Source organism: Phyllobates terribilis, unplaced genomic scaffold, assembly GCF_046119375.1.
Source record: "Phyllobates terribilis strain yellow unplaced genomic scaffold, ASM4611937v1 Scaffold_8__6_contigs__length_399053987, whole genome shotgun sequence".
Taxonomy (NCBI): domain Eukaryota; kingdom Metazoa; phylum Chordata; class Amphibia; order Anura; family Dendrobatidae; genus Phyllobates; species Phyllobates terribilis.
The window spans coordinates 167,884,367-168,155,935 of record NW_027362768.1 but is presented as its reverse complement, the minus strand read 5'-3'; the positions used below and the strand labels follow the sequence as shown (position 1 = coordinate 168,155,935).

The following is a 271,569-nucleotide window of genomic DNA, read 5'->3' as shown; positions in this document are numbered from 1 at the left end:
CAAATAAATAAACTGAGCATTATGTGAATAGGGCGTCTCTATATGGTCTGAAACAGTACTGCTTGGACAGTGCTGCTGTGTAGGGAAACGCAACCTTAGGAAGGGGAATAGCAACAACTTATTCTTATACATTTCCAAGAGGAATAACAGAGGAACGTCATAATGCAGAGTCATAGAAAAGATGCTCCAGAATTGGCATTTCATGTGGAAGTAATCAGACAGACATGTCTGGAGAGCTAATAGGTGCCTTAATGGAGAATGAACAAGCACAAGAAGCTGGCACCGGACCCCCACATACTGTACCTAGGTCAGTGGGGGAATGTTTGGTACGCAGGGGATGTTTGGTGACAGGAGGGGGATGCTTGGTACATAGAGAGGATGTTTCGCGCACAGGGGGGATGTTTGGTACATGGGGGGGTGTTTGGTACACAGGGGGATGTTTAGTACATGGAGAGATGTTTGGTACACAGGGGAATGTTTCGCACACGGGGGGGATGTTTGGTACATGGGGGGTGTTTGGTACACGGGGGGATGTTTGGTACACGGAGGGATGTTTGGTACACGGGGGGATGTTTGGTACACGGAGGGATGTTTGGTGCACGGAGGGATGTTTGGTACACGGAAGGATGTTTGGTACACGGAAGGATGTTTGGTACACGGGGGGATGTTTGGTGCACGGAGGGATGTTTCGCACACGGGGGGATGTTTGGTACATGGGGGGATGTTTAGTATACGGGGGGATGTTAGGTATATGGGGGGATGTTTGTTTGGTACACGGAGGGATGTTTGGTACATGGGGGGATGTTTAGTATACGGGGGGATGTTAGGTATATGGAGGGATGTTTGTTTGGTACACGGAGGGATGTTTGGTACACAGGGGAATGTTTAGTACATGGAGAGATGTTTGGTACACAGGGGGATGTTTCGCACACGGGGGGGATGTTTGGTACATGGGGGGTGTTTGGTACACGGAGGGATGTTTGGTACACGGGGGGATGTTTGGTACACGGAGGGATGTTTGGTACACGGGGGGATGTTTGGTACACGGAGGGATGTTTGGTACACGGAAGGATGTTTGGTACACGGGGGGATGTTTGGTACATGGGGGATGTTTGGTACACGGGGGGATGTTTGGTGCACGGAGGGATGTTTCGCACACGGGGGGATGTTTGGTACATGGGGGGATGTTTAGTATACGGGGGGATGTTAGGTATATGGGGGGATGTTTGTTTGGTACACGGAGGGATGTTTGGTACATGGGGGGATGTTTGGTACACGGGGGATGTTTGGTACACGGAAGGATGTTTGGTACATGGGGGGATGTTTGGTACACGGAAGGATGTTTGGTACATGGGGGGGATGTTTGGTACACGGGGGGATGTTTGGTACATGGGGGGGATGTTTGGTACACGGGGGGATGTTTGGTACATGGGGGGGATGTTTGGTACACGGAAGGATGTTTGGTACATGGGGGGGATGTTTGGTACACGGAGGGATGTTTGGTATACGGGGGGATGTTTGGTATATGGGGGGATGTTTGGTACATGGGGGGATGTTTGGTACACGGAGGGATGTTTGGTATACGGGGGGATGTTTGGTATATGGGGGGGATGTTTGGTACACGGAGGGATGTTTGGTTCAAAGGGGGAATGTTTGGTACATGGGGGATGTTTGGTACACGGGGGGATGTTTGGTATACGGGGAGGATGTTTGGTATATGGGGGGATGTTTGTTTGGTACACGGAGGGATGTTTGGTACACGGAGGGATGTTTGGTACATGGGGAGGATGTTTGGTACAGGGGGGGATTTTTGGTACAGGGGGCGGTTTTGGTACATGGAGGGATGTTTGGTACATGGGGGGGATGTTTGGTATACGGGGGGATGTTTGTTTGGTATGGGGGGATGTTTGGTACACAGAGGGATGTTTGGTACATGGGGGGGATGTTTGGTATACGGGGGGATGTTTGTTTGGTATGGGGGGATGTTTGGTACATGGAGGGATGTTTGGTACATGGGGGGATGTTTGGTACATGGGGGGGATGTTTGGTATACGGGGGGATGTTTGTTTGGTATGGGGGATGTTTGGTACATGGAGGGATGTTTGGTACATGGGGGGGATGTTTGGTATACGGGGGGATGTTTGTTTGGTATGGGGGGAATGTTTGGTACATGGAGGGATGTTTGGTACACGGGGGGATGTTTGGTACACGGGGGATGTTTGGTACATGGGGGGGATGTTTGGTACATGGGGGGAATGTTTGGTACATGGAGAGATGTTTGGTATGGGGGGAATGTTTGGTACATGGAGGGATGTTTGGTACACGGGGGGATGTTTGGTACATGGAGAGATGTTTGGTACACGGGGATGTTTGGTACATGGGGGGATGTTTGGTACACAGGGGGATGTTTGGTACATGGGGGGGATGTTTGGTACACAGGGGGATGTTTGGTACATGGGGGGGATGTTTGGTACACGGGGGATGTTTGGTACATGGAGGGATATTTGGTACATGGAGGGATATTTGGTACACGGGGGGATGTTTGGTACACGGGGGGATGTTTGGTACATGGGAGGGATGTTTGGTACACGGGGAATGTTTGGTACATGGGAAAAATGTTTGTTACACGGAAGGATATTTGGTACATGGGATATTTGGTACATGTGGGGATGTTTGGTACACGGGGGGATGTTTGGTATGGGGGGGATGTTTGGTACATGGAAGTATGTTTGGTACACGGGGGGATGTTTGGTACATGGGAAGAATGTTTGGTACACGGAAGGATATTTGATACATGGAGGGATATTTGTTACATAGGGGGATGTTTGGTACACGGAGGGATATTTGGTACATGCTTATTTCACCTGCATTGACGTTGTACTCTGTGATCCTCTTGTGTAATGCACAGACGCCAGTTGTCCTAAAGAATGTGAGAGTCTTTATGCAGCAGCCGCCATCTCTGGCACCATCCCGATAACTTCCCTGTACCCTTGTAGGTCATCTGCAAATGTCTGGTCAAAGTGGTCAAATCCATTAAGGTTAATGGGGATTTTGCATCCTACATCCACCCTGTAAGGCATGCTGCTGTATGTAGGAATGATTGCATAGAACGCTATAGATTCAGTATATAAACTCTATGGACATGTGTAAATGCGGATTCATGAACATGGCCGTAACCTTTAGATAACTGTGATAAAATGCACATTATGTGCCACAATCAGAGACCCTGTTTAGGATCCCTATAGCTGAAAATATAGGCCCCTAAAGGTATCCAGATGTCCATAGCTGCAAAAGAGGGGGTTTCACTGTGCACCTGGGGGTACCTGCCTTTTAGTATCCCTATGGGTGACCTGGAATGGTCTGAGGAGCACCTGCAACCAATAGGTAATGGCGCTTATGCTGCTCTCAGGTTTGATGGCAAAAACTTGGTGACAGATTTTTTTAAATAATTGAATAATGGCACAACCTAATATCGTAATCTGGGTCCGGTGGTTTTCCAGGAGGTGTGAAACTCCCAGCATATGCTGGCAATTACTCACAGCTTTCAGACCAACTAAATTCCCCAAACTGCATTCCTCCAGCTGTTGCAGAACAACAACTTCCATCATTCCCCAAAGCTGACATGCTGGGAGCTGTAGTTTCACACCAATGGACCCTTAGAGCAGGTTCAGAAGGTCGTAGGTTCTCTCATCTGAGATAATGGAGCTGATTATGCAAATGTCTGATCAGAGTTTGATCACAGTGTGATACGATTGTCTCGGATGAGGAGAAGATGGAGAAAAAAAGTCTCTATTTCTCCATTGTCGGTGCCCGGAAATTGGAATGCACTCAGAGATCATCCGAGTGCAGTCCCATGATTTACACACACTTATTGATTTAAATTGCCAAGAGCGATGCAAATATCGGATCAAACTCAAGCATGCAGCGATTTTTTCCTTGGACAGACTCTGTTCAAGAAAAAAATTGGACATGTGCACAGCCCCATAGAATAACATTGGTGAAAGTATGATCCTATGTTTTTGCACTCGGACCAAAGATTCGGTCGTGTCCACCTAGCCTTACACAAAGTCATAATTAAGTGTGCCATTCTTGCAGTCTCTTATCTTCTGTTCTATTTCCTTGTCTGGTTCCTGCCGCTCGGGCTTTACCCTCCAGCACCAGCCACTAACAGGATGCACCGACTGCCGCCACCGTGTCACTGTCACAGGGTTTACCACACACTGATGGCTCATGGGGCTCCCTGTAAGGGGCTTCCGTAAGCTAGAAGCTATCACGTTAGATAAGAGAGCACTTATACCACCATCGCATTATGCTAAGTGTCAGCTTCTGGGACCTGAACACCTCTAAAGACATGAGAAGACATCTGCCCGTCACCTTGTGCACATTGCTCACCCTGCTCTGCTCTGTCGTGAAACCCAAAGTTACAGAAGAAGGTAATTTTCGAGCTCACCTTGTTCTGGTTCTTGTACTATTCATGATTCCTGCTTGCTGTCAGTGAATTGAAACATTTACATTCAAAGGCTGAACCACTAGTCATGAGCTAAAATCTTTCACAGCTGATGAGCTTGTGACAATGTACCAGCAATCCTCTGAGCTGAACACTGCGGCAGCACAAACCTCTCCGCCCCTTGTATCCAGGCTGATGATTCTGAACTTAGTAGTGTGAAATCAGGTTCAGTTATCAATAAAATGTACTGCCACGTTAATGGCGTCCTGGGCAGCCAACTATTCCCCCTCCTCCTTGGCCCAGCTCCAAGGAAAGGTCTTCAGCCTTTTAATTTAAAAAGTAAATGTCAAAATTCACTGTCAGCGAGTACAGATCTTGAAAACTGTAAGGAATTAGAATAAAAATATTTTTAGAATTCACATCACTGCATTGATCTCTGATTATTATTATTATTATTTTGACTGGACAAAACCTCTAGGTCTGTGAATGAGAAAACCTTATCAATTCATGAAAATGGCTGAGCCCCTTTACTGTCTTTAATTGACTAGAATATACAGCCCCAAAACTTCTGATCCCTAAATCGCAGGAATTTTACTGGTTTCACCCTATTTCACTATTCTGCTGGTGCAGTCACTGTGTACATACATTACATTACTGATCCTGAGTTACATCTTGTATTATACTCCAGAGCTGCACTCACTATTCTGCTGGTGCAGTCACTGTGTACATACATTACATTACTGATCCTGTACTGATCCTGAGTTATACCCTGTATTATACTCCAGAGCTGCACTCACTATTCTGCTGGTGCAGTCACTGTGTACATACATTACATTACTGATCCTGAGTTACATCCTGTATTATACTCCAGAGCTGCACTCACTATTCTGCTGGTGCAGTCACTGTGTACATACATTACATTACTGATCCTGTATTATTCTCCAGAGCTGCACTCACTATTCTGCTGGTGCAGTCACTGTGTACATACATTACATTACTGATCCTGAGTTACATCCTGTATTATACTCCAGAGCTGCACTCACTATTCTGCTGGTGCAGTCACTGTGTACATACATTACATTACTGATCCTGTATTATTCTCCAGAGCTGCACTCACTATTCTGCTGGTGCAGTCACTGTGTACATACATTACATTACTTATCCTGCTCTGATCCTGAGTTACATCCTGTATTATACTCCAGAGCTACACTCACTATTCTGCTGTGGGAGTCACTGTGTACATACATTACATTACTTATCCTGTGCTGATCCTGAGTTATATCCTGTATTATACTCCAGAGCTGCACTCACTATTCTGCTGGTATAGTCACTGTGTACATACATTACATTACTGATCCTGAGTTACATGCTGTATTATACTCCAGAGCTGCACTCACTATTCTGCTGGTGCAGTCACTGTATGCATACATTACTGATCCTGTACTGATCCTGAGTTACATCCTGTATTATACCCCAGAGCTGCACTCACTATTCTGCTGGTGCAGTCATTGTGTACATACATTACATTACTGATCCTGAGTTACATCCTGTATTATACTCCAGAGCTGCACTCACTATTCTGCCGGTAGAGTCACTGTGTACATACATTACATTACTTATCCTGTACTGATCCTGAGTTACATCCTGTATTATACTCCAGAGCTGCACTCACTATTCAGCTGGTGCAGTCACCGTGTACATACATTACATTACTTATCCTGTACTGATCCTGAGTTACATCCTATATTATACTCCAGAGCTGCACTTACTATTCAGCTGGTGCAGTCACTGTGTACATACATTACTGATCCTGTATTGATCCTGAGTTACATCCTGTATCATACTCCAGAGCTGCACTCACTATTCTGCTGGTGGAGTCACTGTGTATGTGACATGCAGAAGTAGTGCTGTTGCAGATTGTGACATGCAGAAGTAGTGATGTTGCTTTAAAAGCATTCAGCAACTATTAGCAGTAACACAAGCACACGAGACAGGAAGTGTTGTGCTCCAGAAGCATCCAGCAACTACAGGGGTTAACACAGTCACAGGAGAAGAGGAGTGTTTTAGCAGAGCCCCAGGGGGATTGTGGGGAAGTTGTTTACTGACTGGCTGGAGCTAAAGAGAATGGTGGTGTGTGTGTTCTGTATCTGACAGAAGCGCCCCTGCAAGTGAAAAGGATTCAAGTCAGGAGTGAAGCTAAGCACAGGTCAGGTAGAGTTCCTGAACTAGCAGTGCAGATTATTGTCAGGCAGAAAGATAAGGACTGGAAGAAATGGTGTCACATGGATCATCTCCCTCAGCAAACCCTCCCCCCTCCTCCATCTCACTGTGCTGTAAAGAATGCTGTGTTCATTAATGTGCCTTTGCATTAGAACTGTGCTGTCCTGTACTACTGGGAAGACTGTGAACTGCTGTGCTGCTAAGGAAACTGTACTGTTTGTCACTGGAGCCTGTTGCTCATAAGACTTAACTTGCACTGGCTGTGCGGCTTCTTATTAAATGCTACTGTTCTACCGTTTATGAGGACTCTTGTCAAGTGTGTCTGGTCAGCAAGTGAAACAACCTACGTGTCTGTGCCCGAGGGTCAATACCCCTGTGTGCCTGAGAGAAGCTGCAGCACATGGTCTATGGTCGCTCTGAGTAACAGTTCCCCCAGGATTCCAAAGAATTCATGTAACCTGTCTCGCCCCTATCAGAACCTAGCGGCGTGCGTGTAACATGTACATACATTACATTACTTATCCTCTGCTGATCCTGAGTTACATCCTGTATTATACTCCAGAGCTGCGCTCACTATTCTGCTGGTGGAGTCACTGTGTACATGCATTACTTACTATACAAAGTCTGGTGCAAAGATGACATTTTCTTGAATGTAAATCACCAGATGGCTATATTCATGACTGTATTTTCAGTCTAAGTGATATCCATGGAAGAATGTGATATTACACAGACAGCACTTGGATCAATGTTATTCAACTGGGCTGTTCAGGTGACCGTTTTTATGCGGACGGAATGTCTAAGTGAAAAATATCGCAGAGTTCACGAGTCTCTTCCATATTTTGGATGACACCCACCACTTCAAGTCTATCAGTGTGCGATGAAAAAATCAGATCTGCTGAGGACCAACTTTATAGTATCTGATTATTATGGATACATTGCCGTTGCCATTATTAACTTAGGAAAATATTTGCTGTAGAATATTTTATTCACTGTTGATGTATAAAAACGCACATCATATGTAGTACAATGCAGGTGAATAATCATTTGCTTTTTTTCTGGCTGAAAATCAAACATGTGAACTTAGCTGAACAAGCAGGGAATTTCAGCTCTGGATCTGTAGATTAACACAATAAGATTCTGGTGCACGTGATACAGTTGTGCTTAAAAGTTTACATACCCCGGAAGAATTTTTCCTTTCTTGGCCTTGTTTCAGAGAATATGAATGATAACAAAAATTTTTTTTCTCCATGACAGCTTGAAATCTTTTGTGGTTCTTTATTTTCTCAGATGGTAAAGCTGCCCGTTCTTCTTGGCGAAAAGCCTCCTTTTCCTGTAAATTCCTGGCCTGTGTGGCATGAACTGCACGCTTGAGATCTCCCCAGAGTGACTCAATGATATTGAGGTCAGGAGACTGAGATGGCCACTCCAGAACCTTCACTTTGTTCTGCTATAGCCAATGACAGGTCGACTTGGCCTTGTGTTCTGGATCAATGTCATGCTGGAACATCCAAGTACGTCCCATGCGCAGCTTCCGGGCTGATGAGTGCAAATTTGCCTCCAGTATTTGCTGATAACGTGCTGCATTCATCTTTACTTCAACTTTTACCAAGTTTCCTGTGCCTTTGTAGCTCACACATCCCCAAAACATTAGCGATCCACCTCTGTGCTTTACTGTAGGAATGGTGTTCCTTTCATCATAGGCCTTGTTGACCTCCCTCCAAATGTAATGTTTATGGTTGTGGCCAAAAAGTTCAATTTTGGTCTCATTACTCCAAATTAACTTGTTCCAGAAGTTTTGAGGCTTGCCTCTGTCCTGTTTGGCGTATTGTAGGTGAGATACTTTGTGGCATTTGCGCTGTAATGGCTTTCTTCTGACGACTCGACCATGCAGCCCATTTTTCTTCAAGTGCCTCCTTATTGTGTATCTTGAAACATCCACACCGCTAGTTTTCAGAGAGTCCTGAATTTCAGCTGATGTTATTTGTGGGTTTTTCTTTGCATCCCAAACAATTTTCCTGGCAGTTGTGGCCGAAATATTTGTTGGTCTATCTGACCGTGGTTTGGTTTTTATAGAGCCCCTTATTTTCCATTTGTTAATCACAGTTTGAACGCTGCTGACTGGCATTATCAATTCCTTGGATATCTTTTTGTATCCCTTTCCTGTGTTATATAGTTCAACTACCTTTTCCCGTAGAGCCGTTGACAATTCTTTTGCTTTCCCCATGACTCATAATCCAAAAATGTCAGTGGCTGGATGAAAGATGCAAGAGTCTGTCAAGGATCCCAGAAACTCACTCAGCTTTTATGCACAAACACTGATTAAAAGCAAACAGGTCATAGGTGAGGATGTTACCTTTAGTAGCCATTCAAACCCATTTGTGTCAAATTCTGTGCATGTTATCAGGCCAAAATCACCAGGGTATGTGAACTTTTGATCAGGGTCATTTGGATGTCTTTGGTTGTCATTAAGATTTAAAAAGAGAAAACACAGTAGTTTTACAATAAATGGCTTCACCCAACCAGTAACCATGAGTGGAGGAAAAGTTTTTTTTGTTATCATTCATATTCTCTGAAACAAGGCCAAGAAAGGAAAAATTCTGCTGGGGTATGTAAACTTTTGAACACAACTGTATTTGTCATTATGATTTAAAGAGAACTTGTCAGGTCGGATAACGCTATTAATCTGCAGGTTAATTGTGTTATGGAGGTGCATGCAGCCAGGGGTGTAACGATCGCAGTCGCAGAGGGTGCGAACTTGACTGTGCCCATGTGGGAGGGGGGGCCGCCAGTGCCAGAGCCCACTTGAGCTGGATGTTCGTCTCCCTGTGCTGCAATACATGCCGGCCAATCAGCTGACGTCGGCATGCCAGCCCTTGGTGTGGCATGACAGAGACGTCATGCGTCACCATAGCAGGCACACCAATGTCAGCTGTCGGCCTCCGTGCTGGCTACGGAAGAGGGTCCGCACATCAAGGGACTAGAGGAAGGTGAGTAGAATGATTTTTTTTTATGCAGAGGCAGAATGGGGAAAATATATACCAGAAAGGGGCCCAGGATGGGAGACATATATACCAAGATGGGGAACATATATATCAGGATGGGGGAATTAAGAGACCACTGCAAAATTTTCAACTTCTCTGATTTTTCTCTCTATAGGTATATTTTTGAGTAAAATGTACATTGTTGTTTTAGTCTATAAATTGCTGACAACATGTCTCTGAAATTCAAAGCTAAAAATTTTGTATTTATTTGCAGCAAATGATAAAGCATAAAAATGCAAAAAAGAAATAGTGATTTCAGACCTCAAATTACTCATGTTTTGAACTGTGAAATCAATATTTGGTGGACTGACCATGATTTTTAATCACAGCTTTCATTCGTCTTCCCATGCTTTCCACCAGTCTTTCCATGTTTTCCAATAGAAAACTCTTCAGTGGTCTCTTAATTTTTGCCAGAGCTGTATATGTGGTGGGCCACTGGGGAGACACCAGATGTTGCAGAAGGGCCAGCTTCACTGGCAGCAGATAATGATGTCACAGTAGCTAGCTAAAGTGGGTTGCTGGACCCCTCAACACTTCCCTGGTGTCCATAGGTGGATTATAATGAGGGCAATCTGGGCTACCGCCCGTGGCCTTGGGCCTCCAGGGGACCCGGGGCTCCGGGGTGACTATGGCCAGATTGCCCTCATTATATGTGTGGCGCCGCAGCACATACTGGCAGACAGTGGCGGGGGGGCCCCCGGACCGCTCCCCCAGCAGCGGCGCATGGACGCTGCTTCTTCTCCGGCCGGGCCAGGACTACAGCTGTTAACTTCCCTGTGCTGGCCCGGTCGCGTCACTGCTAGGAGACACGGCCCTGTGCACGGCCGTGTCTCCTAACTGTGACGTCACGCAGTGTGCGTCCGGCCTGCAGTGCTGCACCGGAAAGGAGCAGGAGGACTGGAACCGAGCAGGGAGATGGTGAGTCTGTGTGTGTCTGTGTCTGTGTGTGTGTGAGAGAGTCTATATGTGAGAGAGTGTGTATGTGAGAGAGTGTGTATGTGTGAGAGTGAGTGTGTGTATGTGTGATTGAGTGTGTGTGTGTGCAGGCAGATATCATTGTGTGATTCTGTTTATATGTATTTTTGTGTTTCAAATGTGTTTATGCGTGTATGTATATGTCTGTATATGTTTGTGTGTGCGTGACTGCGTGCGGCCTCCCGCTGTGTATAGATGGCTCCGTGCGGCCTCCCGCTGTGTATGGATGGCACCGTGTGGCCTCCCGCTGTGCATAGATGGCGCCGTGTGGCCTCCTGCTGTGTATAGATGGCGCCGTGCGGCCTCCGTCTGTGTATAGATGGCTACGTGTGGCCTCCTGCTGTGTATAGATGGCACCGTGCGACCTCCTGCTGTGTATAGATGGCACCGTGCGGCCTCCTGCTGTGTATAGATGGCTACGTGCGTCCTCTCTCTGTGTATAGATGGCTACATGTGGCCTCCTGCTGTGTGTAGATGGCGCTATGCGACCTCCCGCTGTGTATAGATGGCTACGTGCAGCCTCCCGCTGTATATAGATGGCTACGTGTGGCCTCCCGCTGTGTATAGATAGCACCGTGCGACCTCCTGCTGTGTATAGATGGCTAAGTGCGGCCTCCTGCTGTGTATAGATGGCACCGTGCGGCCTCCTGCTGTGTATAGCTGGCTATGTGCGGCCTCCTGCTGTGTATAGATGGCTATGTGCGGCCTCCCGCTGTGTATAGATGGCTACGTGCGGCCTCCCGCTGTGTATAGATGGCTACATGCGGCCTCCTGCTGTGTATAGATGGCTATGTGCGGCCTCCCGCTGTGTATAGATGGCTATGTGCGGCCTCCTGCTGTGTATAGATGGCTATCTGTGGCCTCCCGCTGTGTATAGATGGCTACGTGTGGCCTCCCGCTGTGTATAGATGGCTATGTGCGGCCTCCCGCTGTGTATAGATGGCTACATGCGGCCCCCTGCTGTGTATAGATGGCTACGTGCGGCCTCCTGCTGTGTATAGATGGCTACGTGCGGCCTCCTGCTGTGTATAGATGGCACCGTGCGGCCTCTCGCTGTGTATAGATGGTTATGTGCGGCCTCCCGCTGTGTATAGATGGCTATGTGCGGCCTCCTGCTGTATATAGATGGCTATGTGCGGCCTCCCGCTGTGTATAGATGGCTACGTGCGGCCTCCCCTTGTGTATAGATGGCTACGTGCGGCCTCCCACTGTGTATAGATGGTGCTGTGCGGCCTCCCGCTCTGTATAGATGGCTACGTGCGGCCTCCTGCTGTGTATAGATGGTACGTGTGCTCCATATTGAGTCATACAATTAATGTAAGGCTATGTGCCCACGATGCAGAAATGGTCTGGATTTTTTTTGAGCGTTTCTGCATCTCCCTGGCAGAAAAAACGCATGCGGATTGTACATGTGGATTGTACATGCGGATTGTACATGCGCTTTTCCTGCCAGGGACAAGCGGATGTGAAGCGTTCTTCACATGCATTTCTGCATGCGGGTTGACAAGCGCTTTCCAAGCGATTTTAGCATCACTTGGAAAGTGCTTGACAACTTGGTCACACTATATAACCGGCATGGATTTATATAGTGTGACCGTAAAAAAATGGTAAAAAATAAATATATAATTACCTTTTGATGGCCTGCCGACGTCAGCGGTCACGTGACCCGTCACATGACTAAATGACGTCACGGCAGGTCCTTTTCAGACCATCGTGAGCTGCCGGCAAGCCAGGACGCATCGGATAAAGACACCGGGGACCATCAGAAGGTAAGTATAATATTTATTTTTTATTTTATTCTTTTTTTACAGGTTCAATGGTACCCGGGTCCGGAGGAGAGTCTCCTCTTCTCCAAACCCGGGTACCATCCGCACATTGAAACGCATGGATTCTGCATGTACAGATGCAGTCATGCGGATTCCATGCGTTCCAATGCACGTCAATGGCGGCGAAAACGCAGCGCTTCCGCAAAATAATTGGTACTGCTACGGATTTTTCCGCAATGATAATCCGCAGCGGAAATTTCCGCAGCATGTACACAGCACATGTGGATTATCATTGGGGAACATGGCAGACCTTCTACCAAGCGTTTTTTAAGCGTTTCTACAGCGGAATTGCCGCTGCGGAAACGCTTAAAAAACGCATAGTGGGCACACAGCCTAAAAAAAAATATTATAATTAATATTGTGCCAAATTAATTTTGCGTGAACTATCACATGATCTATCACAGGGGATCATGTGACATGTGATACATCAGGGGTGTGTGTGTGTGTGGGGGGGTGCCTTCTAAACTGCCCGGGGCCCTTGCTACTCTTAATCCACCCCTGCTGGTGTCCACAACAATTTCAAAAGTGTGAGGTGGCACTTGTGGATGGTATAGGACCCTCCCCCGGGGGCACTCCTGTAGCAGTGGTGTCTGGGGGCAGGTTTTGGAGTGCCCATGATGTTTGTGCAATCTCAAGCAGCCAGACACGTAGGTGAACTTGTAAACATAACAATTTTACTGAATGAGGTAACGGGGTACAGTCTCTCTTACAGGCAAAGTTCACAGTATATTGTGCCTATGAAAGTAATGGTTTTCTCCTCATGAGACAAGCATTGTTATGGCCTCTCAGGGCGGCTGGAGCAGAGTTCTCGCTTCACAGATTGGCTCTCTGTGGAAACACACTAAAGTGTGGATGTACTCAGAGTTTTTATGCCACCGCTCCCCCTTGCAGGGGGTAGGTTGAAGCAAAGTCGGTGGCGTGGCAGCCAGGTGGATCTGGTCCTGGCTACAAGCGATCAGGATAACCAGAGAGCAGGAGAGTCCATGTACAGCGTTATCTCTCCTGACTAGAAGACACTTCACTCTTTTTGTGAAGGAGATTATGTGAGGAAAAATTTCCCCTCAGTGTAGACTGGCATTGAAAACACTTCTCTGAGAGAATAATGTCTCTCCTCAATCTTCCTGAGGCAGCAGGAACCGCCCACAACTGGTTTGTACCAGAGTTCAATCAGAGTGTGGCCTGAGCTGGGAGGCTCCTCCCAGCCGTTGCTATGGCCACTTGTTGAGTGGAGATAAATCACTTTCTTTCATATACACCCATTGGCCAGCAGATGGCAGGAAAGTACAATTTACAATGCAATGTATTATATCCCCTAACTCAGTACACATAATGGAACAAATCTACTACCACACTACAACTGTCTCATTTAGCAGTAGTAGAACGGGTACCGGGATGCCACATATGCCAGGATGGGGAACATATACAGTACAGACCAAAAGTTTGGACACACCTTCTCATTTAAAGATTTTTCTGTATTTTCATGACTATGAAAATTGTACATTCACACTGAAGGCATCAAAACTATGAATTAACACATGTGGAATTATATACTTAACAAAAAAGTGTGAAACAACTGAAAATATGTCTTATATTCTAGGTTCTTCACAGTAGCCACCTTTTGCTTTGATGACTGCTTTGCACACTCTTGGCATTCGCTTGATGAGATTCAAGAGGTAGTCACCGGAAATGGTCTTCCAACAATCTTGAAGGAGTTCCCAGAGATGCTTAGCACTTGTTGGCCCTTTTGCCTTCACGCTGCGGTCCAGCTCACCCCAAACCATCTCGATTGGGTTCAGGTCTGGTGACTGTGGAGGCCAAGTCATCTGGCGTAGCACCCCATCACTCTCCCTCTTGGTCAAATAGCCCTTACACAGCCTGGAGGTGTGTTTGGGGTCATTGTCCTGTTGAAAAATAAATGATGGTCCAACTAAACGCAAACCGGATGGAATAGCATGCCGCTGCAAGATGCTGTGGTAGCCATGCTGGTTCAGTATGCCTTCAATTTTGAATAAATCCCCAACAGTGTCACCAGCAAAGCACCCCCACACCATCACACCTCCTCCTCCATGATTCACAGTGGGAACCAGGCATGTAGAGTCCATCCGTTCACCTTTTCTGCGTCGTACAAAGACACGGTGTTTGGAACCAAAGATCTCAAATTTGTACTCATCAGACCAAAGCCCAGATTTCCACTGGTCTAATGTCCATTCCTTGTGTTCTTTAGCCCAAACAAGTCTCTTCTGCTTGTTGCCTGTCCTTAGCAGTGGTTTCCTAGCAGCTATTTTACCATGAAGGCCTGCTGCACAAAGTCTCCTCTTAACAGTTGTTGAAGAGATGTGTCTGCTGCTAGAACTCTGTGTGGCATTGACCTGGTCTCTAATCTGAGCTGCTGTTAACCTGCGATTTCTGAGGCTGGTGACTCGGATAAACTTATCCTCAGAAGCAGAGGTGACTCTTGGTCTTCCTTTCCTGGGGCGGTCCTCATGTGAGCCAGTTTCTTTGTAGCGCTTGATGGTTTTTGCAACTGCACTTGGGGACACTTTCAAAGTTTTCTCAATTTTTCGGACTGACTGACCTTCATTTCTTAAAGTAATGATGGCCACTCATTTTTCTTTACTTAGCTGCTTTTTTCTTGCCATAATACAAATTCTAACAGTCTATTCAGTAGGACTATCAGCTGTGTATCCACCAGACTTCTGCACAACACAACTGATTGTCCCAAACCCATTTCTAAGGCAAGAAATCCCACTTATTAAACCTGACAGGGCACACCTGTGAAGTGAAAACCATTTCCGGTGACTACCTCTTGAAGCTCATCAAGAGAATGCCAAGATTCTGCAAAGCAGTCATCAAAGCAAAAGGTGGCTACTTTGAAGAACCTAGAATATAAGACATATTTTTAGTTGTTTCACACTTTTTTGTTAAGTATATAATTCCACATGTGTTAATTCATAGTTTTGATGCCTTCAGTGTGAATGTACAATTTTCAAAGTCATGAAAATACAGAAAAATCTTTAAATGAGAAAGTGTGTCCAAACTTTTGGTCTGTACTGTATATCTGGATGAGTCCAGGATAGGGGACATATATACCAGGTTGGGGAACATATACACAACAAAGTGGCCCAGGATGGGGGACATATATACCAGGATGGGGGGATATATATACTAAGATGGGGGATATATATCCGGATGAGCACAAGATAGGGGACATATATACCAGGATGGGGGACATATATACCAGGATGGGGGACATATTTACCAGGAAGAGGCCCAGGATTAGAGACACATATACCAGTATGGGGGACATATATACCAGGATGGGGCCCAGGATTGGGAGAAATAAAATGAGCTTTATGCCTCCCGGGGGCAGACAGCTTTCAGTCATCCACTTGTTCCCAGAGCAATTTTATCCCGAGTGCCACACTTTCAGAACTGTGGCCGGGCACTTTCATGTCTGCAGGTTAGTAGCATCATCATGCATGGCAGTTTCACTTTAAGTCAAGGGCATCAGTACAATTAATAGGCCCCCATAACACGTCAGTATTAGGACCCTATAATGCTGATAGTAAACTGAACTGTAGTAACAAAATTAGGACCAAAACCTATATATGAACAATGTAATACAGCAAATCTACACAAAAGGAGAATTGTGAACACACTGCCCCCTATTGAAAAAGGGATCACATACTTTTCTTGCACAGGGGCTCCTGCTGTCCGTCCTAACACTGTACATATAAATGTATATAACATGTTTTGCAGACCTCCTCCTCTTATCCGGAGACCATGATGTCCCTCATTGCTTCTCTAGAAACTTGGAGACGGTTATCTGTTACTGGGAAGCTGAGGAGGTGCTGACCGAGGACTGGGCAGGAAGGGGGGACGTCTCTTATGGCTTCTATTACGCTTATGGCAAGTACGTGCCCACGAATGATAAGTCTTTTAATATGCAAATTGCCTCTTCAGAGAGGACAAGGACTTGAACTCTAGTGCCACCTATTGGACATAGCAATCCTAATACTCAATATTGACTTTAGGATTGCTACTTCCAATAGGTGGCACTAGAGTTCAAGCCCTCATCCTCTCTGAAGAGGCAATTTGCATATTTAATTTCCCAGAGGATCATTGCATGGCTTGTGAGCCTCCTCACATTGGCATGCCAGGCCAGGGATGTCGCTCTCCATAAGGAGAAATGTTACCCCTTAGAGTCTTAGTCACCCGATCACTAAATTGTGCACATACTCTCCTCTGATGCCCATTCCCATGTCCTCCTGCATCCTCCTCTTGACTTTAGGCCACAGCCCCACTATCAGTATTTGGTCAGTATTCGGTCAGTATTTTTTCTCAGGAGTGGGAGACAAGACCAGGTGAGGAGCAATCAGAGAAAAGGTATAATAGAAACAAGTCACCAATTCTGCATTTATCACCCACTCCTGGTTTTGGATCCCACGCCTGAGAAAAAATACTGACCGAATACTGACCAAATACTGATAGTGGGGCTGTGGCCTTAGTCATACTTCTGAGCCTTACTGATTTATATTCTACATTAATTCTTCACCATTTTCAAGATCTCTGTTGCCTGTCAGTCACCAGAAATCTTCTCCTTTGTAACCAAAGGCCAAAAAACTCCTGATCAAAATGTATCCATTTGAGGTTTGTTACAATTGTATCCAGCCTAGACAATCCTCTTTGAGCTCAAGAGACTGTAACCAACTTTTAGGACAGGAGAGATGAGAGCTGCAGATATGTTTGGCTCATAGAGGATTATCTAGACTGGATACAACTGTAACAAACCATCTGCTGTGAGAAGAATTAGGTCTGTGCAGGTCTTCAGCTTTTGTATGTGAGCAGTAACCAAATAAATATCAAAGGCAAGAACCTTCGATCGTTCTCTGATGGATGATATTTGTTTTCACTCCTCGCAGGGAATCGGAGGAGGAATGTGACATCTCGGTGCAGACCTCCAGCCGCACTCTCTACGTCTGCGAACACGATGAGGTCATCTTGTTCAATGACCTTAATGTGACTGTGAGAGACAAAATGACGAACCGGACCCTGCGCAGCCGCAAATTAGAATTAGAGCTTTATGGTAAGAGCTAAGGACTTTTCTTGGAGATACTTTGGCACAAATAAGTTATTACAGCAGTCAATACTGTGCCAAAGTGTGCAGGGTACAGACTGCCATAAAAGAGTGTATTAGAGAATCACACAAGATCTCATGTCATGTAACAGTCGCTCAGGGCAGGATTTCAAGGCTTATTCCCAACATGTAAACTTATCACCTATTCCTTAGTGATAACTTGCAGACCGTGGAGGGTCCGACAGCTGGAAGCCGCGCTGCTCTCAATTGCCATGTTGGGGCGGTGACCATGGATGAGGACTTTCCATCCATTTATTCTCTTTCGGACTGCTGGAAATATCCAAGTACAGAGCTTGTTCTTACCGACATCCCATGAAGAATGAATGAAGCGGTGGCGCTTGCATAGGCAGCGTTCACTTCCAATTGGGCAAATCAGAGCCCCATTTTTGGATCGGTGAGGGCCCAAGCAGTTGGACCCCCAGAGATCACCTACCATTTGAATAGCTGCTAACTTTAATGTTGAGAATAACGATTTACAGGTGTCGTCTCGGCGTCTTTTCTTCTGTAGTGCACCTCTCCTGACCCCTGAATTCATAGTTGCTGGTGGCGGTGCAGTCTTGAATATTGGCAGTTCAGACCATTGTCTCAGCGCTCTCCCATGCTGTTAGCAAAGGTATCTTTGTCTCTGTAGCATGGACGAAGCGCAGGGGACAGAAGCTGCTCAGATCCAGTGATCCAGCCTCCTTCAGAGAGAGACGAGCTAGCTCCTTACCTAGGTAACCGTCCACTCTGAATCTGCGGGGTAGCGGGTAATCTTGGCAACGTGCTGTACACTAAGGCTACGTTCCCACGATAAGTTTTTGACGGCGCGCATTTTTTAAAAAAGTGCAAATAACCTATCTTACTTAATAAATGCAGAAATGCTGCAGAAAATCTGCAACATCAAAAACTCACCAAAAAGCTCATCGTGGGAACGTGGCCTAGAATTAAAAATCCATCTGCTCTTCTCTACATAAAAACTTGAGATGGCCCTTCATGCATTGCTTGTGCTTATTTCTTATGTGCAGTCACGATGGGGCAGTCTCTCCCACTGTGCTGTCTCTTCCTCCAATGCAGTCGCTATGCGCAGTCTCTTCTTTATTTATAATTAATGTATTCATTATTTATGCTATGCAGTCACTGAGTGCAGTCTCTTCTTCCTGTTCAGACTATGTATGCAGTCTCTTCCTCCTGTGCAGTTTTTTTTCTCATGTGCAGCCTGTGTGCAGTCTCTTAATCATGTGCAGTCTCTTCCTCCCTTGAAGTCTCTTGTTGATGTGCAGTCCTTTCTTGTTCTGCAGTCTCTTCTTCCTGTGCATACTCTGTGCAGTCTCTTCTTCTTCTGCATACTCTGTGTGCAGTCTCTTCTTCTTCTGCATACTCTGTGTGCAGTCTCTTCTTCCTGTGCATACTCTGTGTGCAGTCTCTTCTTCCTGTGCATACTCTGTGTGCAGTCTCTTCTTCTTCTGCATACTCTGTGTGCAGTCTCTTCTTCTTCTGCATTCTCTGTGTGCAGTCTCTTCTTCTACATACTCTGTGTGCAGTCTCTTCTTCTGCATACTCTGTGTGCAGTCTCTTCTTCTTCTGCATACTGTGTGCAGTCTCTTCTTCTTCTGCATACTCTGTGTGCAGTCTCTTCTTCTTCTGCATACTTTCTTCCTGTGCATACTCTGTGTGCAGTCTCTTCTTCTTCTGCATTCTCTGTGTGCAGTCTCTTCTTCTTCTGCATACTCTGTGTGCAGTCTCTTCTTCTTCTTCTGCATACTCTGTGTGCAGTCTTCTTCCTGTGCATACTCTGTGTGCAGTCTCTTCTTCTTCTGCATTCTCTGTGTGTGACGCGCCCCTGGGCCTGCTGTGTCGTGCGGCATCGCGCGCACGGGGGCTTACCCGGAGCCGGATCAGATGGGGGTAGTAGTCTCGTGGCGGTAACCCGGTCCGTGCCCAGGGTGTCAAACTAAGTGTGTGGCAGTCTTGGTAGATGTTGGACGACTACGCCACCCGTTGAGTACAGCTAAGGAGCTGCTGCTGCAGGGCAGACCGCTGAGGCCGGTGGTAGGATTGTGCAGCGTGATAGTATAACCCCCAACGGGAGGGGTATGGCCTCAGGGCAGCCGACGTGGATGATGGGGGTAACAGGAAACACTCGGAGACGGTACGGTGTAGTTCAGGGTCTTTACTGGTGACAAAGATAGACCCTCCCGGAGTACTGGCTAGCGATCGGGGCCTGGTCAGTCCTTGAGCAGATGGGATCTCCCCTGGCCAGGCGGAGTTGTAGGCCTCCCAAACTGACTGTACTCTTCTGGCTACCTTGCTAAAGGCGGGTATAAGTAGCCCATGTCCCTGAGTGTACCGTGTGGTGCTCACCCGTATAGCCGGTGACTCGGGGCCTTCTAGTAGCTTCCGCTCCACGACGGCGGTGCTGGTCCCACGCGTGTGACCGTGCCTTTGGGTTTCTGGGCCAGAGGACCTGCAATCCCCTGCCGGTCGGTTTCTGCTGCTGGATAGGAGTTAGTCCCCACAGCCTCGGACTCCGGGTCCGGTGATAACTTCTCAGTCAGGGCGAGCTCTGCAGCTGCCAGCCCCTGACTCCTTGTAGCACTGCTCCCACAGAGCTCCTGATGTTCTTTTCCTATATCTGCTTCTCTTCTCTGTCTCTACTTCTTCTCTACTCCCTAACCCTGCCTCAGCCCTAAGTTTATATAGGGGAAGTTCTTCCCCTCCCAGGACTGGGCAGGAGGTGTGGCATGCATAGGATCCCTGACCAAGAGACCTCCCACCTGCTCTCAGACATAACATTGCTGTTACTGTGGAAACCAGACCCCTGGGGTGCCACATGTGCAGTCTCTTCTTCTTCTGCATACTCTGTGTGCAGTCTCTTCTTCCTGTGCATACTCTGTGTGCAGTCTCTTCTTCTTCTGCATACTCTGTGTGCAGTCTCTTCTTCTTCTGCATACTCTGCGTGCAGTCTCTTCTTCTTCTGCATACTCTGCGTACAGTCTCTTCTTCTTCTGCATGCTCTGTGTGCAGTCTCTTCTTCTTCTGCATACTCTGTGTGCAGTCTCTTCTTCCTGTGCATACTCTGTGTGCAGTCTCTTCTTCCTGTGCATACTCTGTGTGCAGTCTCTTCTTCTTCTGCATACTCTGTGTGCAGTCTCTTCTTCCTGTGCATACTCTGTGTGCAGTCTCTTCTTCCTGTGCATACTCTGTGTGCAGTCTCTTCTTCTGCATACTCTGTGTGCAGTCTCTTCTTCTTCTGCATACTCTGTGTGCAGTCTCTTCTTCTTCTGCATTCTCTGTGTGCAGTCTCTTCTTCTTCTGCATACTCTGTGTGCAGTCTCTTCTTCTTCTGCATACTCTGTGTGCAGTCTCTTCTTCTTCTTCTGCATACTCTGTGTGCAGTCTCTTCTTCCTGTGCATACTCTGTGTGCAGTCTCTTCTTCTTCTGCATACTCTGTGTGCAGTCTCTTCTTCCTGTGCATACTCTGTGTGCAGTCTCTTCTTCTTCTGCATACTCTGTGTGCAGTCTCTTCTTCCTGTGCATACTCTGTGTGCAGTCTCTTCTTCTTCTTCTGCATACTCTGTGTGCAGTCTCTTCTTCCTGTGCATACTCTGTGTGCAGTCTCTTCTTCTTCTGCATACTCTGTGTGCAGTCTCTTCTTCTTCTGCATACTCTGTGTGCAGTCTCTTCTTCTTCTGCATACTCTGTGTGCAGTCTCTTCTTCCTGTGCATACTCTGTGTGCAGTCTCTTCTTCTTCTGCATTCTCTGTGTGCAGTCTCTTCTTCTTCTGCATACTCTGTGTGCAGTCTCTTCTTCTTCTTCTGCATACTCTGTGTGCAGTCTCTTCTTCCTGTGCATACTCTGTGCAGTCTCTTCTTCTTCTGCATACTCTGTGTGCAGTCTCTTCTTCTTCTGCATACTCTGTGTGCAGTCTCTTCTTCTTCTGCATACTCTGTGTGCAGTCTCTTCTTCCTGTGCATACTCTGTGTGCAGTCTCTTCTTCTTCTGCATACTCTGTGTGCAGTCTCTTCTTCCTGTGCATACTCTGTGTGCAGTCTCTTCTTCTTCTGCATACTCTGTGTGCAGTCTCTTCTTCCTGTGCATACTCTGTGTGCAGTCTCTTCTTCTTCTGCATACTCTGTGTGCAGTCTCTTCTTCCTGTGCATACTCTGCGTGCAGTCTCTTCTTCTTCTGCATTCTCTGTGTGCAGTCTCTTCTTCTTCCACATACTCTGTGTGCAGTCTCTTCTTCCTGTGCATACTCTGTGTGCAGTCTCTTCTTCCTGTGCATACTCTGTGTGCAGTCTCATCTTCTTCTGCATACTCTGTGTGCAGTCTCTTCTTCTTCTTCAGCATACTCTGTGTGCAGTCTCTTCCTGCTCAATGGTCTCTTCAACCTAAGCAGTCACTATGTGCCATTTTTATCCTTTGCAGTCTCTTTCTCTTTTAAGCTTCCTCCTTCCAGTTTTCTGTCTTCAGTTTCTGGGACAAGAAGTAGCTGTCTGATTTCACAGTTTTCCATGTTAGCTCTCATGCTTTCTTTGTCACCTGGTCATCTACTCCCACCTCCATCCCTCGCTCTGCTCTCCTGACAGCCAGGGTGTAGCGGGGAGACCAGTTGTTCTCCATAATTTCCCTCGGTTTTCTCTTTCAGTTATATTACCGCCTCCACATGACATAAAGGTTGTGTGGGAACAAGGTCCTGAACGATTCCGGGTCACGTGGAAACCTCCGGAACTGGATATGAGTTTCATTTTCAAATATGAGGTCCAGTTTATGTCCACTGAGGACCTCCACCAGATGGGTGACCCTACTCCTGCACCTGCACCGACCCCTTTCCCTACATTGGTGAACTCACCGGCTCCTAAACATCTTACAATAATTAAAGAGGTCAAAGAAGTTCTGCTCCCCCCACTCAAGCCCGGTCTTCTGTACCAAGTCCGAGTCCGCACATCATGGAAGTGGGAGAAGCCATCCATATGGGGTCCTTGGTCTGAGGCAGTTACATTCACTAGTCTGAAGTCTGCAGGTAGATGGATACAAGATGTGTTTCCCTTTCTTCACAATAACAGAGGTCAAAGAAGCTGAGATATTTAATGCTGTTTGATGGGATCCGCACACTGCAGAGTTGCTGTTGATGGTCCCTATCTCCCTCACTAACAAAATAGCAATTTTTCAGACTGAGGGAGACAAAATCCCATTTTTTAGAAAGGAATCTGAGAGCAGCATGATGTAAGGAGAGAGACCCTGATTCCAACGATGTGTCACTCAGATTACTGGGTGCAGCAGTTGAGACAAAATCACAGTTTTCTCTGCTGCAGATCTAGCAGAGCTCGGAATGCTGAGCCCTGTATAACCCCGCCCTCACCACTGATTGACAGCTTTCTGTGTACACTGTATATTGAGAGATTGCTGCTAATCAGTGGTGGGGGCGTGGCTGTACCAGGAGACACCAGACTCCTAGTCCTGTAGTGATAATCTCCTGCTGATAAAACTCTGATTGTATTGAAACGGCAAAACACAGCCTAGTAAGTGACATATTGCTGGAATCAGGGGCTTTGCCTCTACATCATGCTGCTCTCATATTACAAAGCAAAACCCTGCTGACAGATTCCTTTTAACCCCACAAAGTAGTTAAAGAAGCTCAACACTGTGAAGAGCCCATCAAACAGCTCCCAATTTCAGAGCTCCCAATTTGAAATGCTCAGAAGAGCAACTGAGACTGTCCAAGATTCTAGCATTGGACACGTCAAAATAATACATGAGCTAATTCCAAGTCCCATCTGAATTGGATAGGATTTTGAGATCTGCTGAAGAAACCATTCTTTACACTGCAGCTCTGATTTTTGCAATAAATGACAATATATATTATTAGTAGCACATAACTTATTTCTAAGCTAATTCTAAGTTAGTGAAACTAATCCGAAGTTATTTTGCTCTTCCCAGAAACCATCAAGTTCCAGTGCTTCACCTCGGACCTGTCTCAGATCTGCTGTAAATGGGATGAAAAGATGGTAGATGCCCAATTCCTTCAAGTGCACTATAGATATGCACAAGAGAGGTAATTATAAGGGGGTCTGAAGATACCCCACAACGCTCTGATAATAGCACATGGTATGTATTGGCTCCTTCTGGAAGTGGGGATGTGAGTCTATGATGCCAATGGAGATGTTGGGGAATGTAGTTCACCTATGATCGGCAGCCACTAGTGGTATCATAGGGTAGACATTTGCTGTGTTGCTCTGCAGTGCATTGCGCTTTTTAATGATCTGCTACTTGGTGGGTCCATAATGAAATTGCCCCCTTATATTTAGGGGTCTTAGGTATGTGCCAAGTTTATTCTTCTGCTTGACCTTTAAGAATGACCCCTATATGTGGTGCCTCTGACTCGCCCCCTGGGCCGTGGGGCACTCGGATCCGGGCAGTAGGGGAACGATGGGAGTAGTAGTGGCAACCCGGTTCCGTGGCTCAGGGTGGTCAGGCCAGTGGTAGTCCGTTATGTGCTGTTGATTATGTCCGACTACGCCACCAGTGGATTTGCGGTCATTAGGAACCGCCGCTGCAAGGCAGACCGCTGGGGCTGATGATGTATGCAGCTGGGATGGTGTGACTCCCCACGGGAAGAGTGCGGCCCCAGGGCTGTGTAGTGGATGGTGGGAGTGATGGTGGTGAGAGTCCCAGTGCTGATAGTGCTGGAGGAGCAAGGAGCACACAGACGACAGGTTGCAGTCCAGGGTCTTTACTAGAACAGGTAAACTGACCCACAAACAGTCCCGGCTAGGAGGGGACCTGGATGTCTGAGAGCAATGGGGAAATTGGCCCTGGTCAGGGTGAGGGTGTAGGCCTACCGTGCTTTCTGTGCTCCTTCTGGCTATCTCCTCCTTATAGGGTAACAGCCCACGTTTCCGAGCTTTCCGTGTACTCTCGCCTGTATGGCCTGCGACGTGGGTTCCTTTCTGCTCCCAGCCTGGTACGGCTTTGCTGGTCCCTTCTGTTGTGGCAGTGCCTCCAGGCTTCTTAGGCCAAGGAATATACAGTCCCCTGCGGACTGGTTATCTGCCGTAGGATGTGGAATCCTCCCAACCTCAGACACCAAAGTCTGGTAAATTAAGTCCTTTATCTCCCAAGACAGGCTCACTTCGCCTCTTGTCTCTGGCTTGTGGCTCTCATCCTGCCACACTTCCTCTTAGGTGCAATATAACTTTTTGTCCCTGCTCTGCTCTGGGACAAGTCTCAGTGCTGAGACAGGTCGTCCAGTTCTCCCTAACCCTGCCCCCAGCACCAGCTTTTATAGGGGCAGCCTGCTCCTCCTACTGGCCTGAGACAGGAGGTACTGCATGCTAATGTTCCCCTGACTAGAGAACCTCCCCCTTGCTCTCAGACACAGCTTTATTACACATGTGGCATCCAGGCCAGGGTGACACACCTCTTACCATTGGTGATGGTCTTATTACTTGAAGTTGGGTGATATCTTTGAAGGTGCATCATATTATGTAGGACAACAATGACCCACGACCTACCACATGTGCTCTTCTTTGTCTTCCATGAGTGTCTTAAATGTCTTGTCCCTGGTTTAATCTCAGATATTCTCTTCTGTACTTAGCGCATCCTCATGGCAGCTCTGCAAGAACATGATACATCCAAAGGAATGTCCTTGTGTGTTCTCAGCAAGGAACGACAGCACCATGTTTGTAAAGCTGAATGCAAGATTACTGGATGGGAAGTGGGGCTTGTATTATAAAAAACCCTTTATGCTGAACCATGTAGGTAAGCACTTCTGAGGACATTGCTTCCAACCCTCAACATAATGGCAAATGTGTGAATGTGTGATTGATGTGTGTGGTGGCAAATATTTCTCATGATGATGAATTGTATCCAGAGACAACAAGAAACGAGCCCCCCCCCCAAAAAAAAATATAATGGATCCTACCAATAACACCCTGATTATGGGAATCCTATTGGACAGCATCTGCTAGAGCTATGAAAGAAACTCTGATGATGGAATGGAGGTAAGGCAAAGTAGTCAGCTGCCTAGGGAGCTGTTGAGGAAAAGCGTATAATTAAAGGGCAGAGAGGGGACACAACTTCACATACATGTTCCTCTACATGTGATTTCCAAGATATATGCTCAGCATTGCCAAATATGACTTAGGGACCGAAGAGGAGGGCACAATTCGGAATTCCAGATGTGAGCACCTGAAGAACTAGTCCCACCCCTGAGGAGCTATTGTTTTTTTCTTGTAATTTCTTTGTACTATCTACATACAGTACAGACCAAAAGTTTGGACACACCTTCTCATTTAAAGATTTTTCTGTATTTTCATGACTTTGAAAATTGTACATTCACACTGAAAGCATCAAAACTATGAATTAACACATGTGGAATTATATACTTAACAAAAAAGTGTGAAACACCTGAAAATATGTCTTATATTCTAGGTTCTTCAAAGTAGCCACCTTTTGCTTTGATGACTGCTTTGCACACTCTTGGCATTCTCTTGATGAGCTTCAAGAGGTAGTCACCGGAAATGGTCTTCACTTCACAGGTGTGCCCTGTCAGGTTTAATAAGTGTCCCCAAGTGCAGTTGCAAAAACCATCAAGCACTACAAAGAAACTGGCTCACATGAGGACCGCCCCAGGAAAGGAAGACCAAGAGTCACCTCTGCTTCTGAGGATAAGTTTATCCGAGTCACCAGCCTCAGAAATCGCAGGTTAACAGCAGCTCAGATTAGAGACCAGGTCAATGCCACACAGAGTTCTAGCAGCAGACACATCTCTACAACAACTGTTAAGAGGAGACTTTGTGCAGCAGGCCTTCATAGTAAAATAGCTGCTAGGAAACCACTGCTAAGGACAGGCAACAAGCAGAAGAGACATGTTTGGGCTAAAGAACACAAGGAATGGACATTAGACTAGTGGAAATCTGCCTTTGGTCTGATGAGTCCAAATTTGAGATCTTTGGTTCCAACCACCGTGTCTTTGTGCGACGCAGAAAAGGTGAACGGATGGACTCTACATGCCTGGTTCCCACCTTGAAGGATGGAGGAGGAGGTGTGATGGTGTGGGGGTGCTTTGCTGGTGACACTGTTGGGGATTTATTCAAAATTGAAGGCATACTGAACCAGCATGGCTACCACAGCATCTTGCAGCGGCATGCTATTCCATCCGGTTTGCGTTTAGTTGGACCATCATTTATTTTTCAACAGGACAATGACCCCAAGCACACCTCCAGGCTGTGTAAGGGCTATTTGACCAAGAAGGAGAGTGATGGGGTGCTACGCCAGATGACCTGGCCTCCACAGTCACTAGACCTGAACCCAATCGAGATGGTTTGGGGTGAGCTGGACCGCAGAGTGAAGGCAAAAGGGCCAACAAGTGTTAAGCATCTCTGGGAACTCCTTCAAGATTGTGGGAAGACCATTTCCGGTGACTACCTCATGAAGCTCATCAAGAGAATGCCAAGAGTGTGCAAAGCAGTCATCAAAGCAAAAGGTGGCTACTTTGAAGAACCTAGAATATAACACATATTTTCAGTTGTTTCACACTTTTTTGTTAAGTATATAATTCCACATGTGATAATTCATAGTTTTGATGCCTTCAGTGTGAATGTACAATTTTCAAAGTCATGAAAATACAGAAAAATCTTTAAATGAGAAGGTGTGTCCAAACTTTTTGTCTGTACTGTATATAAATATATTCTAATAATAATGTCACTAATTTTCCCTGAACACAGTTCTCCCGCCAGCCCCGGATCTACTCGTCCTTCATCTGCCTGGGAACAAGCTGGCTCTCAACTGGTCGAGTCCAATGCCAGAACTCAGAAAATATTTGATCTATCAAATCCGCTTTTCAACTGACAATGAGAAATCTTGGACGGTAAAAGTATATGAGGCGGGAACACAGCTGAGGGGTGAAAAGATAAGTTGGGGACAAGTAATGAGATGGGGCAAGACTAACGTCCAAGAGGACAATGGCTTTTGGTTGTGTGTTAAGTTTTTGCCTTTCCCCTCAATGAGAAACAAAATGATAATTTTACCGTATTGGTGATGAGACTGTAGGGAACAGTAGATGTTGCACATGATAGGTGGGGGTCTGTTGTAGATTTTCTACTTGGGTCCAGACGCTCCAGGCTAGACCCCTGGCTTTGGAGCTAGAGTGTAAACCTGTCCTCACAGTGTGCTTTATCTCAGACTTTGCAGGTCCCGGCCGATGTTCACAACAAGGAGATCTCCATGGTCTCTGATACAAGCTACACCCTACAAATCAGAGCTAGTCCTAGTCAGGAGGAAGTCCAGGGGTTCTGGAGCGAGTGGTCCACAAGAATCACCACCAAATCTTCTTCAGGCTCTGGTGAGGAATATTACAGGATGGTTGTGGGCTCTTCCCTTTTTAGGAGACCGAAGAAGGACACATATCTTGTGTAATTACCATTATAGGGCTTTAATTTAATTAAATTGAATTGAATTCCAACTGATGCCAAAAAAGGGAACGCATGCGTTCACTTTCCTGAATCGAATGGGAACAACCCCTAAAATAAAGCCCATTGCAAGCCATTATATTTCCTTCAGTTCTGTTATTCTTACATATCATATATTGTTGATTATTTTTATATACTTAGAAGACTTGAGTATTAATCTATATGGCCACAATTACAGGTTTTGAAAGAGTTAACCCTCATTCCTCATAGAGTCCTCGTGATATGTAAATCTGACAGCCATGGCAGCAATAATAGTTATCACTCACCTTTCCCACAAACAGAGATATATGATAAATCATATTATTTTTTTATAGTCAATACTCAGGAAGTAATAGAATATATATTATCGCATGTTCCTCTTTTGCAGTCTGGGTGACTCCGGTGATCATTGTGTCTCTTCTGATTCTCTTGGCTGCAGGATTTTGTCTGCCTTGTATCTTCCCCTTATTTTACAGGCAAGTAAAAGTGTCAAACAACTCAAATCCTACATGCTCGGCGTCAGTCATATTGATATTATATATCTGTATACATGGAGGGGCTCAGAGTGCTCCATATTGTTGGCTGATTTCTGTTACTTTAAGAGCTGCTCCAGTGACTTGTCTGCTTGTGTAGCTTCAGGTTCAGTTCTCAGTGGGTGTTCCCCGTCTACCTTTTTTTTACCTCCCTTGTTGTGTGAACAAGACTTTTTTGTTGATTCTTTTTGCTATATTGATTGTTATCAGTGGGAGAAACAAAATAATAATCTTGTAGTTATGATACCTTTTAATGGATGACAAAAATAAAATAAGTGATGTTACACAGCAGCTTTCGAGACTAGTTAGGTCTCTTCCTCAGGCATGGTATAACAAAGTATCTGAAGAAACACAAATATATGCACAAAAAGAGCAGAGACATGACATAATAAATGGACACTTAAAAAACAAACAGTGAGCTCAGAATGAATATATCAATAGCTTACATAATTGGTATGACATCACTTTTTTGTTAGCTATTAAAATATATCATAACTACAAGATTATTATTTTATTTCTCCCACTGAGAACAATCAATCTTTTTTCAACTGTTCAACACGGCACCTTTTTTTCTTTAACTATATTGTGACATCTGGGGGGCTGGCTGTGAGGGTCAAGCCAACTAGCCACCCTGTATTAATACATAGCTATGCCAGTTGACTAAATCTTTGCCCTGGATAAAGTAAAGTCTAGATATAGTTCTGGCTGAATAAAAATTATGGTATATAAAAGGATATCAATAGGATTTTGCCTGTATTATGTTTATGGGATGTTTTTTTCTTTAGGAAGCTAAAAGACAAGCTGTGGCCCCCTTTACCGAACCTGCACCGCGTGCTGGACACATTTCTTGCTGAGATCGAGAAGCAGTATCAGGTAACATCTAATAAGAGCCGATCGTGAGAAATACAAAGTCATAAGCATTGAACAGGGATCCATATTTTCCTACCTATCCCCCAAAATAAAAATATTAATAAAATCCCAGATTCTTCTGAATCGTTGCTTAAAACCATTCAGCTGTTCCTGGGAAATAATATGATTATCATTCCTGCTCCATCCGAATATGTGACATCTTTCAATTTCTGCACTTCCGTTTCAAGCTGCATAAATGTCCAAGCAGAAGGAGAAGTTAGCCACTTCCTCCCTCAGTACTATAATGACTGCCATGGAAAAGGATGGAGATTGAGGGGGGCGAGTGGGTGAGACAAATGCATATGTACCATAGGGGAAGCCCATGATGCTTTTATAGGGCACTGAACATAGGGGGCCCATTTCTGATTTCTCTTGGTTTCAATTTCATGGAGAAAGTTTGTGTGGATTGAGGCACCAGGATGTGTGTGCAGTGTTGTAAAGTCGCATCTGAAAAGGGATCGCAATTTTTTAATTTTTACATTAAGACCCCTCATTCTCCACTCAAGCCAATATCAGAGGACTTTGTGGGTGACTGAGAAACTGCCCCCAAAGCTGCTAGTATGTCTGATTATGGTAAACAGAAGCTGAAGGCAGGAGCAACAATTTCTGAGCCCACGTGGTAGGAGGTTGGAGATGCTCTTTAAGACATTTCTCCATCAAGTCTAATCAGTAACCATGTTGTCTCCTCTTCCAGCCGGATTCTATTCTGTACGAGAAGCGTCTGGAAGAAGCAGCACAATCCTCCTGTCTGGAAATCCTCTGTGAACTGACGCTAACCAGTGAAAGGCAACCAGCATCTCGGGATTATGTTCAGCTTGCCCCACCGAGCTACCAGAATAAGGAGCGATGGCCAAACTTGGAGCCTCTGGGACTAAACCAGGGACTTGGTGCCAATGACCAGCTGCCGTGTGACCTCACCAATCAGACTTACCTGCCCGCAGGCTGGAGCGTGGGGTGAAGATGACCTTGGCACAAAATGTTTTGTAAATATAAGGAACATTGTCTTGTTGATTGTGTGAAAAGATTGTGTCAATCCTGGATACATTGTATATGACTGTAACAATTGTCCATATATATATATATTTTTATAGGATATCTATCCTCAGACCTCACCAAAAAACACCTCTGGATGGACACATCTATAAAAACGATGGAGGAAAGCTGATGCAGAACTGAGTTATTATAGTTTTGCAGACTGTAACCATGTAACATACTGTAAATGTATCAATTATGTAAATGTTATTAAGTTTTTCCTCCTGGGAATCTTCAACACAGAGAAAGTAGCACAATAAATGTTTTCCACTCCTAAAAAGCAAGAGCTGATGGATCACGGCTGATAATATAATAATAAATTAACCCCTCCAACTCCTTCCTTTGGGGGTTAATATTTTAAAAGAAGCCAATAGTTGAATCTGATAAATTTAGTCCTTGCAGCCAGGGGTGTATAGAGGAAAGAGGGCTCCGTAGTAAAATAAAAATGGACCCTTCTAGATGATGGTGACCTCACGTGTTCGCTTAGCTGCATGACCACACGCCTGCTGTGAAGACGTTGGAGGCATTGTAGTAAACAGCTCACAGCGGAGGGGGCATGGATCTCAAATATTACTCATCTAAGTATCAGATCCAGAATCTCTTCTGGGGAGTGGATGATAAAACACTGGGGCAGAGAAGGTTAAAGGGAACCTGTCATGTAAAAGAACACTATAAGCCTACAGATATGGGGTTAATCTGCAGGTTAATAGTGGTCTGAAACCGTGCAGCCATCACACTGAGAGTCACAGCGGTGGCTCTGGCAGAGTTTCAGTCACCGCTCTGTGCAAAGAGAGCAGTGGCTATAACCACATTGAGACACTGACTGACAGCCGGCTCAGCATTAGGACTGGCTGTCAGTCGGTGTCAGGGGCGTGGTTGCAGCTGCCACTCACTATGCATAGAGCAGTAACTGAAACTGTGCAGGCGCCACCCCCCGTGTGACTGAAAGAGAGAGCCTGCCGGGGGAATAAACTTCATTCCCTCCTGGCAGTGGAGCTCTCAGTGTGTTGGCCACATGGTGTCAGAACACTATTAACCTGCAAGTTAACCTCATAACTGCAGGGTAATAGCGTTATTTCACATGACAGGTTCCATTTAAGCCTGACTTTTTATGGTGGGATTAATAAATGGCGATAGTTCCTTAAAGAGTACCGTAACTAAACAGCGTGGAAAGCTATGACATTTTGTAAATCTGTTTATTAGGTGATTTGTCTTTACCCCTATAAAAACATTGCATGAAAGTGACTTGTCACCAATCTATTTGCTGCCTTCAGCTGCGTTGAGTGCAGAACGTACTCATATGGAGTACAGATGATGGCAGTGATGGTAAATTACATAATAAAAATCAAGTATAGTACAGAATCAGTGTCAATGAGTATCCACATAACACATGTATACTCAAGTTGTGGCATAACAAGTTGCCCATTTTGGTAGAGAGGACCCCCTTAAATTACTTAAAGGTGAACATTATGTGGTGCTGAACTCTAGAAATGACCCCACATTACTCACTGTCGTCTTTTACAGTATCCCAAAATATGGTTGATATTTAACAAGAATATGGCTCCGCCAAAGGAAAGCAAAGTTTATGTGACTTGTGATGAATTAGACACACAACCAACAAGCCTGTTGCTGCTGGGCATTTTGAAGAGAAGTCATCATTATGACCATTGCTTTCAATTTATTGGCAAAAATTCTCTTGTGTTTGGTAAGAAACTGCATCTCTGTAATGAGGATGAAAAAAAACAACTATTAATCAGGGGAGGAGGTAAATACAGTTATGTGCATGAGCGAAGACAGACACACTGTAATTCCTACTCTCGTCCAGGAGATGGCAGTGGCCTTCTAGGCAACTGTGCCCTGAAGAACATACCAATATTACAGAGATCTGATTCCCTGTATACTTAAATACTGTCATCTGGTACAACCAGTGCTGATAATGTTTAAGTTTAGTGAATGTCAAATGACATTTATCCCTTTTCTTCTTGCTAAAAATGAACCCTGTCAATGTATCCATATATGAAGGAAATGAACTCGAGATCCCCTTAAAGTCCCGTTTTGTTACAATGTTGCAAGTAATGTTCCATATTGTTGTTCTTTCCATCCCATCATCCCGGCCTCACAGCCTGATTCACTGACAGGTGAATATGTATATAGATTGGTGAAAAGTTAACTTTTGGATCTTGTAACTTTAATGCAAATTAGAATAAACAATGACTATTATAACCTTTGCACATTCTCTGGTTGCAGGTTGGGGAGAAGTCCATGAGCATAGATAAAACCTAGGATCCTAACAAATAGCAAAAAAACGAGGGGACACTCAGCTAAACCGGAATCCCAAATATGAGGAGGTAGCGTGATAATTTATCCAGGACTAATAAGATCTCTGGGCAATAAGGAAAAAGGCATATAATCCTCTGGTCACACCTAACCCTCCCGATATTAAGATGTTATTAACACTCTACCAGAGAATTAATGCTTTACAGAAGAGAGGAAAACTGAAATAAAGTGACATCTCCCCATCATCGTCACTCATCATCCACATCAATTATTATAATATCCATGTGATCTGTTTGTAGGAGAAAAAGGTCTAAACATCTGAAACAATGTATTTGCATATGTACAGTACAGACCAAAAGTTTGGACACACCTTCTCATTTAAAGATTTTTCTGCATTTTCATGACTATGAAAATTGTACATTCACACTGAAGGCATCAAAACTATGAATTAACACATGTGGAATTATATACTTAACAAAAAAGTGTGAAACAACTGAAAATATGTCTTATATTCTAGGTTCTTCAAAGTAGCCACCTTTTGCTTTGATGACTGCTTTGCACACTCTTGGCATTCTCTTGATGAGCTTCAAGAGGTAGTCACCGGAAATGGTCTTCCCACAATCTTGAAGGAGTTCCCAGAGATGCTTAGCACTTGTTGGCCCTTTTGCCTTCACTCTGCGGTCCAGCTCACCCCAAACCATCTCGATTGGGTTCAGGTCTGGTGACTGTGGAGGCCAGGTCATCTGGCGTAGCACCCCATCACTCTCCTTCTTGGTCAAATAGCCCTTACACAGCCTGGAGGTGTGTTTAGGGTCATTGTCCTGTTGAAAAATAAACGATGGTCAAACTAAACACAAACGGGATGGAATAGCATGCTGCTGCAAGATGCTGTGGTAGCCATGCTGGTTCAGTATCCCTTCAATTTTGAATAAATCCCCAACAGTGTCACCATCAAAGCACCCCCACACCATCACACCTCCTCCTCCATGCTTCACGGTGGGAACCAGGCATGTAGAGTCCATCCGTTCACCTTTTCTGCGTCGCACAAAGACACGGTGGTTGGAACCAAAGATCTCAAATTTGGACTCATCAGACCAAAGCACAGATTTCCACTGGTCTAATGTCCATTCCTTGTGTTCTTTAGCCCAAACAAGTCTCTTCTGCTTGTTGCCTGTCCTTAGCAGTGGTTTCCTAGCTGCTATTTTACCATGAAGGCCTGCTGCACAAAGTCTCCTCTTAACAGTTGTTGAAGAGATGTGTCTGCTGCTAGAACTCTGTGTGACACTGACCTGGTCTCTAATCTGAGCTGCTGTTAACCTGCGATTTCTGAGGCTGGTGACTCGGATAAACTTATCCTCAGAAGCAGAGGTGACTCTTGGTCTTCCTTTCCTGGGGTGGTCCTCATGTGTACAGTTTCTTTGTAGCGCTTGATGGTTTTTGCAACTGCACTTGGGGACACTTTCAAAGTTTGCCCAATTTTTCGGACTGACTGACCTTCAAGTAATGATAGCCACTCGTTTTTCTTTACTTAGCTGCTTTTTTCTTGCCATAATACAAATTCTAACAGTCTATTCAGTAGGACTATCAGCTGTGTATCCACCTGACTTCTGCACAACACAACTGATGGTCCCAACCCCATTTATAAGGCAAGAAATCCCACTTATTAAACCTGACAGGACACACCTGTGAAGTGAAAACAATTTCCGGTTACTACCTCTTGAAGCTCATGAAGAGAATGCCAAGAGTGTGCAAAGCAGTCATCAAAGCAAAAGGTGGCTACTTTGAAGAACCTAGAATATAAGACATATTTTCAGCTGTTTCACACTTTTTTGTTCAGTATATAATTCCACATGTGTTAATTCATAATTTTGATGCCTTCAGTGTGAATGTACAATTTTCAAAGTCATGAAAATACAGAAAAATCTTTAAATGAGAAGGTGTGTCCAAACTTTTGGTCTGTACTGTATATGTACCGGTATATATGTGTGTGTATGGAGATGTAGCAGAGTTGGATTTGGCAAAGACCCTAAAAATTAGCACAAAATACAAAGTCCCACATCTCTAGAACCGAGCAAACTTATGGTTTATGGTTGGGGTAAGGTATTGTGGGATAGTTAAGGGTAACATCATGAATTGTGCTATCATAAGTGTTATGGCTAGACTGCTCGAAATGGGAAGGACAAGGCATGGGGATAGAGTTAGGTGCTGGAATGAGATATAAGAGTTAGGGGTAAAGTAATATGCAATATGAAGGTTTAGAATTAGGAATTGTGATATGGTTATACTAAAATAAAGCTTACACGAAGAAGTTTGGGTAAGGGTGAATTTTGGTTGGAGGAAGTGTTAAAGCGAATCTGTCAGCAGTTTTTTGCTTTGTAATCTGACAGCAGTATGATATAGGGACAGAGACCCTGATCCTAGTGATGCGTCACTTAGTTTACGGGGTGCAGCAGTTCTGACAGAATCACTGTTTTCTCTGCTGCAGATCTAGCAGAGCTCTGAATGCTGAGCTCTGCATAACCCTGCCCACACCACTGATTGGGTTCTTTCTGTGTATATTGTATATTAGCAGAAAGCTGCCAATCAGTGATAGGGGCATGGTTGGACCAGGAGGCACCGATTCCTGTAGTGATAATCTCCTGCTGATAAAACCCTGATTTTATTGAAACAGGAAAACACTGCCTAGTAAGTTACACATCGCTGGAATCAGGATCTATGCCCCTATATCATGCTGCTTTCATATTACATAGCAAAAATCTGCTAACAGATTCCCTTTAAGATCAATTTCTTCAACTTTATGATAATACTGTAAATGAATATTTATTATCAATCTCCTGAATGATCTTTCAACTTCAATTTATATCAATGCAGCTACAAAATTAATAACATTATTATTATATATTATTATATAAATTTAGCAACTGTTCTCATATAATATCCTCCCTTCTACTTTATTAATGTTGTTCCTTTCAATAATGTAATATATTAATGTTGTAAAGATGTTGCAGTTTTAAATACATGATGTTACAATGTAAAATTGTAAATAGGATTTGCATTCAAAAACTATCAATAAGTCTTCCTTGCCAGACTTTATTAATATGTAAAGCTGATTGTTGAACAACTCCTTTAGCAAAAGGTTATGAATGTGAAGTGCGAATTTTCTGCATAAGTAAATATCAGAAGATGAGGTGGACAGATGTGATTGAATTGATTCTGTAATCCTGGCATCTGTTTCCTGTTCACAGTTTTGTGTGTCATGGAGTCTATATGTCTTCATCATGGGGATGTGTAAGAGAATAATTAATAACATAACCTGCTCTATGTCTTGTAAAGTCAGAAACACTTGCTAAAAAGTTATTTTTGTAATTTAAGATTACATTGTGTCTATTTCACATACGAAGCAAATGTTGAGGCACAGTGTGTACCCATGGCGGTGCCCAAAAGGTTTGCTTCTATATAAAATATAGTTATTTGTCATACTGGAAGTCAATGATCCCAATACACATACAATTAAAAGATTAAACTTATAATATATATTGTTCAAAAATCAATCAGTTGTATCATTTTAAAGGATGAAAATGACGTTTTAGTAGATATCTTCGTGTATTCAATAAAAACATTTTTATTTATTGTCGGGCATTACTTTTCAATAGCATAAGAGCTCAGAATAGTCACTGCCACATAATCGCACCTACAATATCAAATATCTCCAGCCCTGCGATAACATCCAGTACTGCTGTATAAACATCCAGGACTGCTGTAGACTAGTTGTGTGTACGATTCATAACCGTACTTCACTGTCTAAGGTCAGAGCTCACAAGTCTCACATTTGTTAAAGAGAATCTGTCGCTACTTTTGACCTATTTAAACTATTATTATGTCTCATATGTCTCTGTATGTCTCATATCAGATGCCCTGTTGCTGATAAATCATCTTTTATCCATTTAGGTAAATTACCTCATCCAGGCTATGGGCAGCCCTTCATCTCCATATACCTCACCTGCCATCAGCATTACTCTGTCCTTGTGACATCATCTGCTTGAGAGGAAATCTCGCACTTGTGAATTACTATTCTATCCTTTCCTTCACAGTCTTCCACCCTTCTATGGGCACAAGCATCAAGTGACTTCTAAGCAGGTGCCATTCCCAGTATTCCCAGCATGATTAGACACACGCGCGAGAAAACACTACAAAACGGTACCTGCGTAGAAGGCACTTGATGCCTGTGCGCATAGAAGGGTGGAAGACTGTGAAGAAATAAAGAGAACAGTAACGTGCATGTGGATAAAAGATGATTTATCAGCAACAATGTTCACCATTATTGGCACCCCTTCATTTTTTTCATAGACTGTACAATATCTTCAGAAATAAATTGAAATGAAGCAAAGCTATATCCTCAGGATTTTTTAATTAGTGGTCCAAAGTAATACAACATTGTTTTTCAACTTCCATGTTGCAATTTCAAAGAAAAAACTGAATAAACAGCATGTGCAGCAATAAAGGCACCCCTAATTAATACATGGTTGCAAACACTTTGGCACCGATGACAGCCCCCAAACGCTTCTTGTAGCCATATATAAGCTTCTTGCACTTCTCAGCTGTAATTTTCTGCCACACATTCTTGTTCAAGCTCTTCAATGTTTGCAGCGTTCTTTTTTCCAATGGCAGATTTCAGCTCATCCCAAAGATTTTCAATAGGATTGAGGTCAGGATTCATTGCTGGCCATTTTAAAACAGTCCATTTTTTCTTTTTCAACCATTCCTGTGTACTTTTGGATGTGTGCTTTGGGTCATTGTCTTGCTGGAGGACCCATGATCTTCGACTTAAACTAAGTTTTCTTATACTGGGTAGCACATTTCGCTCTAAAATCTCTTGAAAATTCTCTGATTTCATGATTCCTCTGATATGGTCAAGGCTTCCAGTACCAGATGCAGCAAATCAACCCCATGGTATTATGGATCCTCTACCATGCTTAACTGTTGGTAAGGTGTTCTTTTCCTTATAAGCTTCAATGCACCGTCTGTAAACAAACTGTTGCTTTGCGTTGTCAAAAAGCTCTATATTTGTTTCAACTGTCCACAGAACATTTTCCTAGAAGGATTGTGGTTCGTCAAGATACTCTTTGGCAAAGATCAGTTGTTCCTTTTTATGTCTTTTCTTCAGCAATGGTTTCTTCCTTGGCGTTCGCCCATAAAGCTCTGCTTGGTTTAGTGTGTGGCATATGGTACTTGTTGAAACCAGGACCCCAGACTGTTCCAGGTTGGCCTTCAGGTCTTTGGGTGTTTGACATGGTGTCTTTTCCACCATTCGTATCAACCTTCGAAGACATCTCTTGTCAATTTTCCTCTTTCCTCCACGTCCAGGGAGGTTCTTGACAGTTCCATGCTTGCCAAACTTCTTAATAACATTGTGCACTGTTGAAACTGGGATACCGGAGTCTTTGGAGATGGCCTTATACCCTTGGAAGTCTTGTGTTTGCTAATAATAGCAGTTCTAATGTCCTCAGACAGCTCCTTTGTCTTCAGCATTGTGACAAAAGAACATGGCCTACCATGTGGCTTTTTAAAACACAGAAGTTCATTGGCTAATTCATGTCACATGGGCACCGACAATTAATCACAGGTGAATCTCTTTTGTCATTTACCACAAATGTGTTTCCATGCTAAATTAATGTAAATGGTGTCAACACAGCAAGCTTTAGGTTTTTCCATTTTCCCTCCCATTGTGTTTGGTTTTAAATTATTGTTTATCATTTGCTCTTTTGCATTTAACACGAGTGTGCTATACAGGAAAACTCTTTCACTTGATTCATCTTTTTCAGGAGATATTCCACATTATGTACTTACACTTCATGGGTGCCAATAATGATGAGCAGGACTGTATAAGGCATACAGGTAGGACTTTTTTTCAGCAGTCTATGACCTGTATGCCCATATTAATAGTTTAGATAGGTCAAATGTGGTGATAGATCAATCACATATCATCCGTTTCCATGACTCTCATGCAGAGATTGTGCATAGACAGAGCAGCCAAACTAAACAAGCAGAGCTGCAGTGTAAAGTATGGCGAAGAACTGAGCAGAACAACTAAATAGGAGTTGTATTTTTAAACTACCAATAGAAAATGTGGCTAAGCTGTGATCCTTGTGTAATAATGTAGCAGAGCTACAGAGCCTCCAGCGCTGCAGGCAATTAGTGTAATTATTCAAAATTATTGGTAAATTACATAAAGTTTTATGACCTCTATAAAGATAATTATATACATTGAAGCAAATGAATATGGAAGTAACATTCAATCAAAGTAAAATGAGCTCTGTGCTCATTATAATGCAACCTTAGAGTATAGTTATAGTAGCTGTAATGCAGCATTATAATGCGTCTGCCCTGTATACACAAAACTATAAGTTCTCTATGGTAATTATCAATCATTGCAGAATAGATCACACATTCTGGATACATGGAAGCCTCAACGTAACAATAGCAAAACATCCATGGAAGTGATCACCACCTGGTCACCAGTGTCTATGGGAGGAACATGGGCAAAAAAAGTTATCTGCACACATAGTTTTTTGAGGAGTCTTTTGGTAGGGGGATAGCTCTAAAGGATGCCTGAAAAGTCGCTCAAAAGAAACTTGCAATACTCTTCATATTCATTTCTGTTATGAAACCACTAATGTTGCAGTTCATGTGTTCAGTCTTTTAACCACTTTTACTCTGCTTCAGGTTTCTCCCTGGTGGGAGAGAAGAACACACTTGTTTGTTTCTTTTAAGTGTCTACGGATGGAAAATGCTCCGGAGTAAGAACTACTCACTGCAAAAAACTCTTCAGGAAAAACTTTTCAAAACTGCTTCAGGAAATAAAAAACTCCCCAGAGGTGGTAGAGCTTTTCTGTAAGCTGCTTCCACTAGAAGCGTTTTTCACCTTCTCAAAAAACCTGTGTGCACATACCCTAGAGAAGTCCCTTGACCGGTAAGAACTGGTGGTGCTCTTGTGTGACCTGTGGATAGTTCTCTGATACATCGGAAGGCTCTTTATGTGTTTTTTTTTATATGTCAAATGTGAACAAAGTTTCAGTAGGATTAGAATTTTAGAACGTTTTTTCAGTATCAGGATGTCATCAGTTATTCCCTACACTGCCCCTGCCTGTACACATGGAGCTGACTTCTCATGGCATGGACTTCCCAGGGAATGAGCCCAGTCCCTGGCAGAGCGCTGATGATGATCACTCGTGACAGAAAGGTGCGATGATGGTGGAGATTACAACTGATTGTTACTGCTGTCACAACACATTTATTTAAATATTAGACATAGTAATCTATTTTCTCTCCCTACATCATGTACAGAAATACCAACAAACTCACACCCCTTGCTCCAATGGCAAGCATGTGTGGCGCCCTTGCTGCGCATGAGTGCCACAGATCCTAGAGGGGTGCATGAACGGATTCCTCCACAAGAGGCCCCCACAGCACACACACACCTCCACCTTCCACCTCAGACCACCAGGGGGAGCCCGTTAGGGATATAAATAGGGAAGGTGGAGTTAGGCAGTAGAGTCTGTTGAGAGAGTTCCTGCAGTAGTTAAGCCTGAGAGAGGTCAGCCTGCAGTGGAGCACAGTCCAGACTCAGTTGTAGCTCAGAATCGTGAGCTTAAGGTGTGCCGACGCCATAAGAGCGGTGAAGCGCGGCAAGCTGCCGCTAGTGTGTATAGCCTAGTGAGGGCCTCGAGCGAGGCCGAAGGCTAGAGGAGTGAGTAGCATCGGGGGCAGAGGAGCTGTACAAGCTCACCCCAGAAAACATATACCGGACACCGGGTCCGCGTCTACAAGGTTGTATACCCCCCTGTAGAGACAACCGGAGACCCCTTGAAGACTTCAGGTCCCAGGATCACCCAAGAGCTGATACATACCAGAGCCAGGAGTCATGGAGGCCCCGCAAGCTGGGAGCGCGTACTCCAAGAGAAGGCCCTACCACAAAGTCAGCCGGTGCAGGACAGAGACAAAGTTAGGCTTAGCCCCAGGCAGGTCAGAAACTTACTACACAAAGGCAAGAAACAGGAGGCCCTATACCCGCTCACTGGGGAGGATCCTGATATGCACCCTTCACCCTACAGTGCTCCGGATTGTGCCTTGAATAACATCAGTAAAAGGTACTGAAGTGATTATCGTGTCTGTCCCTGTTCTTGCTCTGACCCAGCTGGGTCCCATCTGTCCTGCATCCTTTCTTCCCCACTGCCCTGAGGCCTAGCTCCACCTGTGGGGAGCTATACCACGCAAGCTGCCTTAACTCCAGCCTCAGTGGGCTGCCGCAGCGCTGGTGATTCTCACCAGACACCACAGGTGGCATCACGAACTTATAACCATAATTATCCACCCCTTTCTTTTAAAGAGAGGCCCAGGGTACAGGCCCGAGAGCCGACTACCGCGACATCCCCCAAAATCAGGCAACAAGGCCTGGGCGCCGAGTCATCCCCATCACCTGGGCTCGACACATGATGGAGGAGTAGGTTTTCTCCTGTCAGGCAACTGCTCCTTCACCCATATCCCACTGCCACCCTCCATTACTCTCCCCTCCTTTGAAGTGCACTGTGTGCGCATCTACTCCCCCTCTAACCTCCAACTGGCCGTCGTTTACTGCCTCCCAGGACTAGCCACCACCTTCTTTGACCACTTCACCACCTGGCTGCTTCATTTCCTTTCCGCTGACATCCCCACTATCATCATGGGTGACTTCAACATCCCCATTGACACTTCCCACTCATCTGTCTCTAAGCTATCCCTCACTTCTTCCTTCGGCCTTCCTCAATGGTCTTCTGCCCCCACTCACAAAGATGGCCACACACTGTACCTCATCTTCACCCGCCTCTGTTCCCTATCTAACCTCTCTAGCTCACCTCTCCCTCTTTCTGACCACAACCTACTCACATTCTCTTCCCTCTCCTCTCCAGGTGCTCAAGCCCCACTCCATAAACTTGCACAACCTCGCAGAAATCTCAAACACCTTGACCTACACTCACTCTCTGAATCCCTTCTCCCTCTCACAGGCATAAGTTCATTACATGATGCAAATGCTGCTGCCACTTTATATAATACCACAACAGCTGCAGCTCTCAATTCGGTCGCCCCCTCACACATACCACAGTTTGCCCACTCAACCGGAAACCCTGGCACACCAACTTGACTAAAGAACTGCAAAGGGCCTCCAGGGTTGCTGAGCAGAAATGGAAAAGGTCCCACTCCAACATCACATTCAAACAGTCCCTCACTACTTTCAAGTCTTACTGCAGCAAAACAAACCTACTTCTCATCTCTCATAATCTCCCTGTCTCACAACCCTAAACAGCTATTCAAAACTTTCAATTGTCTCCTCCGTCCCCCAGCGCCTCCTCCCTCTCCTCTCATCTCAGCTGAAGACTTTTCCACATTCTTCAAGCAGAAGATTGATAACATCAGACAAAGCTTTTGCCTAAAGTCTCCACAGCCCCTCCTCACACCTACTCTATCCTCCTCCTCCAAAACCAGCTTCTCCACCATTACGGAAGATCAACCCTCCTCTTTACTCTCAAAATCACACCTCACCACCTGCGAACTTGACCCAATCCCGTCCCACCTCATCCCTAATCTTACCACTATCCTCATCCCAACCCTAACCCACCTTTTCAACCTGTCACTAACAACTGAAGTCTTCCCCCTCATGCTTCAAACATGCCTCGATCACACCCATCCTCAAAAAGCCATCCCTTGACCCATCCTCTCTGTCTAGCTATTGCCCCATATCACGTCTCCCCTATGCCTCAAAACTACAGGAACAACATGTCCATTCTGAACTGTCCTCCCACCGCTCCTCCTGCTCACTCTTTGACCATCTCCAATCTGGAATCCGACCGCACCATTCCACTGAAACTGCCCTGATTAAAGTCACCAATGACCTACTTACTGCCAAATCCAAGCGACACTACTTTGTCCTCCTCCTCCTGGACCTGTCATCTGCCTTTGACAGAGTCAACCATTGTATCTTACTACAGACTCTCTCATCTTTTGGCATCACGGACTTGGCCCTATCTTGGATCTCTTCATACTTAACTGACAGGACATTCAGTGTCTCCCATTCACACTCCACCTTCTCATCTCGCCCCTATCTGTCGGTGTCCCTCAAGGTTCAGTCATAGGACCCCTGCTCTTCTCCATCTACACCTTTGGCCTGGGACAGCTCATAGAGTCCCATGGCTTTCATTATCACCTCTATGCTGATGACACACAGATCTACCTCTCTGGACCCGATATCTCCTCCCTACTAACCAAAATCCCAAAATGTCTGTCCACTATTTCATCCTTCTTCTCTGACAGATTTCTAAAACTTAACATGGACAAAACTGAATTCATCATCTTTCCACCATCTCACTCAACCCCCCCAACTGACCTATGCTTCAAAGTCAATGGCTGCCCACTCTCCCCAGTCCCGCAAGCCAGCAGCCTCGGGGTAACCCTGGACTCTAACCTCTCCTTTAAACCACATATCCAAGCCCTTTACACTTCCTGCCGACTCCAACTCAAAAATATCTCCCAGATCCGCACATTCCTCAACCACGAATCTGCAAAAACACTAGTGCATGCCCTCATCATCTCCCACCTCGACTACTGCAATCTCTTGCTCTGTGGCCTTCCTTCAACCACTCTCGCACCCCTCCAATCGATCCTAAACTCTGCTGCCCGACTAATCCACCTGTCCCCCCGCTATTCCCCGGCCTCTCCTCTCTGTCAATCCCTTCACTGGCTCCCCATTGCCCAGAGACTTCAGTTCAAAACCCTAACTACAGCATACAAAGCCATCCACAACCTGTCTCCCCCATATATCTGTGACCTAGTCTCCTGGTACTTACCTGCACACAACCTCCTATCCTCACAAGATCTCCTGCTCTACTTCCCTCTTATCTCCTCTTCCCACAATCGCATACAAGATTTCTCCTGTGCATCCCCCCTACTCTGGAACTCTCTACCCCAACATATGAGACTCTCGCCTACCGTGGAAACCTTCAAAAGGAACCTGAAGACCCACCTCTTCCGACAAGCCTACAACCTGCAGCAACCATCGCTCCACCACACCGCTGCATGACCGGCTCTACCCTCACCTCCTGTATCCTCACCCATCCCTTGTAGACTGTGAGCCCTCGCGGGCAGGGTCCTCGCTCCTCCTGTACCAGTCGCCGACTTGTATTGTTCAAAATGTATTGTAATTGTTTGTGCTATGTATATCCCTTTCACATGTAAAGCACCATGGAATGAATGGCGCTATAATAATAAATAATAATAATAGATAATATAATCTGGGAGTCTTTAGGAAAATGGCATCACATCTAACCTTTGAGGAGCAGGCTATAAAGTGTTTAGAAAAACATTGCTGCTCCCTTCCAAAACAGCGCCAATCCTGTGCACAGGTTGTAAGCGGCATAGCAGCTTAGCTTTGTTCAATGAAGCTGAGCTGTAATACCCCACACAACCCATGAACATGTGTGACGCGTTTCCTGAAAAAGAGTAGACATTTTTCTAATTCTGGAAACCCTTTTAATGGCTCCTCTTTCCGTTTTGAAAGTAGCATCACCCAGTTGGCAATGCCGCCTAACCTCAATAAGAAATAGAAAAATCTGTACTTATGGGGCAGGACAAAGAGGGGATTAACCCAGTCTAACCTTCTGCTCCTCTCTTATGGGCTGCAGCATTAACAAACAAGTGTCGGGAAGCAGCCAGAGGGTCACACCACCATGTGTCTTACATGGGATGAAGTTCGAGAGGGTATGGCAGGAGGGGAGTCTTCCCATCACAGTAAGATGATATTCATCAGATTAAACCACCACCAACACAAGGTCCCATTTCATATATTTTTAGGGCCCCTTCTACTCTTTGTTCACCCCTGTTCCCAGTCTGCACCCAAACTCTTCATATGGCAAATGGCTTCACCTAGGTCCCAACCACAGTCAGCCACACCAAGAGCGCCGATATAAAGTGGATGTGTGTCACCCTGGCCTGGATGCCACAAAATGTAATAAAGCTATGTCTGAGAGCAAGGGGGAGGTTCTCTAGTCAGGGGAACATTAGCATGCAGTACCTCCTGTCTCAGGCCAGTAGGGGGAGCAGGCTGCCCCTATAAAAGCTGGTGCTGGGGGCAGGGTTAGAGAGAGCTGGACGACCTGTCTCAGGATTCAGGTCCCAGAGCAGAGAGGGACAGTCGTATTGCACCCTAAGAGGAAGTGTGGCAGAAGGAGAGCTACAAGCCAGAGACAAGAGGCGAAGAGAGCCTGTCTTGGCAGATAACGGACTTAATTTACCAGACTTTGGTGTCTGAGGCTGGGAGGATTCCACATCCCCCAGCAGATAACCAGTCCGCAGGGGACTGTATATTCCTTGGCCTAAGAAGCCTGGAGGCCCTGCCACAACAGAAGGGACCAGTAAAGCCGTACCAGGCTGGGAGCAGAAAGGAACCCACGTTGCAGGCCATACAGGCGAGAGTACACGGAGAGCTCGGAAACGTGGGCTGTTACCCTATAAGGAGGAGATAGCCAGAAGGAGCACAGAAAGCACGGTAGGCCTACACCCTCACCCTGACCAGGGCCAATTTCCCCGTTGCTCTCAGACATCCAGGTCCCCTCCTAGCTGGGACTGTTTGTGGGTCAATTTACCTGTTCTAGTAAAGACCCTGGACTGCAACCTGTTGTCTGCGTGCTCCTTGCTCCTCCAGCACTATCAGCACTGGGACTCTCACTGTCATCACTCCCAACATCCACTACACTGCCCTGGGGCCGCACTCTTCCCGTGGGGAGTCACACCATCCCAGCTGCGTACATCATCAGCCCCAGCGGTCTGCCTTGCAGCGGCGGTTCCTAATGACCGCAAATCCACGGGTGGCGTAGTCGGACATAATCATCAGCACATAACGGACTACCACTGGCCTGATCACCTTGAGCCACGGAACCGGGTTGCCACTACTACTCCCATCGTTCCCCTACTGCCCGGATCCGAGTGCCCCACGGCCCAGGGGGCGAGTCAGCTTTGGCGTAGTCGGCAGGATTGCAACCAACCCGCCACAAACGGGTATTGCGTGCCTAGAAAAGACTTTGCACATACCTGAAAAGAGGTTTCCCGCCATCCGGAGCCGTTTCCCGCCATTTCCAGCTGTCTCCCACCATCTTCCATCGGTTCCCGCCATCTTCAGCCGCTTTCCCGCCATCGGACGCCATCTTCAGGAAGCCGCGCGGGAAGAAGAGGGACGTGGACGTCCAAACCGCGTGAGACCCGAAGCTCCGCCCCATGCACCGACGCTGCGCAAGGTCCTGGAAGGGAGAGAGAGCGACGCTGACGTCATCAGGACGCGACGCAAGGTCCTCGTCCAGCGCAGCAGCAGCGGAGCCGCGGCCTACAGAAGAGGATCGTCGGAAGGTAGGCCACGCTTAACTAGGGGGGAGGAAGATGTCGGATACAGAGGCGCCCACTACCACCAACACAGCTGCAGCAGCGGTGATGCCATTTTCCCTGCCCTACATCCCTGGAGCAGCCTGGCTGCCCAAGTACTCAGGGGAGCCCCATGCCCTAACTGACTTTAAGGAAAGGCTGTACAGTTTCTTCCAGGTTTACCCCCTGACAGAGGAACAGAAGGTCAGCATATTGACAGGGCAGTTAACTGGCGCAGCCCAAAGGGAGGTAAAATCATGGCCCACTGAGGAGAAATGGACCGTGAAGGGTATTCTGGCCCGGCTGCGGGGTACCTTTGACACACGTACCTCCGCTGAGATTAAAATGAGGTTCTATGGATGTAAGCAGCGGGCACAGGACAGCATCAGAGACTATGCCCTAAATCTGCAGGAAGCCTTGAGGGCTATTCAACAAACTGACCCTGGCAGTGTGCAGGAAACGGATAAGCTGCTAACAGAACAATTCATAGAAGGTCTGCTGTCTAGCGCCCACAGGGCCCAATTGCGCCTCATGTTCTTTCAGAACCCTGATCTGACCTTTGCCCAATTTAAGGACAGGGCCATAAGGGTGCTCCGTGAATCCGCAACCAGTGGCGCTATAAACCCCCGGCGCCCTGCTATCAACTACCACCAGGAGGCAGCGCCCTCCTCTATGGACTCTGTGGGGGCTGATGCACAGGCCCTGAATCAAGCCCCGTTGAAAGACCTGCACCACCAAGTCCAGGAGCTGACAAGGAGCGTTGCGGCGTTGACCAGGACCGTCCAGGTGTTGCAAGTGGACCCGTCAAGACCCATCGAGCTGGCTTCAAGTCCGGAGGATGTCCCGTGGCGTCGACAGAGGAGGATCCCGTCGTTCCGAGGGAGGCCCACAGACCGCTACGCAGAGGATGGACAGCCCATTTGCCGTCGATGCAACCAGCCCGGACACATTTCCAGGTACTGTAATTTAAACGGGTCCAACCTGGGGCAGAGGGCCAACCCCCAGGCATAAGATCACCAGGCCCTTATAATTGGCGTGATAAGTACGTTGGGGGGTGCCCGGTTTTACCCGTGGTGCTGGACGGTATCCCCATGAGCGCCTTGCTGGATACCGGGTCGCAAGTAACCACTATCCCTTATGTACTTTTTAAGCAGTATTGGACTGATGCTGATATAACGCGGTATCCAGACAGTAACTTGAGCATCATCGCCAGTAATGGCTTACCCGTGCCGCAGATGGGGTTCAAGGAGATGACCATTAAAATTGGTAAAGTTGACCTGCCGGCACAGGGAGTAATTATTGTGGACACTGACCGTCGTGAAAGTCACCCTAAAATAACTGTGGGTACTAACGTGATTGAAAATTGGCTTTCAGAGGTAATTGTAATTCTACAACAGGTGGCGGTGAATGCTAGTTCCAGCCAACAGAGAGTCCTCAACAAGGAGATAAAAGCCCTGATGAGACGGCAGCAGGTAGAACTGTCTGGTGGTGAGATCGGTAGCGTAAGACTGAGTGACCCATTCCCCATTTCCATGCCTCCCAAAAGTGAAATGATGATCTGGTGTCGGACTGCAATCGGGTTGAGAGGTAGAGACTACCAAGCCATGGTAGAACCCGTGTACTCAGACAGCAGGCCCACCATTTTGACAGCCAGGGGGGTGGTTGATGTCCGCCATGGGAGGGTGCCTGTTCGTATCCTCACCATTGGGGAGAGGGAAGTACACTTACCCAGGTACGCTACACTTGCCAAACTGTTTGTTGTCGAACACAAAGCTGTCAGGGCCGTGGGACCCTTGCCTCCATCTCCTCAGGCGGAGGGTAATGGCTCCCAGAAACAAAAGGAGGACTGGTGCCAGAAACTCCATGTGGGTGCTGACTCCACTCCCCTGCACCAAAAACAAGGAGTCTACCGGGTGGTACAGGAGTACGAGAGAGTCTTTAGTAAGCACCCGCTAGACTTCAGCAGAGTAAAAGGGATAGAACACCACATCCCCACAGGGAGCCACCCACCAATAAAAGAGAGGCACAGACATGTACCCCCTGCACATTATCAGAACGCAAAGGGCATGCTAAGAGAGATGAAAGAAGCTGGGGTCATTAGAGACAGCTGTAGCCCCTGGGCAGCCCCCTTGGTTCTCGTCAAAAAGAAAGACGGCATCATGAGAATGTGCGAGGACTATAGACAAATCAACCGTATCACCCACAAAGACGCATACCCGCTGCCTAGAATAGAGGAGTCTTTAGCCGCACTAAAATCAGCTAACTTCTTTTCTACTTTGGACCTTACTAGCGGGTACTGGCAGGTTCCTGTGGCAGAGGCTGACAAGGAGAAGAACGCCTTCACCACACCGATGGGACTGAGTGAGTTCAACTGTATGCCCTTCGGGCTCTGCAACGCACCAGGGACCTTCCAGAGGCTGATGGAATGCTGTCTAGGGCACCGAAACTTCGAGACGGTCCTCCTATACCTGGACGACGTCATCGTCTATTCGAAAACCTACGAGGACCATCTAAAGCACCTGGCCGAGGTGTTCGAAGCCCTGGCAGGCTATGGCCTGAAGGTGAAACCATCGAAGTGTCACCTGCTGAAACCAGAGGTCCAGTACCTAGGGCACGTGGTAAGCGCAGAAGGAGTGGCCCCCGACCCTGACAAGGTCACGGCAATCAAGAGCTGGCCAAGCCCCTCGAACATCAAAGAGGTGAGACAGTTTCTCGGGTTGGTAGGCTACTACCGAAGGTTCATCCCCGGGTTCACTAAGATGGCAGCTCCTTTGCAGTACCTCCTGATCAGACAGTCTAAGTCCAGGAGCCAAAAGCCGCCCTTCAATTGGGATAAACCGGAAGAGGAGTCCTTCCGCCAGTTGAAGATGGCCCTCACGGGGGATGAGATCCTGGCCTACCCTGACTATGGCCAGCCTTTTATCCTCCACATGGATGCCAGTAATGTGGGACTGGGAGCCGTATTGTCCCAAAACCATCAGGGCAGAGAAAGGGTGATCGCATACGCCAGCCGGAAGCTGAGGCCCACCGAGAGGAACCCGGAGAATTACAGCTCCTTCAAGCTGGAATTCTTGGCGGTGGTGTGGGCCGCGACGGAACGCTTCAAGCATTACCTGGCCTCCGCAAAGTTCACCGTGTACACGGACAACAACCCGTTGACACACCTGGACAATGCAAGATTGGGTGCCCTAGAACAGCGGTGGATGGCCCATCTCTCCAACTATGACTTCATGATCAAGTACCGGGCAGGCAAAACCAATGCCAACGCGGACGCCCTATCAAGAATGCCTCACTTACCTGAAGGTGACGAAGACCCAGAAGAGCTGGAGGAGGTAGAACTCCCCGCGTTTCACCGGTATGGAGCCGCTCAATACTCCCACCGCGTGAAGGAGGAGGATCTAACAACCGTGATGATCAATCCCCTACCTCACCACAGCTGGGCCGAGACCCAAGATAGTGACCCGGCCATCCGCCTGGTGAAAGACCTGCTGACCCAGGAAGACGCCCGCATGGATCCGGATGCTCCAGAGGAAGCTAGACAGCTATGGAAGGAGAAGAGCAAGCTGTTCCTCTACGAAGGCAAGTTGTGCAGAAGGATTGTCAACCACTGGACGCACGAGCTGACCTGGCAAGTCGTGGTCCCAAGGCGGGATGCAGCTATGGTCCTGGGGGCTTACCATGACAGAGCGGGACACTTCGGTTGGAAGAAACTGGAGTTCCTGCTAAGAGGAAGGTTCTTTTGGGTCGGCATGAGAGGAGCTGTAGAAAAATGATGCAGAGACTGTGGCCCTTGTCACCTAAGGAGGAAGGACCGTGCCAGCCAGAAGACACCCTTGAGGCCCATCGTCACCACGCAGCCTCTTGAGCTGGTAGCTCTAGACCACGTCAAGTTGGCTCCAAGCCGGTCAGGATACATCTATGCCCTGACAATCGTGGACCACTATTCCCGTTTTCTAGTGGTGGTCCCGGTAAAGGACTTGACAGCCCAAACAGCGGCCAGAGCCTTCCAGCAATACTTCTTCCGTCCACACGGGTATCCGGAACAGGTCCTGACAGACCAGGGCCCAGCATTCGAGGCTGAAATCTTCCAGGAGTTCTGCAACCTCTATGGCTGTAAGAAGATTCGTACAACGCCTTACCACCCACAAACCAACGGGATGTGTGAGAAAATGAACAACATAGTCATTGATCTCTTAAAGACGTTGCCCCTGGAGGAACGCAGCCTGTGGCCAGAAAAACTGCTGGACCTGATAGACCTATACAACAATATCCCGGTGAATGCTACAAACTGCACCCCGGCTTACCTGATGCGAGCCAGACCAGGTAAGCTTCCCGTAGACCTGGAGATGGGAGTCCTAATACCTGAGGACACCTCTCCGGATGCGGACTGGGATGCGGAAAGGCAACTGCAGTACAAAAAGGTACAGGAGAGTGTGGAGGGGAGCCTGGCCCAGGTGAGAGAGAGGCAAGAAAAACTCTTCAACCAACACGCCCCTGCTGGTCCCCTAGAACCTGGTGAGCAAGTCCTGAAGCGGAAGAGAAGGCTACATAAGTTGGATGACCAGTGGGAAAGGGAACCCTACACTGTACTGCAGTCTGATCACGACAACCCGAAGGTGTGCGTGATCACCAAGGACGGAGGAGAAACCACTAGCACCGTCTCCAGAGACCACCTCAAAGGATGCCCCGAGCAACTCCGTAGTGCAGAAGAGGATCAGAGTGACCTTGAACCCGCAGAGGACAAGGAAGAAATGATCAGCACCGTTCTAGGAGAGTTCCCTCAGTCCTGGACTCGCATAAATGATGCCATAGTGGTACCCGTCCTGCATTTCCTGCAACCGGCTCCGCAACAACCTGCACCAGAGCCGGAAGGTGAAGAGGAGCAAGCGGTTCCAGAGGCAGAAGAGCCTGTATCAGCAGCCCAGGAGAGTCAACCCTCTGCTGACAGTGAGCCTGCCATGCCTGCGGTAAGCCAAAGAACCCGCAGACAGCTGCCTGCCCTACCTGTAAGTCCAGCTGGTAGCTGTACCCCTAACACTAGTGGAGAAAGCCAGGCTGGTCCACCACCAGACAGTGGGTTAAGGAGATCAACCAGGAGCACAAAGGGACAGATACCCGCTCGCTGGAAAATATAGAATGCACTAAAATTGTAAATAATCCTGTTGCCAAATGTTGAAATGTTTGCCAAGTTACATGCATGTTTGGTAATTCTGTGTTTCAGTTTCTTGCAGCTACCGTAAGGACTCAAAGGTAATGGACTTTTTATAACCGGGACCTTGTATGGACTGCGTTCGGAGCCTAACCAAGGAATGAACTAAGACTGTAAAGGACTTGGGGTAGGACAGACCCCCACCTGGTTAAGGCTCCCCGTTGTATTGGTGATATGGACACCCGGTCACAGGCCACACTGTGACCTTAAGAACTCAATCTGTGCGTCGTCTGTCTGTTAATGTTTTATGGTTATGCAAATTGTCTTTGTTTCTTGTTTAGTCCCGGAGTACTAAATTTCACTAGGGGGGAATGTGTCACCCTGGCCTGGATGCCACAAAATGTAATAAAGCTGTGTCTGAGAGCAAGGGGGAGGTTCTCTAGTCAGGGGAACATTAGCATGCAGTACCTCCTGTCTCAGGCCAGTAGGGGGAGCAGGCTGCCCCTATAAAAGCTGGTGCTGGGGGCAGGGTTAGAGAGAACTGGACGACCTGTCTCAGGATTCAGGTCCCAGAGCAGAGAGGGACAGTTGTATTGCACCCTAAGAGGAAGTGTGGCAGTAGGAGAGCCACAAGCCAGAGACAAAAGGCGAAGAGAGCCTGTCTTGGCAGATAACGGACTTAATTTACCAGACTTTGGTGTCTGAGGCTGGGAGGATTCCACATCCCCCAGCAGATAACCAGTCCGCAGGGGAGAGCTCGGAAACGTGGGCTGTTACCCTATAACGAGGAGATAGCCAGAAGGAGCACAGAAAGCACGGTAGGCCTACACCCTCACCCTGACCAGGGCCAATTTCCCCGTTGCTCTCAGACATCCAGGTCCCCTCCTAGCTGGGACTGTTTGTGGGTCAATTTACCTGTTCTAGTAAAGACCCTGGACTGCAACCTGTTGTCTGCGTGCTCCTTGCTCCTCCAGCACTATCAGCACTTGGACTCTCACTACCATCACTCCCAACATCCACTACACTGCCCTGGGGCCGCACTCTTCCCGTGGGGAGTCACACCATCCCAGCTGCGTACATCATCAGCCCCAGCGGTCTGCCTTGCAGCGGCGGTTCCTTATGACCGCAAATCCACAGGTGGCGTAGTCGGACATAATCATCAGCACATAGCGGACTACCACTGGCCTGACCACCCTGAGCCACGGAACCGGGTTGCCACTACTACTCCCATCGTTCCCCTACTGCCCGGATCCGAGTGCCCCACGGCCCAGGGGGCGAGTCAGATGTCTACATACTGTAAACTGCGCACTGTCAGAGTCAGATTCCTCCGCGTTTTGCATTAAAAGACATTTTTATGGGTTAAAGTCACTGTAAGAGTATGTGCACACAAAGCGTTTTTCCACTGCAAAAACGCTTGCCAATCGGTCTGCCAGCTATTACAATTGTAACCATTGCGGAAAAACCTCAGCATGTCCACTCTTTGCGCGTTTCCGCCGCAAATTTGTGCCCATTGACTTGAATTGAACCGCAGCAAATCCATAGGTATAATTTCCATACCTGCGGATTTGCTGCATTTCAATTAAAGCCAATGGGCATGAACTCGCGGCGGAAATGCGCTGCGGGTGGTACCCAGGTCGGCAGAGGAGGACTACTACTCCTTTCATCTGACCATCGCTCCCGTTGATAACAGCTGAATAAAATAATACCTTGATATCTGTAATCCGATGTCTTATTCCAGAGAAATCTACATTCTTCTTATATTTAAATGAACTGTTTAGATCTATGGGTGGGGCATAGATCTCAATGAGACTCCGCCTCCAGAGATCATTTAAAATGAAATGGGACGTTACCAGTGTTAGACATGTAATGACTGACAGTCTGCTCTCCTGATCTGCATGTCACATACTGGTAACAGTCTTTTTCAGGCTGTGTGCCCACGATGCGTTTTTTAAGCGTTTTCGCAACGGCAAAAACGCTGCAGAAACGCTTAAAAAATGCATGGTAGAAGGTCTGCCATGTTCCCCAATGATAATCGGCATGTGTTGTGCACATGCTGCGGAAATTTCCGCTGCGGATTATCATTGCAGAAAAAAACGTAGCACTACCAATTATTTTGTGGAAGCGCTGCGTTTTTGCCGCCATTCACTTGCATTGGAACGCATGGATTCCGCATCACTGCATCTGTAGACGCGCATTCCATGCGTTCTAATGTGCGGATGGTACCCGGGTGTGGAGGACAGGAGACTCTCCTCTGGACCCGGGTACCATAGAACCTGTAAAAAAAAGAATAAAATAAAAAATAAATATTATACTTACCTTCTGATGGCCCCCGCTCCGCTCGTCCTCCCATGCTGGCAGATCGCTGTGGACTGAAGGACCTGCGCTGACGTCATAGTCATGTGACGGGTCACGCGATGGTGACGTCGGCAGGTCCTTCAGTGTACCGTGATCTGCCGGCAGCCAGGACGGAGCGAAGCAAGACTGTGGGGGCCATCGGAAGGTAAGTATAGATTTATTTTTTATTTTTTACCATTCTTTACGGTCACACTATATAAATCCATGCCATTTGCATGGATTTATATAGTGTGACCAAGTTGTCAAGCACTTTCCAAGTGATGCTAAAATCGCTTGGAAAGCGCTTGTCAACCCGCATGCAGAAATGCATGTGAAGAACGCTTCACTTCCGCATGTCCCTGGCAGGAAAAACGCATCTACAATCCGCATGTACAATCCGCATGTACAATCCGCATGCATTTTTTCTGCCAGGGAAGATGCAGAAATGCTCAGGAAAAATCCGGAGCATTTCTGCATCATGGGCACATAGCCTCATTTAAAATAATCTCTGGATCACTCCTCACATACTTATAGTACATTTTATAATGGTGATGACTGTGTTAATTGAGATATCCTGCTATTCCTGCATCCCAGTGTCAGGTGTGAGCAGGGAAAGGGGATGATATTCTGTGCAGGCACCTGCCTCATGTCATTAGCTGGCTCTACCTCCTTATATAGCCACTGTCACCTGCCGGTCCTCACATTCACCTTTATCAGCCCCGTGGATCATACAGGGATTGTACGCACTCAGGTGAGGATGACAAATTTCTCTTTTCATGGCTTCTTTTTGTGTTTTTGAACAAATATTTTGCACTTTTCTTGGGTGATGTAGGTGTCAATCATTTATTATCTGATGTGTGTGGTCTGTGCAGGGAATCAACAGGAGACTTGTGATATATAACTTATATGAGGCTAATGCAATATTTCTAAAGGAGAGTTATATTCTCCTCCTCCAAATGTTGAATGTCTGCATGTGGAAGAAATAATTTAATAAAAGGTTAAAGGGGTTGTCCACTACTTTCACATTGATTCCCTATCTGTAAGATAGGGCATCAATGTATGATCGGCCGGGGTCCCGCAGACGGCCCCCCAACCGATCAGCTGTTATCGGTGCCGGCAGCGGCGGCCGCTGGCCAGAAGTGCTCACCTGCGGAGCTTGGCCAACCATCTGTAGTGGCCGCCGCGGGGTACTGCACATCTGCCTCCCATTCAATGGGAATGAATGGGAGGTGGATGTGCTGTAACAAGCACTGGCCACTACAACTTGACGGCAAAGCACTGCAGGTAAGGACTTCTGGTCGGCGGCGATAACAGCTGATCGGTGGGTGTGCCGTGTGCGGGACCCCGGCCGATCATACATTGATGCCCTATCCTATGGATAGGGCATCAATCTGAAAGTAGTGGACAATCCCTTTAAATTCATTATTAGGAATAGGTATAGTAGATCCTAACAGTATTAATCTTTCCTCCTCTGTGCCCTCATTGTTTTTACATGTTGGACACTATTGATGCAAAGAGAGAAAGAAACAAAGAAAGAGGGAGAAAGAAAGAGAGAGAAAGAGAGGGAGAGATAGATAGATAGATATTTGATGGATAGATAGATATAATGATAGATAATAGATAGATAATAGATATAATGATAGATAAATAGATATCTAGATGATAGCTGGATAGATAAATGAAAGGAGAGTACACACCTATATATAACTATATCTATTTGAGCTAAATGTATATATACACTTCTACTTTTCAACATTTCTGGAAAATCTCAATGTATCAGTGATGTCTCTTAAATCCCAGTAGAAAATAAATCTAAAAATGTCCTAATATCATTATATATTATATATATATCAATATCAATATACACATTTAGAGATCTCTTGGCTGTACATCGATATTGATAGGTTTCAATATAATATAGAATGATATTAGGACATTTTTACATTTATTTTCTACTAGGATGTAGGAGGGACATCACTGATACATTGAGATTGACCAGAAAAGTTGCAAAGTAGAAGGGAAGTCACTGTAGCGATGTTGATGCATCTTTGTCATTCTCTTAAGGGTATGATGAAGGCTGATCATGAGGATGATGCAGATGCTATAGGAGGCTCCCCTATGTACCTGCTCACTGTGCTCCTTACATGTCCCTTGTGATGTATAACATCACCTGCACCGCACACGTCTCACTGTAGGAAAGTTTTCATTATTAGGGAACAATGGATGATTTCTATAGGATGACGGTAAGATGGAAACTGGTTCTGCAACCTGGTCTCAGCAGCCTATGTGTGCGACACGACTAGGAGCGAACCACATCAAATACAGGCATCATTATAGCCCAAGAGGCTAAAGCATCACAGTGTGGGTGCATGGGTGGGCTGGGGGAGAGAAAAGGGTCTTCAGGCTCTATGAAGCGGTGACTGTTTCCTAATAATTTTCTCTTTCTTACTGGAGTTTAGTTCTTTACGTGTGTAATCATCATTTAATGTAAACCCTTACTCCAGGCAATGTCTTTCTATTGAACTTGTGCTCATACACCGTAGCCAATCTGAACAAGCCGAGCTGTAAACATTAAAGGGGTTGCTCACTTTCACAAAAATGGACCCCAAATACAGTACAAAGACCTAAAATAACAAACACAGCAGATGCTCATCCTCCCCGTGTCCAGCAACAGCTTTCTGCCATTGTTTGGGTCTCAGTGTTTTGGCTGCAGCAGTGACGTGACATCAATAGCGCTCATAACCGCTGTAGACAATCACTGAGCTCAGCAAACAATCCCTTTAAGGACAAAGCAGGAACCTGAGAAAGGAGGTAGATTTTAGACTAGATCAGACTCTATGAGAAAATGCAGCAAAAATTCAGGAAATGATACATTAGTTGTCAAAGAGAAAATAGAAAAAACACTACAAACGGTGCAGTTTTTTTGTGACACTAACATTTGGATATGATAAAATTTCATAACTAAATGATAAATTTGTGTTTTGTAATAACATTTTATTTTGCGCTGGCGAATTTGTGAAACACATTAGGTGCCCATCCGCAGAGACAGAATCTGTTATTTTTTCCTTGGCACAGTCGGGGCACATTCTCATCCCTTAGCAATATAGGATTCCCTTGGCTCATCTATGCCATGGAAATCTCTAGTCTTACTGTCCTACAGTAACTCCAAGTCCATCCAATATTAACAATTATTATTTATTTTCACCTCAAATAAGTACAAATACAGACATGTAATCCAAGCAGCGACGGCATCATCACATAGCATATACGTGACGCATGAAGTGGAAACAAAATAAGTTTCAAGGGCTTGTACATATTTGTGCAAATAAAGTATAGTAATAATTGTAAATATACAGCAGTGACCAAAAGTTTGCATTTTTTTTTTTAAAAGTGTGATGACTTCTATTTGATTGCTGTGATGCCATTTCCCTGATGATGAATTGAAACTGCATGAAGTTGTTATGCAAAACCTTCATTTTAACACAAATGCTTTTATATATAGGTATCGTCATTTAATTCAAGAAAACTGACTGCCAAAAGTTTTGCATCTACTATTTATTGATCACAACATAGAGAGAAATTCATTGTTAACAATGCCATAACTTAGTATTTTGTAGCATAACCTCTTGCTTTAATTACTGCACCGCACTGATGGGGCATTGTAGCCACTCGGGTATTCAAGACATCTTGAGGGATCTTGCTCCATTCCATTTGCAAATCTGCAAACAATTCATCTTTCTTGCTCTGGGTATGGGCCCCCAACTAGTCATCCTAACTCATCCCAAAGGTGCTCTACAGGGTGTAAATCAGGTGATTGGCTCGGCCAATGCAACAGGTCAACATTTTTCTTTGCTAACCAATTTTTGACTAAATTGTATGTGTGCTTTGAATCGTTGTCTTGCTGGAATCTCCATCCCCTGCCTACTTTGGTTTTACCATGTAGCAGCAGTACATTCTCCACTATATCCTTACACATGGTAGCATTCATATTTCCATCAATTCTATGCAGAGGGCCAATGGCAGATGCAGAAAAGCAGCCCAAACCATGACATTGCCTCCACCATGTTTCACTGTAGGTGTTTGGTACCTTACATCATTACGTTTTCCAATTGGTGCGGTACATATAGTGCTGCCATCACTACCAAATTGAGATTGAACTTGGTTTCATCTGACCACAACACCTTAGACCAATCTGTCTCTTTCCACTGTTCTTTGGCAAACTCAAGTCGGACCTTCCTGTTCTTTGCAGAGATGAAAGGCTTCTTGACTGGAGCTCATGCATTCAACCCTACTGCTCTTAGCCGTCGCACCACAGTTTGGCCACTCACTTCGACCCCATATTCTTCATTCATTTTGTGTGAAATCTGTGCAGCACTGACTTTTTCTTAATAATGTGATCAACTCTGGAGGAAGTTTTCCATGGTCGTCCACTTCTAGGTTTGTCAGCTGCTCCATAACCTTCTTTTTCTTTCTTTAATATACGTGACACTTGACTCTGAGAACAGGTGAATTCCATAGCTGCTTATTTTTGGCTTTTGCCTGACTTCACTCTCAGAATAATAAGCTTCCTGACATCTGGTGATAAATTTGGCTTTGTCTTTGCCATGTTTTAACCTAAAAACACACATATAAAAAGAAAAATAATTTAGGCAAAATTCGACTACACATGACAAGATATGCAAAACATTTGGCCCAACAAATGTTGAAAACTAACATAAAGGGATAAAACAATGTCAAACACACCAGGAAAATGGCATCACAACAACCAGACAGAAGTAATCACACTTTTAAAAAAAATGCAAAACTTTTAGTCACTACTGTAATAAATAAGATAATTGTATAATGAAAAGTTTTGTAACTTTCTGCTACACTTTTGATTAAATTCCTCAAGATTTTCAAGATGCCTGCTTATTGTTGATGAACAGAAATATTAAAAGGATTATTCTGTGAAAACAAGTTATCACCTAAGTGCTGGATAGGTGATAACTCATATATTGGTAAGGGTCTGAGCATTGGAACCCTCACCTATCGCCAGTATGGGTTTTTTCATTTTCTATGGACTGCACAACTTTTTCTTTTTCCAGCAGCCATCATAGAGAATGGATAAATGACAGATTTGTTGCAGAATTTAATGTAAATGAAAATATATTTTTTAGATTTCTGTAGCACACGCATGGATTACAGCAACTATATTAATACTAGTGTTGAGCCACCCCCGTAGTGTTCGAGTTCGGTTTGGTTCATCGAACACCTTCGAACGCCGTTAAAACCAATGGCAGGCAAACAAAAACACATAGAAACACATAGAAAACACCTTCAAAGGTGTCCAAAAGCTGACAAACTGCTCAGAAGACACAACTAACACATGGAAAAGTGACAAGTACATATAGTCATGTGAAAAGAAAAGAGGTGGAGGAGTAAAAGGAGGGGGGAGACACAGATATAGGCATGTCATGCCCTTCTAAAACCAAAAAAGTGCGAAGCCGACATGGCCAGTCCGTTCCTGCCCGTGCGACCTCCGTGTCGCCGGCTTTGTGCCAGAGCTGCGGTGGACCCTGACGGCCAGCCCCCCTCTCCCAATACTGGTGCCTGTCCGCTGGTGGGTCGAGAGAGCCCCCCTGCGGTGAAGGCAGGTCTAATCTTTTTCATTTAAATTGTCTCTCTAATTTGAATGAATACACTTTAAATCCTTTTACAAGGATCTATTGGAGGGCAAGTCTCATGCCAGCAGCCGCGTAATTCCAGCTCCAGTAGCGTCCACTAAAGCTGCTGCAGTTAAAAAGCTTTTATAAGGATCGAGCTCGGCGGTCCACTGCAAGGCGTCCTACCGCCAGTCCCAGCCCCTATGCCTTGGGGTGCCTCCCCGATGCTCTTCACTGAGTATCCCGGGGGCCCGAACCATTTCCTTTGAAAAAATTAAGCGTCCAAACTACAGGTGGTGTAGCTTGCTTAACAGCTGGGATAATCCGCTGACTAGCCGACACTGCTACTAGGCACAAAGTATTTCCTGGGCTAGATGCAGTTAAAAATTTGTAATTAGATACTCTCGTTGGATGCTGAGAAAGCATTCCATGGAGTCTCCTGGCACGCCATATATTATTCCCTTAAAAAGCTTGGGGTAGGGGTCTTGGGGGCCCTTTTATAGGCAAAATCACGGCCCTGTATCGCAATACGTCACCTAGGCTGAAGATAAATGGAACATTTTCATCACCTTTCATAATCATCAATGGGACAAGGCAGAGATGTCCTCTGTCCCCTCTCTTATACATCCTAGTGACGGAGCACCTGCTCTCATCAATTCGCCATAACCCCAATATTAGGTGGATTGAGGTGGGAGGCACCGAGTACAAGTGCTCTGCATTTGCTGATGATGTCCTAGTATATATCACTCAATCACATATATCCATCCCTGCTGTTATGGCTGAAATAGATCACTTTGTTACATGGTCAAATTTTAAAATCAATGCAGCGAAGTCTGAGGCCCTCGATGTCTCCCTCCCCAAATCCATACAGGATTCCATCCAGTCCAACTTTCCCTTTGCCTGGCCCTCACAGGGTATCAAATACTTAGGAATTCCTATTCATAGAGACCTCTCCCGTCTATGTTATCTTAATTTTGGGCCCTTTATTGAACAGCTCCATACAGACCACGGTTGGCAAGTTAGAACTGTAAGATTCACTACGTGAACCACTGGTGTTTTGTGGAAAAGCACATGTACACTGTGTTCCAAATTATTATGCAAAAAGTGTTTAGGAGTGATAAGGGAAGAATTTTTTTGCTTGTCAGTTAAACTCATTGATGGTGATGTGTGTCAGGGCTCTTTATATCACTGTAAGCAATTGCAGACACCTGTGCTAATTAGTTTGGCAGGTGTGTCCAATGAAAGGCAAGACTACTTAAGAAGGCTGTCCCACATTATTAAGCAGCCTACATTTTCTGGCAAAATGGGAAAGAAAAAAGATGTGTCGGCTGCTGAGAAGCAACAAATTGTGGTGTGTTTAGGTCAAGGCATGACTACAATCAACATTGCCAAGACACTTCATCCTGATCATCGCACAATCAAGTAGTATGTAGCTGATTCACAGTACACACGTGTGTGTGCTGATAAGGGAAAATTGAGGACTCTTTCCTACAGGCAATTACGTCAGGTTAAAAGAGCAGCGGCAAAAAAGCCTTGTCATAGCAGCAGACAAGTTTTTGAAGCTGCTGGTGCCTCCAACGACCCCCGAACAACAAGATGCAGAGTCCTTCAGAGGTTTGCCGCTGTGCGTAAGCCATCCTGTCGACCTCCTCTATCCACTGCACACAAGCAGAAACGGCTCCAGTGGGCCAAACAATACATGAAGACTGACTTTAAAACTGTTTTGTTCACCGATGAGTGCTGTGCAACGCTCGATGGTCCAGATGGATGGAGTGGAGGATGGCTGGTTGATGGACACCCCACGCAAATGTAGCGCCCCGAGGGTTCGGTCGCTACAGGGGTATTGCACCTCATCCAGAGGTGTGATATCCCACTTCCGGGTAAGGATGGTGTGTGGACCGGGACTCAGTTAGCTGCATGCATCACACACACCCCATTTCCGGGGGACAGCTCAACGGTGCTCCCATTAGACAGTAATGCAGGCACGACAGATTCTGTCCCTGGCTGGAGTCGGGAGGGGGGAGGAAAACCCAGTGATGTAGGAGCAGATAGGGGTTGGGTTTCTGGGCATAGGTAGGAGCCCATTGGTTGCAAGTCACCTGGGCTCATACACAGAGAGGGAGGTATATAAGGTGGGCACCATCTTAGAACAGTGTTCAGTCTGAGAGAGGAAGTGACAGAGCAGGGCCTCTGTGGAGCTCTGGCCCAGCCAGCACTGAAAGAGAAGAAGGTCAGTTTAGTCAAGAGGAGTGAGGAGAAGGAGTTCAGCCAGAGAGGGCTGACGGGGAGCTGTGGCTCAGTCTGGGCCCAGCTCCACAAGGAGGCCTAGAGTGAAGGCCAGAGCCAGCAGAAAGGATAGGAACAGAAAGGAACAGAAACAGAAAGGAACAGAACACCAAGAGAGGCCCAGAGACACGAAGGCAGAAGGAACCCTAAGGACCCAGGAGATTGCGGGTGACGGGTTGGCAGAACAGGGTACCGGATCCCAAGTTGGTGGAGGCGACTAATCCTCAGCCAAGGACCGGCGGTCGTGATCATTTACTGGTGCGACCTCTCACTACACCTACTAGAAAGGCACACCACATAGGGTCAGGGAAGTGGACACCCAGCCTCCCAAGAGAAGACCCGAGGCAGCTGGACAGAAGTAGTGTCACTGGTGGGGCACGGCTGACGAAAGGACAGAAGGGAGTCCTGTGCCACACTCTGGAATTACCTGGGGGTTGACCGAGCCCCCTGCCTGGTGGATGCAGCACGGCTCGGGCGGTCCTACCTGCGTACAAGTGACCTGGATGAGAACTGTGAGTAAAGAACCTGAACTGTAACACCTTGTCTCTGTGCTTTCTCACCGCATACAGCACTACTAGTGCTGGGACGCCCATGCACCATCACCCCCACCATCTACTACACTGCCCTGGGGCTGCACTCTTCCCGTGGGGAGTTACACTACCTCAGCTGCATACACCATCAGCCCCAGCGGTCTGCTTTGCAGCGGCCGTTCACACTGACCGCAATCCACGGGTGGCGTAGTCAGACAATTAACCATAAAAACCCCATAAATAGACTGCCACTGGTTTGACCACCCTGAGCCACGGGACCGGGTCACCGCCACGGAGACTGCAACCCCCAGAGACCCGGCTCCGGGTAACCCACACACGTGCATACACCGGCCCAGGGGACATGTCAACTTTTGGCGTAGTCGGCAGGATCGTGACCAACCCGCCACAAACTGGTATTGTGTGCCTGAAAAAGACTTTGCACTTACCTGAGGGAAGTTTCCCGCCATCCGGAGCCGTCTCCCGCCATCTTCAGTCGTTTCCCGCCATCTTCAGCCGTTTTCCCGCCATCGGACGCCATCTTCAGGACGCCGCGCGGGAAGAAGAGGGGCGTGGACGTCAAAAACGCGCGAAGTCCGAAGCCCCGCCCCACGCGCTGATGCCGCACAAGGTCCTGGAAGGAGCCCAGAGAGCGCTGACGTCAGCAGCGCGTGACGCCAGGTCCTCAACGCAGACCATCGCGAGCGGAGCCACGGCCTACAGAAGAGGATCGCCAGAAGGTAGGCCACGGTTAACCGGGGGGGAGGAAGACATCAGGAACGGAGAGCAAGATGGTGGACCGGCAGCAGACTAAGCTGCCCAGCATCGGCAGTGCCCCAGCCGTCGCGGGTCCCGACCAGCACCAGGAGAAGACGCGTGACGCAGGAGCCGTCGCGGGAGCAGGTAAGAGGAGTCTCCCTGTCCCGGACGCTGCCAGCGTCAGCCTGCTCCCGGGCCCCCTGGTGGAGCCGCCGATCCCGGGCGCTGCAGACACCGACCTGCTCCAGACCCCGCAACAAGCCCTGCAGTTGAGTCTCCAGCCCTGGGCGCTGCCACCACCAGCCCGCGCCCTCTGACCCCGGGCGTCATCAACAGTGGCCCTTTCCAGGCCCCGCCGCAAGGCCCACTGCACCGCGGCGCAAGGGGCTGGTATGCCCTCAACATCCACCGGGTGGGCGCAGAGAGTCACACTTCAGAGGACCCAGACGAGTCTGAAGATCAATATGAGGAAGGAGCATCAGGAGGATACCGCTGCTAGTGAGTGGCAGAGTACCTGTGTACATAATTGCCCACCAGGGTAAAAGGAACTGTTTGTCTGATACAAAGTTAATCCCGATTGAACTGTTACCTGGCTGAGGACTGAGAGCAGCCATCCCTCTTCTCTACCTGGCTGAGGACTGAGAGCAGCTATTCCCCTAATAGAAAAAGGGACACCTGGTCGCAAGTTGCATGGTGGCCAGTGAAGAAGAGAATCTACTAAAAAAAAAAAAATGTTTTACCTGAAAAAGTTTGATATACTGAATAGTTTTATATGCTGCTAGAAAATGTTATTTGACAAAAGAGTTCCAGTAATATTAAAAGTGCAGTATAATGTCTAGTAAAGAGAAAGTGTTTCCCATAAAGGGAAGTTGAATAATGCCGGCCGGTTTCTAATGTGAAAAGTTTTGAAAAAGTATTGCATGTTTTTGAATTGTCTTTACTCTTTTCCAGCCCGAGGACGTGCTGTGGTTTACCGGGGGGGAATGTAGTGCCCCGAGGGTTCGGTCGCTACAGGGGTATTGCACCTCATCCAGAGGTGTGATATCCCACTCCCGGGTAAGGATGGTGTGTGGACCGGAACTCAGTTAGCTGCATGCATCACACATACCCTATTTCCGTGGGACAGCTCAACGGTGCTCCCATTAGACAGTAATGCAGGCACGACAGATTCTGTCCCTGGCTGGAGTGGGGAGGGGGGAGGAAAACCCAGTGATGTAGGAGCAGATAGGGGTTGGGTTTCTGGGCATAGGTAGGAGCCCATTGGTTGCAAGTCACCTGGGCTCATACACAGAGAGGGAGGTATATAAGGTGGGCACCATCTTAGAACAGTGTTCAGTCTGAGAGAGGAAGTGACAGAGCAGGGCCTCTGTGGAGCTCTGCTCCGGAGGCGGGCCTAGGGGCCTAGCCTGTGAGGCCCAGCCAGCACTGAAAGAGAAGAAGGTCAGTTCAGTCAAGAGGAGTGAGGAGAAGGAGTTCAGCCAGAGAGGGCTGACGGGGAGCTGTGGCTCAGTCTGGGCCCAGCTCCACAAGGAAGCCTAGAGTGAAGGCCAGAGCCAGCAGAGAGGACAGGAACAGAAAGGAACAGAAACAGAAAGGAACAGAACACCAAGAGAGGCCCAGAGACACGAAGGCAGAAGGAACCCTAAGGACCCAGGAGATTGCGGGTGATGGGTTGGCAGAACAGGGTACCGGATCCCAAGTTGGTGGAGGCGACTAATCCTCAGCCAAGGACCGGCAGTCGTGATCATTTACTGGTGCGACCCCTCACTACACCTACTAGAAAGGCACACCACATAGGGTCAGGGAAGTGGACACCCAGCCTCCCAAGAGAAGACCCGAGGCAGCTGGACAGAAGTAGTGTCACTGGTGGGGCACGGCTGACGAAAGGACAGAAGGGAGTCCTGTGCCACACTCTGGAATTACCTGGCCTTTGACCGAGCCCCCTGCCTGGTGGATGCAGCACGGCTCGGGCGGTCCTACCTGCACACAAGTGACCTGGATGAGAACTGTGAGTAAAGAACCTGAACTGCAACACCTTGTCTCTGTGTTTTCTCACCGCATACAGCACTACTAGTGCTGGGACGCCCGTGCACTATCACCCCCACCATCTACTACACTGCCCTGGGGCTGCACTTTTCCCGTAGGGAGTCACACTACCTCAGCTGCATACACCATCAGCCCCAGCGGTCGGCCTTGCAGCGGCGGTCCGCACTGACCGCAATCCACGGGTGGCGTAGTCGGACATAAAACCATAAAAACCCCCATAAATAGACTGCCACTGGTTTGACCACCCTGAGGCACGGTACCGGGTCTCCGCCACGGTCACTACAACCCCCAGCATCCCACAAAAAGGCCCGGTTCCGGGTTCCCCACGCAGCCCAGGGGGAGAGTCACAAACACGGCTACAGCGCCAATAAGGAGGAGGTGGAGTAATGTTTTGGGCTGGAATCATGGGGAGAGAGATTGTCGGCCCCTTTAGGATCCCTGAAGGGGTAAAGATGAACTCCATAATGTATGTGGAGTTTCTCAAACAGCACTTCCTGCCATGGTTCAAGAAGAAGAACCGTGTATTCCGCAGCAAGATCATTTTCATGCATGATAATGGACCGTCTCATGCTGCATATAACACATCTGCATCTCTGGCTGATATGGACATAAAAGGGGACAAACTTATGGTGTGACCCCCATGCTCCCCTGACCTCAACCCCATTCAGAACCTCTGGAGCATCATAAAAAGGAGTGTCTATGATGGCGGGAGGCAGTTCACATCTAAGCAACAGCTCTGGCAGGGTATTCTGTCCTCATGCAAAACAATTGAAGCAGAAACCATCCAAAACCTGACAAATTCAATGGACGAGAGAGTTGAGAAGCTCCTTTCGAACAAGGGGTCCTATGTGCAAATGTAACATCACCTAGAATAAAGTTTTGAGTTGAAAACTGTTTGATTTCAGTTTGTAATAACCTGCTAATGCTTATAATTTCAAAAAGGACCATTTTTTGTTCTTTATTAAAATGAAAAGGTTGATCAAAGAGTGTGGGGGATCTAAGAGTGTGGCAACCCAGTAGTCAGGATTACTTCGAATTCTGTCATGTTGCAGGTAGTGCAGCCAGAAGGCACCCATGTGTCTGGCGCATCTAGGAGCCCCAAAATTATTTTCCGGGCTAGATGCAGCTAAAAATTATTATTAATTTGAAAGCTGGTGGAGCTTAGTATAGATGGCCTAATAGAATCAGTACTGCAAACTGCTACAAAGCCCAAATTATTTTCCAGCCAAGATACAGATAAACATGATTAGTAATTTTAAATCTGGTGGAGCTTAGTATAGATGGCCTAATAGAATCAGTACTGCACACTGCTACAAGGCCCAAATTATTTTCCAGCCAAGATACAGATAAACATGATTAGTAATTTTAAAGCTTAAAACGGTTGGTGAGGTGATTTTAACAAATCATCAAGCTTTTACTCTCCCCAGGATGACACAGGGGTAGAAAAGTCATTTCGGATCCATGGTTTGTTCATCTTTATGAACGTGAGTCTGTCTACATTATCAGTGGAGAGCCGCGTGCACTTATCTGTCAGCACACCACCAGCAGCGCTGAACACACGTTCAGACAGAACGCTGGCTGCGGGGCATGACAAGATCTCCAAGGTGTAAGTGGCGAGCTCCGGCCATTTATCCAGATTGGAAGCCCAAAAAGAGCAAGGGTCCAGTGACACAGTCATGGCTTCAATGTTTACTTGGAGATACTCCTGTACCATCGTCTCTAGGCGTTGACTATGTGTCAGACTTCTTGTCTTCTGTGGCCTTGCAAAGGATGGGCTAAAAAAGTGGTGAAATGATTCCGCAAAATTGATGTTATCAGCAGATACTGTGTTTCTGTTACGGTTTGAGTGCTGAACACTCAACGGTCCCACGGTTGGCAAGTTGGAACTGTGAGATTCACTACGTGCACCACTGGTGTTTTGTGGAAAAGCACATGTAAGATTCTGCAACAGTCTCTGCTGATACTCCTGCATGCGTGCATCCCTTTCTATGGCAGGAATAATTTCTGCAAATTTACTTTTGTACCGGGGATCTAACAGTGTGGCAACCCAGTAGTCAGGATTATTTCTAATTCTCACAATTCGAGGGTCATGTTGCAGGTAGTGCAGCAAGAAGGCACTCATGTGTCTTGTGCATCCAGGAGCACCAAGTCCCTGTTGTGTTGGTGGCGAGGTAACAATCATGCTTCCTTCCTCTGTCCTCTCCCCCCAACCTCGCACAACAGAAATGTGATCAAGGTCTCCCTCATCTGATGAGTCTTCCATCAGTTCGTCCTCCACTTCTTCCTGGGCTCCTGCACCTTCCTCACTAGTTTGGCTGCTACCATGCGCCCTGGTAAAACCATCTCCCCCACCCTCACATGCCTGCTGCCTTGGTGCTGCCGACCGTCTGGACCTTGCAGATGTTAGCCCTTCCGCATACAACTCCTCCTCATCTACTTCCTCCACCTCCTCTTGTGCCACCACCTGACTCCGAATTCTGTTTAACATGTGCTCCAGAATGTAAATCACCGAAATAGTCATGCTGATAATGGCATCGTCAGCACTAAACATCTTCGTCGCCATTTCAAAACTGTGCAGAAGGGTGCATAGGTCCCTGATCTGAGACCACTCCTCCAGCGTGATTTGCCCCACCTCTGGATCTCGTTGGCCCAGGCTATACGTCAGAACGTATTGCACCAGGGCTTGTCGGTGCTGCCACAGTCGCTGCAACATGTGCAGAGTTGAATTCCACCGGGGAGGCACATCGCATTTTAGCCAGTGAAGTGGCAGGCCCAACGACTTCTGTAGAGATGTAAGTCGCTGAGCTGCGGGATGCGAACGGCGGAAGTGAGCACACAGCGACCGTGCCCTCTGCAGAAAGCCATCTAGTCCGGGATAGTGGGCTAAAAATTGCTGGACAACCAGGTTCAACACGTGAGCCATACATGGCACGTGTGTGACATTGCCCCGGCGAAGGGCCGCACCCAGGTTTGCAGCATTGTCGTACACGGCCTTCCCTGGTTTCAGGTCCAGTGGAGACAACCATTCATGAAACTGGTTCTCGAGAGCTGACCACAACTCCTCAGCTGTGTGACTCACATTTCCCAGACATTTCAAAGTAAAAACCGCCTGATGACGTTGAGCCCTGCTGCCAGCATAGTAAGGAGGTGTGCAGGATCCCTTCTGCGCAATTTGAAAGCTTGTGGCATGACCAGACAGGCTTTGGGTGCAGGTGGAGGACCGAGAGGAGGTTGAGGAGGCAGAAGCAGTGGAGGAACTTTGAGATAAAAAGGATTGACGCACAACTCGTGGGGACCGCAAGACTTGGACAGCAGCCCCTTGTCCTGCTGTCACCAGTTACCCAGTGCCCAGTCAGCGACATGTAACGCCCCTGTCCATGCCTACTCGTCCCAGTGTCTGTGGTGAAATGCACCCTGTCACACACAGAGTTTCTCAAAGAAGCGGTGATGTTGTGTGCGACATGCTGGTGGAGAGCAGGCACACCTTTCTTTGAGAAGTAGTGCCAACTGGGCATCTGGTACTGGGGCACTGCGACAAATATATGGTCTCGAAAATCCTCTGTGTCCACCAGGCGGAAAGGCAGCATTTCTGTAGCCAAGAGCTTGCAGATGGTGAAATTCAACCTCTTAGCTTTCTCATGGCTAGGAGGAAATGGTCTTTTAGTTGTCCACATCTGAGGGACTGAGGGCTGGCTGTTGTGCTTAGACGGGGTTGAGAAGGGTGTCCCCGGCAAACTGCCGGTCTGTGAGGAAGATGCAGGCGGACATGTTAGGTTGCCTTGATCCAAAGGTGGTGCTATCGATGTCGGACAGCGCTGAACACCAGCTGGTGTTTCCACCTCCAAAGAAAATGATGACCTGCCAATCACGCTGGCTTTTGCGGGTAAAGAGGTGGCAGGTCTGCGTCCCAAAACAGGTGTGACTGCTGTCCCCCCAGTCACAAAGGATGAAGAGGCCGCGGATGCACAAGATGTGGCAGACGGTGGTTGGCCTGGCCGGTTAGGCCGCATTGTAGCACAGTGAGCTTCCCACTGCAACTTATGCTTCATATCCATGTGCCGGTTCATGCATGAAGTACTCAAACTATGTATTTTTTGGCCTCTACTTAGCTTTTGCTGACAAATGTTACAGATAACACGAGTTGCGTCATCTTTATCGATCTGAAAAAATGGCCAGGCTATTCAAGGCTTAGCACCCATGCGACCTGAAGAGCCACCACGACTTGTGGTCAGAGGCAGAGTTGTGTTTGAGGATGCAGTTGTTGACGTGCTTCCATTACTAGGTCTCTGTCCAGGAAGGCTAAACCTGACCTCGTCGTCATTAGCATCCTCCTCCACCTCCTCTGCTGACCTCATCTCTTGGCTGACTGTGAGTTGACAGTAAGTGGGATCTCCAACCTCGTCATCATCACCCTGTGTGTTATCACACCCATAGTCCTCAGAGCCAACCTCTTCCTGCCCTGACAAAAAACTAAAGTTGTCGCTCCAATCAGGTATTTGAGTCTCATCATCGTCTTCCTCATTGTCTCCACCAACAGGAGTTACAGTTTGGGAATGAGGGTCTACATTATGGTCAGAACCTTCTGCGTCTGGTCCTGGATCCGACTCAAAGATTCTGGGCATCAGTGCAGATCATTTCCTCGTCTGGATTCACAGAAGCTCTGGAGCCGACCTCTGATTCCCAGGCTATAGTATGAGTAAACAGCTCTGCAGACTCAACCATCTGTTCTACCTTATACTCAGACGGGCAGCTGGAGACTTGGGAGCTGTGAGGAAGCAAGTGCGATTGGGGTGACATCTCAGAGGACTGGAGTATTTGTGATGTTGAAGTTGAGGGTGGAGGAGAGCCCACTTAAAGGAGCACTTGATATCCGTTGAAGCACCTGCTGTTTTTGTGCCTCATCTGGAATTTGTAGCGATTGGCGTGGCCGTAAGAAAGGGATCTTATCACATTGTCCGCTAAAAGAAGTAGACATTTTAGTTTGGCTGGATGATGGTCTTTCTTCTGCAGATGTAACTGTTGCTTTAACACCAACCCCACGGACACAACCATTTTTTCCCTTCCCAACACGCCTATTCCCCTTTCCACCAGCAGCAGGCCTTTTGCCACTCATTTTGGTGGTTAACTAATTCACAACTCTGGAGTTGTTTGCACAAAAAACAATGGATGGGTACCGAGCAGAGCTGAGTGGCCAAACTGTGGTATTAGCCCAAAAGTATTGGCTGGGTTAGATGCAGATAAAAATTATTTTGAATTTGCAACCTGATGGAGGTTAGTATAGATGGACTAATAGAACAAGTCCCACACACTGCTAGAAGCCTAAATATTTTTTCAGAGCTCGATGCAGAAAAAAATTATATTGAATTTGCAACCTAATGGAGGTTAGCATAGATGGACTAATAGAACAAGTCCCACACACTGCTAGAAGCCTAAATATTTTTTCAGAGCTCGATACAGAAAAAAATTATATTGAATTTGCAACCTTATGGAGGTTAGTATAGATGGACTAATAGAATGATGCTTTGCCAAAAAGGTTTTACTTGGCTAGGTGCAGTAAAAAAATTTGTATTCTATACACAGGTGGTGTAGCTTGCAACAAAGATAGGCTACTCCACTGACTAACACACACTGCAAGAGGACAAAAAGGATTTGCTTTGCTAGATTTAGCCAAATGCTGTGAAAAAAACTTGCACAGCACTGGCACAGACCTGCCTGGCAAAAAGTGATAGGAACTGATGTAACCTAGCCCTGAAAAGGACTTCAATTACAATTAGTCTTTACTCCCAACCTATCTATTTAAGAGCACAGACCTGCCTGATAAAAGTGATAGGAACTGATGTAACCTAGCCCTGAAAAGGACTGCAATTACAATTAGTCTTTACTCCCAACCTATCTATTTAAGTGCACAGACCTGCCTGATACAAGTCGTAGGAAATGATGTAACCTAGTGACGCGCCCCTGGGCCTGCTGTGTCGCGCAGCGTCTCGCGCACGGGGGCTTACCCGGAACCGGATCAGATGAGGGTTGTAGTCTCCGAGTGGCGGGGACCCGGTCCGTGCCCAGGGGGTCAGACTCAGTGTGTGGCAGTCTTGATAGATGTTATTTGAGTGTCGACTACGCCACCCGTTGATTTGCAGCTATGGAGCTGCCGCTGCAGGGCAGACCGCTGAGGCCGGTGTAGAATTGTGCAGCGTGATAGTATAACCCCCAACGGGAGGGGTATGGCCTCAGGGCAGCCGACGTGGAAGATGGGGGTAGCAGGAACCACTCAGAGACGGTGCGGTGTAATTCAGGGTCTTTACTGGTAACAACGATAGACCCTCCCGGAGTACTTGCTAGCGAACGGGGCCTGGTCAGTCCTTGAGCAGATGGGATCTCCCCTGGCCAGCGGAGTTGTAGGCCTCCCAAACTGACTGTACTCTTCTGGCTACCTTGCTAGAAGCGGATATAAGTAGCCCACGTCCCTGAGTGTACCGTGTGGTGCTCACCCGTATGGCCGGTGACTCGGGGCCTTCTATTGGCTTCCGCTCCACGATGGCGGTGCTGGTCCCACACGTGTGACCGTGCCTTCGGGTTTCTGGGCCTGAGGACCTGAAATCCCCTGCCGGTCGGCTTCTGCTGCTGGGTAAGAGTTAGTCCCCACAGCCTCGGATCCGGTAAGAAAGCTTCTCAGTCAGGGCGAGCTCTGCAGCTGCCAGCCCCTGACTCGTAGTAGTATTGCTCCCACTGAGCTCCAGCTGTTTCTTCCTATGACTGTCTCTTGTCTCTACTCTCCTTGACTCCTAACCCTGCTTCAGCCCCGGGTTTATATAGGGGAAGTTCTTCCCCTCCCAAGACTGGGCAGGAGGTGTGGCATGCACAGGATCCCTGACCAAAGGACCTCCCACCTGCTCTCAGACATAACATCTCTATCACTGTGGCAACCAGACCCCTGGGGTGTCACATTCCCCCCTAGTGAAATTTAGTACTCCGGGACTAAACATATTTTAGAAAAACATAACAAGATAAAAACAATAATAATACAATAAGAAAAACATATAAAGATGGTTACGGCATGTCCGTAACCGGGTGCAGTCTTTGAAGAAAAGCAAGGTGTCCATTTCACCAAAACAGGGAGACGTAACTAGGTAGGGGTTTGTCCTACCCCGAGTCCTTAACAGTCTTTAGTCCGTCCTGGGTTACGCTCCAACTATGTACAAGGATTCCCGGTAAATCCACCAAGGACTCCTACAAATAGCTAGAAACACAAAATTATACACAAGCAACAATACACAGGTAAACATAAATAAAACAATTTATACACTTCAAATCCTCCACCGTGCGGGTAACTGGCCTCTAGTGGCCCTAGTGGACCTACGGAGCTGACTGCCTAGCCCTGAACTACAGGGTGTAGGAGCTGTCAAGGGTAAACTGGGCAGCTGTCTACCGGCTCTTTGGCTCACTAGGGATATGGCAGGCTCACTGCAAGCAGAGGGTTGATCCTCCTGGTCTGCGGGTGTGGGGTCTTCTGCCTCCTGGACCGGCTGTTCTTCCAGCTCTACCTGTTGCTCCGTAGGTGCTTGGGATGCTGGTTGGAGGAAGGTGAGTACGGGTACCACAACTGCACCATTGACTTGAGTCCAAGACCGAGGGAAGTCCCCGAGCACAGTACTAACCATATCTTCCCTTTCCTCTACGGGTCGATGGTCTTCTTGTTCCTCTTCAGGGTTCCTCAGTTGTTCGGGACACTTCTTCAGGTGGTCCCGGGATACAATAGCTGTGGTTTCCCCTCCGTCTTTACTGATGGTACAAACCTTCGGGTTCTCGTGGCTTGAGGGCAGTACGGTGTACGGGTCCTTTTCCCACTGGTCGTCCAACTTGTGGAGCCGTCTCTTCCTCTTCAAGACCTGCTCTCCGGGTACCAGGGGAACAGCGGGAGCATACTGGTTGTAAGTTTTCTCTTGTCTTTCCCTAGCCTGACAGAGACTTCGCTCCACGCTCTCCTGTACTCTCCGGTACTGCTGCTGCCTCTCCGTGTCCCAGTCTGTTTCTGGTGAAGTGTCCTCGGGTGTCAGGACTCCCATTTCCAGGTCAACAGGTAACTTACCAGGTCTTGCCCTCATTAGGTAAGCCGGGGTACAGTTGGTGGAACCTACCGGGATGTGGTTGTATAGGTCCACCAGATCGGGCAACTTCTCAGGCCACAGACTGCGTTCTTCCAGGGGCAACGTTTTTAAAAGATCCATTACCACCTGGTTCATTTTCTCACAAAGTCCATTAGTTTGCGGATGGTAGGGTGTCGTCCTTATCTTCCGGCAGCCATACAGATTGCAGAATTCCTGGAAGACCTCTGCTTCAAAGGCAGGTCCCTGGTCCGTCAGCACTTGGTCCGGGTACCCGTGTGGACGGCAAAAGTGCTGCTGGAAGGCTCTAGCTGCTGTTTGAGCCGTTAAGTCCTTGACGGGGACGACAACCAAGAACCGGGAGTAATGATCCACGATGGTTAACGCGTAGACGTAGCCACTTCTGCTTGGGGTCAGTTTTACATGATCCAAGGCTACCAGTTCCAACGGTTGCCGGGTGACGATGGACTGCAGGGGAGTCTTCTGGCTGGCACGGTCCTTCCTTCTCAGGTTGCACGGGCCACAGTCTCTGCACCACTTCTCAATGGTTCCCCTCATGCCTACCCAGTGGAATCGCTCGCGCAGCAGGAACTCCAGCTTCTTCCACCCGAAGTGTCCAGCTCCGTCGTGGTATGCCTCCATCACCATGGCTGCGTCTCTTCGTGGCACCACTACTTGCCAGAGTAGTTCATGCGTCCGGGAGTTAACCATTCTGCGGCACAACTTCCCCTTGTAAAGGAACAGTCGACTCTTCTCTGCCCATAGTTGTTTGGCTTCCTCCGGAGCGTCTGGTTCAAGGCAAGCCTCCGGGCGAGTCAGCATCTCCTTCACCAGTCGGACGGCAGGGTTGCTGTCTTGCGTTTCCGCCCAGTTGTAGTGAGGTAAGGGGTTCAACGTAGCAGCCTGCTTACTCCTTACCCGGTGGGAATACTGGATAGTCCCATGACGGTGGAACGCAGGGAGTTCAACTTCTTCCAGTCCCTCCGGATCTTCTCCTTCGTCCGGCAGGTTGGGCATCCTGGACAGGGCATCCGCGTTGGTATTGGAGCGTCCGGCCCGGTATTTGATTGTGAACTCGTAGTTGGACAGACGGGCCATCCACCTCTGCTCCAGGGCACCGAGTCTTGCCGTGTCCAGGTGTGTCAACGGGTTGTTATCCGTGTACACGGTGAACCGGGAAGAAGCGAGGTAATGCTTAAAGCGCTCGGTGACTGCCCATACTACGGCCAGGAACTCTAGCTTAAATGAGCTGTAATTCTCGGGGTTCCTTTCGGTGGGTCGCAGTTTTCGGCTGGCGTAGGCGATTACTCGTTCCTTCCCCTGCTGGATCTGGGACAGTACGGCTCCTAGCCCGATGTTACTGGCGTCGGTGTAGAGGATAAAGGGCTGGCTATAATCCGGGTACGCCAAGATTTCGTCCCCCGTGAGGGCCATCTTCAGCTGGCGGAAGGACTCTTCTTCCAACTCCTCCCATTTGAAGGGCGGCTTCTGGTTCTTGGCCTTCCGGGACTGGCCTATCAGGAGGTCCTGCATAGGTGCTGCCTTTTTGGTGAAACCGGGAATAAACCTTCGGTAGTAGCCTACCAACCCGAGGAACTGCCGCACTTCTTTTACGCTGGAGGGGCTTGGCCATTCCTTAATTGCGGTGATCTTATCAGAGTCGGGAGCCACTCCGTCAGCGCTCACCACGTGTCCCAGGTACTGCACCTTTGGTTTCAGGAGGTGACACTTGGAGGGTTTCACCTTTAGGCCGTAACTCGCCAGAGCTTCGAACACTTCCGCCAGGTGTTTCAGGTGGTCCTCATACGTCTTGGAATATACGATGACATCGTCCAGGTACAACAAGACCGTCTCGAAGTTTCTGTGGCCCAGACAACACTCCATTAGTCGTTGGAAGGTTCCTGGTGCGTTGCAGAGTCCGAAAGGCATGCAGGTGAACTCGCTAAGTCCCATCGGGGTGGTGAATGCGGTCTTCTCCCGGTCCGCCTCTGCTACAGGAACCTGCCAGTACCCGCTAGTGAGATCCAAGGTAGAGAAGAAGTTAGCAGATCTTAAAGCAGCCAATGACTCCTCTATCCTTGGTAAGGGGTACGCATCCTTGTGTGTGATACGGTTGATTTTCCGGTAATCTACACACATCCTCATGGTGTTGTCTTTTTTTCTGACTAAGACTAGTGGAGCTGCCCAGGGGCTACAGCTATCCCTGATCACCCCAGCCTCCTTCATGTCTCTAAGCATCCCCTTGGCGTGTTGGTAGTGGGCAGGGGGTACGGGTCGATACCTCTCTTTTATAGGAGGATGGTCTCCCGTGGGGATGTGGTGTTCTACCCCCTTGACTCGCCCGAAGTCTAACGGGTGTTTACTGAACACTCTCTTGTACTCCTGAACCACCCGATAGACTCCTTGTTTCTGTGTGAGGGAGTGGAGTCAGTACCCAGATGTAGTTGCTGACACCAGTCCTCCATGTTTTTCTTAGAGCCGTTACCTTCCTCCGGGTGAGATGGAGGCAAGGGTTCCACAGATTGTATAGAATTTTGGTTAATGGTATATAATTTGGCTAGCGTGGCATACCGGGGCAGGTACACTTCCCTCTCCCCGATATTTATTATGCGAACGGGCACCCTCCCATGGCGTACATCAACCACCCCCCGTGCTGTCAAAATGGTGGGCCTACTGTCTGAGTAAACTGGTTCTACCATTGCCTGGTAATCCCTACCTCTCAGACCAATAGCTGCCCGGCACCAAATCATCATTTCACTTTTTGGGGGCATGGCAATAGGAAAAGGGTCACACATTCTTATGCTACCAATCTCACCGCCGGAGAGTTCCACCTGTTGCCGTCGCATCAGTGCCCGGATCTCTTTCTGGAGCACCCGCTGCTCGCCGGAGCTGGCGTTCTTGGCAACCTGCTGTAAAAGGAAAATCACCTCTGCAAGACAATTTTCAATTACATTAGTTCCTAGAGTTATTTTTGGGTGACTCTCATGTTTGTCAATATCTACAATGATCAGTCCCTGTGCTGCCAGTTCGACTCTACCGATTTTGATGGTCACCTCTTTAAATCCGATCTGTGGCACGGGCTGGCCATTGCTGGCGATGATACTCAAGTCGTCGTCAGGGTAGCGGGTAATATCCGAGTCATTCCAGTACTGCTTAAAGAGCACGTACGGGATGGTGGTGACCTGCGACCCGGTGTCCAGTAGGGCACTCATGGGAATGCCATCCAGTACCACCGGCAAGACTGGACGTCCTCCCACATATCTGTCGCGCCAGTTCGATGGGCCTGGTGATCTTTATCCTGGGGGTTGGCCCTCTACCCCAGGTTGTGCCCGTTTAAAGAACAGTACCTTGCCATATGTCCGGGTTGATTGCAGCGGCGGCAGATGGGTCGTCCGTCCTCGCTGTATCGGTCACTGGGTCTTCCTCTGGCCGGTGGGGTCCTCCTTGGTCGACGCCACGGGATGTCCTCCGGTCCGGATGCCAGCTGGATCTTCCCTGGGGTGGAAACCTGTAAAGACTGCACAGTTCGGGTTAGCGCAGCAACGCTCTTAGCTAGCTCTTGGACCTGATGGTGTAGGTCTGGAGCCGGGTCATTGTCCAAAGCCTGTGCATCAGCTCCCACAGGCCCTGCCGACAAGGGCGCCGCCTCCTGGTGGTAAGTAATAGCTGGGCGCCTGTGGGTCATAACGCTACCCGGTGCCGGTTCTCGGAGCACCCAGATGGCTCTGTCCTTGAACTGTGCAAAGCCCAGATGGGGATCCTGTAAGGCCATCGCCCGCAACTGGGTTCGGTGGGCATTACAATACAGTCCCTCTATAAATTGTTCAGTCAACAGCCTGTCCTCGTTTCCCACTCCATCAGGGTCGGTCTGCTTAATGGCCCTCAGGGCCTCTTGTAGGTTTAGTGCATAGTCCCTTATACTCTCATGCGCTCGCTGCTTGCACCCGTAGAATCTAAGCTTAATCTCGGCTGAGGTGCGGGTATCAAAGGTATCCTTCAGCCGGGTTAGTATCCCTGCGACAGTCTTCCTCCCAGGTGGCCAGGATTTTACTTCCCTTTTAGCTGCCCCGGTTAGTTGGGCCACCAGGATGCTCACTTTTTGCTCTTCTGTGAGGGGGTACACCTGGAAGAGGCTATCCAGCTTTTCTCTAAAGTCATGCAGGGTATGTGACTCCCCTGAGTACTGGGGTAGCCAAGCTGCTCCCGGGATATAGGGCATGGTGAAGGGCATAACTGCAGCAGCGGTGGCGCTGGCGGGGGTTGAGGCAGTGAAGCTCTCCTCCGTATCCGACATCTTCCTCCCCCCTAGTGGACCGTGGCCTACCTTGCGATGATCCTGTTCCGTAGGCCGCGGCTCCGCAGTAGATCGTCAGGGTTGAGGACCTTCCGTAGCGCTCCGGTGACGTCGGCGTCTGCTGGGCTCCTTCCAGGACCTTACGCAACGTCCGGACGTGAGGCGGGGCTTCAGTTCTCGCGCGCTTTCGAAGTCCACGCCCCTCTTCTTCCCGCGCGGCGTCCTCAAGATGGCGTCCAACGGCGGGAAAACTCCACGGATGGCGGGAAGAAGGCCGAAGATGGCGCCGGATGGCGGGAAAACTTCGCGGATGGCGGGAAGAAGGCAGAAGATGGCGGGAAACCTCACCACTGGTAAGTTTGAACAGTCTTTGCTTTTCAGGCACGCAGTACCCGGTGGTTGCGGGCACGAAATCCTGCCGACTACGCCAAAGTTGACGCGCCCCTGGGCCTGCTGTGTCGCGCAGCGTCTCGCGCACGGGGGCTTACCCGGAACCGGATCAGATGAGGGTTGTAGTCTCCGAGTGGCGGGGACCCGGTCCGTGCCCAGGGGGTCAGACTCAGTGTGTGGCAGTCTTGATAGATGTTATTTGAGTGTCGACTACGCCACCCGTTGATTTGCAGCTATGGAGCTGCCGCTGCAGGGCAGACCGCTGAGGCCGGTGTAGAATTGTGCAGCGTGATAGTATAACCCCCAACGGGAGGGGTATGGCCTCAGGGCAGCCGACGTGGAAGATGGGGGTAGCAGGAACCACTCAGAGACGGTGCGGTGTAATTCAGGGTCTTTACTGGTAACAACGATAGACCCTCCCGGAGTACTTGCTAGCGAACGGGGCCTGGTCAGTCCTTGAGCAGATGGGATCTCCCCTGGCCAGGCGGAGTTGTAGGCCTCCCAAACTGACTGTACTCTTCTGGCTACCTTGCTAGAAGCGGATATAAGTAGCCCACGTCCCTGAGTGCACCGTGTGGTGCTCACCCGTATGGCCGGTGACTCGGGGCCTTCTATTGGCTTCCGCTCCACGATGGCGGTGCTGGTCCCACACGTGTGACCGTGCCTTCGGGTTTCTGGGCCTGAGGACCTGAAATCCCCTGCCGGTCGGCTTCTGCTGCTGGGTAAGAGTTAGTCCCCACAGCCTCGGACGCCGGGTCCGGTAAGAAAGCTTCTCAGTCAGGGCGAGCTCTGCAGCTGCCAGCCCCTGACTCGTAGTAGTATTGCTCCCACTGAGCTCCAGCTGTTTCTTCCTATGACTGTCTCTTGTCTCTACTCTCCTTGACTCCTAACCCTGCTTCAGCCCCGGGTTTATATAGGGGAAGTTCTTCCCCTCCCAAGACTGGGCAGGAGGTGTGGCATGCACAGGATCCCTGACCAAAGGACCTCCCACCTGCTCTCAGACATAACATCTCTATCACTGTGGCAACCAGACCCCTGGGGTGTCACACTAGTCCTTAAAAGGACTGCAATCACAACTATTCCCTACTCCCAAGCTATCTGTATATTTGTGCGAAAATTGGCTTGAAATTAACAAGGTATAGCGCACACAGCAACAGCGGTGCCGTCTAACACGCAGCTGCAGCAGTGAGAAAATGGTGGCGACGGGGAAAATGGCTTGGTCTTATAGGGCAAGGACATGTGACATACACTGCCAATGACACATGCCCTTGCTTGTGTGAAAAAAAGCACTTCGCTCCGTGTGTGCGCTGCTGATAGGCTGACAGATTGCACCTCCCCACCGTAAATGCGGGAAAGAGAAAAAAAAATGGAGATCTTCATTATTCCTGCAGAGATCCATCCCTTGCCCCTCCCCCCACCCCACTGTACACTCAAACTGCGTATTAACATTAATTTTCAGCATTACTGAGAAAAAATCCAGTTATGATTTTGGTGCACGAACAGTTATCGAACATAACCTCGAACAGACGAATTTTTCTCAAATTGTTCGTGTTCGCCGAACGGCTCGAACACCGCCCAAAACAGCTCGAATTTGAGATTGGCGAACAGTTCGAGTCGAACACCGCTCATCTCTAATTAATACCACTATTTTGTTGCTGTAAGTTTCAAGAATTGCAGCAAAGAGTATTCTTTGTTACAGTTGTGGCAAAAAAACTGCATTGTGCCCTTGAGGATCCATCAGGATGGATTTAATCAGTTTGATCCAAATTTGTTGTTCACATGGGGCAGATTAGCAGATTCGCACATGCACTGTACATTTGTTGTGGATGTGTGCACTAGATGTGTGGATCAGTTTCAGGATATTACATGTTAAAATTATTAATATCACTCAAAATTACCATTTATCCAACAGAAAACAAGCCCTCATACAGATACGTATGTCGATGGAAAAATAAAAAAGTTATACTGCATTTTTCCACAAGAAGATATGCATGGAATTTTTTTTGCAAATGCGTAATGTATGCACACACCCTAAAATACGGTATATTTGAGACGCAGAGTTATCCATCTTTAATGGAGCTGTCCAATTTGTTGTGGATTTTTGGCACTTACTAATATATAAATAATAGAGGTTCTCCTCCTGCACTTGTTAGAGGAGCCTTCCTCACAGTTCTCCAAAGGTCGGCTGGTGGAGGGGCGCATGACCAGACCTGTGCATCAGCCTCCTCCAATAAACAATCACTGCACATAGGAGCATTGCTTCCTGATGGGAGGAGGCTGACGGACAGGACCGGTAACATGCTCCTCCATCATCCATATTCTAATCAAGAAATAATAACCAAAGAATAATAAAAAATAATGCTTTGTATAAGTGTTAAAACCTTAAGTTTTATCATTTTCAGACACTTAACTTCCCAGGAGGCTCATCATAATTCTGTGACCTCTAGTGTAACTCCGTCAGGAAGAAGAGAACCTTGCAGAGTTTTGCATGAGTTAAAGGTAAAATGACACAGATGCAAATAGGGAAATAATTCCTAAACAAATCTTGTTAATGCAGAGAACAGGGAAACCTATATCCGAGAGTGTGCTGGACTACAGGATGACCGGGAAATAACCTCCGCCAGAAACCATCACTGGTAATAGTGATAGATGGAGATAGATAACAGATAGATAGGTAGATAATAGATAGATATGGGATAGGTAGATAATAGATAGATATGGGATAGATAGAGAATAAAGAGATAGACAGATATATATATATATATATATATATACACACATACACATACACAGCATATGTGTGTGTGTGCAAGGATTACATATAAAGGCGCAATACATATGTTGTAACAGGCGAATAATATGTACAGTATGTTAAATGCAAATGGATAGCATGTATGACAAGTTAAAGTGTTACATTCAGAGGTGTGATATGTATGATATAGTACATGTTACATGCAGAGGTGTGATATGTATAATATATTACAGTGTTACATGTAGAGGTGTGATATGTATGATATATTACAGTGTTACATGCAGAGGTGTGATATGTATGATATAGTACAGTGTTACATGTAGAGGTGTGATATGTATGATATATTACATGTTACATGCAGAGGTGTGATATGTATGATATAGTACAGTGTTACATGTAGAGGTGTGATATGTATGATATATTACAGTGTTACATGCAGAGGAGTGATATGTATTATATATTACAGTGTTACATATAAAGGTGTGATATGTATGACATATTGCATGTTACATGCAGAGGTGTGATATGTATAATAGATTACAGTGTTACATGCAGAGGTGTGATATGTATGACATATTACATGTTACATGCAGAGGTGTTATATGCATGATATATTACATGTTACATATAAAGGTGTGATATGTATGACATATTGCATGTTACATGCAGAGGTGTGATATGTATAATAGATTACAGTGTTACATGCAGAGGTGTGATATGTATGACATATTACATGTTACATGCAGAGGTGTGATATGTATGACATATTACATGTTACATGCAGAGGTGTGATATAACATATTACATTTTACATGCAGAAGTGTGATATGTATAATATATTACCGTGTTACATGCAGAGATGTGATATGTATGATACATTACATGTTACAAGTAAGCGTGATATGTACAGTACAGACCAAAAGTTTGGACACACCTTCTCATTTAAAGATTTTTCTGTATTTTCATGACTATGAAAATTGTACATTCACACTGAAGGCATCAAAACTATGAATTAACACATGTGGAATTATATACTGAACAAAAAAGTGTGAAACAACTGAAAATATGTCTTATATTCTAGGTTCTTCAAAGTAGCCACCTTTTGCTTTGATGACTGCTTTGCACACTCTTGACATTCTCTTGATGAGCTTCAAGAGGTAGTCACCGGAAAGGGTTTTCACTTCACAGGTGTGCCCTGTCAGGTTTAATAAGTGGGATTTCTTGCCTTATAAATGGGGCTGTGACCATCAGTTGTGTTGTGCAGAAGTCTGGTGGATACACAGCTGATAGTCCTACTGAATAGACTGTTAGAATTTGTATTATGGCAAGAAAAAAGCAGCTAAGTAAAGAAAAATGGGTGGCCATCATTACTTTAAGAAATGAAGGTCAGTCAGTGCGAAAAATTGGGAAAACTTTGAAAGTGTCCCCAAGTGCAGTTGCAAAAACCATCAAGAGCTACAAAGAAACTGGTTTACATGAGGACCGCCCCAGGAAAGGAAGACCAAGAGTCACCTCTGCTTCTGAGGATAAGTTTATCCGAGTCATCAGCCTCAGAAATCGCAGGTTAACAGCAGCTCAGATTAGAGACCAGGTCAATGCCACACAGAGTTCTAGCAGCAGACACATCTCTACAACAACTGTTAAGAGGAGACTTTGTGCAGCAGGCCTTCATGGTAAAATAGCTGCTAGGAAACCACTGCTAAGAACAGGCAACAAGCAGAAGAGACTTGTTTGGGCTAAAGAACACAAGGAATGGACATTAGATCAGTGGAAATTTGTGCTTTGGTCTGATGAGTCCAAATTTGAGATCTTTGGTTCCAACCACCGTGTCTTTGTGCGATGCAGAAAAGGTGAACGGATGGACTCTACATGCCTGGTTCCCACCGTGAAGCATGGAGGAGGAGGTGTGATGGTGTGGGGGAGCTTTGCTGGTGACACTGTTGGGGATTTATTCAAAATTGAAGGCATACTGAACCAGCATGGCTACCACAGCATCTTGCAGCGGCATGCTATTCCATCCGGTTTGCATTTAGTTGGACCATCATTTATTTTTCAACAGGACAATGACCCCAAACACACCTCCAGGCTGTGTAAGGGCTATTTGACCAAGGAGGAGAGTGATGGAGTGCTACGCCAGATGACCTGGCCTCCACAGTCACCAGACCTGAACCCAATCGAGATGGTTTGGGGTGAGCTGGACCACAGAGTGAAGGCAAAAGGGCCAACAAGTGCTAAGCATCTCTGGGAACTCCTTCAAGATTGTTGGAAGACCATTTTCGGTGACTACCTCTTGAAGCTCATCAAGAGAATGCCAAAAGTGTGCAAAGCAGTCATCAAAGCAAAAGGTGGCTACTTTGAAGAACCTAGAATATAAGGCATATTTTCAGCTGTTTCACACTTTTTTGTTAAGTATATAATTCCACATGTGTTAATTCATAGTTTTGATGCCTTCAGTGTGAATGTACAACTTTCATAGTTCTGAAAACACAGAAAAATCTTTAAATGAGAAGGTGTGTCCAAACTTTTGGTCTGTACTGTATAATAAATTACCGTGTTACATACAGAGGTGTGATATGTGTGAAATATTAGTGTTACATGCAGAGGTGTGATATGTATGATTTATTACATGTTACATGCAGAAGTATGATATGTATGATATATTACAGTGTTACATGTAAAGGTGTGATATGTATGATATATTGCATGTTAGATGCAGAAGTGTGATATGTATGGTATATTACATGTTACATGCAGAGGTGTGATATGTATGATATATTACAGTGTTACATGTAGAGGTGTGATATGTATGAGATATTACATGTTACATGCAGAGGTGTGATATAAATAATATATTACAGTGTTACATGCATAGGTGTGATATGTATGACATATTACATGTTACATGCAGAGGTGTGATATGTATGATATATTACATGTTACATGCAGAGGTGTGATATGTATGATATATTGCATGTTACATGCAGAGGTGTGATATGTATGATATATTACATGTTGCATACAGAGATGTGATATGTATGATATATTACATGTTGCATACAGAGGTGTGATATGTATGATATATTACAGTGTTACATGCAGAGGTGTGATATGTATGATATATTACATGTTACATGCAGAGGTGTGATATGTATAATATATTACATTGTTACATGCAGAGGTGTGATATATATAATATATTACCATGTTACATGCAGGGGTGTGATATGTACAATATATTACACTGTTACATGCAGAGATGTGATATGTATCATATTACATGTTACATGCAGAGGTGTGATATGTATAATATATTACATTTTACATGCAGAGGTGTGATATGTATAATATATTACCATGTTACATGCAGGGGTGTGATATGTTTGATACATTACATGTTAAATGCAGAGGTGTGATATGTATGATACATTACATGTTACATGTAGAGGTGTGATATGTTTGATACATTACATGTTACATGCAGAGGTGTGATATGTATGATACATTACATGTTACATGTAGAGGTGTGATAAGTATAATATATTATCATGTTACATACAGAGGTGTGATATGTATGATACATTACATGTTACATGCAGAGGTGTGATACGTATGATATATTACATGTTACATGCAGAGGTGTGATATGTAGTGTTGAGCGAGCATGCTCGACACTGCTCGGTACTCGCCCGAGCATCACGCTACCCGGGATGTTCGGCAAGCACCGAGCATTTCCGGGTTACTCGGGTCTCCGCCCTGCATGTTTGGCGCTCTTTACAGAGCCAATGAACATGCAGGGATTGCCAGCCAGTCACTGTAATGCCGCAGCCTTGTTGTTTGTGGGCATTACAGTGATTGGCTGGCCGCACAGCGTCACCTCGAGTATTTAAAACCGGGCTCCGCCATCTTGGACACAGTCGCTCCGGATCAGACAGTGTAGGGACAGCGCTGCTGATTTAGGGAGAGATATATACTGCAAAATAGTTAGTGTAGGGTCTCTAAAGCCTGCAAAATCAAACAAACAGTCCTTCTCATGACTAATATCCATCCCAGATATCAGGCAGGCAGGCTGTATAGGAGACGCAGTGATTATACCAGCAAACGCTGCATTACAGTCCTGTGTGCTCCTGCTGGTCAAATTGCTAGACTTATCCCCCGGTCTCAGGGGCCAGGAAAAATCCTTTTTCATCTAAATCCTCTTTTTTTTTCCTCCTTCACACTGTACAAATACCCATCTTATTAACCTATTGGTTCCCCCCCCCCCAAAAAAAAGTGTGTCCCTGATTTTTCAGACACAAATATATCTGTTGAAAAGAGTCTAGTATAGGCCACAGAAACAGAAGTGTGGTTTTGCAGTTCCACGAGTGAAATCTCTGTATTATCCAGTTTTGTGCCTTTTGTGTCTAAAAAAAAAACAGTTTGAGTGTGTCGCTCATTGTTCAGCCGCAAATATATATATATATATATATATATATATATTTTAAAAAGTCTGGTATACGCCAGTAAATTATAACTTTGGTTTTGCTGTTCCACGGTAAAAAATCTCTATTATCCTGCTTTTGGCATTTTTTGTCGTAAAAAATAAATAATAGTGTCTCCTGATTGTTCAGACACAAATATATCTGGTGAAAAAAGTCTGGTATACACCAGTAAATTTTAACTGTGGTTTTGCTGTTTCACGGTAAAAAATCTCTATTATCCTGCTTTTGGCATTTTTTGCCGTAAAAAATAAATAATAGTAACTCCTGATTGTTCAGACACAAATATATCTGTTGAAAATAGTTTGGTATACACCAGTAAATTTTAACTGTGGTTTTGCTGTTCCACGGTAAAAAATCTCTATTATCCTGCTTTTGGCATTTTTTGCCGTAAAACATAAATAATAGTGTCTCCTGATTGTTCAGACACAAATATATCTGTTGAAAATAGTCTAGTGTAGGCCCAAGAAATACAAGTGTGGTTTTGCAGTTCCATGGGTCAAATCTCTGTATTATCCTGCTTTTCACAATTTTTGGCCGTAAAAAATAAATAATAGTGTATCCTGATTGCTCAGACACATATATATCTTTTGAAAATAGTCTGGTATACACCAGTAAATTATAACTGTGGTTTTGCTGTTCCACGGTAAAATATCTCTATTATCCTGCTTTTGGCATTTTTTGCCGTAAAAAAAAAATAATAGTGTCTCCTGAGTTTTCAGACACAAATATATCTGTTGAAAATAGTCTGGTGTAGGCCCGAGATATACAAGTTTGGTTTTGCAGTTCCACGGGTTAAATCTCTGTATTATCCTGCTTTTCACAATTTTTGGCCATAAAAAAATAAATAATAGTGTATCCTGATTGTTCAGACACAAATATATCTGTTGAAAATAGTCTGCTATACACCAGTAAATTTTAACTGTGGTTTTGCTGTTCCACGGTAAAAAATCTCTATTATCCTGCTTTTGGCATTTTTTGCCTAAAAAATAAATAATAGTGTCTCCTGATTGTTCAGATACAAATATATCTGTTGAAAATAGTCTGGTGTAGGCCCGAGAAATACAAGTGTGGTTTTGCAGTTCCACGGTTCAAACCTCTGTATTATCCACTTTTGGGCCATTTGTATCTAAAAAAAACAGTTTGAGTGTGTCGCTCACTGTTCAGCCGCAAATATATCTATTTAAAAAAGTCTGGTATACATACACCAGTAAATTATAACTGTGGTTTTGCTGTTCCACGGTAAAAAAATCTCTATTATTCAGCTTTTGGTATTTTTTCCGTAAAGAAAAACAGTAATATTTTCTCCCTGATTGTTCAGATTGCTTAAAAGAGTCGGGTGTAGGCCAGAGAAATAGAACTGTGGTTTTCCTCTTCCACGGTTCTAATTTACTTTTTATTACCCTTTTTCCATTGATAGTGCGAGTGTAAGCTATTTTACTTCCTTTACAATGGGCAAAGTGCGTGGCAAGGGACGTGGAAGTGGACGTTCTGGTGATGGTGCGTGCAGAGGACGGGGCCGTGGCCAAGGTGAAAATGTGCCACAACCAACAGCCACATCTTCTCGCTCCCACTTCTTGACCGAATTACTAGGGAAGCACAGAACAACACCAGTATTGCGAACTGATCAGTGTGAACAGGTTATTAATTGGATAGCAGATAATACTTCCAGTTACCTGGGCACCACCACCTCCGGCCTGTCTTCCACACGGTCGACTCTTAGTAGCCATGAGTCTCGACCGCATACTCCTCCTCACCCTGATGCTCCTTCCTCCCACCATGCCGAGTGTCGTCAGACAGCAACTGATCCCACACTTGGACACTCTGAAGAGCTGTTCACTGGTCCATTTCCATATTTGGGCCCCTCGCCTGCTCCTCTTGAAGTGGTGGAAGAGGAGATCCCATGTAACGATGCACAAATATTTGAACAGCCACGGCCACAGGAAGTCGACGCTGGCAATTTGTCACAAGAGGTGGACGATGACGAGACACAATTGCCAGGAAGTGAGGAGGAGGATCGTGGTGCGCAAGTGGAAGAGGAGGAGGTGGTGGATGATCTAGTAACTGACCCAACGTAGCAGGAGGACATGCAGAGTGAGGCCAGCAGCACACAGAGGGAGGGAGGCAGAGTACCCCAACAGGCAGGAAGAAGCAGTGTGGTGGCCGCAGACAGAAGGCGGGCAACTGCTCCCCGTAACACCAACACGAGGGACGTTGCCAGTACAAGCGGTAGGTCTTCCAGAGTCTGGAATTTTTTTAAAGACTCTGCTGATAACCCCAAAAAGGCCATTTGTACCACCTGCCATGCCAGCATCAGCAGGGGTTACGAAACTACCAGCCTGACCACCACCAGCATGATCAGGCACATGGCAGCAAAGCACCCGACTTTGTGGGGTGAACCCCAGGGTCCACGAGCAGTGTCAGCTGGTGTCACCACTGCTTCTTCCGCTGTTGTGCGTGCAATAGAACCCCCTGTTGTGTGTGCAAGGCAATCCCCTGTCCATACTGCATGCAAAGATGCCCCTTCCTCTCAGTCTTCACTTGTTATGGCAGTTTCTCAAGAAACAGCATCAACTTCCAAGTCCACGTCCCACCGCAGCGTTCAATTGTCCATATCCCAGACCTTTGAACGAAAGCGGAAATTCGCAGCTAACGCCCCACAGGCCACAGTCCTAAATTCGCACATTTCAAGACTGGTTGCGTTGGAAATGCTGCCTTTTAGGCTGGTGGAGACAGAATCCTTCCGCAACCTTATGGCAGTGGCCGTCCCTCGGTACTAGGTCCCCAGCCGACACTATTTTGCCCGGTGTGCCATCACCGCGCTACACAAGCCCGTGTCCCAAAACATCTGCCGTGCCCTCAACAACGAAGTTACTGGGAGAGTCCACCTGACAACGGACACGTGGACAAGTGCTTGTGGCCAGGGACGGTACATCTCCCTGACGGCACACTGGGTAAACATAGTGGAAGCCGGGACCCAGTCGGACCTTGGGACGGAACACATCCTCCCCACACCGAGGATTGCGGGCTCTATGTCAGTCAGAGTTGCCCCCACAGTGTACAGCTCCTGCGCATCATCCTCCTCCTCCTCCTCATGTTCAGCCTCCATCTCAGATATCAAAACATCAGTTACAAGCTGGAAGCACTGCAGTACTGCCTCCGCCAAGCGGCAACAGGCTGTGCTGAAACTCATAAGCTTAGGTGATAAACCTCACACTGCTTGTGAGTTGTGAACAGCTGTGAAAGAGCAGGCAGATCTGTGGCTGAGACCGCTGAACCTACATCCAGGCATAATCGTGTGTGACAATGGCCGTAACCTGGTGGCGGCTCTGATGCGAGGCGAGATCACACACGTACCATGCCTGGCTCATGTGCTTAACCTCGTGGTTCAGCGGTTTCTTAAATCGTACCCAGAGTTGCCAGATCTACTCGTCAAAGTACGCCGCCTGTCAGCTCGTTTTCGCAAGTCGGCTACAGCTTACGCTGCCCTTGCTGTGTTGCAGCAGCGTTTGCAGCTTCCGTCACATCGACTGGTGTGTGATGTCCCCACACGTTGGAACTCTACCCTCCACATGTTGCAAAGGATTTGTGAGCAGAAGAAAGCAGTTGTGGAGTACCAGCTGCAACAAGGCCGTGAATATTCAGGTCAGACTCCACACATAAGACCTCAGGAGTGGACCTGGATGTCTGACATCTGTACCATCTTGACAAACTTTGAGGAGTCCACCCAGATGGTGAGTGGCGATGATGCCATCATTAGCGTCAGCATTCCACTTGTCTGTCTTTTGCAACGCTCTCTGCAGAGAATTAAAGAGGAGGCTTTGCAGCCAGAGTATGATGAGATGGATCAAGAAGCCGTAGCGGTCGATTACACACAGCTCAGCCTCATCTCATCCCAACGTGCATTGGGGGACAATGAGGGAGAGGAGGAGGAGGAGGAAGAAGAACAGGAGCTTGTGTCATGCGCTGTAGACGGTAGTACCTGTATAACTGTCATACCGTCGGTTCAACGTGGGTGGCCTGAGGACAGGGGGAGGAGGAGGAGGAGAGCATGGTCAGTCGTCATCTTGGTGAGGACACGGAAGTCTTGCCTGTTACCAGTCTGGCACGCGTGACTGACTTTATGTTACGCTGCCTTAACCGTGACCCTCGCGTTGTCAAAATGTTGGGTGACAGCCATTACTGGTTGGTGACACTTTTAGACCCCTGCTACAAGGAGAACTTTCACTCTCTTATTCCTGAGGTGGAAAGGTCTACAAAAATGGGGCAGTACCAGAAGGCCCTTGCTGCAGAACTGTTAAAAAAGTTCCCATCTGAACATGCTAGCGGCAGAGGTTACAGTTCGTTGACCAACCAAGGCGTAAAAGCGAGAAAGAGGCAACTCCATTCCAGCAGAGGCAGGGGAACACTGTCAACGTTCTGGGACAGTTTTCTGAGACCCGCCCAGCTAACAGGCCCTGGGGAGTGGGGTACTCTCACAAGGAGTGGAAAGTTTCAAAAGATGGTGAGGGAGTACCTTGCCGACTGTACCAGTGTCCTCCGTGATTCCTCTGTGCCTTTTAATTATTGGGTATCCAAGCTGGACGCTTGGAATGAACTCGCTCTGTATGCCTTGGAGGTCCTGGCCTGCCCTGCCGCTAGCGTGTTATCGGAGCGTGTTTTTAGTGCCGCTGGGGGAATTATAACTGATAAGCGCACTCGCCTGTCAAGTGACAATGCTGACAAGCTGACCCTTATCAAAATGAACAAGGGCTGGATTAGGCCAGACTTCTCATCACCACCAAATGACAGCAGAGTAACATAAAGTCAAATCCACAGTGTTTTTTCGGGAGGTGTATTCACACGCACTGCTTCACACCCACACATGGGTATACGCTTCCTCATTTCGGCTGTTTTATGTTCTTCTCCTTATCCTCAGCCTCCACCACCACTATACCACCAGGGTGACCGTGGTCCGTGTTGCCATTATTGAAAGTTCCTCCGTCCTAATTTTTGTCAGCTTTTGCTTGGAAGGCATAAGCAAAGACTGTGGGAGACCCACTCCCCATTAATGGGAATAATATTTTTAAGATGCTGTACTGTATGGCTCTTGTAAGGGGCATTGCAAGTTCCTCCATCCTAATTTTTGGCAACTTTTTCTTGGAAGGCATAAGCAAATACTATGGGAGACCCACTCCCCAATCATGGGAATAATGTTTGTAATATGCTGTACTGCATGGCTCTTGTAAGGGGCATTGCAAGTTCTTCCGTCCTAATTTTTGGCAGCTTTTGCTTGGAAGGCATAAGCAATGACTATGGGAGACCCACTCCCCAATAATGGGAATAATGTTTATAATATGCTGTACTGCATGGCTCTTGTAAGGGGCATTGCAAGTTCCTCCATCCTAATTTTTGGCAGCTTTTGCTTGGAAGGCATAAGCAAATATTATGGGAGACCCACTCCCCAATCATGGGAATAATGTTTGTAATATGCTGTACTGCATGGCTCTTGTAAGGGGCATTGCAAGTACCTCCATCCTAATTTTTGGCAGCTTTTGCTTGGAAGGCATAAGCAAATACTATGGGAGACCCACTCCTCAATAATGGGAATAATGTTTGTAATATGCTGTACTGCATGGCTCTTGTAAGGGGCATTAAAAGCGTCTTGTTAAGCTACTGGGACCTCCACGTCTCTTCTGAGGGGCATTAAAAGCATCTTGTTAAGCTACTGGGACCCCCACGTCTCTTCTCAGGGGCATTAAAAGCATGTTGTTATACCACTCTGACCTCCACGTCTCTTCCAAGGGGCATTAAAACCCTCTTGTTATACCACTCTGACCTCCACGTCTCTTCTGAGGGGCATTAAAAGCGTCTTGTTAAGCCACTGCGACCTCCATGTCTCTTCTGAGGGGCATTAAAACAGTCTTGTTATACCACTCTGACCTACACGTCTCTTCTGAGGGGCATTAAAAGCGTGTTGTTATACCACTCTGACCTACACGTCTCTTCCAAGGGACATTAAAACCGTCTTGTTATACCAGTCTGACCTCCACGTCTCTTCCAAGGGGCATTAAAAGCATCTTGTTAAGCTACTGTGACCTCCACCACTTTTTCAAGGGGCATTAAAACCGTCTTGTTAAGTTACTGTGACCTCCATGTCTCTTCCGAGGGGCATTGAAATGTTGTTTTTAATTACCTCTAACCTCCACGACTCTTCCAACGGGCATTGCATTTCCTCCTAATTTTAGTCTGCTTTTGCTTTTCAATGCAAAGGCGAAAACTAACGGAGACCCACTCCCCAATAATTGGTAGAAGGTTTTTAGCATGCTGTGATCCACGTCTGTTTCAAGGGGCATTGCAGTTCCTCATAATTTTTGGAATGCCTTCCATTCACTGCTTAGGCCAACAGTGTGCAGGAGACCCAGTTGCTATAAATGGAAAAAACGGTTTAGTTAAGGCCCTCTGACCTCCATGTCACTTCCAAGGGGCATTGGAGTGCCTCGAAATGTTTGGTAGGCATTACACTCACCGTATGCCCTATAACTGTGCAGCAGAACCGCTCCTTTTGTTACAGAAACATATCCTACAAGACATGTGTGGTTGACCGGCCTGATATGGATGTGAATGGTCCCTGTTCCTCCTGCTCTTTCTCCTTTGCCACCATCTCATCCATCATTTATTACCTGAAGCTTTGTTTTAACAGGAGACATAGAACTGGGATAGTAGCAGGAAAACATCCAGCAATCCTCGTAGGAGGTAGGATATGCGCCAAAACGCTGACCACCTAAGGCCTAGCAGCTACTACATACATGTGCTTGCATTCCAAGAAAACAAAGCAGATGCTAACTTCTATCATCATCATGCTCCTCACCTTGGCACTCTCAACTCCCCTGATGGAGAAGCCAGGGCCCACCGGAGGAGTCTGGTTCTCTGGTGGGCTCGTCCAATGCTGCCCTAAAGCAGGCCAGTCTAAGAAAAGTGTGTGGGTCGGTAACAGGAGAAATCGGGGCGGCTGGGAACCGTTTATGGACACCCGGCCGCCCCCATGCGGCTGGGGACCGTGTGTGGACACCCGGCCGCAGGGCGGCTGGGGACCGAGTGTGGACACCCGGCCGCCCCCTGGCGGCTGGGGACCGAGCGTGGACACCCGGCCGCCGGGCGGCTGGGGACTGAGTATGAATAAAAGGGCCGCCAACGCAGCCATGACATTGTGGCCGCCGTCTGCCTCCACATGCCTAAAAGGCTCAATTTCAAGTGCAAGCAAACTAGCAGTATGGTATTGCAGCCTGGGGGTGGGTGGGTGGCAGGTTGCACACTTACGCTTGCATTCCAACAAAACAAAACAGATGCTAACTTCTATCATCATCATCATGCTCCTCACCTTGGCACTCTCAACTGCCCTGATGGAGAAGCCAAGGCCCACCGGAGGAGTCTGGTTCTCTGGTGGGCTCGTCCAATGCTGCCCTAAAGTAGGCCGGGCTAAGAAAAGTCTGTGGGGATGTTCCGCGGAGAAATCGGGGCGGCTGGGGACCGAGCGTGGATACCCGGCCGCCGGGCGGCTGGGGACTGAGTATGGATACCTCGCTGCCGAAGCAGCCATGAGGTAGTGGCCAGCTTCGGCCTCCTCAAAACTAAAAGTCCCCATTTCAAGTGCAAGCTAGCAGTATGGTATTGCAGCCTGCGAGTCGGTGGGTGGTTGGCTGCATATTTGCGCTTGCATTGCAAGGAATGGGGGAGGTACATTTGAACACTGCCCTTGGACAAGGACTTGCATGGGGATAGTTGCAAGTCTGCATCTTCTGATGCGGCAAGGATCACTTTGATTGGCACACTTTTAGGCAGTGACCTGGGAGTCAGATGCTTCCAGGGGTCTTCCCCATGCTGTCCCCATGTCTTTTCAGCACTGTATGCATGTGTCACACAGCACATGGCCAGATAAGGTTGTAAAATGTTAAAATGACATTTCCCGGTGAATGCATTTGTCACAGTTGAAAGCAATACAAAAGTGCAAATACGCATAAAAAATGCTACTTGTGAACATAGCCCAAGGTGTGGAGGAGTATTTTTGTTTTTGGCTATTTATTTTACCATATACACAAGTCTTTACCCTGGAAAAGAAATTCCTTAACATATTTCACAGGAAAAAAGTTTCACTTTCGTTTTTGAACGTTTTATTATGAGCCTGTAAAAGTGGCTTAATACCTCTGACCACGTTGTTGACAACAGTGACCTGGGGGTCAGAAATGCTTCCTGGGGCGATCCCCATGCTGTCCCCATGTCATTTGAGCACTGTCACTATAGTTTTGGCCACTTGTTAGGCTTTTATAAGACTGCCGGGGGTGCAGCCGCAAAAATGCTCGAGTCTCCCATAAACTAACATTGGGCTCGTTGCTCGGGTCGAGCACCCGAGCATCACGGTGAGCTCGGCCCGAGCTTCGAGCACCCGAGCATTTTAGTGCTCGCTCAACACTAGTGATATGTATAATATATTACATGTTACATGCAGAGGTGTGATATGTATAATAAATTACATGTAATATATCATACATATCACACCTCTGCATATATTACATGTTACATGCAGAGGTGTGAGATATATAATATATTACCATGTTACATGCAGAGGTGTGATATGTATGATACATTACATGTTACATGCAGAGGAGTGATATGTATGATACATTACATGCTACATGTAGAGGTGTGATATGTATAATATATTACAGTGTTACATGCAGAGGTGTGAGATGTATAATATATTACTGTGTTACATGCAGAGGTGTGATATGTATAATAAATTACATGCAATATATCATACATATCACACCTCTGCATATATTACATGTTACATGCAGAGGTGTTATATGTATAGTATATTACCGTGTTAAATGCTGAGGTGTGATATGTATGATACATTACATGTTACATGTAGAGGTGTGATATGTAAGAAATATTACATGTTACATGCAAAGGTGTGATATGTAAGACATATTACATGTTACATGCAGAAGTGTGATATGTATAATATATTACCGTATACATGCAGAGGTGTGATATGTATGATACATTACATGCTACATGCACAGTGTGATATGTGTGAAATATTACAGTGTTACATGCAGAGGTGTGACATGTATAATATATTACAGTGCTACATGTAAAGGTGTGATATGTATGATATATTACATGTTACATGCAGAGGAGTGATATGTATGATATATTACAGTGTTACATGCAGAGGTGTGATATGAATGATATATTACAGTGTTACATGCAGAGGTGTGATATGTATGATATAGTACAGTGTTACATGCAGAGGTGTGATATGTATGATATATTACATGTCACATGCAGAGGTGTGATATGTATGATATATTACAGTGTTACATGCAGAGGTGTGATATGTATGATATATTGCATGTCACATGCAGAGGTGTGATATGTATGATATATTACAGTGTTACATGCAGAGGTGTGATATGTATGATATATTGCATGTTACATGCAGAGGTGTGATATGTATAATATAGTACATGTTACATGCAGAGGTGTGATATGTATGATATATTACAGTGTTACATGCAGAGGTGTGATATGTATGATATATTACATGTTACATGCAGAGGTGTGATATGTATGATATATTACATGTTACATGCAGAGGTGTGATATTTATGATATATTACAATGTTACATGCAGAGGTGTGATATGTATAATATAGTACATGTTACATGCAGAGGTGTGATATGTATGATATATTACAGTGTTACATGTAGAGGTGTGATATGTATGATATATTACATGTCACATGCAGAGGTGTGATATAAATAATATATTACAGCGTTACATGCAGAGGTGTGAAATGTATGATTTATTACATGTTACATGCAGAGGTGTGATATGTATGATATATTACATGTTACATGCAGAGGTTTGATATGTATGATATATTACATGTCACATGCAGAGGTGTGATATGTATGATATATTACAGTGTTACATGCAGAGGTGTGATATGTATGATATATTACAGTGTTACATGTAGAGGTGTGATATGTAGAATATATTACACTGTTACATGCAGAGATGTGATATGTATGATATATTACATGTTACATGCAGAGATGTGATATGTATGATATGTTACATGCAGAGGTGTGATATGTATAATATATTACATTTTACATGCAGAGGTATGATAAGTATAGTATATTACATGTTAAATGCAGAGGTGTGATATGTATAATATATTACAGTATTACATGCAGAGGTGTGATATGTATGATATATTACCGTGTTACATGCAGAGGTGTGATATGTATGATACATTACATGTTACATGCAGAGGTGTGATATGTATAATATATTACAGCATTACATGCAGAGGTGTGATATGTATGATATATTACGTGTTACATGCAGAGGTGTGATATGTATGATATATTACATGTTACATGCAGAGGGGTGCGCTGTCACTTGCAAAGAAGTATCTGGTTATACTTGTAGATTATAAATCACAGCAATGACAGCCAGTTGCATCTAAATCAAGCAGAATGTTGCTCATTTTGCTGTTTGAATAGAGGCATGGACTCCACGGACTTCATGGTCTTTTTTATGCATTATAAATGTATTACATGCATGATCTTAAAATCTACTCTATGCATATTGTGATGAATGTGATGAAAGCCAGCCGGCCGGTCGGTGCAGCTCTCTGGCGCCCCCTTACCTCTCAGGCGAGTCAAGGTACTTGCACCTAGAGTAAGTAGTGCCAGGAAGCCGCTACGGGGGAAAACACGGTGGTGTGTTGTCCCTTACACGTCACCAATCCGTGACGCCACGATACAGGCACAACTCTCTGGCGCCCCCTTTCCTCTCAGGTCAGTCAAGGTACTGCACCTAGAGTGAGGGGTCGCCGGAGAGGCCGTCCTGTAGCCCTCTGGGTATTTGAGGCCCTCTGCAGTGAGGGCGGTATATATATTTCCCTGGCTGCGCCAGTAATATATATCCACACCTCCGACCGTCACTGCCAGCCTTCCTCAGATCCCCCAGATGGTATGCTGCCACCAGTTCTCGTTTGATACAAGCCCGGTCCCTTAATAGACTTGTATCGGGTCAGGAACCAACCCAGTAGCGTTTCAGCCAAGCGTTTCCGGACCAATAGATTCGTATATGCAGAGTAAAGGATACAGCCCATGATTAATTTATGATTTAATCGATTATAAGAATACTCTAGATTACGAGGCTATACAATTAACTATACAACGGGATTTGGCCAGAATAAAAGATATAACAATTAGGAATACAAAACACAGGAGTAACAACGATAAATCAGTTACCGTTCTTGTGGTGCAAGGGAGGATTGCGATCCCACAGGTTCAAGCTTAGTTGCAGTCGTCCAAGCCTCAGTAGCACATGGCAAAGGTGCTCCTCCCTCTCAGAGGCCTGGACCCGACGTTAGGAGTTGTTCACATCATCTCCTGGGTCCAACCTTTCCTTTACTCCCTATATCCGATCACTCACTTGCTCTTGTCACCTGCACCTTAAAACCATCTCCAGAATCCGATCTTTTCTCACTTTTGAAACTGCTAAAACTCTTACTGTCGCTCTTATTCACTCTCGTCTGGACTACTGCAACTCTCTTCTGATCGGTCTCCCTCTTACCAAAATTTCCCCTCTCCAATCCGTCCTGAATGCGGCAGCCAGGGTCGTATTTCTATCCAGCCGCTTCACCGATGCCTCCATCTTGTGCCAGTCATTACACTGGTTACCCATTCGCTACAGGGTCCAATATAAACTAATTGCTCTCACCCACAAAGCTCTCCACAGTTCTGCACCACCTTATATCTCCTCTCTCATCTCAGTCTATCGTTCTACACGGGCCCTCCGTTCCACAAATGACCTAAGTCTAACATCCCCCATAATCCTAACCTTGCACCTCCGTCTCCAAGACTTCTCTCGTGCTGCACCAGTTCTCTGGAATGCTCTACCCCAGATGATCCGATTGATGCCTAGCCCCGATATCTTCAAGCGTGCTTTAAAAACCCATCTCTTCAAACAAGCCTACCACCTCAAATACTCAGTAAACTAACTTTGCCCTGTTCCCTCCTTCTAAATATCATTCAGAATCTGTTCCATACTCTTCATCTGTCTCCACACCCTCCATGCACACGATAACTGCACTCAGTAATTGAGTATTGCTCTTGAACATACAGGCTGATGACTGGATCATACAGCTTTATATGATAATCCCGACTTATTATAATTGCCAGACCTGAAATAACAAGCACTTTCCACCTTTTGTGTCCCCCCATTTCCTTGTAGAATGTAAGCTTGCGAGCAGGGACCTCACTCCTGATGTAACTGTTTAAACTGTCTTAAATTGTATTGAATCTATTGTTTGTACATGTCCCCGCTTAATTGTAAAGTGCTGTGGAATATGTTGTCGCTATATAAATAAAAATTATTATTATTATTATTATTATATTGTAAGTAATTATTGACTTTCCATTTACACCAGGCAGATACTGGGGGTTCGCGAATGAGAAAATCTGAGACCCTGATCTCAGAATGAGCTGGAAATTACAATCCAGTCTCTGGCTTCTTCTAACAGGTAAGACAAAGAATTGTCATGAAGGTGCCCCTATAAATGGGAATTAAAATCTATATTCCCTCCAGAAAGCTGAGCTGTGAGGAGCTTCTTGATAGGGTTCATGCACAGAAGAGTTCTGTATATTACATGGATAAAAGTAGTTCCATCCCAGTGTAGTGCAATATTAGATATTTAAGATCTAAAGTCTTTTGGTTCTTGTTACCCCACAGGGGAAAAAAAATCATCAGTAACTAACAGCACATGCAGCACAGGGACATGGAAAGTGATCCTGCACTGTGAGGACCCCACAAAATAATTCTTCATATCTCAGTTTCCAGGATATCTTTTATACGGAGGGAGTTAACAACAGTCGCACCTGACTTAGGAGCAGCTTTAATTTCCATCTATAGATATGTATTCATTTATAATATTATGCAAAGAACTGTAAAACTGTATATGGAGCTCCCTCTGCTGGTCACTGTCTGAAATTGTTGCAATTTATATATTGGTAGAGCCAGAGGTCCATCAATAATAATGGCAACGTTAAGTCTTCAGAAAACTATCACTTAATCAGCAGGAGAGTATCAATAGAAAGTAAAATCAATAGTTTCAATGGTTAAAACCTAACTTTCAATGATAAAAGAGCTCTGCTCAAAAATAACACAGACAAGGTGATCAACAAAGAGTAAAATCACATATATATGATAATAAAGTGCTCAGTGATAGCAGTGATCTCACTCAATTCTTGTAGTGAAGCTAAGTCACACACAAAAACAGGAGTACATGGCCAGAGGAGTAAGCTGATAACCTAATGTCCCCTGTCGTGCCCTGTGTGGGGAGTGTATTATACTATATGAAGGACTATGGGGAGTGCATTATACTAAATGGATGACTATGGGGCGCAGTATAGAATATGGAGGACTATGGGGTGCAGTATAGAATATAGAGAGCTATGTGGGAGGCATTATAATATTTGGAGGGCTATGTGTGGTCCATTATACTGTATGCAAGCAATTATACAGTGTGAAGGTTTGTGTGGGGACCATTATACTATTTGGAGGGCTAGTGCGGGGGTCACAGTTGGGGGATCATACTGTGTTGGGGTCAGCATACTTTACCAGGGGAGCTGAGGTGGGGTACAATAGGATCATTATACCGTGCATGTGGAGGAGTTCACTGTGGGGGTATCATACTGTGTTTGGGGGGCACTTTTGTTGGCATCACACTTTGTGGGTGCAATGAAATAGGAATCTAGGACTTCAGTAGGAGGAAAATTACTTTGTAAAAGTTTGCAAAGTTGTGAGATCTGCTCTTCTGTGACCCCGCCGAATAATATATATATTTTTTTTAGGGGGAAGGGGGGCCTAATTAGGATTTCTGCTATGGGGCCCCATGATTTTTAAGTACACCCCTGCCTCTAGCCAGGTACTTCTGTTTTCATGTGTGACTTAGTTTCACTACAAGAATTGGGTGAGATCAAACCTTTTTATTGGCACTGCACTGCTATCACTGAGCATTTTATTATTATTATTATTATTTATTATTATAGCGCCATTTATTCCATGGCGCTTTACATGTGAAAAAGGGGGTATAATACAAGAACAATTTCAATAATCTTGAACACAATGTGACGGCGACTGGTACAGGCGGAGCGAGGACCCTGCCCGCGAGGGCTCACAATCTACAAGGGATGGGTGAGGATACAGTAGGTGAGGGTAGAGCTGGTCGTGCAGCTGTATGGTGCAGTGGTGTTTACTGCAGGTTGTAGGCTTGTCGGAAGAGGTGGGTGGTCAGGTTCCTTTTGAAGGTTTCCATGGTAGGCGAGAGTCTGATATGTTGGGGTAGAGAGTTCCAGAGTAGGGCGGAAGCACGGGAGAAATCTTGTATACGGTTGTGGGAGGAGGAGATAAGAGGGGAGTAGAGCAGGAGATCTTGTGAGGATCGGAGGCTGCGTGCAGGTATGTAACGGGAGACTAGGTCGGAGATATATGGAGGAGACAGGTTGTGAATGGCTTTGTATGCCGTGGTTAGGGTTTTGAACTGGAGTCTCTGAGCAATGGGGAGCCAGTGAAGAGATTGACAGAGAGGAGAGGCCGGGGAATAGCGGGGGGGCAGGTTGATTAGTCGAGCAGCAGAGTTTAGGATAGATTGGAGGGGTGCGAGAGTGTTGGAAAGGAGGCCACAGAGCAGGAGGTTGCAGTAGTCAAGGCGGGAGATGATGAGGGCGTGCACTAGTGTTTTTGCAGATTCATGGTTTAGGAATGTGCGGATCCGGGAGATATTTTTAAGTTGGAGTCGGCAGGAAGTGGAAAGGGCTTGGATATGTGGTTTGAAGGAGAGATCAGAGTCCAGGGTTACCCCGAGGCAGCGAGCTTGAGGGACTGGGGAGAGTGGGCAGCCATTGACTATGATGGATAGGTCAGATGGGGGGGTTGAGTGAGATGGTGGAAAGATGATGAATTCAGTTTTGTCCATGTTAAGTTTTAGAAATCTAGCACAGAAGAAGGATGAAATAGCAGACAGACATTATGGGATTTTGGTTAATACGGAGGTGATATCGGGTCCAGAGAGGTAGATCTGTGTGTCATCAGCATAGAGGTGATAATGAAAGCCATGAGACTCTATGAGCTGTCCCAGGCCTAAGGTGTATTATTATCATATATATGCGATTTTACTCTTTGCCGATCACCTTGTCTGTGTTATATTTCAGTGTTTTTTGAGCAGAGCTCTTTTATCTTTAATCATTAAAAGTTAGGTTTTAACTATTGTAACTATTGATTCTACTTTCTATTGATACTCTCCTCTGATTAAGCAATTTATATTCGTGTAACAGTGTTATATAAACATGAATGTGAATGTCTCCGGAGACTTTCAGCTCTGGAAATACATGACATAAAGTATAGATTATGGGGACAGGGAATTTTCTGTACTTTCTTACAGTCAACTCAACAATCGTACAACTGTCGTCTCGTAAACAATTTGTTTAAGTGCATTGAGGTTTTCCAATAAAGTTAGCTAAATCCATTGCATTATTCTAGTGAAAAATATTATAATGCATGATGAAAAAGGACAAGACAAGTTCAGGTGGGCTACTTCTGTAGGATTGTGATATCAGCAGGGCAGAAGAATAAAGACTGAACCATAGGGACAAAACAATAATGATAACCAATACCATCATGGCATATATTCTTTTTCTCATGTACAGCCTTGTGTACCAAAGCCGGAGCACAAACCAGTCTTGTGGAAGTCACCTCAAACTCTTTGATTACAAGTAAGTGGAGCGTTCTCACTTTCCCCCAAACTCACATCTTTAATAAAAGACATACATCAAGAGCGGGACCCATAGAAATGTTCTTGTTGATTAATGTGCCTTTACATGTGCTTCCGTCTGTTACATGTATTAGGACATTTTCCCTGCAGACGACACTGCGTGGAATTTGTATTGCCAGGCAAAGCAAGAGTGGCGGGCAAATCATTGGTGCAACCTGTGCATCCCCCTGTGCATCCCAACAGGTAATGGGGCCACTACCACCTCCAACGCAAGTGGAATTTTGCATTATAATGAGCTATTGGACCACTGGCGGACACAGACAGAACAGAGCTCCTGTGCAAGAACAGTATATGGGACCTTTGCAGGCCAATAACTCATCATAAGGCACAATTCCTCCTGCCTTGCAGGTGATAGTGGCCTCCTTATCTCTTGGGCCCCTGTGCAGCCTCACAGGACTGTAAAGGTCCATATATTGTTCTTGTACTGGGACCCTATTCAGCCAGTGAGGCAGAGCTTACTCCAATGATCACATCAAAATAGAGTAAAACACTAAAAAAGAAGTATTTAAATGCAAAAAGAAATGAAGATCGGCTTACCATTCCATTAATTCATCTTGCATCGAAAACAATCGATATCCGTTAAATCGTTGTTGTTTGGAGCAAAATAGCAGGTCCCGCTTCCCAGAGACAAAACAGGTAGATAAAGTGGAGGTAGTCCAGCACTCAGCATAAAAAGGGAATTCTTCTTTATTTCCTCAAAATACACATGATTGAAAATTTTAAAACAAAGTATTTCCTCACCGTTAAATTGCCGTGTGTATTTTAATTACCGCAGTTCATTATGGGATACATTTCTCATGTGCCCAAACCTAAAAAGTGAAATGTCCAAAAAAAAAACTAAATTTGGTATTGCTACATGCATAAATATCTAAATTAATAAGATATAAAAATAGTTACTGCAATTCCCTCAAAAAATGTAAAAAAAAAAAAAAAGCCATCAAAAAGTTGAATGCACCCCAAAATGATATCAATATAACAAACAGGTCCATCGATGGAAATATTAAAAAGTTACGGGTCTCAGAAAATGACGACACAAACCAACATTTTTATGAAGGGGAAATTTCTGTATATTTTTTTCACCACTTAAATAAAAAAAATAAAAATGCATATTTACCATTCCCATAATTGTATTATGTACTAACCTGGAGAATAATGGATATTAATTGTGCCAGGTCATTTTTACGGTACAATTAATACCATAATAATAAAAATCTAAAAACACAATTGCAGAATATTGCCTTTTTACCATTTCATAGCACTTGGAATTTTTTTTCCATTTAAAACTACAACTTATTCTATAAAAAAAATCAAGCCCTCATACAGAAAAATAAAAACGTTATGGCTCTTGGAAAGGGATTAATCTAGGAGGATTTGGGCTGCTACAATCTGGTATTATACTTTTTATTCAATCATTTTAGCATTGTGATATATCTAGGACTATTTACTGTAGCACTTGTGTTTGACTTTGGTCTATTGTCTACTATGGCACTTAACATATCAAATACTGATTAATATATTTGTAGGATATTTATCTCCTGCTGGATCATTGGATACACATTCTCTGCATATTTATGGTTTATGATCAACTCTTCTAATATATTATTGCATTATTTATACCAATTTATGATACCCACCTTGCAAACATTTCCCTCTTATTTTTCCTGCTCCTTTTCCTTGGTTTTATACATGTTTTTATCAGGCCATGTAGCAGTTTTTATAACACTGATTCAATAAAAATTATTTTTTATTTAATCATTAAGTGTTGTTTTCCATATTTTGTTGTATATCATTATACTTTATAAACTACACCCATACTATGTTTGTTACTTTGATCATATAGAAGTGTAGTCGACTTCCAAAGCCAAAGCCAAACTAACAGATTATTGTTCAAGTGAAAAAAAGAAATACACTGCTCAAAAAGATAAAGGGAACGCTCAAATAGCACATCCTAGATCTGAATGAATGAAATATTCTCATTGAATACTTTGTTCTGTACAAAGTTGAATGTGCTGACAACAAAATCACACAAAAATCATCAATGGAAATCAAATTTATTAACCAATGGAGGCCTGGATTTGGAGTCACCCCCAAAATTACAGTGGAAAAACACACTACAGGCTGATCCAACTTTGATGTAATGTCCTTAAAACAAGTCAAAATGAGTCTCAGTATTGTGTGTGGCCTCCACGTGCCTGTGTGACCTCCCTACAACGCCTGGGCATGCTCCTGATGAGGCTCAGTATTGTGTGTGGCCTCCACGTGCCTGTATGGCCTCCCTACAACGCCTGGGCATGCTCCTGATGAGGTTGCGGATGGTCTCCTGTGGGATCTCCTCCCAGACCTGGACTAAAGCATCCGCCAACTCCTGCACAGTCTGTGGTGCAACGTGACGTTGGTGGATGGAGCGAGACATGATGTCCCAGATGTGCTCAATCGGATTCAGGTCTGGGGAACGGGCGGGCCAGTCCATAGCTTCAATACCTTCATCTTGCAGGAACTGCTGACACACTCCAGCCACATGAGGTCTGGCATTGTCCTACATTAGGAGGAACCCAGGGCCAACCGCACCAGCATATGGTCTCACAAGGGGTCTGAGGATCTCATCTCGGTACCCAATGGCAGTCAGGCTACCTCTTGCAAGCACATGGAGGGCTGTGCGGCCCTACAAAGAAATGCCATCCCACACCATTACTGACCCACTGCCAAACCGGTCATGCTGAAGGATGTTGCCTGCAGCAGATCGCTCTCCACGGCGTCTCCAGACTCTGTCACGTCTGTCACATGTGCTCAGTGTGAACCTGCTTTCATCTGTGAAGAGCACAGGGCGCCAGTGGCGACTTTGCCAATCCTGGTGTTCTGTGGCAAATGCCAAGCGTCCTGCACGGTGTTGGGCTGTGAGCACAACCCCCATCTGTGGACGTCGGGCCCTCATACCACCCTCATGGAGTCGGTTTCTAACCGTTTGTGCAGACACATGCACATTTGTGGCCTGCTGGATGTCATTTTGCAGGGCTCTGGCAGTGCTCCTCCTGTTTCTCCTTGCACAAAGGCGGTGGTAGCGGTCCTGCTGCTGGGTTGTTGCCCTCCTACGGCCCCCTCCACATCTCCTGGTGTACTGACCTGTCTCCTGGTAGCGCCTCCAGCCTCTGGACACTACGCTGACAGACACAGCAAACCTTCTTGCCAAAGCTCGCATTGATGTGCCGTCCTGGATGAGCTGCACTACCTGAGCAACTTCTGTGGGTTGTAGAGTCCGTCTCATGCTACCACGAGTGTGAAAGCACAACCAACATTCAAAAGTGACCAAAACATCAGCCAGAAAGCATTGGTACTGAGATGTGGTCTGTGGTCCCCACCTGCAGAACCACTCCTTTATTGAGTGTGTCTTGATAATTGCCAATAATTTCCACCTATTGTCTATTCCATTTGCACAACAGCATGTGACATTGATTGTCAGTCAGTGTTGCTTCCTAAGTGGACAGTTTGATTTCACAGAAGTTTGATTTACTTGGAGTTATATTCTGTAGTTTAAGTGTTCCCTTTATTTTTTTGAGCAGTGTATATTCATTTGGATCAAAGAAGTACAAAAAAATTGCAACTTTTGTAAGGGAGGGCACTATTATCTATATATGTAGCCTATAGATAAGCATCAATAACTTGTGATGCTAAGATCCTTTAAAGGATTGTACCAAAAATAATATTATCCCTCAGTGATCCTGAGAATGAGGCTCTATAGAGCCCCATTTAGATGAAGAGGAGGTCAAGTATGAGATCCTCCACACTATTCATTGTTTGCGGCACTGCCAGATAAAGCAAAGTGCAGTGCTCAGCTAGCTCTACAGAGCCCCATTCCCAGGGACACCATGGTCACAATGAACAGACCCCAAACGATCAAGAATTTATCCAACATAAGAAAGCCAACAGCTCACCCATCTGTAATGGGTTCATCCAGGGAGCTCGGCAGCTTCAGCACAGCTTGTCAATATATTCCAGTAAGAGAAAAGCCAGAACTCCGTCCTTCTTGAGAAAACTCCATGTTCATTGTAACTTTATTCCATATGTGCTAAAATAATTGAGCACAGATAATCATCCACTGACACATTCAGCTATGAATAAGGAAGTTTACATCTGAAACGCGTCAGTGGTTGATGACCTTTGTTCAGTTATCTTAGCACATGTCTAAAGTGATTGGCAGCAGTGACTACACTAGCTAAACCTCTGACTACCTGCCACTACAGGAGTCAGTATCTATGATTGCTTTATATCCCCTGATGATTCACCCATATGGGGGATGAAACGCGTAGGGATCATACCCGCATACAGGATACATTTTTGAGTGGGGTACATTAGTTCAGTTCCATACTTGGGGCCTGCCCTTGTTAGGACAGAAGCAATGCAGGGGCACGACAGGGGAGTTTAATTTACTGTTAACATCTCCATTTGTTCTCTACCCACTGTGGACACTGTCGGCCCTTGATGTACCAGTCTTCTTCGCCTGGAATAACTTAATCTAAGTGGTGAGATCAAACCATTTTTATATGTAAACACTGTTGGTTATTTGAAGCACTTGCATTTTAAGGTCTATCTGTGTTTTTGAATCTTAGGTACATCTTTTTATAGCGTACCAGTAAAAGTTATGTTTTATCTATATAATATTCTCTCCTGCTGAATACTCTGGTTCTTAATAGTAGAATTGTCATAGGGACGACGACTGCATTGTAACCCTTGCTGTATTTCTAAGTGCTGGACCACAGGCAGCATGAATTTGACACTGGCTGTGTGATTGTTTTACTCTAAAATGCTATGGTATTTCAGAATAAATAGCCTTCGAAAAGCCAGCGAGGGAATGTGTATCTCAGCTGAATAGTCTTAGGCGGATCCACAATGAGCTTATTCCCGCCCCTATCCCTTTGACTGACAAGTCTCTCCTTATGTAATCACAGAACCTTCAACTACCATAGAACTAAGAACAACCACAGCGCTGTCAAATACTACAAAAATAAGAACAATGGCAGAGCAAAAAGCAACTACAAAAACAACAGAACCAGCAACAACTACAAAGCCCCACACAACAACAGCAATACCACCAACCATTAATGAACCTCCCACAACTGCAAAAGTAACATCAACAAGAGAAACTCCAACAACAGAGCCACCAACTACAGAAATGCAAAGGACCACAGAGCCACCAAAAACTATAGAAGTACCAACAACCACAGAGCCACCGACAACTACAGAATCTGAAACAACAACAGAGCCACCAACAACTTCAGAAGCTGCAACTATCACAGAATCACCAACTACAGAAACTTCAACAACAAAGCCACCAACAACTATGGAGCCTCTAACAAGTACACGCCCTCTAATAACCACAGAGCCACCAACAAGTACACACCCTCCAAAAACCACAGAGCCATCAATAACTACAGAGCTTCCCGCAATCACAGACCCACAAACAACTATCAAACCTCCAAGAACCACAGCAACACAGCAGCCACTTCCAATAGAACCTCTAACCACCTCAGAGCCACCAACAACTGCAGAAGCTGCAACTATCACAGAATCACCAACTAAAGAAACTTCAACAACAAAGCCACCAACAACTATGGAGCCACTAACAAGTACACACACTCCAGTAACCACAGAGCCACCAACAAGTACACACCCTCCAAAAACCACAGAGCCATCAATAACTACAGAGCTTCCTGCAATTACAGACCCACTAACAACTATCAAAACTCCAAGAACCACAGCAACACAGCAGCCACTACCAATAGAACCTCTAACCACCTCAGAGCCACCAACAACTGCAGAAGCTGCAAGTATCAGAGAATCACCAACTACAGAAACTTCAACAACAAAGCCACCAACAACTATGGAGCCACTAACAAGTACACACCCTCTAATAACCACAGAGCCACCAACAAGTACACACCCTCCAAAAACCACAGAGCCATCAATAACTACAGAGCTTTCCGCAATCACAGACCCACAAACAACTATCAAACCTCCAAGAACCACAGCAACACAGCAGCCACTACCAATAGAATCTCTAACCACCTCAGAGCCACCAACAACTGCAGAAGCTGCAACTATCACAGAATCACCAACTACAGAAACTTCAACAACAAAGCCACCAACAACTATGGAGCCACTAACAAGTACACACCCTCTAATTACCACAGTGCCACCAACAAGTACACACCCTTCAAAAACCACAGAGCCATCAATAACTACAGAGCTTCCTGCAATCACAGACCCACAAACAACTATCAAACCTCCAAGAACCACAGCAACACAGCAGCTACTACCAATAGAACCTCTAACCACCTCAGAGCCACCAACAACTGCAGAAGCTGCAACTATCACAGAATCACCAACTACAGAAACTTCAACAACAAAGCCACCAACAACTATGGAGCCACTAACAAGTACACACCCTCTAATAACCACAGAGACACCAACAAGTACACACCCTCCAAAAACCACAGAGCCATCAATTACTACAGAGCTTCCCACAATCACAGACCCACAAACAACTATCAAACCTCCAAGAACCACAGCAACACAGCAGCCGCTACCAATAGAATCTCTAACCACCTCAGAGCCACCAACAACTGCAGAAGCTGCAACTATCACAGAATCACCAACTACAGAAACTTCAACAACAAAGCCACCAACAACTATGGAGCCACTAACAAGTACACACCCTCTAATAACCACAGAGCCACCAACAAGTACACACCCTCCAAAAACCACAGAGCCATCAATAACTACAGAGCTTCCCGCAATCACAGACCCACAAACAACTATCAAACCTCCAAGAACCACAGCAACACAGCAGCTACTACCAATAGAACCTCTAACCACCTCAGAGCCACCAACAACTGCAGAAGCTACAACTATCACAGAATCACCAACTACAGAAACTTCAACAACAAAGCCACCAACAACTATGGAGCCACTAACAAGTACACACCCTCTAATAACCACAGAGTCACCAACAAGTACACACCCTCCAAAAACCACAGAGCCATCAATTACTACAGAGCTTTCCGCAATCACAGACTCACAAACAACTATCAAACCTCCAAGAACCACAGCAACACAGCAGCCACTACCAATAGAACCTCTAACCACCTCAGAGCCAGAAACAACTACAGAACATCAAACAGAACCTCCAACTACAGACCTACTAACAAACAGAAGGCCACTCACAACAACCGTAATGTTTCCAACTATCATTGAGCCTCCAACAACTGCAAAAGTGACATCAAAAAGAGAAACTCCAGCAGCAGTCCCACAAACTACAGAAACTCATGCAAGGCCACAAACAACTGCAAAATACTCAACAATCCTAGAGCTACAAATGACTTCGGATCCTCCATCAACCACAGAACTGCTATCAACAATAGTACCTTCCATAACCACAGATCAAGTGACAACTACAGAAACTTCAAAAACGACAGAAGCTCCAACAACTACAGAACCTACAACACCTACAGTGGCACTGACAACTATAGATCCTCAAACAACAACAGAACATTCAACTACAGAACTTCCAACAACTTCAGAGGCACCAAAAACTATGAAACCTCTATATATCACAGAGGCACCGGCAACTACAGGACTTCCAACAACAATAGAGCCATCAACAACTTCAGAACCTGCAACAACCACAGAGCCACCAACAACTACTGAATTTCCAACAACTTCAGAGCTAGAAATGACTACAGAATCTCCAATAACTACAGATTCACTGAGTAATAAAGTACATTCAACAACCACACAGCCACCAACAACTACAGAACCTACAACAACTACAGTGTCTCCAACAACTACCGAATATCAAACAACTACAGTGGTATCATTAACAACAGGAACTGCAGCAAGCACACATCCACCAACAACCATAGAGATTCCAACAACCACAGAGCCACCAACAACTGCAAGGCCTCGAACACCCAGAAAGCCACCAACAACTACAGAAACAACAACTAAAGAGACACTGACAACTGCTGAATTTCAAAAAACAATAGCGCAACAAACTACTACAGAACATCCAACAACTTCAGAGGCATTGGCAACTACAGAACCTCAAACAACCACAGAGACACCAATGACAACAGGACCTTCAACAACCACAGAGGCACAAAAAACTACAGAACCTCTGACCACCACAAAGGCACCAAAAACTCCAGAGGCTGCAACAATGACAAAATCACCAGCATCTACAGAAGCTCCAACAACCACAAAACCACTAGGAATCACAGAACCACCAAAAACTACAGAGCCACCATCAACTGATCACTATCCAACAAACAAAGAGCCATCAACAACTACAGAGCTTCCAACAAAAGAGCAACCAACAGCTACAGAGCCTCCCAAAACCATAGAGACAGCAACAACTACAGAACCTCCAACCACAGAGCCATCAACAACTACAGAGCTTCAAGCAACCACTGACCAACCAACTACAGAACCTGCAGCAACCACAGAGCTACCAATAGCAGTAGAACCTCCAAACATGTCAGAACCAGCTACCATACCAACTACAGAAAATCTTACAACTACAGAACTACAAACAACTACAGAACCTCCAACAACCACAGACTCACTGACTACAGTACCTTCAACAGCTACACAGGTTCCAACAATAACCAAATATCCAACAACTACAGGGGCACTAACAACTACAAAACCTGAAACAACCACAGACTCACTGACAACTTCAGAACCTACAACAACCATAGAGACACCAACAACTGCTGAATTTCCAACAACTCCAGAGCTACAAATGACTACAGAGCCTTCAGCAACTACAGACCCACTGACAACTACAGAACCTTCAACAACTGCAGAGGCTCCAACAACAACCAAACATGTTAGAACTATAGAGGCACCAGTAACTACAGAAACTCCAACAACTAGATTGCCACCAACAACCACAGAGACTTCAACAACCACAGAGCTACCAATTAGAGAACGTTCAACAACCATAAAGTCATCAACAACTATAGAAATGCCAACAACTAAAGAGACACCAACAACCGGAGAACTTCAAACAACAGTAGAGCAACCAACTACTACAGAACATCTAACAACATCGGTGCCACCAACAACTATGGAACTTTCAACTACTACAGAGGCATTGGAAACTACAGAACCTCAAACAACCACAGAGCCACCAATGACTACAGGTCCTCCATCAACCACAGAGCTACAAAAAACTACAGAACCTGTAACAACTACAAAGCCATCGACAACTGCAGAAGCTGCAAGTACCACAAAATCACCAGCAACTACAGAAACTCCAACAACCACTAAGCCACTAAGAATCACAGAGCCACCAACAACTGCAAACCCTCCAACAAACACAGAAACATCAACAACTACAGAGCTTCAAGCAACCACAGACCCACCAACAACTACAGAACCTGCAACAACCACAGTGCTACTAATAGCAATAGAACCCACAACCACCTCAGAACCAGCTACTATACCATCTACAGAAACTCCTAAAACTACAGAACTACAAATGACTATAGAACCTACAACAGCCACAGAATCACTGACAACTACAAAACCTGAAACAACCACAGACTCACTGACAACTTCTGAACCTTCAACTACAGAGGCTCCAACAACAACTGAACATGTAACAACTATAGAGGTACCAGTAACTACAGAAACTCCAAGAACTAGACTGCCACCAACAACCACAGAGATTACAGCAACCACAGAGCTACCAATTAGAGAACTTCCAACAACCACAAAGTTATCAACAACTACAGAAATGCCAACAACTAAACAGACACCAACAACTGGAGAACTTCAAACAACAGTAGAGCAACCAATTATTACAGAACAGCTAACAACATCAGTGCCACCAACAACTATGGAACTTTCAACTACTACAGAGGCATCTGCAACTAAAGAACCTGCAACAACCACAGAGCTACTAATAGCAACAGTACCTCCAACCACATCAGAACAAGCTACTATACCATCTACAGAAACTCCTATAACTAAAGAACTACAAATTACTACAGAACCTCCAACAGCCACAGAATCACTGACAACTACAAAACCTGAAACAACCACAGACTCACTGACAACTTCAGAACCTGCAACAACCATAGAGCCACCAACAACTAATGAATTTCCAACAACTCCAGAGCTACAAATGACTACAGAACCTTCAGCAACTTCAGACCCACTGACAACTACAGAACCTTCAATGACTACAGAGGCTCCAACAACAACCAAACATGTAACAACTATAGAGGCACCAGTAACTACAGAAAATGCAAGAACTAGACTGCCACCAACAACCACAGAGACTCCAACAACCACAGAGCTACCAATTAGAGAACTTCCAACAACCACAAAGTCATCAACAACTACAGAAATGCCAACAACTAAACAGACACAAACAACTGGAGAACTTCAAATAACAGTACAGCAACCAACTACTGCAGAACATCTAACAACATCGGTGCCACCAACAACTACAGAGGCATCGGCAACTACAGAACCTCAAATAACCACAGAGCCACCAATGACTACAGGTCCTCCAACAACCTCAGAGATACAAACAACTACAGAACCTATAACAACTAAAAAACCACAAACAACTGCAGAAGCTGCAAGTACTACAAAATCACCAGCAACTACAGAAACTCCAACAACCACTAAGCCACTAAGAATCACAGAGCCAACAACAACAGCAAACCCTCCAATAAACACAGAAACATCAACTACAGAGCTTCAAGCAACCACAGACCCACCAACAACTACAGAACCTGCAACCACCACAGAGCTACTAATAGCAACAGAACCTGCAACCACCTCAGAACCAGCTACTATATCAACTACAGAAACTCCTTTAACTACAGAACTACACATAACTACAGAACCTCCAACAGTCACAGAATCACTGACAACTACAAAAACACCAACAAACAAATACCCTCTGACAACTACAGAACCTTCAACAACGACACAGCAATCGACAACTACAGATCCGCCAAGAACCACAGAGCCACCAACAACTACAGAACCACTAATTGCTATGGAATCACCAACAACTAAAAAAATTCTAACAACTACATTTCCAACAACTATAGAGCATCCAAAAACTACAAAGGCACTGGCAACTACAGAACCTCAACATCCCAAAACTACAGAGTCACCAACAACAACCGGACCTCCAACAATCACAAAGCCACCAACAACTACAAAATCTGCAACAAACACAGAGCCACCAACAACTACAAAATCTGCAACAACCACAGAGCCACCAACAACTGCAGAAGCTGCAACTACCACAGAGTCACCAACAGAAACATTAACAACAACAAAGCCACTAACAACTATGAAGCCACTAACAGCTACACACCCTCCAACAACCCCAGAGCCATCAACAATTACAGAGCTTCCAGCAACCACCAACCCACAAACAACCACAGAACCTCCAAGAACCACAGAGCTAAAAATAGAAACTGAACCTCTAACCACCTTAGAACCAGATACAACTACAGAACCTCCAACTACAGATCTACTAACAAATAGTAAGTTACACACAACAACTGTAATGCTTCCAATCATCACTGAGCCTCCAACATCTACAAAAGTAACATCAACAAGAGAAACTCCAACAACAGTGCCACAATCTGCAGAAACTCATGCAAGGCCACCAACAACTGCAGAATACCCAACAATCTTAGAGATACAAATGACTACAGATCCTCCATCAACCATAGACCCACTAACAACTATAGCACCTTCCATAACCACAGAGCAACTGACAGCGACAGATCCTTCAAAACCTACAGAAACTCCAACAACCACAAAGCCACCAAAACCTGCAGAAGCTGCAAGTGCCACAAAGTCACCAGCAACTACAGAAACTCCAACAGCCACAAAGCCACTAAGAATCACAGAGCCACAACCAACAACAGAACCTGTAACTACTACAGAGCTGCCAATAGCAACAGAACCTCAAACCACCTCAGAACCAACTGCTATGCCAACTACAGAAACTCCTACAACTACAGGACTACAAACAACTACACAACCTCCAACAACTACAGAATCACTGACAACTACAGTACCATCAACAACTACAGAGGTTCCGAAAACTGCCAAACATCCAACAACCAAAGAGGCACAAACAACTACAAAACCTCCAACAACCACAGAGCCATCAACAAATACAGAGCCCCCAAAAACCACAGAATCAACAACAACTACAAAAATGTCAACAACTACAGAGCCAAGAACAACTATAGAACCTACAACATCTACAGAGGCACTGGCAACTACAGAACTTCAACATCCAAAAACCATGGACTCACCAATGACAACACGACCTCCAACAATTACAGAGCCACTAATAACTACAGAACTTCTAATAACTACTGGGCCACTAATAACTACAGATCTTCCAGCAACCACAGAGAAAACATCTGCAGAACATTTAACAACCACAAAGACACCAGCACCTACAGTATTTGCAAAAACTACAGAACTACCAATAACTACAGAATCTAAAACAACCAACAAGCCACTTACAACTACAAAGTCACAAACAAACCAAACAAACACAGAGTCAAAAGCTACGCAAACTCCAAAAACCACAGAGCCTAAAAAACAACCAATAAATGTAAAGTCACTCGCAACTACCGTACTTGCATCAACCAAACATACATCAACAACTGCAAAGGCTTCAACAACCACAAAGTCACTAACAACTACAGAATCTCTAAAAACCACAGACCCACCAACAACTACAAGAGTAATAATCACATATTCAACAACAAACCCAGAACTAGTAACAAACACAAAGTCCCCTACAACTATAAAATCTCCTGCAACTACAGAGCCACCAACAAGTAAAGAAATTTTGATAACCATTGGACCACTGACTACTACAGATCTTCCAACAGCTACAGAGGCAGTAAAAATTACAGAACATTTCACAACCACAAAGACACCAAAAACTACAGAGCCTCAAACAACTACTGAGTTACAAATAACTACAGGACTTCCAGAAATCACAGTGCCTCTAACAACCACAGAACCTGCAACCAAAGAGCCACCAAGAACTACAGGAGTAATAACCTCAGAACCAATAACAGCCCCAAAAGTAGTACCAACCACAGAGCTTCCATCAGCTACAAAGTCACTGACAACTACAGAAAATCCAACAGCTACAGACCCAGTGACAAATACAGAACTTCCAAATACCACAGAGCCACTTACAACTGCAAAGTCACTAACAACCACAGAGAACAAAGATACACAAACTCAAGAAAACATAGAGCCACCAAGAACTGAAACACATCCAATAACCACTGGGCCACTGGCAGCCACAGAACCTCCAACAACCTCAGAGATACCAGCACCTACAGTATTCACGACAACGACAGAGCCACCAACAACTACAGAATTTCCAACAACCACCAAGCAACCTACAACTGCAAAGTCACCAACAAACACAGAGTCAAAAGCTACACAAATTCCATCTACCTCAGAGCCACCAAGAACTAAAAATCATCCAATAACCACTGGGTCATGGGCAACTACAGAACTTCAGTCAGCCATACATACATCTACGGAGCCCACAACAACCCCAGAGTCACAAACAGTTACGCAAACTTTAAAAATCACAGAGCCACCAACATTTACAGGAGTAAAAAGCACACAGTCAACCATAAACCCAGAATTATTAACAACCACAGAGCCTCTAACAACTACTAAGTCTCCACCAACTACAGAACCTCCAGGAACTACATTGCCACCAACAACAACCACAGAATCACCAACAGAGCCACTGTATCAATCAAAAACCACAGAGCCACTGACAACTACAAAACCACCAAAAACTACACATCCACTGGCAGCTACAAAACTTCCAAAAACCACAGTGTCACCAATAACTAGAGAACCTTCAACAACCACATTGCTACAAGCAAATACAGAACCCTCAAGAACAAAACCTCCATCAAGTACCAAACCTCCAACAACCGCAGAGCCACAAACTATAAGAATAACGACCACAAAACCAACGTTAAAATTAGTAAATACAGGGCCTCCAAACAACACAAAGTCACTGTCAACTACAGAATCTTCTATATCTACTGAACTACCAACAAGTACAGAAACTCATACAACTACAGAGACGTTGACAACTACAAAATCTTCAATAACAACAGAGATACCGGCAACTACAGAACTCCCAAAAACCACAACATCAAAAACATCTACAGAGCCTCCAGCAACTACAGAAATATTGGAAACTACAAATTCTCAAACAATCATAGAGCCATTTACAACTACAGAACATTCAACAATCATGAACCCACAGACAACTACAGAACTTCTGACAAACACAGAACCACAAACAACTATAGGACCTCCAATAACCACTACAACACCAGCAATTACAAAACCTCCAACAGCCATAGAGCCACCAACAATTACAGAACCTTTAACAATCACACAGTCACCAACAACTGCAGAGCTTCCAACAACCACACAGGCACCTACAACTATAGAGCCAACAGAACATCCAACAAGAACACAGCTAGCAATAACTACAAAACTTCCAATAACCACTGGCTCACTGAAAACTACAGAACTTCCTATAATCTCTGGGTCACTGAAAACTACAGAGCTTCAAATAACAGCAAAGCCAACATGTACAGAACATCTAACAACAACACAGAGGCCAACAACCACAGAGTCACAAACAACAGAACCTCCAAAAACCACAACTACAGAACCTACAGCTACCAAAAAACTACCAGCAACTACAGGAGTAACATCCACAAAGACAATAACTCCAGAATTAGTAACAACCACAGGGGATCCAACTACCACAAAGTTATCGACAATTACGGAACCTTCGACAATTACAGAGCTACCAGCAACTACAGTACCAACAACAGCAGAAGCACTGACAACTATAAAAGCTTTAACAATCACAGAGCCACCAAAACATGCAAATTCTCCAACAACCGCAGAGCCACTGAAAACTACAAACTTTCAAGCAACTTCAGAGCCCCTAACTCTTACAATACCTACAAGAAACGCTGAGCCACCAATAACTAAAGAAACTCTAACAACTGCAGAAATTCCAACAACTACCAAGCCTTCAATAATCGCAGAGCCATTGATAGGTACAGAACCTCCAACAACTAAAAAACCTCTATTAACTACAGAGTCTTCAACAACCATGCACCCATTGACAATTCCAAAACCTCCAACAACCTCAGTGCCACCTAAAACTACAAAGCTACAAACCACAAGTAAACCTAAAACCACAGGATCTCCAACAACCACTAAGTCACCGCCAACTACAGAACCTCAATCAACAACAGATCACTCATCTACAGCTGAACCTACAACAATCACAGAAGTTACAGTAGCTACAAAGCTAACAACAAAAGTAGAACCTACCAGACTTTCACCAAACACAAAGTCTCTTACCACCACAGAGCCACAAACAAGTACAGAACATGAAACAACAACCAAAATGCAACCTACAAGTACAGAGCTTTCAAAAACCACAACAACCACACAGTCTGCAAACATTACAAAACTAACAACCCCTCAGACTCCAACCACTGAAGAACTAACAACAGCAAAACAACTAACTAGCAAAGAACAGGCTACTATAGAACCTATAACAATAGAGCAAACAACAACCAAGCAGCCTCCAACCACTGGAGAATCTACAACAAATACAAAACTTCCTACCAGTAAATTTTCACCAACAACAACATCTCTTGTTGTGGTAAGTACATTACCCTCATCAGCTGAATTCACAGCAAGCGACTCAGGACCAAACATTCGGCCACTAAGAGTAAGAATTATAAACAGAAACTTTACTGAAAGTCTCAAAAATCAGAGTTCAGATGACTATAAAAATATGTATTCTACAGTTACAAACAAGGTAACCAGTTTAGCCTCATTTTTATTACCTTTCTATTTCATTTTACAAAACAATGTCTCATGCCCTCTATTTTTTTTATAGTTTTTCCCGGTCCTGCTAGAATTATTCCCAAACCTTATTGAAATCCAAAATGTTTCATTTTCGTAAGTATATTATTTATTTATTTAAAACAAATAAAAGTTAAGATAGGCTTAACTGTGTGATGCTAGATGTCTGCAAATGTTTTGTTGTTAGAATTGGTGTCAGTGCAATACAACTAGTATTGCTCTAAGGTTTCCTGTTGCTCCAATTTGCTAAAGCTTTCGAACAAAACCGTCACAAAAGTGGCATGACTTTGTAAAACCATGCCAAAAGCATTTGTGAAATGAAATATCTGGGTGTCCTGGGGTCTGGCAATTGCTTTGTTTGACCCTGTGTTTCCTGTGCCACCTGTGCGCAGTTCAGAAGGAGATGGCTGGACCTCTAGCTCCCTACTGCCTTTACAAAGTTGTCCTTTCTACATACTGCAGCTTTCATATGTTCCACATTTTTACTCTTCACCTAACTGTAGCTTTAATGCATCTTGCATCTTACTGTTACACGCACGCCACTAGGTTCAGATAAGGGTGAGACAGGTTACATGAATTCTTTGGAATCCTGGGGGAATTGTTACTCAGGGCGACCATAGACCATATGCTGCAGCTTCTCTCAGGCACACAGGGCTATTGGCCCTCAGGCACAGACATGTTGGTTGTTTCACTTGCTGACCAGTCACATTTTACAAGAGTCCTCATAAACGGTAGAACAGTAGCATTGAATAAGAAGCCGCACGGCCAGTATAAGTTAAGTCTTATGAGCAACAGGCTCCAGCGACAAACAGTACAGTTTCCTTAGCAGAACAGCAGTTCACAGTCTTCCCAGTAGTACAGGACAGCACAGTTCTAATGCAAAGGCACATTAATGAACACAGCATTCTTTATAGTACAGTGAGATAGAGGAGAGGGGAGGGTTTTCTGAGGGAGATGATCCCTGTGACACCATTTCTTCCAGTCCTTTTCTTTCTGCCTGACAATACTCTGCACTGTTAGTTCAGGAACTCTAACTGACCTGTGCTTAGCTTCACTCCTGACTTGAATCCTTTTCACTTGCAGGGGCGCTTCTGTGAGATACAGAACACACACACCACCTTTCTCTTTGGCTCCAGCCAGACAATAAACAACTTCCCCACAATCCCCCTGGGGCTCTGCTAAAACACTCCCCTTCACCTGTGACTGTGTTAACCCCTCTAGTTGCTGGATGCTTCTGGAGCACACTACTTCCTGTCTTATGTGCTTGTGTAACTTCCAATAGTTGCTGAATGGTTTTAAAGCAACAGCACTACTTCTTCATGTCACACTCTTCCCTCCTTTTTGAATGTCATCCTCGACATTCATCTTAATTGGTCAATCTGACCAATTCTGAGACAGTGGTGAAAATTGGATATCATAATAATATATTAATATATACAAATTGGCATTGTGAAATTGGTATAATGTTCATAAACATTTACAACAACATATTCTACGACTTTTTTCTTGTAGGATTCCTGTAAGAAATAGTTAACACAATCAAAACAATCAGCATCTCTTCAGCTGGAGCTTTTCGTACGTCTTCAACCAGCTCTCTCTCTCTATGCTTTAACAGTTCTTTGTTTATACAAAGTCTTTTAAGGAAAATCAAAGCATGAAAACAAGTCTTTCCACCAGGCAACATCTTCCATACTGCCTCTTTGTGGTGAATACCACTCCAGAGGGCTTACCTGGTCTGTAGGCAGAGATACCTGTTTCCAGTGAAGAGTCCTTGGCACTTGACTCGGTTCACCAAGTGTCTCATTTGTCAGCATCACGGGCCTCCTGACTTCTCGAGTCAACATCCTCCTGGTGGGTTGTTCCTCAGAGACCATGGGTTCTTCGGTTACAGAAGTTTCTTCCACCACACTCATTTCCAGTGCTTCCTCAGATGCTCTTGGAGCTGCCTCTGTAAGTTTCTGTACTTCTCCTGAATCACTTGTTCCCGCACGGCCTGGTAATTCCACTCCTCTCAAGTGTCAATTGGTCTCTTCAGGGGCCGGTGTTTGATCATCAGATCTGAATTGGACTTCATCAGTACTCCTTGGTACGAAATCCGAAGCCTCAGGACTTAGTTCACTCTCCTGATCGTGGTACATCCCTTTCGTTGCCGGTCCGAGAAATACAATGGTGTGTTCTTCTCCATAGGAACTTTCAAGTTCTCTATCCACCTCCGGAGCTTCAGTCTGTGGTGGCCCCTTAGTCGATCTCGGACGATGTTGGTCTACTTCTGGGAAGTCTTGTTGTGGTGGGAGATAATCACAGGGTAGTAGTACATTCCGTTGGACTATTCTGGTTTTCTTGTCTCCCGTTTCCAATCGTATTTCATATGCTCGGCTGTCATCAGTTTTCCTCCTTACGACCACATATACCTTGTCTTCCCAGTATGAACAAAGTTTTCCTGGACCACCTTTTTCACGTACGTTCTTGACTAGCACCCGGCTTCCTGGTGCCAATTCTGCTCCATAACATTTTTGATCATAGTACTCCTTACTCTTGCTCTGTCCTTGCGTAACCACTTTGGACGCTATGTTGTATACCTCTGCCATCCATTCCTTCCATTTCCGAACGTACTCCGGATACGTTCTGTAAGTCTCTGACACCGGAGTATCGAACATGATGTCAGTTGGCAGTCATGGTGATTGTCCATACAATATGAAAAAGGGTGAGTAACCCATTGCATCGCTCTTTGTACAGTTATAGGCATGTACCCCTTTTGACAGAGAACTCTTCCAGTCTTTCTTCTCTTCAGCTGTTAAAGTCCGCAACATCGACAATAATGTCTGGTTAAAATGTTCCACTTGTCCATTACCCTCTGGGTGATAGGGCGTTGTGTGGGATCTCTGAATTATATAGTACTTTCCTAGCTTGGAAAGAGCTGGTTCTCAAATTCTCTTCCTTGGTCGTGGTGTAACCTCGTAGGGAACCCAAACCTCAAAGCAAAATCATTGAAGATCTTCTTTGCCACTGTTTGACGAGCTTTATTGGTGGTGGCATATGTTTGAACAAATTGAGTGAAATGGTCCATCACCACCAAGAGGTATTCATAACCACCCTTGCATGTCTCCAGATGTAGAAAGTCTATTGAGACCATCTCAAATGGATACGTAGTTTGGACGTTGCCCATAGGTGCCCGGGTTGATGTGTTGAGACGTTTATCTTTCAGACACCCACACTCCCTGGTCACGTGCCTCTCAATATCTCTCTGCATGTACAGCCAGAAGAAACATTCACGGATCAAATTTGTTGTCCTTTCCACTCCCAGGTGTCCCATGTTTTCATGGAATTCTTTGAAGACCAACATATGGAATACTCTGGGTAGTACCAACTGCCGGTTTTGTCCTCATTTGCGATACAGGATACCGTCTTCACTGAGGTAGAGCTTCATCCATTCTTTAACTAAAACAGATACTGCTGGTGACTCATTGTCTCTCTCCCATTTACTTGGAAACCGAATTTGGTCCACATAAAGTAGTATTTTACCTTTTATCTGATCTTCCCGTTGTGCTCTATGGATTTTTCCTTTTGGTAGTTGTTGAATAGACAGGGGGTGATCTTGTTCTCTCGCTCTTATGGTGGTTTCCACCGTCAATGGACACCACAATGGTGTGTCTTCCTCCTGATAAGCTTGTACTGCCTGGGTAGTGCTCTCAATTGCTTCCAGACTGACTTCCTCCGAGCATTCTTGCATGAACTCCTCAGGCTCTAGTGGCATTCTCTACAATCCGTCAGCATCCACATTGCATTTTCCTGGCCTGTACCTGATACTGAAATTGAAGTCAGCTAGTTCAGTGACCCATCTCTGACCCGTTGCATTCAGTTTGACTGTAGTAAGGACATAAGTCAAAGGGTTGTTGTCAGTGTATACCTCAAGCTCTTTGCTGTAGTAGAGATAATCTCTAAATCATTCACAGATAGCCAATTTCAATGCCAGGAACTCCAATTTTCCAGAATGTAGATGGTAATTCTTCTCAGTGTCTGTCAACATTCTAGAACCGTAACCGATGACTCTCATTTTTCAATCTTGATGCTGATACAGGGCAGCTACCAGTCCAACCTGAGAAGCGTCACAATGAAGAACAAATGGTGAATTGAAATCAGGATATCCCAAGATGGGTGGTTTTATCGGGTAGTCTACTAGTTCTTCCAATACCTTCTGGTGGTCTCCTGTCCAGAGAATGGGTTGTTGGGATGAAACGACGTTGTTTCTTTTAAGCCCGGTCATACCCGCATTCTTCTTTTTCTCCATGGGTGTTGTTGTCTCTGTCATCCCCACCAAGAGGAGGTATAGTGGGGTGGCAATCCTGGAGAAGTTCCGAACATAAGTACGATAGTAGGAGAGGAATCCTAATATCTGCCTCAACTCCCCGACGGTAGAGGGCCGCTTGTCTTTTAAGGCCAGTACCGGAGCGATTTCTGCTGGGTCCATGGTATATCCTTCTCCGGACACAATTTTCCCTAGAAATGGGACTTGTATTTTGAACAGTTCACATTTCTTTGGGGTCAACTTATCTCCGTGTTGTTGACACTGTTGTAATACGGTCCTCACGTGTTTAACATGATCCTGGAAGGTTTTGCTGTGTACCACATTGTCATCCAAGTACGGTTGGCAGATATCGTCCCTCAATCCTTCTAAACATGTCTCCATGCTCCTCTGGAATTCTGCTGAAGCTGAACTGAGCCCAAACGGTATGCGGATCCACTCATATAATACCCACAGCGTGATGAATGCTGTCAAGGGGCTACTGGACTCTTCGACATACTCTTGGTGGTATGTCTTACCCTGATCGAGGACAGAAAACCAGGTGCTTCCTGAGAGGCTATCCAGCATATCTTGGATCCTTGATATCGGGTGTCGATCAGGTACTGACTTTCGGTTTAGTTCCCGGTAATTACTACAGAGTCTCAATGTACCGTCCTTCTTCCTAACACAGACAATAGGAGAGGAATAAGACGACTTTGACTCTTGGACCCAACCTCTGTTGATGAGATCTTGTAAATATTCTTTCACTTCACGATGTAATGGTTTTGGCACAGACATGTAACTTCTGATTACTGAGGTCGTGTCTTTCAAATTGATTTTCAAATGCAACGTCGGGATACAGCCTATATCAGAGACATCTTTGGAGAACGCATGACACTCTTCTTTCAGCATCTGTTTTGCTACCGCTAGATCTTCAGCACACAAGTGTTCCAGGGGTACTAGGGGATCCCAGGACCCCGAGGTGAGTTGCGCAATTTCCTCCCCTGGGCAACTCCTGTTCCTTGGTGGGGAGACTGAATTCACTGTTGACCCCTGGGCTGGTCTCACACTGGATATACTGTTTTAACGGTTTCGATGTGACCTAACACAGTCCTTGGATCCAGTCTAATTTCGTGTTCGTAGTGTTCATCACAGGTACTGTCACTCGAGCAAACCCACCAGTAGGAATCGTAAGCACAGTCTCATCTTGAACTAGGCCTTTCGGAAGTTCTGAGGAGTCTTTTGGCACTTTTCTTCCCGGTTCTACCCGGACTCCACACCTCACCTCCACAATTTGGTTTGCAGGGATGATGGTTTGGCGCAAGCCTACCTTGACTTCTTTTAGGTCCATTGTATTCTGTGCTTTCTTTACTCTATGAATCACGTTTATAGAGTAAACCCACGGCATTGGGTATAACAAGCGATGTGGCGATTGCATCCACCACCAATGCCCCTGTATTGTGTTTCGTGATGACCTCACAGATTACATTATAACCCAGGATAGGATCCTCTGCCAAGTCCTGATCACTGGTCATGAGAAAAGGTACCAAAAGCTCGATGGTGTTGCTGTTCTTTGTGGCCCTGGTTGACGGCTTTGCTGTGAAGTTCCACTGGTCCCAAGAGTTCTTTTAGTGACCGAAGGCAAGTGTGTGGCAGGTAGCTCCTTCTCCATTCTTCATTTAAAAGGCTCACTTGGGCTCCTGTGTCCCACAATGCTTTTACTAGGAGTCCATCTAGCTGGCACTGTATAAAGCACCTTTCACTGATTAGGCTGATGAGGCTATCTTTACTGACTGAGGAATCCTCCTCCCAGGAGTACATCGTTTGACCTCCACCCTGGGCATTAAGTAACTGATGCCCCTGTCTCCCTTGGAGCTGTTGTAGATGGGAACACACTTGGGGATAGTACTAATGCAGCCATTTTACCTCATGCGCCATTCTGGGGTTTGGGGATATTTGGATTTGCTTCTGGGGCCTCCTCCGTGTCGCCATTACCAGTCATCCCACACTGGTAACCTCCTTTTTTTTTAACCCAAACGACCGTGACCATTGGCATTCCTTGGCATAATGTCCTTCCTCACCACATCTTAGACAGTAGACACACACCGTACTCTGATTTGATGAACGGCACGCTTCACAAGCCGGGTATCTTCTGTTTTGGAACCCACTCCTGGGTCTGAGGGATACCGGTTCTGGCCTGGAACGAATCAACTTTTTCACCTCAATCAACTCGGCTCGCAATTCTCTTATTACTTCCTCCCAGTCAGCGCTGGCAGGCCTCTCTTTTGTTGGTGATTTAAAGTTCCCTCTCAGATGTCGCACTGGAGGGTCTCTATGATGATCTTCGGACTGGCCACCGGGGGTCTCCAACGTTAGCTGAATCATTTTGGTGATTTTAGGAGCAGAGCCTTTCTTTAAGGCTATGTGCCCACGATGCAGAAATGCTCCGGATTTTTCCTGAGCGTTTCTGCATCTCCGTGGCAGAAAAAACGCATGCGGATTTTACATGCGTTTTTTCAGCCAGGAACAAGCGTTTTGCACATGTGATTTCGCATGCGGGTTGTCAAGCGCTTTCCAAATGCGATTTCGCATGCGGGTTGTCAAGCGCTTTCCAACTTGGAAAAGTGCTTGACAACTTGGTCACACTATATAAATCCATGCAACCGGCATGGATTTTATATAGTGTGAACAAGTTAGTTAAAAAAAAGAATAAAAATGGTAAAAAATAAAAAAAAAAACATTATACTCACCTTCCGATGGCCTCCAGTCTCCCCGGTGGCCCGCGGTGGTGTAAAAGGACATTCCATGACGTCATTTAGTCATGTGACAGGTCACGTGACCGCCGATGTCAGTGGTCGCGTGACCTGTCACATGACTGAATGATGTCATGGAAGGTCCTTCTACACCATCGCGAGCCACCGGGAAGCCAAGACGTACCGGATAGAAGACTGCGGGCCATCAGAAGGTGAGTATAATGTTTTTTTATATTTTAAATTCTTTTTTTTTTTTACATGTACTATGGTACCCGGGTCTGGATGACAGTCTCTTCTTCTCCAGACCCAGGTACCATCTGCACATTGAATCGCTTAATATCCACATGTGCACATGTAGTCATGCGGATATTAAGCGATTCAATGCAAGTCAATGGTGGCAAAAACGCCGCGCTTACGCATAATAATTGGTAGTGCTGCGGATTTTTCTGCAATGATAATCCACAGCGGAAATCTCCGCAGCATGTGAATAGCACATGCGGATTATCATTGGGGAACATTGCGGACCTTCTACCAAGCATTTTTTAAGGGTTTCTGTGCTGGAATTGCCGCTGCGGAAATGCTTAAAAAATGCATAGTGGGCACACAGCCTAACTTCTGTTCACTTTCTGACTCCAAACTAGCGGCCTCATTCATTTTTTCAATTAGGACTGCATCCAAAATGCCAGGATCTTCTAGGTACTGTTTCAGCTGCAACTTGACATCTTTGCTGATTAATCCTGTTCCCAATGATCTCAAGAACTTCTTCTGGACTAGTCCAGCATCAAACTTCTCTTCCGCTTCTACATCTCTGGATGCAAACAACAGTCTATCCTTGAGTTCAATTGCTCTGAACAAGAAATTTTGGGGTGATTCATTATTTTTCTGTGAGAGGTTAATGAGTTGGTGGAACAATTCTTAAGTACTCTCTTCTTTATAGTGCCCTTTTAAAATCATCTTCAACTGTTGCAAGGTCAATTGACTTTTCATTTCTAGCATACTACGGAGGTTCAGTCCTGGGCTGATCGCTTTCACCACCCCCTCAACGATCTCATCTAGCTGGTAGCCTTTCTGTAAGCCAGCATTGATCTGGTGCAACAAGTTTATATAAGACAGTCTCTCTTTCAGTTCATACTCTCCAATCTGTCCCAGGATCTTGAATTCTTTCCTTATGGTGATTTGTGGTGTTAGCGAGGACTGTCTCCCTGATTTATCTAACCCAAGCAGGTTAAAGATCCTGTCTGAGTCTATCACCCATTCAGAGGTTTTGGTCGATTCCTGCAGGGCTGTTGTTAGGACTTTGAATTGTTCATTCAATGCCTGTAGTTCTGTCTACGGATGGAGATTCCCGCTTTTGGTAATTGGTGCCGCTCCTCCATCCTTCAACTTCAACCTGGTTAGAAACTGTGTTAGTCCCTGGAGGAATGTCCCCATGACGGTTTCAGTTTCTTTCTCCTCCAGCTCATCCATTTTTGCATTAATGGCAGCTAACAGTTGCCTACGGTTGTGTGCTTTGGAAATCTGTTGTACTGACATCTTTATATTTTCTGCTACTGTTCTCAATTCTTCACAGGTTAACTGATGAAGCAGCTCACTAATTCTGTCCTTTTGTATTTCCACATCCATTGCTGCTAGTGAGTTTTTCTTTAGGGTTGGTCCCCCTTACCTGGTGTAGCAATGTTGAGTTGAGATGCTGTGCTCCTGTGTTTTTCCAGACACTTTTCCTCTTCTCCCTCAACACGCTAATTTCCACTCAGGACTCCCCGTACTGGCCACCAATGTTACGCCCACGCCACTAGATTCAGATAGGGGCAAGACAGGTTACCTGAATTCTTTGGAATCCTGGGGGATTTGTTACTCAGATATAGACCATATGCTGCAGCTTCTCTCAGGAACAGAGGGGTATTGACCCTCAGGCACAGACACGTAAGTTGTTTCACTTGCTGCCCAGACAATTGACAAGAGTCCTCATAAACGGTAGAACAGTAGCATTTGATAAGAAGCCGCATGGCCAGTGCAAGTTAAGCCTTATGAGCAATAGGCTCCAGTGACAAACAGTACAGTTTCCTTAGCAGCACAGCAGTTCACAGTCTTCCCAGTAGTACAGGACAGCATAGTTCTAATGCAAAGGCACATTAATGAACACAGCATTCTTTATAGTACAGTGAGATGGAGGAGGGGGGAGGGTTTGCTGTGGGAGATGATCCCTGTGACACCATTTCTTCCAGTCCTTATCTTTCTGCTTGACAATACTCTGTACTGTTAGTTCGGGAACTCTACCTGACCTGTGTTTAGCTTCATTCCTGACTTGAATCCTTTTCACTTGCAGGTGCGCTTCTGTGGAATACAGAACACACACACCACCTTTCTCTTTGGCTCCAGCCAGACAATAAACAACTTCCCCACAACCCCCCTGGGGTTCTGCTAAAACACTCCCCTTCTCCTGTGACTGTGCTAACCCCTCTAGTTGCTGGATGCTTCTGTGGCACAACACTTCCTGTCTCATGTGCTTGTGTTACTTCTAATAGTTGCTGAATGGTTTTAAAGCAACAGCACTACTTCTGCATGTCACACTCTGCAACAACACTACGTCTGCATGTCACATTACCAGGAATATCAAAATGACAAGTGATTTTATATTTTTCCTGGAATCTATTTATAATTTTCTCCTTATAGGTATATTCACACCCACCAGTACACTGTTCACATAATAATTACAGTTGAAAAAGGTAAAAAAAATGGTTAACTTGAAATTACTGTTAATACTAAAACTGAATTAAAAAAAATATATCACAGATTAGTTTCAGATGACTATATTACCTACACATTTGTGCACTTGTATTTTGGATGCAATTCCCAGCCCAACCATGGCTGTAAGGATGCAAGCTTCAATATGGATATTTGAAGCTGTCAATGTGGATCCTTAAACCTGCGATATAATACAGGTACACAAATGCACCCATAATACACTGTTAGGGGGGAATAAGTGGGGAAGTAGCCAGAAGTCGCATGATATCTAGTATTCTAGTAATTTTACTGTATAGGACCCTGTTATCAAACCTTGGAAATGTATGAAGTTCTACTGTTTTTGAATACAGGTATATATCCTCTACATACTTACAGTATACAGAGAGGTATATTGGGTCTCAATTAGTGATGAGCGAGCATACTCGCAAGTCTCAGTACTCGAGATGCCGGGAGCTCACTGAGTACTTGCGAGATGCTCAGGTCCCCTCCCTGCATGTTTAGCGCTCTTAAAAAGCGCCAATCAACATGCAGCGATTGCCTGCCACTCATTGTAATGCCGCAGCCATGGTGGTTGTGGCATTACAGTGATTGGCTAGCCGCACAGAGTCATCAGGTGTATATCAGACCTGGCGCCGCCATGCTCGTCACAGTCACTCCAGATCAGACAGTGTAGGGAGAGCTGCTGCTGCGTCAAGGAGAGATTTGCTTGTGTATTAGGTAGTGTAGGGAGAAAAAACATACATTAGACATATCCATCTTGACAAACAGTCCTTCTGAGGACTAATCCATCTGCAGAGATATCAGGCAGGCAGGGTGTATAGGCAGGCAGTGTATATAGCAGACTGCAGTGCATATAGCACTAGAGGCTCCATTTCAATTCTGCCTTCTGCTGCTGTTAGATATTTCTATATAAAGGCCCAGGTCTCAGGGGCCAGGAATACTTTTTTTTGGATCTTAATCCTCATTATTTGCATTTTTCTGTGCCATTTGCTTGTTGGCACTTCAGAATACAGCTTGGTCCTTTCCATATTACAGCGCTAGAAATCCAGCTATTTAAAACTGTGTTTTCTCCGTCACACGGATGACATATAAGTTCGCTCCAAACTCAGTCATTTGTAGTGAGCATGAAAGATATTGGCCTCCATTTAAAATGGGCAAGGCGCGTGGCACAGGACGGGGAACTGGACGTGATGGAGATGGTGCATGCAGAGGCCGAGGACAAGGCCGTGGGCAAGCTGAAATTGTGCCACAACAAACACCCACATCTTCTCGCCCAACCTTCCTGTTCCAATTCCTAGGGGACCGCAGCACACTACTATTGAACACAGAGCAGTGTCAAAAGGTTGTTGGTTGGATAGCGGATAATGCTTCCAGTCACTTAGCCACCACCACCACCACCCTGTCTTCCACACGGTCAAGTCTCAGTAGATGTGAGTCTGGACCGCATATTCCTCACCCTGATGCTCCTTCGTCCCACCATGCCGAGTGTCCAGAGACAACTGATCCCACACTTGGACACTCTGAAGAGCTGTTCACTTTTCCATTTATAGATTCGGGCCTCTCGCCCGGTCCATTTTAAGTGGGGCAAGAGGAGATCGCATGTAGCAATGAACAAATATTTGAGCAGCCACGGTCACACAAAGGCGGCGGTGGGAAAGTGTCACAAGAGGTGGACGATGATGAGACACAATTGCCAAAAAGTCCGGAGGAGGACCAGGGTGCAGAAGTGGAAGACGAGGTGGTGGATGATATAGTAACTGACCCAACCTGGCAGGAGGACATGCAGAGCGAGGACAGCAGCACACAAGGGGAGGGAGGCAGAGCACCCCAACAGGCAGGATGAAGCAGTGTGGTGGCCGCAGACAGAAGGCAGGCAACCGTTCCCCATAACACCAACACGAAGGAAGTTGCCAGTACAACTGTTAGGTCTTCCCGAGTCTTGTTGTTTTTGAAAAACTCTGCCAATAACCCCAAAAAGGCCATTTGCACCACTTACCAGGCCAGCATCAGCAGGGGTGGCAAAACGACCAGCCTGACCACCATCAGCATGATCAGGCACATGGCAGCAAAGCACCCAACTTTGTGGGCCGAACCCCAGGGTCCAGGAACAGTGTCTACGATGGCACCATTGCTTATTCCGCTGTTGTGTATGCAAGACAATCCCCTGTCCATGGTGCATGCGAAGATGCCTCCTGCCCTGCACCTGTCATTGCACACGCTCAAGTAGCAGCATCAGGAAGCACGTCCATGTCCTCCTCCTCCTCTTTAACCTCCATCTCTGAAATGACCACATCAGTCACAAGCTGGAAGCACTGCAGCACTGCCTCGGCCAAGCGGCAACAGGCTGTGCTGAAGCTAATATGCTTAGGTGACAAACCGCACAATGCTGAAGAGTTGTGGACAGCTCTGAAAGAGCAGGCAGATCTGTGGCTCACACAGCTGAACCTACAACCTGGCATGGTCATGTATGACAATGGCCGGAACCTGGTCGTGGCTCTGAGGCGAGGCGAGCTCATACACATACCTTGCCTGGCCCATGTGCTTAACCTCGTGGTTCAGCGGTTTCTCAAATCCTACCCGGAGCTGCCGAATCTGCTTGTTAAAGTATGCCGCCTGTGTGCCCATTTTAGAAAGTTACCTACAGCTTCCGCCGCCCTTGCCATGTTTCAGCAGCGTTTGCAGCACACAGACTGGTGTGTGAAGTCCCCACGAGTTGGAACTCTACACTGCAGATGTTGGGAAGGATTTGTGAGCAGAAGAAGGCAGTTGTTGAGTACCAGCATCAACCAGGCCGTCGGTATTCAGTTCAGACTCCACACATAAGACCTCAGGAGTGGACATGGATGTCAGACATATGTACCATCCTCCAAAACTTTGAGGACTCCACCAAGATGGTGAGCAGCGATGACGCCATAATTAGCGTCACTATCCCACTTCTCTGTCTTCTGAAATGCTCTCTGCTCACAATCAAAGAGGATGAATTGCAGGCGGAGCACGATGAGATGGAGCAAGGAACCATACAGGGTGATTACACACAGCCCAGCCTCATCTCATCCCAACGTGGATTGGGTGACAATGAGGAAGAGGAGGAGGAAGAACAGGAGTTAGTTTCATGCGCTATAGACGGTACTACCTGCACATCTGTCATACCGTCTGTTCAGCGTGGACGGCCAGAGAACAGAGAGGAGGAGAAGGAGAGCATGGTCAGTCATCATCTTGGTGAGGACACGGAAGTCTTGCCTGTTAGTAGTCTGGCACGCATGGCTGAGTTTATGTTACGCTGCCTTTCCCATGACCCTCGCATTCTCAAAATTTTCGGTGACAGTCATTACTGGTTGGTGACACTTCTAGGCCCACGCTATAAGGAGAACCTTATATCTTTTATTCCTGAGGCGGACAGCTCTTCAAAAATGGGGCTGTACAAGAAGGACCTTGTTGCGGAACTATTAAAAAAATTCCCATCTGAAAATGCTGGCGGCAGAGGGCACACTTCGTTGGACAACCAGGGAGTACAGGCGAGAGAGACACAACTTCAATTTAGCAGAGGCAGGGGAACACTGTCAAAGTTCTGGGAGAATTTTCTCAGCCCCTCCCATTGCACAAGCCCTGAGGTGCGGGGTACTCTCACAAGGAGTGCAAAGTTTGGGAAGATGCTGAGGGAGTACCTTGCCGACTGTACCAACGTCCTCCGTGATTCGTCTGTGCCTTATAATTATTGGGTATCCAAGCTGAATATGTGGAATGAACTGGCTCTCTATGCCTTGGTGGTCCTGGTCTGCCCTGCCACCAGCATTTTATCAGAGCAGGTTTTTAGTGCCGCTGGTGGAATTATTACTGATAAGCACATCCGCCTGTCAACTGAAAATGCTGACAGACTGACTCTTATAAAAATGAACAAGGGCTGGATTGGGCCAGACTTCTCAACACCACCGAATGATAGCAGCGTAACATAAACTCAAATCCAGTGCCTTTTCTTGGGAGATGTATTCCCATGCACCTTTTTACACCCAGATATGGGTATACGCTTCCTGATTTTGGCTATTTGCACTTGTCCTCCTCCTTCTCCTCATCCTCCAACACCATATCACCAGGGTGACCGTGGTCCGTGATGTAACACCCACATAATTTTTTGAAAGGGTGTTTATGATGCCCATAAAAAAAAATTATACAGTTAATGTATACCCCCGAGGAGTAAATATTTGTCAGCCCATATACTTAGTGCATGGGCATTACAAGTATAGGAGGCCCGCTCCTTTCTAATGGGAACATTTTTTTTATGAGGCCCTCCTCCATGTCTCTTCCAAGGGGCATTGGAGTGCCTCCCAATTTTTGGCAGCCCTTGCATTCACTGCATAGGCAAACACAATGGGAGACCCACTTTCTAATAATGGGAACATTGTTTTGAGGAGGCTCTCTGACCTCCATGTCTCTTCCAAGGGGCATTGAAGTGCCTCCAAATTTTTGGCAACCCTTGCATTCTCTGCATAGGTCAACACTATGGGAGACCCACTTCCTAATAATGGGAACATTTTTTCATGAGGCCCTCTGCGTCTCTTCCAAGGGGCATTGGAGTACCTCCAAATTTTTGGCAACACTTGCATTCACTGCATAGGCAAACACAATGGGAGACCCACTTCCTAATAATGGGAACATTGTTTTCAGGAGGCCCTCCTCTACGTCTCTTCCAAGGGGCATTGGAGTGCCTGCAAATTTTTGGCAACCCCTGCATTCACTGCATAGGCCAGCACTATGGGAGACCCACTTCCTAATAATGAGAACATTGTTTTGAGGAGGCTCTCTGACCTCCATGTCTCTTCCAAGGGGCATTGAAGTGCCTCCAAATTTTTGGCAACCCTTGCATTCACTGCATAGGTCAACACTATGGGAGACCCACTTACTAATAATGGGAACATTTTTTCATGAGGCCCTCTGCGTCTCTTCCAAGGGGCATTGGAGTGCCTCCAAATTTTTAGCAACCCTTGCATTCATTGCATAAGCAAACACAATGGGAGACCTGCTTCCTAATAATGGGAACATTGTTTTCAGGAGGCCCTCCTCTAAGTCTTTTCAAAGGGGTATTGGGGTGTATCCGAATTTTGGGCAGCTCTGGCACTCACTGCATATGCAATAACAGTATAGGAGACCCATTCTTTAGTAATGGGAACAATGAAACATAGCCGGCTGATGGCTCTCTAAGAATAGTGAAGGCCGACTGCTGGTCCTTTAAGAATAGTAAAGACCACCTGATGGCCCTATAAAAATAGGCTTTGTGAATTTCAGAGTCCCTCCTTCATAAATGAAAGACGATGTGTCTGATGATATCTCACACACCCCATGGCCAGATAAGGTTGTAAAATGTTAAAGTGACATTTCCTGGTGAATGCATTTGTCATGGTTGAAAGCAATGCAAAAGTGAAAAAACGTATCAAAAATGCTACGTGTGAACATAGCCCAAGGTGTGGAGGAGCATTTTTGTTTTTGATTATTTATTTTGCTTTATATACAAGTCATTACCCTGGAAAGCATGTTCCTTAACATATTTCCCAGGAAAATCCATTTTGGTTTAGTTTTTGTATGTTTTATTGTGAGTCCGTAAAAGTGGCGTAAAACTCTGACAACGTTGTTGACAGAAGTGACCTGGGAGTCAGAAATGCTTCCAGGGGTCTTCCCCATGCTGTTCCCATGTCATTTGAGCACTGTTCCCATCAATTTGGGCAATTTTTAGGCCTTCGGCAGACCGCCGGGGGTAGCCGCCTGAAAAATGCTCTAGTTTCCCATAGACTTACATTGGGCTCGTTACTCGGGTCGAGCACCTGAGTATTCCAATGTGCTCGACCCGAGCAACGAGTACCCGAGCATTTTAGTGTTCTCCCATCACTAGTCTCAATACAAAATCTGTAATGAGGACCCGCAGTGATCACATGCTGCTTATAGTACGTTTGCTATTTAATATGGTAGCAGTATCCTTAGGCACCCTCCAATATGAGGCCTCAGGTATACAACTTCTATACCATCTGCTGTTACAAGCGTAAATTCAATAGAGTGCCCCTTTAACCCCTTAACAACATTTGCCGTACTAATACGCGTCTGTGCCCTGGGACTTAAGAGCCAGACCCGTATTAGTACGTCATGGCGATCACGCGCGCACCCAGGCTGTGCAGGCGCGATCGCCGCCGGGTGTCAGCTGATTGTCACAGCTGACACCCGGTACTATGTGCAGGGAGTGGTCCTGCACCGCTCCCAGCACATTAACCCCCGCGATGCTGCGATTGAAGTTGATCGCGGCATTGCGGGGGCAAGGGGAGGTGATCGCCGATACTCACCTCCTCTTCCGGTTTCCAGCGCAGTCTGCAAAGGCTTCCCGGGTGTTGCCATGACGACCCGATGTCGTCATGACAACATCCGGGTCACCAGACAGCAGGAAGATTGCTTGGACATGCGCAGTGCATCTCCAAGCAATCTTCACACTGTGCATTTCTGACAGCTTGCATGGCATAGGGATGGTGCTGCATTCCTGTGCCATGCAGGCGATCAAAGAAAAAAAAGTGAAAGTCCCAGAGTGGGACAAAGTAATAAAGTGTATAAACTGTGTGAAAGTGGAAAAAGAAATAAAAAAAAAATTTGCAAAAATATTAAAAAAAAATAAAAAAAAATAATCCACCAAAAATAAAAATATAATGTACCCATCAATAAATATTATTATAAAAAAAAACAAAAAAAACAATAAAAGTATACATATTTGGTATCGCCGCGTCCGGAACAACCTGACCTATAAAACTGTCCCGCTAGTTAACCCCTTCAGTGAACACGGTAAAAAAAAAAAAAAAAACGAAGCAAAAAACAATGCTTTATCACCATACCGCCAAACAAAAAGTAGAATAACACGCGATCAAAAAGACGTATATAGATAAAAATGATACCGCTGAAAACGTCATCTCGTCCCGCAAAAAACAAGCCACCATACAGCTCTCAGAATAAAGCGATGCTAAAAAATATTTTTTTTCTATAAAATAGCTTTTATTGTGTATAAGCGCCAATACATAGAAAAATGATACAAATGTGGTACCGCTGTAAACGTACTGACCCGAAGAATAAAGATACCTCATCAATTTTACCACACGCGGAACAGAATAAAAAAAAAAAAAAAAAACAATTCCTGAATTGTTGGTTTTTGTTTATTCTGCCTCCCAAAAATCGGAATAGAAAGCGATCAAAAAATGTCACGTGCCTGAAAATGGCACCAATAACAACGTCAAGTCATCCCGCAAAAAACGAGCCGTCACATGACTGTCTGCCAAAATCTGGAAAAATTATAGCTCTCAAAATATGGCGATGCAAAAACTAGATTTTACAAAAAATGCGTCTTTTAGTGTGTGACAGCTGTCAGTCATAAAAACCCCATATGATTCTGGCATTGCTGTAATCACACCGACCCGAAGAATAAAGTCGTCTAATCACTTATACCGCACAAGGAACAGCGTCAAAAATAAACTCTTGGGTTAGGATTGGGCTAGGGTTAGGGCTGGGTTTGGGGCTAGGGCTGTGCTGGGGCTAGGGTTGTGCTGGGGCTAGGGTTGTGCTGGGGCTAGGGTTGTGCTAGAGCTAGGGTTGTGCTAGGGCTAGGGTTGTGCTAGGGTTAGGGCTGGGGTTGGGATTTTTTTCAAAAGTAAGAAAAAAAGATGACGATATGGTGACTAGTGTTGAGAGCAAGTGCTCGCTACTTGAGTTTGCATCGGGTGCTCTGGTATGCATTGAGTATCGTGGGTATTTGAGTGACATGCTCGAGTCTCTGCCCCATATGCTTCGCGGCCAAAAAACTTTACGGGGATTGCCTGCCATGCACGAGCGATCCCCGCATGTTTTTTTTTGGGTGTCTAATAACCGTGAAACATGCGGAGCAGGGACTCGAGCATGTCACTCGAGCACACGCTGTACATGGTGCATACCTGAGTACCCGATGCAAACTCAAGTAGCGAGCACTTGCGCTCAAGAATAATGATAACTTATTCAATATGATGACCTAATGTAAACAAATTCTGTGCCGTACCTCTGGGTTCAAAATGTTCACTATACACCTTAATAAAATCCTTGAGGGGTATAGTTTCCAAAATGGGGACACTTGTGGGGGAGCTCCACTGTTTAGGCACATCACGGGCTCTCCAAACGCGACATGGTGTCCGCTAACAAATTGAATGGAAAATCGGCTCAAATTGTTAGCGGACGCCATGTGGCGTTTGGAGGGCCCCTGTGTGCCCAAACATTGGAGCTCCCCCACAAGTGACCGCATTTTGGAAACTAGACCCCCCAAGGCACCAATCTAGATGCATAGTGAGCACTTGGAACCCCCAGGTGCTTCACAAATTGATTCGTAAAAATGAAAAAGTGAAAAAAAAAACACTTTTTCATTTTTATGAATCAATTTGTGAAGCACCTGGGGTTCCAAGTGCTCACTATGAATCTAGATAGGTGCCTTGGGGGGTCTAGTTTCCAAAATGGGGTCACTTGTGGGGGAGCTCCAATGTTTGGGCACACAGGGACTCTCCAAATGCAACATGATATCCGCTAACAAATTGTCGGCTCAAATTGTTAGCGGACACCATGTTGCGTTTGGAAAGCCCCTGTGTGCCCAAACTTTGGAGCTCCCCCACAATTGACCCCATTTTGGAAACTAGACCCCCAAGGCACCTATCTAGATGCATAGTGAGCACTTGGAACCCCCAGGTGCTTCACAAATTGATTCGTAAAAATGAAAAAGTGAAAAAAAAAATACTTTTTCATTTTTATGAATCAATTTGGGAAGCACCTGGGGTTCCAAGTGCTCACTATAAATCTAGATAGGTGCCATGGGGGGTCTAGTTTCCAAAATGGGGTCACTTGTGGGGGAGCTCCAATGTTTGGGCACACAGGGACTCTCCAAATGCAACATGATATCCGCTAACAAATTGTCGGCTCAATTTGTTAGCGGATATCATGTTGCATTTGGAGAGTCCCTGTGTGCCCAAACATTGGAGCTCCCCCACAAGTGACCCCATTTTGGAAACTAGACCCCCCAAGGCACCTATCTAGATGCATAGTGAGCACTTGGAACCCCAGGTGCTTCACAAATTGATTCATAAAAATGAAAAAGTGTTTTTTTTTTCACTTTTTCATTTTTACGAATCAATTTGTGAAGCACCCGGGGGTTCCAAGTGCTCACTATGCATCTAGAAAGGTGCCTTGGGGGGTCTAGTTTCCAAAATGGGGTCACTTGTGGGGAAGCTCCAAAGTTTGGGCACAGAGGGGCTCTCCAAACGCAATGTGGTGTCCGCTAACAATTTGAGCCGATTTTCCATTCAATTTGTTAGCGGATACCATGTTGCATTTAGAGAGTCCCTGTGTGCCCAAACATTGGAGATCCCCCACAAGTGACCCCATTTTGGAAACTAGACCCCCCAAGGCACCTATCTATATGCATAGTGAGCACTTGGAACCCCTAGGTGCTTCACAAATTGATTCGTAAAAATGAAAAAGTGTTTTTTTTTTCACTTTTTCATTTTTACGAATCAATTTGTGAAGCACCTGGGGGTTCCAAGTGCTCACAAAGCATCTATAAAGGTGCCTTGGGGGGTCTAGTTTCCAAAATGGGGTCACTTGTGGGGGAGCTCCAAAGTTTGGGCACAGAGGGGCTCTCCAAACGCAATGTGGTGTCCGCTAACAATTTGAGCCGATTTTCCATTCAATTTGTTAGCGGATACCATGTTGCATTTAGAGAGTCCCTGTGTGCCCAAACATTGGAGCTCCCCCACAAGTGACCCCATTTTGGAAACTAGACCCCCCAAGGCACCTATCTAGATGCATAGTGAGCACTTGGAACCCCTAGGTGCTTCACAAATTGATTCGTAAAAATGAAAAAGTGTTTTTTTTTTCACTTTTTCATTTTTACGAATCAATTTGTGAAGCACCTGGGGGTTCCAAGTGCTCACTATGCATCTATAAAGGTGCCTTGGGGGGTCTAGTTTCCAAAATGGGGTCACTTGTGGGGGAGCTCCAAAGTTTGGGCACACAGGGGCTCTCCAAACACAACATGGCGTCCGCTAATTATTCAAGCAAATTTTACAATCAAAAAGTCAAATGGCGCTCCTTCCCTTCCGAGCCCTGCCGTGCGCCCAAACAGTGTTTTTTCCCCAAATATTGGGTATCTGCGTGCCCAGGGGAAATTGCACAACAAATTTTGGGGTCCATTTTTTCTTGTTACCCCTGTGAAAAAAAAAAAAATTGGGTCTAAAGTAACATTTTTGTGAAAAAAGTTAAATGTTCATTTTTTTCTTCCACATTCAAAAAATTCCTGTGAAGCACCTGAAGGGTTAATAAAGTTCTTGAATGTGGTTTTGAGCACCTTGAGGGGTGCAGTTTTTAGAATGGTGTCACTTTTGGGTATTTTCTGTCATAAAGACCTCTCCAAGTGACTTCAAATGTGATGTGGTCCCTAAAAAAATGGTTTTGTAAATTTTGTTGGAAAAATGAGAAATCGCTGGTCAACTTTTAACCCTTATAGCTCCCTAACAAAAAAAAATTTTGGTTCCAAAATTGTGCTGATGTAAAGTAGACATGTTGGAAATGTTATTTATTAACTCTTTTGTGTGACATATCGCTCTGATTTCAGGGCTTAAAAATTCAAATTTTGAAAATTGCAAAATTTTCAAAATTTTCGCCAAATTGCCATTTTTTTCACAAATAAACGCAAGTGATATCGAAGAAATTTTTCCACAGTCATGAAGTACAATATGTCACGAAAAAACAATCTCAGAATCAGGCGGATCCGTTGAAGCGTTCCAGAGTAATTACCTCATAAAGTGACAGTGGTCAGAATTGTAAAAATTGGCCCGGTCATTAACGTGCAAACCACCCGCGGGGCTTAAGGGGTTAAAGATCATGCTGTCATGATGCTCACTGTATTTAAAATTCAGATCATTATCTTCATATAAGACATAAGGGGAACTCTAGATATTGATACATACAGTAAGCTTCATGTTATAATAATATGGCATGGGTTATGATTCTAACTACACACCTAACGGAGCCAAATATTGAAATGGTAAATAATGATGATAATGCAGTAGGTTTGCCTGAAGACTAAGGCTGTGTGCCCACGTAGCATTTTTCAAGCGTATATGCTGCGGAATTTCCGCAGCGTAAACGCTTGAAAAACGCATGGTAATCCGCACCCCATGGTCCCCAATGGGATTCCGCAAGTTCTATGCACATGCTGCGGATTTTTCCGCAGCGTTTATGCCGCGTTCAAAAATCCGCAGCATGTCATTTAATTTTGCGTTTCCGCAAGCGGAATTACCTTAGTCCAATGCATAAAAAACGCAAGGCAATTCCGCATGTGGAAAACGCGTGATAAACGCGCGAAAAATGCGCGATAAACGCGTGCGGAATTCCGCATGCGTTTTTCCGGGAGAGGACTTGCATTTATGCAGCAGAAATTTTCTGCTTCATAAATGCAACGTGGGCACATAGCCTTAGGCTATGTGCCCAAGATCAGGAAGAGCAGCGTTCTAATCATGCAGTTAAATCAGTATGTGTTCAGTGAACTATGCAGATTTACCGCATCTAATGACATTCTATTGTGGAAATTTCTGTAGTGGAAACTAGCGTCTCCGCTGCAGAGATTAACATGCTGCGGCTCGTAAACCCGCATCCCGGTGGAGTTTACGCAGAGTTAAATAGAAGCACAGTGGGCATAAAATTTCTGTAAATCCATCCACTGTGCTTGTAATGTAGAACGTAGCATTGTGGAGGCGGCTCAGGTGCGTCCAAAACACTTCTCTTCATGATCGCGGGCACGTAGTCTTATGACACACCACTTGTTGCACTGATCAGCACAATATTGCTACTTATTTATGTGACATTGTATTCTTTGTTTAGGAGTGGATCTGTGGTTGTGAACATGTTGCTGGTGTTTAAGAACGGGACGCAAGTTCCTTTATCAGAAGATCTGATTAGACAAATATATGAACTGTTAAAAACAATTAATTCTGTTCTAGCAGACTTGTTGTTGGATGCTCTGAGTGTTGAATCCGCAGGTGAGTGATTAGTTCATATTAATAGCCATATAAGAAATTAAATATCCCCATGAGAGCCAAGAGATAGGTAGTAGGGGAGGAGCATTGGGGTTTTCCACATCTGCTGAGTGCCAGTGGAAGTGCCAATAAACCACATTGAGACCTTTGGAAAGTGTGCCAACTTGCATCATAAAATTACTGCAATTATTCCATAATTTTTTGCTAACACACATATTTTTGTTTCTATGGCTTAATATATACAGGTGCATCTCACTAAATTAAAATATCATCAAAAAGTTAATTTATTTCAGTTCTTCAATACAAAAAGTGAAACTCATATATTATATAAAGTCATTACAGACAGAGTGATCTATTTCAAGTGTTTATTTCTGTAAATGTTGATGATTATGGCTTACAGCCCATGAAAACACAAAAGTCATTATTTCAGTAAATTAGAATACTTTATAACAACAGCATGAAAAATGTTTTTAAAATCTGAAATTTTGGCCTACTGAAATGTCTGTTCAGTAAATGCCCTCAATACTTGGTCGGGCTCCTTTTGCATCAATTACTGCATCAATGCGGCAATGTGGCATGGAGGCGATCAGCCTGTGGCACTGCTGAGGTGTTATGGAAGCCCAGGTTGCTTTGATAGCAGCCTTCAGCTCGTCTGCATTGTTGGGTCTGGTATCTCTCATCTTCCTCTTGACAATACCCCATAGATTCTCTATAATAGATTCTCTATGGGGTTAAGGTCAGTCGAATTTGCTGGCCAATCAAGCACAGTGATACTGTTGTTTTTAAACCAGGTATTGGTACTTTTGGCAGTGTGGACAGGTGGCAAGTCCTGCTGGAGAATGACATTTCCATCTCCAAAAACCTTGTCGGCAGAGGGAAGCATGAAGTGTTCTAAAATTTCCGGATTCCTACAGACTCTGGGACCTTGATTTCCAAAAGAAAATTGGAACTCTGGGACCTTGTGGAGTGTGTCAATGACTGCCTTCCGGACATCTGTCTAGTCAGTAGTCTTCCCCATGATTGTGGATCCTACTGAAACAGACTAAGGGACCTTTTTAAACGCTTACAAAGCCTTTGCAGGTGTTTTTTGCTAATACTTAAAATTTACTGAAATAATGACTTTTGCGCATTCATTGGCTGTAAGCCATAATCATCAACATTAACAGAAATAAACACTTGAAATAGATCACTCTGTTTGTAATGACTCTATATAATATTTGAGTTTCACTTTTTGTATTGAAGAACTGAAATAAATTACATTTTTGAGGATATTCTAATTTTGTGAGATGCACCTGTATATTAGGGTGAAAAATACGATGTGGTTTTTAAAAGACATACACGTCAGAAATTCAAGTATTTTTTCAATAAGGTTTTCAGTTCTGATACTGCTTTTGATGGGTTTTTTGGCACGATTTTTAAGACTTTTTTCTGCACTTTTATTTTTGCTGTCTTTTGAAATTAATGTAAAGTGTAACACTAAGTGATGTAACTTTTTTCTGCAGTATGACTCTCAAAACCATGTCTAAATAATGTGCAATATAAAAAGCAGTTTGGTTTTCCCATTAGAAAAAGGGGCAAGTTTCCAATACCAAAAATCTATTTAAAGAAAACTGTGTGTGGAGATAACGCAAGGGTTGTATTTTGGGTCAGGCTTAAGAATAAAAAAACAAAAAATGCGTTTGCTTCTTAATATTGAATAGGTTCTAACGTGTCCTGTAAATATCTTTTGGTTTCTCTGAAAATAAAAATGTTTTCAAGAGATGAATTTGCTAATGAATCTGCTGTTTTTTTTCCAACCAATGTTATAACACTGACATATATTTATTTCATTCTCAAGGTGAAACAATAAGTCTAAATACAACCACTCCTGCTTCAATAACAAGTATTATGCCAACAATGCAGTTTTTAACAAGTATTGAGGCACAAACAACTTCAGAACCTCCTATAACATCAACTATACCAACGACTACAAAACCTTTAACAACCTCAGAGCCAACAACAACAGAGCCACCAGCAATTACAAAGCTTCCAACAACAACAGAGCCACAAAAAATTACTGAAGCTGCAACAACCACAAAGTCACTAACAAATACAGAAGCTCTGACAACAGAGCCACCAAAAACTGCAGAACCTCCAACAAGCACAGCGCCACTAACTACGGAACCTGCAACAACCACGGAGTCATCAACAACTACTGAACTTTCAACAACCACACAGTCTCCAACAACTTCAGAACCTCTAATAACTACAGAGCTTCCAGCAACCTTAAAGCTACCAGCAACTACAGAATCTCTAACCACAGTGCCACCAACAACTACAAACTCTGAAATAACCACAGAGGCACCAACAACTATACACCTTCCAGCAACTACAGAACCACAAACTACAGAGCCTCCTACAACTACAGAGTCAGCAACAACTCCAGAACCTCCAAAAACCACAGAGCCATCAACAAATACAAAGCTTACACCAACAGAGCCACCAACAACTACAGAACCTCCAACAACCACAGAGCCACTAACAACCTTAGAGCTTCAAACAACCACTGAGGCACCAGAAACTTCAGAACCTTCAAAAAACACAGTGCCACCAACAACTTCAGAACCTCCAACAACCATTAAATCATCAACAACTACAGAGTTTCAAACAACCGGAGAACCAATAACTACAGAACCTCCAATAACCGCAGAGCCACAAACAATTATGGAATCTCCAACAACCACAAAGCCATCAACAACTACAGACCTTCCAACAAGCTCAAAGTCATCAACAACAAAAGATCCTCCAACAACTACAAAATCTGAAATAACTACAGAGGCACCAACAACTATTGACCTCCCAGAAACTACAGAGCCACCAACAACTTCAGAACCTCCAACAACCACAGAGCCACCAACAGCCACAGAGCCACCAACAACCACAGAACCACCAACAATCACAGAGACATCAACAACTACCGAGCTTCCAACAACCACAGAGCCACCAGCAACTTCAGAACCTCCAACAATCACAGAGCCATTAGTAACTGCAGAGCTTACAACAACCACAGAGCCACCAACAACTTCAGAACCTCCAACAACTACAGAGCCAGCAACAACTACAGAACCTACAACAACAGAGCCACTGACAACTATAGAACTTCCAACAACCATCGAGCCACAAACAACTACAGATCCTCCAACAACCACAGAGCCATCAACAAATACAGGACCTCCTAAAACCACAGAGCCAGCAACAACTACAGAGTTTCAAACAACCAGAGAATCAATAAATACAGAACCCCCAATAACCACAGAGCCACAAACAATTAAGGAATCTCCAACAACCACAAAGCCATCAACAACTACAGATCTCCCAACAACTTCAAAGCCATCAACAATAACAGATCCTCCAACAACTACAAAATCTGAAATAACTACAGAGGCACCAACAACTATTGACCTTACAGCAACTACAGAGCCACCAACAACTTCAGAACCTCCTACAACCACAGAGCCACCAGCAACTTCAGAACCTCCAACAACCACAGAGCCATTAACAACTATAGAGCTTACAACAACCACAGAGCCACCAACCATTTCAGAACCTCTAACAACTACAGAGCCCGCAACAACTACAGAACCTACAAAAACAGATCCACCGACAACTTCAGAACTGCCAACAACCACAAAACCACCAACAACTACAGATCCTTTAACAACCACAGAGCCATCAACAACTACAGAGCTTCCAACAACCACAGAGCTACCAGCAACTACAGAACCTCCTAAAACCACAGAGCCCGCAACAACTACAGAGCTTCAAACAACCACAGAGTCAATAACCAATTCAGAATCTCCAACAACTGCAGAGCCAGGAACAATTACAGAATCTTCAACAACCACAAAGCCATCATCAACTACAGATATTCCAATAACATCAAAGCCACAAACAACAACAGATCCTCCAACAACTACAAAATCTGAAATAACTACAGAGGCACCAACAACTATTAACCTTAAAGCAACTACAGAGCCACCAGCAACTACAGAACTTCCAACAACCACAGATCCTCCAGCAACCACTGAGACACTAACAGCTTCAGAACCTCCAGCATCCAAAGAGCCACCAACAACAACTGAGCCACTAACAACTTCAGAACCTCCAGCATCCAAAGAGCCACCAACAACTGCAGAACCTCAAATAAACACAGAGCCACCAACAACTACAGAGCCTCCAAAAACCACAGAGCCACCAGCAACTTCAGAAACTCCAACAACCACAGAGCCATCAACTATAGAGCTTCCATCAACAACAGAGCCATCAACAACTTCAGGGCCACCTAAAACCACAGAGCCAGGAGCTACTACAGAAACTCCAACAACCACAGAGCCATCAACAACTTCAGAGCTTCAAACAACCACAGAGCCAATAACAACTACAGAACCTCCAACAACCACAGAGTCACTAACAGTTACAGAATCTGCAACAACCACAGAGCCATCATCAACTACAGATCATCAAACAACCTCAAGGCCTCCAACAACAACAGAACCTCCAAAAACTACAAAATTTGAAATAACCTCAGAGGCACCAACTATAGACCTTCCATCAACTACAGAGCCACCAACAGCTACAGAACTTCCAAAAAACACAGAGCAACCGACAACTACAGAACCTCCAATAGCCACAGAGCCATCAAAGCCATCAATAACTACAGAGTTTCCAACAACAGAGCCACCAGTAACTTCAGAACCTCCAACAAGCACAGAGCCATCGCCACCTACAGAGTTTCTAACAACAGAGCCACCAACAACTACAAAACCTCAAACAACCACAGAGCCACCAACAACTACAGAACCACTAACAATCACAGAGACATCAACAACTATAGGGCTTCAAACAACCACAGAGCCACCAGCAACTTCAGAACCTTCAACAACCACAGAGCCACCAACAACTTCAGAACCTCCAACAACTACAGAGCTAACAACAACTACAGAACCTACAAAAACAGAGCCACCGACAACTACAGAACTTCCAACAACCACAGAACCTCCAACAACCACTGAGCCACTAACAACTTCAGAACCTCCAGCAACCAAAGAGCCACCAACAACTGCAGAACCTCAAATAAACACAGCGCCACCAACAATTACAGAGCCTCCAAAAACCACAGAGCCTCCAAAAACCACAGAGCCACCAGCAACTTCAGAACCTCCAAAAACCACAGAGCCATCAACTACAGAGCTTCCATCAACAGAGCCATCAACAACTTCAGAGCCACCTAAAACCACAGAGCCAGCAACTACTACAGAAACTCCAACAACCACAGAGCCATCAACAACTTCAGAGCTTCAAACAACCACAGAACCAATAACAACAGAACCTCCAACAACCACAGAGCCACAAACAATTACAGAATCTCCAACAACCACAGAGCCATCATCAACTACAGATCTTCAAACAACCTCAAGGCCTCCAACAACAACAGATTCTCCAACAACTACAACATCTGAAATAACCTCAGAGGCACCAACTATAGCCCTTCCATCAACTACAGAGCCACCAACAGCTACAGAACTTCCAACAAACACAGAGCCACTGACAACTACAGAACCTCCAATAGCCACAGAGCTATCGACAACTACAGAACTCCCAACAACCACAGAGACATCAGCAACCTTTGAGCTTCAGACAACCACAGAGCCATCAACAACAGAGTCACCAACAACTACAGAACCCCCAACAACCACAGAGCCATCAACAGTTACGGAATCTCCAACAACCACAAAACCATTAGCTGCTTCAGATCTCCCAACACCCTCAAAGCCGCCACCAACAACATGTTAACTTTATTCTGCAGGTCAGTAAGGTTATGGAAAATTTAAATAGTTTTTCTTATGTTTATATTTTACAACGTTCAAGAAACATCTGCTATATTCCATAGACCCATTTTTTCACTTTTGTATTGATGGATTTGATTTCTTGTTTTTTTTTCCCAAACGAGCTGTGGGATGTATTAGTATAATTTTATTTTATATATTTTGATTGTCAAGATGATCACTTCTATGAGATGACAGAGAGTACCCGATCTGTCTAACCAATTAGATGCTACAGTCACTATCTAAGAAAATAGCCTGCCCCAATTGGAGCTATATCAGGTCATGGAAATTGCAGGCAGGTAGTGATGAGCGAGCATGCTCGCTACTGCTCGGTGCTCGCCCGAGCATCTCACTGCTCGAGAAGCTCGGCGCTCGCCGAGTATTTCTGGGTTGCTCGGGCGGGAGCTCGGGTCCCCTCCCTGCATGCTTGGCGCTCTTTAGAGCGCCAATCAACATGCAGGGATTGCCTGTCACTCACTGTAATGCCATAGCCATGTTGGTTGTGGTATTACAGTGATTGGCTGGCCGCACAGCGTCATCAGGTCTATATCAGACCTAGCACCGCCATGCTCGTCACAGTCACTCCGGAATCAGACAGTGTAGGGAGAGGTGCTGCTGAGCTAGGGAGAGATTTGCTTGTTTCTAGTTAGTGTAGGTGAACCAAACTATATTAGAGACACATCCATCTCAACTAGCAGTCCTTCTGAGGACTAATCCATCTGCAGAGATATCAGGCAGGCAGTGGATATAGGCAGGCAGGCAGGGTATATAGCAGACTGCAGTGCATATAGCACAAGAGGCTCCATTCCAGTTCTGTCTGCTGTTAGATATTTCTAGAAATAGGCCCAGGTCTCAGGGGCCAGGAATAATTTTCTTTTGGATCTTAATCCTCATTATTTGCTTAAAAAGCAATCCAGAGAACACAGTTTTTCTGCGCCATTTGCTTGTTGGCACTGCAGAATACAGCCAGGTCCTTTCCATATTAGAGCGCTAAAAATCCAGCTATTTAAAACTGTGTTTTCTCTGTCACATGGATCACATATACGTTTTCAGAAAATACTGCCATTTCTGACCTCCATTAAAAATTAGTTTCAGTGTGGCTTAGGGGAGACCTCATAAACATGTATAAATACATCAGGGGGCAGTACAGAGATCTCTCCCATGACCTGTTTATACCAAGGATGGTGACTAAGATGAGGGGGCACACTATGCGTCTGGAGGAAAGGAGGTTCCTGCACCAGCATAGAAGGGGATTCTTTACGGTCAGAGCCGTGAGACTCTGGAAATCTCTGGGAGAGGAAGTGGTGATGTCCAACTCACTTAATGAGTTCAAGAGAGGCCTGGACGCCTTTCTTGAGAACAATAAAATTACATCTTATGCTTAGTGATAGTTAATTAATCCAGGGATTTAATCTGACTGCCAGATTGGAGTCGGGAAGTGAATTTTTGCTCAATGATGTAAATTGGCCTATACCGCATGTTTTTTTTTTGCCTTCCCCTGGATCAACGCTGCGGAATAGCTGCAGTGCACAAGAAATAGGCTGAACTGCATGGACGCTTGTCTTTTTTCAGCCTTATAAACTTTGTAACTATAAACTATGTAACTATGTAACTATGTGTCAGTGAAGCAATTGACACCAATTTGCTGTTCAAAATAGTTACCTACAGGCCAGGTATTTAAAACTGTGGTTTCTCCGTCACACGGATCACATATAAGTTCGCTCCAAATTCAGTCATTTGTAGTGAGCGATGAAGATATTGTCCTCTATTTAAAATGGGCAAGGCACTTGGCAAGGGATGGGGAATTATGTAGCGATGTCCAAATATTTGAGCAGCCACAGTCACATGAAGGCGACGGTGGGAAATTGTCACAAGAGGTGGACAATGATGAGACACAATTGCCAGAAAGTCAGGAGGAGGACCAGAGTGCGGAAGTGGAAGATGAGGTGGTGGATGATATAGTAACTGACCCAACCTGGCAGGAGGACATGCAGAGCGAGGACAGCAGCACACAAGGGGAGGGAGGCAGAGCACCCCAACAGGCAGGAAGTAGCAGTGTGGTGGCCGCAGAAAGAAGGCAGGCAACCATTCCCCCGTAACACCAACACGAAGGAAGTTGACAGGACAACTGTTAGGTCTTCCCGAGTCTGGTTGTTCTTTAAAGACTCTGCCGATAACCCCAAAAAGGCCATTTGCACCACCTGCCAGGCCAGCATTAGCAGGGGTGGCAAAACGACCAGCCTGACCACCACCAACATGATCAGGCACATGGCAGCAAAGCACCCGACTTTGTGGGCCGAGCCCCAGGGTCCAGGAACAGTGTCTGCGGGTGGCATCATTGCTTCTTCCGCTGTTGTGCATGCAAGCCAATCCTGTGTCCATGGTGCATGCAAAGATGCCTCCTGCCTTGCACCTGTCTTTGCACACTCTCAAGTAGCAGCATCAGGAAGCACGTCCACGTCCTTGTCCCAGCGCAGCGTTCAGTTGTCCATACCCCAGTCCTTTTAACGCAAGCGCAAATATGCAGCCAACGCCCCACGGGCCACACTACTAAATTCCCACATTTCACTACTGCTTGCGCTAGAAATGTTGCCTTTTAGGCTGGTGGAGACGGAAGCATTCCGCAACCTGATGGCAGCGGCTGTTCCTCGCTACTCGTCCCCAGCCGCCACTATTTCTCCCGGTGTGCTGTCCCCGCATTACACAAGCACGTGTCCCAAAACATTAGCCATGCCCTCAACAATGCAGTTACCGGGAAAGTCCACCTAACCACGGACATGTGGACAAGTGCTTGTGGGCAGGAATGGTACATCTCGCTGACGGCACACTGGGTTAACATAGTGGAAGCCGGGACCCAGTCGGACCTTGGGACGGAACACGTCCTCCCGACGCCAAGGATTGCGGGCCCTAGGTCAATCAGGGTTGCGCCAACAGTCTACAGCTCCTGCACCTCATCCTCCTCAGCCTCCATCTCTGAAATCACCACATCAGTCACAAGCTGGAACCACTGCAGCACTAGGCCAAGGGGGAACAGGCTGTGCTGAAGCTAATATGCTTAGGTGACAAACCGCACAATGCTGAAGTGTTGTGGACAGCTCTCAAAGAGCAGGCAGATCTTTGGCTCACACCGCTGAACCTACAGCCAGGCATGGTCATGTGTGACAATGGCCGGAACCTGACGGCGGCTCTGAGGCGAGGCAAGCTCACACACGTACCATGCCTGGCCCATGTGCTTAACCTCGTGGCTCAGCGGTTTCTCAAATCCTACCCGGAGCTGCTTGTTAAAGTACCCATTTTAGAAAGTCACCTACAGCTTCCGCCGCCCTTGCCGTGTTTCAGCAACGTTTGCAGCTTCCGGCTCACAGACTGGTATGTGATGTCCCCACGCATTGGAACTCTACACTGCAGATGTTGGGAAGGATTTGTGAGCAGAAGAGGGCAGTTGTTGAGTACCATCATCAACAAGGCCGTCAGTATTCAGTTCAGACTCCACACATAAGACCTCAGGAGTGGACATGTATGTCAGACATATGTACCATCCTCCAAAACTTTGAAGACTTCACCAAGATGGGGAGCGGTGATGACGCCATAATTAGCGTCACCATCCCACTTCTCTGTCTTCTGAAACGCTCTCTGCTCACAACCAAAGAGGATGCATTACAGGCGGAGCACGATGAGATGGAGCAAGGAACCATGCAGTGTGATTACACACAGCCCAGCCTCATCTCATCCCAACGTGGATTGGGTGACAATGAGGAAGAAGAGGAGGAGGATGAAGAACAGGAGCTAGTTTCATGCGATATAGACGGTACTACCTGCACAACTATCATACCGTCTGTTCAGCGTGGATGGCCAGAGGACAGAGAGGAAGAGGAGGAGGAGAGCATGGTCAGTCATCCTCTTGGTGAGGACACGGAAGTCTTGCCTCTTAGCAGTCTGGCACGCATGGCTGAGTTTATGTTACGCTGCCTTTCCCATGACCCTCGCATTCTCAAAATTTTGGGTGACAGTCATTACTAGTTGGTGACACTTCTAGACCCACGCTACAAGGAGAACTTTATATCTCTTATTCCTGAGGCGGACAGGTCTACAAAAATGGGGCAGTACCAGAAGGCCCTTGTTGCGGAATTATTAAAAAAATTCCTAAAAATCTAAAAACGCTGGCGGCAGAGGGCACACTTCGTTGGACAACCAAGGAGTACAGGCGAGAGAGACACAACTTCATTCCAGCAGAGGCAGGGGAACATTGTCAAAGTTCTGGGAGAAATTTCTCAGCCCCTCCCATCGCACAGTCCCTGAGGCGCGGGGTACTCTCACAAGGAGTGCAAAGTTTGGGAAGGTGCTGAGGGAGTACCTTGCCGACCGTACCAACGTCCTCCGTGATTCCTCTGTGACTTATAATTATTGGGTATCCAAGTTGGATACGTGGAATGAACTGGCTCTCTACGCCTTGGAGGTCCTGGCCTGCCCTGCAGCTAGCGTTTTATCAGAGCTAGTTTTTAGTGGCGCTGGTGGAATTATAACTGATAAGCGCATACGCCTGTCAACTGAAAATGCTGACCGGCTGACTCTTATAAAAATGAACAAGGGCTGGATTGGGCCAGACTTCTCAACACCACCGAATGATAGCAGCGTAAAATAAACTCAAATCCAGTGTCTTTTTTTGGGAGGTGTAGTCCCATGCACCTTTTCACACCCATACATGGGTATACGCTTCCTGATTTTGGCTATTTGCTCTTGTCCTCCTCCTTCTCCTCATCCTCATCCTTCACCACCATATCACCATGGTGATTGTGGTCCGTGAGGTAACGCCCACATAATTTTTTTAAAGGGTGTTTATGATGCCCGCAAAAATTTTTTTTATACAGTATGTTACTGTATACCCCCCAGGGGTAAATATTTGTCAGCCCAGTGCATGGGCATTACAAGTATAGGAGACCCGCTCCTTTCTAATGGGAACATTTTTTTATGAGGCCCTCTAAGTTTCTTCCAAGGGGCATTGCAGTGCCTCCCAATTTTTGGCAGCCCTTGCATTCACTGCATAGGCCAACACTATGGGAGTCCCACTTTCTTATAATGGGAACATTTATTCATGAGGTCCTGTACGTCTCTTCCATGGGGCATTGGAGTGCCTCCCAATTTTTGGCAGCCCTTGCATTCACTGCATAGGCCAACCCTATGGGAGACCCTCTCCTTTCTAATGGGAATTTGTCATTACAGTGGCCCTGCTCTATGTGTCTTTAAATTCTTAGTGGGATTTTTCCTAAATTTGGTCAGTCGTTGGACTCACTGCATATCCTATAACTGTATTGCAGACCCTCTCCTTTCTAATGAGAACATGTCGTACTCGTTACTGTGGCCCTGCTCTTTGTGTCTTTAAATTGTTAGTGGGGTTTTTACTAAACTTGGTCAGCCGTTGGAATCACTGCATACCCTGTAACTGTATAGCAGACCCTCTCCTTTCTAATGGGAACATGTCGTACTCATTACTGTGGCCCTGCCCTATATGTCTTTCAATTGTTAGTGGGGTTTTTCCTAAATTTGGTCAGCCATTGGACTCACTGCATACCCTATAACTATACAGCACACCCGCTCCTTTGTAATGGAAACATGTCATTACTGTGGCCCTGCTCTAAGTGTTTTTAACTTCTTAGTGTGGTTTTTCCCAAAGTTTGGTCAGCCGTTGCAGTCACAGCATGGGCATTACCACTATAGGAGACCCGCTCCTTTATAATGGGAATTTTTTTTTTTACTGAGGCCCTCCTCTATGTCTCTTCAAAGGGGTATTGGGTTGCGTCCGAATTTTTGGTAGCCCTTGCAGTCACTGCATAAGCAATAACAGTATAGGCAACCCACTTGTTAATAATGGAACAACAAAGCATAGCCGGCTGATAGCTCTCAAACAATAGCGAGGGCCGACTGCTGGCCTTTTAAGAATAGTAAGGGCCGCCTCATGGCCCTATAAAAATAGGCTTTGTGACTTTCAGAGTCCCTCCATCATAAATGAAACAGAATGTGTCTGATGATGTGTCACACGCCACATTGCCAGAAAAGGTTGTAAAATGTTAAATTGACATTTCCCGGTGAATGCCTTTCTCTTAAAAAATAACGTAAAAAACCCCCCAAACAGTAGGATCTTTCTTTAGTATAAAAAACAGAGTCGCCAATGTAACCTCAATGTAATCAAATTGTTCAGCTCCTGCACCTCCTCTCCATCTCCAAAATGACCACATCAGTCACAAGCTGAAAGCACTGCAGCACTGCCTTGGCCAAGCGGCAACAGGCTGTGCTGAAGATAACATGCTTAATGCTTAAGTGACAAACTGCCCAGCGCTGCAGAGTTGTTGAAAGCTGTAACACAGCACCCTGATCTGTGGCTCTCACCGCTGAACATACAGCCAGGCATGGTCGTGTGTGACAATGGGCAGAACCTGGTGACGGAGAAATGGCAGCCGGAGTAGATACAGTTTCCCTCTATGCCAGTCCTTTCACTGAGCTAAAGAATATGGCTGTGGTGAAATACAACTCCCACTGAGAAGCTGTTTCAGATTGAAAAACATTGGGCCCACCAGAGGATTTGATTCTGAGGGCTCACCTTTCTCCCCCGCTCAAGAGCCCCATAGCAGCTGCAAAGTTGGAGCTATCATGAACTCTCCTGATGTAGAAGCCAGGGCACACCAGAGGATTCTCTGGTGGGACCGTCCAACCCTGCCAAGAAGCAGTCCTGGCTAAGAAAAGTATGAGGGAAGGTTCCCGGACACTCTATGGCTGCTTTTTTACTGAGGTGGAAACCCACGCAAACACGGGGAGAACATACAAAATCCTTGCAGATGTTGTCCTTGCTGGTATTTGAACCCAGGATCCCAGCACTGCAAGTCTTCAGTGCTAACCACTGATACAATGTGCTTCCGTTCACCCTCTGATATCTAACAGGCTGGAGAAACTTGCACGTACTGCCACTCTATTTTCAGCTCCTTTGTGAGAAACTAATGTATTTGGGCAGCCACTCAGTCTACCAAATTAATTTCCTGAGAAGGAAATTGGGGATGGCTTCGCTACTGGTTCTGGGGGCAGAGCTAATACCATGGCGTCGTACCATAGTTTACTGGAAATATTCCAGGCTGGTAGGAGGCAAGCAGATTCCCACAGAAAAGTGCCAGCAGTAATTTTCAGGGACCTGCGCTTATAGAAGGCGGAGACAACACCGGGAGAAATAGTGCCGGCTGGGGGCCGAGTATGGACATGAGCCATGAGGTTGTGAAAAGCTTCTTCCTCCACAAGTCTAAAAGGCCACATTTCAAGTGCAAGCAGCTGCCCAGAAATATGGCAGTTTAGTATTGCGGCCTGTGGGTAAGACTCTGTAGTCATGAAATTAAATGCGCAAAGAAAGATGTTTGTGTGTCAAAGCACCACCGACAAGTGCGAGTTGATGTTGGACGGGCTGCCATTGCTTCTGCAACAAGCTGCATTAGAGGACTTCCTGGGAGAAATGACACCAGGAGTAGATACGGTTTCCCTCTATGCCAGTCCATTCACCGAGCTAAAGAATATGGCTGTGGTGAAATACAACTCTCAGCAAAAAAAGCTGTGGACTTGCTCCGTACCATCCCTGGCCACATTCACCTGTCCAGGTGTTTGTGGTTAGGCGGTCCTTCCCAGTAAGTTCACTGGGGAGGGCACAGGTAATGTTGTGGGACCCGTGCTTGTGGAAGGCGAAGACGATACCTGGAGAAATAGTGGCGGCTTGGGACCGAGTATGGACAGACGGCCACCGCCGGCATGAAGTTATGAAAAGCTTCCGCCTCCATGAGCCTAAAAGGCCACATTTCAAATGAAAGCAGCTTTAGAGGACTTCCTGGGAGAAATGACAGCTGGAGTAGATAAGGTTCCCCAAGTCCTTTCACTAAGCTAAACAATATGGCTGTGGTGAAATACAACTCAGCAAAAAAAGCTGAAGACTGGCTCCGTACCGTCCCTGGCCACATTCACTTGACCACTTGTTTGTGGGTAGGCGGTCCTTCCCAGTAAGTTCACTGGGGAGGTCACAGGTAATGTTGTGGGACCCGTGCTTGTGGAAGGCGGAGACGACACTGGGACAAATAGTGGCGGCTGGGGACCGAGTATGGATTCCCGGCCGCCACCGCCATAAGTTTGTGGACAGCTTCCGCCTCCACGAGCCTAAAAGGTGTAGCGTCGGCGTCCCTGCCCTCTGCTAGGCAGGGACGCTGTTCCCCTCACCTCTCTGCTCCGAGCCCGGCGTCCTCCTCCCGCTCTGCTGGCAGCGTGCGCTCCTTCCCGGCAACTGTGCTTAGGGCGCGCGCGCTCCCTCCCTCTTAAAGGGGCCGCGCGCGTCATCCTAAGGAGTCCCCGGCCAATGGCCGGAGGACTTCACCATATATAAGGCACCTCCTCCAAGATGGAGGTGCCCGAGCAATGTTGTTGCACTGTTCACTACTCTGCTTCAGCCCTCAGGTCCCGTTGCCAGTTACCTGCCTGATTCCTGCCAGAGTCCTGCCAGTTTGCTGTCTGTTTCCTGCCTGATACTCCTGCTACCTGCTTGCTAGCCTGAGGTCCGACGGTCTGCCTTCCTACTCCTGTCAGTCTGTCTATGGACCAGCTTGGCCGCTCACCTGGGAGCGCACATCTGCTACCTGCCTGCTAGCCCTCCTGGAGGCTCCGCCGTCACATGCTGTGACCACCTGCTATTCCAGAGACTCCTGCCCGCTCACCTGGGAGCGCTCCTCCGCTACCTGCCTGCTTGCCTACCTGGAGGCTCCGCCGTCACGTGCTGTGACCACCTGCTATTCCAGAGACTCCTGCCCGCTCACCTGGGAGCGCTCCTCCGCTACCTGCCTGCTTGCCTACCTGGAGGCTCCGCCGTCACGTGCTGTGACCACCTGCTATTCCAGAGACTCTTGCCCGCTCACCTGGGAGCGCTCATCTGCCTGTCTGTTGGTCTTCCTGGAGGCTCCGCCGTCACATGCTGTGACCACCCGATTATCCAGAGACTCTCGTCTGCTCACCTGGGAGCTCACGTCTATCATCTGCCGCCACAGGTCGTACCAATCCTTTACCCAGAGACTGCCCCGGTCACTTGCCGTGACCTCCTGCCCGTTCATCCAGAGACTGCCCCGGTCACTTGCCGTGACCTCCTGCCCGTTCATCCAGAGACTGCCCCGGTCACTTGCCGTGACCTCCTGCCCGTTCACCCAGAGACTGCCCCGGTCACTTGCCGTGACCTCCTGCCCGTTCATCCAGAGACTGCCCCGGTCACTTGCCGTGACCTCCTGCCCGTTCATCCAGAGACTGCCCCGGTCACTTGCCGTGACCTCCTGCCCGTTCATCCAGAGACTGCCCCGGTCACTTGCCGTGACCTCCTGTCCGTTCATTCAGAGACTGTCCCAGTCACCTGCTGTGACTGCCTGCCCGTCTACCCTGGTCGCCACCCGCTCCCTTACAAGGACCGCCCCCTTGTATAGTAGCTCAGAGGTTCCGCCTCCCAGACCCGTTACAGTTTGCTCGGGCCATGGAACCCGGTGGCACCCAAGCTCCCTCGCTCTCGGACCTCTGTCATGAACTGTCCCGTCAGAGGTCCCAACAGGAGTCCATCCTGGGTCACCTGCGGAATGTCAATTCTCGCCTGGACACTCTGACTGCTCCACCAGCAACCACCGCCAGTGCCATGACTCGCAACCCGGCAGCTCCGCTGCCCACCAATACCATGGTATCCTACCCCGGACCCCGGCTTTCTGCTCCTCCTCGCTTCGGAGGCGACTCCGCCCAGGCCCGGGGCTTCATAAATCAGTGCACCCTGCACTTTGAACTCCTGTCCCACCAGTTTAACTCCGACCGGGCCAAAATTGCCTTCATTATGTCCCATCTCACCGGGGAGGCCCTGGCCTGGCTAAATCCTCTATGGGAGAGAGGAGACCCCCTGGTGTCCGACTTGCCTGCCTTTCTCATGGCTTTCCGGAAAGTCTTCGACGAACCCGGACGGAAGACCTCATCCGCATCATCCCTGCTACGCCTCCGTCAGGGAAGTCTCACCGTGGGCCAATATGCCATACGGTTCCGTACCCTTGCCTCGGAGCTGGCCTGGGATAAAGACGCTCTGGTATCCGTCTTCTGGGAGGGTCTGTCCGGCCGTATTAAAGATGAACTTGCCGGTCGGGACATTCCTACCACTCTCGATGACCTAATAACTCTTGCCACCCGGATTGACCTACGGTTCCAGGAGCGTGCCAAAGAGGTCACCCGTGAGAGGAGGTTTCCACGTCTAGCTCCTACTTTTCAGAAATCCGTCTCTCCCCAGGTACACTCTCCTGAGCCTATGCAGGTCGACCAGACCAAGATGGTCAAAACCCGTCAGGACTTACGCCGTGCTGAAGGGAGCTGCTTCTACTGTGGCAGTAAGGAGCACCGGATCCGTACCTGCCCGGAGAGGTCGGGAAACGCCTGTGTCTAGGTTCGCTCAGAGAGGTCAACCTAGACAAGAATAAATCCTCTCCATCTCTGCTACTGTCAGTCTCTATTATCTGCGGGGAGAATCGTTATTTCGAACTAGCCCAACTTGACTCTGGAGCGGCCGGGAATCTTATCTCACAGTCCCTGGTAGAAAAATACCGCATTCCCACCAAACCTCTGGCTGTACCATTATCTGTCGCTGCTGTGGATGGGGGCCTCTTACCACGTCCCATCCAACTCATCAACGAATCCGTAACTCTGCAGGTGGGAATGCTGCATTCTGAAAGCATCTCTTTTCATGTTCTGCCTGGACTCTCTCACGCCCTCTTACTAGGTCTACCTTGGCTCCAGAGACATGCACCCGTGCTTGACTGGCAGACCGGAGAAGTCCTTCGCTGGGGACAGGACTGTCATAAGACTTGTTTGGTTCCTGTTCATCCCGTCCGTCCTTCTCCTACCCCAACTAATCTACCTGGACTTCCGATTCCCTATTGGTCATTTGCTGATGTCTTTAATAAAAAGGAGGCAGAGACATTACCCCCTCATAGACCATACGACTGTCCTATCGACCTGTTACCCGGTACTACTCCTCCCCGTGGGCGTATTTATCCATTGTCCGCTGCTGAGACCCGGTCGATGTCCGAATATATTGAGGAGAATTTGGCCAGGGGATTCATCTGGAAATCTACCTCCCCGGCGGGAGCAGGCTTCTTCTTCGTAAAAAAGAAGGACGGCTCTCTCTGTCCCTGTATAGACTATAGAGGCCTTAACCAGATCACGGTGAAGAATAAATACCCCCTTCCGCTCATTCCAGAATTATTTGATCGCCTGAGGGGGCCTAGAGTCTTCACCAAACTGGACCTCCGTGGGGCGTACAACCTGGTCCGTATCCGTCAAGGGGATGAATGGAAGACTGCATTCAACACCCGGGACGGCCACTATGAATATCTGGTAATGCCCTTTGGTCTCTGTAACGCTCCTGCCGTCTTTCAAGAGTTGGTCAATGACATCTTCCGGGACCTTCTCTACTCCTGCGTTGTGGTGTACCTGGACGACATCTTGGTCTTCTCTCCGGATCTCCAGACTCACCGGAGGGACGTTCGTCAGGTCCTGCTCAGGCTCAGGCAGAACCACCTCTTCGCTAAATATGAGAAGTGCCTCTTTGAGCAGACCTCGCTTCCGTTTTTGGGCTACATTATTTCTCAGACCGGCCTACGAATGGATCCAGAGAAACTGTCTGCCATCGAGAAATGGCCCCGACCGGAGGGGTTGAAGGCCATTCAGCGGTTCCTGGGCTTCGCCAACTACTACCGCCTCTTCATACCGCACTTCTCTTCCTGGACTGCCCCAATTTCCGCGCTCACCCGTAAGGGTACTAATCCCAAAGAGTGGCCGCCCGAAGCAGAGGAGGCCTTTCTTTCCTTAAAACAGGCCTTCTCTTCCGCCCCGGTGCTGCATCGTCCGGACGGCAACAAGCAGTTCTTTCTGGAGGTTGACGCCTCCTCCTCTGGAGCCGGAGCTGTACTTACTCAAAAATCTTCTTCCGGGAGGATGGTAACTTGCGGCTTCTTCTCCAAACTCTTCTCCTCTTCTGAGCGCAATTATTCCATAGGAGACCGAGAGTTATTGGCCATCAAGCTGGCATTGGAGGAGTGGCGTTACCTGCTCGAGGGGGCTCTTCATCCGGTAATAATTTACACTGACCACAAGAACTTGGCTTATCTCCAGCATGCCCAGAGACTTAATCCGCGCCAAGCCCGGTGGTCCTTGTTTTTTGCTCGCTTTGATTTTGTTCTACATTTTCGCCCGGCTGACAAGAACATCAAAGCAGACGCCTTGTCCCGATCCTTTCTGGTATCTGATCTCGAGGAAGAACCTAAACATATCATCGATCCCGCCAGAGTAATGCAGGTGGCTCCCGTGAGTCTAAATCGTCTCCCTCCCGGTAAGACGTTCGTATCGGTACCTGATCGGGAGAAGATCCTACACTGGGGTCATTCGTCTAAACTAGCTGGCCACGCCGGTCAGAAAAAGACCCTCCAGCTTATTTCCCGGCACTACTGGTGGCCTAACCTGCGCAAGGATGTAATAGACTTTGTTTCTGCCTGTGTGTCCTGTGCCCGCAACAAAGTTCCGAGACACCTGCCAGCCGGTCGCCTTCTTCCTCTGCCAGTACCTGCTGCCCCCTGGCAGCATATAGCGATGGAATTCATAACTGATCTTCCCGTCTCTGCCGGTTGTACGGTCATTTGGGTGGTCGCTGACCGCTTTTCCAAGATGGCTCACTTCATTCCCCTGCCAGGCCTCCCGTCTGCACCCGAGCTGGCTAAAGACTTTATCCGCCACATCTTCCGTCTTCATGGCCTGCCCCGTCACATCGTGTCGGATCGTGGGGTACAGTTCACTTCCCGTTTCTGGAGAGCCACTTGTAAATTGCTAGACGTCACCCTGGACTTCTCCTCCGCTTACCACCCACAGTCTAATGGTCAAGTGGAGCGGATCAATCAGATCCTGACCAGTTACCTCCGGCACTTCGTTAATGCCCACCATTCTGACTGGGTGGATCTCCTGCCATGGGCCGAATTCTCGTACAACAATCACGAGAGCGAATCTTCCTCCAAATCCCCGTTTTTTGTAGTCTTCGGTCAGCATCCTCGGATCCCGTTTCCCGTCTCCACCTCGGTGGACAATCCGGCTGCGGAATCTCTTGTTAACAAATTTTCCTCCACATGGGAGAGTACCCGGTCCGCACTCCTTCTGTCATCCGAGCGTATGAAAAGACATGCTGACAAAAAACGTCTGGATCCTCCTCAATTCCGTCCAGGGGATAAGGTCTGGCTCTCGTCCAAGTATGTCCGGCTCAAGATTCCTTCCTATAAGTTAGGGCCTCGGTTCATCGGTCCTCTGGAGGTCATCAGTCAGATCAACCCGGTGGCCTATAAATTGAAACTCCCGGCCAACTTGCGGATCCCTAACTCCTTCCATGTATCTCTCCTCAAACCTGTGGTACTTAACTCTTTTTCCAAGTCTACAGGTACGCCTCCTGCTCCGGTTTCCGCTGAAAACGAATTTGAGGTAGAGAACATTCTGGCCACCAAAAGGGTAAGAGGGAAGACCTTTTTTCTAGTAGATTGGAAGGGGTTTGGTCCTGAAGAGAGAACGAGGGAGCCCCGGGAGAACATCCATGCCCCTCTCATCCTTGCTAAATTTCTGTCTGGCCTAAAAAAGGGGGGGCCTAAAGGGGGGGGTACTGTAGCGTCGGCAGGGACGCTGTTCCCCTCACCTCTCTGCTCCGAGCCCGGCGTCCTCCTCCCGCTCTGCTGGCAGCGCGCGCTCCTTCCCGGCCACTGTGCTTAGGGCGCGCGCGCGCTCCCTCCCTCTTAAAGGGGCCGCGCGCGTCATCCTAAGGAGTCCCCGGCCAATGGCCGGAGGACTTCACCATATATAAGGCACCTCCTCCAAGATGGAGGTGCCCGAGCAATGTTGTTGCACTGTTCACTACTCTGCTTCAGCCCTCAGGTCCCGTTGCCAGTTACCTGCCTGATTCCTGCCAGAGTCCTGCCAGTTTGCTGTCTGTTTCCTGCCTGATACTCCTGCTACCTGCTTGCTAGCCTGAGGTCCGACGGTCTGCCTTCCTACTCCTGTCAGTCTGTCTATGGACCAGCTTGGCCGCTCACCTGGGAGCGCACATCTGCTACCTGCCTGCTAGCCCTCCTGGAGGCTCCGCCGTCACATGCTGTGACCACCTGCTATTCCAGAGACTCCTGCCCGCTCACCTGGGAGCGCTCCTCCGCTACCTGCCTGCTTGCCTACCTGGAGGCTCCGCCGTCACGTGCTGTGACCACCTGCTATTCCAGAGACTCCTGCCCGCTCACCTGGGAGCGCTCCTCCGCTACCTGCCTGCTTGCCTACCTGGAGGCTCCGCCGTCACGTGCTGTGACCACCTGCTATTCCAGAGACTCTTGCCCGCTCACCTGGGAGCGCTCATCTGCCTGTCTGTTGGTCTTCCTGGAGGCTCCGCCGTCACATGCTGTGACCACCCGATTATCCAGAGACTCTCGCCTGCTCACCTGGGAGCTCAGGTCTATCATTTGCCGCCACAGGTCGTACCAATCCTTTACCCAGAGACTGCCCCGGTCACTTGCCGTGACCTCCTGCCCGTTCATCCAGAGACTGCCCCAGTCACTTGCCGTGACCTCCTGCCCGTTCATCCAGAGACTGCCCCGGTCACTTGCCGTGACCTCCTGCCCGTTCACCCAGAGACTGCCCCGGTCACTTGCCGTGACCTCCTGCCCGTTCATCTAGAGACTGCCCCGGTCACTTGCCGTGACCTCCTGCCCGTTCATCCAGAGATTGCCCCGGTCACTTGCCGTGACCTCCTGCCCGTTCATCCAGAGACTGCCCCGGTCACTTGCCGTGACCTCCTGTCCGTTCATTCAGAGACTGTCCCAGTCACCTGCTGTGACTGCCTGCCCGTCTACCCTGGTCGCCACCCGCTCCCTTACAAGGACCGCCCCCTTGTATAGTAGCTCAGAGGTTCCGCCTCCCAGACCCGTTACAAAAGGCCACATTTCAAGTGCAAGTAGTTGTCAAAAATTTGGCAGTATAGTTTTGCAGCCTGTGGGTGGGTGGGTGGCTGGCTGCATACTTGCGCTTGCATTCCAAGGAATGGGGTAGGGACACCTGAATGCTGCACAGGGTCAAGGACGTGGACGGTCATTGTTGCAAGTCTGCAAGAACAGTTGCATGGCGGGAGGCATCTTTGCATGTGCCAAGGATCACTTATCGTTTGCACACTTTTAGGCAGTGACCTGGGAGTCAAAGATGCTTCCAGAAGTCTTCCACATGCTGTTCCCATGTCTTTTCAGGACTGTATGCATGTGTCTGATGATATCTCACACACCACATGGCCAGATAAGGTTGTAAAATGTTAAAATGACATTTCCCAGTGAATGCATTTGTCTTGGTTGAAAGCAATGCAATAGTGCAAAACCGCATCAAAAATGCTACGTGTGAACATAGCCCAAGTTGTGGAGGAGTATTTTTGGTTTTGGTTATTTTTTTTGCCTCATATACAAGTCATTACCCTGGAAAGGATGTTCCTTAGCATATTTCCCAGGAAAATCCATTTTGGTTTCGTTTTTGTATGTTTTATTGTGAGTCCATAAAAGTGGCGTAATACTCTGACCACGTTACTGACAGCAGTGATCTGGGAGTCAGAGATGCTTCCAGGGGTCTTCCCCATGCTGTTCCCATGTCATTTGAGCACTGTTCCCATCGATTGGGCAATTTTTAGGCCCTCTGCAGACCGCCTCAGGGAGCCGCCTGAAAAATGCTCGAGTTTCCCATAGACTTACATTGGGCTCATTGCTCGGGTCGAGCACCCGAGTATTCCAATGTGCTCGACACGAGCACCCGAACATTTTAGTGCTCGCCCATCACTACAGGCAGGTGTCAGCCGTATAAGTGTATGTTCAAACAGAGGTTTTTTACTTGGATTATTCTGGCTGCAAAACCACATTAAAAAATGGAGAGGTCTCGAAATGTTACAGCAGGTATAAACACTAATTTCCATCCCTTCAGCATCTCTGCTGGTCCACGGGTTTACTTAAAAGCCTGGGAACCTCAACATTGGACTCAACTTTGGTTTTGTCTGTTTAAAGAGGTTGTCCACTACTATACAAAATGCCCATATGTATTCAAACGGAAATACGTTTTGTTTATAATTACCATCTGTTGTGATTGTTGACTGTGAGCGGCGCTATTGCTGACCGCTCACCAGGCATCACATGACCCCCGGATGCAGCCGGCTCTGACATCCACTGATGCCACGTCAAGTTCTGGCTGCAGCCAGGCGTGACCCAGTGACGCGCGCCCCCTGATTGATGTGAGGTGAAACCCCGTACACAGCCCATCACAGCCCAGCATCCAGCGCACACTTTCTTTCTCCACTGCATTCATTGGGAAAGTATGCGGTGGATGCTGGGCTGTGACATGATGTGAAACCCTGCCCACAGCTCATCAATCGGGGGGGAGCGCGTCACTGGGTCACCCCAGGCTGTAGCCGGAACTTGACGTGACATCAGTGGATGTAGGAGCCGACTGCAGCCGGGGTCACGTGATGCCTGTGAGCAGTCAGCAATAGCGCCGCTCAACAATCACAACAGATGGTAATTACAAAAAAATCGATATTGGCTTTCTGTATAGTAGTGGACAACGTCTTTAATGGCAAGTGTGAACATGCTCCTACACGTTGCATGTATACCAACTTATACTCCAGTTCATTTCTTTTGGTTTTGCTTTAGTTTCTTGCAATCAGTACACACAAGGGCGCGGTCTCCCTTTCTTTGAGCTGGGCATTACGTTTATATAGCTGGGTGTCCATGGTTGGGCCCTGGTCTGCTCTGCCCTTATTCACATTCAGGTAATTTTTAACACATGGAAAGGTATTAATACTATAGGTTAGGGCTGTCCTGTTTGGGTACACCGATTGGGATGGCTTTTATGCTTTTTTTTTTAATGAAAAACAGCGTTTACTAAGTACCCTGTGTTATTTATATGCACTATTGCTTTTTACTTATTTACAGCTGGCTATATGTTCTTTTTGTTTCTATCTTAGATTGTGTCTGTTTACTGGCCAGTGTGAACACGCTCCTACACGTTGCATGTATACTAACTTATACTACATTTCATTTCTTTTGGTTATGTATGTGTATTAGTGATGAGCACAAGTGCTCGTTACTCAAGTTTGCCGAGGGTGCTCAGGTATGCACCCAGTATCGCGAATGCTCGAGTGACATGTTTGAGTCCCTGCGACCGGATGTTTTGTGGCTGTTACACAGGCACAAAACATGCGGGGATTTCCTGTGTTTGTCAGGCAATCCCCGCATGTTTTGTGGCTGTCTAACAGCCGTGAAACATATGGCCGCGAGGACTAGAACATGTCATTCGAGCACCCGATTTACTGGGTGCATACCTGAGCACCGTAGGCAAACTGAGTACCGAGCACTTGCGCTCATCACTAATGTGTAAGTATGTATTTTTGTCACTGTGCAGACAACACCTTTGAAAGAACCACTGCGCTAGCTTCAGCGAGCCGATGGGTTGAAATAAATGTTGACAGAGAAAAAGCACTAAAGCAGATGGTTGGGTGTCCCCGTAGTCAGACTCCACCAATCAGAAACTGATGACATATCCTAGCAAGTAGGAAACCGCTTGTACATCACATGTTATTTTCTGATGATACAGTACATTTATAATTATAAACCTATTCCACATGTTGTACATAGGTTTTATTTTGTGTCATTTTGTGTCCCCATAGATGCAGCAAAAAAGCTTGAAAAACGCATAGTGGGCACACAGCCTTACAATCTATGCAATACATGCAATGGAAATCAAATTACGGCTGAATAACGATAGATGTCATATCTCTTTATACATAAATACCCCATAAAATAGCTTTACATGATTGGAATTTCATTTGCAAAAATATGGGGATTTTTCCAATGATTTATGTAATTACATTATTGCAGTGGTGCATTTTCTTATGACAAATAATTACTTTTTATTTGATAATGAATTTTTCATTCAAAAAAATGGAGTGTTGATGGGGGCTAAATACTTCCAATTCCCTTGCAAATCTCGTTATGAGTTGATGGGAGGAATCTTATGTTTTTTGCCCTGACAATCTTAACAAGGATATGATCTGGTGGTACGTCAGGTACATCGATGACATTTTGGTCATATGGCGATCCGATGTACCTGCCGTAACCGATTTCATCCATTAGTTAAAGATTTACGGCCAAATTTGACAATACGAATATCGAATTTTTGGATTTAAAACTTATGGGTCATCCTGACTCTATGGTTATGACATCTACTTTTAGGAAGGAGAAATCAGGTAATACCATACTGCACACCAAAAGCCACCATCCAGGACATACAACAAAAGCAATACCAATAGGCGAATTTAATAGAGCGAAACGTAATTGCATTAATGAAGCTCAGTACAAAAAGGAGGTAGAGGATATAAAAACTAGATTAAGGCTTAGAGGGTATAAAAATGAAATTTTTAATGCAGCAGAGAAAAAAGTATTGGATAGACCCCATTTTTGCCATCAGGATCATCATGACTCAAAACCCAAAAATAACAAAAACTCCAATCGGCTGACGCTGGTATTACAATACAGCAATCAATTTTCGCAAATAAAAAAACTTTTTTATCAGAACCTTGCAATTATAACACCGATCAGAAACTGATGACATATCCTAGCAAGTAGGAAACCGCTTGTACATCACATGTTATTTTCTGATAATACAGTACATTTATAATTATAAACCTATTCCACATGTTGTACATAGGTTTTATTTTGTGTCATTTTGTGTCCCCATAGATACAGAATATTTTCATACCAACATTTGGAAACGTGATAGTATCTGTAGTGTCATTTAGGTAAGTACAAACACTGACCTGTTTGATGTTATAGAATACGGAAAACTATAGGTTACTGATCCCAATGACACAGGGTTGTTTGAAGTGGCCGATCCCTTTAATGATCACAGCGACTGCGGGGCAGTAAATTCAAAACTGTTTATCACTGTAGGTTCAAGTCTCTAATTTTCAATATGCCAAACCATATTTTATTTGTAACAGCCCGGGATCAGTGATCGTTGAGTTACAAATCACCTTTCTGAATGGCACTTTGGTCCCTGTGAATATTGCAGACATCCAAGGGTTGTTTGATGAAGTGAGGAAGACAGGCGTGCTTGGAAATCTGACTGTGGATATTTTCAGCATTACATTTAATGGTAAAGACGGATTTTGCCTGATATTTTCATACATCTGTTAATTAATTTCATTACTTTCTTTTACAGTGTTTGAATCTCAGTTCTTCTGCTACTAAACAGATTTACTAACATTGGCATTCTGCCATTCTAACCCAATAATTCATAGGCGTAAAAATTATTAAGAAACGCATGCTTTCTAATAAATTTGACAAATATTTGGCTGCCCTAAGAGATAAAAATCTATAAGTCGCAGAAGTAAATCCAGCTCACCACCTGCAGTTCCACACTTCTGGAGCACGGATAGCACCTGGGCAGGGCGCAACATCCAATAGAGAAAGCAGAAAAATCCAGCTCACAGATAAAGTCCAAAAAAGTGCATTTTATTTTCCAAGGTACATGAAGCAAAGATTAAAATTGTTTGTTCACAAAAAAGAGACTACAGGCATTTTTTGACGCGTTTCGAGCAGCAAGCGCTCTTTGTCAAGATGCCATCCAAGTGCACTTACAAGATTTAAAAACAATCTGAACATGTGCACACACCAATTTCCTGATTGCAAACAAATCAATTAAATCACAGGTGAGAAACCTCTGCAGCTAAACATATATTAGAATTTCCCATGCGTTGCTACAAAAGATCTAAATCTATTAATTTCTGTGTTACAGAATAACATTATACACAGAGACATTATGATAATAGTTTACATTGCCTCTATATTTTACTCTGCAATGTAAGGAATCAGTATTAAATACATTTCATGAAAAAAATATATTTTTTTCAGATAACATATAACATTTCTTTCTGACTCTTGCTTGTCTTTATTGGTGTGATGGTTCATTTTCCACATGTATTAGATTACTTTCCTTTCACAAGATATTTATCTCAATTATATATTTCAAAGTCAGTGAGATCGCAAAGGGTTTTCCACTAGATTTCATAGAAAAGAGAAAAAGAAAAAAGGTTAATGCATGCAGGATTTACACATACTTCCAAATCAGCACTTGCAAAATGTTCACATGCTTATAGTTCAACACCTGCGATTTAAGTATCACATTGCACCATTAACTCTTTAGAGAAGGAAGGACCTCTCCCTGTAGTGCTGTATTCACACTACAATATCCCCAACTGGTTGTTTAGATTGGGATTTTGTAATGATATTGTAATTAAAAAATCAGACAAAGGGGTGGTCTATGGTTGTAATGAATAGAGAAGATTACTGTAAATTGATACATGACACGTTAATAGATGAGAACACTTACACATCATTATTACGGGATCCAACTGAAGTATGTAAAAATACAATTTTTAAGATCATTGAGGAGGGGTTTGATCTGGGCATATTTAATAAAAAAGAAAAGGAATATTTGAAAGTAGAAACTCCGGTGGTGCCTATTGTATATGCTGTACCTAAGACCCATAAAAATCAGTCTCCCCCCCCCCTCCTATGCGCCCCATTGTCTCGGGTATTGGTTCTTTGGGTGAGAGGCTGGGGAAGTGGGTTGATCTGCTCCTCCAGCCTATCGTCCAGAGGACCCCCGGGTTCCTCAAAGATACAGCAGATGTTTAAGGGTATGTGCCCACGATGCAGAATTGAAGCAGAAATTTTCTGCAGCGTTTCTGCATGTTCTTGGCAGTAAAAACGCTTGCAGATTTTACACGTATTTTTGCAGCGTTTTTACATGCGGATTTGACTTGTGTTTTTGAAATGCATTGGGACCTCAAATCCGCATGCTGAAACGCACAAATAATGGACATGCTGCGGATTTTTCCGCAAGGAAAATCCGCTGCGGAATATTCCGCAGCATGGGCACAGAACATGCAGATTTTCATTGGGGATCATGGGGCACGTATTACCAAGCGTTTTGCAAGCGTTTGCAGAAATTCGGCAGCAAAAACGCTTGAAAAACGCATAGTGGGCACACAGCCTTACAATCTATGCAATACATGCAATGGAAATCAAATTACGACTGAATAACAATAGATGTCATATCTCTTTATACATCAATACCCCATAAAATAGCTTTACATGATTGGAATTTCATTTACAAAAATATGGTGATTTTTCCAATGATTTATGTAATTACATTATTGAAGCGGTACATTTTCTTATGACAAATAATTACTTTTCATTTGATAATGAATTTTTCATTCAAAAAATGGAGTGTTGATGGGGGCTAAATACTCCCACTCCCTTGCAAATCGCATTATGAGTTGATGGGAGGAATTGTATGTTTTTTGCCCTGACAATCCTTACAAGGATATGATCTGGTGGTACGGCAGGTACATCGATGACATTTTGGTCATATGGCGATCCGATGTACCTGCCGTAATCGATTTCATCCATTATTTAAAGATTTATGGCCAAATTTGACAATACAAATATAGAATTTTTGGATTTAAAACTTATGGGTCACCCTGACTCTATGGTTATGACATCTACTTTTAGGAAGGAGAAATCAGGTAATACCATACTGCACACCAAAAGCCACCATCCAGGACATACAACAAAAGCAATACCAATAGGCGAATTTAATAGAGCGAAACGTAATTGCATTAATGAGGCTCAGTACAAAAAGGAGGTAGAGGATATAAAAAACTAGATTAAAGCTTAGAGGGTATAAAAATGAAATTTTTAATGCAGCAGAGAAAAAAGTATCGGATATACCCCATTTTTGCCATCAGGATCATCATGATTCGAAACCCAAAAATAACAAAAAATCATATCGGCTGACGCTGGTATTACAGTACAGCAATCAATTTTCGAAAATAAAAAAAACTTTTTTATCAGAACCTTGTAATTTTAACGGAAGATGAAATATTAGGCAAAATTCTAAGACAGGGCTGTAGAGTAGTTTATAGAAAAGCACTGACATTGGGCCAATCTCTTTCTCCTAGTTCAATAAATAACCATCATAAAAATCCTACCAATTGGCTGAGTACTAAGGGGTACCACAAATGTGGAACAAAATAATGTAAGACCTGTCAATATTCATCAAAAATATACAATTTCACAGATAGTGAGAATAAAAATTCCTTTGATATAAAACATTTACTAATTGTAATTCCACCCATATAATTTATATTATGGAATGTGATGAATGTAAACTTAAATATGTTGGAAGTACCATTCGCCCCTTTAGGGTAAGAGTAAGGGAACACGTTCAGGATATGAAACTTCGCAATACACTAAAAAGTATGTCCCAAATTTCAAAACATTACCGGGATAAACATCTAGGAGATACTACTACAATTCTGAAAACGTATGCTATAGAGAAGGTTTTCAAGCCTACAAGGTGGGGGGTGACTGGGAGAAGAAACTCAGGGACAGGGGCCGTGTTGTATTTTAAGTTAAACACTAGTGATGAGCGAGCATGCTCGCCACTGCTTGGTACTCGCCCGAACATCTCAGTACTCGAGATGCTCGGAGCTCGCCGAGTACTTTTGCACTATTTAGAGCACCAATCATGCAGGGATTGTCTGACACTCACTGTAATGTCACAGCCATGGTGATTGTGGCATTACAGTGATTGCCCAAATCGATGGGAACAGTGCTCACAGTGAAACATGAAAAGCCGGCAATTCAGCAGCGGCATACACCGATACCTGACAATTTAGAACAGAAAGAATAGAGCATCACACATAGATTAGATAGATAGAAACATGTCAGTCACATATATAATGACAGTGACAGTGTTGGTTACTGTACTTGTTATTTAGTGTTAAAATAAAGGATTTATTAAAAAAATAATAATAGTGTTTTTATGCACTTGCACTCTGCAGTGTCTCTCAAGGATGACAAGCTGGATGGCAGCGTTCTGCTACCATCCAGCCTGCCATCTCAATGCCATTCCAGCGTGGGAGAATTCTCCTGCTCAAGCGGTGACGTCATTTGCCGGCACCGCATGTGCAGGAGAATTCTCCCATGCTGTCAGTGACGTGCATGAGGTGAGCTGAGTTAATTGGACATGAACTCGGCTCATCTGGATGCCGTCACAGCCAGACACTGAGGAGCTTCACTGAGGAGCTTCTCAGTGTTTGCGACATGGCAAGCTGGATGGCAGTGTTCTGCTGCGATCCAGCCTGTCATGTCAATGTAGCAGAGCTGGAGCTGTCCTGGGAACCATGGAAAGGTAAGGATGAGGTTGGTTTATTATTTTACTTTTATTGCAGGAGATCGTTGGCTTCAGCTGGAATGGGTGTGACGGTAAGAAGAGTTTAATTTAGAACATTAAAGAATTGGGTCTTTATTTCCATTAGAGGACTTTATTCTGGATGTTTGTGCTTTTTTTAACTTTCACTATGGGGTTAGTAATGGGGGTGTCTTATAGAGGCCTCTCCATTACTAACCTGGGCTTGATGTCAGCTGGCATTATAAGCTGACATCAACCCCAACCCTATTACCCCACTGCCACCGCTACAGGGCAGTGGGAAGAGCGAGGCTAAGTGCCAGAATTGGCGCATCCTATGGATGCGCCATTTCTGAGGCAGCTGACGGCTGGTGTTTCTAGTCTGGAAGAGGGCCAATATTCATGGCACCCTTTCTGGGCTATTAATATCAGCCTCCAGCTGTCTGCCTAGCCTTTGCTAGCTATTAAAATAGGGGGGACCCCACGTCATTTTTTTGGGGGGTCCCCCATTTTAATAGCTAGTAAAGGCTAGGTATTGAGCTGGGGCCTGATATTAGTAGCCTGGGAAGCTCCGTGGGTATTACCCCCTTCCCAGGCTTCAAACATCTGCCCCAGCCGTCTGCTTAACCTCCGCTAGATACTAAAATTACGGGGAATCCGACTCCAATTTTTTTTTTAATAAATCCTTTATTTTAACACTAAATGACAAGTACAGTAACCACTGTCACTGTACTTATTATATATGTGACTGACATGTTTCTATCTAATCTATGTGTGTTGCTCTATTCTTTCTGCTCTAAATTGTCGGGTACCGGTGTATGCTGCTGATAAATTGCCGGCCAGCTTTTTTAAAGAGACGGGTGCATGAAAATCGGAGGGCACTAGTGTGCTCCAAGTGCCCTGCTATGTTTTTCATGCTCCCTCCTATATACCCTGCCTGCCTGTCTGCCTATATATTCTGCCTGCCTGACGTTTAATTGAGGACTGTTCCCATTGATTTGGGCAATTTTTGACCTTCAGCAGTCCGCCAGGGTGAGCCGCCAGAAAAATGCTCGAGTTTCTCATAGACTTACATTGGGCTCGTTGCTCGGGTCGAGCACCCAAGTATTCCAATGTGCTCGACCCGAGCATTTTAGTGCTCGCTCATCACTATTAACCGCTTCCCGATCGCCCACTGTAGATAAACGTCGGCGCTGCCTGGGCTCTGTGCAGCGCCGACATTTAAAAATGGTGGGTGGTCCCGCAGCGCTCAGGACGCCCAGGGTCCTGCAAGCGCTGCAGGTGCGGTGCAGAGCGATAGCTCTGACAGGGAACATCATCGGGACCTGATTGGATCAGGTCCCAGTGATGTTAACCCTTTGCTATCTTCTATATGCCGTGATCTATAGTGATCGCGGCATATAGAAGATAGTAAGAGGAGAGGGGGTCGTCTACTTACCTCTCCGACGAGCCCTGATACCTTCCAGGACCTGGCGTTGTTATGGCAGCTGGAGGTCACATGACCGCCTCCAGATCTGCCATATATGGTGTCCTGCTAGGCTCAGCCTGCAAGCTGAGTCCAGCAGGAGACACAGTGTGAAACTGTCAGCAGTGGTCTCATACAATGTAATATATGTCTATTACATTACATGAGATCAGTGATCAGAAAAATAAAAATTAATGTACCATACAGGGACTAAGTAAAAATGTAAAAAAAAGTCAAAAAAATGATTTCAAACTGTTAAAAAAAAAATCACAAAATAAATAAAAATAAAGAAATAAAATATTAAACCGATAAATCCGTATATTTATGCAAAAACAAAAAAAGTACACATATTTGGTATCGCCGCGTCCGAAACAACCCGAGCTATAAAACTGTCACACTAATTAACTCCTTCTGTGCACACCGTAATAAAATAAATAAAAAACGGAGCAAAAAAATATGCTTTTTCCTCATATCGCCAAACAAAAAGTGGAAAAAAATGTGATCAAAAAGCAAAATGGAAATAAAAATGGTACCGCTGAAAACATCATCTTGTTCTGCAAAAAAAAAAGCCGCCATACGGCTCCATCAGCCGAAAAATAAAAAAGTTATAGCTCAGAATAAAGCGATGCAAAAAAAATATTTTTTCTATAAAATTGTTTTATTGTGTAAAAGCGCCAAAACGTAAAAAAATATACAGTAAGTGTAGTATCGCTGCAAACGTACTGACTCGAAGAATAATGCTGCCTTATCACTTTTACCACACGCAGAATGGCATAAAAAAACCCTCAAAAAACAATTCCTGAATTGTTGGTTTTTGTTAATTTTACCTCCCAAAAAACGGAATAGAAAGCGATCAAAAAATGTCACGTACCCAAAAATGGTACGAATAAAAATGTCAACTCGTCCCGCAAAAAACAAGCCATCACATGACTCTGTCGGCCGAAATATGGAAAAATTATAGCTCTCAAAATATAGCAATGCAAAAACTAGATTTTGCAAAAAAAAGCGTCTTTTAGTGTGTGACAGCTGTCAATCATAAAAACCCGATATAAATCTGGTATCTCTGTAATCGCACCGACCCGAAGAATAAAGTAATCTCATCACTTATACCGCACGAGGAACAGCGTAAAAAATAAATAAAACCAATTCTTCACCTGCTACTGATTTGTTTATTATGTCTCCCAATGTGCTCACCACACATCTAGATAAGTTCCCTAAGGGGTCTAGTTTACAAAAGTGTCACTTGTGGGGAGTTTCCACTGTTTAGGCACATTAGGGGCTCCCCAAATGCGACATGGCATCCGCTAATTATTCAAACAAATTTTACATTCAAAAAGTCAAATGGCGCTCCTTCCCTTCCGAACCCTGCAGTGTACCCAAATAGTGTTTTTTCCCCACATATTGGGCATCGGCATACTCAGGAGAAATTGCACAGCAAATTTAATGGTGCAATTTATCCTGTTACCCTTATGATAATGCAAAATTAGGGGATGAAAAACATTTTTGTGGGAAAAATGTGAAAATTTTATTTTTACACCTCAATATTATAAACTTCTGTGAAGCACCTTGGGGTTCAAGGTGCTCACCACACATCTAGATAAGTTCCCTAAGGGGTCAAGTTTCCAAAATGGTGTCACTTGTGGGGGGTTTCCACTGTTTAGGCACATCAGGAGCTCTCCAAACGCAACATGGTGTCTGCTAATTATTCAAACAAATTTTACATTCAAAAAGTCTAATGGCGCTCATTCCCTTCCGAACCCTGCAGTGCGCCCAAACAGTGGTTTTCCCTCACATATGGGGTATCATCGCGCTCAAGAGAAATTGCACAAAAAATTTTGGAGTCCATTTTTTTCCTGTTACCCCTGCGAAAATAAAAAAATTGTGTCTAAAGTAACATTTTTGTGAAAAAAGTTAAATGTTCATTTATTTCTTCCACATTCCAAAATTCCTGTGAAGCACCTGAAGGATTAATAAAGTTCTTGAATGTGGTTTTGAGCACCTTGAGGGGTGCAGTTTTTAGAATGGTGTCACTTTTGGTATTTTCTATCATAAAGACCTCTCAAAGTGACTTCAAATATGATGTGGTCCCTAAAAAAATGTTTTTGTAAATTTTGTTGGAAAAATGAGAAATCGCTGGTCAACTTTTAACCCTTATAGCTCCCTAACAAAAAAAATTTTGGTTCCAAAATTGTGCTGATGTAAAGTAGACATGTGGGAAATGTTATTTATTAACTATTTTGTGTGACATATCTCTCTGATTTAAGGGCATGAAAATTCAAAGTTTGAAAATTGCAAACTTTTCAAAATTTTCACCAAATTTACGATTTTTTCACAAATAAACGCAAGTGATATCAAAGAAATTTTACCACTATCATGAAGTACAATATGTCACGAAAAAACAATCTCAGAATCAGGGGGATCCGTTGAAGCGTTCCAGAGTAATTACTTCATAAAGTGACAGTGGTCAGAATTGAAAAAATTGGCCCGGTCACGAAGGCGAAAACAGGCTCTGGCGCGAAATGGTTAAACACCAGATTACCCCTAGATCTCAATCTCAGGAAAGATATTATGTTTCATTTTTAGTTTTTCCACCCTCCTTGTCCCTGAGCTTCTCTCTTTCATTACATAGCCCTGTTAGGGTTTTTTATTTATTTATTTTTTTCCCCCTAATGAAGGGCGTAGGATATCGTAGTGTTAATATTGCCCTCTCCTGACGTCCCTGGTCAAATGACTAGCAAGGAGTATTGTGGTCTAAATATTGTCTTCCCATGACATCTCAGCTTAAACGATCAGTGGGGCACATTGTAGTGTGAACACTGCCCTTTCATGGCATCTCAGCTTAAATGCTGTGTGGTCACTGTTTTCTCATGATATATCAGTGCAAATGAATAGCGAGGAACATCGTAGTGTGAACATAGCACTTATTGCTCTTTTGTGATGTCCCAGACCAAATCACTAGTTGGGGTACAACAGTGTGAATAAAGCACTATAAGGGTATGTGCACACGATGCAGAAATGAAGCAGAAATTTCTGCATCATTTCTGCATCTCCCTGGCAGAAAAAACGCATGCAGATTGTGCATGCGTTTTTCCTGCAGAATACATGCGGATTCACATGCATTTCCGCATGCAGATTGACAGGCGCTTTCCAGGCGATTTTAGCATCACCTGGAAAGTGCTTGACAACTAGGTCACACTATATAAATCCATGCAAACCTCAAACAGCATGGATTTATATAGTGTAACTCGAGAGAGTGTATATACTTACCTCCGATGGCCCCCGGTGTCCTGCTCACTCCGTTCTCCCGGCAACTTTAAATTGAAAGACCTGCCGACGTCAGCGTCACGTGACCCGTCACATGACTCTGACGTCAGCGCAGGTCCTTCAACTCACTGCAAGTGCCGGGAACCAAGCAGGAGCGCTGCGCGGGCCGACAGATGGTAAGTATATATATATTTTTTATTTTATTCTTGTTTTACAGCTTTTTTAATGGTACCTGGGTGTGGATGAGACTCTCCTCTCCTCCACACCCGGGTACCATCCGCACATTAGAACGCACCAATTACGCAAGTACAAATGCAGTCTTGCGGTATTGGCGCGCTCTAATGCAAGTCAATGGCGGCGAAAACGCCGCGTTTACGCAAGATTAAGGCTATGTGCACACGATGCGTATTTCATGCGTATTTTGTGCGGAAAATTCCGCAGCGTAAATGCATGAATTACGCATGTTAGCCTTCTGCCATGGTCCCCTATGGCATTCCGCAATTGTAATGCCCACGATGCGGAATTTTCCGCAGCGTTTTGTTGTGCGGAAAATTCCGCAGCATGTCAATTCTTTGTGCGTTTACGCATGCGGAATTGCCATCTACAATGCAGTAGAAAACGCAAGGCAATTCCGCATGTGCAAAACGCGCGAATTACGCGCGAAAAACGCATGACAAATTCCGCATGCGTTTTCCAGGAAAAAGGACATGCGGAAATGAAGCGGAAATTTCCGCTTCAAATACGCATCGTGTGCACTTAGCCTAAATAACATGCTGCGGATTTTTGAGCACAGCGTTTACGCTGCGGAAAAATCCGCATCATGGGCACAGCACATGCGGATTTCTATTGGGGAACATTGCTTCCCTTCTACCATGCGTTTTTCATGCGTTTCCGCGGCGTTTACGCAACTGTAAAAACGCCGCGGAAACGCATGAAATACGCATCGTGTGAACTCAGCCTAAGTAGAGGTTTTTCCTCTTCTGTAGAGGTACAATGTGATATTTAAACTGAAAGTGTTGATCCACAAGCACCTGAAAAATCTGCAAAAATCTGCATTTGCTGTTTACAAACATGTGAAAATTTTGCAGGTATTAACCTGTTCCCTTTTTGTTTTCCTTCTTCAAAATCCAGGGGGGGAACTTTTTGGAGTGTACTGGGTTGTATAAATATAACCTGGACAAATATCTTGTAAAAGGGAATCAATTTAATACATCTAACATTATAGTGTGAACATTGCCCTTTAAGGGTATGTGTCCACGTAGCGTTTTACAAGCGTATTTGATGCGGAATTTCCGCAGCGGAAACGCTTGTAAAACGCTAGGTAATCCGCACCCCATGGTCCCCAATGAGAATCCACATGTTCTATGCCCATGCTGCGGATTTTTCCGCAGCGTTTTTGATGCGCACAAAAATCCGCAGCATGTCAATTAATTTTGCGTTTCCGCAAGCGGAATTGCCTTTTCAATGCAATAAAAAACGCAAGGCAATTCCACATGTCGAAAACGCGCGATAAACGCTTACGAAATTCCGCATGCGTTTTTCCGGTAAAGGACATGTGGAAATGAAGCGCAAATTTTCTGCTTCATTTCCGCAATGTGGGCACATAGCCTTATGCTATTTTAGCTTAAATGTGGTCTTAATATTGCTCTCCCATGATATTATTGGTGCAAATAAATAGTAAAGGATATCATAGTGTGAACAGAGCACTCATTATTATTATTATTATTATTATTATTATTTTTTATTATTAGTATTATTTTTTTTTTTGGAATGTCCCAATCCAAACGGACTAACTGGGGATAGCATAGTGTGAACAAAGCACTACAGGTGGAGGTTCTCCTTCTCCATAGAAATCCCAATCTAAACAACCAGTTGGGGATATTGTAGTGTGAATACAGCACTACAGGGAGAGGTCCTTCCTTCTCTAAAGAGTTAATGGTGCAATGTGATACTTAAATCGCAGGTGTTGAACTATAAGCATGTGAAAATTTTGCAAGTGCTGATTTGGAAGTATGTGTAAATCCAGCATGCGTTAACCCTTTTTCTTTTTCTCTTTTCTATGAAATCTAGTGGAAAACCCTTTGAGATCTCACTGATTTTGATATATATAATTGGGATAAATATCTTGTGAAAGGAAAGTAATTTAATACATGTGGAAAATGAACCATCACACCAATAAAGACAAGCAAGAGTCAGAAAGAAATGTTATATGTTATCTGAAAAAATATGTATTTTTCATGAAATGTATTTAATACTGATTCCTTGCATTGCAGAGTAAAATGTAGAGGCAATGTAAACTATTATCATAATGTCTCTGAGTATAATGTTATTCTGTAACACAGAAATTAATAGATTTAAGGCTGTGTGCCCACGATGCGGATTTAATGCGTTTCCGCCGCAAACACGCATTAAAAACGCTTGGTAAATTGTGTGCCATGTTTCCCAATGATAATCCGCATGTGCTGTGCAATTATCATTGTGCGTAAATGCGGCGAAATCGCTGCCATTGACATGCATTGAACCGCATAACATCCGCATGTATACATGTATGCGCGGATGGTACTCGGGTCTGGAGAAGAGGAGACTCTATTGATGCAGCATTTAAAGCAGCATAAGTTGGTCACACAATATAAATCCATGTCAGTTGCATGGATTTATATTGTGTGACCAACTTGTCACGCACTTTTCCAAGTGATGCTCAAAATCGCTTGGAGAAGTACTTGAAAAAACGCATGCGGAAATGCATGTAAAAAACGCTTCTTACTGGCAGAATAAACGCATGTTTTGCTTCCAGTCATGGCATCACCCCTTGTGAGGGAGGCAATGCCACTATGGCAACCGGGCCCCTGGGGTGCCATATTCCCCCCGAGTTAAATTCAGTATTCCCGGACTGAGGATACCTTTAGAATTAACAATTAACAACAATAACAATTCACATTACAAATTGTTTGCGAAGGCTCAAAAAGGCAAAAATCACAAAAACCCAACAAAAATTGGTAGCAGTCACTGCGGCGCTTAGTCTTTACGCCACTATCCGGGAATTGTCGATACCGATAAGGTTGGTTGGTGGGAACCGCCTTAACCCACTTTGTGTATTGTCCCTGGGCGTGGCTTCAGGGCACTCTGTCGGTGGGCCTGGTTTTCGGCCATGCCTGCTGTTTATTTTCAAGGCCAACACTTAACTTTATTCAACATTGTCCTGACCACACCTACTCCTGTGGTCCATTTGTCCATAAATGTAATAACTATATAACATATACTGTTATTTTATTACACTTTAGTCCCTATAACGGGCAGGGAGCTGACCTATGGTACTATGGGTTGATCTACGCAGTACCTTTGTTGCCAATGACTTACCCAGGTCTCTAGTGTCTACCGCTTGTGTGGTGGGTGCACGGGTGCACTATTCACTACGCTTCTTGTGGACCTACGTAGTACAGGTACACCAGATTGCCTTCTGCGAATTCCTATACTCACCATGGGACTGGCAGATTCACCGCTAGCAGGGGGTAGATTCACTTGTTCCACTGCTGATGAAGCATCTGTTTCTGTGGCCGACTGGTCTCTCTGCTGTTCTAGAGTCTCTGCGGCTTCTGGTGAGGCTACTTTGGGAAAGGTCAGGACAGGTACCACGATTGCTTGGTTCACCTGCGTCCAAGACCGGGGAAATTCTCCAAGGATGGTTTGAATGGTCTCTTCCCCCTTTTCTGTGTGTTGGGGGCTGTTTTGGTCTCCCTCTTGGTGTCTTAATTGATCAGGGCATATCTTCAGGTGGTCTCTCGAGACTGCCGCCGAAGTCTCTCCTCCATCTTTACTGCTGAGGCACACCTTGGTGTTTTCGAAATTTGAAGGTAAGACGGTGTATGGCTTAACCTCCCACCGATCATCTAATTTGTGAACTCGTCTCTTCCTTTTGAGTACTTGTTCTCCAGGTGACAAGGAAACTGCAGGTGCGTGCTGATTATAAATTCTTTCCTGCCTCTGTCTCGTCTGGGACAAACTTCTCTCTACACATTCTTGCACATTGCGGTATTGTTGCTGCCGCTCCATATCCCAATCTGCATCTGGTGATGTCTTCTCAGGTGTTAAAACTCCCATGTCTAAGTCAATGGGTAGCTTACCAGGTCTTGCCCTCATCAGGTAGGCAGGTGTGCAGTTGGTGGAGTTCACCGGGATGTGGTTATATAGGTCTACCAAATCCGGTAACTTCTCTGGCCACAGGCTACGTTCTTCAAGGGGCAATGTCTTCAACAGGTCTATTACCCCCTGGTTCATTTTCTCCCATAACCCGTTGGTCTGGGGATGATACGGCGGCGTCCTTATTTTCTTGCAGCTGTACAGGTTACAGAATTCTTGAAACACTTCTGCTTCAAAGGCTGGACCTTGGTCAGTCAGCACTCGTTCAGGGTAACCGTGCGGGCGACAAAAGTGTTGTTGAAATGCTTTGGTTGCTGTCTTAGCCATCTTGATCTTTCACTAGCACTACTACCAGGAATCGGGAGTAGTGGTCTACTATGGTGAGAGCGTAGACATAGCCTGACCGGCTTGGGGCTAGCTTCAGGTAGTCCAAGGCTACCAGTTCAAGTGGTTGTTTGGTGATTTTGGGCTGCAGGGGAGCCCTCTGGCTATCACGGTCTTTCCGTCTCAGGTTGCATGGACCACATTCTCGACACCATCTCTCGATTGCTTTCCTCGTGCCAACCCAGTAGAATCGCTCACGTAGCAGGACTTCCAACTTCTTCCACCAGAAGTGTCTTGCTCCATCGTGGTACGCCTCTAAGACCATTGGCGCATCCCGCTTCGGGACTACCAGCTGCCAGACCAGTTCGTGTGTCCGAGAGTTAATGCTTCTTCGACACAGCTTTCCCTCGTAGATGAACAGCTTGCCCTTCTCCTTCCACAACTGTTGGGTCTCCTGTGGAGCATCTGGATCAGGGTGTGAGTCAGCTTTTGTCAGCAACTCCTTTACTAGGTGGACAGCCGGGTCGCTATCCTGCGCCTCTGCCCATCCATGGTAGGGCAATGAGTTAAACGTGGCCTCTCTGTTCGCGGAGCACTTGTCCCTCACACAGCGGGAACTCTGGGTCACCCCGTGATGATGGAAAGCCGGTAGCTCTATTTCCTCCAGCTCTTACGGGTCTTCTCCCCCATTTGGCAAGATGGGCATCCTGGACAAGGCATAAGCATTAGCATTTTTATGCCCCGCCCGATACTTGATGGTAAACTCGTAGTTGGACAGCAGGGCCATCCATCGGTGCTCCAGCACACCTAGTTTCGCCGTTTCAAGGTAGGTCAGCGGATTATTGTCCGTGAAAATTGTAAACTTCTCTGAAGCCAGGTAGTGTTTGAAGCACTCTATTACAGCCCAGACTATGGCTAAAAACTCCAACTTGAAGGAACTATAGTTGTCGGGGTTCTTTTCCGTGGGACGGAGCTTCCTGCTGGCATAGGCAATCACTCTCTCTCTGCCCTGCTGGCATCCGTATGGAGTATAAAGGGTTGGCCATAGTCGGGGTAGGCCAGTACTTCGTCTCCAGCAAGTGCCACTTTCAGTCGAGTGAAGGACTCGTCTTTTGGTTTAGCCCATTTGAACAGAGGATTTGGGTTCTTGGCCCTCTTGGACTGGCCCACTAAGAGGTCCTGCATGGGTGCCGCTATCTTGGTGAAACCCTTGATGAATCTCCTGTAGTAGCCTACCAGCCCGAGGAACTACCACATTTCCTTGATAGTGGAGGGTCTTGGTCAGTCCTTGATCACGGTGACTTTTTCAGGGTCTGGTGCTACACCTTCAGCACTTACCACATGACCTAGGTACTGCACCTTGGGCTTCAACAGGTGGCACTTGGACAGCTTTACTTTCAGGCCATAACCAGATAGGGCTTCGAACACCTCGGCCAGGTGCTCCAGGTGGTCTTTGTATGTCTTTAAATAGACAATTAAGTTGTCTAGGTACAGCAGAATATTTTCAAAGTTTTTGTGTCCTAGTCAACACTCCATTAACCGCTGGAAAGTTCCCGGGGCATTGCAGAGCCCGAATGGCATGCAGTTGAACTCGCAGAGGCCCATTGGTGTTGTAAACACGGTTTTCTCTTTGTCCGTCTCTGCCGCGGGAACCTGCCAATACCCACTGGTGAGATCTAAAGTGGAGAAATAGTTAGCGGATCTCAGTGGAGCTAATGATTCCTCAATTCTGGGTAATGGGTAGGCGTCCTTATGTGTAATGTGGTTAATCTGCCTATAATCAACACACACCCTCATTGTACCATCTTTTTTTCTAACGAGGACTAATGGAGCTGCCCAGGGGCTAAAATTATCTCTGATCACCCCAGCCTCCTTCATCTCCCGTAACATTCCCTTGGCACATTGGTAGTGAGCCGGGGGTACAGGCCGGTACCTCTCTTTAATCAGCGGATGATCTCCTGTGGGGATATGATGTTGGACCCCTTTTACCTGCCCAGACTCAATCATATTCTTGGACCACCCGGTACACTCCATGCTTTTGGTGCCAAGGGGTAGCTTCTGACACCAATCCTCCATCTGCCCCTTGGGGCCATTGTCTTCCGCCTGTTCGGACAGAGTCAAGGGTTCCACTGCCTTTATTGCATTGTTACTGACAGTGAACAGCTTAGCAAGGGTAGCATACTGGGGTAAATGGACCTCTTTCTCCCCACAATTCAGGATGCGCATCGGTACTCTCCCCTTGCGGACATCGACTACACCCCTGGCTGTCAAGATGGTGGGTCTACTATCAGAGTACACAGGTTCTACCAGGGCCTGATAATCTTGACCCCTGAGACCTATTGCTGCCTGACCCCATATTAACATTTCACTCCTAGGGGGCATTGCAATGGGGAATGGATCACTCATTCTGACACTGCCGACTTCTCCACCAGACAGCTCTACCTGTTGTCTCTGCATCAGGGTTTTGATCTCCTTCTGCAGAACTCGCTGCTGACTAGAACTGGCAGTCTCTGCGACCTGTTTCAACAAAACAATAATTTCCCCAACACAATTCTCTATCACATTAGTGCCTAAGGTTATCATAGGATGGCTTTCTCAGCGATCAGTATCAACAATAATCATTCTTTGTGTTAGCAATTCTACTTGTCCAACCTTTATGGTCACCTTTTTATACCCCACTTGAGGCAAGGGCTGACCATTGCTGGCATAGATGCTAAGATGTTCATCTGGACTGCGGTTAATGTCTGAATCAGTCCAGTATAGTTTATAAAGGATATATGGCATCGTTGTCACCTGGGAACCAGTGTCCAGCAATGCGTTCATCGGTAAGCCATCAAGCACGACAGGTAGGAACGGTCATCCTCCCATGTACTTGTCTCGCCAGCTTTGTGGGCCTGGTCATCTTACTCCTGGAGGTTGGCCATCTGCCCCAGGGGTTGCTCATTTAAATTGCAGAATCTTGTCAGGTGCCCCGCCTTTTGACAGCGTTGACAGATGGGTTGTCCGTTCTGATCGTAGCGATCGCTGTTTCTCCCTCTTGTCGGTGGAATCCTTCTCTTCCGTCGCCACGGGACGTCATCTCGACTGGAAGCCAGCTGAATTCTTTCCTTTGGAGACACTTGCATGGCCTGCACGGTTTTGGTTAGTGTAGCCACACTTTTGGTCAGCTCCTGAACCTGAAGGCGTAGGTCTGCAGACGTGTCATTATCTAGGGTCTGCGCGTCAGCCTGCACTGGTGCCGGGGAAAAGGACGCCACTGGTGGTATGTGATAGCTGGGCGCCGGAGGGATGCAGTGCCACTTGGGGTTGATTCTCGCAGCACCCGGAAGGCCCGGTCTTTACATTGCGCAAAGTCCAGATCAGGGTTTTGAAGAGCCATTATGTGCAGCTGTGTCCGGTGAGACAGGAGCCCCTCAATAAACTGCTCAGTTAGCAACCTGTCCTCGTCTCGCACACTGTCGGGGTCTACCTGTTTAATGGCCCGCAGCGCCTCCTGCAGGTTTAGAGCATAAGTGGCGCACCTGCGGGTTCAGTCACCACAGAGGTACTGCATCTCACCCAGAGGTGTGGTATCCCACTCTCAGGTAACGAGGGAGTACTGCCCGGGACCCACACACTTGCATCCATTACACTCCACTTCAGAGGGAAGGGAGAGATTGCTCTTAAGGGAGAGCACAGTCCCTGGTCCCTGGCTGGAGGGTGGAACCATGTAGTGGGTGTGGGTGGAGGAAGTAGTTTAGGGGAGCACTTCAGTAAGAGTATAAGAAAGCAAGGAACCATCTAGAATGGCGAGTCCTGCTCAGGAGAGCAGTGGAGGAGGTCCAGGCTCCTGGCTCCAGTGCTTGGAGCAGGAGTTGAGAGGAGTGGGGCCTAGTAAGAGAGGCCCAGGAAAGAGAGAGAGAGGACGGGAGCAGGGAAGGCTCCAGGAGGAACAGAAGTGATCCTAGGGGCACAGGAAGTGCAGATGCCACCCGTGCACCCGAATCTGCAGGAAAGTGGAGGGATCAGGCCGCAAAGGGTACCGGCCCCTAACTGGTGGAGAACTACAAGGCTTAGCTAGAAACCAGAGGCTTCAGTACTTTCAGGGTGCAGTTGCTCACAACCGCAACTACGTCGCTAAAAAAGTAGCCACATAGGATTCAGGGAACTGCAGGTTGCCCGACAAGATCCGAGGCTACGGGCTTGGGGCACTGGTTGCAAGGCGCAGGGCAGGAGGGTGAGAGCCAGCGCAGGAAGACGACCAAGAAAGGCACATAGAACGGGGTCCCATTTAAGTACTCCTGAGATACTTGAGGGTGTAACATCCCTGGATGCGTGCTTGCATAGTGCACCACCTCCCACTATGCAAGACCGCAATCTTACCTGCCAGTCCAGCCTGCAAATCTTGCTCCAGTTCATGCTGTGTGCTTTTCTCTTGACTAACTGCTTAGGGTGGTGGCCCGGTTACTTCCTGATTCTTATAGCTGCTGTGGGCGCACCCCTAATGCGTGTCCAGCCTATTGCTGTGAGTCGCTGGATATTTAAACCCCCTCCACCCAGTAGGAGGTGCCTGAGCAACACCTTCACTCAGTTTGTATTGCCAGGTCCTGTCCTGTTATCTCTGACTTCTAGTCTGTTTCCGCTACTCTGGAGGCTGTATTCCCAGGCCTGTTACCTGTGACTTCTAGTCTGTTTCCGCCACTCTGGGGGCTGTATTCCCAGGCTCGTTCTTGTATCTCATTGCAGTAGCAGTTCCTGTCTGAACTGTATCCTAGCCTGTTCCCTGTTTTTCTCTATGCTCATACCTTCCCTTTTCCTGCAGTATCTGAACCTGCACCTAACTCCTACTCGTTGTCTCTGTACTTCTGTTTGTGAGTTTTGTGTCCACTCGCTACTTCATAGTAAGTACCTTGTGTGTATCTGGTTCTGCTTGTCCCTTTTCCCTTCCTCCGTATCCACCTCCTGTGTTCTAGCCATCTTCCTGCATTTTCCAGTCTGTTCCATGTGAACAGAGCCCTGTCATCTCTGCCTGCACCTTCAGCCCTGTTCTGCTCTGCCTTGTCCACCGCACCTGCGGTTTCGCTCCGCTCTGTCTTGCCCACCGCTCCGGCGGTTTCTCTCTGCTCTGACTTGCCCACCACTCTGGCGGTTCCGCTCTGCTCTGCCTTGTCCACCGCACCTGCGGTTTCGCTCCGCTTGGTCTTGCTCACCGCACCGGTGGTTTCTCTCTGCTCTGACTTGCCCAACGCTCCGGCGGTTTCTCTCTGCTCTGACTAGCCCACCGCTCCGGCGGTTTCTCTCTGCTCTGACTTACTCACCGCTCCGGCGGTTCCGCTCTGCTCTGCCTTGTCCACCGCACCTGCGATTTCACTCCGCTCTGTCTTGCCCACTGCTCGAGTGGTTTCTTTCTGCTCTGACTTGCCCACCACTCCGTGGTTTCTCTCTGCTCTGACTTACCCACCGCTCCGACGGTTTCTCTCTGCTCTGCCTTGTCTACCGCATCTGCGGCTCTGTACTTGTCTCCCAGTCTGTACTGGACCCTATCCAGCCTGCACTCCAACCTGCTAGTACCTCCCTGTCTGCACTCCAGCCGTGCTTGCCAGAATCTCCCTGTCTGCACTCCAGCCGTGCTTGCCAGTATCTCCCTGTCTGCACTCCAGCCGTGCTTGCCAGTGCCCACCTGTCTGCATACCAGCCGTGCTTGCCAGTGCCCACCAGTCTGCATGCCAGCCGTGCTTGCCAGTGCCCACCTGTCTGCATACCAGCCGTACTTGCCAGTACCCACCTGTCTGCATACCAGCTGTACTTGCCAATACCCACCTGCCTGTATGCCAGTCTAACCTGCCTGTTCCTGCATTCCCCGGTGTGGGTCAACAACTGTGACAGGGGTCTGACCTGAAGTCGCACCTGGTCCCTCTGCTCGGTTCCTCCTTGGTCCACGGAGTCGACTAAGCCGTCGTGCGACCTTGGTCGAATCGGATTGATACTTAGTTACGCCCCTCCAGGCACTCCTCGGTTCATGGTACAGTTGGATCACTAATCACGCTCACGCCAGCCAGTCCGGGTGCGAGCGTAACAGAGGGATTGCTGAACCCCTTCCTTGGTGAACGCAGGATGACGTGGGAGGTTACCCTGGTACTGATAGCCTGGAGTTCAACAACTGTGAGTAAACCTTGAAGACTGCACCCCACTGTGTCCTAAAATTATTATCTGCGTCATCCCCTGCACTACATTGCACAGCAACATCTACCTCATCTATTACATCACTGCACCGCCCTGGATCTTAGCTCTAACTGTGGAGAGCTGAACCAACTCTGCTGCGTTGCCATCAGCCCCAGAGGATCTGCACCGCAGCGGCGGCTCCATATAGCGGGCATACCAAAGGTGGCGTCACGAGCATTAAACTATAAAAACTATAATCCCCTTTTATTGACCGCTCTGGGTCACGGACCGGGTCACTGCCACTGTGACATCCCCTGCACCGACCGCCCGGCACCGAGTACCCCACGGCGCAGGGGGCGCGTCACATAGTCCCGTACACTGTTCTGCACCCTTTGTTTGCACCCGTAGAACTTCATTTTAATCTCTGCTGCTGTGCGGGTGTCAAAGGTATCCTTTAACCTTGCCAGTATTTCCTTAACAGTGCTTTTGTCCCTGCCCGGCCAGGACATCACCTTCCTTTGGGCTGCAACGATTAGCTAGCCTATAAGGATGCTGACTTTCTGCTCCTCAGACAGTGGGTATGCTTGGAACAAACTGCGCTGTCCCTCCTTAAAGTCGCTCAGGGTGTGTGACTCCCCTGAGCACTGGGGCAACCACGCCTCCCCCAGTATATACGGCATGGGTAAAGGCATTACTGTGGTGGCCGCGCCCGCGGCTGAATCCTCTCCCAGGTTGGGCATCTTCCTCCCCCCCTAATGAACTTCAGCCAGGTCCTGGGTTTCTGCTGACGTACCAGTATGCCGCTCTGCAGGCTAGAGGGATCGCTTACCCGGCGGTTCCGGATCGGGGCCTCCTGCTTCCCCTTGACTGACTGCAAATGACGTGATGATACAGTTCAGCAAAGTCTATGGCACACAGTACCCGGTTATCCTGTTCGTGATGCCAAGTATGACGCGCCCCCTGGGCCGTGGGGTACTTGGTAGCCGGGCCGGTCGGTGCTGGGGATGTCACGGTGGCAGTTACCCGGTCCGTAACCCAGGGCGGTCAATTAAAGGGAAAGTAAAAGGGGAATAAAGTTTTTAGAGATAGTGTTTGTGACGCCACCTGTGGTATGCGGCTATATAGGGCAGCCGCTGCGGTGCAGATCCCCTGGAGCTGATGGTGACGCAGCAGAGTTGGTTCAGCTCTCCACAGGCAGAGCGAAGCTCCGGGGTAGTGTCGATGATTTGAAGACTAGATGTTGTCAGCTGGGACAGTGTCGTGCAGGGCTGAGGGCGCAGGTAATGAACAGACAACACATTAATGGCGGTTTCCTCTTAGCTTTACTTGCGGTTTGGCAGAGCAGAACGGGGCACGGGTACTAGCTGGTAGTGGAGGTCCGGGCGGCCTGGAAGCAAGTTGGGGATCCACCTCGCCAAGTGGAGTTTTAGGCCTTCCCTCTGCACTATTCTCTTTGGCCCTGCTGCTTGAAGCTATGCTGCGGCCCTCATCTCTGAGTAAAATGTATTTTTCCTCACCCGTATAGCAGGCAGCTGGTGCCTTCCTCAAGTGTCGCTCCCACATGGCGGTGCTGGGCCCTATGGTGCTGCTGTGCCGTCGGGCGTCTGGTGGGGCCAGGAGACCTGCAGTCTTCTGCCCTCCGGATTCTGCTGCTGGGCCTTTAGTGCCCCACAACCACGGACTCCGGTGTCTGGTTGACTTGCACTTCTCTCTGGGGTGAGCTTGCCTACAGCTGCCTTCCCCAGGTCCTTCCTCGTCGCTCGCCTGTCTTCAACTCCTCTCAACTTACTCTCACTAACCCCGCCTCCAGACCCCAGTTGCTAAGTGGAGGAGCTCCCCTTTCTGGTCTGGAGCCAGGAAAGTGTTGTATGCTGGTATACCTGATTAGGGGACCCCTTCTTGCTTCCAGGCATGGCATCACCTCTTGTGAGCGAGGCGATGCCACTGTGGCCATCGGATCCCTGGGGTGCCACACATTTAAAATCTGAAAGCGTTTTATCTGCCAGGGAGAGGCAGAAATGCTCAGGAAAAATCTGCATCAATTCAGCATCGTGGGCACATAGCCTAAATTTTTTTGTAGCAACGCATGGGAAATTCTAATATATGTTTAGCTGTAGAGGCTTCCCACCTGTGATTTAATTGATCTGTTTGCAATCAGGAAATTGGTGTGTGCACATGTTCAGATTGTTTTTATATCTTGTAACTTCACTTGGATGGTATCTTCACAAAGAGCAGTTGCCGCTCGAAACGCGTCAAAAGATGCCTGTATTCTCTTTTTTGTGAACAAATAATTTTAATCTTTGCTTCATGTACCTTGGAAAATAAAATGCACTTTTTTGGACTTTATCTGTGAGCTGTTTTTTTCTGCTTTCTCTATAAAAATCTATACATATTATAAGCAGGCAAACATTGTCTGGAAATTTAATAAATCCTTTATGCCACTTTTTGAGATGTAGAAAAATAGAAAATTAAGATGTATGTCATATTTGTGCTCTAGTTTGCGACTTCAAAATAAAAAAATACAAAAAAATTACAATCCAATGGCACTGTCATTGCAATGAATTATTAAAAAAACAATACATTGGAATAATGGGGCATACAGCATACAGGCTAATACACACTGGCAGTATACAGGTTAACATGCATCACATTGACAATGGGGCAAGTTTGCTGTGGAGCTATAGAGCAGTGGTGATGGGATAATTGATTTAAGAATTTGAGTACCCACATCTGGTTAAGGGTTTTTTAAGAATATTGGTTTATTTGAAAGTATGTTTTTATTTGTACCTGATGAAGAGAGCAGTTCGCTCTAGAAATGCGTTGTTTTAATAAAAACATTGTTTTTTTTCAATAATTTAATTGGAGTGACAGCACCATTGGATCATCATTTTTTAATATTTTTTATTTTGGATCTGTATCTTCACCCTCAGCTGGGGGCTGATGACAAAAGCTGCAGTCTGCTAACATCAGAGTTGTGCCTGAGATTGCACAACGATTCCAGGTGAGCCTTTTCAGCATTGGGCTCCAGTAAGCCAGTCTGGGCTGATTCACACATAGGAGCGCCTCTGTTTGCACTTCGGCTTGTTCACTAGAGCCATTGATTGGCTGCAGCAGTGAATTAATAAGCAGTATGGCTTTGCCACGGCACTATAAGATGGGTGCAGAGCAGCGGAGAGGCATTGTTGTAGTTGTACTGGCGTCCAAAGCTAAGTATACTTGCCTTATCTTATGCTTATTTAATAAATTTTAATGCATTACCAGCCATCGCACCATTGTTGTTATGTTCTGCTACCAAAGCTAAGGAAAGAGAGGAGATCTGTCCCTACTATAGGACTCAGCTGAATCCCTACGATGTAACAGGGAACCTGATCCTGCGATCAGACCTGCTAAAGTCCTAATCTAGTCTGTACGGAGACCTATAGATGTGGGGAGGGAATCCCTACAAGTACTAAGGACTGGGAGGAATATGGGACACCTCCTAACAGAAATAGTAGCAGACAGACGAACAAACAAAATAGATAGAACATAGAGGTCCGTAGACCAAGCAAACTAACAGAGCTAGATACAGAGCACAGGCTAGCTAGAAAGTAGATATACAATGAAGTCCAGCAAAGCCAGAAGGGCGGAGCAGGATTAAATAGGCCAACAAGGTCATGTGACCAGCAAAGGAAAAAAAACCTAACAGCAAGGTTCTAACAGTACCCCCCCTTCTAAGAGGATCCTCCGGATCCCCTAGGACCAGGCTTATCAGGAAATCTCCTGTGAAACGCTCTGATAAGTCTGGACGCGGAAACATCATCTGACCTCACCCAAGAGTTATCCTCGGGTCCGAAATCTTTCCAGGCCACAAGATACTGCAAACTACCTCTATACCGTCTAGAGTCAAGGATGCGAGAAATTTCATATTCCCCGTCCTCCACCACCGGAGGAACAGAGGCAGAGGCGTCACCATCCGACACAACAGCTTTTTTTAACAGAGAGACATGAAAGACCGGATTAATTCTCCAGGAGGTAGGAACCTCCAACCTAACAGCAGATTGGTTGACAACCTGAAGCACCTTAAAGGGCCCTACAAACTTGGGACCCAATTTCTTAGAAGGAATCCTCAACCGCAGATTCCTAGAGGACAACCAAACCATGTCACCAACAGCAAACAAAACCTCCTGTCGTTTCCTATCAAAGTAGTCTTTAGATTTTCTGTTGGCCTCCTGAAGATTACCACGCACATCCGTCCAAACTCTTTCCAAATCACCGGAAAAATTCTCCTCCTCAGGCACGGCAGATCCCAACTTGGAGAACGACCCAAACGACGGATGTCTCCCAGAACAACAAAAAAAAGGCGAACAACCAGCAGAAGATGTATGATTGTTCAGAGCAAATTCGGCAAGTGGCAGAAACTCAGACCACCCCTCTTGATTGTCTGCCACAAAACAACGCAAGAACTGCTCAACATCCTGGTTTTTCCTTTCTGTCTGGCCATTAGATTCAGGATGATATCCGGACGAAAACGACAAATGAATTCCCAACCTGTCACAAAAGGCACGCCAAAAACGAGCCACGAACTGAGGACCCCTATCAGAAACAATGTCAGTAGGAACGCCATGAAGTCTGACAATTTCCTTGACAAAGGCCTTAGCGAGAGTTTTAGCGCAGGGCAGTTTGACGAAGGGAACCAAGTGACACATCTTGCTAAAATGGTCCACGACCACCCAGATGACAGTAAAACCCTCAGAGGGGGGAAGGTCAGTTATAAAGTCCATAGCCAAATGTGTCCAAGGAGCACTGGGGACCTCCAAAGGACAAAGCAACCCCGCAGCAGGAGTATGTGAGGACTTAGATCTAGCACATATAGTACATTGGCGCACCCACTTAATGACTTCCTTCTGCCATCCAGGCCACCAAAAACTGCGACCCACCAGTCTCTTGGTCTCAGAGATTCCGGGATGACCTGCCAACCGAGATTCGTGACACTCAACAAACAAATCTCTCCTAAAGGTCCCAGGCACAAACAACCTCCCATGAGGAGTGTTAGATGGGGCATTCTCCTGAGCTTTAAGAATCTCATCTTCCAAAACGGAGTCTAAAGCAGCTATCACAACACCTTCTTGTAAAATGTTTTCCTCTTTCTCAGCACCGACTATGGGAGAAAAACTGCGAGACAAGGCATCCGCCTTAACATTCTTAGTACCAGGGATGTAAGTAACGGAGAAATTAAACCGCGAGAAAAACAGTGCCCACCTAGCCTGACGGGCATTCAGGCGCTTGGCAGCATCAAGATATATCAGATTTTTATGATCCGTAAGAACCTGAACGGGAAATTCCGCACCTTCCAAGAAGTGGCGCCAGTGTTCAAATGCGAGTTTAATAGCCAATAATTCCCGATTACCAATATCGTAATTCAATTCAGTCTCCGAAAATTTTTTTGAAAAAAAGGCACAGGGATGTAATCCATCCCCGTTATCCTGAGACAATACTGCGCCAACCCCCACAGAGGAAGCATCAACCTCAACCAAAAACGGCCTAGTAACATCAGGCTGCATAAGGATGGGAGCAGAGGTGAACCTCTCCTTGAGATACACAAAAGCTTCAATGGCCTCAGAAGACCACTGAACCGCATCAGCACCTTTCCTGGTGAGATCAGTCAGAGGTTTGACAATACTAGAAATTTTTTTTATGAATTTTCTATAGTAATTGGCGAAACCCAAAAACCTCTGTATCGATTTCAAACCAATAGGCCTAGGCCATTCCTGCACAGCCTGAACCTTAACCGGATCCATCTCAAAACCTTTGCTGGAGATAATGTAGCCCAAAAAACTAATTCTCTGTACAGCGAACTCACATTTCTCCAGCTTAGCAAAAAGCGAATTGTCCATTAATAACTGTAATACCTCACGCACGCTCCGCCAATGAGACTCCAGATCTGGCGAATAAATCAAAATGTCATCCAAATACACAACCACATTTTTACCGATCAAAGGTCTAAGGATGTCATTAATCAGATTCTGAAAAAATGCAGGAGCATTAGTAAGACCAAAAGGCATAACCAGATTCTCAAAATGACCCACAGGAGTGTTAAAAGCAGTCTTCCATTCGTCACCCTCCTTCATGCGCAACAGATTGTATGCCCCCTTAAGGTCAATTTTAGAGAACCACTTGGCCCCCAATAACTGGTTAAACAGATCAGGAATCAATGGCAGTGGGTAAGGATTGCGTACCGTAATTTTATTAATCTCACGAAAATCCAGACAAGGACGTAAACCGCCGTCCTTTTTTTTTACAAAAAAAAATCCAACCGCCACAGGAGACTTAGAGGGCCTAATGTGACCGGCGGCCAAACTTGTCTGTATGTATTCCTCCAAAGCCTTCCTCTCAGGAATAGTAAGGTTAAATAAACGACTTTTAGGAAGAGTCGCTCCAGGGACAAATTCAATAGAACAATCATAGTCTCTATGAGGAGGCAAAACCTGCGATTCCTTCTCAGAAAAAACTCTCCAAAAATCCTGAATAGGAACAGGCAATTCTCCCCTATCCAAAGCTGCAATACGCCCGTTACAACACTTGTCATAACATTTATGGCTCCAGGATTTAATTTCACTGGTAGACCAATCCAGTACAGGATTGTGAAATTTTAACCAGGGCAAACCCAATATTACTGGAGAAGACAAGTTATTCAACACTACCAAATCCAATTTCTCATGGTGAACACCATTAATAGTGAGAGGAAATTCACTGACCTTGAGAGTAATATTCTTCAAAGGGGAGCCATCCACAGAAACCACAGCAATGGGGGATGATAAAGGTTCAGGTTTTAAATTGAGTTTTTCCACGAATCCCCCATCAATTACATTCAGTGTAGACCCGCAATCAACAAACACCCGAAATTCCATTAATTTTTCCTGAGCAATCGTGGAAGCAGCTAAAAATATACCCTTGAAATTTAAACAGGCAATACGGGCGTGACTGACCATTTTTTTTTCTTTCTTCATACGAAGCTCACAGCCTTTAATCAAATGACCAGATTTTCCGCAATAGAAACACAAGCCTTCCGAAAAACGACGGTCTTTTTCTTGAGAGCGAGGTGCCACCAATCCAATCTCCATCGGTTCACCACTGTTAGTACACACATTATCATAACCAGAAACTGACATAGCAGAGGATTTGCTCTCATTAACCCTAGCACGCAGTCTTCTATCCACCCGTATAGCTAATTGCATAGCCTGTTGCAAATCCTCAGGTGTAGGATAAGCAATTAGCAGGTCTTTAACCCTTTCACTGAGCCCAGCAAGAAATAGACTTTTCAGAGCAGAATCGTTCCACCCTGTTTGAGTGGACCAACGACGAAAATGAGTACAATATTTTTCTACATTACCTGATCCTTGTTTTAAACGTCTCAACTCAGTCTCAGCTGATGCCACACGGTCAGGATCATCATATAATAATCCTAAAGCAGAAAAAAAACTATCCACTGATCTGAAGCATGTATCACTAGGTTGCAAAGAAAAGGCCCACTCCTGAGGCTCTTTGCGCAAAAGTGACATTATGAACCCTACGCGCTGGGATTCATCCCCAGAGGACTTGGGTCTCAAACGAAAATACAATAAGCAAGCATTTTTAAATGAAAAAAATTCTCGATGTTCACCAAAAAATAAATCCGGCAAACATACCTTAGGCTCCAAGAAATATGCTCCAGGACAGTTACTCACGTGCTGACGGAGCTCGGCCACTTCCAGAGAGAGTCCCTGCAGGTGTTTAGCCAAATCCTGAACCGACACCATGATGGAACAAAAAAAAAAAAAAAAAAAAAATCTTTCCTTAGAGTTTTTGCAGGCTGGACTTACTGTTATGTTCTGCTACCAAAGCTAAGGAAAGAGAGGAGATCTGTCCCTACTATAGGACTCAGCTGAATCCCTACGATGTAACAGGGAACCTGATCCTGCGATCAGACCTGCTAAAGTCCTAATCTAGTCTGTACGGAGACCTATAGATGTGGGGAGGGAATCCCTACAAGTACTAAGGACTGGGAGGAATATGGGACACCTCCTAACAGAAATAGTAGCAGACAGACGAACAAACAAAATAGATAGAACATAGAGGTCCGTAGACCAAGCAAACTAACAGAGCTAGATACAGAGCACAGGCTAGCTAGAAAGTAGATATACAATGAAGTCCAGCAAAGCCAGAAGGGCGGAGCAGGATTAAATAGGCCAACAAGGTCATGTGACCAGCAAAGGAAAAAAAACCTAACAGCAAGGTTCTAACAATTGTTGGCTGATCCTGAACAACTCTTTAAATAAATCCCTCCTCCCCCCCAACCTCGTGAGGATTTGGAGTTTTGCACTAGATAATTGAGGCTCTGATTTGTTTTCTGATTTCTCTTTCTCTCCTTTTGATGATCTTTAAGGTTTCACAAGCACTTCAATATATTTATTTTATCGGAATTGTAGTCTGTTATGGAAGTAGGATCTAGTATTCTTAAGACAACTGTTCCTTACAAAATGTTATATTTTATAGGTCAACCACTATTTCTGCTAACAACTACCCAGCCCATGACAACTTCTAGCACCACTCCAATAGCCAGTCCAACTCCTCAAGTCACTACCATGCCAAGTGACCCAACAATACCTGAATTTACTACTGCAACTCCTGAAGTCACTACCATGACAAGTCCCACCAGTATACCAATGCCGATAGTCTCCACAACACCTGAAATCACAACCTCACTAAGTCCCACCACAACACGTGCAGTCACTACTTCAAGACCTAAAATTACCACTACACCAAATACCACAACAACACCTGAAATCACTACTACAACACCTGGAGACACTAGTACAGTGTCTTATCCAACCACTACACTAAGTGCCACCACAACAGCTGAAGTCAAAACCCCACACAGTCCCACATCAATACCTGAGAACAATACTAAAACACCTGGAGTTACCACCATATTAAGAGCCAACATATTATCTGAGGACACTGCCACAACAAGAAATACTACAATACCAGAAATTACTACCAGAACACCTGAAATTACTACTACAACTTCAGGAGTTCCCATCACAACACGTGAAGTAACCACAACCACCAAACTTACTACTAACATAACACCAGGTGTTACTACCACAATGCCTGAAGTCACCACCACACTAAATTCTACAACACCTGAAGTCACCATCACAACACTTGGAGTTTCCACCACAACAAATGCCAATGCAATATCTGAAGTAACTACCACAGCACTAGAAGTAACCACTACACCAAGTGCTATCACAACACCTAACATCACCATCACACACAGTACAACATCAACACCTGAAGTCGATAGTACAACACCTAAGGATACTAACACACCAAGTGCCACCACAGTAACAACCAAACAAAGTCCCAATCCCAATACGACACCTGAAATTACTACCACAACACTTGGAGTCACTACAACATCATCAGAAGTCCCCCCCACAACTTCTGAAATAACCGCTACACCAAGTGTCATGGCTACACCTGAAATAACCACAATGCCCAAATTTACTAACAAAACACCTGGTGTCACTATAATAACTGTAGTAACCACCACATCAAATGCCAAAACAATACAAGAAGTCACCACAACAACACCAGAAGTATACACTACACCAATTGCTAGCACAATATCTGAAGTCAAAACCACAAACAGTCCCACATCGATACCTGAGATCAATACTACAACATCTGGAGTTACCACCATATCAAGTGCCACCACATCATCTAAGGAAACCACCATGGCAAGCACTACTACCACAACAACTGAAATTACTTCCACAACACATAGAGTTACTACTACAACACCAGAAGTCCCCATCACAACAGCTGAAGTAACCCCAACACCCAAACTTACTGCAAACACAACACCTGGTATCACTACCATAACACCTGAAGTCACCAGCACAACACTTGTTACCACCACATCAAATGCTAACGCAATATCAGAAGTGACCACCATAACACCAGAAGTAACCACTACACCAAGTGCCATCACAACACCTGAATTTACCCTCACACCCAGTTTGACATCAACACCTGAATTCAATACTACAACACCTAAGGTTACTACCACACCAAGTGCCACCACACTACAAGTCAAAACAGGTCTCAATACAAGACCTCAAATTACTACCACAATACTTGGAGTCACTATAACAACATTAGTCCCCTCCACAACTTCTGAAATAACCATTACACCAATTGTCACGGCTACATCTGAAGTAACCATAACACCCAAATTTACTAACACAACACCTGGTGTCACTATAATACCTGAAGTCACAACTACACCAACTCCAAATACAAATCAAGAAGTTACCACCACTACATCAGAAGTCCCTACCACATCTTCTGAAGTAACCACTGCACCAAGTGTCTCTGTTCCACCTGAAGTAAACACCAAATCCAAATTTACTAACACATCTATTGTCACTACCACAACACCTGAAGCCACCAACTCACCAAATCCCACCCCAACATCTAAGGTTACCACCACATCAAATGCCAACAAAACACCAGAAATCATCACTACACCAAGAGCCACTACATTACCTGAAATCACCACATCAACGCCGGAGGTCAATACCACAACATTAGATGTAACCACTATGCCCAAATTTACTACTAAACCTGGTGTCACCACCACAACACCAGAAGTAACCATTACACCAAGTGCTACCAGAACGCCTGAAATCAACATCATACCCAGTCCCACATCAACAACTGAGATCAGTATGTCAACACCTGGAGTAACCACTTCTCCAAGTGCCACTACATCACTTAAAGTAACCACAACACAAAGTACCATTATATCACCTAAAATTACTATCACAACACCTAGAGTCACTACAACAATATCAGAAGTCCTCACTTCAATATCTGAAGTAACCAGTACACCAGGTGTTAACACAAAACTTGAATTTACTACTATCATACCTGGTGTAATTACCACAACACCTGAACTCATCAGTACAACACCTGAAGATACCACCACATTAAATGCCAGCACAACACCAGACGTTGCCACCACACCAGAAGTAACCAATACACCAAGTGTCACGATAACATCTAAAGTAAGCTCACCTAGTCCTATCACAACACCTGAAATCACTAAAATACCTGAAATCATCACACCTGGTACTACCACAATCCCTGAAATAACTGCTATACCAAGAGCTACCTCAACACCTGAAGTCACCACTACACCAAATATCACCACAACAACTGAAGTCACTACCACAGCTGAAGTCACCAGTACAACTACCACAACCATGACAATTAGGTCTGAACAAATTGTGGCTGGGGATCCTGGAGAAAACATCATAACGAATATGACTTTTACACTACCCGATGAAGAATTCACAGATGATCTGAGAGACAATAGCACACAGAAATACCAAACACTGAAAGCCAAAGTAGAGAATGAGGTAAGCAATAATAAAGCAATCACATTTTACCAGAAAATCAGTGGGATATGTTATCTTCATTGTCTTCCCAGCTCCTGGGAATTGTCCAGCTTTGGATTAGTGGGTTGATCACCATTTTTAGATGATCATTGTAATCAAAGGAATAGAAGATTGTTCTGTGTAAGTGTAAGGTCTACATAACGGATGTAAGAGCTGCAACTATTTTATGACATCTCTCCACACAGCCTAATGCAATCCTAAAGAAAAAATTTGGCAACACTGTGATTTCAACTTTAGTCAGCTTCAGGTGAGTAAAACCAACAATATTACGAAATTTGAACATGTCCAGCTAAGAGGTGTCGCCTGCCTAGCATCCTCTTTAAAGATAGTTATGTTCACCATAGTCCATAGTCAAGAGGATAAGGATATCGTGTGAAAGCAGTGGATGCAAATTCAAGGGCATAGCCATAGGGAGTAGTGATTGCATCCATGTTCGGGTGCTGGAATTGCCCCAAAGGCAATAAGTGCATAAGGCAATAGAAAAAAGTGTTCAATGGTCTCATTATGGTGGGCAGTAGATTTCTGGCATTGTATCTGTATTTACATATATATTACTCATTATCCATCAGCCCTGGATCAGTGGACGTTGTCTTACTAATCGCCTTGCCAAATAACACCACAGTCCCAGTGGATATTGAAGAGATCCGACAACTGTTTGATGGTGTCAGAGTATCAGCTACTTTTGGAGATCTGAAGGTGGACATCTTTAGTATCACATTTAATGGTATGTACAGATATGATCTTATTATATACACAAGGCTATAACGATGGTAGTTCCAGGGGTAGTAATGTAAACCTGGTCAAAATCATGTGGACACAGACAACCTAGTCACACTAAAAAGCAAAATTATAAGATGCTGCAAACATGTCTACTAAATTTTGCAATCGTTTTATGCAAAGTTATAAATTGTATACAGAATATATGATTCTGTATTACTTGTCATTATAAGATCCTGGTGTTTGGGTAGATGACAGGTATAGCCACATATATCCAGTCATGGTTCTATTAACTTACATTGTATAAATGTAGAAGCTAATGATATATACACTAGATCTTCAGGCTATCTCTGTACTTTATTAAGGAGAAAGATTTTAGGCTTTCCATACTACAGGGTGGGCCATTTATATGGATACACCTAAATTAATTGGGAATGGATGGTGATATCAACTTCCTGTTTGTGGCACATTAGTATATGGGAGGGGGGAAACTTTTACAGATGGGTTTTGACCATGGTGGCCATTTTGAAGTCCGCCATTTTGGATTCAACTTTATTTTTTTCAATGGGAAGAGGGTCATGTGACACATCAAACTTATTGAGAATTTCATAAGAAAAACAATGGTGTGCTTGGTTTTAACGTAACTTTATTCTTTCATGAGTTTTTTACAAGTTTATGACCACTTATAAAATGTGTTCAAAGTGCTGCCCATTGTGTTGGATTGTCAATGCAACCCTCTTCTCCCACTCTTGACACACTGAAAGCAACACCGCAGAAGAAATGCTAGCACAGGCTTCCAGTATCCATTGTTTCAGATGCTGCACATCTCGTACCTTGATGGTTGGTATGGTGTGGTATATGGAGTACAAAGATAGTGGGGCCATTCTTCATCAATGGAAACCTCAATGCCACTGGATATCTGAAATTGTTACATGATGATGTGTTGCCCTCTTTATGCACTGAAGATGGCACGTTCCCTGAGTTTTTCCAACAAGATGGTGCACCACCACATTATGGGTGTCAGGTCCGAGCATTCCTACATGAACAGTTTCCTGGAAAGTGGATTGGTCGTCGTGGGTCAGTTGAATGGCCACCAAGGTCTCCCGATCTGACCCCCTAAGACTTTTATCTTTGGGGTCATCTGAAGGCAGTTCTCTATGCTGTGAAGATACGAGATGTGCAGCATCTGAAACAACGGATACATGAAGCCTGTGCTAGCATTTCTTCTGCGGTGTTGCTTTCAGTGTGTCAAGAGTGGGAGAAGAGGGTTGCATTGACAATCCAACACAATGGGCAGCACTTTGAACACATTTTATAAGTGGTCATAAACTTGTAAAAACCTCATGAAAGAATAAAATTACGTTAAAACCAAGCACACCATTGTTTTTCTTATGAAATTCTCAATAAGTTTGATGTGTCACATGACCCTCTTCCCACTGAAAAAAATAAAGTTGGATCCAAAATAGCCGACTTCAAAATATCCGCCATGGTAACTACCCATCTGGAAAAGTTTTCCCCCTCCTATATACTAATGTGCCACAAACAGGAAGATGATATCACCAACCATTTCCATTTAATTTAGGTGTAGCCATATAAATGGCCCACCCTGTATAGTGAAACAGTGATGTACATGTGGTACAAAAGTGGCCATCTCACATCTATCGTACAGCGGGAATATTATTTTGGGTGTAGAGCTTATATATACCCTAAATTGCCTAATATTGTTTTTTCAATTATAGGTACTGTGTTGTTTATACAATCGACTACACCATCTTCTGCAATGTTCACTACTACACCAAGTGCCACCACAATATCAGTGGACACAGCCACACCTGTGGTCACCAATCTGCCAAGTGACACCACATCAACTTTGTTCACCATCCCATCAAGTGTTATAACATCACCGGTGGTCACAACCATACCTACGGTCACCACCCTGCCAAGTGCTACCGCAACACCTCCAGTCACCATTACATCTGAGATCAATATCACACAAAGTGCCACCACAGCACCTATGGTTACCATAACAACTGAAGTCATCACCACACCAATTGCCACAACAACTCCTGTAGCCACGACTACTAAAAGTGCAACCACAACACTTTTGGCCAACACAACAACAGAGATCACCACCCTGCCAAGTACCACCACAACACCTTTCTTCAAAACAATGCGGAGTGCTGTCACATCCCAAGTTACCACTATACCAAGTACCACCACAACACCTCAGATCAACACAACACCTGAAATCACATCTCCTAAGGTAACCACAATACCTGTGGTCACCACTACATCAAGTGCCACAACAACATCTGAAATCACTACTCTGTCAAGTGCCACCACAACAATGTTGGCCACCACAACACCTGAAGTTGCCACCATGCCAAGTGCTGCTACAACATCTGAAGTTACGAATACACCAATGGCCACTACAACATCTAAGATGATCGCAATGCCACAGATCTCTACAATACCAGAGATCACCACCACTCCAAGTTCATCCAAATCTCTAGTAACCATTAACCCAAATGCCACAACAATGCCTAATGTCACCACTATACCAAATGTGACCACAACGCCTGAGGTTACTTCAACACTAGGTGCCACTACAACATCTGAAGTCACCAACATGCCTATTTCCATATCAAGACTCATAACCACTCAGGTCATAATCACACCAGGTATTACCACAGAACCTGAAGTTAGCACCACATCCCTGAGCATGATAACACCAGTCAACACATCTGAAGTCACCACCACACAAGCGCCCAGTAGTGGACCTGTAGTTATTACAGCAACTAGTACCATGTTAACGTCTGCAGTCAGTACCATGCACATTGTCGCGGCACCTGGAGTTAGCGATGCAATAGAAGTCAGCACTACACCTCAAGGCAGCACTACATCAGGTCCCAGCACTACACCTAGAGGTAACACTATATCAAACCTCAGCACTGTACCTGAAAGCAGCACTACACCAGGCCCCCGCATTACCCATGGAGGAATCACTATACCAGGTACCTGCACTACACCTGGAGGTAGCACTACAGCAGTCCCAAGCAATACACCTGGAGATAGCCCTACCTCAGACACTAGCATAACACCTGACGGCAGCACTAAATCAGACACCAGCACTACATCTGGAGGTAGCACTACACATGGAAGTAGCACTACTTCAAGTCCCAGAACTACACCTGGAAACAGTACTACAGCAGTCCCAAGCAATACACCTGGAGGTAGCACTACCCCAGGCGCTAACATTACACCTGACGTCAGCACTATATTGGACTCCAGCACTACACCTGGAGGAAGGACTACACATGGAAGTAGCACTACACCTGGAGAAAGCACTACATCTGGCCCTAACATTACTCCTGACGCCAGTACTATATCAGGCACCAGCACTACACCTGGAGGTAGAACTACGTCAGGACCTAGCACTACACCTGGAGGTAGCACTACATTCGACCCTAACATTACACCTGAGGGCAACACTACATCAGACGCCAGCACTACACCTGGAGGTAGCACTACGCATGGAAGTAGCACTACATCCAGTCCTAGCATTACACCTGAAGACATCACACCATCAAACACCAGCACTATATCTGGAGGTAGCGCTACATCAGGCCCCGGTACTACACCTAGAGGTAGCTCTACATCAGGCCCCAGTGCTACACCTGGAGTAAGCACTACATATAGAGGATGGACTACACCTGGAGGTAGCAGTACAGACAGAGGTAGCATTATATTAGACCCTAGCACTACACCTGGAGGAAGCACTACACCTGGAGGAAGTACTACACCCGGATTTAGTACTACAACAGGCCCTTCCACTATACTTGGAGTAATAAGTTCAACAGCTGACAACAATGTTTTACCTGTCAATAAATCAAGCCCCACCTTAACAATTGGGCTTACCACTCTAGCCAGCAATATTGGACCCGGCAGTACATCAAAACTAGATCCTGTTTTAACAGTTGTCCCTACCATTTTATCAAGTGTCAACAATACACTTGGAGCCCACACTAATGCTGGCAACGTGACATCTGCAACCGCAAACATACAGAAGCCAAGAACAACAACCAAGAGCACAACAAGAGGTAGCACGAGGTCTGCATCAACCAGTATGCCAGGTAGGTCATAGATTGGCTTGTGTGATTGTTATATGTGGTATATTTAGAACATTAATTTATAAAACCCATTACTTGCCATAATATCTGTCTCTACAGGCTTCAGCAGTCCTTATCATATTTTAAAGACATTCTCTAATTTTGCCCATTACTTGTTAAAGAGTGTAGATATGCCAATTGAGCTAATTAGGCAATTCGCTGTATTCTTCATACCACTGTCATACTTTCTCAATAGACAGTGCTTGTCAAGGCAAGCAAAAAAGGAGACGGAAACATGCAAAAATCTGTGAGAGATCTAGAATAGTGCACTGAGTAGGAAAACATTTGATAGATCATAGACTCCTAGAATGTTAGAGTTGGAAGGGACTTCCAGGGTCATTGTGTCCAACCCCCGACTCAATGCAGGAATCACTAAACCATCTCAGACAGATGTCTGTCCAGCCTGTTTGAAGACTTCCATTGAAGGAGAACTCACCACCTCTCGTGGCCGCCTGTTCCACTCATTGATCACCTTCACTGTCAAAGTTTTTTGTAATATCTGCAATATTTTTCGGACTATAAGACGCATTTTTTTCCTCCAAAATTTTGGAGGAAAGTGGGGGGTGCGTGTTATAGTCCGAACATATGTTCGGCTGTGGCTGTGGGTGGTGGTGGGGGGCTGGAAAGGAGCGGCAGCGGGGAATGAGTTGGGCACAGGAGACCGCAGCCTCCTGCTGCAGCCTACCCTGTGCCCACTGCTAAAGAAAATAAATATTCCCTGCTCCCCACACCCAGAAGCGTGGAGAGCAGGGAATATTCATTTTCCTTAATAGCCGGCACACTGTAGCTGCAGTGCGGCTCCTGCTGCCGCTCTGCGGTCTATGTGCCCGCTATTAAAGTCCATGAATATTTGCTACAACCCACTCCCATGGCTTGTAGTGAATATTCATGGTCTTTAATAGCGGGCACACTGACCGCAGAGTGGCAGCAGGAGCCGCATGCGGCTACAGTGTGCGTTCTATTGAAGAGAGGGAATGGTCACTCGTCCCCACGCACACAGTCCCAGTGTGGGGAGCAGTAACTATTCTGGCACAGCCCTTCACTGTGTGAGAGCGCATGGCAGGGACACCTTGCGCGTCCTGCCATGCACGGCTTACACAGTGAGTGTCGGCAGCAGAGCGGGACGCAGCACTGGAGGAGAGAGGAGGTGAGTATGGTTGTTTATTCTTTTTGTAGGCAGCGTGATGGGGCTCAGAGGGTGCCATGCATACCAGGATGGAGGGGTGCCAAGCATACTAGGATCAAGGGGTGCCATGCATACCAGGATGGAGGATCAAGGGGTGCCATGCATACCAGGATGGAGGATCAAGGGGTGCCATGCATACCAGGATCAAGGGGTGCCATGAATACCAGGATCAAGGGGTGCCATGCATACCAGGATGGGGGATTGGGGTGCCATGTATACCTGGATGGGGGAATCAAGGGGTGCCATGCATACCAGGATGGGGAATCAAGGGGTGCCATGCATACCAGGATGGGGAATCAAGGGGTGCCATGCATACCAGGATGGAGGATCAAGGGGTGCCATGCATACCAGGATGGAGGATCAAGGGGTGCCATGCATACCAGGATCAAGGGGTGCCATACATATCAGGATGGGGGATTGGGGTTCCATGTATACCAGGATGGGGGATCAAGGGGTGCCATGCATGCCAGGATGGGGGATCAAGGAGTGCCATGCATGCCAGGATGGGGGATCAAGGGGTGCCATGCATACCAGGATGGGGGATCAAGGGGTGCCATGCATGCCAGGATGGGGGATCAAGGAGTGCCATGCATGCCAGGATGGGGGATCAAGGGGTGCCATGCATGCCAGGATGGGGGATCAAGGAGTGCCATGCATACCAGGACGGGGGATTGGGGTGCTATGCATACCAGGATGGGAATGAGGGCCACGTATACCAGGAAAAGGATGAGGGCCATGTATACCAGGATGGGGATGAGGGCCACGTATACTAGGAAGGAGGGGCCATACATACCAGGATGGAGGATATTAATGGAATTGGGCGACATTTCCCCAATACCAGTGTCAGCAGCAGACCCCCTCCCCCATAACAGTGCATCATGACCACATTGTTTGCTTACATTTTTTTTCTATTTTCCTCCTCTAAAACCTAGGTGCGTCTTATGGTCCAGTGCGTCTTATAGTCCGAAAAATACGATAATCTGTATCTTCTTCCTTTCAGTTTTATCCATTGCTTCTAGTGTTTCCATGTGAAAATGAGAATAAGGATGATCCCTCTACACTGTGACAGCCCTTCAGATATTTGTAGACAGCTATTAAGTCTCCTCTTAGCCTTTTTTTTTGCGAGCGAAACATTCCTAAACCCTTAACTGTTCCTCGTAGGACATAGTTTGCAGTCTGCTCCCCATCCTGGTAGATCTTCTCTGAACTTGCTCCAGTTTTTCAATGCCTTTTTTTAAAATGTGGAGCCCAGAACTGGACACAGTATTCCAGATGAGGTCTGACAAAGGAGGAGTAGAGGGGGACAATTACTGTACGTGATCTAGACTCTATGATTCTCTTGTGATCTATTAGTATACCCAAGTCTTTTTCGCTCGTGCTGTTGTTTAGTTCTATTCCTCCTATTCTGTAGATGTAATTTTCGTTTTTCTTGCCCAGATGTAGAATCCTGCATTTCTCCCTGTTAAATACCATTCTATTAGTCGCTGCCAATTGTTCAAGCATATCTATATCCTTCGGAATCCTTTCTTTGTCTTCTCTAGTGTTAGCTATCCCTCCTAGCTTTAAAGGCATCATCTGTAAATTTCATTGTTTACTTCAGTTCCCTTATCTAGATCATTTATAAAAATGTTGAACAGCACTGGGACTAGGACATATGTGACATGCAGAAGTAGTGTTATTGCAGAGTGTGACAGTCACAAGTAGTGCTGTTGCTTTAAAAGCATTCATCAACTATTAGAAGTAACATGAGACAGAAAGTGTTGTGCTCCAGAAGCATCCAGCAACTAGAGGGGTTAACACAGTCTCAGGAGACAGGGAGGGTTTTAGCAGAGCCCCAGGGGGATTATGGGGAAGTTGTTTACTGTCTGGCTGGAGCCAAAGAGAAAGGAGGTGTGTGTGTTCTGCATCTGACAGAAGCGCCTCTGCAAGTGAAAAGGATTCAAGTCAGGAGTGAAGCTAAGCACAGGTCAGGTAGAGTTCCTGAACTATCAGTGCAGTGCAGAGTATTGTCAAGCAGAAAGATAAGGACTATAAGAAATGGTGTCACAGGGATCATCTCCCTCAGCAAACCCCCCCTCCTCCATCTCACTGTGCTGTAAAGAATGCTGTGTTTATTAATGTGCCTTTGTATTAGAACTGTGCTGTCCTGTACTACTGGGAAGATGGTGAACTGCTGTGCTGCTAAGGAAACTGTACTGTTTGTCACTGGAGCCTGTTGCTGATAAGACTTAACTTGCACTGGCTGTGCAGTTTTTTATTAAATGCTACTGTTCTACCGTTTATGAGGACTCTTGTCAAGAATGTCTCGTCAGCAAGTGAAACAACCTACGTGTCTGTGCCTGAGGGTCAATACCCCTGTGTGCCTGAGAGAAGCTGCAGCACATGGTCTATGGTCGCCCTGAGTAACGATTCCCCCAGGATTCCAAAGAATTCATGTAACCTGTCTCGCCGCTATCTGAACCTAGCGGTATGCGTGTAACAAATAGACTTGTCCCACCCCACTTGAAACACTCTTCCAATTGGATGTGCAGCCATTGATTACCATTCTTTGAGTATGATCATTCATATAGTTATGAATCCACCTAACCGTAGCCTTGTTAATCCCATACTTGGTCATTTTTTCAATAAGGATAGTATGAGATACTTTATCAAATTCTTTGTTGAAATAGAGATATACAATATGTACCCCATTTCCCTGATCCACCCAGTCAGTGATTCCATCATAGAAGGAAATTAGATTAGTCTGGCATGACTTGTTTGCTTCACACCCATGCTGGGTCTGGTTAATTACTGTATTCTTATCCAAGTACTTACATAAATGCTGTTTAATAATTTATTCAAAGATCTTGACTGGTATAGAAGTAAGGCTCACTGGCCTATAATTTCCTGGCTCCTGGCTTTCCTTTCTTAAAGGGAACCTGTCACGTCCTAGCTACTATCTACACTGCCCCCATTGCTTTGTTAGTGATGCAATGTGCATCACTAACAAGATTTTTTCATTAAAATCGGTGGTAGTATAATGATTTTATAACTTTATATACACTTTGTCCTACCTGCTCGTATTCTGTCATAGGGGTGTGATTCTCTCAGTCCGTCACTGCTGGCGCTGCCCACGTGTTTGAATGCTGCTCCCGGCAAGGTTGCGTCTACATCGGAGTTGATTTTTTGTGGTCCTCACTTTAGCCTCTCCGATCTAGACGCTTGACTGCTGAGGAGACTAGATCAGAGTTGCTGGAGAGAGGGCCTCAAAAAATCACCTCTGATATAGGCAGATCAGCACTGACACCACCAAAGCAGAGTTGCTTGTTTGTGCCAGTCTAGTAACCAGCATCTAGTGATCATTCCCCATCAGCAAACATCTCCCCAGCTAATCCCCTGAATCCAGGGTTTAGTAAAGCAGTATATAGAGGAATACCATTCACCTGCAGAGCTTTTCTCTTTCATTTCTGCTTTGCATCATGTCCATGTCTCATTGCAATTAGTGATGAGCGAGCATGTTCGCTACAGATCGGTGCTCGCCGAGCATCTCACTGCTTGATGTTACTCTCGCGCCCGGACTGACTGGCGTGTGCGTGATTAGTGATCCCACTGTACCATGAACCGAGGAGTGCCTGGAGGGGCGTAACTAAGTATCAACCCGATCCGACTAAGGTCACACGGCGGCTCAGTCGACTCCGTAAACCAGGGAGGAACCAAGCAGAGGGACCAGGTGCTACTCCAGGTCAGACCCCGGTCACAGCTGTTGACCCACAACAGGGAATGCAGGAACAGGCAGGTTAAACTGGCATATTGACTGGTGGGTAATAGCAGGCACAGCTGGTATGCAGACAGGTGGATATTGACAGGCACAGCTGGTATGCAGACAGGTGGGCACTGGCAGGCACGGCTGGCATGCAGACAGGTGGGCACAGGGAGGCACGGCTGGCATGCAGACAGGCGGGTACTGGCAAGTAGGAACGTAGGCAGGATAGGGACCAGTACAGACTGGGATACAGGAACAGAGCCGCAGGTGCGGTAAACAAGCAAAGCAGAGCAAAACTGCAGATGCGGTGAACAAGCAAAGCAGAGCAAAACCCGCAGATGTGGTAAACAAGCAAAGCAGAGCAAAACCGCAGATGCGGTGAACAAGCAAAGCAGAGCAAAACCCGCAGATGCGATGAACAAGCAAAGTAGAGCAAAACCCGCAGATGCGGTGAACAAGCAAAGCAGAGCAAAACCGCAGATGCGGTAAACTAGCAAAGCAGCGCAAAACCCGCAGATGCGGTGAACAAGCAAAGCAGAGCAAAACCGCAGATTCAGTGAACAAGCAAAGTGGAGCAAAGCCCGCAGATGCGGTGAACAAGCAAAGCAGAGCAAAACCGCAGATGCGGTGAACTAGCAAAGCAGAGCAAAACCCGCAGATGCAGTAAACTAGCAAAGCAGAGCAAAACCTGCAGATGCGGTGAACAAGCAAAGCAGAGCAAAACCGCAGATGCGGTGAACAAGCAAAGCAGAGCAAAACCCGCATATGCGGTGAACAAGCAAAGCAGAGCTAAACCGCAGATGCGGTGAACTAGCAAAGCAGAGCAAAACCCGCAGATGCGGTGAACAAGCAAAGCAGAGCAAAACCGCAGGTGCGGTGAGCAAGCAGAGCAAAGCAAAACCCACAGATGCGGTAGACAGGACAGGGATCTGTTCACATGGAACAGACTGGAGAACACAAGAAGATAGCTGCAACACAGGAGTTAGATACAGATGGACTGAAACAGAACAAGCAAAACCAGATACACACAGGGTACTTACAATGAAGTAGCGAGTGGAAACAAAACTCACAAACAGAAGTACAGAGACAACGAGTTGGAGTTAGGTGCAGGTTCAGATACTGCAGGAAAGAGGGAAGATACAGACATAGAGACAAACAAGTAACGGACTAGGACACTTTTCAGACAAGATCTGAACCAGAAACAAGATACAGGAACGAGCCTGGGGACTCAGCCCCCAGTGTGGCAGAAACTGACTAGAAGTCACAGGCACGGGTAGCGGTCCTGGGTACTCAGCCCCCAGGGTGGCAGAACAGACTAGAGTCAGGACAAGACCTGGCAACTCAGTTGCAAAAGACAAACTGAGTGAAAGTGTTGCTCAGGCCCCTCCTACTGCGTGGAGGGGGTTTAAGTATCCAGTGACTCACAGCAATAGGCTGGGGATGCATTAGGACTGTGCACACAGTAACATAGTAACATAGTTTTTAAGGTTGAAGGAAGACTAAGTCCATCTAGTTCAACCCATAGCCTAACTTGTTGATCCAGAGAAAGGCAAAAAAAACCCATGTGGCAAATACTAAGCTCCACATTGGGGGAAAAAATTCCTTCCCGACTCCATACAACAATCAGACTAGTTCCCTGGATCAAAGCCCTATCAAGGAATCTAGTATTTATAACCTGTAATATTATACTTTTCAAGAAAGTCATCCATGCCCTTCTTAAATTTTAGTAGTGAATCACTCATTACAACATCATGCGGCAGAGAGTTCCATAGTCTCACTGCTCTTACAGTAAAGAATCCCCGTCTGTGATTATAATTAAACCTTCTTTCCTCCAGACGTAGAAGATGCCCCCTTGTCCCCGTCTCAGGCCTCAGAGTAAAAAGATCAGTAGAAAGGTCTTTGTTCTGTCCCCTCATATACTTGTACATAGTAATAAGATCACCCCTAAGCCTTCTTTTTTCCACAGTAAATAACCCCAAGTGTAATAAACTGTCTTGGTATTGCAGACCCCCCAGTCCTCTAATAACCTTGGTCGCTCTTCTCTGCACCCGCTCTAGTTCAGCTATGTCTTTCTTATACACCGGAGACCAGAACTGTACACAGTATTCTAAGTGTGGTCGCACTAATGACTTGTATAGAGGTAAAATTATGTTCTCCTCATGAGCATCTATGCCTCTTTTAATGCATCCCATTATTTTATTTACCTTTGCAGCAGCTGCCTGACACTGGCCACTAAACGTGAGCTTGTCGTCCACCAATACACCCAGGTCTTTTTCAGTTACAGTTTTGCCCAGTGTTTTACAATTAAGCATATAATTATACATTTTATTTCCTCTGCCCAAGTGCATTACCTTACATTTATCCCCATTAAAGCTCATTTGCCATTTATCAGCCCAAGCTTCTAGTTTACATAGATCCTCCTGTAATATAAAATTGTCCTCTTCTGTATTGATTACCCTGCAGAGTTTAGTGTCATCTGCAAATATTGAAATATTACTCTGTATGCCCCCTACAAGGTCATTAATAAATATGTTAAAAAGAAGGGGGCCCAATACTGACCCCTGTGGTACCCCACTGTTAACTGGGACCCAGTCTGAGTGTTTTCCATTAATAACCACCCTTTGTTTCCTATCACTGAGCCAATTCTTAACCCACATACATATATTTTCCCCTATCCCCATTGTTCTCATTTTATGTATCAACCTTTTGTGTGGAACCGTATCAAAAGCTTTTGAAAAGTCCATATACACAACATCCACTGCATTTCCTCGGTCCAGTCCAGAATTTGCCGCCTCATAAAAACTGATCAGATTAGTTTGACAGGAACGGTCCCTCGTAAACCCATGTTGATATTGGGTCATGAGGTTATTATTCTTCAGATACTCTATCATAGCATCTCTTAGGAAACCCTCCAGGATTTTACCCACAGTAGAGGTTAAGCTTACCGGCCTATAATTTCCAAGTTCAGTTTTTGTCCCCTTTTTGAATATTGGCACCACATTTGCTATACGCCAGTCCTGTGGTACAGACCCTGTTATTATGGAATCTTTAAAGATTAATAATAATAATAATAATAATAATGGTCTATCTATGACGTTACTTAATTCCTGCAGTACTCGCGGGTGTATCCCATCCGGGCCCGGGGATTTGTCAACTTTAGTGATTTTTAGACGCCGCCGTACTTCCTGCTGGGTTAAGCAAGTGACATTTACTGGAGAATTTTTGTTATCACTAATCATGTTTTCTGTCATGCGATTTTCTTGTGTAAATACGGTTGAAAAAAAATCATTTAGCATATTGGCTTTTTCCTCATCCTCATCCACCATTTCACCCAGACTATTTTTAAGGGGGCCAACACTATCATTTTTTAGTTTTTTACTATTTATGTAGTAAAAGAATATTTTGGGGTTATTTTTACTTTCTCTGGCAATGATTCTCTCTGCCTCAATCTTTGCTGCCTTAATTTGTTTTTTACATAATTTATTTAATTTTTTATATTTATTTAATGCCTCATCACTACCTACTTGCTTTAGTTCTCTAAATGCTTTCTTTTTGTCACTTATTGCGCCCCTTACAGCTCTATTTAGCCATAGTGGTTTCCTCCTATTTCTAGCATGTTTATTCCCAAGGGGTATATATTGTGCACAGGTCCTATTCAGGATGTTAATAAATGTCTCCCATTTGCTTTGTGTAGCTTTATGTCTCAGGATTTCGTCCCAGTTTATTGCACTAAGATCATCTCTTAACCGTTGGAAATTTGCCTTCCTGAAGATTAGTGTCCTTGTAACCCCTCTACTACACATCTTATTAAAGGTTACATGAAAACGTAAGAAACAAGGAGAAAGCCGCGCCGACGCCCTAAGCAATCAGACAAGAGACATGGACGCAGCAGGTACTGGAACAAAGAGTGCAGCATGGACTGACAGGTAAGATTGCTTTCTTGCATGGTGGGAGGTGGTGCACCATGCAAGCACGCCGCCAGGGATGTTACAGTACCCCCCCTTTAGGCCCCCTCTTCCTCCAGCCAGCAAGGATTTTCTGCAGAGAATTTGTAGGCCGATCCTTCTCCTCAAGAAGATTTCCTCTTCTGTCCACTAGAGGGAACAAAGCTGGTCTCATCATCTTGGTAACTAAGATGCTTCCTTCCATTGGGCCATCCTCAGCAACAGATGAAGTGGGCGAGGTACCAGAAACAGGACACAGGAAAGTCTCTCTCCACTTATTAATATCGGGTAGCACCTCAAAGGATTCACGGGACAACTGGAGATCCTCCACCAGGTTGGAGGGGTGCAGAGACTCGGGGGAAACCACCGCCTTGACGTGCACTTTGCCAAGCTTACTGGATGAAGTGGGCGAAGTACCAGGTGCAGAGTGCAGAAAAGTCTCTTTCCATTTGTTATCATCGGGAAGTACCCCAAAGGATTCACGGAACAACTGGAGGTCCTCCACCAGGTTGGAGGGGTGCAGAGACTCGGGGTTAACCACCGCTTTGACGCACACTTTGCCAAGCTAACTGGATGAAGTGGGCGAAGTACCAGGTACAGGGTGCAGAAAAGTCTCTCTCCATTTGAAATCAGGTAGCACCCCAGGGGATTCAGGAGACAACTGGAAGTCCTCCGCCTGGTTGGAGGGGTGCAGAGACTCGGGGGTAACCACCGCCTTGATGTACACTTTGCCAAGCTTACTGAATGAAGTGGGCGAAGTACCAGGTACAGGGTGCAGAAAAGTCTCTCTCCATTTGTTATCAGATAGCACCCCGGAGGATTCAGGAGGCAACTGGAGGTCCTCAGCCTGCTTGGAGGGGTGCAGAGACTTGGAGGTAGCCACCGCCTTGATGGGCTTATTGCCAGATTTGTTAGAGATGGAGGATCCTTGATTAGGGACCAACTTCAGTCTGGCCTCCGAGATGACACGTCTGCAAAGCGGGGCGGTGCCTAAAGCCAGATCATTGATACAATCGTCGAGACTGTGTGGGGACAATACCTCCGTTTCCCTTCCTTCGGAGACTGCAGCGCACAGCGAGTCAGTGACTAGCAGATCTGGTGAAGAAGAAGAAGAAACTGCTGACTGTCCTGAAGATATGGGGACTGGACACTCCTTACACCTCAGCAGTCCCCCAGGAAACACCATGCAGGATCTCTAGACCTGAGCGGGCACTAAATCTCTCGGCTCTGGACGACCTGTGGGTAAACCAGACAGCACCTGGAATATGAACTTCTGCATGTGTAATGCTCCAATCTGTAGCTTAATTTGTACAGACATATTTTGACTGTTTCTGAGTAGGGCTCGTCCTTCCGCTGACAATGCCCAAACTGGCTTCTGGAGTTGTCGGACGGGAATCAAACACAGACTCTCCAAGCCTTTAAGCCCGAAACTTCCGGCTAATCCGAGGCCTTCACTTGCCACGGAGACAGTCATGGTCATCTGTGGAGAGGAAACACTAACGCCAAGGGCAGCCTCTCCTACAGGCCTAATGTCTTGGGATTCTCCAACCTTCGCTGGACAAAGACCGTCAGGGGGTCCCAAACAACCGCAGCAGGACCGCAATCCGATTTTGTGACTGAGTTCTGGCTTCTGCTTTGCCTGACGAACATAGTCATCCTTCATGGATTCTGTGCGGAAAGCTGGGTCTACAGGCTGGGAAACAGGAGGTCTTTGGGAGGACAGAACCTGGCGTGACAGTTTACCTCTATGCCTTGCACGTCTGGACTGCCTCTTGAGGTTGGGAAGAGAAGTATTCTGTGGAGCATTGTTATCCTGTGTGGATTCTGTGTGGGCAGCAGTCTCTTCAGGCTGGAGAGCTGGTAGGCTACCTACACACATTACCCATCGGGGCTGCTCCAGGATACTGGAAAGGGAAGATATAGCAGAAGCCTCAGGATTAGGGTCATCGAAGACCATTAGAAAGGCCACCAGGAAGGCCTGCAAGTCAGAGACGATAGGATGCCATGCTTCCCATAGGGGGGTGATCCATTTCAAGGCATCACCCGCTAGGTACGACATCATGAATGCTACTTTAACCCGATCAGTAGGAAAATAGTGAGCATAGAATTTGAAATGCAGCATGCATTGCTCCTCAAATGCATGGCTTTGTTTTGGATCCCCATAGTACCGTGGTGGATCTGCAGGAACGAGTGCTGATAGATCCATTTGGGCTGGTGCATAAATCGCCTGGGCTACAGCTTGAGAAAAATTTTTTTCTTGGTGCACGTATTCGCCAAACAAGGATTCAAATGTCTCTGAGAGCGAAGGGCCGTGGGGCTCAAAGGGAACCATGGCCTGAGCAAACTGTTACGCTCGCGCCTGGACTGACTGGCGGGAGCGTGATTAGTGATTCCACTGTACTATGAACAGAGGAGTGCCTGAAGGGGCATAACTAAGTATCAAACTGATCCGACCAAGGTCACACGGCAACTCAGTCGACTCCGTGAACCAGGGAGAAACCGAGCAGAGGGACCAGGTGCTACTCCAGGTCAGACCCCGGTCACAGCTGTTGACCCACACCGGGGAATGCAGGAACAGGCAGGCTAAACTGGCATATTGACTGGTGGGTACTGGCAGGCACGGCTGGTATGCAGACAGGTGGATATTGACAGGCACAGCTGGTATGCAGACAGGTGGGCACTGGCAGGCACGGCTGGCATGCAGACAGGTGGGCACAGGGAGGCACGGCTGGCATGCAGACAGGCGGGTACTGGCAAGTAGGAACGTAGGCAGGATAGGGACCAGTACAGATTGGGATACAGGATCAGAGCCGCAGGTGCGGTAAACAAGCAAAGCAGAGCAAAACCACAGATGCGATGAACAAGCAAAGCAGAGCAAAACCCGCAGATGCGATGAACAAGCAAAGGAGAGCAAAACCGCAGATGCGGTGAACAAGCAAAGCAGAGCAAAACCGCAGATGCGGTGAACAAGCAAAGTAGAGCAAAACCCGCAGATGCGGTGAACAAGCAGAGCAAAACCGCAGATGCAGTAAACTAGCAAAGCAGAGCAAAACCCGCAGATGCGGTGAACTAGCAACGCAGAGCAAAACCGCAGATGCAGTGAACAAGCAAAGCAGAGCAAAACCCGCAGATGCGGTGAACTAGCAAAGCAGAGCAAAACCGCAGATGCAGTGAACAAGCAAAGCAGAGCAAAACCCGCAGATGCGGTGAACAAGCAAAGCAGAGCAAAACCGCAGATGCAGTGAACTAGCAAAGCAGAGCAAAACCTGCAGATGCGGTGAACAAGCAAAGCAGAGCAAATCCGCAGATGTGGTAAACTAGCAAAGCAGAGCAAAACCCGCAGATGCGGTGAACAAGCAAAGCAGAGCAAAACCGCAGATGCGGTGAACAAGCAAATCAGAGCAAAACCCGCAGATGCGGTGAACAAGCAAAGTAGAGCAAAGCTGCAGATGCGGTGAGCTAGCAAAGCAGAGCAAAACCCGCAGATGAGGTGAACAAGCAAAGCAGAGCAAAACCGCAGGTGTGGTGAGCAAGCAGAGCAAAGCAAAACCCGCAGATGCGGTAGACAGGACAGGGATCTGTTCACATGGAACAGACTGGAAAACACAAGAAGATAGCTGGAACACAGGAGTTAGAAACAGAGGGAGAGAAACAGAATGATCAGAACCAGATACACACAGGGTACTTACAATGAAGTAGCAAGTGGACACAAAACTCACAAACAGAAGTACAGAGACAATGAGTTGGAGTTAGGTGCAGGTTCAGATACTGCAGGAAAGAGGGAAGATACAGACATAGAGACAAACAAGTAACGGACTAGGACACTGTTCAGACAAGATCTGAGCCAGGAACAAGATACCGGAACGAGCCTGGGAACTCAGCCCCCAGTGTGGCAGAAACTGACTTGAAGTCACAGGTACAGGTAGCGGCCCTGGGTACTCAGCCCCCAGGGTGGCAGAACAGACTAGAGTCAGGACAGGACCTGGCAACTCAGTTGCAAAAGACAAACTGAGTGAAAGTGTTGCTCAGGCCCCTCCTACTGGGTGGAGGGGGTTTAAGTGTCCAATGACTCACAGCAATAGGCTGGGGATGCATTAGGACTGTGCACACAGTAGCTATAAGAAACAAGCAGAAAGCCGCGCCGACGCCCTAAGCAATCAGACAAGAGACATGGACACAGCAGGTACTGGAACAAAGAGTGCAGCATGGACTGACAGGTAAGATTGTGGTCTTGCAGGGTGGGAGGTGGTGCACCATGCAAGCACGCCACCAGGGATGTTACACTCGACATGCTCGGCACTCGCCGAGTATTTCCGGGGTTGCTCGGCGGGAGCTCGGGTCTCCGCCCTGCATGTTTGGCGCTCAATGAACAATGCAGGGATTGCCTGCCACTCACTGTAATGCCGTAGCCATGTTGGTTGTGGCATTACAGTGATTGGCTGGCCGCACAGCGTCATCAGGTCTATATCCGACCTGGCGCCGCCATGCTTATCACAGTCACTCCGGCATCAGACAGTGTAGGGAGAGGTGCTGCTGAGTTAGGGAGAGATTTGCTTGTTTCTAGTTAGTGTAGGTGTGCCAAACTATATTAGAGACACATATCTATTAAAACGAACAGTCCTTCTGAGGACTAATCCATCTGCAGAGATATCAGGCAGGCAGTGTATATAGGCAGGCAGGCAGTGTATATAGCAGACTGCAGTGCATATAGCAATAGAGGCTCCAGTCCAGTTCTGCCTTCTGCTGCTGTTAGACATTTCTAGAAATAAGCCTAAGTCTCAGGGGCCAGAAATAATTTTTTTTTGGATCTTAATCCTCATTATTTGCTTTAAAAGCAATCCAGAGAACACTGTTTTTCTGCGCCATTTGCTTGTTGGCACTTCAGAATACAGCCAGGTCTTTTCCATATTACAGCGCTAAAAATCCAGCTATTTAAAACTGTGTTTTCTCCATCATACGGATCACATTTACGTTGTCAGAAAATACTGACATTTCGGGCTTCCATTAAATTTTTTTTCAGTGTGTCAGCAAAGTTTTTTTTACACCGGTTTGCTGTTCAAAATAGTTACCTACAGGCCAGTTATTTAAAACTGTGTTTTCTCCGTCACACGGATCACATACAGTATACATTTCAGAAAATACTGCCATTTCGGACCTTCATTAAAAATTTGTTGCAGTGTGTCAGTGAAGAAATTGACACCAGATTGCTGTTCAAAATAGTTAACAGGCCATGCATTTAACCACTTTACAATCCAAGGTGGTTTGCACGTTAATGACCAGGCCAATTTTTACAATTCTGACCACTGTCACTTTATGAGGTAATTACTCTGGAACGTTTCAATGGATCCCCCTGATTCTGAGATTCTTTTTTCGTGACATATTGTACTTCATGACTGTGGTAAAATTTCTTCGATATTACTTGCGTTTATTTGTGAAAAAAACGGAAATTTGGCAAAAATTAAAAAATTTAGAAATTTTCAAAATTTTAATTTTTATGCCCTTAAATAAGAGAGATATGTCACACAAAATAGTTAATAAATAACATTTCCCACATGTCTACTTTGCATCAGCACAATTTTGGAACCAAGATTTTTTTTTTATTAGGGAGCTATAAGGGTTAAAAATTGACCAGCGATTTCTCATTTTTCCAACAAAATTTACAAAACCGTTTTTTTAGGGACCACATCATATTTGAAGTCACTTTGAGGGGTCTTTATGATAGAAAATACCCAAAAGTGACACCATTCTAAAAACTACACCCCTCAAGGTGCTCAAAACCACATTTAAGAACTTTATTAACCCTTCAGGTGCTTCACAGGAATTTTTGGAATGTGGAAGAAAAAAATGAACATTTAACTTTTTTCACAAAAATGTTACTTTAGACCCAATATTTTTTATTTTTGCAGTGGTAACAGGAAAAAATGGACCCCAAAAATTTGTTGTGCAATTTCCCCTTGGCACGCAGATACCCCGTATGTGGGGAAAAACCACTGTTTGGGCGCACGGCAGGGCTCGGAAGGGAAGGAGCGCCATTTGAATTTTCGATTGTAAAATTTGCTTGAATAATTAGCGGACGCCATGTTGCGTTTGGAGAGCCCCTTATGTGCCTAAACAGTGGAAACTCCCCACAAGTGGCCCCATTTTGGAAACTAGACCCCCCTGGGAACTTATCTAGATGGGTGATGAGCATTTTGAACCCCCAGGTGCTTCACAAATTAATCCGTAAAAATGAAAAAGTATTTTTTTTCCACTTTTTCATTTTTACGAATCAATTTGTGAAGCACCTGGGGGTTCCAAGTGCTCACTATGCATCTAGATAGGTGCCTTTGGGGGTCTAGTTTCCAAAATGGGGTCACTTGTGGGGGAGCTTCAATGTTTAGACATACAGTGGCTCTCCAAACGTGACATGGTTCCAATATGTTAGCGGACACCATGTCGCGTTTGGAGAGCTCCTGTGTGCCTAAACATTGGAGCTCCCCAACAAGTGACCCCATTTTGGAAACTAGACCCCTAAAGGCACCTATCTAGATGCATAGTGAGCACTTGGAACCCCCTCGAACACCACCCATAACAGCTCAAATTTGAGATTGGCGAACAGTTCTAGTCGAACACCGCTCATCTCTAGTAACAAGTACGACATGTTCCCATTAGAAAGGAGAGAGTCTGCTATACAGTTATAGGGTATGCAGTGAGTCCAATGGCTGACAATTTTAGGAAAAACACCACTAAGAATTTAAAGACACACAGAGCAGGGCCACAGTAACAAGGTACGACATGTTCCCATTAGAAAGGAGAGGGTCTGCTATACAGTTATAGGGTATGCAGTGAGTCCAACAGCTGACAATTTTTATAATTATAATTTTTATAATTTTTTTTATACAGTATGTTCATGTATACCCCCCAGGGGTAAATGTGTATCAGCCCATACACTTAGTGCATGGGCATTACAAGTATAGGAGGCCTTTCTAATGGGAACATTTTTTTATGAGGCCCTCCTCCATGTCTCTTCCAAGGGGCATTGAAGTGCCTCCAAATTTTTGGCAGCCCTTGCATTCACTGCATAGGCCAACACTATTGGAGACTCTCTCCTTTCTAATGGGAACATGTCTTACCTTGCTACTGTCCCTGCTCTGTGTTTCTTTAAATTCTTAGTGGGTTTTTTCCTAAAATTGTCAGCTGTTGGACTCACTGCATACCCTATAACTGTATAGCAGACTCTCTCCTTTCTAATGGGAACATGTCGTACTTGTTACTGTGGCTCTGCTCCATGTGTCTTTAAATTCTTTGTGGGGTTTTTCCTAAAATTTTCAGCCATTGGACTCACTGCATACCCTATAACTGTATAGCAGACCCTCTCCTTTCTAATGGGAACATGTCGTACCTTGTTACAGTGGCCCTGCTCCATGTGTCTTTAATTTCTTAGTGGGGTTTTTCCTAAAATTGTCAGCTGTTGGACTCACTGCATACCTTATAACTGTATAGCAGACCCTCTCCTTTCTAATGGGAACGTGTCGTACCTTGTTACTGTGGCCCTGCTCTATGTGTCTTTAAATTCTTAGTGGTGTTTTTCCTAAAATTGTCAGCCATTGGACTCACTGCATACACTATAACAGTATAGCAGACCCTCTCCTTTCTAATGGGAACATGGCGTACCTTGTTACTGTGGCCCTGCTCCGTGTGTCTTTAAATTCTTAGTGGGGTTTTTCCTAAAATTGTCAGCCGTTGGACTCACTGCATACCCTATAACTGTATAGCAGACCCTCTCCTGTCTAATGGGAACATGTCATAACTTGTTGCTGTGGCCATGCTCTATGTGTCTTTAAATTCTTAGTGGGGTTTTTCCCAAATTTTGGAAGCCCTTGCAGTCACAGCATGGGCATTACCACTAAAGTAGACCCGCTCCTTTATAATGGGAACATTGGCTCTCTAACAATAGCTAGGGTCGACTGCTGGCCTTTTAAGAATAGTAAGGGCCATCTGACGTCCCTATAAAAATAGGCTTTATGACTTTCAGAGTCCCTCCATCATAAATAAAACACGATGTGTCTGATGATGTGTCACACACCACATTGCCAGATAAGGTTGTAAAATGTTAAAATGACATTTCCCGGTGAATGCATTTGTCTTAAAAAGAACGTAAAACAAACAAAACAATAGGATCTTTCTTTAGTATAAAAAACAGCGTCACCAATTTAACAACAATGTAATCACATTGTTCAGCTCATGCACCTCCTCCTCCATCTCCGAAATGACCACATCAGTCACAAGCTGACAGCACTGCAGCACTGCCTTGGCCAAGCGGCAACAGGCTGTACTGAAGATAACATGCTTAATGCTTAATTGACAAACCGCCCAGAGCTGCAGAGTTGTCGAAAGCTGTAACACAGCAGCCTGATCTGTGGCTCTCACCGCTGAACATACAGCCAGGCATGGTCTTGTGTGACAATGGGCGGAACCTGGTGATGGAGAAATGACAGCTGGGGTAGATACGGTTTCCCTCTATGCCAGTCCTTTCACCGAGCTAAAGAATATGGCTGTGGTGAAATACAACTCCCACTGAGAAGCTGTTTCAGATTGAAAAACATTGTGCCCACCAGAGGAATTGATTCTGAGGCCTAACCTTTCTTCCCCGCTCAAGAGCCCCACAGGAGCTGCAAAGTTAGCGCTATCATGAAACTCTCCTGAGGTAGAAGCCAAGGCACACCAGAGGATTCTCTGGTGGGACCATCCAACCCTGCCAAGAAGCAGTCCTGGCTAAGAAAAGAGTGTGGAAAGGTTCCCGGACACCCTATGGCTGCTTTTTTACTGAGGAGGAAACGCACGCAATCACGGGGATGTTACGCACACGACCGGACTGACTGGCGTGAGCATGATTAGTGATCCCACTGGACCATGAACTGAGGAGTGCCTGGAGGGGCGTAACTAAGTATCAACTCGGTCAGACCAATGTCACACGGTGGCTCAGTCGACTCCGTGAACCAGGGAGGAACCGAGCAGAGGGACCAGGTGCTACTCCAGGTCAGACCCCAGTCACAGCTGTTGACCCACACCGGAAAAGGCAGGTTAGGCTGGCATACAGACAGGTGGATACTGGCAGGCACGGCTGGTATGCAGACATGTGGGTATTGGCAGACACAGCTGGTATGCAGACAGGTGGGCACTGGCAGGCACGGCTGGCATGCAGACAGGTGGGCACAGGCAGGCACGGCTGGCATGAAGACAGGCGGGTACTGGCAGGTAGGAACGCAGGCAGGATAGTGACCAGTACAGACTGGGACACAGGAACGGAACCGCAAGTGCAGTAGACGAGCAGATCAGAGCAAAACCCGCAGGTGCGGTAGACAAGCAGAGCAGAGCAAACCCGTAGATGCAGTAGAAAAGCAGAGCAGAGCAAAACCCGCAGATGCGGTAGACAAGCAGAGCAGAGCAAAACCCGCAGGTGTGGTAGACAAGCAGAGCAGAGCAAAAGCCGCAGATGCGGTAGAGAAGCAGAGCAGAGCAAAACCCGCAGATGTGGTAGACAAGCAGAGCAGAGCAAAACCCGCAGATGCGGTAGACAAGCAGAGCAGAGCAAAACCCGCAGATGCGGTAGACAAGCAGAGCAGAGCAAAACCCGCAGGTGCGGTAAACAAGCAGAGCAGAGCAAAACTGCAGGTGCGGTGAACAAGCAGAATCAGATACACACAAGGTACTTACAAAGAAGTAGCGAGTGTACACAAAACTCACAAACAGGAGTTCAGAGACAACGAGTTGGAGTTAGGTGCAGTTTCAGACACTGCAGGAAAAGGGAAGGTTCGGACAAACAGGTAAAAGACTAGGATACAGTTCAGACAGAAACTGAACCATGAATTAGATACAGAAATGAGCCTGGGAACTCAGCCCCCAGGGTTGCGGAGACAAACTAGAAGTCACAGATACAGGTTGCAAGCCTGGGTATACAGCCCTCAGGGGCGGAAACAGACAAGATACAGGACAGGACCTGGCAACTCAGTTGCACAGAACAAACTGAATGAAAGTGTTGCTCAGGCACCTCCTACTGGGTGAAGGGGGTTTAAGTATCCAGTGACTCACAGCAATAGGCTGGGGACGCATTAGGACCGCGCACATTGTAGCTTTAACAGCGCCGCCGCCCTAAACCAGCAGACAAGAGACATACAAACAGCAGGTACTGGAGCAAAGTGTGCAGCCTGGCCTGATAGGTAAGATTGGGGTCTTGCATGGTGGGAGGTGGTAAGCCATGCAAGCACGCCGCCAGGGATGTTACAGGGGAGAACATACAAAGTCCTTGCAGATTTTGTCCTTGCTGGGATTTGAACCCACGATCCCAGTGCTGCAAGTCTTCAGTGCTAACCACTGATCCAATGTGCTGCCGTTCACCCTCTAATATCTAACAGGCTTGAGAAACTTGCACCTATTGCCACTATATCTTCAGCTCCTTTGTGAGAAAATGTATTTGGGCAGCCACTCAGTCTACCAAATAAAATTGTTGAGAAGGAAATTGGGGATGGCTTCACTACTGGTACTGGGGGCAGTGCTAATACCATGGCGTCGTACCATAGTTTGCTGTAAATATTACAGGCTGGTAGGAGGCAAGCAAATTCCCACAGAAGAGTACCAGCAGTAATGTTCAGGGACCCGCTCTTGTAGAAGACGGAGACAACACCGGGAGAAATAGTGACGGCTGGAGACCGATTATGGACATGAGGCATGTGGTTGTGAAAAGCTTCCGCCTCCATGAGCCTAAAAGGCCACATTTCAAGTGAAAGCAGCTTTACAGGACTTCCTGTGAGAAATGTAATGCAGGGTAGATAGGGTTTCCCCCTATGCCAGTCCTTTCACCGAGCTAAATACAACTGTCAGCAAAAAAAGTTGTGGACTGGCTCCGTACCGTCCCTGGCCACATTCACCTGTCCACGTGTTTGTGGTTAGACGGTACTTCCCAGTAAGTGCACTGGGGAGGGCACGGGTAATGTTGTGGGACCCGTGCTTGTGCAAGGCGGAGGCGATACCGGGAAATATAGTGGCGGCTGGGGACCGAGTATGGATACCCGGCCGCCGCCGGCATGAGGTTGTGAAAAGCTTCCGCGTCCACGAGCTAAGAAGGCCATATTTCAAGTGCAAAAAGCTGCCCAGAAATATGGCAGTTTACTGTTGCAGTCTGCTATGGCTAGCTGCATAGTTGCACTTCCATTCCAAGTAACAGAAAACTAAGCAGATGGTGGCCTCTATCATCATCATGGCCTCACCTCGGCACTATGAACTCTCCTGAAGGAGAAGCCAGGGCCCGCCGGAGGAGTCTCCCGTTCTCTGGTGGGCCCATACAACCCTGCCGAAAAGCAGCCCTGGCTAAGAAAAGTGTGGGGGAAGGTTCGCGGGCACTCTATGGCTGCTTTTTTAATGTGGATCGGCCATTCCTATGACCTGTGCTTGTGGAAGGCGGAGGCAATACCGGGAAATATAGTGGCGGCTGGGGACCGAGTATGGACACCCGGCCGCCGCCAGCATGAGGTTGTGAAAAGCTTCCGCCTCCACAAGCTTAAAAGGCCATATTTCAAGTGCAAAAAGCTGCCGAGAAATCTGGCAGTTTAGTGTTGCAGCCTGTGTGTGTGTGGCTGGCTGGCTGCATACTTGCACTTGCATTCCAAGTAACAGAAAACTAAGCAGATGGTGGCCTCTATCATCATCATGGCCTCACCCCGGCACTATGAACTCTCCTTAAGGAGAAGCCAGGGCCCGCCGGAGGAGTCTCCCGTTCTCTGGTGGGCCCATCCAACGCTGCCGAAAAGCAGCCCTGGCTAAGAAAAGTGTGGGGGAACGTTCCCGGACACTCTATGGCTGCTTTTTTAATGTGGATCGGCCATGCTTATGCATGTTATTTCTCAAACCGCATTACAGATCAGGCCATTGTCCAACTCTGTATTCAAGAAATTAAACGCGCAAAGAAAGATGTGTGTGTGTCAAACCACCACCGACAAGGGCGAGTTGATGTTGGACGGACTGCCATTGCTTCTGCAACAAGCTGCATTACAGGACTTCCTGTGAGAAATGACATCAGGGTAGATAGGGTTTCCCTCTATGACAGTCCTTTCACCAAGCTAAATACAACTGTCAGCAAAAAAAGTTGTGGACTGGCTCCGTACCATCCCTGGCCACATTCACCTGTCCACGTGTTTGTGGTTAGGCGGTCCTTCCCAGTAAGTGCACTGGGGAGGGCAAGGGTAATGTTGTGGGACCCGTGCTTGTGGAAGGCGGAGGTGATACCGGGAAATATACTGGCGGCTGGGGACCGAGTAGGGACACCCGGCCGTCGCCGGCATGAGGTTATGAAAAGCTTCCGCCTCCACGAGCCAAAAGGCCACATTTCAAGTACAAGCAGCTGTCAAAAATTTGGCAGTATAGTATTGCAGTCTGTGGGTGGTTGGGTGGGTGACTGGTTGCCTGCATACTTGCGCTTGCATTCCAAGGAATGGGGTAGGGACAACTGAATGCTGCAGTGGGACAAGGACGTGGACGGTGATTGTTGCAAGTCTGCAATGACAGGTTCATGGTGGGAGGCATCTTCGCATGCACCAAGGATCACTTATGATAGGCACACTTTTAGGCAGTGACCTGGGAGTCATAGATGCTTCCAGAGGTTTTCCCCATGCTGTTCCCATGACTTTTCAGCACTGTATGCATGTGTCTCATGATGTGTCACACACCACATGGCCAAATAAGGTTGTAAAATGTTAAAATGAAATTTCCTGGTGAATGCATTTGTCTTGGTTGAAAGCAATGCAAAAGTGCAAAAACGCAAAAATGCTACGTGTGAACATAGCCCATGGTGTGGAGGAGTATTTTTGTTTTTGGTTATTTATTTTCCTTTATATACATTGTACATGTCATAGAAAGGATGGTCCTTAACATATTTCCCAGGAAAATCCATTTTGGTTTAGTTTTGGTATGTTTTATTGTGAGTCCGTAAATGTGGCGTAATACCTCTGACAACGTTGTTGACAGAAGTGACCTGGGAGTCAGAAATGCTTCCAGGGGTCTTTCCCATGCTGTCCCCATGTCATTTGATCACAGTTCCCATCGATTTGGGCAATTTTTAGGCCCTCTGCAGACCGCCAGAGGAGCAGGCTGAAAAATGCTCGAGTTTCCCATAGACTTACATTGGGCTCGTTGCTCGGGTCGAGCACCCGAGTATTCCAATTTACTCGACCCGAGCAACAAATAACCGAGCATTTTAGTGCTCGCTCATCACTAGTTGCAATCTGTGCAGCACAGAAATTTGTTTTATCCTTTTACATGGCTGTTTATTACTTTAGTTACCCAAGAAACCTTTCTTGGAGCATTGTGGTAAAATTGATTGACCTTTAGAGATGAGAAGAGAATGCCATTGTGTATCTAGTGGCAGAGCTCGTTGCTTTATTTCATAGGTTATGTATAAATTTATACAGTGTAGCGCTCTGGATTTAGTCATACATATCAGTAGGGCACGTATATAATATGACTGTGTTATATTATGTAAACGGGTGCAGCAAAAGCTTCATCGCCCATCAGGGCCTGTTAAATATATATCAAACTATACAATCTAATCTGCCAATGTAAGTAAGCCCTAGTCATTCAGCCCACATCCCAGGAAGATTATTTTCTTATATCCTATATGCTGTATATACCATGCATTATTTCTTAGTCTACATTCACACAGTGATTTTTATGGTGCATTTTTGATGTTGCAGCATTTCTGTATTAATAAGCTAAACTAGATTACTTGATGGCGTTTTTTAGTTAATTTTTTTTTATATATGCATGTTTTTCTGCTGCTTTTTTGACACCTTTTTGTATTCATGTTTTAAAGGGGTTGTCCGGGACTTTACCATTGATGGCCCATCCTTAGGCCATCCTTGGCCTCTGCTGCCGGCAACATTGTGTCTAGATCAGAGTTGATCATTTGAGGCCCTCTCTCCAGCAACTCCGATCTAGTCTCCTCAACAGTGAAGTGTTTAGATCGGAGGTGATCTTTTGTGCTCCTCACTTTAGCTACTCCTATCTAGACGCTTCACTGCTGAGGAGACTAGATCGGAGTTGCTGGAATGAGGGCCTCAAAAAATCCCCCCCGATGAAGACAGTTCGGAACTGACACCACTAGATCGGAGTAGATTCCAGGATCCTCATACTCTCTGCTGTCTAGTTGCCTCTACTCGCTTTTTATTGTTTTTCTTACTGACATAGTCTCCTCAGCAGTGAAGCGTCTAGATCGGAGTGACTAAAATGAGGAGCACAAAAAATCACCTCCGATCTAGACGCAACCTTGCCGGGAGCAGTATTCAAATACATGGGTGGCGCCAGCAGTGACTGAATGCGGTGCTGCCCATGACTGAATGAGAGAATCACACCCCTATGACTGAATACGAGCAGGTAGGACAAAGTGTATATAAAGTTATAAAATCATTATACTACCACCGGTTCTAATGAAAAAAGCTTGTTAGTGATGCACATTTCATCACTAACAAAGCAATGGGGGCCATGTACATAGCAACTAGGACGTGACAGGTTCCCTTTAAATCCAATTTTAAAGTCTTACTCCTCACAGGTCTTTCTCCTCTTATAATCCAAAATTCGAGGATAGCATGATCGCTGACTCTTTACTTCGTCAACCAATTCCTCCCTGTTGGTAAGAATTATGTCCAAAATGGCAGATCCTCTTGTTCTCTCTTCTACTTTTTGAAAGATAAAATTGTTAGCGACAGAAGATGTAAAAAAATACTTATTGCCGTATATTTTTCTATCGAGGACTTCTTATCAGATGTGATTGATCAAAGTATCAATATCACAATATTCTTATAAAAAAAATGTATCGATTTATTCTTGGATTGTCCATTAAAAAGAATGATTGCAGTAGTTACATAAAATAGTTAGTTACAAAGTGATTGTCCATTCATCCATAATTAGCTTAATAGTTAAGATTCACCCATCTTTTCCTGGGATCCTGGATGGTAAATTGCATCTGTCTGTGTCCAGCACATGTGTCAATGCTATCTCAGGACCCATCGGTTTCTATATTTTTAAAATACAAGGATCATATTAGGACCGCACATGCAAAGGGTCTTCTGAACAAAAATGAGAAATTTTTTTTGGATATAACTACATTCAGGGTTCCTTTTTTCTATTTCCTCCCCAAGATACACAAAAACCCTATCAATCCCCCGGGCCGTCCAATCATTTGGGAATTGGTTCCATCACCAGTAACCTTTCCCATTATGTCGACCTTTTTCTTCAAAAATATGTTCTTAAGCTTGATTCCTACCTGAGAGACTCCTCCCAACTAATTAAACTTTTGAGAAACCTCCCCCCTATGAATGATTGCCTCATCTTGACCCCTGACGTTAGTGCTCTTTATAGCAATATATCCCACGAATTGGGGTTGCAAGCAATCGATCAATTCTTGTCGATGGACACTAATATTCCAGTTGAGCAAAGGAATTTCCTTAAAACATCTATTATGTTTATATTAAATAATAATGTATTCACATTTGAAGGGGTGGTTTACCATCAGATAAAGGACTGCGCGATGGGGACAAGGTTCGTCCCCAGTTATGCAAATTTGTTTATGGGGTTTTTTGAGTCCATCTTCATCGCGCAGTCCCCCCTGGCGGCCAACGATGTGGTGTTTTATCGCCGCTTCATAGACGACTTATTTTTCCCGTGGAGGGGAACTAGCGAGAGTGCATTGAAATTCATTGAGGAGTTCAACGCCAATCCATGGGGTTTATCATTTACAGCGACCTTTTCTGAAACCGCCTTACAGTTTTTGGATCTTATGGTGCAGTTTGATCCAACAGGAAGATTGTTCACATCAACTTTTTTTAAACCTGTGGATGTTAACAGTTATTTAAGGTTCGATAGTGGACATCTCCCGAAATGGATCACCAATGTCCCTTATGGGCAATATTGGAGGGTCCGAAAAAACTGCTCCAGAGATTCTGAATTTTTAGTGGAATCTAAAATATTGAAAAAACGATTTCTACAGAAAGGCTACCCCAAGAAGTTATTGATGGATGCTTTCTCCAGAACTAAAACCCTTACACAGGATATGTGTCTTGATTAGTGTTGAGCATTCTGATACTGAAATATCGGGTATCGACCGATATTCGCGGTATCAGAGTTCCGATACTGAGTTCCGATACTTTTAGAATATCGAATACTGGAATCGGAAGTTCCCATAATGCCTGCGCTCTGCAGTGTCTCTGAAGGATGACAAGCTGGATGGCAGCGCTCAGCTTACTGTACTTGTCATTTAGTGTTAAAGGATTTATTTAAAAAAATAATAGTGTTTTCATGCACCGTCTCTTTAAAAAAGCCGGCCGGCAATTCAGCAGCGGCATACACCGGTACACAACAATTTACAACAGAAAGAATAGAGCATCACACATAGATAGAAACATGTCAGTCACATATATAAGAAGTACAGTGACAGTGTTGCTTACTGTACTTGTCATTTAGTGTAAAGGATTTATTAAAAAAAATAACAGTGTTTTCATGCACCGTCTCTTTAAAAAAGCCGGCCGGCAATTCAGCAGCGGTACCCGACAACTTAGAATAGAAAGAATAGAGCAACACACATAGATTAGATAGATAGAAACATGTCAGTCACATATATAAGAAGTACAGTGATAGTGTTGATTACTGTACTTGTCATTTAGTGTTAAAATAAAGGATTTATTAAAAAAAAAATTGGCGTGGGGTTCCCCGTAATTTTAGGCTCTAGCGGAGGTTAAGCAGACGGCTGGGGCAGATGTTTGAATCTATGTGTGATTCTCTATTCTTTCTATTCTAATTTTGTCGGGTACCGCTGCTGAATTGCCGGCCGGCTTTTTTAAAGAGACGGTGCATGAAAACACTGTTATTTTTTTTAATAAATCCTTTACACTAAATGACAAGTACAGTAAGCAACATTGTCACTGTACTTCATATATATGTGACTGACATGTTTCTATCTATCTAATCTATGTGTGATGTTCTATTCTTTCTGTTCTAAATTGTCAGGTACCGGTGTATGCCGCTGCTGAATTGCCGGCTTTTCATGTCATTCTACATTATTCTTAGTTGTTTTCCTTCATGTAGAATTAACCTACAAGGAAAGAAAAGGTTTATTTTTATTCCGATATTTGTGTCCCATTGACTTGCATTGGTTTCCGGTATCGGAATCGGCAATATCCGATACTTTTTGGGTATCGGTCCGATCCAATCCGATCCGATATTTCCCAATATCGGAAGGTATCGCTCAACACTAGTCTTGATAGGATTGAGTCATTCACCGATAAAAATAAAAGTAGAAATAAATTAGCCTCAGATTTGACTAGATGGCGCATGGTCACCACATTTAGTCAATCTAGGGTTACCATCCATAATATTTTGGATAAATTCTGGTTTATCTTGAAGGGTGACCCCATTTTAGGACCCTTTATACCTAACAAGCCGAGCATTATTTATAGGAAGAACAGAAATTTGCGAAACTTAATAGCAACAAGTAATACATCCCTAGAATACAGCCCCCACAAGAGCGTGTCTGTTCGGGGTGTCTTCCATGTAATATGCCTAAATGTTTATGTTGTAGAGTCATTCAAAATGGTAATCAAAAGAATTTTTCATCATATACCACAGGAAAAAAAATTCTCTATCAAACACAATGTGAATTGTCTGTCGACACATGTGATCTATTTACTTGAGTGCATTTGCAACCTCCAGTACGTGGGTCGAATGATACAAACTATGCACGCACGTCTAAATAAACATAGACATAACATTCGGATAGGTTATCAATTACACAGCGTATCCAAACATTTTAGCATTGTTCATCAAAAAGATCCAGGAGTTATGAGGCTTACTATTATAGACCACATACCTGATACTGTCCCCGACCGATTAGTGAGTTTGATTAATAAAGAAAGCTTTTGGATCTTCAAGTTGGGCACGTTGGCCCCTGAGGGTCTGAATTTGGTCCTTGAAAATATAACCAGCTCTTAAGGTCATTTCCTTCTCCTTTCTAATGGAATTATTATTGCTATGTTTTAAATGTGTTTTTTTTTTGTATGATGCAGTTTTGAATAACTGTTTTTTAGCATGTATTACTTCATTCTATATTTCACTTAATATGTTTCGATTTTTTGTATTTATGTGTAGGCGTTTTCTATGAAATTGATGTAGGCACTACAGATGTATTTTTGTATAACTGTTTACCAACATGTATTGCCATACTCTATACCTTATCCAATGTGTTTTTAATACTTTGTATTCATGTGAAGGTGGCTTATGTGAAACCAATGTGGACACTTCGCACCAGCACATGAAGGGTTTCCTTTGTTTGGACCCAGGTTAGCTAATTAATATCAACCAATCATTGTGAATCTTTGTCTATATATATTTTATGTTTGTGCTCATACCCTTGTACCACCTGAGGAAGATAGTTCACTATCGAAATGCGTTGTGGAATGGGCTGATTAAATTTATTTTTTAGCCCTAAAAAAAAATTTCACCTCTAGTGTTCATTCTTTTAGCGCCCTATAGACCGCTTTTTTATTTAATTTGGACCAGCACATGTGTCAGGATGACATCATGTGTTCGGGTAAAGGACGTGTCTCCTTGGGCCTACATCAGCAGCTGTTTTCTTCACTTATAGATTCTCGTTATGTGTCCTGTGAAATGGCAAGAGCCCCCCTGTCTCTAACATGGGCTTATATAGGCCGGCTATATAGCACCTGTTCTTCTGCATATGGCACTGAACTAAAAATACACAAATAGTGCATGTCATCTAGAAACCCTAGCATGATGGCTGATGCAATCTTATGCAATGTATGGTTCAGAATTTAGAATTAAGAATAAAATGAATATCCATAATTAATATTTAACATTTCCTCCTTTTGGAGGATGACAGACATCAACTAAAATCCTCAAAGTAGATAGGTTCATTATTAGGATAACAAGATCATTTTTTCTTTTCTTCTTCCTTGGCAATATAATTTAATGTCCATAATAATAATAATAATAATAATAATAATTAATAGTAATAATAATATCAATATTGGATTATTGTTATATGTATTCAATAGCATAATGATGTGAATTCATGTTATGGTAAGCCGTGACTAATATTCATTTAACATGTATAATTATACTTACCTAAATCTAAACCGAAGTAATCACGGGTCCAATCATCATCATCTGATGTCATCGGGTCTTCGTCTCGTCTTCTTCTTGGTTCTATTAGCTAAATCAAGAAGCAATAATTACTAAAGAAATATATATATTATATAAATAATACTTAATTATGTATCATAATTTTCTCAGAATTAAATGTATTTTTTTTTGTACCTTCACATAAAAAATAGTAATGAGCGAGTATGTTTTGTTAACCCTTTCGCCGAGTATACTCGGGCGAGCCCGAGTATTTATAGCATGCTCGGTGATATGTTTGAATCACTCACGTGTGCATGATTTGCGACTTTTTGACCAGCTTTAACCCCTTTACAGCCCATGACGTACTAATACGCGTCAGTGCCCTGGGCTTTAAGAGCCTGACCAGTATTAGTACGTCATCGCGATCGTGCGCACACACAGGCTTTGTGGGCGCGATCGCCGCCGGGTGTCAGCTGATTGTCACAGCTGACACCCGGTACTATGTGCAGGGAGAGGTCCCACACCGCTCCCAGCACATTAACCCCCGCAATGCTACGATCGAAGTCGATCGCAGCATTGCGGTGGCAAGGGGAGGTGATCGGTGTTTTTTTTTTTTTTCCACTTTTTCATTTTTACGAATCAATTTGTGAAGCACCTGGGGAATCCAAGTGCTCACTATGCATCTAGATAGGTGCCTTGGGGGGTCTAGTTTCCAAAATGGGGTCACTTGTGGGGGAGCTCCAATGTTTAGGCACACAGGGGCTCTCCAAACGCAACATGGTGTCTGTGGCACCCCAGGGGTCTGGTTTCCACAGTAATGTAATGTTATGTCTGAGAGCAGGTGGGAGGTCCTTTGGTCAGGGATCCTGTGCATGCCACACCTCCTGCCCAGTCTTGGGAGGGGAAGAACTTCCCCTATATAAACCCGGGGCTGAAGCAGGGTTAGTGAGTCAAGGAGAGTAGAGACAGAGAAGCAGCATAGGAGGAAACAGCAGAAGCTCAGTGGGAGCAATACTACTACGAGTCAGGGGCTGGCAGCTGCAGAGCTCGCCCTGACTGAGAAGATTTCTTACCGGACCCGGAGTCCGAGGCTGTGGGGACTAACTCCTACCCAGCAGCAGAATCCGTCAGGCAGGGGATTTCAGGTCCTCTGGCCAAGAAGCCCGAAGGCACGGTCACACGCGTGGAACCAGCACCGCCATCGTGGAGCGGAAGCCACTAGAAGGCCCCGAGTCACCGGCCATACGGGTGAGCACCACACGGTACACTCAGGGACGTGGGCTACTTATACCCGCTTCTAGCAAGGTAGCCAGAAGAGTACAGTCAGTTTGGGAGGCCTACAACTCCGCCTGGCCAGGGGAGATCCCATCTGCTCAAGGACTGACCAGGCCCCAATCGCTAGCCAGTACTCCGGGAGGGTCTATCTTTGTCACCAGTAAAGACCCTGAACTACACCGCATCGTCTCTGAGTGGTTCCTGCTACCCCCATCATCCACATCTGCTGCCCTGAGGCCATACCCCTCCCGTTGGGGGTTATACCATCTACGCTGCACCATCCATCCACCGGCCTCAGCGGACTGTCCTGCAGCGGCAGCTCCATAGCTGCATTCAACGGGTGGCGTAGTCGTACAACATCTACCGCTGATAGGTCGCCGCTCAGTTTGACTCCCTGGGCACGGACCGGGTCACCGCCACGAGACTACAACCCTCAAGAGATCCGGCTCCGGGTAAGCTCCCGCGTGCGCAACGCAGCGCGACACAGGCCCAGGGGCGCGTCAACTTTGGCGTAGTCGGCAGGATTTCGTGCCCGCAACCACCGGGTACTGCGTGCCTGAAAAAGAGACTTTTCAAACTTACCTGTGGTGAAGATTCCCGCCATCCGGCGCCATCTTCAGCCTTCTTCCCGCCATCGGTGAAGTTTCCCGCCATCCGGCGCCATCTTCTGCCTTCTTCCCGCCATCCGTGGAGTTTTCCCGCCATTGGACGCCATCTTGAGGACGCCGCGTGGGAAGAAGAGGGGCGTGGACTCCGAAAGCGCGCGAGAACTGAAGCCCCGCCTCACGTCCGGACGTTGCGTAAGGTCCTGGAAGGAGCCCAGCAGACGCCGACGTCACAGGAGCGCGACGGAAGGTCCTCAACCCTGACGATCCACTGCGGAGCCGCGGCCTACGGAAGAGGATCATCGCAAGGTAGGCCACGGTCCACTAGGGGGGAGGAAGATGTCGGATACGGAGGAGAGCTTCACTGCCTCAACCCCCGCCAGCGCTACCGCTGCTGCAGTTATGCCCTTCACCATGCCCTATATCCCGGGAGCAGCTTGGCTACCCCAGTACTCAGGGGAGTCACATACCCTGCATGACTTTAGAGAAAAGCTGGATAGCCTCTTCCAGGTGTACCCCCTCACAGAAGAGCAAAAAGTGAGCATCCTGGTGGCCCAACTAACCGGGGCAGCCAAAAGGGAAGTAAAATCCTGGCCACCTGGGAGGAAGACTGTCGCAGGGATACTAACCCGGCTGAAGGACACCTTTGATACCCGCACCTCAGCCGAGATTAAGCTTAGATTCTACGGGTGCAAGCAGCGAGCGCATGAGAGTATAAGGGACTATGCACTAAACCTACAAGAGGCCCTGAGGGCCATTAAGCAGACCGACCCTGATGGAGTGTGAAACGAGGACAGGCTGTTGACCGAACAGTTTATAGAGGGACTGTATTGTAATACCCACCGAACCCAGTTGCGGGCAATGGCCTTACAGGATCCCCATCTGGGCTTTGCACAGTTCAAGGACAGAGCCATCCGGGTGCTCCGAGAACCGGCACCGGGTGGCGTTGTGACCCACAGGCGCCCTGCTATCACTTACCACCAGGAGGCGGCGCCCTTGTCGGCAGGGCCTGTGGGAGCTGATGCGCAGGCTTTGGACAATGACCCGGCTCCAGACCTACACCATCAGGTCCAAGAGCTAGCTAAGAGCGTTGCTGCGCTAACCCGAACTGTGCAGTCTTTACAGGCTTCCACCCCAGGGAAGATCCAGCTGGCATCCGGACCGGAGGACATCCCGTGGCGTCGACCAAGGAGGACCCCACCGGCCAGAGGAAGACCCAGTGACCGATACAGCGAGGACGGACGACCCATCTGCCGCCGCTGCAATCAACCCGGACATATGGCAAGCAGGTTGCCAAGAACGCCAGCTCCGGCGAGCAGCGGGTGCTCCAGAAAGAGATCCGGGCACTGATGCGACGGCAACAGGTGGAACTCTCCGGCGTTATTTTTAGGAATCCTTGGTGGATTACCGGGACTCCTTGTACATAGTTGGAGCGTAACCCAGGATGGACTAGAGACTGTTAAGGACTCGGGGTAGGACAGACCTCTACCTGGTTACGTCTCCCTGTTTTGGTGAAATGGACACCTTGCTTTCTTCAAAGACTGCACCCGGTTACGGACATGCCGTGACCACCTTTATGTGTTTCTATTGTATTATTATTGTTTATATCTTGTTATGTTTTTCTAAAATATGTTTAGTCCCGGAGTACTAAATTTTACTAGGGGGGAATGTGGCACCCCAGGGGTCTGGTTTCCACAGTAATGTAATGTTATGTCTGAGAGCAGGTGGGAGGTCCTTTGGTCAGGGATCCTGTGCATGCCACACCTCCTGCCCAGTCTTGGGAGGGGAAGAACTTCCCCTATATAAACCCGGGGCTGAAGCAGGGTTAGTGAGTCAAGGAGAGTAGAGACAGAGAAGCAGCATAGGAGGAAACAGCAGAAGCTCAGTGGGAGCAATACTACTACGAGTCAGGGGCTGGCAGCTGCAGAGCTCGCCCTGACTGAGAAGATTTCTTACCGGACCCGGAGTCCGAGGCTGTGGGGACTAACTCCTACCCAGCAGCAGAATCCGTCAGGCAGGGGATTTCAGGTCCTCTGGCCAAGAAGCCCGAAGGCACAGTCACACGCGTGGGACCAGCACTGCCATCGTGGAGCGGAAGCCACTAGAAGGCCCCGAGTCACCGGCCATACGGGTGAGCACCACACGGTACACTCAGGGACGTGGGCTACTTATACCCGCTTCTAGCAAGGTAGCCAGAAGAGTACAGTCAGTTTGGGAGGCCTACAACTCCGCCTGGCCAGGGGAGATCCCATCTGCTCAAGGACTGACCAGGCCCCAATCGCTAGCCAGTACTCTGGGAGGGTCTATCTTTGTCACCAGTAAAGACCCTGAACTACACCGCATCGTCTCTGAGTGGTTCCTGCTACCCCCATCATCCACATCTGCTGCCCTGAGGCCATACCCCTCCCGTTGGGGGTTATACCATCTACGCTGCACCATCCATCCACCGGCCTCAGCGGACTGTCCTGCAGCGGCAGCTCCATAGCTGCATTCAATGGGTGGCGTAGTCGTACAACATCTACCGCTGATACGTCGCCGCTCAGTTTGACTCCCTGGGCACGGACCGGGTCACCGCCACGAGACTACAACCCTCAAGAGATCCGGCTCCGGGTAAGCTCCCGCGTGCGCAACGCAGCGCGACACAGGCCCAGGGGCGCGTCATGTCCGCTAACAATTTGAGCCGATTTTCCATTCAATTTGTTAGCGGACACCATGTCGCGTTTGGGAAGCCCCTGATGTGCCTAAACAGTGGAGCTCCCCCACAAGTGACCCCATTTTGGAAACTAGACCCCCAAGGAACCAATCTAGATGCATAGTGAGCACTTGGAACCCTCAGGTGCTTCACAAATTGATTCGTAAAAATGAAAAAGTGGAAAAAAAAATACTTTTTCATTTTTACGAATCAATTTGTGAAGCACCTAGGGGTTCCAAGTTCTCACTATGCATCTAGACAGGTGCCTTGGGGGGTCTAGTTTCCAAAATGGGGTCACTTGTGGGGGGTTTCCACTGTTTAGGCACATCAGGGGCTCTCCAAACGCAACATGGCGTCCGCTAATTATTCAAGCAAATTTTACAATCAAAAAGTCAAATGGCGCTCCTTCCCTTCCGAGCCCTGCCGTGCGCCCAAACAGTGGTTTTTCCCCACATATGGGGTATCTGCATGCCTAGGGGAAATTGCACAACAAACTTTGGGGTCCATTTTTTCCTGTTTCCCCTGCGAAAATAAAAACAATTGGGTCTAAAGTAACATTTTTGTGAAAAAAGTTAAATGTTGATTTCTTTCTTCCACATTCCAAAAATTCCTGTGAAGCACCTGAAGGGTTAATAAAGTTATTGAATGTGGTTTTGAGCACCTTAAGGGGTGCAGTTTTTAGAATGGTGTCACTTTTGGGCATTTTCTGTCATAAAGACCTCTCAAAGTGACTTCAAATGTGATGTGGTCCCTAAAAAAATGGTTTTGTAAATTTTGTTGGAAAAATGAGAAATCACTGGTCAACTTTTAACCCTTATAGCTCCCTAACAAAAAAAAATTTTGGTTCCAAAATTGTGCTGATGTAAAGTAGACATGTGGGAAATGTTATTTATTAACTCTTTTGTGTGACATATCTCTCTGATTTAAGGGCATAAAAATTCAAATTTTGAAAATTGCAAAATTTTCAAAATTTTTGCCAAATTTCCATTTTTTTCACAAATAAACGCAAGTGATATCGAAGAAATTTTACCACAATCATGAAGTACAATATGTCACAAAAAACAATCTCAGAATTAGGGGGATCCGTTGAAGCGTTCCAGAGTAATTACCTCATAAAGTGACAGTGGTCAGAATTGTAAAAATTGGCCTGGTCATTAATGTGCAAACCACCCTCGGGGGTAAGGGGGTTAATACATGTGAGGAATGTGTAAAAATCAGACATTCCTCACATAATAAAGAATAGTGATGAGCGAGAATGCTCGCTACTGCTAGGTGCTCGCCCAAGCATCTCACTGCTCGGGATGCTCAGTGCTCGCCGAGTATTTCCGGGGTTGCTCGGCGGGAGCTCGGGTCCCCTCCCTGCATGTTTGGCGCTCTTTAGAGCGACAATCAACATGCAGGGATTGCCTGCCACTCACTGTAATGCTGTAGCCATGTTGGTTGTGGCATTACAGTGATTGGCTGACAACACAGCGTCATCAGGTCTATATCTGACCTGGTGCCGCCATGCTCGTCACAGTCACTCCGGAATCAGACAGTGTAGGAAGAGGTGCTGCTGCGTCAGGGAAAGATTTGCTTGTATATTAGATAGTGTAGGGAGAAAAACCGTACATTACACATGTCCATCTTAACAAACAGTCCTTCTGAGGACTAACTAATCCATCTGCAGAGATATCAGGCAGGCAGTGTATACAGGCAGGCAGGCAGGGTATATAGCAGACTGCAGTGCATATAGCACAAGAGGCTCCATTCCAATTCTGCCTTCTGCTGCTGTTAGATATTTCTATACAAAGGCACAGGTCTCAGGGGCCAGGAATACTTTTTTTTGGATCTTAAGCCTCATTATTTGCTTAAAAAGCAATCCAGAGAACACCGTTTTTCGGCGCCATTTGCTTGTTGGCACTGCAGAATACAGCCAGGTCCTTTCCATATTACAGCGCTAGAAATCCAGCTATTTAAAACTCTGTTTTCTCCGTCACACGGATCACATATGCGTTGTCAGAAAATACTGCCATTTCTGGCCTCCATTAAAAATTTCCTATAGTGTGTCAGTGAAGCAATTCACAGCAGTTTGCTGTTCAAACTACTTACCTACAGGCCAGGTATTTAAAACTCTGTTTTCTCCATCACACGGATCACATATAAGTTCGGTTCAAACTCAGTCATTTGTAGTGAGCGTGGAAGATACTGTCCTCCATTTAAAATGGGCAAAGCACAGGTAACTGGACGTGATGGTGATGGTGCATGCAGAGGCCGAGGACAAGGCCGTGGGCAAGCCGAAATTGTGCCACAACAAACACCCACATCTTCTCCCCTGAGCTTCCTGTCCCAATTCCTAGGGGACCGCAGCACACCACTAAAGAACCAAGAGCAGTGTCTAAAGGTTGTTGGTTGGATAGCGGATAATGCTTCCAGTCACTTAGCCACCACTACCACCACCACCCTGTCTTCCACATGGTCAAGTCTCAGTAGCCTTGAGTCTGGACCGCATATTCCTCACCCTGATCCTCCTTCCTCCCACCATGCTGAGTGCCCGGAGACAACTGATCCCACGCTTGGACACTCTGAAGAGCTGTTCACTTTTCCATTTATAGATTCGGCCTCTTGCCCGGTCCACTTCAAGCGAGGCAAGAGGAAATCGCGTATAGCGATGCCCAAATATTTGAGCAGCCACGGTCACACGAAGGCGACGGTGGGAAAGTGTCACAAGAGGTGAACGATGATGAGACACAATTGCCAGAAAGTCAGGAGGAGGACCAGGGTGCGGAAGTGGAAGACGAGGTGGTGGATGATATAGTAACTGACCCAACCTGGCAGGAGGACATGCAGAGCGAGGACAGCAGCACACAGAGGGAGGGAGGCAGAGCACTCCAACAGGCAGGAAGAAGCAGTGTAGAGGCCACAGACAGAAGGCAGGCAACCGTTCCCCGTAACACCAACACGAAGGACGTTGCCAGTACAACTGTTAGGTCTTCCCGAGTCTGGTTGCTTTTAAAGACACTGCCGATAACCCCAAAAAGGCGATTTGCACCACCTGCCAGGCCAGCATCAGCAGGGGTGGCAAAACGACCAGCCTGACCACCACCAGCATAATCAGGCACATGGCAGCAAAGCACCCGACTTTGTGGGCCAAACCCCAGGGTCCAGGAACAGTGTCTGCAGGTGGCACCATTGCTTCTTCCGCTGTTGTGCATGCAAGCCAATCCCCTGTCCATGGTGCATGCGAAGATGCCTCCTGCCCTATACCTGTCGTTGCACACTCTCAAGCAGCAGCATCAGGAAGCACGTCCATGTCCTTGTTTCAGCGCAGCATTCAGTTGTCCATACCCCAGTCCTTGGAACGCAAGTGCAAATATGCAGCCAACGCCCAACAGGCCACACTACTAAATGTTCACATTTCATGACTGCTTGAGCTCGAAATGTTGCCTTTTAGGCTCATGGAGACGGAAGCATTCCACAACCTGATGGCGGCGGCCGTCCCTCGGTACTCGGTCCCCAGCCGCCACTATTTCTCCCGGTGTGTCGTCCCCGCATTACACAAGCACGTGTCCCAAAACATTAGCCATGCCCTCAACAATGCAGTTACCGGGAAAGTCCACCTAACCACGGACACGTGGAAGAGTGCTTGTGGGCAGGGACGGTACATCTCGCTGACGGCACACTGGGTTAACATAAAGGAAGCCGGGACCAAGTCGGACCTTGGGACGGAACACGTCCTCCCAACGCCAAGGATTGCGGGCCCTAGGTTAATCAGGGTTGCCCCCACAGTCTACAGCTCCTACACCTCATCCCCCTCAGCCTCCACCTCCTCTTCAGCTTCCATCTCCGAAATCACCACATCAGTCACAAGCTGGAAGCACTGCAGCACTGCCTCGGCCAAGCGGCAACAGACTGTGCTGAAGCTAATATGCTTAGGTGACAAACCGCACAATGCTGAAGAGTTGTGGACAGCTATGAAAGAGCAGGCAGATCTGTGGCTCACACCGCTGAACCTACAGCCAGGCATGGTCGTGTGTGACAATGGCCGGAACCTGGAGGCGGCTCTGAGGCGAGGCGAGCTCACACATGTACCATGCCTGGCCCATGTGCTTAAACTCGTGGTTCAGCAGTTTCTCAAATCTTACCCGGAGCTGCCGGATCTGCTTGTTAAAGTACGCCGCCTGTGTGCCCATTTTAGAAAGTCAGCTACAGCTTCCGCCTCCCTTGCCGTGTTTCAGCAGCGTTTGCAGCTTCCGGCTCACAGACTGGTGTGTGATGTCCCCACGCATTGTAACTCTACACTGCAGATGTTGGGAAGGATTTGTGAGCAGAAGGGGGCAGTTGTTGAGTACCAGCATCAACAAGGCCGTCGGTATTCAGTTCAGACTCCACACATAAGACCTCAGGAGTGGACATGGATGTCAAACATATGTACCATCCTCCAAAATTTTGAGGACTCCACCATGATGGTGAGCGACGATGACACCATAATTAGCATCACCATCCCGCTTCTCTGTCTTCTGAAACGCTCTCTGCTCACAATCAAAGAGGATGCATTGTAGGTGAAGCACGATGAGATGGAGCAAGGAACCATGCAGGGTGATTACACACAGCCAAGCCTCATCTCATCCCAACGTGGATTGGGTGACAATGAGGAAGAGGAGGAGGAGGAAGGACAAGAGCTAGTTTCGTGCACTATAGACTGTACTACCTGCACACCTGTCATACCGTCTGTTCAGCGTGGATGGCCAGAGGACAGAGAGGAGGAGGAGGAGGAGAGCATGGTCAGTCATCCTCTTGGTGAGGACACGGAAGTCTTGCCTGTTAGTAGTCTGACACGCATGGCTGAGTTTATGTTACGCTGCCTTTCCCAAAATTTTGGGTGACAGTTATTACTGGTTGGTGACACTTCTAGGCCCACGCTACAAGGAGAACTTTCTATCTCTTAATCCTGAGGTGGACACGTCAAGAAAAATGGGGCTGTACCAGAAGGCCCTTGTTGTGGAACTATTAAAAAATTTCCCATCTGAAAGCGCTGGCGGCAGAGGGCACACTTCGTTGCACAACCAAGGAGTACAGGCGAGAGAGACACAACTCCAATTCAGCAGAGGAAGGGGAACACTGTCAAAGTTCTGGGAGAGTTTTCTCAGACCCTCCCGTCGCACAGGCCCTGAGGCGCGGGGTACTCTTACAAGGAGTGCAAAGTTTGGGAAGATGCTGAGGGAGTACCTTGCCGACCGTACCAACGTCCTCCGTGATTACGCTGTGCCTTATAATTATTGGGTATCCAAGCTGGATACGTGGAATGAACTGGCTCTCTATGCCTTGGAGGTCCTGGCCTGCCCTGCCACCAGAGTTTTATCAGAGCGGGTTTTTAGTGCCGCTGGTGGAATTATAACTGATAAGCGCATACGCCTGTCAACTGAAAATGCTGACAGGCTGACTCTTATAAAAATGAACAAGGGCTGGATTGGGCCAGACTTCTCAACACCACCGAATGATAGCAGCGTAACATAAACTCAAATCCAGTGTCTTTTTTTGGGAGGTGTATTCCCATGCACCTCTTCACACCCACACATGGGTATACACTTCCTGATTTTGGCAATTTGCTCTTGTCCTCCTCCTTCTCCTCATACTCCACCACCATATCACCAGGGTGACCCTGGTCAGTGATGCAACACCCACAGAATTTTTTTAAAGGGTGTTTATGATGCCCGTAAAAAAAAAATTATACAGTATGTTCATGTATACCCCCCAGGGGTAAATGTTTGTCAGCCCATACACTTCTGCATGGGCATTACAAGTAGAGGAGGCCCGCTCCTTTCTAATGTGAACATTTTTTTATGAGGCCCTCCTCCACGTCTCTTCCAAGGGGCATTGAAGTGCGTCCAAATTTTTGGCAGCCCTTGTATTCACTGCATAGGCCAACACTATGGGAGACTCTCTCCTTTCAAATGGGAATTTGTCGTTACTGTGGCCCTGCTCTATGTCTCTTTAAATTGGTAGTGGGGTTTTTCCTAAATTTGGTCAGCCGTTGGACTCACTGCTTACCCTATAACTGTATAGCAGACTCTCTCCTTTCTAATTGGAATTTGTCATTAATGTGGCCCTTCTCTATGTGTCTTTAAATTCTTAGTGGGGTTTTTCCTAAAATTGGTCAGCCATTGGACTCACTGCATACCCTATAACTGTATAGCAGACTCTCCCCTTTCTAACGGGAATTTGTCGTTAATGTGGCCCTGCTCTATGTGTCTTTAAATTCTTAGTGGGGTTTTTCCCAAATTTTAGCAGCCCTTGCAGTCACAGCATGGGCATTACCACTATAAGAGACCTGCTCCTTTATAATGGGAGCATTTTTTTTACTGAGACCCTCCTCTATGTCTCTTCAAAGGGGTATTGGGTTGCATCCAAATTTTTGGCAGCCCTTGCAGTCACTGGATACGCAGTAACAGTATAGGAGACCCACTTGTTAATAATGGGAACAACAAAGCATAGCTGGTTGATGGCTCTCTAACAATAGCGAGGGCCGACTGCTGGCCTTTTAAGAATAGTAAGGGCCGTCTGATGTCCCTATAAAAATAGGCTTTATGACTTTCAGAGTCCCTCCATCATGAATAAAACAGGATGCGTCTGATAATGTGTCACACACCACATTGCCAGATAAGGTTGTAAAATGTTAAAATGACATTTCCCAGGTGAATGCATTTGTCTTAAAAAAATAACGTAAAAAAACCCAAAACAATAGGATCTTTCTTTAGTATAAAAAACAGCGTCACCAATTTAACCTCAATGTAATCACATTGTTCAGCTCCTGCACCTCCTCCTCCATCTCCGAAATGACCACATCAGTCACAAGCTGACAGCACTGCAGCACTGCCTTGGCCAAGTGGCAACAGGCTGTGCTGAAGATAACATGCTTAATGCTTAATTGACAAACCGCCAAGCGCTGCAGAGTTGTTGAAAGCTGTAACACAGCAGCCTGATCTGTGGCTCTCACCGCTGAACATACAGCCAGGCATGGTCATGTGTGACAGCCGGAGTAGATTATTATTATTATTATTTATTATTATAGAGCCATTTATTCCATGGCACTTTACATGTGAAAAAGGGGTATACATACAAGAACAATTACAATAATCTTGAACACAATGTGACCGCGACTGGTACAGGAGGAGCGAGGACCCTGCCCGTGAGGGCTCACAGTCTGCAAGGGATGGGTGAGGAGACAGTAGGTGAGGGTAGAGCTGGTCGTGCAGCGGTATTGGTGGAGTGATGGTTACTGCAGGTTGTAGGCTTGTCGGAAGAGGTGGGTCTTCAGGCTCTTTTTGAAGGTTTCCACGGTCGACGAGAGTCTGATGTGTTGGGGTAGAGAGTTCCAGAGTAGGGGGGAAGCACAGGAGAAATCTTGTATGCAATTGTGGGAGAGGGGGATAAGAGGGGAATAGAGCAGGAGATCTTGTGAGGATCGGAGGTTGCGTGTGGGTATGTAGCGGCAGACTAGGTCAGAGATATATGAAGGAGACAGGTTGTGAATGACTTTGTACGTCATGGTTAGGGTTTTGAACTGGAGTCTCTGGGCAATGGGGAGCTAGTGAAGAGATTGACAGAGAGGAGAGGCCGGGGAATAGCGGGGGGACAGGTGGATTAGTCGGGCAGCAGAGTTTAGGATGGTTTGGAGGGGTGTGAGAGTATTGGAAGGGAGGCCACAGAGCAGGAGGTTGCAGTAGTCAAGGCGGGAGATAATGAGGGCGTGCACTAGTGTTTTTGCAGATTCATGGTTGAGGAATGTGCGGATCCGGGAGATATTTTTGAGTTGGAGTCAGCAGGAAGTGGAAAGGGCTTGGATATGTGGTTTGAAGGAGAGTTCAGAGTCCAGGGTTACCCCAAGGCAGCGAGCCTGAGGGACTGGGGAGAGTGGGCAGCCATTGATGTTGATAGATAGGTCAGTTGGGGGGGTTGAATGAGATGGCGGAAAGATGATGAATTCTGTTTTGTCCATGTTAAGTTTTAGAAATCTAGCAGAGAAGAATGATGAAATAGCAGACAGACATTGTGGGATTTTGGTTAGTAAGGAGGTGATATCGGGTCCAGAGAGGTAGATCTGTGTGTCATCAGCATAGAGGTGATAATGAAAACCATGAGACTCCATGAGCTGTCCCAGGCCTAAGGTGTAGATGGAGAAGAGCAGGGGTCCTAGAACTGAACCTTGGGGGACACCAACCGATAGGGGGCGAGATGAGGAGGTGGTTTGTGAGTGAGAGACACTGAATGTCCTGTCTGTTAGGTATGAGGAGATCCAGGATAGGGCCAAGTCTGTGATGCCGAGAGATGAGAGAGTTTGTAGTAAGAGGGAATAGTCCACTGTGTCGAAGGCAGATGACAGGTCTAGGAGGAGGACAGAGTAGTGTCGCTTAGATTTGGTGGTTAGTAGGTTTTTGGTGACTTTAGTCAGTGCAGTTTCAGTAGAATGGTGCAGTGGTCGGAAACCAGATTGTAGGCGGTTGAAGAGGGAGCAGGAGGAGAGGTTGGAGGACAGCTCAGAATGAACGTGTTGTTCCAGTAGTTTTGAGGCATTACTGGAGAAGTGATATGGGGCGATAGCTAGACAGAGAGGATGGGTCAAGCGAGGGCTTTTTGAGGATTGGTGTGATTGAGGCATGTTTGAAGCATGAGGGGAAGACACCAGTTGTTAGTGACAGGTTGAAGAGGTGGGGTAGGGGTGGGATGAAGATAGTGGTAAGGTTTGGGATGAGGTGGGACGGGATTGGGTCAAGTTTACAGGTGGTGAGGTGTGATTTGGAGAGTAAAGAGGAAAGTTGATCTTCCGTAATGGTGGAGAATGTGGTTTTGGAGGAGGAGGGTTGAGTAGGTGTGGGGAGGGGCTGTGGGGGCTTTAGGCAAAAGCTTTGTCTGATGGTGTCAATCTTCTGCTTGAAGAATGAGGCAAAGTCTTCGGCTGAAATAAGAGGAGAGGAAGGAGGCACTGGGGGACGGAGGAGAGAATTGAAGGTGTTGAATAGTTGTTTGGGGTTGCGAGACAGGGAGGATATGAGAGATGAGAAGTATGTTTGTTTTGCTGTAGTGAGTGTAGACTTGAAAGTAGTGAGGGACTGTTTGAATGCGATGAAGTGCTCATTGGAGTGGGACCTTTTCCATCTACGCTCAGCAACCCTAGAGGCCCGTCGCAGTTCTTTAGTTAGGCTGGTGTGCCAGGGTTGTCTGTTGATTGTGCGAGCTTTGGTATGTGTGACGGGGGCGACTGAATCGAGAACTGCCACTGTTGTGGTGTTGTATAAAGTGGCAGCAACATCTGCATCATGTAAGGAACTAATGTCTGTAAGAGGGAGAAGGGATTCAGAGAGTGAGTGTAGGTCAAGGTGTTTGAGATTTCTGCGAGGGTATGCAAGTTTGTGGAGTGGGGATTGTTGCCCTGGAGAGGAGAGGGTAGAGATTGTAAGTAGGTTGTGGTCAGAGAGAGGAAGAGGTGAGTTAGAGAGGTTAGATAGGGAACAGAGGTGGGTGAAGATGAGGTCCAGTGTCTGGCCGTCTTTGTGGGTGGGTGTGGAAGACCACTGGGTAAGACTGAAGGAGGAAGTGAGGGATAGAAGCTTAGAGGCAGCTGAGAGGGAAGTGTTAATGAGGATGTTGAAGTCGCCCATGAGGATAGTGGGGATGTCAATGGAGAGGAAATGAAGTAGCCAAGTGGTGAAGTGGTCAAAGAAAGTGGTCGCTGATCCTGGGGGGCAGTAGATGACAGCCAGTTGGAGGTTGGAGGGGGAGTAGATGCGCACACAGTGCACTTCAAAAGAGGGGAGAATAATTGAGGGTGGCAGTGGAATATGGGTGAAGAAGCAGTTATCTGAGAGGAGGAAACCTATTCCTCCACTGTGCTTGCTGGTGGGGCGGGGGGTATGGGAGAGGTGGAATCCGCCATACGAAAGTGCAGCAGGAGAGGCCGTGTCGGAGGGGGTGAGCCAGGTTTCAGTGATGCCAAGGATGGAAAGCTTGCTAGTGATGAAGACATCGTGAATGTAGGAAAGTTTGTTGCAGACCAGACAGAGCGAGCGTTCCATAGAGCTCCTGTTAGGGGGACTGGGGAAGCGGGGGCTGGGCAGATGGGTATAAGGTTAGAAGGGTTACGAGAGTTTGGGATAGATCGTGGGTAGGAGGTGGAAGTGACTGTGGGGATGTGGTCAGGAGGGCCGGGATGTGGAGAGATGTCGCCGGCAGTGAGGAGGAGCAGAGAAAGCATTAGTAGGTGGGAGCAGGAGAGGGCATGAGGTGGCTGTCTGTTTTTGGAGGCAAAGGATTGTATGTTGAGGAATAGCTCTGAGGAGGAGGTGAGATGGGTGGGGAGAATGGAGGGAGAGATGAAGAATTCGTTACCAGGTGTAGGGATTAGGGGTGGTTGGAAAAGGTGAAGGATTAAGGGGGTGAGAGTGAAAACAAACAAACATTGTTTACTGTGACTTAGTATCCAGTTACCTTCGTTTCCCTTCAGGTTCAATTCAGGATTAATTCATGTTTCTCACACTTCAGCTAATGGCCATACTTAAGGTAATGGACACAGACTAAAGTCTGACACAGACTCCTGGCCCACAATATATTTGTAACAGAATGCATTCAGCTGTGAACCAGAGGGGAGTGGTCTGTGCTCATCTTGATCAGCTGATTAAAGCTGAACCAGATGCTGGATACTCAAAGGCTATGTAAACATGGTCATAAATGAAAGTGGGGGGTAGCTGGTGTAACTTGAAGAACATACCATTAGTAAATAGGAGCAGAGAGGTATAGAGAAGTCTGCATGGAAGTCAGGATGGGAAAGTTGGGTCACGTACCATTAGTAAATAGGAGCAGAGAGGTAGAGAGGTATAGAGAATAATGTTGAGCCACCCCCGTAGTGTTCGAGTTCGGTTCGGTTCGCCGAACACCCGTGTGTTCGCCGAACTGTTCGTCGAACTGTTCGTCGAACACCTTCGAACACCGTTAAAACCAATGGCAGGCAAACAAAAACACATAGAAACACATAGAAAACACCTTCAAAGGTGTCCATAAGCTGACAAACTGCTCAGAAGACATAACTAACACATGGAAAAGTGACAAGTACATATAGTCATGCGAAAAGAAAAGAGGTGGAGGAGTAAAAGGAGGGGGAGACACAGATATAGGCATGTCATGCCCTTCTAGAATCCAAAAAGTGAGAAGCTGACATGGCCAGTCCGTTCCTGCCCGTGCCACCTCCGTGTCGCCGGGTTTGTGCCAGAGCCGCGGTGGACCCTGACGGCCAGCCCCCCTCTCCCAATACTGGTGCCTGTCCGCTGGTGGGTCGAGCGAGCCCCCCTGTGGTGGAGGCAGCTCTAAGCTTTTTAATTTAAATTGTCTCTTTAATTTGAATGAATACACTTTAAATCAGGGGTCTCAAACTCGGCTGGGTATATGGGCCGCACATGGAAAAAATTTGAATTTGGGGGGCCGCATTCTTTGTTCAATGTGACATTTTTAGTGATACCATTTTTTTTGTATACACCTTTTGAACATTTTTGCCGTGTTTATTTTTTTATGGCTTGGGTCGTTATGGATGTGGCGATAATAAACGTGCACTTTTTTGTGTTTACTTTAGTTTACATATAAAACAGCATTTTTAGTGCCCAATATTTTTTCATGCTTTATTTTATTTTTTATTTTTTTTACAATTTTATTTCCCCCAATTGGCCACATACAGTAATATTGTCTTACAATTAGCATCATATAGTAATAATGGAAAACATCTTGTAGTAATGTTCCCCATCCAAGTCCCCATCTTGTACTAATGTGCCCCATCCAGGTCCCCATCCTGTGGCTATGTGCCCCATCCAGGTCCCCATCCTGTGGCAACGTTCCCCATCCTGGCGCCCATCTTGTACTAATGTGCCTCATCCAGGTCCCCATCTTGTGGCTATGTGCCCCATCCAGGTCCCCTCTTGTGGCTATGTGCCCCATCCAGGTCCACATCTTGAGGCTCTGTGCCCCATCCAGGTCCCCTCTTGTGGCTCTGTGCCCCATCCAGGTCCCCTCTTGTGGCTATGTGCCCCATCCAGGTCCCCTCTTGTGGCTATGTGCCCCATCCAGGTCCCCTCTTGTGGCTATGTGCCCCATCCAGGTCCCCTCTTGTGGCTATGTGCCCCATTCAGGTCCCCTCTTGTGGCTATGTGCCCCCTGTTCTTCACACACATAAAATAGAAAAAAAAAAAGATGATTCTCACCTGTCCTCCGTTCCCTCGGCGGCCTTCCTGCAGATGTGGCCCGCAGGCACCACAGAGTCCGACCCCTTGACGATCCCGACCTGGTCCAGGAGGAGCCGCCGACAGCAGCGCTGCATTGCCGCACAGAGACCGTCTCCCAGCACAGCATTTCCAATGCCAGCCGCCGGCCAATCAGAGGCCAGCAGGTGATATCTGCATATGGCAATGAAGTCATACTCGCTGCGCCGACACGCAGATATCAGCTGCTGGCCTCTGATTGGCCAGCGGCTGGCATTGGAAATGCAGTGCTGGGAAACAGTCTCTGTGCGGCAATGCAGCGCTGCTGTCGGCGGCTCCTCCTGGACCAGGTCGGGATCATCAAGGGGTCTGTGCCTGCGGGCCGCATAAAGCAGCCTCAGGGGCCGCATGCGGCCCGCGGGCCGCGTGTTTGAGACCCCTGCTTTAAATCCTTTTACAAGGATCTATTGGAGGGCAAGTCTCATGCCAGCAGCCGCCTAATTCCAGCTCCAGTAGCGTCCACTAAAGCTGCTGCAGTTAAAAAGCTTTTATAAGGATCGAGCTCGGCTGTCCACCGCAAGACATCCTACCGCCAGTCCCAGCCTCTATGCCTTGGGGTGCCTCCTGATGCTCTTCACTGAGTATCCCGTGGTCCCGAAGCATTTCCTTTGAAAAAATTAAGTGTCCAAACTACAGGTGGTGTAGCTTGCTTAACAGCTGGGATAATCCACTGACTAGCAGACACTGCTACTAGGCACAAAGTATTTCCTGGGCTAGATGCAGTTAAAAATTTGTAATTAGATACTCTCGTTGGATGCTGAGAAAGCATTCCATAGAGTCTCCTGGCACGCCATATATTATTCTCTTAAAAAGCTTGGGGTAGGGGTCTAGGGGACCCTTTTATAGCCAAAATCACGGCCCTGTATCGCAATACGTCTCCTAGGCTGAAGATAAATGGAACTGTAGCACCCTGAGGGCTCGATTGCTACAGAGGTATTGCACCTCACCCAGAGGTGTGATATCTCACTATCAGGTAAGGATGGAGTGTGGATCAGGACCCGACACCTGCATGCATTACACCACATTGCCGTGGGGCTGGGCGACCAATATGCCCCTGAGATGGGCACGACAGTCCCTGTCCCTGGCTGGAGTGGGGGGAGGGAACACTGAGGAAGGGGAACCCTGTAGTGCAGGAGCAGGGAGGAAGCAGTTCCTGGGTGCATTGAGAAGGGAGTATAAAAGGTGGGCACCATCTTAGTTCAGTGCAGAGAAGTCTGAGCAGAAGTGACAGGGAGCAGGGGCTCTGCATGAGCTCTGCTCCGGAGGCGGGCCTAGTAACAGAGGCCCAGGCCTGGAAGAGTGAGAAGGAAGGAAGAGGAGCAGAGAAGGCTCCAGGAACGAGGAACGAAGGGATCCCAGGGGTGCGGACGGGCGAGTCGCCACCGCACGCCCAAATCCACCTGCGTGGAGGGGTCAGGCCAAAGGGGGAGACCGGTCCCCGAAACTAGTGGAGGCGGGAAACGACCCTTAGCTCCAAACCGGAGGCTGTGACATTTTATGTGGCGCAGCCCCTCGCTACACCCGCTAGGAAGGCACCACATAGGGTCAGGGAAACTGGCGCCAAGTTTACCAAGAGGAGGCCCGAGGCAGCCGGACAGAAGGGTTGGTAAGAAAGGCTAGACAAAGGACACACAAAGGGGGTCCTGTGAAGCGCTCCAAAGTTATCTGGGAGTTGTCTGAGCCCCTCACCTGGTGAGCACAGTACGACGTGGGCAGCCGTTACCTGCAGAAGTGGTCTGGATAATAAGAACTGTGAGTAAAGGCCCTGGACTGCATCACTGACTCCATGTCGTTACTGCTGCTGCCCTGCACCATCACCCCCATCCTCCGCATACACTGCCCTGAGGCTATACTCCTCCCGTGGGGAGTTATGCTATGCTCTGCTGCACCCACAACACCAGCCTCAGCGGTCTGCCCTGCAGCGGCGGTTCACTCTGACCGCAATCCACGGGTGGCGTAGTCGGACATTTAAACATCAAAACCACATAAATAGTTCCGCCACTGGTTTGACCGCCCTGAGCCACGGAACCGGGTCGCCGCCACGGAGACTACAACCACCAGCATCCACCAAAAAGGGTCTGGCTCCGGGTGTCCAAGGACCAGGGGGCGCGTCAGAACATTTTCATCACCTTTCATAATCACCAATGGGACAAGGCAGGGATGTCCTCTGTCCCCTCTCTTATACATCCTAGTGACGGAGCACCTGCTCTCATCAATTCGCCATAACCCCAATATTAGGTGGATTGAGGTGGGAGGCACCGAGTACAAGTGCTCTCTATTTGCTGATGATGTCCTAGTATATATCACTCAATCACATATATCCATCCCTGCTGTTATGGCTGAAATAGATCACTTTGTTACATGGTCAAATTTTAAAATCAATGCAGCGAAGTCTGAGGCCCTCGATGTCTCCCTCCCCAAATCCATACAGGATTCCATCCAGTCCAACCTTCCCTTTGCCTGGCCCTCACAGGGTATCAAATACTTAGGAATTCCTATTCATAGAGACCTCTCCCGTCTATGTTATCTTAATTTTGGGCCCTTTATTGAACAACTCCATACAGACCACGGTTGGCAAGTTAGAACTGTAAGATTCACTATGTGAACCACTGGTGTTTTGTGGAAAAGCACATGTACACCGTGTTCCAAATTATTATGCAAAAAGTGTTTAGGAGTGATAAGGGAAGAATTTGTTTGTCAGTTAAACTCATTGATGGTGATGTGTGTCAGGGCTCTTTATATCACTGTAAGCAATTGCAGACACTTGTGCTAATTAGTTTGGCAGGTGTGTCCAATGAAAGGCAAGACTACTTAAGAAGGCTGTCCCACATTATTAAGCAGCCTACATTTTCTGCCAAAATGGGAAAGAAAAAGGATGTGTCGGCTGCTGAGAAGCAACAAATTGTGGAGTGTTTAGGTCAAGGCATGACTACAATCAACATTGTGCCATGATCAGGATGAAGTGTCTTGGCAATCAAGAAGTATGTAGCTGATTCACAGTACACACGTGTGCGTGCTGATAAGGGCAAATTGAGGACTCTTTCCTACAGGCAATTACGTCAGGTTAAAAGAGCAGCGGCAAAAAAGCCTTGTCATAGCAGCAGACAAGTTTTTGAAGCTGCTGGTGCCTCCAACGTCCCCCGAACAACAAGATGCAGGGTCCTTCAGAGGTTTGCAGCTGTGCGTACGCCATCCTGTCGACCTCCTCTATCCACTGCACACAAGCAGAAACGGCTCCAGTGGGCCAAACATTACATGAAGACTGATTTCAAAACTGTTTTGTTCACGGATGAGTGCCGTGCAACGCTCGATGGTCCAGATGGATGGAGTGGAGGATGGCTGGTTGATGGACTCCCCACGCAAACACGGCTACAGCGCCAACAAGGAGGAGGTGGAGTAATGTTTTGGGCTGGAATCATGGGGAGAGAGATTGTCTGCCCCTTTAGGATCCCTGAAGGGGTAAAGATGAACTCCATAATGTATGTGGAGTTTCTCAAACAGCACTTCCTGCCATGGTTCAAGAAGAAGAACCGTGTATTCCACAGCAAGATCATTTTTATGCATGATAATGAACCGTCTCATGCTGCACATAACACATCTGCATCTCTGGCTGATATGGGCATAAAAGGGGACAAACTTATGGTGTGACCCCCATGCTCCCCTGACCTCTACCCCATTCAGAACCTCTGGAGCATCATCAAAAGGAGTGTCTATGAAGGCGGGAGGCAGTTAACATCTAAGCAACAGCTCTGGGAGGGTATTCTGTCCTCATGCAAAACAATTGAAGCAGAAACCATCCAAAACCTGACAAATTCAATGGACGAGAGAGTTCAGAAGCTCCTTTCGAACAAGGGGTCCTATGTGCAAATGTAACATCACCTAGAATAAAGTTTTGAGTTGAAAACTGTTTGATTTCAGTTTCTAATAACCTGCTAATGCTTATAATTTCAAAAATGACCATTTTTTTAGTCTTTATTAAAATGAAAAGGTTGATCGAAGAGTGTGGGGGATCTAAGAGTGTGGCAACCCAGTAGTCAGGATTACTTCGAATTCTGACAATCTGAGGGTCAAGTTGCAGGTAGTGCAGCAAGAAGGCACTTATGTGTCTTGCGCATCTCGGAGCCCCAAAATTATTTTCCGGGCTAGATGCAGCTAAAAATTATTATTAATTTTAAATATGGTGGAGCTTAGTATAGATGGCCTAATAGAATCAGTACTGCACACAGCTACAAAGCCCAAATTATTTTCCTGCCAAGATACAGATAAACATGATTAGTAATTTTAAATCTGGTGTAGCTTAGTATAGATGGCCTAATAGAATCAGTACTGCACACTGCTACAAAGCCCAAATTATTTTCCAGCCAAGATACAGATAAACATGATTAATAATTTTAAATCTGGTGGAGCTTAGTATATATGGCCTATTAGAATCAGTGCTGCACACTGCTACAAAGCCCAAATTATTTTCCAGCCAAGATACAGATAAACCTGATTAGTAATTTGAAAGCTTAAAACGGTTGGTGAGGTGATTTTAACCAATCATCAAGCTTTTACTCTCCCCAGTATGACACAGGGGTAGAAAAGTCGTTTCGGATCCATGATTTGTTCATCTTTATGAACGTGAGTCTGTCTACATTATCAGTGGAGAGCCGCGTGCGCTTATCTGTCAGCACACCACCAGCAGCGCTGAACACATGTTCAGACAGAACGCTGGCTGCGGGGCATGACAAGATCTCCAAGGCGTAAGTGGCTAGCTCCGGCCATTTATCCAGATTGGAAGCCCAAAAAGAGCAAGGGTCCAGTGACACAGTCATGGCTTCAATGTTTACTTGGAGATACTCCTGTACCATCGTCTCTAGGCGTTGACTATGTGTCAGACTTCTTGTCTCCTGTGGCCTTGCAAAGGATGGGCTAAAAAAGTGGTGAAATGATTCCGCAAAATTGATGTTACCAGCAGATACTGTGTTTCTGTTATGGTTTGAGTGCTGAACACTCGATGGTCCCACGGTTGGCAAGTTGGAACTGTGAGATTCACTACTTGCACCACTGGTGTTTTGTGGAAAAGCACATGTAAGATTCTGCAACAGTCTCTGCTGATAATCCTGCATGCGTGCATCCCTTTCTATGGCAGGAATAATTTCTGCAAATTTACTTTTGTACCGGGGATCTAACAGTGTGGCAACCCAGTAGTCAGGATTATTTCTAATTCTCACAATTCGAGTGTCATGTTGCAAGTAGTGCAGCAAGAAGGCACTCATGTGTCTTGCGCATCCAGGAGCACCAAGTCCCTGTTGTGTTGGTGGCGAGGTAACAATCATTCTTCCTTCCTCTGTCCTCTCCCCCCAACCTCGCACAACAGAAATGTGATCAAGGTCTCCCTCCTCTGATGAGTCTTCCATCAGTTCGTCCTCCACTTCTTCCTGGGTTCCTGCACCTTCCTCACTAGTTTGGCTGCTACCATGCGCCCTGGTAAAACCATCTCCCCCACCCTCACATGCCTGCCGCCTTGGTGCTGCCGACCGTCTGAACCTTGCAGATGTTAGCCCTTCCGCATACAACTCCTCCTCCTCTACTTCTTCCACCTCATCTTGTGTCACCACCTGACTCCGAAATCTGTTTAACATGTGCTCCAGCATGTAAATCACCGGAATAGTCATGCTGATAATGGCATCGTCAGCACTAAACATCTTCGTCGCCATTTCAAAACTGTGCAGAAGGGTGCATAGGTCCCTGATCTGAGACCACTCCTCCAGCGTGATTTGCCTCACCTCTGGATCTCGTTGGCTCAGGCTATACGTCTGAACGTATTGCACCAGGGCTTGTCGGTGCTGCCACAGTAGCTGCAACATGTGCAGAGTTGAATTCCACCGGGTAGGCACATCGCATTTTAGCCGGTGAAGTGGCAGGCCCAATGACTTCTGTAGAGATGTAAGCCGCTCAGCTGCGGTATGCGAACGGCGGAAGTGAGCACATAGCGACCGTGCCCTCTGCAGAAGGCCATCTAGTCCGGGATAGTGGGCTAAAAATTGCTGGACAACCAGGTTCAACACGTGAGACATACAAGGCACGTGTGTGACATTGCCCCGGCGAAGGGCCGCACCCAGGTTTGCAGCATTGTCGCACATGGCCTTCCCTGGTTTCAGGTCCAGTGGAGACAACCATTCATGAAATTGGTTCTCCAGAGCTGACCACAACTCCTCAGCTGTGTGACTCACATTTCCCAGACATTTCAAAGTAAAAACCGCCTGATGACGTTGAGCCCTACTGCCAGCATAGTAAGGAGGTGTGCAGGATCCCTTCTGCGCAGTTAGAAAGCTTGTGGCATGACGAGACAGGCTTTGGGTGCAGGTAGAGGACCGAGAGGAGGTTGAGGAGGCAGAAGCAATGGAGGAACTTTGAGATAAAGAGGATTGACCCACAACTCGTGGGGACGGCAAGACTTGGACAGCAGCCCCTTGTCCTGCTGTCACCATAGTTACCCAGTGCCCAGTCAGCGATATGTAACGCCCCTGTCCATGCCTACTCGTCCAAGTGTCTGTGGTGAAATGCACCCTGTCACACACAGAGTTTCTCAAAGAAGCGGTGATGTTGTGTGCGACATGCTGGTGGAGCGCAGGCACGTCTTTCTTTGAGAAGTAGTGCCGACTGGGCATTTGGTACTGGGGCACTGTGACGGACATAAGGTCTCGAAAATCCTCTGTGTCCACCAGGCGGAAAGGCAGCATTTCTGTAGCCAAGAGCTTGCAGATGGTGAAATTCAACCTCTTAGCTTTCTCATGGCTAGGAGGAAATGGTCTTTTACTTGTCCACATCTGAGGGACCGAGGGCTGGCTATTGTGCTTAGACGGGGTTGATAAGGGTGTCCCCGGCAAACTGCCGGTCTGTGAGGAAGATACAGGCGGACATGTTAGGTTGCCTTGATCCAAAGGTGGTGCTATCGATGTCGGACAGCGCTCAACACTAGCTGGTGTTACCACCTCCAAAGAAAATGATGACCTGCCAATCACGCTGGCTGTTGTGGGTAAAGACGTGGCAGGTCTGCGTCCCAAAGCAGGTGTGACTGCTGTCCCCCCAGTCACAGAGGATGAAGAGGCCGCGGATGCACAAGATATGGCAGACGGTGGTTGGCCCGGCCGGCTAGGCCGCATTGTAGCACAGTGAGCTTCCCACTGCAACTTATGCTTCATGTCCATGTGCTGGTTCATGCATGAAGTACTCAAACTATGTATTTTTGGCCTCTACTTAGCTTTTGCTGACAAATGCTACAGATAACACGAATTGGGTCATCTTTATCGATCTGAAAAAATGCCCAGGCTATGCAAGGCTTAGCACCCATGCGACCTGAAGAGCCACCACGACTTGTGGTGAGAGGCAGAGTTGTGTTTGAGGATGCAGTTGTTGACGTGCTTCCAGTACTACATCTCTGTCCAGGAAGGCGCAACCTGACCTCGTCGTCACTAGCATTCTCCTCCACCTCCTCTGCTGACCTCATCTCTTGGCTGACTGTGGGTTGACAGTAAGTGGGATCTCCAACCTCATCATCATCACCCTGTGCGTTATCACACCCGTCGTCCTCAGAGCCAACCTGTTCCTGCCCTGACAAAAAACTAAAGTTGTCGCTCCAATCAGGTATTTGAGTCTCATCATCATCTTCCTCATTGTCTCCACCAACAGGAGTTACAGTTTGGGAATGAGGATCTACATTATGGTCAGAACCTTCAGCGTCTGGTCCTGGATCCGACTCATAAAGATTCTGGGCATCAATGCTGATCATTTCCTCGTCTGGATTCACTCTGACCTCTGATTCCCAGGCTATAGTATGAGTAAACAGCTCTGCAGACTCAACCATCTGTTCTACCTTATACTCAGATGGGCAGCTGGAGATTTGGGAGCTGTGAGGAAGCAAGTGCGATTGGGGTGACACCTTTGAGGACTGGAGTATTTGTGATGTTGAAGTTGATGTGGAGGAGAGCCCACTTAAAGGAGCACTTGATATCCATTGAAGCACCTGTTGTTTTTGTGCCTCATCTGGAATTTGTAGCGATTGGCGTGGCCGTAAGAAAGGGATCTTATCACATTGTCCGCTAAAAGAAGTAGACATTTTAGTTTGGCTGGAAGATGGTCTTTCTTCTGCAGATGTTACTGTTGCTTTAACAACTACCCCACGGACACAACCTTTTTTCCCCTTCCCAACATGCCTATTCCCCTTTCCACCAGCAGCAGGCCTTTTTCCACTCATTTTGGTGGTTAACTAATTCACAACTCTGGAGTTGTTTGCACAAAAAAACAATGGATGGGAACCGGGCAGAGCTGAGTGGCCAAACTGTGGTATTAGGCCAAAACTATTGGCTGGGTTAGATGCAGAAAAAAATTATATTCAATTTGCAACCTGATGGAGGTCAGTATAGATGGACTAATAGACCAAGTCCCACACACTGCTAGAAGCCCAAATATTTTTTCAGAGCTAGATGCAGAAAAAAATTATATTCAATTTGCAACCTGATGGAGGTCAGTATAGATGGACTAATAGAACAAGTCCCATACACTGCTAGAAGCCCAAATATTTTTTCAGAGCTAGATGCAGAAAAAAAATATTTTTAATTTGCAACCTGATGGAGGTCAGTATAGATGGACTATTAGAACAAGTCCCACACACTGATAGAAGCCCAAATATTTTTTCAGAGCTAGATGCAGAAAAAAGTTATATTGAATTTGCAACCTGATGGAGGTCAGTATAGATGGACTAATAGACCAAGTCCCACACACTGCTAGAAGGCCAAATATTTTTTCAGAGCTAGATGCAGAAAAAAATTATATTCAATTTGCAACCTGATGGAGGTCAGTATAGATGGACTAATAGAGAAAGTCCCACACACTGCTATAAGCCCAAATATTTTTTCAGAGCTAGATGTAGAAAAAAATTATTTTTAATTTGCAACCTGATGGAGGTCAGTATAGATGGACTAATAGACCAAGTCCCACACACTGCTAGAAGCCCAAATATTTTTTCAGAGCTAGATGCAGAAAAAAATTATATTCAATTTGCAACCTGATGGAGGTCAGTATAGATGGACTAATAGAACAAGTCCCACACACTGCTAGAAGCCCAAATATTTTTTCAGAGCTAGATGAAGAAAAAAATTATTTTTAATTTGCAACCTGATGGAGGTCAGTATAGATGGACTAATAGACCAAGTCCCACACACTGCTAGAAGCCCAAATATTTTTTCAGAGCTAGATGCAGAAAAAAATTATATTCAATTTGCAACCTGATGGAGGTCAGTATAGATGGACTAATAGACCAAGTCCCACACACTGCTAGACGCCCAAATATTTTTTCAGAGCTAGATGCAGAAAAAAATTATATTCAGTTTGCAACCTGATGGAGGTCAGTATAGATGGACTAATAGAGCAAGTCCCACACACTGCTAGACGCCCAAATATTTTTTCAGAGCTAGATGCAGAAAAAAATTATATTCAGTTTGCAACCTGATGGAGGTCAGTATAGATGGACTAATAGAACAAGTCCCACACACAGCTAGAAGCCCAAATATTTTTTCAGAGCTAGATGCAGAAAAAAATTATTTTTAATTTGCAACCTGATGGAGGTCAGTATAGATGGACTAATAGACCAAGTCCCACACACTGCTAGAAGCCCAAATATTTTTTCAGAGCTAGATGCAGAAAAAAATTATATTCAGTTTGCAACCTGATGGAGGTCAGTATAGATGGACTAATAGACCAAGTCCCACACACTGCTAGACGCCCAAATATTTTTTCAGAGCTAGATGCAGAAAAAAATTATATTCAGTTTGCAACCTGATGGAGGTCAGTATAGATGGACTAATAGAACAAGTCCCACACACAGCTAGAAGCCCAAATATTTTTTCAGAGCTAGATGCAGAAAAAAATTATTTTTAATTTGCAACCTGATGGAGGTCAGTATAGATGGACTAATAGACCAAGTCCCACACACTGCTAGAAGCCCAAATATTTTTTCATAGCTAGATGCAGAAAAAAATTATATTCAATTTGCAACCTGATGGAGGTCAGTATAGATGGACTAATAGAACAAGTCCCACACACTGCTAGAAGCCCAAATATTTTTTCAGAGCTAGATGCAGAAAAAAATTATATTCAGTTTGCAACCTGATGGAGGTCAGTATAGATGGACTAATAGAACAAGTCCCACACACAGCTAGAAGCCCAAATATTTTTTCAGAGCTAGATGCAGAAAAAAATTATTTTTAATTTGCAACCTGATGGAGGTCAGTATAGATGGACTAATAGACCAAGTCCCACACACTGCTAGAAGCCCAAATATTTTTTCAGAGCTAGATGCAGAAAAAAATTATATTCAATTTGCAACCTTATGGAGGTCAGTATAGATGGACTAATAGACCAAGTCCCACACACTGCTAGAAGCCCAAATATTTTTTCAGAGCTAGATGCAGAAAAAAATTATATTCAATTTGCAACCTGATGGAGGTCAGTATAGATGGACTAATAGAACAAGTCCCACACACTGCTAGAAGCCCAAATATTTTTTCAGAGCTAGATGCAGAAAAAAATTATATTCAATTTGCAACCTGATGGAGGTCAGTATAGATGGACTAATAGAATGATGCTATGCCCAAAAGATTTTACTTCACTAGGTGCAGTAAAAAGAATGGTATTCTATACACAGGTGGTGTAGCTTGCAACACAGATAGGCTACTCCACTGACTAACACACTCTGCAATAGGCCAAAAAGGATTAGCTTTGCTAGATTTAGCCAAATGCTGTGAAAAAAACTTGCACAGCACTGGCACAGACCTGCCTGGCAAAAACTGATAGGAACTGATGTAACTTAGTCCTGAAAAGGACTGCAATTACGATTAGTCTTTACTCCCAACCTATCTATTTAAGAGCACAGACCTGCTTGATAAAAGTCGTAGGAAATGTTGTAACCTAGTCCTTAAAAGGACTGCAATCACAACTATTCCCTACTCCCAAGCTATCTGTAGATTTGTGCGAAAATTGGCTTGAAATTAACAAGGTATAGCGCACAGAGCAACAGCGGTGCCGTCTAACACGCAGCTGCAGCAGTGAGAAAATGGTGGTGACGGGGAAAATGGCTGGGTCTTATAGGGCAAGGACATGTGACATACACTGCCAATGACACATGCCCTTGCTTGTGTGAAAAAAAGCACTTCGCTCCGTGTGTGCGCTGCTGATAGGCTGACAGATTGCACCTCCCCACTGTAAATGTGAGAAAGAGAAAAAAAAATGGAGATCTTCATTATTCCTGCAGAGATCCATCCCCTGCCCCTCCCCCCGCCCCGCTGTACACTAAAACTGCGTATTAACATTAATTTTCATCATTACTGAGAAAAAATCCAGTTATGATTTTGGTGCACAAACAGTTATCGAACATAACCTCGAACAGCCAAATTTTTTTCACCGCCCAAAACAGCTCGAATTTAAGATTGGCGAACAGTTCAAGTCGAACAACGCTTATCTCTAATAGAGAAGTCTGCATGGAAGTCAGGATGGGATAGTTGGGTCACGTACCATTAGTAAATAGGAGCAGAGAGGTATAGAGAGTAGATACGGTTTCCCTCTACGCCAGTCCTTTCACCGAGCTAAAGAATATGGCAGTGGTGAAATACATCTTCCACTGAGAAGCAGTTTAAGATTGAAAAACATTGTGCCCGCCAGAGGATTTGATTCTGAGGGCTCACCTTTCTCCCCTGCTCAAGAGCCCCATAGCAGCTGCAAAGTTAGCGCTATCATGAATTCTACTGAGGTAGAAGCCAAGGCACACCAGATGATTCTCTGGTGGGACCGTCCAACCCTGCTGAGAAGCAGTCCTGGCTAAGAAAAGTGTGGGGGAAGGTTCCCGGACACTCTATGGCTGCTTTTTTAATGCGGATCAGACGTGCTTATGCATGTTATTTCCCAAACTGCATTGGATATTAGGCCATTGCCCAACTCTGTAGTCATGAAATTAAATGCGCAAAGAAAGATGTGTGTGTGGCAAAGCACCACTGACAAGTGTGAGTTGATGTTGGACAAGCTGCCATTGCTTCTGCAACAAGCTGCATTAGAGGACTTCCTGGGAGAAATGACACCCAGGGTAGATATGGCTTCCCTCTATGCCAGTTCTTTCACTGAGCTAAATACAACTCTCAGCAAAAAAAGCTGTGGACTGGCTCCATACCGTCCCTGGCCACATTCACCAGTCCACGTGTTTGTGGTTAGGCGGTCCTTCCCAGTAAGTGCACTGGGGAGGGTATGGGTAATGTTGTGGGACCCGTGCTTGTGGAAGGCGGAGACGACACTGGGAGAAACAGTGGCAGCTGGGGACTGAGTATAGACACCTGGCCACCGCCGGCATGAGGTTATGAAAAGCTTCCGCCTCCATGAGCCTAAAAGGCCACATTTCAAGTGAAAGCAGCTTTAGAAGACTTCCTGGGAGAAATGACAGCTGGGTAGATATGGTCTCCCAAGTCCTTTCACCAAGTTAAAGAATATGGCTGTTGTGAAATACAACTCAGCAAAAAAAGCCGTGGACTGGCTCCATACCGTCCCTGGCCACATTCCCCTGTCCACGTTTTTGTGGTTAGGCGGTCCTTCCCAGTAAGTGCACTGGGGAGGGCACGGGTAATGTTGTGGGACCCGTGCTTGTGGAAGGCGGAGACAACACAGGGAGAAACAGTGGCGGCTTGGGACCGAGTATGGACACCCGGCCGCCGTCGGCATGAGGTTATGAAAAGTTTCCGCCTCCACGAGCCTAAAAGGCCACATTTCAAGTGCAAGCAGCTGTCAAAAATTTGGCAGTATAGTATTGCAGACTGTGGATGGGTGGGTGGCTGGCTGCATACGTGAACATAGCCCAAGGTGTGGAGGAGTATTTTTTGTTTTGGTTATTTATTTTGCCTTATATACAAGTCATTACCCTGGAAAGGATGTTCCTTAATATATTTCCCAGGAAAATCCATTTTGTTTTTGTTTTTGTATGTTTTATTGTGAATCCATAAAAGTGGCGGAATAGTCTGACAATGTTGTTGACAGCAGTGACCTGGGAATCAGAAATGCTTCCAGGAGTCTTCCCCATGCTGTCCCTATGTCATTTGAGCACTGTTCCCATCGATTTGGACAATTTTTAGGCCCTCTGCAGACCGCCGGGGGGAGCCGCCTGAAAAATGCTTGAGTTTCCCATAGACTTACATTGGGCTCGTTGCTCGGGTCGAGCACCCGAGTATTCCAATTTACTCGACCCGAGCAACGAGTACCCGAGCATTTTAGTGCTCACTCATCACTAATAAAGAAATGTTTTTTTTTCCTAGCATACATGATGCCTCTGTCACACAAATCACACTTAGCACCTGCACATATTTTTATCACATTTCACTCTGTCACAGATTCGTTCAACTCAAGCATTCCACATATGAAGTTATAGATACAGTACAGACCAAAAGTTTGAACACACCTTCTCATTTAAAGATTTTTCTGTATTTTCATGACTATGAAAATTGTACATTCACACTGAAAGCATCAAAACTATGAATTAACACGTGGAATTATATACTTAACAAAAAAGTGTGAAACAACTAAAAATATGTCTTATATTCTAGGTTCTTCAAACTAGCCACCTTTTGCTTTGATGACTGATTTGCACACTCTTGGCATTCTCTTGATGAGCTTCAAGAGGTAGTCACCGGAAATGGTTTTCACTTCACAGGTGTGTCCTGTCAGGTTTAATAAGTGGGATTTCTTGCCTTATAAATGGTGTTGGGACCATCAGTTGTGTTGTGCAGAAGTCTGGGGGATACACAGCTGATAGTCCTACTGAATAGACTGTTAGAATTTGTATTATGGCAAGAAAAAAGCAGCTAAGTAAAGAAAAACGAGTGGCCATCATTACTTTAAGAAATGAAGGTCAGTCAGTGCGAAAAATTGGGAAACCTTTGAATGTGTCCCCAAGTGCAGTTGCAAAAACCATCAAGCGCTACAAAGAAACTGGCTCACATGAGGACCGCCCCAGGAAAGGAAGACCAAGAGTCACCTCTGCTTCTGAGGATATGTTTATCCGAGTCACCAGCCTCAGAAATCGCAGGTTAACAGCAGCTCAGATTAGAGACCTGGTCAATGCCACACAGAGTTCTAGCAGCAGACATATCTCTACAACAACTGTTAAGAGGAGACTTTGTGCAGCAGGCCTTCATGGTAAAATAGCTGCTAGGAAACCACTGCTAAGGACAGGCAACAAGCAGAAGAGACTTGTTTGGGCTAAAGAACACAAGGAATGGACATTAGACCAGTGGAAATCTGTGCTTTGGTCTGATGAGTCCAAATTTGAGATCTTTGGTTCCAACCACCGTGTCTTTGTGCGACGCAGAAAAGGTGAACGGATGGACTCTACATGACTGGTTCCCACTGTGAGGCATGGAGGAGGAGGTGTGATGGTGTGGGGGTGCTTTGCTGGTGACACTGTTGGGGATTTATTCAAAATTGAAGGCATACTGAACCAGCATGGCTACCACAGCATCTTGCAGAAGCATGCTATTCCATCCGGTTTGCGTTTAGTTGGACCATCATTTATTTTTCAACAGGACAATGACCCCAAACACACCTCCAGGCTGTGTAAGGGCTATTTGACCAAGAAGGAGAGTGATGGGGTGCTACGCCAGATGACCTGGCCTCCACAGTCACCAGACCTGAACCCAATCGAGATGGTTTGGGGTGAGCTGGACCGCAGAGTGAAGGCAAAAGGGCCAACAAGTGCTAAGTATCTCTGGGAACTCCTTCAAGATTGTTGGAAGACCATTTCAGGTGACTACCTCTTGAAGCTCATCAAGAGAATGCCAAGAGTGTGCAAAGCAGTCATCAAAGCAAAAGGTGGCTACTTTGAAGAACCTGGAATATAAGACATATTTTCAGTTGTTTTACACTTTTTTTGTAAAGTATATAATTCCATATGTGTTAATTCATAGTTTTGATGCCTTCAGTGTGAAAGTACAATTTTCATAGTTATTAAAATACAGAAAAATCTTGAAATGAGAAGGTGTGTCCAAACTTTTGGTCTGTACTGTATATATCTATATATATATATATCTATATATATCTATATATATATATAATTGTCTTATCCCGTCTGTCTGTCTGTCCAGGAAATCCCGCGTCGCTCATTTTCCGCCCGCTGTCTGTCAAAGAAATCCCGCGTCGCTCATTGGTCCGTCCGCGGCCAATCAGCGATGCGGGATTTCAGAAAAAGATGGCGGCCGTTAGCGGCTCATCTGCCGCATGGAGGTCAGCGGCGATGCAGCCGGGAGATGAGCAGCAGCACAAGTACCCCGACAGGCGGCACCGCTCACCTCCATGCGGCTAACGTCGGGAGATCAGCGGCTTGGCCCGCTGATCTCCGGACGGCAAGTGTGAACAGAGGACCGAGGAGCGGCGCCGCCGGTCGGGATGCTTCTGCTGCGAGCAGCCGCTCATCTCCCGGCTTTTCGCAGCGGAAGTAGCCGCACAGGCAGCGCCGCTCCCCGGTCCTCACTAATACGACGCTGATTGGTCGCGGTCGACGCCCGCGACCAATCAGCGATATGGAAGGAAAATTTAAACGCCGCTCTGCTGATTGGTTGCGGTGGCAGGCCGCGACCAATCTGCGATATTGGCAGCAAATTTAAACGCCGTTCTCTGCTGATTGGTCGCGGTCGCCGGCCGCAACCAATCAGCATTATTGGCGCCAAATTTAAACGCCGCTCTGGTGATTGGTCGCGGGGGACGGCTGCGACCAATCAGCGATATGGGCAGCAAATTTAAATGCCGCTCTGCTGATTGGTCGCGGTCGCCGGCCGCGACCAATCAGCATTATTGGCGCCACATTTAAACCCCGCTCTGCTGATTAGTTGCGGTGGCCGGCCGCGACCAATCATCGATATGAGCGGCAAATTTAAACGCCGCTCTGCTGATTGGTCGCGGTCGTTGGCCGTGACCAATCAGCATTATTGGCGCCAAATTTAAACCCTGCTCTGTTGATTGGTCGCGGCCGCCAGCCGCGACCAATCAGTGAGATTGGCGCCAAATTTCAACAACGCTCTGCTGATTGGTCGAGGCCGCCGGCTATATAAACTAAGCCACAAAACATCTGTCAGTTTCATCAGTAACTTTGAATTTAATCTTAGAAGAAGAAATCATATCCATATTTTGCTTACCTTCAGATTTCTTAGCTTTTGGTGATCAGCACGTGTTATCCTCATCTCGTCTGATCTGATCCTTGTAGTACCTCTGGTGCTTGTCAATCCATATGGAGAATATATCAGTCCTCAATCTGTAGGTTCTTTCTGATTCTTGTGACAAAGTTAGTGGATTTCCTGACTTGTGAACAACAGCTCTTCAGCTTGTTTCGTCTCTCCCCCCTTTGTTCAAGAAGGAAATTCACTTACAAACCAGGACTGGCTGAGGCTCGCCAATGTAAAAAAGTTCTTATTTCCGTATATTTTTCTATCGAGGACTTCTTATCAGATGCGATTGATCAAAGTATCAATATCACGATATTCTTATAAAAAAATGTATCGATTTATTCTTGGATTGTCCATTAAAAAGAATGATTGCAATAGTTACATAAAATAGTTAGTTACAAAGTGATTGTCCATTTATCCATAATTAGCTTAATAGTTGATATTCACCCATCTTTTCCTGGGATCCTGGATGGTAGATTGCATCTGTCTGTGTCCAGCACATGTGTCAGGATGACACCATGTGTCCAGGTAAAGGACGTGTCTCCTTGGGCCTACATCAGCAGCTGTTTTCTTCACACATAGATTCTCGTCCTGTGTCCTGTGAAATGGCAAGAGCTCCCCCCATCTCTAACATGGGCTTATATAGGCCAGTCATATAGCACCTGTTCTTCTGCATTTGGCACTGAACTAAAAATACACAAATAGTGCATGTTGTCTAGATACCCTAGCACGATGGCTGATGCAATCTTATGCAATGTATGGTACAGAATTCAGAATTAAGAATAAAATGAATTTCCGTAATTAATATTTAACAGAAGATAAGAATTTTCTGGACCCATTACTTTTGCCTGAGAGAGATTCCCAACAAATATCTGGATAGTTAAAATCTCCCATGATCACTATGCTGTACTTTTTTGAAAACAAAGACATCTGATGTAAAAAGATTTCACCCATATCTTCAGTTTGCAAAGGTGGCCTAGAGTAAACACCTACAATAGTGTCCTTTCTGTTCTTCTCTCTTTTTATTCTTACCCAAACCGTTTCGACAGAGGTACCATTCTCTGAAGCTTGGATCTCTGTGGAGATATACGCTTTCTTAACATACAATTCAACACATCCTCCCCTATTGTTAAGCCTGTTTCTTAGAAATAAGTTGTAGCCTTCAAGGTTTGTATTCCAATCGTGTATCATCCCACCACGTTTCACTGATGCCTATGACATCATATCTCTCTTCCTGTGTTAGCAGCTCCAATTCTCCTTGTTTTTTTCCCATGCTCTGTGCATTCGTATAGACACATTTTAGTTTGTAGTCAGTTTCACTTGCTCTTCTCTTTTCATTCAGAATTTGTTGTCTTTGTTCATTATTTCCACTTCTAATAGCAGGGTTCGCAAAAGAATTTATTAGCTGCATACTTTTTCCTGGCTGTATATTACCCATCCCATATTGCTCTAGTTTAATCTCTTCTGATGAGTGTAGCAAGGTGTCTACCAAATATGTGTTTTCCTGTTTTTGTAAGATGCAACCCATCTCTAGCAAGGAGTTCATCATACAACTAATTCATTCTATGGTCAAGAAACCCAAAATGTTGCTGATGGCACCATCGACGAAGCCAGTTGTTTACCTGTACATTCCTGTTCAATCTCCTTGTTCCATGTCCATCCACTGGGAGGATGGATGAGAAGATGAAAAAAATGAAAGAAAGTATTTTTCTTAAACAAGATACAAAATTGTCACCACAGCAATCAGTATGATAATGTACCCCTACTGTGGTCAATGTAAGAATCTGATCCACAATGTATCTCCTGCAGTCAACTTTGTACGAATCCCTCCGCAGACCTCTAGAGTCAATAATATATCGAAGGAGTGGCAATTTATGGAATTCAAAAAGCCATTTTTTGAGTTTGGCATATAGATTATTTTAACACAGTCTAAAGGGCCACATAAACATTAGATTCAAAACCGCCTATGTCGAAGGGTTCCGTTGATGGTCTAAAAAGCATGGGGGTGCTGAGCGACTGATGGTTGGGGTAGATGTCAATCTTGCATGTCTGATTTTGGACTGCCAATCACATTGTTCTCTTGGAGCAAAGCCACCAGACAATGTGTCAGACGGCAACTTTCTGATAGACCAGGAGATCTCAGCCGAAAGAGCGCTATTCTCTATGGGAGAGTCGGCTGAGATGGCTGTCGGCTAATGATTGACTGAAGCATCGTTCGGCCGACAGTCATGTGATGTGTATGGTTGTCTTTAGTAACACAGATTGGAGATAATGTCCAGTGGTGATGAGCGAGCATGCTCGTTACTCGAGATTTACGAGCATGCTCGGGTGTTTTCTGAGTATCTTCAGTATGCTCGGGATTTATGTTTCAGTCCCTCCGTGCGCATGATTTGTGACTGTTTGACAGCTTTAATACATATGAGGAATGTATGTTTCTTCGGCATTCCTCACATGTAATAAAGCTGTCAAAGAGTCACAAATCATGCACACAGAGAGACTGAAACATAACACCGAGCACGCTGAAGATACTCTGAAAACACCCGAGCATGCTCGTCGAAAGGGTTAGCAGAACATACTCGCTCATCACTAGTATCCATATCTTTGGAAAAAATTAAGATGTAGTACAGGTAGACTAGAACATAGAAATTACATCTCAGAAAAATTAGCTGGAGAGCTGCAGAGACCAAAGGACATAACAATGCATTCATAATGACCATTTCAATTATTGAATGCCATCTTACACTTATATGTATGAGGTTATAAGATCTATACTGGTCTAGATTGGTGAAAATACTGGATCCCTTAATCAGATCAAAATGTTCTGAAATGAGAGTCAACAGGTGGCAATCTTTCATGCTAATCTTATTTTATGATATATGAAAGATCTGAGAGATCCATTCTTATTCACAAAGAAGAGTCCTATTATAGATTTTCAGATGACGCTCCTTCCCAATTTCTCCTTCATGTGAGTGGACAATGATTCAGTTGTGGAAAGAGACAAAGGGTATAGCCTTCTCTAGGTGGTTCAGCTTCAGGGAGAAGAAAAATGGCACAGCCAAATGGATGGCTGCAGAGTTTTGTTATTTTGCATGGGGAAGATGTCTATGAATTCCTGATAGGAAGAAGGACTGCACTGAGACGTCAGACACCAAAGAAGAATGATGGGGGAGGGAGTGTAAGACGAAAGAGTTGAACATCAATACAGCTGAACTTGCGATAACGGTCGTGGGGCCCGTTGCCCCCTCACCTCACGATCTCTAAAGCAGCCACGTGAACTGGCGCTATTGGCGGTACACCACTGGATGCAGTGTAAGACAGCCAAGATGAAAACGCTGAATGACACTAGGAGCAAAATGAGATCTCCGAGCCAGATGGTCTGGATGGAACCTATAATGAGTAACAGCAGATGAAGAAAAGCTGGACAGCATCCAATATGTGTGGTATACCTGAGATGAGTATGCTGGACACCACATTGGTTGTGAAGCAACAGAACTGAGAATGTTGGATGGAACCTTGGTCGGGTAACGGTACAGCTTGGTTTGCTGGATGGCATTTAGGTTGACGAACATCAGAGCTGGATATGCAGAGCTGAGAATGTGGACCTGACGCTTGTACAGAAAAGCTGAGTATATGGACAGGCAGCTTGAAACAGCAGAGCCGAGTAGGCAAATGACGCGCCCCCTGGGCCTGTACTGTGCTGCTGTGGGGATACCCGGAGCCGGATCGCTGAGATGCTGGGGGTTGTAGTCTCCGTGTGGCGGTGACCCGGTCCGTGCCCAGGGTGGTCAAACCAGTGGCAGTCTATCTGTATTGTAATAAATGTCCGACTACGCCACCCGTGGATCGCGGTCAGTGGGGACCGCTGCTGCGCTGCCGACCGCTGAGGCTGATGTTGGTTGCGCAGCTGAGTATGGGATAACTCCCCACGGGAGGAGTATTGCCTCAGGGCAGCTAATGCGGAAGATGGTGGTAGTGATGGTGTGAGTGTCCCAGTACTGATGGTGCTGGTGCGGCGATGAAACACAGAGACTTGTAATTGCAGTTTCCAAAGCTTTACTCACGGTTGTTATTCAGGTCAATGCTGCAGGCGATGACTGCCCGAGCCGTGCTGCGTCCACCAGGTGAGGGACTCGGTCAACTCCCAGGCAATTCCAGAGTGTGGTTCAGAGCTCCCCTCTCTTCCTTTCTACTGGCCGTCCCCACTAGTGACCCACCTTTGTCCAGCTTCCTCGGGCCTTCTGTTGGCGAAACCTCTCCCGGTTTCCCTGACCCTATGCGGTATGCCTTTCTGGTGGATATAGTGAGGGGTCGCACCAAGATGTGGTCACAACCTCCGGTTTTGGCTGAGGATTAGTCGCCTCCACCAATTTGGGTTCCGGTACCCTATTCTGCCAACCCTTCACCCAGTATCTCCTCTGGGCATATGGGGTTCCTTCTGCCTTCGTGTCTCTGGGCCTTTCTCTGTGTTCTTTGCTTCCTTTCTCCTCTGTTCCAGTTCCTTTCTTACTTTCCTTTCTGTTCCTCCTCCTCTCTCTCTCTGCTGCTTCTGGCCTCCACTCCAGGCCTGCCTCTGGAGCTGGGCCCAGACTGAGCCACAGCTCCCTGTTAGCCCTCTCTGGCTGAGCTCCTGTCTTCTTCTCCTCCTGCCTGAACTGAACTCTGTTCTAAGATGGTGCCCACCTTATATACCTCCCTCTATGTGTGAGCCCAGGTGACTAGCAACCAATGGGCTCCTGCCTATGCCCAGAAACCCACCCCTATCTGCTCCTACACCACTGGGTTTTCCACCCCCTCCCCACTCCAGCCAGGAACAGAAGCTGTCGTGCCTGCACTCTGTCTAGTGGGAGCACCGTTGGTCTGTTCCTCGGAAATGGGGTGTGTGTGGTGCATGCAGCTTACTGAGTCCTGGTCCACACTCCATCCTTACCCGGGAGTGGAATATCACACCTCTGGACTGAGGTGTAATACCCCTGTAGCAGCCGAGCCCTCGGGGTGCTACATTCCCCCCTGGTAAATCACAGCACGTCCTCGGGCTGGAAAAGAGCAAAGACAATTTAAACATACAAGTTTTTAGAATGCATTCGTATATAAGACAATAACTTTTCACTCATCCCTTTATGGGAGGTATTCTTCTCTTCTTAACGTTACTTGGTACTCCTTTTCATAAAACATCTTGCTAATGCCACTGGAACTCTTTTAGCATATAAAACATCACATAAAACATTTGTATTATTATTCTAGCAGCATATAAAACTTTTCAATATAAAACATTTTCAAGTAGAACATTCTTGGGCTCTGGCCGCTGTGCAACTTGCGACCAGGAAAAGGTGCAACAGTCCATTTAATCCTGAGGTAGACGTTGCGTTTTTTGTATAAAACCAGTAGGGGGCGCTTTAAGAAGCGCAACTATTTACAAGGGATGGCCGCTCTCAGTCCTCGGCCAGTGGGGATAAGGGAGTGGCTGCTCACAGTCCTCAGCCTGGTAATTTAGGAAGGGGCACACAAGTAACAGTTCTTGTACCCTGACGGGTAACTATATACAGTTCCATTTTACCGTTTACCGGTAAAGGTGTCCTCCTCGCTCTTCCGGGTAATCTTCTGGTCCGTCCGGATCCTCAGTGTATTCCGTGTCTGGGCGGTACTGCAGTTCCTCCTCTGTGAGCCGGTGAACATGGAGGGCATACAGTCCCTTTGCGCCCTTGTGCCGGGTGTAGGTGACCACGTCGCCGGGGTACAGGTCACGTCCGTGATGTCCCTCTGGCAGGTGGCTTTCAACGTCCCTTCTAGTGACGAAGACGTCGGTGTCAGCCTCCGGGTCTCTGATGAAGCCCCAGCCATGCTCCAGCTGGAACTTGACTACGGTCCCGGTGGCTCTGGGTCTGCGGATGGCGTGGGTGTCTTGTCGGGCCCTCCTCTTTTGCTCCGCGCTCCTGGCCTGGAGTCGCTGCTCCCTGATGCGCCTCTGCCGCCGCTCTCTTTCATAGGTGGCTAGCTGCTGACGGCAGCACTCCAGGCGCTGGACTTCTTCCGCCTGGGTCTCCTGGGTGAAGCCCATGAGACTCTCGCCGGTGGGGTTCCATGCAAACTGGGCATCCTCCAGAGGGGGTGGAGCGATGTTGGCGGGCTCCGGGCCCGGGATCAAAGGCTCACTCAGGGGTCGCTCTTTCCGGAGACGGGGGTTGGCGAACTCCGGCGGCCATTCAAAGGGTAGCCCGTCCGGGCTGGTATATTGGGCATACAGGTCCGCGCCCAAGGGTGGCACTGTGGGCTTCGGACAGGTGGCAGCGCCCGGGGGCACTCGGCCTTGCGACCAGGCCGGTGGTCGCTTGTTGGTCGCGCCCGGGGGTGGCACCGCCAAGGTAGGGGGCGCTGGTGAGGCAGCGGCGCCCGGGTGTGCTGGGTCTTGCGTCCTGGCCCGTGACGTCTCACGCTGTACGGCGCCAGGGTTCAGAGGGCACAGCGCGGGGCGGGGCGTGACGACGGTGCTTGCTGCCTGAGGCCTAGCTGGTGGCGGGGGAGGCGTGGTGTCAGGTACGGTCCCCGGGGCTTCGGGTCCCGCAACGGAGGGTGAGGGCAGGCTGGTGTTCCCCGGGCTTGGGGTGGTGGCGTCCCCATTACCTGCCTCGGTCTCCGTGGCCTCCTCCGCGGCGTCATCTGCAGCTGCCGGTCCCTCTTCTCCGCGCCCAGTGGTAAGCACGCTGCCCGGTTCCAGCGGGGTCCTCTGCTGGTCACCTCCGTGCTGCCGGGCCATCTCCTCTCTCCACCCGGCAAACACATCCCGCTGCGCCCGGACCATTCTTCTATTCAGATCTTCCAGCGCTGCGCGCGCACGATCCGGGTCTCTAGGCAGTTGGGCCAGCAGTTCTGTCAGGCTGCAGGGTGGCTCCGCTTGCAGCAGGCTGCGGGCCAGGGTGCTGGTGGAGTTTTCTGCTCCCTCCATCTCCGGGTGCAGCAGGTCCAGACTGATCCAGGCCGCACCCAGCCCCTCAGTTTTCTTTCCTATCCGCCCCCATGGGGGTTGGTCTTGGGGGCATCTGCTGACAATCACCTTCAGGGGCAGCCCCCCCACGTTGATGGACATCTCCATTGCTGCATTCATGGCTGGTGGGGGCAGGCTCCTTCTTTGGCGCCACTCTGGGACCTGGCCCACGATGGGAGGTGGCTTCCTGCTGTCCTTTGGTGCGCACATAATGGCGTCCGCTCTGCCAGGGCGGGAAAAACGGATGAAGATGGCGGGAAACGGTCCAAAATGGCGTCTGATGGCGGTAAACGACTCCGGACAGCGGGAAACTTCTGGAAATGGCGGGAGACTTCTTTTTAAGGTACATGTGCAGTTTTCTTCAGGCACGCAATACCCGCTTGTGGCGGGTTGGTAATGATCCTGCCGACTACGCCAAAGTTGACGCGCCCCCTGGGCCTGTACTGTGCTGCTGTGGGGATACCCGGAGCCGGATCGCTGAGATGCTGGGGGTTGTAGTCTCCGTGTGGCGGTGACCCGGTCCGTGCCCAGGGTGGTCAAACCAGTGGCAGTCTATCTGTATTGTAATAAGTGTCCGACTACGCCACCCGTGGATCGCGGTCAGTGGGGACCGCCGCTGCGCTGCCGACCGCTGAGGCTGATGTTGGTTGCGCAGCTGAGTATGGGATAACTCCCCACGGGAGGAGTATTGCCTCAGGGCAGCTAATGTGGAAGATGGTGGTAGTGATGGTGGGAGTGTCCCAGTACTGATGGTGCTGGTGCGGCGATGAAACACAGAGACTTGTAATTGCAGTTTCCAAAGCTTTACTCACGGTTGTTATTCAGGTCAATGCTGCAGGCGATGACTGCCCGAGCCGTGCTGCGTCCACCAGGTGAGGGACTCGGTCAACTCCCAGGCAATTCCAGAGTGTGGTTCAGAGCTCCCCTCTCTTCCTTTCTACTGGCCGTCCCCACTAGTGACCCACCTTTGTCCAGCTTCCTCGGGCCTTCTGTTGGCGAAACCTCTCCCGGTTTCCCTGACCCTATGCGGTATGCCTTTCTGGTGGATGTAGTGAGGGGTCGCACCAAGATGTGGTCACAACCTCCGGTTTTGGCTGAGGATTAGTCGCCTCCACCAATTTGGGTTCCGGTACCCTATTCTGCCAACCCTTCACCCAGTATCTCCTCTGGGCATATGGGGTTCCTTCTGCCTTCGTGTCTCTGGGCCTTTCTCTGTGTTCTTTGCTTCCTTTCTCCTCTGTTCCAGTTCCTTTCTTACTTTCCTTTCTGTTCCTCCTCCTCTCTCTCTCTGCTGCTTCTGGCCTCCACTCCAGGCCTGCCTCTGGAGCTGGGCCCAGACTGAGCCACAGCTCCCTGTTAGCCCTCTCTGGCTGAGCTCCTGTCTTCTTCTCCTCCTGCCTGAACTGAACTCTGTTCTAAGATGGTGCCCACCTTATATACCTCCCTCTATGTGTGAGCCCAGGTGACTAGCAACCAATGGGCTCCTGCCTATGCCTAGAAACCCACCCCTATCTGCTCCTACACCACTGGGTTTTCCACCCCCTCCCCACTCCAGCCAGGAACAGAAGCTGTCGTGCCTGCACTCTGTCTAGTGGGTGCACCGTTGGTCTGTTCCTTGGATATGGGGTGTGTGTGGTGCATGCAGCTTACTGAGTCCTGGTCCACACTCCATCCTTACCCGGGAGTGGAATATCACACCTCTGGACTGAGGTGCAATACCCCTGTAGCAGCCGAGCCCTCGGGGTGCTACACAAACACCTTGGAAGATCAAAGCAGAATTTGCACACACACCTTGGAACAGCTGTGTCAGGTGTGCAGACAAACCAAATTGCATGGAAAAGACTTGCGGCACTCATCCCTTATAACTTGTGCTTTTTTCCAAATTATGGTACATGTAAACTGCACCAAGGAACTGTAAGGAATGAACCAGAATTGGCTATTAAGAGTGACCTCTGTTCGATGTACAGTTGTGCTCAAAAGTGTACATACCCAGCAGAATTTTTGCTTTCTTGGCCTTGTTTCAGAGAATATGAATGATAACAAAAATACTTTTTCTCCACTCATGGCTATTGGTTGGGTGAAGCCATTTACAGTATTGTCAAACTACTGTGTTTTCTCTTTTTAAATCTTACTGACAACCAAAAACATCCAAATGACCCTGATCAAAAGTTCACATACCCCAGTTCTTGATACCGTGTATTGCCCCCTCTAACATCAAAGACAGCTTGAAGTCTTTTGGGTGAGGGTCTTTATTTTCTCAGATGGTAATGCTGCCCATTCTTCTTGGCAAAAAAGCCTCCAGGTCCTGTAAATTCCTGGGCTGTCTAGCATGAACTGCGCGCTTGAGATTTCCCCAGAGTGGCTTAATGATATTGAGGTCAGGAGACTGAGATGGCCACTCCAGAAGCTTCACTTTGTTCTGCTGTAGCCAATGAGAGGTCGACTTGGCCTTGTGTTTTGGATTGTTGTCATGTTGTAACGTCCGAGTGCGTCCCATGCGCAGCTTCTGGGCTGATGAGTGCAAATTTTCCTCCAGTATTTGCTGATAACGTGCTGCATTCATCTTTCCTTCAACTTTTACCAAGTTTCCTGTGCTCAACATCCCCAAAACATCAGCAATCCACCTCCATGCTTTACAGTAGGAATGGTGTTCCTTTCATCATAGGCCTTGTTGACCTCTCTCCAAATGTAACGTTTATGGTTGTAGCCAAAAAGTTCAATTTTGGTCTCATCACTCCAAATTACCTTGTTAAAGAAGTCTTGAGGCTTGTCTCTGTGCTGTTTGCCATATTGTAGGCGAGATACTTTGTGGCATTTGCGCAGTAATGGCTTTCTTCTGGCGACTCAACCATGCAGCCCATTTTTCTTCTATTGTGCATCTTGACACAGCCACACCGCTAGTTTTCAGAGAGTCCTGAATTTCAGCTGATGTTATTTGTGGGTTTTTCTTTGCATCCCGAACAATTTTCCTGGCAGTTGTGGTTGTAATCTTTGTTGGTCTACCTGACCGTGGTTTGGTTTTTACAGAGCCCCTGATTTTCCATTTGTTAATCACAGTTTGAATGCTGCTGACTGGCATTATCAATTCCTTGGATATCTTTCCTGTGTTATACAGTTCAACTACCTTTTCCCGTAGATACGTTGACAGTCCTTTTGCTTTCCCCATGACTCACAATCCAGAAACGTCAGTGGCTGGATGAAATATGCAAGAGTTTGTCTGGATCCCAAAAACACACTCAGCTTTTATGCGCACACACTGATTACAAGCAAACAGGTCACAGGTGAGGATGTTACCTTTAGTAGCCATTCAAACTCATTTGTGTCAAATTCTGTGCATGTTATCTGGCCAAAATCACCAGGGTATGTGAACTTTTGATCAGGGTAATTTGGATGTTTTTGTTTGTCATTAAGATTTAAGAAGAGAAAACACAGTAGTTTGACAATAAATGGCTTCAACCAACCAATAACCATGAGTGGAGAAAAAATATTTTTCTTATCATTCATATTCTCTGAAGCAAGGCCAAGAAAGCAAAAATTCTGCCAGGGTATGTAAACTTTTGAGCACAACTGTAGTTTACAGTCATGGCCAAAAGTTTTGAGAATGACACCAAAATTATATTTTCACATGATCTGCTGGCCTCTGGTTTTTATTAGTGTTTGTCTGATGTTTATATCACATACAGAAATATAATTGCAATCATATTATGAGTACCAATAGGTTATATTGACAGTTAGAATGAGTTAATGCAGCAAGTC

General features: G+C 46.2%; 2 protein-coding genes across 2 annotated transcripts; both read left to right on the top strand.

Annotated features, from left to right (window-relative positions):
- Positions 1-4,134: 4,134 nt before the first annotated feature.
- Positions 4,135-31,204, top strand: MPL (MPL proto-oncogene, thrombopoietin receptor). Its single transcript, XM_073642649.1, has 11 exons — positions 4,135-4,433; positions 16,269-16,422; positions 17,432-17,595; positions 22,278-22,652; positions 23,570-23,684; positions 25,227-25,390; positions 27,358-27,500; positions 27,815-27,974; positions 28,469-28,560; positions 29,403-29,486; positions 30,217-31,204. The coding sequence occupies exons 1-11, from the start codon at positions 4,310-4,312 to the stop codon at positions 30,478-30,480; spliced, it is 1,839 nt and encodes a 612-aa protein (XP_073498750.1). The 5' UTR covers positions 4,135-4,309; the 3' UTR covers positions 30,481-31,204.
- A 69,599-nt stretch (positions 31,205-100,803) lies between these two features.
- Positions 100,804-199,973, top strand: LOC141157717 (uncharacterized). Its single transcript, XM_073645263.1, has 13 exons — positions 100,804-100,867; positions 105,870-116,887; positions 116,969-117,030; positions 138,625-138,782; positions 140,617-144,606; positions 162,164-162,252; positions 163,501-163,559; positions 163,761-163,915; positions 191,862-194,797; positions 195,022-195,083; positions 195,406-195,560; positions 197,293-199,686; positions 199,783-199,973. Exons 2-13 carry the CDS (start codon positions 105,935-105,937, stop codon positions 199,971-199,973), a joined length of 21,204 nt encoding a protein of 7,067 aa, XP_073501364.1. The 5' UTR covers positions 100,804-100,867; positions 105,870-105,934.
- Positions 199,974-271,569: the final 71,596 nt, after the last annotated feature.

What these genes read in the sequence shown, in the direction of transcription:
- MPL (XM_073642649.1), top strand. Translation starts at nt 4,310, where the DNA reads ATGCTAAGTGTCAGCTTCTGGGACCTGAACACCTCTAAAGACATGAGA. An exon ending in TATAGATATGCACAAGAGAG is followed by an intron (nt 23,685 to 25,226) that starts GTAATTATAAGG and finishes TTCTGTACTTAG; the next exon opens with CGCATCCTCATGGCAGCTCT. An exon ending in CTTTATGCTGAACCATGTAG is followed by an intron (nt 25,391 to 27,357) that starts GTAAGCACTTCT and finishes CCCTGAACACAG; the next exon opens with TTCTCCCGCCAGCCCCGGAT.
- LOC141157717 (XM_073645263.1), top strand. Translation starts at nt 105,935, where the DNA reads ATGGCAGAGCAAAAAGCAACTACAAAAACAACAGAACCAGCAACAACT. An exon ending in AAAGCCGCCACCAACAACAT is followed by an intron (nt 144,607 to 162,163) that starts GTTAACTTTATT and finishes GTCACTGTGCAG; the next exon opens with ACAACACCTTTGAAAGAACC. An exon ending in GTATCTGTAGTGTCATTTAG is followed by an intron (nt 163,560 to 163,760) that starts GTAAGTACAAAC and finishes TATTTGTAACAG; the next exon opens with CCCGGGATCAGTGATCGTTG.